Here is a 288,358-nt window from a genome sequence, read left to right as displayed (position 1 = left end):
AAAAAGTATTTCAAGTTGAAACAGATGCTAGTGGAGTTGCAATTGGAGCAGTTTTGAGTTAGGAACAGAGACCAATAGCATACTTCAGTGAGAAATTAAATGAAGCTAAGAAGAAGTAGTCTTCTTATGATAAATTTTTTTATGCTATTGTACAAGCCTTAAGAAAATGGAGACATTATTTGCTACCAAAGGAGTTTATATTGTATTATGACAATCATGCATTACAGTTCATAAACAACCAACCAAAATTGAACCAGAAACATGCCAAGTGAGTAGAGTTTTTGGAGAGCTTTACTTTTGTGATAAAACACTTAAGTGGTAAGTTGAACAAAGTTGCTAATGCTTTAAACAGGGTAAATTTTATTGTGCAAGAATTAAAAGTTGGTGTTGTAGGATTTGAAGAAATGGTTGAAATGTATAAAGATGATGCAGATTTCAAAGATATTTATACATCAGCACAAAATCCAATAGTTCATAACAGAAGTCAGTGGTTATATTATCTTATCCGAGGAGGTTTATTGTTTAAAGGCAACAAGTTATGCATTCCCAAATGTTCTATGAGGGAAAACATAATAAAGGAGAAACATAGTGGAGGATTATCTAGTCACTTTGGACAAGACAAAACCTTTGCTCAGGTAAATAGTTTTTACTATTGGCCAAAGATGCAGACTGATGTTAAGATATTTGTTGAGAAGTGCAGGATATGTCAGCATGCTAAAGGGAGAAGCCAAAATACAAGATTGTACTAGCCATTTCCAATACCAGACTGACCATGGGATGCAATTAGCATGGATTTTGTTTTGGGGTTACCTAAAACTCAAAGGGGGAATGATTCCATTTATGTTGTGGTAGATAGATTTTCCAAAATGGCACATTTCATTGCATGTAAGAAGACTAGTGATGCAACACATATTACTAATCTATTTTTTTTCAGAAATTGTAAGATTACATGGATTTCCTGTAAGTATTGTGTCTGATAGAGATACAAAGTTTGTAGGACATTTCTGGAGAACTCTTTGGAAGAAACTAGGTGCTAACCTCAGTTTCAGTTCAACATACCATCCTCAAACAGATGGACAGACTGAAGTGGTAAATAGAAGCTTGGGAAACATATTGAGAAGTTTAGTGTATCAAAATCCTAAGCAGTGGGATTTAGCACTAGCTCAGGCTAAGTTTGCTTATAATGACACTCCAAACCGAAGTATTGGAATGAGTCCATTTCAGATTGTTTTTGGGATGAATCCAAGAGGTGTGTATGAGCTCAGAAATTTGGGTAAACAAGAGATAAGAAGTGCAAAATCTGAAGAGTTTGTAGAGCAGATGCAGAGACTACAAGAAGATGTCAAAGGTAGATTGCAGGAAAGCAGTGGCAAATACAAATAGAGAGTAGATATGAAAAGAAGAGAGAAATAATTCCAAGTGGGAGATTTAGTGATGGTGTATTTGAGAAAAGAAAGATTTCCTGCTAAGACTCACAATAAACTAAAAGTGAAAAAGATAGGACAATGTAGAATTATAAGAAAGTTTTCAACTAATGCTTATGAAATTGAACTGCCAGAAGGGATTGGAATATCACATATCTTCAATGTTGCTGATTTGTATCCATACAAAGAGACAGAGACGGAGCTACAAGAGGAAACTGCAGAAGATGAAGTTCAAACTTTGAATTGGGAAGAACAAATGCCAAAGACAGTTAAGAAAGAGGTGGAAGTTGTTTTGGAGAAAAGAGTATCCAAAAGAACCAGAGGACAAGTTTATTTCAATATCTAGTCAAATGGAAAGGACAAAGATGCTAGTTGGTTGACAACAACAGAGTTGCAGAAGTATGGAGCAAAACCTGAAAGTCTGAGGGATGATTCTTTTCTTCCCCGGGAGTTTGATGCAGGAGCATTTGGACTTAGCTAGCAATGTGATGGTTTGTTCACATGTTGTGGCTAAATGAGTTGAATTTCACTGACATGAGTGGTCAAAAGTCAGTTTTGGTAGAGAGGGTTGGATCTCTCGAAAATGATCTGTACTTCATTATTGTAATAGTTAGGAAATTGTCTTATTTTAGACTAAGGGATAAGTTGTTAGAATAGGTGTGTAATAGAGCTTAAAAACAGAGATTTGATTGTTAGATTGATTAAAATAGAGATCGAGTTGTTAGTGTAGTTAGAATAGGATTTGACTCATAAAAGAGAAAAAAATGTAATGGAAAGGGATTAGCTGAGATGATTGAGATTTGAGTGAGAGGCGAGAGTTGAGTGATAGATAGGGTTTTGAGATTGAAATAGAGGTCTGATAAATTGCTGTAATTGAGCCGAGAGGGACAAGACTCTGTAACTACTATTATATTGAAGAAATTGGTTCAATGTGCAACTGTGTGTTAATTCTGGTAAGAATCTCATTTACCTCTGTGTATCTACGTTCTGAAACTTAACCGGGTATTTTCTCTGTTTCACACTTTAAATTGTAAATCTCAGTGTTTATGTGTTAAACACGGCCATTTAGTATTAATGGCAGGGGTAGGAGAGTATGAAATTTCTTGATCATGGTTGGAGACCCACACTCACTCCTAGCCGTCGATCTCAATTTCAAACTTTTAGGTCACAGTCAACGGCGGGGGTTAGGCTTGTTTTTAACCCGTGTGCTAGTTGAAGAACCACAAGCTGTAGGATTTGATGGCCTCTGTTATCCAATGGATATCGGGTCATCAAGTGCTCAGACTTTAATTCCAAAAACGAACCCGAACTTTTATAGATCAAGGATTTATAATCCTTATTGGCTCCATAAGGGCGGTTAAGCGTCGCGCAAGTTCCCTGACCGATATCGTTGTGAACCATTAGATCCAGCGCGCTTTGATCAACGGTGGAGGATCAATGTATTGTTTTGTTGATCGGGGTGAGTGATGACTATTAGATCTGGAGAGAGGAGATCAACGACGTAGAGTGAAGCACCTGTTTACAAAGGGAAAGTCAACATGGGACCCTTAGTGTAAAGTAAGCACATACAGAATCTGCTATAATGCATCTGATTGGTTATAAAGTAACCAATAGTCTATTTTTAAGACTACCAGCTTGATTTCATCAGCCTCCTTTATCACAATGTCGATGGACCAATTTACTTTGCAGATAAATAAAAACTCAATCCATCATGGCTTCGCACCATTAGGCTCAAACTGCCTGGTCTTCCAGACTTTCTTCTGCATCATGTTCTCCACCTCCTAGAGTTAAGGAGAAACTTCCTGTCCTTAGTCCACATCCACTGGAAAGGACACTCCATTCACATATTTGATGACAATGTTGAGGTCTGAAAAGCATCAAACCACTCACTTGTCATGACTGGGATAGAAGAAGAAAGACTTCTGAAGCTACAAGGAACATCTTCTCATGCCCATAACTTTTCATACAGTTCTCACTATGATAAAGGTACACTTCCATCAAGTTTTTTATGGAATTCTATATTTGGCTATTTGAACTATGACAACCTCCTTTTGTTGAAGAAAAATGGTGTTACTGGTTTGCCTACAATTCCTAGGAAACTTAAGCAATGTGATGTTTGTATCTTAGGAAAGCACAACAAACAATCTTTTCATGATTCTTATTCCAGAGCACATAGAAAGCTTGAACTAATTCATTTTGATTTGTGTGGCCTTATGCATGTTCCTTCTATAAATGGTAATAAATACACGATGACATTTATTGATGACTACACTAGAATGTGTTGGGTTTATTTATTGAAGAACAAATTAGAAGCTTTTGAAACATTCAAGAACTTTCATGCATGGATTGAGAATGATACACAATCTCATACTGGATCCATTTGTACTAATAATGGAAAATAACATACTTCAAACAAATTTGAAAACTATTTTTGCCAGCATGGGATCAAACATCAAACAACCCTGCCTTATAATCCTCAAAAGGACGGTGTAGCCGAAAGAATAAATAGGACAATCTCAAATATGGTAAGTTCAATGATGTTTTTCAAGAATGTTAAGCTGATGTTTTGGGATAATGAAATTATATGTGTTGTGTATATAAAGAATAGGTGTCCATGTCGTGCTTTGAACAAAAAGACTCCCTATGAAATGTGGTATGGCCACATTCCTTTGGTGAGGCATCTTAGGGTTTTTGGTTCCACCTATTATGCCTTGATACCTAAGGAACAAAGAAACAAACTTGGTGCAAGGAGTCAAAAATGTATCTTCTTAGGGTACTCAAATACCTCCAAAGCATACCGTCTCTATTATGAAGTAAATAAGAAGTTTGTAATATCTAGAGTCGCGATCTTTCTTGAATCTTCTAACATTGACAATGTTGTTGAGCGACAACTTGATTGTTTGGACATATTCGAACATGGAAATTCTTTTCAAGGGTTTGATAATGATATTCCACATCTTGAAGGGGGGATCCATATACTGGATCAAAATGTGGAATCTCCTTTTGAAGCACTCTCTCTCCATCATGAAACTCCGACCATTGATTAAGAAGACACTTTGAGTGATGTGACTAAGAGAATTGGGAGACTAAATCTTGATTCAACCCCATATCAGTCAACTGAGTAGCTTGGGCCATCTTAGAAAGGTCCTCCAAAACGGATCAGAAAGACACTTGAAAGTGTTCATCCTGATGATGTTGGAAAGACAAGGACAAGAAGCTCTTCTAGACAGAATGGAGGCGATGTAGACGATTTTATATTCACACATTAATATGAATGTTTCTTATGATTGTGAACTAAAATTTTCTATAGATTTCAAACCAAATTCCTTCAAAGAATCCACTTCCCATGATGAATTTAAAGAAGCGATTCAGAAATAATATGATGCTTTGATAAATAATGGCACCTAGAAGCTGGTTGATCCTCCATTGGGAACTAAACCAATAGGTTGCAAGTGGCTCTTCAAGAACAAGTATAAAGTAGATGGCTCACTTGACAAGCATAAATCTAGGCTCGTGGGAAAAGGTTTTGCATAGAAGGAAGGGGTCGATTATGAGAATACTTTTGTCCCCAAAACAAAATGGGCTACCATCCAGACACTCTTTTGCCTTGGTAGCTCAAAATAGTTGGAAATTCCATCAAATGGATGTTAAAAATACTTTCTTGAATGGAGATATGAAAGAGAATGTTTTTATGTCCCAACCAGGGGGATTTGTGGTGAAGGGTTAGGAACACAAAGTATGTAAGCTTGTCAAATTCTTGTATGACCTCAAACAAGCACTATGATATTGATATGAGAAATTCACTGAGCATCTTTTAAAACTCAATTTTAAACACTATGATCTTGATGATGCAACTTTTTTTGAAGAAAGTTGGCAAAACAATTTTATACCTTGTGGTGTATCTAGATGATCTTTTGATGACAAGGAACAATGAGAATTACATTGCATCCATAAAGAAAGCACTGAGGAAAGGTTTTGAAATGACAGATTTGGGATATGTTCACTACTATCTTGGTATTGAAGTAAACCAACATTTGAAGTTTATATTCCTCCCTTGGAAGGAGTACATTGGATATGTGATGTACAAGTTTGGCATGTTTGAGTGCCATCCTTTGACTATTCCAATGGAACACAATTTAAAGCTCACTTTAACTCAAGGAAAATAATTTGAGGATGCAACAAAGTACAAACAACTCATAGGAAGTATCAACTACCTAACTACTACCAGACTGAGCATTTCATTTTATGTTGGAACCCTCTCCAGGTTTATGAAAAAGCCTTGTGAGGGTCATTGATATGCTGCAAAAAGAGTTCAAAGTACTTGAAGGGAACTCAAGAATTTGGACTCAAGTACACACAAGTGGATGACTTCAACTTGATTGGATAATCTTATTTAGATTTTGATGGAGATACAAAGACTAGAGTATCTACTTTAGGTTATGTTATGAGTCTTGGATTAGGATTTGTCTCCTAGAGGTCATATAAACAATCAGTTCCAACAGATTCCACAACTAAGACAAAAAATGTGGCAACAAGTGAAGCAACGAAGGAAATTGTGTGGCTCCGGAATATTCTGGATGATTTGCAGGAGAAACAAGTGCATTCAACTCCTCTTCTGATTGCCAACAATTCTGCAATAAATTTGGCCAGGAACCCAAAGTTCAATGATCAAACCAAGAACATCAATACAAGATATCATCTGATTCAACATCATGTTTAGACCAAGACTATCCATCTATGACATTTTTCCACAAATGAGTAGATTACAAACATCTTCACCAAAGTGCTTGGAAGAGAAAATTTTGAAAGATTCAGAATGATTCTTGGACTCACCAATGTCCCTTCATATTAAGGGGGGGAATGTTGACACCTAATCTTTGGGATTAATAAATTTATGAAAATATTGTAAATAGGAAAATAAGGAAGGCGAAGAGACACTGAAATTTGAATTCCAAGAGAAACACTAATTCAAGATAGGGAATGTACCACTCCATGACATCAGGTGAAGGAGTGCATGCCACAATGAAAACTATGTTTTTTTGTCAAGACCTCAACACATAGCAGAGAGTTAATGGAAGGTCCAATCTACCATCGTCGCTGGTTGGGACCTCAAATTCACAAATAAGAGCAATAAATAATTGAAGGATAAAAAACATTTTAATGATATCCCTCATGGATGAGGTTGATCAAATTCTAATTTCATGTTGGAATGTAGCAAGAGATTGGCATTTGAAGCTTTAGGAGAAATATTTGACATTTGGCCAAATATGATCCGTGATGTAGGGAGCTATGTCCACTTGTTTCCAAAGACTAGTTATTTGGTTTGACTTGAGGAAGGTGGGTGTTCTCCTATCTTTGTATACTGATTGGATGTACCAATTATTCATCTATTCTAAAGTGCAACTGGTAATTTGGTGGGCGATATATGAGTCAACGAGCACCACACCAAAAATTGAGACAAGATAACACTTTTCATAAAAAAATAACTTCAACAATATAAGTAATTCCCAGTACACATCTTCTCTTAAGTAGAATATAGAATGTTGACCTTCCTTTATACCACAAACTATGTGATGCACATTGAGTGAAAGTAAGACACAAGAAATACACGCATATTTCTCTCGCCCTTCATAATCTAAATTGGATCATCATACTATTTTCATCTATCTTGATACCTTTTAGGTGGAAAAAATTGGATGGATCAGCTTGCAAGGCCATTTTAACAACAAGTCCTAGTTTAAAAAATTAGATCTCATAAACTTCTGCCACTATTTCGAGGCATCAAATGATGTTTTTTGGGGTCAAAAGGCCCATAATTTATGAACATAACCTTAAGCTTGATATACGCATTCAGAGCTTTCCAAGGGTGCAAAAATCACCTCAATTAGAGCTCGCATGCAAAACTTATGCCTCCTAGAAGTTGACCTACCTTATTGACCACCATGGTAGTGGATGCCATGTCAATATTCATTACTCACACATGTGCAACTAGCCACAAGGAATTTCATGATAATTCTAGAAGATCCAAAACATTATCATATCGAGGGTCGAGGAAGTCAAAGCCATAATCTTAGATGGCTATTAGGATATGTTAAATACCGGGTCGCTAGGAAGAGTGGGGATTCCATTCTATACCATTATATTGTTCCATAGTTGAGTAGAGCAACTAGGGGTGGTAAGTTAGAGATTGAACATAGGGGGATAAGAATATGTAGCAACTTTACATGCCTTAATGTCTTAGGTAACTCCATAGAAAGTACATCTTTATTTGAATTTGCATATTTTCATATTAGAGAAAGAGAGTGGAGAAACCTCACATTCTAGTTGGGTATTATCTCATAATTGGTTTCCCAGGGTAATTTTTCAATTTAATTATGACAATGTGTGTTTTTTCTTTTATATTAGTATATTTTTGCATTTTGAGCTATTTCACACATTTAATAAAAAATCTAGCAATTAAATAATCTCAAATCTAAAGGAAGTTAACCTTGAAAGTGAATATTTCAATGTTTTATCATAACTACTAACGAACTATTCCAGTGGAGTATCCATGGTAGTTTATAGATCATATTGGTATCGAAGTAAGTTTATTTGGGCTATTTTTGGGAAGTTGTAGGGATATAAGAATTTGTATAAGAAGAAAGTCACAAAACCCTAGCTATGATCGATGAGTCTATTTAGAATAACCTTTAAGATATAACAAAAGAGAGATTTACGAGGTTGGAAACACAAATCATCAAAATCAATTGCAACATGAACCTCCTCATGGTGGTTCTAACTAGTAATATCATACCATTCAAAGAGGATGAAGGCTCTAATTTAAATATTATATCAGAGGGGAAATCATGAGATCATGAAAACCCATAAAAGAGACAAAAATATCTCGAGAAAGAGTAGCCTAGTTCAAGTTGTGTTAATCCTTCACAGTCCCTATTCAAGATGGAAGTGAAAGTGGACATAAAGACATACCAAGGTGATATAAATGAATTAAAAATAAATCATTGGTTGTAGCAACTAGAAGTTTATTTTATTGTTTACCATATAGATGAAGAACATAATATATCTTTTCTAGGTTGAAGTTAGAGGGTTGCACTTTAACCCGGTGGGAAATTGATATGGAAACACTTAGGCTAGAGGGTGATCCACTTGTATCTAGGTGGGAAAAAGACTTTACTAAGTCCAAATTATACCCTATTTGGTATGTAGAGGACCAATGGATCTAATGAAATACTTTAGGTAGAAGCAAGGGAAGAGTGTACATGAGTACACCACCAAGTTTAGAAAGAAGGGCATCATGTTGGATATCTCTCCCAAGAATCCAAATGTACTCATAAAGTATTTGGTGGGTCTACATAGTAATATAAAAAGCAAGTGATGCTTTTCAAGCCATGAAAAATGGATGAGGCATGTGTACATGCATAATATTTGGAAAACATAGGCCACAAGAAAGGGTATCCAAGCAATTCCAAACAACAAGATCATTAGGAAGATTCCAAGGAGGGAAATAAGAAGTGGAAATTGGGGGATGATAAGAAGATGAAAACCATTGTATATTAGTTCAAGGATTCAAACAATTATTATAAAAATCACAATATTGATGGTCACACTAAGGAAAAGTGTTGGAAACTACATCCATAGTTGAACTTGAAGAACTACAAGAAGGATTCCAAGAAGAAAAACCTTCTAGCCAAAGATTTAAGAAATCATGTAGAAAATATCTTATATGTGGATGAGAATATTGTCTACACCTATTTTGAAAAGGAGGTGAATCTAAGCAACCTTCATCATAAGGAAGAGAAGGAGATGACACAACTCTTCCATGTTAAGACCCAGGTCAAGAAGACCAAGGTAGAGACTTTATTTTATTTTAGTTCGTAGGCTAATATTATAGAAACTGACCTAGTAAAAAAGATTGGTTTAGAGGTTCATGATCATCCATGTTTATGGCCATTGGGTTGGTGAAAAAGGATGCATAAATCAAGGTCACAAAATAGTGTAAGATTAAATTCGCTATAAGTGTTGATTTTATTGATGAAGTGGAATTGGACATAATACCCCTTGATGTATGCTGAGCAGTGTTTGGAAGCTCGCATATGTGTATGAAGGATGCAATATTCATGTAGATATTCAACCATTATTTCCTAATAAAGTATAGGAGTCCTAGATCATCAACTTGCACAAAGGAAAGTCAAATATCTCGTTGTTAAATGCCAACCAAGCTAATAAGTTGATTAGTCCTAGTAACTAAAAATGTTTCACTTCTTTTTTAGTAGAACAATCAATTTGATAATAAAACAATAAGAGTAAAGTCACCCCTAGAGGGGTTTTCTAAAGAGTAAAAACATCATTTGGAAGATTTAATATAGGCATATAAAGAAGTATTTTTGGAGCATAAGTGGATACCATCTAAGAGGGAAGTGGAGCATGTAATACAATTATTGCTAGAATCCCCATTCTTGAATATTAGGCTATATAGATGGTCTATGTGGAAGCAAATAAAGTGAAGAAGCAATTGAAACAATTGTTGGAGTAGGGTGTAATTTGACCAAACATATCACCTGTGGGTCACGTATTATAGTTGTACCAAAGAAGGATGGGACTCGGTGAATGTGTATTGATTATAAAACATTAAATAAGATTATACTTAAGAATTGATACCCTTTACCCATGATCAATGATCTATTAGATCAATTGCAACACAAAAAATATTTCACCAAGTTGGATCCAAAATTGAGATACCACTATGTAAGTGACTGTAGTTCCGTGCTTTGGTTGACTGAATTTGATATTACCTTAATCTTGATATAGCCTTATGGCACATACATTATTCTTTGAGGACCTCAGATCAAATATATGACTATTTTTTTATTATTATTAGTGGATATGATGATAATTATGATATGCCAGTTTGATGTTATTTTTTTTGTGATTATGGTTGTGATGGACCTATTTAATGATTATGTGTAAGTATGATGATGAATTTATCTTATTTACATATTCTAAGGACTAGCTTCTTGCTTTCGGTTATCGATTATGCCAATGATTATGTTATAATCATAATTTAGCACACACTATTATATCGATGAATAACATTATGAACATACATTATTGAGTGTGGTAGGAGGCCACCCAGATGTTCATGCATGTAATGAGTCGATGACCTTTGGGTTGATTGATTACATACTATTGACGTTGGAATTTAAAATTTTAACTAATATTCTACTATGGTTACTAATGTCATGAGAGTGGTTGCAAACATAGGTCAGTTGCTTAGTCGAATGATCCACGTGGCTATAGGGAATCTCGTAAATCAAAGTGATCAAAATTTGATGGAAACATCTCCAATTTGTAGTTCTCATCATTATGATTCCAGTGGTTCAAACAGAACTCAAATTCTAGTCCGTATGACCAACTTATTGCAATTTGAAGTTGACATGACAAGCATGAAAGGAGGGCCTACAACATGCTAGGTGGGACCCATGGCTTATATGGAAACCAACTAGTGGCCTACCTATAAATGACACTTGTCACTGGATAATTTGTTCCTTGGACCCTAAAAAAACAAAAAAAAATATTAAACAAACCATTCTTAAAAAATATAAAATATGGTTATTAAATAAGCATATAAAACAAAAATGATATATATTAAAATGTGGTTATAGCAACAAAATTATATTATAAATTAAAACTAATGAATATGCAAAAATATTTGTTATATGGTTACAAATCATATATTTATATATGGTTGTTATATATATTAAAACCCAACCAAACCATTGTTTATTATCATCGGTCAAAAAACATATATATATATATATATATATATATATATATATATATATATATATCTGGTTGTAACCATATATATTAATATGGTTTAAATCAAAATGGTCGGTTTGTTACAAATAGAGGCCACGGGGTTTGACCCCAGGCCACCCGGTGACAACCAACAAAAAGCGCTGATGAGCCAGTTGGGTAGGACTTGGATAGTGCGCTTGACCCAAAATATTTAGACACAACTTATCTCATTTGACTAGGGGGATAGAGAGAGAGCGAGCCAAGGAGACGTGGAAACACGACAGTACAGAAACTTGCATGAAGGAAACAAGCATGGGCACATTTCTCAAGGCATATTCCAGGGAATATTCTGTAAGAATATTTTTGGAATATTCTTTTTTTGATGCAGTGAGGAATTTAAAAGATTTCCCTTAGGGGACAAAATTGATAGTGTTAGGATGGAGTAGAGTTCATACTCATTTTAACCAAAATTTCACAAGGATCATAATGGTACAATTTTTTTTTCATATGAGAAACAAATTTCAGGGGTCATGGCAGAAACCAACATTTTTCATTAATTTTTGGGCACAAAGTTTGAGACAAAAATGCATCTTTCAGAAGTGGGTCATGTTTACAGCCAAAAGTCCCAAGAGGATGAGACAAACCTGTTGGTGTTGTGATTGTTCTGATTTGAGCAGTGAATTTTCAAGTCACTCCCAATATTGGAGGTATAATTACGTATTTTTCCATGTACTTGCCTTTATTTTTTATGAGATGAATGAAGTGACCTCCCCACTATTGAAGTAAGGCTCGAAGATGTAGTCCACATTGGACGAACTCTGTTATCAAAATTTTGTGTGTATTATCTTTATGGTCTCCTTTATGTTGATTCTTCTTTAAGTGTTTTCACATATGGTTTTTACATGCTCTTTCATGCAATTTTTCTAACATCAACTGAAGAAAATATCTTGGATAATGCTGGTAAATCAAATATTTTGGATCAAGTTTGGTATCATATCACGGTATTATTGCTGATGTAAATTGCGAGTGTGAATGATAACCAAAAACAAACTCAAAATGGGTGAAAGTAAACTTAAGTCCTTTGATCTGGATATTGGACATACAACATGAAGTAGGAAAATGACAGATGATGATGTTCATACAAAAAATGAGAAATATTTCCAAAAAAATTTCTACACCATGGAAAATAAAGAGAAGAATAAAGAGAAAGTACAAGATGATGATTTAGTGAACCAGGGAAACGAAGGAGAAACTCTTGAACCTCCATCTCCATCTTCAAGTGAATATTCTTCTTCTTCATCCTCTTCTCGTCATTCAAATCATTATCACTAGAGCATTCAAGCAGAGAATGCTGAATTGAGGAGACGACTACAAGAGGCAGAAGAGGAGAAGCAAATATTGCAACTTCAATTACAAGCCGTATAATAGGCCTTGGAAAAGTTGAAGTGCAAAGAAGGCTTAGCGAAGCCATCATCACCCACTCCAGAATCAACAACTGAGGTAAACATTATAAGTGATTCTTTAGTTTTATGTTCTCATTATGATGATGATTTTGGTGCTTTTGAAAGGCACATTATAGCAATTAGTTCAAGATTAATAAAGAAGATGGGATATGAAGACAAGGGCCTAGGAGTTAATGGCAAAGGCATTGTGAATCCAATATAGGTGGTGGAACTACCTCGATATGTAGGATTGGGATATGTCTTAAAGGAAGTAGAAGAAAGACACTCCAAACCCATAAATATAGGAGAGTCTTCAAGTGACAAATATGAGTTATTGTAGGATGCTGAAAGCACATCATAAAATTCTAGTGATAGTGAACATTTCAAAGGAATATCTAAGGTGATCTCTCATCGTTAGACTTGCACCAAAGATAGTCATTTAAGAAAGGTTATGTCGCCCAGGAAGGAGACACAAAAGAATGTTAAGAAAGTCTAGAGGAATAAGAAACATTGCAACTATTGCAGTAGGGATGGACATAAGAGATCCATATGGTGAAAGTTCCATCCAGAGCTACGCCCAAAGAAGGACCATAAGCATGTGAAAAATATTGTGAAGGAACCAACCAATGAAGCAGTTCAATAAGGAATCCAACTACAATAGAAATCCCATTAGCTTGGTTAGGTAAGAGATGGGTAGCCTTTTTAAGTAGTTGAGAATGACCATCATTGTAAATCACGTGTTGTGAAAATGTTTGTCAAAGTGATGAGATGTATGACATTAGTTATGAATTTACCATCGTGATATTTTGGCCTTTAGTTGGATAGCATGGGGTATGGTTTATCTTGTAAAACTTGATGATGAGTGTGTTATAAACTCTTGGTAAGTATGGTCTTGCTTGGGATCTTGGAACTTGGACATGCATTGGTAGCTAAAAGTTTGCATATGGATACAAGTGTCAGTTTCATCACTTTTGGCTCCAAAGTACAAAGATGAAGGAGAAGAAAGTGTGGTATGTCAGAGACATTTGCAGATCATGATTGCAGTACTTGTTTATACTTTTTGAGGACTAAAAGTCCTTCAATGGGGAGGAATGATCCAGATGGATCCAAGAAACCTCAAAAACCAAAGTGCTCAAATTCAATGGAAACGTTTCTAAGTTGTAGTGCTCATCATTATGATTCCAATGGTGCAAACGACACTCAAATACGAGTTTGTATGACCAACTTATCGCAATTTGAAGTTGACAGGACAAGCATGAAAGGAGGACCTACAACATGCTTGGTGGGTGTTGGGTCCTTCATTTTGGAAAATGAGTCTTGCTAAGTTTTGATAGTTGACCACATTTTTACCAAAGTTGACCGGTGGGAAGTTGCGAAGAATGAAGTTGAGGAAGGAAATACTATGATGAAGTTTGGCAGTTGTAAGAGATCAACTAGGGAAATCAGGGCACATGCAATCACAACCAAGATGGAATGTTCGCTGGCAGCTGAGGAAGCAGACACAGCCGAGAAACAGAGGCAACCAAAAAGGAAAGGGCGGAGCATCCAAGGTAGAAGCAGTAGTCCAAGTGAGTGAAGTGTTTAAAAAGGATAAAGGAAAAGCCAGACATGAGAAGAAGGGAGAAATGTACATAAATGTTGTCGCGAAGCCTATTGAACCCGCACTATGCCACACTATCTTGGTCATGTAGTATCTTGAATTTATAGTCTCTATTCTGTTGATGGGGCTTTTGAGCTGAATGTATTGATGTAGTATTGCCGAAACTAATGAAAGAGGAAGTTGCAAGGATATATGAGAGTCTTCTTGTGTGACTTTATGTGCCCTTTTAAATTTTTTGTTATGAATGCATATGCATAGTAAATATTCCTTTTTGAATGATTAAGCTATTACGATTATATCTCTTATGTCTTGGTTCTAGGTTTAACGAGTATTACTAGTTCCATGTAATTTCTCCCAACACTTGGTTCCGGCCCCTTAACTAAGTAAGGTCTCGACGCGCCTCGGGTGAGATGCCTTATTCTTTCTGAGTAAGGTGAAAATGTCAGCATTACAATAGACTAAAATGGAGCCTTTATTGGTTCTTGTTCCTGAACCTAGGGTCTCAACCTATTCCTCATTTTTCCTCCAAAAAATGGTTCCATTGTCAGGACCTGAAAATTTCCAAAGGGATCTAGAATATGGTGTCGAGGATCTTTAAGAAGGATCTACAAGATTGGTGGAATGAACAAGTAGAGCGATTTGATTCTCAACAGGCTCAATGCCATCACTAAAGTGTGAAGAGGTTGAAGGAAGAGATTCTTTATGCGGAACTCGCAAATGATCAATATGAGATCTTATAGTGCAAGTTCCTAGAGGAGATCTACAATTGGTTGCAGAGGCTACAGATAAAAGAAAAGACCGCTAGCCAGAGCTGATATCCTCGTACCTAGACTCAAGCTAATCTTATTGAATTACATCGGCTCGACATAGATCTGACACGAGCTGTCAACTTTTGGGTGTAGTCCATTCTAGAGGGGTATATTATTGAGTTTATTGTGAAGGGTCATCAGTCCTTTTCTAAGGTTGAGGCTGTATTCAAGTCAGGGTTGTGAGGGAGACTGCTAAACGAAATCCTGTTGTGGGTTAAAGTTATAATGGTAAAAGAGAACTTGTTGGTGTTCCAGAAGCCACCTATGGTAGCTTAAAACCTTGGTACTGGGGGAAGGGCCTAAGGGGAGGAATGTTACCTAGCTGGGAGCTATGAAAATATTGGAGAAATGGATGAGGATGACTTCTGTAAGGCTAGAGATCTGAGAGCCCAAATGGGAGAGCAGATAACTAAAGAATGGCGGGAGAAGGCTTTGCAAGAGGCCTATAGATGACAAAGGGAGCTACACCAAGCAAGAGTAGTGTTGAGCAATCCAGAGGTACGAGAAAGAGAAGGAAGTCAGTTGAGGTCGTGAAACGATAGGGTTGATGATAGAGTGAAACCTGGTCTAATAGGAGAGGCCAAGATCGCCATAGTGACAAAGGTTCATAAAAGCAGTAGAGATTTCACCCCGCCAGTAGAGATGGGAATTCCAGATGGATCGGGCCCTACAGGCTCTAAGGTAAGCCCAAATGATGATATGCATTTTACTATGAGAATATTATTTTATGAGAATGATGTGTCTCCCACGAGTAGCGATTCATTTCCCAGTAGCTCAGATAGTACCTCCCCCAACCTTCCCCTGGTACTTTATAACAACCTTGGTCAATTTTTTTCTAAGCTAGTTAAAGTTATTAAGGTCAATATTGTGCACACTACCTACGAGGATCGTCCCTCTATTGGTAGAAATAGTAACTGAATTTTAGGTCCCCAAGGATCATCACAACCGGGTTGCCAAGGATTTATACTCGTCCCATCATTTCAATCATGTATGGTTGGTAACATGGTGGGATCCTTTACTAGATATCCTGAATTCTATGGGAAAGGGAATGAAGATGTTGAACAACATTGGCATCTGTGTGAGGCCATATGGAGAGCTTTCCAGACTCTAGATGCCATGAATCTTATTGAATTTCTAGACCACTCTTCAAGACAAAAATCCTGAGATGGTTCATCAAGTGGTCCGCACTACAGCAGAATCCGACGATAGATGAGGTCCAGCAGGAGTCTATCAAAGAGTTTAAACTTAGTAGGAATAACCAACAAGGGATATGAGAACTATGGGAAATTAAGCAGAGGAAAGGTGAAACTGCCTGGGAGATGATGCAAATATTTAAGGATGCCATTAACAAGCTAAGCTACCTTATTAACCCCAATCATCAACAAGATTGGTTTATCAAAGCATTATTGCCACTTACCCGCACACTGCTGACTCAACAGAAGATTGATACTTTGTAGGACACACTAGAATAGGTGACACGAATTGAGGACATGGTAGGATACCCACATGAACATCAAAGATGAATGGTCTCCCATGATCCTACTCTTATAGGATTGCAACATCAAATCACTGATCTAACAGAGAAGTTAGGGGACATGTAGCCAATGCGACCGTCGCAACCACACATATGGTGTACCAATTTCCATGTCAAGGGGCATCATGCCATGGAGTGCTCGTGATTAAGATGTCTGCACACTCCCTTTGTATCGACAGGGCCAAAGTTATGCAGGTTGGTACGCAAGGGTTATATGCAGGCCGAATGCAGTTCCATGCCTTTCCTAATCAGCAAGGTGCAACCCAAACTGAATATTGTGAAATTTACAAGACCTATGGCCATATCCCTCACCTTTGTCCACTTTTACAAAAGTATTAAAATGTATGAAACGATATTTTCTATGAGTTCTGTGGATCGTCGACTCACCACATTGATTAGTGTAGGGAATTTGATGCCTTAGTTGATCGGATGGACCGATATGCTTACAAGATCAATGAAGCTCCTTGAGGACAAGGAGGTGGAGGGACAAGGGGGGGAAGGGTAGGAGGCAGAGGTCTGATCCAATGTTACAATTGTGATCAAGAAGGGCAAGTTACAAGAGATTGCCTGCTACCCAGAAGGCCCTGGTGCTCCCAATGGAGGGTCAACACACACGCTACCAAATATTGTCTAGAGCTGATTACCAGATGGGAATAATGCAATCCCTAAAGGGGAGAAAATATAATTAATTCTGAACCAAGGGAACCAAAGACAACTGACTTGGGAGTCGTGGAACAACCAAGAATTATAAAGCTAACCCCACCAAAGTACTTATATGATTCCATCCTGATCCAAATCGGATCCATAAATGACTGTCATAAAACCATGAATATATCGGGACGAAACAAATCCTTGAAGAATCCAAAACAGCAATCGAAAACACCTTGAACCAGTGGCCATGGCAGCCGGCGTGGAACAATGAGGACCTCGGTCAAAATGCGTTGACCGAGGCCCATGGAGACTGCACAGGAGGTCGATGTAGCCCCTGGGAGCCGTGGAATGGGAAAATGAGCTGATTTTCGATGCGCGATTAGTGCCTAGCGCTAATCGCACATCGCTGGGCAAACAGGGCCGAAATGGAGGGGCCTTAAGCCCTTGGTCACGTTGGGAGCCAGAGGACCGTGGGCGGAGAAACGAAAAGTGCCAACGTATGAAGGTGGGACCCACGACCTGGAAACCGGTGGTATTGATCGGGGCACCCTTGAACGGTAAGAGGTTTTGGAGGAGAGCGGAGCGATCCCACTCAGGGATCGATGCATGGCAGCAGAGGTGAGAGAAAAACCCCCGTGATAGCGCATTATTGGTCGAGCAAGTCAACCGCGCTCGACGTGCGTATGATGTTGGATTTGGAGGAGCCTAGATCAGACGGCTGAGATTGTGCCCGATAGACAGAAGCGGAATTGACAGGGAATTAAGCCGCGATTTAAGGGGATTTGGAATCCGTTGACTGCCACGGTGGAGAAAGAACGTACCCACGACATAACCGAAGAAACGAATAAACAAACAGGCTGGCGTTGTTCTGATGGAGACACGTGGCTACTTCCCGAGCGTTCATGCTGACGTCGAATAGGGAACTCCCAGCACATAGGCGGAAGGCGGATTGACGCAGGCGGGAGAGGAATCGAACAGGCATGGAAATCAAATGGCTAAAGCCATGAACAAAGACAGTTGAATGGAAGATTCATATAGAGAAGAGTCCAAGCGACCAAGAGAGACAGTGAATAGTGAACCCTGAGAGGAGGACTGAGCACAGAGAGCAGTAAAGCCAAGTAGAGGAGACAGAGGACCGAGCTGACCACAAGCAGCATTGGGCACCAGAGAGATTGAAGAATCAAGCCTTCCCATAGAGGAATCTGTCTGGATTGAGCATCATAGTTGGCTCTTTCCACTGTAGACCAAGGGTCACAGAGCTGGTAGGAAGAACAAGAGTGTGTGTACTCCGAGTGGCTTAGGGAATCCAAGAACCACCCTGCCAAGCAAAATATGCTTCAGGAGAACTCATATTGAGTCCCTGCATTGTAATCTCTGTGCTGAAAGACACAATAAAACAAGGCCACCACTGAAGCTGGACCGGAGACGTAGCCCTGGAGAATAGGGTGAACTCCTTATTAAAAACTGCTTGTGTCTTTGTGTTGCTTACTATATTTCTCTGGTGTCTTTACCTTTATTTTCTGTGTATTGGCAATCTGATCAATCCATTGTTTCAATAACACAGAACACACACACCAGCACATGGGTATGTAATACCTTTTTGTTTAATAAATCTTCAACTGAGGTCACTCATAGGGTGATTATCAGATCAAGTGGTATCAGAGCTCTAGGCTGTAAGGTTAGACAAGCTTGTGTAGGTTTAGCTGTGAATGCTCACTAGATCAAAGTTCAAATTAGGAGAAGGAGAGCTAGTGGAAACTAATCCTGAAATTGGGAGAGTCTATTCTCGGAAGACCATGTCAGAAGAAGGTTCTATAGGGCCAGACCCTCAATTCATAGAAAGTTTCCTAGCTATAAAGTCTATGGTAGAAGAAATGTATAGGGACTTTAGAAAGCATAAGGGCGAAGATTCATCAGGCTCTAAGTAAGATAAAGAAGAAGATGAATCTCATTCCCATGACCTCCAAAGGAAAGGGAAAAGAAGAAAGCTTCCCTACACCTCCTAGTAGCCCTGTGCATAATAAGAAGGCATCTTTGATTAAGTTAGATGTTAAATTTGATTTGCCTATATATGATGGAGAGCTAAATGCTGAAAAGTTGGACAATTGGATTAGACAAATTGATGTGTATTGTAGAGTACAAAATATAGACTCAGAGAAGAGCAAGATTCAGCTAGCAAGCCTTCGCCTAGGGGGCACTGCCTTGGTTTGGTGGGAAGGCAGAACCCAAGCGGATATGAGGAAGCATGGTAAGACCATCTCTGTCTGGAGTGAATTTGTTACTGCAATAAAAAAGTAGTTCTATCCATTGGCCTACATGCAACAAGCCATGATGAGTTGGCAAACTCTTCGGCAGTTGAAAGGGAAAAGTGTACAAGGGTATACTCAAGAGTTCTGAAAGAGAGCATTGATGTTGGGTATTTCATTAGACTCACCAGAAACTCTTTTGAAGTACATTGGTGGTCTACACAGCTACATGAGGCATACCATCCTCATGTTTAATCCCACTAGTATAGATGAGGTATCTGTACAAGCTACTCATCTAGAAGCTAGAGGAAAGAATGGAAATCCAGAAGTTGGGGGACCATCCCAACCCACTGTAAGCAAGAGTAAGGAGAAAAGAAAGCAGAAGTGGAAAGCAAGGAAGGTTAACACTGCACAGAAAGGAAAAGCTTCATGTACTCATTGTAAAAAGGAGGGGCATGATGATGAGCACTGTTGGATTCTGCATCCAGAGCTGAGACCTAAGAAGTCCGAGGGCAAGAAGAAGAAGACTGCTGCAGCTATTCAGAAAGATTTGGGGTCAGACTTGGGAGATGAAACAATCATTGCAGCCACAGGTATAAAAGGTAAGAATTCTGAAGCATCTACTAGTAATTCTGCTCAATCTGTTATTGATGAAGAACATGAGAGAAAAATACATGAGCTTTTCCATATTCGAGTTGTTTCCAAAAATCAAAAGATTGATACTTTGTTTGATAGTGGCTCACAAGTAAATCTGATTTCTGAAGCAATTGTAAAGAAATTGGGATTAGCAACTACACCTCATAAGAAGCCATACCCATTAGGATGGTTGAATGATAAAGCACAACTACAAGTGACTAGACAGTGCAAACTCAAGTTTTCTTTTGGGTCAACATTTGTAGATGAGGTTGAGTTAGATGTAATTCCTTTGGATATATGTGGAATTGTTTTAGGAAGTCCTTACTTGTATGATAGAAAGGCTATTTTCTATAGAGCCGAGAACAAGTATCTACTTGTTAAAGATGGAATCAAATACTTTGTAAGAGCTCATAAGCTCAAGAATAATTATACTCTCATAAACTCAGGATAGATGAAAAGAATGATAAATTCATGCAAACAGTTCTTACTAATGGTTGTAAAGGAAAATAAAACTGATAAAACCAATGTATTTGAGGGCTGTAATTCTGATCAGCAAGCTGATATCGAAAAGATTGTTTCAGAGTATGATGTCTTGTTTCAAGAACCTCAAGGTCTGCCACCCAAAAAGGGAATAGTACATGATATTATTTTGCAGCAAGATGTTTCTTTGCCTAACACTGGGATGTATAGGTTATCTGCTTTAGAGAATGCTGAAATCAAGAAGCAGGTGCAGGAGTTGCTCGAGAAAGGGTTCATAAGGCCTAGCACATCACCATGTGGGTCACCACTCGTTTTGGTGAGAAAGAAAGATGGCTCGTGGAGAATGTGCATTGATTATCGAGCACTGAATAAGAACATTCAAAAATCGTTATCCCCTTCCTCGCATAGATGATCTTTTAGATCAACTGAAGGAAGCTGTTTATTTCACCAAGCTGGATTTTCACAGTGGATACCATCAGGTCAGAGTTGCAGAGCAAGATGCATGGAAGATTGCTTTCAAAACAAAGCAGGGATTGTATGAATGGCTGGTTATGCCTTTTGGCTTGACCAATGCCCTTGCTAGTTTCATGAGATTAATGAATGATGTACTCAGACCTTTTCTTGACGATTTTGTTATTGTATATTTGGATGACATTCTGATTTTTAGTAAAACGTGGGAAGAACATTTAAAGCATGTTAAGAAGACATTAGATGTTTTGAAAAGAGAAAAACTTTATGTTAAACTCTCCAAATGTGAATTTGGCAAAACCTCTCTAAATTATTTGGGTCATATAGTAGGGGGAGGTGAATTGAAAATAGATCCCTCTAAATTGGCAGCCATTGTAAACTGGCCTAAACCCAAGTCTGCTACAGAAGTGAGAAGCTTCTTAGGAGTAGCACATTATTGGAGGAAGTTCATTTCAAAATTTTCCTCAATTGCAGCTCCCTTACATGCTTTGATAGGATTGAACAAGGTGTTTCAGTGGGGAGGCAAACAGTAGAAAGCCTTCAACACCTTGAAAGGAAAAATTAGTACAACACCTGTACTAGCACTGCCAGATCTACAAAGACCATTTGAGATCCAAACTGATGCCAGTGACTATGCCATGGGAGCAGTGTTGACACAGCATGGTAAACCCATATGTTATCATTCTAAGACTTTTAATCCTGCAGTAGTTAACTATCCTACCTATGATAAGGAATTGTATGCATTAGTTCAGAGTGTGAAAAAGTGGATACATTACTTAATGGGTAAAGAAACAATTATACATACTGATCATCAACCACTTCAATACTACACTCCCAAACTAAGTTGCAACAATCAAGACATTATAGATGGATGGGTTTTCTACAAGAGTTTCATTTAGTCATCAGATATAAAAAGGGCATACACAACAAGGTTGCAGACATGTTATCTAGACCCATTATAAATGCATCTACCATACTTAAGCATAATTCTGTGCTGCATGAAAGCTACATAGAACAGTATGCTCAGGATATGGACTTTAAAGATGTATATGCAACTTTGAGTCAAGGCAAAAGAGTAGAAGAATTGGACTATCATGTGAAGGACTGACTCTTATATCATTGTGGGAAACTTTGCATTCCACAAACTGAGAGAGCAAAGATAATTAGGGAAGCACACACTTCTCTGATATCAGGTCACTTTGGGGTAAGTAAAACAGTTGCATAGCTGCAAAGGTTCTGCTATTGGCCGAGAATGAGTGAGACAGTTTCTAGATATGTAAAGGGGTGTGTTATGTGTACTAAAAGCAAGCCCAACAACAGAAAACTAGGCTTGTACACTCCATTGCCAGTTCCTTCTCACCCTTGGGAAAACATTTCCATGGATTTTGTTGGAGGACTGCCTAAATCTAGGAAAGGTCATGATTATCTATATGTTGTTGTGGATAGGTTTAGCAAAATGTGTATTTTTATACCTTGTAGTAAACAGATTACAGCTGAACAAACTACAAAATTATTCTTTGAACATGTATGGGTTCATTTTGGATTACCTACTTCTATTATATCTGATCGAGACACCCGATTTGTGGGGAAGTTTTGGTCCAGTATGTGGGAACTAATGGACACCAAATTAAAGAAAATCACAACTTTTCATCCACAAACAGATGGCCAAACAGAAGTAGTTAATAGGACAATGATCTAGTTACTGAGAGGATATTGCAGCAAACACCCTAAGCTTTGGGATGAACACTCGTGTTATGTGCAACATGCCTACAATAGAGCCAAACACTCTTCTACCCAGAGATATCCTTTCGAGACCTGTTTTGGCTTCATACCAAGGTCTCCCTTAGAATTTGTCTTTGGTAAAGATACCATGGTTGATAGACACAATGATGTGGACAGAGCAACTAGGTTCATTGAACAGATCCAGGAGATCCACCAGGCAGTACAGGAACAACTGGAAAAGAGCCAAGCCAAGTACAAGGCTAGGCATGATAAGCATCGGATGGAGCATAGTTTTCAAGCTGGAGACCAAGTCTGGCTGTATATCAACAAGGACAGGATGCAAGGTGAAGGTAAGAAGCTAAAACCTATCAGGTATGGACCCTTCAGGATACTTGAGAATATTGGTGAAAATGCTTTGCGCCATGATCTGCCAGCTTACATGCACATCTACTTAGTCGTGAACGCAGATTGCTTGAGGTTGTTTGAACCTTCAATGATTGAGGACCCTGAAGAGCAGCGTCAATTACCTTTTGTTGATGACCTGCTACCTGAATATCTAAATGAGTTGCAGGAAGATACAGTGCTGGACAGGAAGGTAAGGATGACGCACGTGGACAGGTGGAATACCTCAGGATTGGGCTTAAAGGTTCGAAGCCGAGCAGTGCGAAGTGGATTGTGATTGGACAAGTGAGACAACAGTTTCCTCACTTAGTCGATGCTTGAAGAAAACTAAATTTTGGTGGTCCAAAAGCTTTTTAGTAGGGAGGCTATGATCCAAATCGGATCCATAAACGACTGTCATAAAACCATGACTATATCGGGACGAAACAAATCCTTGAAGAATCCAAAACAGTAATCGAAAACACCCTGAACCAGTGGCCATGGCAGCCGATGCGAAATGACGAGGACCTCCGTCAAAGCGCGCTGACTGAGGCCCATGGAGACTACGCAGGAGGTCGATGTAGCCCCTGGGAGCCTCGGAATGGGAAAAGGAGCTGATTTTCGATGAGCGATTAGCGCTAATCGCGCATCACTGGGCAAACAAGGCCGAAATGGAGGGGCCTTAAGCCCTTGGTCATGTTGGGAGCCAGAGGACCATGGGCGGAGGAATGAAAATCTCCAACATACGAAGGTGGGACCCACGACCTAGAAACTGGCGGTATTGATCGGGGCGCCCTTGAACGGTAAGAGGTTTTGGAGGAGAGCGGAGCGATCCCACTCAGCGATCGACGCGTGGCAGCGAAGGTGAGAGAAAAACCACCGTGATCGCGCGTTATTGGTCGAGCAAGTCAATCGTGCTTGACGTGCGTATGACGTTGGATTTGGAGGATCCTAGATCGGACGGCTAAGATTGCGCCCGATAGACAAAAGCGGAATCAACAGGGAATTAAGCCGCGATTTAAGGGGATTTGGAATCCGTTGATCGCCACGATGGAGAAAGAACATACCCACAACATAACCGAAGAAACGAATCGACAAACAGGCTGGCGCTGTTCTGATGGAGACACATGGCTACTTCCCGAGCGTTCATGTTGACGCCGAACAGGGAACTCCCAGCACACAGGTGGAAGGCGAATCGACACAGGTGGGAGAGGAACTGAACAGGCATGGAAATCGAATGGCTAAAGCCATGAACAGAGACAGTTGAATGGGAGATTCAGATAGAGAAGAGTCCAAGCGACCAAGAGAGACAGTGAATAGTGAATCCTAAGAGGAGGACTAAGCACAGAGAGCAGTAAAGCTAAGCAGAGGAGATAGAGGACCGAGCTGACCACAGGAAACATCGGGCACCAGAGAGCTTGAAGAATCAAGCCTTCCCATTTCACCTGCTCCATGGGCAAAGTGCATTTCATTCCACCTGAATACACACAGTAGGTGCGATGCATGTCAAAAAACCCTTCTATGGGGTGCGATGGGCGAGAAGGGACAAACGGGATAGTCAATTCGTAAGGTGGAGGAGCATGGAATCTTCCAGAAACCTCTCCTGTGACACTTGCCTCTCTGAAATCGACCAGGGATGAGTAAGAGATCATCAATCTCCAAGTGGAACCAAGAACTATCAGAGAGAGGACACTAATCAAATCTCAAAAGCTGACTCACCTCCCTTGCAAACATCTATATATGGGTCCCTCATCCCAGAGATCCAGAGGCTGGAATCTTGTATCTTGTAAGGAAGTGCTGTTGGTTTCTTGGTGTAATATCATAGTGTTGGGTGATCTAAGCTTTTCATGAGGTGAAGAAGGGCTTTCTTGCTGAGAGGATGATGCTGGGTCAGAACAATTGGTTGTAATCCTCTTTGCTCTTTCTTGATTATCAATAAAGCTATTCAAGTTTTCCTCCACATTCTTGTATGATTGATGATTTATGCATTTGTGTGGTCAATGTACATCTGATCCTATATTGTTTATGATAGTAGATCTATGTTCTTGGATAGTGTTATGCTGCTTTGATTCTAAAGGTACTCTTTGAAGCTGGGTAGACAAGGAAGCAAGTGGCAAAGACCTACCAGAAGAGAGAGGAATCGAGCAAGGAACCAAGCGCAAGACAGAGGTTGGTCTCCTTATTCTTCTCTTATCTATTTCTCATAAAGGAAAACAAAAGTAGTTTTTAGTGTGTTTGTTTCTAAGGTAGCTACCAGCCTTAGCGAGACTAGCAGCTCTATATAGACACTAGTTTTCCCGATAACAGCTGGGTCAGAACAATTGGTTGTAATCCTCTTTGCTATTCTTGATTATTAGTAAAGCTATTCAAGTTTTCCTCCACATTCTTGTATGATTGATGATATATGCATTTGTGTGGTCAATATATATCTGGTCCTATATTGTTTATGATAATAGATCTATGTTCTTGGATAGTGTTATGCTGCTTTGATTCTACAAGTGCTCTTTGAAGCTGGGTAGACGAGGAAGCGAGTGGCAAAGATCTATCAGAAGGGAGAGGAATCAAGCAAGGAGCCAAGCGCAAGACAGAGGTTGGTCTCCTTTATTCCCCTCTTATCTACTTCTCATAAAGGAAAACGAAAGTGGTTTTAGTTTGTTTGTTTCTAAGGTAGCTACCAGCCTTAGTGGGACTAGCAGCTCTGCCTAGACACTAGATTTCCCGATAAAAAAATGGCGACTCCGCTGGGGATCGAATAGATTGTTTATCTATATTTGTTTACTTTATAAACTTACAGACGGAGCCTAAAGTCAAGCCAGCTAGCCTTCGAACTGCATTTGCTATGTAAGTGCAAAGTAGATCAATGTTGCTCCAGTCTATCTCCGAGTTTTGTTTATGAACTGAACAATCGATTTACAAACTCTCTAATTGCCCTTGTGGTGGCTCTAGTAACCTCCTTAGATCTACCCCTGTGATTTAATTACTGATTACCACTTGCTCGGCCTAAATCCTTGAACTGAGCTGCAAACTGTGACCTGGAACCCAGTTGAAGTCTCGTCCCTGGACCATTGCACTGCCTCTTCTTTGGAATCTCGATGCATCACACTTCCTGAGTGTAGTAGGTGCGCTGCATCTCACTTTCCCTGTGTTACAGGTGCGCTGATCAGACAAGGCCTCTTCTGCTCTTAGATTTTGGTTTCTGTGTTCACTCTTTTCAGCTCTATTCAGGAGTTTTGCTGTCTGTAATCAGTATACCTTTGTTGAAACCCCCTTCCTTGCCATTGATCCGCCTCCATTGTGCAATGAACTGTGAATGTTTTTATGTATTGTGATCCATTTTCAGTTCTCTTTACAAAGAAGGAGCGTAATTGAACTATCGTTTCTTAATTTGAAAGTGTTGCAAGTGTCGTTTTCAGTCATAGAAGAGAACCCGATTGTTCTTGATAGTCCACTGTTACTCTTGTATTTGATTTGAATTAGTGGTTTTTCAAGACTTTTCGAAAGCAAGTGTTCAATTCCAAATTGCAAAGTGTCGTCATTGTCTTCATTTTGTCTTGAAAAAAAACTTGTTAGTAATGTCGCTTTGAAAAATAATTCAGATTTGCGCTTAGCTTTCTTTTTATCATTCACACATTAAGAAGGCTGAAAACAAATACATGCATGTGCATTTGCATTTAGACTGTTTGTTGGTTTGATTTAGGACAATGCATATAGTGTGTGCTCTTTGCTCTATGTTGAAAGAATATCATCTCTCTTTCCTTAGTAGCTAGGATTTTCATTGCAAAAAGAAGATTAAACGATTTTTTATCATCTTAGATTGCATTTTAGGAATTGTACATCTACATCACGCGGTGAACATGAAAGGAAAATTTCTTAAGCAAGATAAACTGTAAAATAAATTTAATTAATCTAAAAACGCTTTGGAACCTAACACACAACATTTAGAAGTCTAGGCTAGAGATGTATTCCGGCATCGTAAAGCCTGGTAACTGTTGTTTTCATTGATGGTTGGGTGATTCCTCCACTTTGAGACGATAAGTGCCAGTACGGACTTGTGCTCCCACGTACTGTCGAGTATATATTGGGAGACCACAATAGGCTTTATCCTTTATCCATAGGAAGCCGTGTCTGCCGCCCTATCGATCGCAATGCACTGAACACAACATTCGGGAAGATTGATTGCCGTATCGTAAAAACTATTCTGCAGTTTTGTGATTGGTTTGGTAATCCCTTTGTCTAGATTTCCAGAGTAGTCTCTTTCATTCCTTTTCAGACTCCTTAAATGAAAAGGTCCATTTGAGCACTTGTCACTTCAAGCTCATTAAAAATCGAAGGCGACTAGAGTCATCTTTTGTTTTTTCTCGACTCTTAAAAATTGAAAAAACAAGTTGTGTCAAAGCGTCTAAAATTTATTTTAATCGGAATAAATATCACCTTTCCTACGTTGGTCTTAGGTTGAGAAAAATGGAGTCCACCAACCAAGGAGTTCCCCTTGGGGGAAATCCTAGTCCTTTCTCCTCTTGGAGAGATGTTGGTGCGCCCCATATGGCCACATTGTCGCTTCCAGGATTGACAATCGGCTTGCCCATATGGCTTTTCTCAACCTCTATCGTTCAGAACACCGTGATTCCTGAACAATCAAGTTAGCAACTAAACGATACCAGAGTTACCCCCCAACTTTCTACTTCGTCCAATTCTTCCTCTCCTCCTTCCTCTTCACTTGATGAAGTTGGTAAAGCCAAAAATCAAGTAACCGAGAAGAAGAAGGAGAAGAAGAAGAAAGAGAAGAAGAAGAAGGAGCCAAAGGCGAAAAGGGGCAACCAAGCATCGTCTAGCAAAAATCCACACACTGCACCGACTAGGCCTAAATCGCCATGTGTCATTTGCAAAGGAGACCACTATCATCGAGATTGTCCTTGCATCCCTCGGATCTTAAGGGACTGGTCTCCTCATTTGCACAATCCGGTGTCATCAACCTCTGATGATCATGTTGAAAATACACCGTCGACTAGTGAAAGTGAAGCTCCTGGACAAAAAGGAAAATGTAAATTTCCTTGTAAACTGTGTGAAGGCGATCATGCCATCCACCGTTGTCCCTTCTTAGACAAGGCTAAAAGAGTTTTGGATGACTGTCCAGTTTCACCGTTACAACTTCCTCCTGGATATAAGAAACTCTTGCCGAGTCCGTCACTAGTTGAAAATCCGGCTGACACACCATTATGGTCGGCCGAAGCGTCTATCATTGAAGATAAACCATCTGAATCCACACCAGACGAAAGTCAAAAGGTCAAGGCGGCAGTTGACTTGGTCTTGCCTTCAGAGGATCCATCTTTAGATGATACAGTCACCGGGAGAACAAGAACGACACCGTCCAAATTCTCTTCGTAAGCACAGACTCCGATGAACATGGGGGCAGTCTACCCGTTCCTTTACTGCAGGAAGGAAGTTCGTCAGAGTCATATCCGGCCATCTATTCGGTCCCACCTCCAAGCAACCTAGTTGTTTCCTTCGATTGGAATCTACTAGGCAGACCCTGCTTACCGGCTAGTGTACCATTTCGAATCATTGCTCAAATATACAGAATGGTCATGGCCGGTACCATCATAGATGAAGGGGCTTCTGTGAGTATCCTTTCCTCAACTGCTTGGAAAGTGCTTGGTTTGCCACCGCTTTTGCCTGAAATGAGAAATCTAACAGGCTTTGACAAAGGAACCAGTGGACCGTTAGGGATCCTTCCCAATGTGCCGATAACATTGAGAAGGAAAACCATTCACATGAATGTAATGGTAGTCCAAGGACCCCTGGATTATAATCTACTCCTTGGACGTGACTATATTTATTACATGGGAGCCATTGTCTCCTCACACTTTAGAGTAATGTATTTTCCGCATGAAGGAAGAGTGGTCAAGCTCGTAGACCAGCTTTCATTCCCCAGTTCACACATAGCAAATAGTCATATACCATCCCTGAATGGTCTTTTCATGCAAGGAATGTCTCATCAATCCCTAGTCCGTCCTCTTGATGAGCGCGAGTGATTCGAAGGATATGACTGAAACCCAGGGGGCATGCACCCTGGCTTGTTTTGACAGGAAAAACTTGGGTATAGCGTAGGTTTCCGTGAAGGATATATGACTGGTTGACACACCCGTCCATTTAGGAAAATGGGGTTAGACCGGAATAAGATACCTTTGTTAAGGTAGGCCTTTCCCGATAAAACAAATGTTTTGTCTGCAAATTGAGAGGTAACCTGGAAACTCTACTTCACTATACCTGGGGGCATGCAAGCGAAGAGCGACCATTTATTTTTTTAAAATTGTAGGTCCTCTAACCCTTTAAACTTGTAGGATTGGTCGTTTCCTAACTTGCATAAAGAAAGGATGCGGGGCAAAGCTTTGAAAAAATGCCATTTTTAAATGAGACATCCTTATTATACGACTGGATCGAGCAGTTTTAACGCGGAATTCAAGCTCGTTAAAAAATAAACGTAAGCAATGAGCAAATGTTCCCCCAGAGTTTAAGCTCATTAAAAAAATGAATCATTTTCCGGTAAATAACCTTCATGAATGTATTATCATCAGCCTTTGAAGCCTTGGTCGTGTTCTCATCATCACCTCCACTCGGTATTGGCCGATCATTCACCTCCATTTGATTGTTTACCCTTTTTGAGGAACAGCTGCGAAGAGTGATCCTGTTAGCCATCCTTGCGACACTGCGGTGATTGGAAAATTCCAAACCTTACCTGGAATCAGCTGCTACCGGAATTTATCACTCGTTCCTCAAAAAACGAGTCTCCTTTATGCTCTTTTCAACTGACTCGTAAAATATGAAAAGATTTCCGAGTAATTGGCCTCTCCAGCTTGTTAAAGGGACCGGAAGTGCTATCCCTCCTTTAGATTTTAATCTTTTTGGACTTGAGGGATCATTACACAAAAAGATCGAGCGCTTGTTTTGTTCGGCTTGTTAAAAGTACCGAAAATTCATCCCTTTTGTATTGTTTTATACATTTTCGGACTCAAGGGATTATATGACGAAAAAGGATTATTGGAGTTTTCATTACGTCCCTTTTTCAGACTCTCTAAAATTGAAAAGGACCGAGTTATCCTTGTCGTTAAACTTGTTAAAATCGAATAGCGACAAACTTGTCCATACAGACAAGAATGAGTTTCACTATCGCTAGGCTTGTTAAAACATAGCAATGGGTTTGCCCGAAGGGAAAATTATAGAACAAGCATATGTTATCCTCCTCAAGCTTGACAAAAATAAAGAGGTACTGGTCAACAATGACTGGGGAAAAATTGGGAAGAAAACTTGAAGAAACTTTATTGGTAGCAAGTCGCTCTTGAACATGACACTTTCACTCCGCATCTGAGTCGGGTTGGGTTGTTCCGTTCACTGGTCATATCACCATGGGTCCATCACACCATCCATATTTGGGGTTAACGCTACCAATCCATCATGTCAGTGTCACCGATATGTTCAAGAGAAGTCGCTCAGAGAATTCACCTGTGTCTCATCCACTGCAATACATTTACGCTCCATTCCTTCATGACTGCCACCCTGAACCTTATATCACCAGATCATTTTCACCTCCATTAAAATCATTTTCTCCATTCCGTGTCATTGATGTGGGATTCACTAAGGCCCTCCTATGACGGATCGCTTCTTGTCGACATCAGCTCATTATCCAAGAAGTCGATCTAGGAACAACCCTTTCAGTACTTTGAAACTTGCATGCCTCAATGGCAAGTTTCTCACTTCCGACGACATGTTTACATCAATGGCCTTCGACCGAAAGACTTTGCGTGGTGTTCGACACCAAGTCCCTTATTCACACCACGTGAATTTTACTGTAGTACCTTGAGGGTCATCATCATTATCGGTGATTCCTCTCGCACATGTTAACAACTTACATCATTGGCTGGTAATCAGGCGATGTCTTTCCATGTTCGACTCCAGAACATCTCTCACATGGATCGACTTGTACTTTGAGTGAAGATCGAATGAGATTGAAGACCCCAGATCTAGTTTCATCCATTTGGGCTGCGATATATATTCAAGAAAATAAAGACATCAAATGTACATCATTACTGCACAGATAATCATCCAATCCAAGGGATGATGGCTCTACCAGGATCATCAGTCTACACTCAGACGATTGTCTGTCTTATGTACATGAAAATGAATTTATAAAGCTGAGCATGGGAATGGCCGCCTCAGCTAGATCATGAAAATATTATGAAGATAATGTATTGTATTGTATCTTATTACAGGTCACTTCCAGCTTGAAAAAACTTCAGATCCTCATGATAAAGCATTTCACCCGACATCAATAGATTAACGACCTCATGCTTTAGGGGGCAACTGTTATAGACATTTTTGGGCACTGCAACCCCAATCATAAATGTCCATAAACCAAGGGCTCTTAAGTCCCTAAAAGTGTTGTTCCAACCTCTAAAAGAACAAGGTCAACTGATTACATCTTCTCCCAGAAGTTCTCCATGAAAAACTACTCAGCACTGGTCAAAACTGGACCATCTCACCTGCTCCATGGTCAAAGTGCGTTGCATCCCATCTAAATACACATGGGAGGTGCGATGCATATTGAAAATCCCTTCTATGGGGTGCGATGGGCGAGAGTGGACAAATGGCAGGGTCAATCTACAAGGTGGAGGATCATGGAATCTTCCAGAAACTTCTCCTGTGACACTTGCCTCTCTGCATTCGCCCAGGGATGAGTAAGAGATCATCAATCTCCAAGTGGAATCAAGAACTATCAGAGAGAGGACACTAATCAAATCTCAAAAGCTGACTTACCCCCCTTGCAAACATCTATATATGGATCCCTCATCCCAGAGATCCAGGGGGCTGGAATTTTGTATCTTGTAAGGAAGTGCTGCTGGTTTCTTGGTGCAACATCATAGTATTGGGTGATCTAAGCTTTTCATGAGGTGAAGAAGGGCTTTCTTGCTGAGAGGATGATGCTGGGTCAGAACAATTGGTTGTAATCCTCTTTGCTATTCTTGATTATTAATAAAGCTATTCAAGTTTTCCTCCACATTCTTGTATGATTGATGATATATGAATTTGTGTGGTCAATATATATCTGGTCCTATATTTTTTATGATAATAGATCTATGTTCTTGGATAGTGTTATGCTGCTTTGATTCTACAGGTGCTCTTTGAAGCTGGGTAGACGAGGAAGCGAGTGGCAAAGATCTATCAGAAGGGAGAGGAATCAAGCAAGGAACCAAGCGCAAGACAGAGGTTGGTCTCCTTTATTCCCCTATTATCTACTTCTCATAAAGGAAAACGAAATTGGTTTTAGTTTGTTTGTTTCTAAGGTAGCTACCAACCTTAGTGGGACTAGCAGCTCTGCATAGGCACTAGATTTCCTGATAACAACTCATAGGGTGATTATCAGATCACATCTAGTAGAAGCAATATTACAAGGAGACCAAAAGATCTTTGACAAATTGACTCCAACCATTGAGCTCCAAGGAGAATGACCAAAATATTCAAAATCAAAGAGTCTGAACCTTCTACAACATAATTCTCAACCCATAGTTGAATGGTTCAGGCTATTTCTATCGATTGTGAATGACAAGCAAATGCTTGGATAATTGCGGGAAAATCTTAAAGCAACTGTCCAAGAGGTCGCAACCATAGAAGGGCTCATTTCCATCAATCTACTCGAAATACACTCTAGAAAAGTGCGCATGAACAAGAAGAGAATAGGGAGGGAGTTTTGGATCGATGCACAGATTGCAGGCTTCCATATTAAAGATACAATGCTAGACTTGGGCTTAGATGTGAATATCCTGCTAAGGAAAACTTGGGAAGCCTTAGGAAGGCCTAAGCTGGTGTTCTCTCCAATCCAATTACGCATGGCGAACCACTATTGTATCCTCCCTATGGGACATCTAGAGTATGTAGAGGTTAACATAACAGGGGTAAAAAATTACACTGAATTTGAAGTAATAGATATTATGGGATACAAAGACCCCGGTCCAACATTGCTAGGAATAAACTGGGCCTTTGAAAATTATGTAATAATTGATTTGAAGAAGGAGACGATGACCTTTGAGGTGGAGGGAGTTAGGGTGATCCAACCCCTGGATCCATATCAAGGGCCGAGGTTCACAGAGCTAGCAGAAGATAGGGAAGAACCTGAGTTGCTAGACCAATTATACATGTTGATGGCGGGAAGAAGGGAAAAATATATTAACTCCCCAACAAGAGGATTGATTAGCTGGAGAGGTGTTCAAATATATGAAGATGGATATAAGGGTGCTTGGGATGACTGGAAACATAGCAGACATGAGATCAACACCAGGAACTACGCCACGATCCACTGTATCAACTGGGTTAGTACTAAGGTACTTTTATTAATGAAGTGGATACAACCATCCCCGAAGTACACAAAGTACCTTTACTAGACTTCACCTTACAAGAAATGCTAGCAAGGTGGCGGGGCTCTCACCCTAACCATATCAGAGAGCGGCAGGAGGTTAAGATAACATTGGTTGCAAGATTCGGGTATTCAGAGGATTACCCGCCTAAATTTGTTAAGTATCGGGGAAGCACCGACCCTCAACAACATCTACAGGACTATAAGGCTAGATGGATCATAGAAGGAATTCTGAAAAAATTATGGGTGCATAACTTTGTCCATACTCTAGGAATATTTCCGCAATCATGGTACGTGAATGAAGAAATAAGAAGACAAACCAGTGAATGGGACCGTATGGAAGGTCAGTTTATCAATGATTTTCCTTCATCTATGATCTGAACTTATGCAGGAACAAAAAAGTATAGATATAAACATAAACAGAAAGATGCAGCAGGAATAAAACTTCATTTCATTAATATCAAAGAACTAAAATATGCTTACATACATAATGGAAATAAACTATCTCGGGTGATGGTAACTTATCTCTGAGAAGAGATGTGGCAACTACATGCCTCTGAATTGTGTTACAATGAGGCTCAAAGGCCTATTTATTATTGAGAAATAATGGAAAACCCTAAACATCAAAAAACATAACCCTAGGAGATGAAGCACCAAAACTACGAGCCTCGTTTGGGTAAATTGGTACATCAACCTCCCGGGGTCGTAACTTTGGCATATGATCTCCATTTGATGCGCACAATACCTTGTTAGAAATATCTATCACAAGACTACAATTTTTTAATACAAAAATTTTCCTTGTTTTTCCCAAAAAATGGCTTTGGAAGTTCAGGACCCGAAAAATTGCCAAAAATAGTAAACTGTGCTACAATTAAGGAAACTAAAAAATTGAAAGAAACAATCGTGGGGGTCCAAGTGGAATAGGTGGGTGGCCACCAATATCCACCTACATCAATCAACGATGATGAAAATATAGCAACTACTTTTCAAGCTGTCAAAATGTGGTCAATTGTCAAAACTTAGCAAGACTCAGTTTCCAAAATGAAGCACCCAACAATGGGACCCACGACTTAAAAGGAAACCAACTAGTGGCCTACCATTGAATGAAACTTGTCATTGGCTCATTGATTCCTTAGACCTACAAGAAAGACAAAAATAATAATATTAAAACAAACCATTCTTAAAAAATATAAAACATGGGTATTAAATAACCATATAAAACAAAAATTATATATATTAAAATGTGATTATAAACAAAATACCATAATATAAATTACAACCAACAAATATTTAAAAGGGTTTGTTATATGGTTACAAAACATATATTTATATATGGTTGTTATATATATTAAAACCCAACTGAACCATTGTTTATTATTGTTAATTTTGGCAGCTAAGGGACAAATTCCCTCCTTTGGACAATCTTCCTCATCAAGGAAGACCCCTATTATCCCTTGTGTTAGCTACCTATATCAATAGGTTTCATATTTCATGATTGGCAAAGAAAGTTCCAAATATGCTCTGCTTTGGTCATGCAAAGATCCCATATTTCCAAGAGAAGACGATGTGTGTATATAGCTTGAAGTTGACTCAATTTTGATGGATGGTCCAACAGCCTAATATGGATCAGGCCATGTTTCAATTTTCTGTTGTAGAATAGAGAAAGAAGTCTGTCCAAACTGTTTAATCTTGGCAGACCAGTAGCTAGCTAGAGAAAGTAAGGTTTCCAACTGCTTAATCTGGGACCTTGGAAGCAATAAGGGTAGCCTTAGATAGAAAATCAAAAGAAAAAGCCAAAAGAAAAGAAAAGGCACATAAGGGTCTGCAAGTCTAAGTGCACCCTCCATGAAGAAACAAAAAATGCTAGGCAAGTAGATGGGTAAGTAGATGGGGTTGCAGAAATATCAATCATTTCAAATGAATTTGCTGATCTAGCATAAAGAAACATCAGTGGATAGAGAAGCTCCTCTTCTCCATCATGTTGCAGCAAAACAAAGGAGCATGACTAACTCCCTTTTCCCCTTTTCACATTCATTACTAACATCCCTTCATCAGTTGTGTTCATGAAAGAATTTAAGGTTTTATGTTGGTTCTTATTCCTTTAAAAGCCACATTTCTTGTCTAAAATTCTTTTTATTTTGATCTACTCCCTAAGCTAAGTTGTTTTCACATAAACTTAGTGACATCACTCCTCATTCACCTCTTCCATTCATATTAACCACTAACTTCTTATTATATAAATCCCCTATGTTACCCTTTACCTATTATTATAAACACTATGGTGTATAAACCCCAAGCATTCTATAAATATCCCTTCCCCCTGGCATTATAGCCATATGTTCACAATCAGGGACTAAATTGACATCTGGTCAGTTTAAGAACCCAAACCCTAACCCATTTTCACCCCTAACCCGCTCATTTGCAAAAATACATGAAAACCCACTTTTTCCCTTTATCCTAAGTTTTGGGCGCTATGCACGTTTCTACAAAATACATTGAAAAAACATGCAAATCCGCCAAAGTTCTAAGGTCCCCGCCGGGCGCATTTACCGAAGAAAATATTATTTTATTCCCCGCCAATATTCGTATCGACCTGGCAGCTTAATGATCCGTCGACCGTCGGATCGGGCCCTTTTCATCCGACGGCCCACATGCATATCGGAGCGGCCCCGACGTCCGTAAGATAGCTTCCGATATTTGTCAGAGGGTGACGTCAGGCCTCTGCCACGCGTCACCCCCACATCGTATCGGAGCCCCCTCTGACAATTCAGCTTCCGTATAGAGGGCGGTGCGATATCAAACCGCTTACCGCTTCCGGTTTCCGTTAACCCGCTATGCCAGCGTCACTGCTACGTCATCGCCGCGTCAGCACCCCCGTCCGCCATTGCTGCGACCTGTCCGCCACCTCACCATCCCCGTGGACTACTCTTAAGCCGCCATGTCCCCTGATGACGTCATGCTGACGTCATCCGACCTTGACCCCACCTGATGACGTCATGCTGACGTCATCCAAAAAAAGCGCCAATGTTCCAAAAAATCCATATTTTGGCCAAAAAACCGTGTTTTTTGCACTTTTTGCAAAAATGACTGTTGTTTCTTCTGCATGCATTTTACGTCCAAGCTCTCATCAACTTGCTGAATTCGACCTGGAGACCATTGGCGCGCCAAACCCACCTACATTTGTCACCATTGCCGCAGTGTACCAGGTATTTATCCGAATTATCCTCCCTGTGCCTAAGTTTGTCCATAATTCTCCAAGGATAACGTAAAACACTGAAAAAACACATAATTTACGGCAAATCCTCTGTGCCTAGTCTCCATTTGCAACTGTAAGGTCGAAATTCACCTGCTAAGCCTTGTTTACCCGAGTTTTCACAAACCTGCATTCTGTTCGCGCAATCGTGAACGGGGAACCCAAACTGCACCAATTTGCTGTGAAAAACAGTTTTTTAAGGCCAAGCATTTGCCCTATCAGTGCTTGTGCAGTATTTCAATTACTGCCATCACCATTTTATCCTCTGTTCCTCAGTAAATCACCTCTCTTTTCAAGAATAACTCTTTTGTGTTGCTCTGCACAGTAACACCAGTTTACATACAAACAGAGTTTTAAAGTAACCATGGATGCACCAGTAGCTCCTGTATCCTTGAACATTGCTCCTTTAAATGCTCCTCAGAGAGAATTGGAATGGCAACCATTAGCAGACCTGGACTATCAAATATCAGAAGAAATGCTAATGCACAGCAAGTACCACATCCACTTGTTAAACGAATTAAAGATTAAACATGAGGCTGGAACCCTCTCTTCAAGCTCCCTCAGGTCAACCAGTTTCCTGACCTAATTCACCTATGTGCTGAATGCTACGACACCACTCAGAGGGCTGTGATTGACCCTTCAGGCTCAGTTGTTTTCTATGTCACCCCTGAAGCCATCAGAGAGATGCTGCACTTCAAAACTGAGAAGAAATTAGTCCCTTTATCACTCGCTGATCTGATAAGGCAAGGAGCCAAATTGACAGATGCTCAGGTCACCAAACTAAATCAATTATACATTGTCTCTGACACTGTGAAGTACCCTCCCATTTCTCATGTTTACCTTAACCAATTGGGCAGGGACCTGGTAGACATGATCAGTCCCATTCTGGGCTATAATTCAATTGAATTTGTTGATGAAACTGTGCTGGTGATGATGCTCATGTTTTCCCCTGGCAAGTCTCCAATCTGCTATGACTATGCCACCTACATATCTGACAAAATACATGAGCAATTGATGAACTTGTCAAGAGAAAGGGTGTTCAGATACACCTCTTACATCTACCACTTAATTCTGTATTATCAACATGAGAAGTTTCACTTTGCTATGAAGAGAGTGGATGCACAAGGCAATCCAAGGTCAGTGGTTTATTGGTCCTCGGCCTTCCACTGCAGATCTTGTTCTCCATATACTTATTGTGAGTTCATAGACCTTTTCATCCACCCAGCCATGTCTCTGCTTATGAGCTCACCTCCTCCAAGGTTAACTGATGAGATGCAGAGGATTCTTCAGCTGTCCAAGGTATACAACATTGGGGATTGGTACTATTACCAACACCACACAGTCATCAGAATATATGGGTGTGAGTTGCCCCCATACAGATTGCCCAGATATGTGCCCATGAGATTATTTGCCCTTGAATATTTCAGGCAGTTTGGGAATGCTGATGTGCTACATTTTTCAGGCAAAGGCAAGAAGGCACAACTCAAAGTAAGAAACCAATTAGGCCACTTCATCTACAACAAAAGGGAGGAAGGTTGGCAAGAAGCAGACAGAATGCTAGAATCCCTTGGCCTACAGACCAGTTTCCTTTGGAAACCTTATGACCCCAATCACTTCATAACTTTAAGAAGGGTCAAATATAGGCTGTCCGGTTATGACCATGTAAGGTTGCCTCACATAGAAAAGTATGCAAATAAAATTAAGTGGAGGAGAGGAACCTTAGAGGAGGCTGCCACACAAGAAGATTTAAATCAAAGAGCAGTTAAAAATATCCAAAAGATGGCTGACTTAGAGCTTTGTGCATAGGTATTTGCTCTTTCAGGCACTCAAGTGGGAGCAGCTGCCTCATCTTCCACAACACAGCAGCAAACAGCCAAAGCTACTGATCAAACCTCTAGCAAAGGCAAAGAGAAAGAGATGGAGCCAGAACAACCACTTCATGAAGAAATGCAGCATGAAGAGGTACAGCAGCAACAAGAGGGGCAGCAAGAAAAGAACAGCCAGCGCAGCAAGGGAAAACATCACAGGCCCCAGAATCCACCGGGAAACAAGCTCAGGACACCCTGCCTCCTAGGCAGGAGACAACAGTGGAGGCCTCAGTCCTCCAAACCCCACAAAAAGAAGATATAAGAAGAAAGAGGGACAGAGAGACTCCCCTCACAACATCAACAACTCATGGGGAGAAAAGACATAGAATGAATCCCTTCTCAGAGGAAGAAATGCCTATAGGGCAATCTTTGGGCATGGGCCCACCTAGTATGGAGGCATCTACAAGTTCCTTTCAGCAGGAACAAGAGAGGACAGTGGGAGGAGAAGTTAGCTCCTCAAGCCAGCAAAGGGGAGCTGAGGTGGGCATCAAGCAACAGTTCATTGACATAAAGAAGAGGAATGAGCCCATAAGAGTATAGCAATATAATCATTTGTTGAAAATGGCTCCCACTAACCAGCAAAGACTAATGTCTGCATTTGATGTCCAGGAGGGCAAGATGATCATGAGCCACTTTATGCCAGCCGTGTTGCAGCCGCAGATTACATAAGGACCAACCTTGAGGTCCTTGCCAAGGACATCCACCCAATGGATAAAATCGAATTACACAAGCAAACGGGTGAGATGGTGTATGCCTCCTTGGCAGATAAGACCTTAGAGAACTACAGGCTAGAAAATAGCCTAAATAATACAGCTGCCCAACTGGAGTTGGAGAGAGCATCCTCTCAAGCGAAGGACAACAGAATCAAAGCCTTGGAGGAGATAATCATAGAACTTGGGCATGATCCCAAGGACATCAAGGTTGTGCAGGCATTGCTGAAATTGAGAGATGCAGATATGGCGGCATTAAGAAAAATGGTGAAAGTCCCAGCAACTATTCACCCACAAACTGGAGAAGTTACCCAGCTGAGACATGACCAAGATGCATCAGCTATGCTGGTGTCCCTATACAAACAGCTGATCCAAACAAAAGAAAAATTGGGAGAATCAGAGGCTGCACAGGCTGCACTGCAGGCAACATTACAACAAAAAGAAGGAGGACAAACATCTCAGCCTCCTCCAGAAATAATTAACCTGGAGGAACCTCCTCAGACTACAGCTCCTCCTACTGAACAGACAGCACCATCTACATCAGCAACTGCACCAACAACAGAGCAGGCTCCAAGCCTGGATATGCAGAAGCTCAAGAATGAAATCCAAGCCCTAGAAGCCCAAATGGCAGAGCTAAACGAGGCCAGGGAGAGTCTAGCCAAGCTCAATGAAAAATATGATAAATCCAAGCAGACTGTAGCAGAAAAGGGCAGGGAAATAAAGGCCCTTAAGGATAAGATAAAGGAGCTGGAGAAGGAGCTCACACTTGACAAAGTGACAGCTGAGCTTAAGACAGTTTTATGGGCCAACATTGGCCAATCAATCACTGATCAATGGCAATACATTGAAACCATTCATGAGCAGATAGAGCTCATAGGGAAAGCACAGAGGGAAATCCAGAGAGCAAGGGCATCTCTAGGCAATATGCCTGAGGTTGCCAACAGAATGATCAATGTGCTTAATAACAGAACAAGTGCTCAGCTGGCGACAATGGGAATCACAAGCAGAACTGAGACCATCCAGCTGATAAAGAGGGTCCTTACACTGAGAAGCCTGGTACAAACGCTGGAAAGAAGAAGCCAGGACATGCAGATGGAGGTAAATAAGTTCATGGACAAGTTCACAGCACTACAGGGCAAAGGTCTTCCTAGCTTACTGAACAGCACAGGGAGACTACTTTTACATGAGCATTATGCCAAGAGGGTCAATACATTCGCTACTAATCAGATCACTGAAAGGCCCAGTACCTCAGAAGAAGCAGGACCAGCAACAGGACAAAGTCTCTACAACAGGGTAGAGAACTTATTCTTTATAATGAATGAAATTAAACATCTGTTTGAAGTGCCTCCAAACTTCTACAAATACACAGAGGCAAATGAGACTTTAGAGGCAATTCTGAGACATCAATTGCCCACACAGGAATGGTGGACTAAGGCGATACAGATGATATTATAGACAAGAAGCCATTCATTAAGTTTTTCATCAAAAAATATAAGTTATCATGCACAGGAAAATTTTGATAAAATTAGCATGCATGGAGAAGAATGGGCTGAGCCAACTCAGCAAAACTATTCAGCCACCGAGGCAGCAGTGACAGTCACAGGTGACAGGGCCGAAAAGCTACAGGAGGACAGAGCTACAAAGACACGTCATTCATCATTTATAACAGAGCGTTCAACCGACTCAATGGCCTCCAAAGGTCAAAAAGTCTTCTGACAGAATTGAAGAGCATTTATGTTGTATTCAAAGTTGTAATAACTTCTTATCTGTTGTTCTGTACAAGTTGGTGAACACATTTATTTCTCAGATGACTCAACGCCTCAGATATTTTGTATGACCGCTTGTATATATTCCCCCCTCGCATAAGTTTGCAGGGGTTGTTGTTGATTTCTTTTCTAGAGTTCTTATGCTGTAAATTTTCAGAGAATTAATACAAAGCTGATGGAATTTCCAAAGCTCTGCGTTACCTGAGGCATTGTGGTGTTTTTGCTGAATGTTACAGGATTCCTGCGTATTTCATGGTTCAATAAGTTTTCTTAAAACTCTTTGTTATGTGTTTTTGTCATCTTTTCATAGCTCATTCATGTTCTGTGTTTCACAGTTAATGGCAAGGAAAAAGAATAGTTCTAGGATTTAATCACAGATTACCCTGAACTCAATCTATGCTATTACAAATGTTTTTCTTCAGTTATAGTCATAAGGTGTAATTCTTAAATGCTGCACCTCCAAACTATATCTTTCACAGTGATTGTTGTTTCAGGAATTCAAGTATGCTCCTGTGCAATATATCTCATTCTTACACCCCAGCTTAGTGGAGAATTCTTAATTGCTTTTCACTGGTTGATCACAGCTCATAATCACACTTTAAATTTTGTTTCATGAAGTATTTAAAAGGCCCTGTAGTTTCAGCAACTCAACTCAATATTTCAAACAACCTGTAGCCACAGACTCCATAGCCCAATGGATTAGAAAAAACTGAATATTTCCACCTTAGGTACAGAAAGATATCCCTCAACCAAAACATAAACCAAACCCTGAACTCATAACTAGCCTAAAATCTTCACAAAACAGAGACAAACCTTAAAGAGAGAGCCCTCTCTGATTACAGTTTGGCTAGAAGCTGTAATCCAAAGATTGGTTAGTGGTTACCCCGGCCGTATTCCCTTGGGAGTCAAAGGGAACAACCTGGGTGTTAACACCTTGGAAGAAATTAATTTCATTAAGGAAAAATATAATTTAATATGGAAATCCCCACGTGCACAAAAAGGACAGGTCGACCCAAAAGGAAAATTTTCACCCTTGGATGGATATAAATACAAGTCAAGTGACCCTCATTTGGGCATCATCAATCATTCTTCTTTCTTTGTTTTGGCTCACACAAGTTTGAGGTTGGTTCGTGGAAGTTGGTTCGCACTGACCTAAAATTGCTGGGTTCAAATCTTCCACGTTTCGTTAGGGTTTTTGATTCTCAGCCATAGGGTTTCTACAAGATATTTTTGTTGCAACCACAGGCACACAATCCTGCAAGTGTAGTTGAAGCGTTTCAGCTACACACACATCTCTCTCTCTGTGCAGTTGGAACATAGGGTTTGATTTTGAAAGTTGACCACAATTGTCTCAGACTCTGACATTTAACCACATGCTGGGAAAAGTTATCTTTGATTAGTATTATTGTTGGGTTCATCTTTGGGATATTCTTTGGTTGATTTTACCAAATGGTATTGTGGATAAAGAATTGGATTATTGTACTCTCTCTTTGCTAAAACATTTAATGACAATCTAATAAGAATAATAATTTGAAAGAATTTCCCCCATTTTGGGGTTTTTCCCTGGTCTCTGACCAATCTTGGTGTCTCTATGTGTGAATAATTTTCTTCTATTATTTCTTTCTATTCCAATGCATTGATGATGATATTGTTATTTCTATATAATTTCATATGTTGTTGAATAATGTTATGATGTTATGGGGTGAATTCAATGTGTAAATAATGAATTGCGATTATCTAAAGAAAAGAACAATATATCCCTAAGAAAAAATAACATGGTATCAGAGCTGGGCTGAAGAAAAGTCATCATAGATCACCCCTATTAAGTCACCATTGATGAGAGAAAGAGAAGATGGAGGAGATCTAAGAGAATACTAGGGTTTGAAGGAAACCCTAGGAAATTTGGTTATTAGGGTTTGATGGATATCATGAGGTTTGGGTTTGGAAGAAACCTTGGGATAAGATAAAGGTTTGAGTTTTGCAGTTTTGAAACCCTAGCATGATCAATGAGAAGTTGTTCTAGAACTTGTGACATATTTAAGCATAACCCTAGATGGGATAGCCTCAATTAGGCCTGGTCGTTGATGAGGTCAATGAAATCATTTAAGGCAACATTGTTACATGGATAATGGACCTTACTAACTCTTGAAGGTTGGTTCAAGTGGGATATGATCATTTCTTGTTAAAGATAAGTACCTTTTAGATTTATGTTACTTCTTTGGGATTCTACTCTTGTTTAGATTTATTGTGTTGATTATTGCTTATAATTAATGCATGAATATTTGAGCATATAATAACCTCTAGATGGAATGTGATAATCAAATCCTTTTGAGGATCATCTAAGGTGTAGGAAAATAAATCTAGTGCAGGTATAAAAGAGGCAGTGGTACCCGATGAAAAGGTTTCAATGTAGCATCCATAAATTGCGATATGCAAGTAAGAGCTACAAGTTGCACATGTATCTGAATACTTCGATGTACGTATAGTGTACTGTTTCGGTGTTGTGATTAAGTTGCTATGTTGGATGGCTATTTAAGTCCTAAGGTATGACAAGAAAATCACATTCATAAATGACTCATGCATACATATGAAAGTAAGCTTGATTTCTGACACGTGATGTATTGGTGCATTCTAGACATTATGAATTTCCTAGATGCATTGATTTTGATATATTGTGATTTGATTCTATTGTTAATGTATGTGATAAGCATGGGAACCTTGATTATGAAAGTATAACAATAAGATGGATACTCAGGTTCTTCTTTTTGACCTTGTTTTATTTATTATAAGATTAGAAAATATGAATGGATTCCCTGATGTGATAAAGGATGGTTATAAACCTTGAAGTATGATGATACACTTGTCAGCGTCCCTAATTATATCACACTAACCCTTTGATGAAATTTTGATGCCATTTTCATGTGTGATGAAGAAGTAGTTGATGCTACTATGTAATGACTATGATGCATATATGTTTTAGAACTTGATATAGTTTGACTCTATGATCTGACAGTGTTGTTGATGCATGACAATATTATGATAGACATGTTGATGTCTTGAATGATGATGACTGAAGTGGCTTCCCCTTAAAAGGGAGAAACTCTCCATAAGATCCCAACACCTATTATTATTTGCAAAAAATGAATAGAAGACACTTGACTATTGAAGGAAGGATTATGGACATGAATAACCATATGATGTTGTTAAAGAAGTTTTGGCAAGTTATGATTTGAACAAAAAAGGTTTCTCCTAGTCCAAGCCTCAATTGTTGGGAGAAAGGCTTAATGGTGAGGTTATAAGCCTCCCAACAACATAGAAGAAGACATATGGGTTTGGTTGAGCCTATATGATACAAAAATTAAAACCTTATGCACAAAAACTAGGAGCACACCAGGAGTATGACAAACCTACAAACATGGAGCAAATGAATTCTATGTTCAAGGAAGTTTTTGAGATCTACATAATGTTTGACTTATTAAAGAGAATGTGAATGTATTGGATATTCTTGTGTTTATAGGGGACTAAAATATGCATATCATTATGTTGTTTTCCTTAACTTGATCACTTGATCTAGTATATGAAAGTATTCGGTAACAGTTGCAAGGGTTGACAAGATTTGGCTTATTGACTTGACTTAGTATAGATGAGAAATATTGGCTTGGATAATTAATGATGTCTTATAATTTCGACATGATGCTTGATAGTTCATAGATATGTTTTGGCTTATGGATTGATTAAATTCACAGTGATAAAAAGTTATTGTTTTGATTTGGTACTTAATAATGGTGATTTTCCTTGATGTGAAATGACAATACTATGTGGGCATAGTAATTTTCAGTGACTAATATTGGTATTCAATACTGATTATGTATTGGCATTGTTACCCACCATCCGTGGGTGATATCCATAGGAGACAATTTTTCTCCTAGATGGTTCTCAGCCGGTAGCCAATAGACCCTTATAGCCACCATATAGCTTAATGTGCCACTATCTCCACCACTTGAGATAACCATGTGGTCCCTCACCCATCTGTTATGGTTGTATGTTTGAAGGTGGGCCTACCAACCCCAAAGGTATGGATTTTCGTTGGTATAGTTGAGTAATTTTGTTTACTTATTATGGAAATTTTTGGGCATGAATAAGTGGGGGGATTCAATGGAAAGAGGGGGCTAGGTATGTATTCTTTTCTCCTCTGCCTGATGTGGTGGTTAGCCTTGTATCCTAGTCCCGTGGGATCTCCTTTACCATATATTAGCTTTAGGGTTGACATAACATGAAAAACCCAATTTTGGTTGCAAGGTCCCGCTTACCAACACCATATACATCACTCCCCTCTGATCATTTTAACCCCATTTATCACTTTTCCCATTTGAGTCCACATTTTTCCACTGGGTACACATAGGGTTAGCCTTCCCATCCCCTCACCCACACCTTGGGTTGTGCCTGAAACGATGCCTCGAAGGTTGATTCAGCTAAAAAGAAAATAAAAATCATATTTTGGCCACTTACAATAGGAAATATACCACAAAATTCAAAAGATGGTCGTGACCTACAAATTTAGCATGTGGGAAAATTCTGAACATGAGCTCTACCCCTTATTTGTGGCCATCACCTTGGTTCTTATGGGCCCTAGATGAACCCCCTCCACATTAAAGAAACCATGATTTTACCAACCCTTGGTGGGCAATGAACTGCCCCACCTTAAAGGGGGTATCTACTGTTGTATCCTACACATCATGCTCTTATCCCCTGGAGCCTCGAGCAGTTATGAAGAAAAATAAATAAAAGGAAAAAGGCATATGAAGAAGGGTGGAAAAAAAAGGGCCTAGGGTCACATATGTACCATGATTTCTCCCTCCTACACCCATATAACCAAGTGTGCGATTCTCCTTTTATAGATACCTTTGTACCATGGCATGTGGCTTGGAGCCTTCCGCTAATCCCAACTCAATTCCATCATTATATCACACGCCACCTGCCACTTGATGGATGTACCAAGGACATGTCACCCCCTTTAAAGGATGAAACCACCTAATAGGGTCCTTGGTTAGCCCACTTATTGAGCTTGGAGACAGCTGTACATGTTAAATCCCACTATGGAAGGGCATGCCACCATGAAGTGACCACTTGATTCCGTTATTTGTAAACTATTTTACTTGATTATTTTAGTGATTTATTGTACTGGAGGGAAAGGAGACGCATTGGATCTTATGCAAGATTGTAGGTGGGTCTCCATTTGGGTTGGTCTCCCTATACGAGGTCTAAGCCCCCCAAAGGGTCACATTGGCACTTGTAGGGTGAGTGTAAAGATCCATGGGAATCCACCATAACAGAGAGCACTTCATGGATCCCCAATACCATTTAGTGATTGCTCGTGTTCTACCTTTTTGGAAGAGGATGATGCACTTGTATCGCCATGCCTGACTGGCTTCACATTTTTACCACACACTTGGCATAGGTTCCATGGTCTAGATGAGGATGTGTCTCACTACAGGAGATAAAGGGAGGGCTTATGTTATCATCCTAGCCATTGCAGATGGTTTATAAGCATCATCGATCCAGTTGGAGACCCATGAGGATGTCATTGTGACCCCACACCCACTTGGGAATACCACATGTGACATGCTTGAATACCAAGGGTCCAACCCCTTTTTCACCATGTTTGGAGCATATTCCCACACATTATAAAACTTTGGACTCAATTAGGCCTTGTCAATGGCCCAACGACTCATCATGTTTACTATTTTTCCCTCTTGAGAGGCTTATTTTTCTATTTTGAGCTATCTTGGTGGGCTTGTCACAAAGGAATGTTATTATTGCACATTATTTTATTATTTGGGGCTAAATTAGGCTATTCAAACTCCCTTATGGATTGTATAAATTGATGAGAAGCTCATTCATTCCTCTCATCATCACTTGGATTGGATTAGTATCTCTTGAGATTTTCACACTTTTTGCTAGGGTGAACGTTTTGGAGTTTCTTGATGCACTATGCTATTTGGATTTTTTCTATTTTCTTTGGAGCTTCTTTCTAATGCAAAGTTGATGAATGGATATAATCTCTCTGTCATGTAAGTGAACCTTTAACACTATTCTTCTTATATTACTTGTAAAATTCATGTTATTGTTATCACTATTTTTGTATGGGTGAATGTAATGAGAAATTCTTCTGGGACCTTGAATAAGTGATTTAATGCATGTGTTGCTTATTGAGGGATTGAATGAATGTTCCTAGAGGCACCTCTTAGGTTGAAATACCTCAAAAATTCATCTCTTTGGAAAATTTAAAGTATAAATCTCAAATTATCTACTTGTTTCCCTTGAATAGGCTATCAAAGGTTAATTAGGGCTCCTTAGCTCACGAAATTCCTCTATCTAGGTGTATCTTGTCTCCATTAAGCCCCCTAAGAAAGGCACTGATCCTCACATCCTCTTGGTTTCAAATTTATCTTTATTTCTTCACTCTTCCAAATTCTAAGCCTAACCCTAGAGGGTCACCTAGGGAATCAATCAAATTCCTTTGTAGCCATCCAAACACCTCGATTTTTGGTCCACTACTGCGCTGGGGTTTTCTCTAGAGGTCCTCCAAGTTTGAGGCAAATCCGATGGTGAAATCCCGAAATATAGAAAGCCCTAGTCATAAGGCCAATTCTTGCCATAGGTTTATTTGGGTTAGTGTCCTCACTTGGATCATTGCATTCAAATCTCAAAGGAAAACTTGTCCTTTGATCCTATTCTCTCCCCTAATTATGTCAAGCCCATCCTTGGTTGATCAACTCCATACCCTTGACCTAGTTTGGGTCCACATGAGTTATTTGTGGTCCCACAACTCTACAAGTCAAATTCCACAAGGATTACATATAATCAATTTCTTCACAAGGATCCTTAAGCATAGGAAGTCCCTCATTAAGGCATATCCTCCAACCCTAGATCTAGGTATCTTCATAACCCTTCTTAGAGATCCAATCACCTTGATTTCAAAGCAAGCAAGCCAATTACTTGAGACTATCTTGTGAATAGGATTTAGGAATAACTCCTCATCCCATCATTGACTTATTCATCCTAGTGATTCCTCTCATATCGGGACTCCTCCCATTGATTAAAGTCCATAAAGAGAAGGGAGCCTTCACTGAGGTGACAATGGGTTATCACTCCATTGTTTCCCCTTGACCTAGTATTTTATCTATAGGATCCCCTCCTAGGACCCCTTCTAGTTTGAGCGGTAACATACATCATAAGAATTTGGCACATTGATTGAAGTGTAAACAGTTGTGATTTAATAAGCAGTGATCTCACAATGAATGGATGCAATTTATATGACTTATCATTGATGTATGCATTTTCATCTAGGGACAAAAATGATTCATATTATGATCATGTGGATGACTTGATGAAGTTTGGCTTGATATTTCTTGGTAAATAACAAGTTGTTGACATGACAATTGATAAGGTTGTAACATGGTATTTGGGTGTGAGCTCTACTTGGGACTTGGATCAAAGAATTTGTGATATTGGTAGAAAATTTTATGGCTTTGATATAGTTTTGGTTTAGCATTTAAGGATTGATAAACATACTTAATTGAAAAATATTAATTTGTTTAAGTCTAAGCATATTGTTTTGGTCACATATTATGTTTGCAGAAAACATTTTATGGTTTGAAGCAAACTCTGAGCTCCGTATGTCCACATTGATAGTTACTTAGTAAATCCTGGAAGAATCAATATGTGGCAATTCAAACCTCTACAACAAAAGTAGTCCAAGGTATGTCGTTGATTTTGGTTTTATATTTTGACGATCTATTCTTGACAGATAATGAGCCTCTAATGATCAAAGTAAGAGGGAGTTGGCCTCTGAAGTTCAAGATGAAGAATCTTGGCATGATGAATTATTTTCTAGGATTAGAAGTTTAAAAAAGGAAAATATATTATGAAGCTATTGGAGCTATTTTGGAAAGTGAAATACAAATTCTTGGACACCCCAATGGAATTGAATTTCAAGAAGTTATGCAGAGATATTGTTGAACCTGACTTGGAAACCTACAATTGATTGAAGAATTTATGTTTCATGTGAACACCCATATATACATATATATATGTTTTGCAGAGAACAACTTGAGTCAATTCATGGTTGAGTCACTTCATACACATTGGGTTTCCGACAAGCACATTTTGAGATATTCGCATGAGATGATCAATCTTGGTCTGATATATACTTCCAGAGATGTACGACTGCATAGATACACTAATGTTGAATGGGATGGAAAGCATTATTGATAGAAAGAGCACATCTGGGTGATGCTTTAGCTTGGGATTTTCCATGAGATTTTGATAAGTAGGAAATATAAGTAGTATCTTTAAGCATGACCAAGGTTGAGTACATTATTGCCAGCATGGCTAGCTATGGGGTAGTTTGGTTAAGGAAACTCTTTGGAGAGCTGTTTGAGTAGGATCTTGATGCAACAATGATATATTGTGACAATAAAGAGTGGGATCTGATTGGATAATAATCCCGTAAATTGTCGGGACTAAGATATCTCATTGTGTTGAGACAATGTTGTTGTATGATACATTCCTAGGCTTGTGGTTGCTGCCTCCATGAGAGGAAGGATGAATAATGTATCCCTTTGTGACATGTATTTATTCTAACATAATATTTGACGTTATGTATTGCATGAATAGGAAACCAGAGGAATATTTCTCTTAGTATCATAAATGAGCACGTTGATATGTTTCTGATGTGCATAGAGTAGGATTTATCGAGGACATTGAGCCAACTCTCTCCCTCGTCTGAGCTCCCAGGGTGAGGAATTGAGATGTAGAGATCTTGGGGTTGAGGGATCTATAAACAATATGGTATCACCCCTATCTATCACCCATAGGGTGGAATATGTTTCTCCTCTATCTTGTTCTAGTAGAGTATACATCAGTTGGCATCATACCAACAAGGAAGGCTTGCTGGTATTTTTTCTCCCTGTCTAGCCAACGAGTTGAGAAAGCTTGGGGGTGTGTGATCCTTACCTTTGGTAAGTCGGGTATCTCACCCAAGTTAGGTTATGATGTGAGTCTTCTACCACATGACTCTTGAGGGTCATTGTTGGGAAGATCAATAAGCAATAGGATGTATGAGATATTGTATCTCACCTATTGATTGACATAGGGTGGAAGTTGTATGCTCCTCTATGAGATGACTTGGGGTGAGAGTGTCCCATAGGACCTTCCTCATTGTCATTGGATTTTGGGTTGAGATGTGCTCCCTAATGTGGTTCTAGGTTGAGTAGGGCTCCCTGATGATAATCTCTTTGATGTTTCCCAGGTAGTAGCATTGGGATCCCCGTTCGCAGTGATTCTGGGTGGTAGCAGTGGCTCCCTGATGAATAGAGGGTGGTAGATTGGCCTCCCCTTCAATGTCAAATTCTTCTTCTTTTCGATTAGAGAGTGTTCAACATATGAGCAAAGATACATATACAAGAAAAGAAATAAGGGATGAGCAGATATGAGCAGAGATGAGCAAAGATACATATACAAGAAAAGAAATAAGGGATGAGCAGATATGAGCAGAGATGAGCAAAGACAACATTTGATGATGATGAGATACTTGTGATGAGACATATGTTGTAGTCGGTAATTTCTCCCTAGCTAGGAGGGAGTGTTAATTTTGGAAGCTCAAGGAAAAATTCCCTCCTTTGGACAATATTCCTCATGAAGGAAGACCCATACTAGCCATTGGAAGAAATCAATTTGGTTAAGGAAAAATATATTTTAATATGGAAACCCCCATGTGAACAAAAAGGACAAGTCGGCCCAAAAGGAAATTGGACACCCTTGGATGGATATAAATATAAGTCAAGTGACCTCATTTGGACATCATCAATCATTCTTCTTTCTTTGTTTTGGCTTACACATATCTGTGGTTGGTTCGTGGAAGTTAGTTCAAATAGGTCCGAAATTGCAGAGCTTGAAACACGCATGTGTGATTAGGTTTTTTGGTTCTCAGTCGCAGGGTTTCCATAGGAGATTTTCAGTTGCAATTGCAGGGATGCAGGCCAGTGAGTGTGGTTGGATCGTCTCAGCCACACACACATCTCTCTCTCCATGCGGTTGGAACCTAGGGTTTGATTTTGATAGTTGACCACTATTGTTTGTAAACTCTGACAATTAATGATAGTTGACCACATGCTGGGAAAAGTTATGTTTGATTAGTATTATTGTTGGGTTCGTCTTTGGGATATTGTTTCGTTAATTTTGTTGGATGGTCTTATGGATACAAAATTGGATTGTTATACTCTCTCTTTTTCAAAACATTTAATGAAAATATAATAAGAAGAATAATTTGAAAGAGTTTTCCCCCTTGTGGGGTTTTTCCCTGATCTCTGACCAATCCTGGTGTCTCTATGTGTGAATGATTTTCTTCTATTATTCCTTTATGTTCTACTACATTGATGATGATATTTTTCTTTCTATATAATTTCATATGTTGTTGAATAATGTTATGATGCTATGGGGTGAATTTAATGTGTAAATAATGAATTATAATTATCTAAAGCAAAGAGAAATATAGCCCTGAGAAAAATTAGCAATTATTAGAAATCAAAAAGAAAAAAAAAATATAGTTTAATATATGGTTGTAACCATATATATTAATATGGTTTAAATCAAATGATTAGGTCATTAAAAATAGAGGCCACGAGGTTTGACCCTGGGCTACCTGGTGACAACCAACACAAAGCACCGATGAGCCGACTAGGTGGGAATTGGAAAGCCCGCCAAGCCTAGATTATTTAGACTCAACTTATCTCATTCGACTAGGGGTGATAGAGAGTGAGTGAGCCAAGGATCCAAAAAACCTAGAGCGGTGGAATTATGATAGTGTAGAACCCTGCACGAAGGAGCCATGAGCAGATGTTTTTCTTAAAGCATATTTTAGGGAATATTCTTGAAATATTCTTTTTTGATGCTATGAGGAACCTAAAAGATTATTTGAAGGGCCAAAATTGAGTGTCAAAATGGGGTCGAGTTTAGACTCATTTAACCATAATTTCATAAAGATCGCAATGACAGAGTCATATTTTGCATCTGAGTAGTGAGTTTCAGGGGTAATGGTAGAAACCCACATTTTCATTAATTGTTGGGCATGAAGTTCGAGATAGAAATAAATCTTTCAGAAGTGGGTAATTTTTATAGTCAAAAGTCTGAGGAGCATGAGATATATCTGCTAGCGTTGTGCTTGTTGTGATTTAAGCAATCGAATTTCAAGTCCCTCCTAGGATTGGAGGTATGATGATGTATTTTTCCATTTACTTTCCTTTTGTTTTTACGAGATGAATGAAGAGGCCTCCCAACTATTGAAATAGGGCCCGAAGACATAATCCAAATTGGACAAGATCCATTATCAAACTTTTGTGTGCATTGTCTTTATGGTATCCTTTATGTTGCTTCTTCTTTAAGTGTTTTCACATATGATTTTTACATGTTCTCTCATGCCATTATGCTAATTTCAACCGAAGAAAATATCTTGGATAATGTCGGTAAATACGAGATTTTGGATCGCCAAATAACTCACACATGGGTGACGAGGCTATACAAGATAGATGGAACTTCATGGGTGGGGTTGGACATCGTCCTTGATTCCACTCGCCAGCACTTCCATGGCGACTTGGGTTGGAAGGTGTTTAGAGTCTTCTCCTTGAAGCTTATAATTCCATGATGGCAGACCCTTGATTTTGGTCGCTCATGAGGATTTACTAGCAAGCGCGCATTAAGGCAAATTCCTTGATCCCCAACACCATTAGTCTCACCATAGAGTGTACCACATGAGATGACAATGGTCTTTGTCATCATGCCTAGTTTCCCCTCTTAGCCATGGATGCCTGAAGGAAAAACGACATGGCACCCTTGGAACTTCCAAATGAATTTCTTGAAGGGCAAGATTGACTTGGCACCCTTTGGAATTAGGAAAAATGGAAGGGATGATGGTTCATGCTCATGAAATGACAAACACTAGGACACATAATGTAAGCATAATGATTTTGGGAAAATTAAATTAGAAGCAAACTTTGGCTAAAGGGAGAATATGTATAATTGTAAAAATTGAGCCAAATAAGTAACCCTAACATCCTCACTCGTGGAAAAACTTAAATATATAATGTATATTGAAGTAACTCCTAAATATTTGAACTATTACAATAAAAAATGGAAAGGGGACATGGAATTAAAATAAAAACATTAATCCAATGACAATTTACTCTCGTTAAGAAAAGAGGGTAGTGCATGATAATAAATAATAATAATTTAATATTTGAGAAATTGAAGTTCATAAGAGAACCTCCATGTGACAAGAGTATAACACAAGATTTTCCAACTAAGATTTTAACTTGAGAAAAATTAGGAAGTAGTTGGGGATCAAAATTTGAGATCTACCTGTTGAATTAAGTTAATAAACACAAATTAGGGAGTATAAATTGAGATTAAGAGACAACTAGGAGAAAAAATATGGAAGCATGTGTGGGTGAGGGAAATCAAGTTTTTAATAAGAAATTAAGAAAATAATTTTAGGAGAGATTTAGTGAGAGGCTGACACATGGGTATATGAATAATCAAAATATTAGATTAATGAAAACAAGTAGTTTTGAATGAAGTGACAAGTGTCATCACTGAAACCTTCTATAAAAGGAGAAAGTTTTGAGAAATGAAATCTTTATTTTTCCATACTATTATATGACTATCCTAATGTTATTTTGTACTTAGAGCGACTATTGAGATCTATGGTGATTTTGGTGGAAGTAAAGGATTTGTGAATGGGAAACTCATGAGTTAGAGTGCTCTCCTCCATTTTCTAGTGTTTTTTCCTTCTTTTGTACAACCTCATTACAACTCGGTGGTCCATAGGGAAGAAGAGTACCAAGGAAATACTGGGAGGTCTATTCATGAGTTGAAAACGTTTGATCGAGATGTAGAATTTCCACACGTGTATGAGGATTACATAAAGGGAGCACAAGGAATTGGTGGATTCTAGTTTAGGGTTCCATCCCCCTGATGCATGGTATCAATGGTATTTTTTATTTTTATTTTATATATGTATTATTATTAGTTGCAATAATTATTAGATTGTAGAGATTAAAGGAAAGTTTCATAGTTGAAAAATCCTTGGTTAATGGTATGTGTACATTGAAATATTTATATATGTATAATCCTTTATGTTTGTTGTCATCATCGATGAAAGAATTAAATTAAAAAGAGAATCTACTACTGCTTACGATTTTTATAACTCTGTGACCTTGGGATGTATACCTTTTTTTTCGATGAGGGAAAATTAGGGAAGATCAACTTGAAGGGATCACATCTTGCCATCCAAACTAGTAAGGCCTAACTCCAAGGGCGTTGAGGAGAGTTGACCCTGTGACCTATGAATTGTCGAGGTACTTAGCAAGGAGAACTCGAATAATTGAGCTAACCCTCGGGGTTAGCTTGGGATGCATAACTTATTTGTTGATAATATTTTTTTTGTATGGCACCATGAGCAATTGAATAATCTATTTTTTTTTTAGTACTTAGGAGGGTCTCTACACTTGGTATTAGAGATTTTGTTTAAATTCTAGGACTTATGGGCCCTTTGAAGTTTAATTTCCATGAGAAACATGATAAGCTCACAATTATACTATTGTGAGTTGAATTCCTATTGGAAATTTAGGTACATAATATGAAGTTGCTAGTGTAAACCATGACAAATCCTAAATAGAGAGACAACATTTATGCCATAGTAAAACAAAAAAAAAAATTGATCAATTTATATGCACATTTTAAATTTAGCATCAGAACTTCATAGATTCGATGCTGAAAAATTTATGAATAGAACTTGCCATAGTGTAGATTGAAAATACTTCATCACTACGAAGGCAAATATTCTTGTTGGAATCACGATTTCCTTTACTCAAAACCTACAGGTGTTAGTAAACGAACACATTGCCAAAGTGAACGGATCCATGAGAGGTGGATAAACACATGTCGCTAAATGCAAGGGGAGCGCTAGTTTATCCAATGTCCAACAATCTCCCCCTAGCCCAAGGCGAGTGTGATTCGAACTCAAGAGCTTTGGCTATGATACCACTTGTTGGAATCATGATTGTTGTTACACCAAAACCCACCGGAGTTAGTAAATGGACGCATTGCCAAAGTTAACAGATCCATGAGAATCGGTTAAGAACATGTCATGAAACACACGGGGAGCATTGGTTTATCCAATGTCCAACACTGCTAGTTATCCACGACATTTGATTTGCAATTAGCCAATGTGATATATTTTTTGTGAATTATCCTTTTCAGGTATGTGAATTAGCAAAGTGACATTGGCTCTTGCCTTTTTATCATTTCCCTTGGATATCCTTTCTCTCATAGTACCACCAAGTAAGCTTCAACCTTCTCAAGGCACCACACACATAGCCATTACCAAAAGAAGAGACTAGCTCTTATTCATTCCAGTCGCAAGGCACAAAAAACATGAATATAGGAACACTTAAGTGGGGCCACTCTAATGTTAGGTTTAAAATACATTATACCCTATGCTAAACATGACTTAGGCAAAAACAAACTTCCCACTATAAATTATCATCTATGATTCATATTATTGTTAGAATTGAATGTTAATATCCAGGTAAGGAGAAAGTATTTTGTTTCAATATATTATGATATCTAAAACAAACCGTTGTAAAAGTGCCCACATGTTGTGTTATTATCTAGTGTGACCATATAATTTTCTTTACAAAATAATTCGTAGTGAAGAATGGCAACTATATTATAATAAAAAGTTACTAATTGTAATCTCTTCAGGATATTGAATCTCAAATCCCTTGGATTCTTTGTTATTAAATTTCAATATCTTAAATAACTTCATAATAAATATCATTAGAGGGGTAAATTCAAGCTCGGAGATTCATGTCTACTATCTCATATAACTCTTGTTCCTAAATCAAAATTTTCTTTGTTGTCATTGCTGATAGGAATTTATATTCATAATTAGGATTATTATTATTTGATTGGTCCAAAGTATAGACATGATGAGCCATAATGGATTATTAAAATTATTAACATTAATGGTGTACTCATAGAAGAAACTAACTATCATAATAAAAGAAATTGATGGATTCTTTTCCCAATCCATATTTTGACCCTTATATTAGATCTGCCATTATAGGCATGATTAAATTGTACAACTACTTAACTCTTCTTACTGAAATATTTATGGCAAAATTATATCATCAAAATTGATGAGTGACATGCCGTACGTAAATGATTATGGAGGATTATATGTGTCACCTCAATCATAGTTATGTAATTATAGAAATTCACTGGTTGATTTAATTCCTAGTTGTTGTGAGTTGGATTTGATTGTAAATTTTTACAATGGTAGTAAAATATGCCCTTGGTCTCACCTAACTAATATTTTATTCTTCCCAAAAAATATTAGCTCAAATATCTTAAAGGCCAATTGGCAGATACCCCAACACGTCTCAAAGGCCAATAGGCTGATGGCCCGGCACAGCCCGAAGGCTGATAGTATGATGACCCTGGCGTAGCAAAGGGCCATTAGGTTGGTAACAACCCACAACCCAAAGGTCGGTTGTCCAACAAACTAACTTTTGTTGCCAAAGAGAGTTGCACATCACTGTTTGTTTACAATTTCTTATTGAAAGACATAGAACCTCAATTTATTAACCCATAGATATGAAATCAGATAGATGTCACTTGACAACAAATATCGAAACCCATTAAAATGTTATTAGACATCAACAACTATGGGAGAGATGTCTAATGCTGTGTAGGGACCAGTAATTGATATAGTACTGGTCCCACAAAACCACCAGAAATTGAGACTTTTGCAACCAATATTTAAACAAAGATAAATAACATTAAGTATAAATAAGTATTAATTTATGTCCAAAATTTCCCAAAACATTGATTGGGCCCACAAATATCCATAAATAATATCTTAATACTTAAGAGTGCAAACCATATTGACCCAACTAGAAAACAGCTAAATCCATAAATGCTTCCAAAATGGTCTATTCCGGAAGTACAAAGTAGCAGTCACTTCAACCCCCACTCATCAGAACTGAAGCTTTGTATCCCAAATAAATATCCATACCTGCACATAATAAAAGTGAGTGTATGTCAACCATAACTGCTGTGTTTTTCAACAACTAAACCCCCTATGTTCAATAAATGACACCCAACCCAATAACATTTAAACCCACTTTGTTCAATAAATGACACCCAACTCATTCTATTTCTCATTAAAGCAAATCAAAGCACATGGATCAACAAATAAAAAATTCCCAACCATTAGATCACAACAAATTAAATCCAGACCAGACATTCAAAATGAAGCCATTGCAATCCATGTCCATCCTTACCACCAATTAAATTCAAGTGCCAAAAACTATAAAAGAAGTTCAACCACTGTTGAAGTTGCATGTTATGCTTTCAAACTATTCAGCAACCTTGAAGACAAAACATCACAGAATAGTTGCCAGTATATCCAGGTTAGTTATATCAATTACAACACATTTTTCTTATAGTTCTGTTTTCATTTATCACAGTTCTTACAGATTCAGTTTCACTTACAGTTTCAGTTTCATGAAAATCAACACACAACCTACAGTTCTATTTCACAATTCACCTATTTCTATGTTCAGACTTATAGACGTAATTTAATTTCAATTTAGTGTAAGGAAAGTATTAATTTTATTTTCTTGGTGTGCCCGGCAAGAAAATTTGTTGTTTTAAAATTATTTCTACAAATCTTATACCACTTTATTTCTGAAGCGGTAAACTATCATCTTATACCATTTTATACGAGGACATATAGGATGAAGATAAATGTTTTCTATAGGTTCAATTTACCCATTCATATATTGAGAAAAACAACAATACTTCAACCAATAGAGTGCAACAATTACACCTTGAAAATAAATGCAGAATGAAATTTTAAATACTAGAACGTGGAAATTACAGTGAGATATACATATTTGATGGGTTTTTAGAAAACTTGCATTTAACAGAGAATGAATACATCAATGAAATTAGTAATTTAAATCAATTTACACTTTTACAAGAGAGAAGGCCAATATACGTGGTCTAATAGTTTTTATTGTCATATGCTAATAATTTGGAATGCAAATCCAAATTCTCAATTCATGCTTGATTCATATGCATCAGTGACATATTGTATCTCTTACATGATGAAACTCAATAAAATAATGACAAATACATTTAAGAATGTATGAGAAGAGCAACAAAACAAATTCCAATTTTGTGCAAACCACAGGTAGTCTTGGAAAATCCTTCCAATACTTGTAGAAAATGTCTACACAAATATAGACATCATGCAAAAATATGTAGGAACATGATGATCAACTCAATTGAAATTTGTTTAACCATAATTTCACAAGGCAATTTCTTTCTGAGAATCATTTTTAACAAAAGCTTAATGAAATTTTATAATAAGAAACAAAAACTATGGCCCAATTGGAAGATAAGCATAGATTTATTGTCCTTGTGTTGGCTGTAATATAGATCAGAAGCTTCAGATGAGTTGCTTAATTAGTGGTCAACTATTGCAATACAACTTTCGGTGTTGGAACCGAAAACCTTGTATGAGGCCAGCAATAAACATCATCAAGACTAATGGTAGCATAAACAAGACCTGCAAAATAAAGTGAAGAAAAAGTTGAAAGGAGAAAAGGAAAAGGGGGTTTAGATCATTCTTGAAATATGATCAGAAAGTAAACAAAACAATGTAAAAGGAAGAAAATAACATAAACAAATGAACAAGAAGCAGTGGAAGGACCCTATTGGAAGGTTGCTGTACAAAAGGGGAAGCCTATCAGAATGAAGGACCACAAAGAAGGCACAACCAGCCTCAAACTATTGCAAATATGGCAAACTGCACCCTCATTACTCCTATTCACTTTATCTAATTTGATATATGAGGTCAATAATTACTCAAAACTTTACAAATTGATAATATGATTTCCTGATTTAAGAAAAAGGCATGGCCTCTCTTATATTTGTAGACAAGATGCAAATAACAGTTGTAGTTGAAATGAATGTTTACATGACTAGAAACTTCAACTATAAGTGACATGAGGAAAAAATTTGTTATGGTGGCAAAGTTGTGATCAAGAGTGCTTCAGGGGGTCTCAAGTTGGAGCCTTGGTCAAATTAAATACCATGCTTGGTTTGGCCAATGATAAATCCTTGATAGCCAGATATCCATTTCTGGAGAAGTGCATCCTTACAGAAAACAACAAAACAAAAAAACAATATTTTAAGTAGTCAAACAGAACAAGAGCTCTATTTGGAAATGAATAACAAAACCAATCAATACAGTCATGGTATTTAAAGTGTAAAGACAAGTTATCAAAACAAAAATCACTGATAATTTTGAAGACATACAACAAAATGATTCTGTATATTTGATTTTTCAAGGATACTAACATACACGTTGATAATTTCTTGTAATAAAGCAAAAGTATTTTTGCCTTGTATGAAAGCATAATTTACAAATATTCTTATCTAAATGCATGCAATAATTTTACAGGTTGTTGCATCTATGGCAAAAGGTAGTTATGTTGCTTGTACAAGGAGAAGTGGCAGGAGAGTGACAAGGGGTGCGCAACTGCGATGCACATCGTCTGATGAGCACAGGACAAGTGATGTCAGTGTCAACAATGCCCCAAGGAACATTGTTGAGGATGACCATGCAACTGAAGTTGATGTTAACACACCATCAACCATAGAACCACCGTCAACAACAGTCCAAGGGGCAAGTTCAATTAAAAAGATCAGTGCTTTAAGAGGATGGACAAAAGAAGAAATGTTAGTTGCAATTGATGACATAAAGTTTAATGGATACTTAGTTCGGGCATATGCAAAAGAACATGGTATTCCTCCCTCATTAATACATTATTGGATAAATGGACTGACTCATACAAAACGTAGAGGGCCTCTTACAGTTATGACTGAGGAGGAGGAGGCCGAGGTGGTTGAGTGGTGTAAAGAGATGGCCCAATTGGGACATGGGCTAGAGTTGATACAACTCAAATCCACAGTTGCTCAAATCTATCAAGGGAGGCCAAACCCATTCAAAGATGGGTTTCCTGGTAAATCATGGTGGTTTGGGTTTAAAAAAAGGCATCCAGAACTTGTATTGCGTACTATTGAGGGCCTTGACAAAGATAGAGCATTAAATTTGCACCCTGTAGTTGTGCAAAAGTTCTATGACACACTTTCTAGTGCTTACGATAAACATTCTTATGGAGTAGACCATATATGGAACTGTGATGAAACAGGTTTACAGGCAGGGAGGAATTGTGGCATGCGGGTAATTGCCAAGAGAGGGAGCCGAAATGTGCCAAATATTTTGCTTAAGAGTAGGGAGTGGATAACTATTTTATGTTGTGTCAATGCAATTGGTACTTCAATCCCAGTATTTTATCTATTCAAAGGTAAAAATCAACTGAAAAACTGTACACAGAACTGTGAACTAGGTGCATGCACGGCTGCACATCCCCATGCATGGATGACTAAAGAACTGCTTTTAAGTTGGCTTTTTCACTTTGCTACATCAGTACCAGGTGGCGTCTCGCCTAATAACAGACACCTATTGATATTAGATGGCCATGGGAGCCACATGGTTGTACAAACAATTGAGGAAGCAAACAATTTAGGCATCGACCTGTTGACATTGCCTACTCATACCACTCACAGACTACAACCCCTTGATGTTAGTGTGTTTGGCCCTTTCAAGAACTATTTCAGGTTGGAGCGCGCGGCATGGATGGTAAAGAATCCAGGGGTTGAGGTGAAAAGGTTCGAGCTAGCAGAGCTTGCAAGTAAAGCTTTTAAAAGGGCTTTGACACCATCAAATATCAAGGCTGGCTTTAGGAGTACAGGAATCTGGCCACTGAACTATGATGCCCTTATGCATGACACTGGTTGTAGCCAAGTGTTTCATGTGGATGGTTAGGAAGAAGGGAATGCCCAAATAGGTGTTGAAGTGCAAGAAGCAGATGAGTCACCAAGATGATGTTGTTGCAGCTGGTAATATGATTTCCCTCTCTCAAGGACACTTATATGATGAAGATGATGAAACTGTATGTGAAACATAGTATAACCATGAACAAATTCGCAGTAACATGGAGATCATTCCACCAACTCAAGAACATGAAACTCCTGTTGCTGATATTGTTAATGACATTGTTGAACATGCAGTTGACAATGACCAATTGACATTTCCAAGCCAAGTAACCCCACCTTCATGGCTAGCAAAAGAAATGATTAATATGAATGCACATAGTGTCTCAACAACCAATGAACAAAGCATGAACATGCCCTCACAATCAGTGGAATTGAACAGTGAAATTGTTCATTTTTTTGTGGACAATAGATCAATGGAAGAAGATGAAGCACATAATGAGGCATCAAATGAAAATAATGATATAGTTCAACCAGTTCCATCAGATACTGAAAGAGAAACACCAAGGAATGACATGTAGGTGGGAGGGGTGGAGAAGATACTTGGCCGGTTCCTAAAGCTACCAGTAGAGAGAGTATCAATGAAAAAAAAGCAAGGTGTATCAGGTAGTCTTCGTTTGGGCTGAAGCTCATAGTTACTCACCTCAGAGGACTATATAAACCTGTTAGTTGAGTCTGAAAAAAAGAAATTTGAAATGCAAGAATTAAAATAGAAAAAGAAGGATCTAGTCAAGGAGAAGAAGGCAGCAAGGATTGTCGTAGCACAACATCAAGAAGATGAAAGGATTGAAAGAGATAAAGCAAGGCGAGTTAAGGACCAACAAAAACAAATGGCAAGACAGGAAAAGAAATCAAGAAAGGCACAACAAATGCTTGAAAATGAACAAGGGATGATCAATATGGTTGACAATGATACAAGAATAGCTGATGAAACCAGGATTATTTCAAACTCATTGGACTCCATTGCAGATAATACACCATTATTCCAAGATCTCATAAACATTCAAGTGCCTCACTATCAAATTGAGGGTTTACCCACTTTCCTTATTCCTACCAGAGTTGGTGTCAATTCTATGTATGCTCATTACACACCTCCACTTAATGCAGGGGTCAATAGTGCAAATGTGAGGTATGGGTACTCAATACCTCCATGGTTGGAAACTGCAAATTGGACTCAATCATATGGTAGCAATCAACCATTTCCTAATCAACCCTTTTTAGGTAGGCCAACCTACTTGGCTCAAGAAGGTAACTCAGGTAGTTTTGGCACTCAAGATTCTCAGGGCCATAAAGAATAGGGGTGTCACATATGTTTTTTGTTGTAACCACATTATGATGTGGATTTTGGATGGATTGTATCTTTTTCTTATCATAGAAACATTTTGGCTTACAACCTAGGTTGTTTTATTTCATAATGTGTGTGACATTGTAGCCAAAATCCATTTTAGAAGGAACATCTATAGTCTATTATAATGTAGAAATCTTACAAGATTCTCAGGGCCATAAAGAATAGGGGTGTCATATGTTTTTGGTTGTAACCACATTATGATGTGGATTTTGGATGGATTGTATCTTTTTCTTATCACAGAAACATTTTGGCTTACAACCTAGGTTGTTTTATTGCTTTGAAACGCTAACAACATTATGGTTCTATGCATTCACTACATTGAAAAGCCAACAATAGCTTGGTTGGTTGTAAAGCAGTTTTGTTTGCAAGCTAAGCACAAATGTATAAATAATTGATTATAACATTGAAAGACCATTTATTGCAGTGGAAGAAATATAGCTTGTCCTGGTTAAAAATCTAAACAAGGATCAAGTCTTGTCCTGCCTATCTATTGCAATGGAAGAAATATAATTTGGGCTGGTTAAAAAACCAAACAAGGATCAAGTCCTAACTTGCCTTTTGTTATTGGACTGCTCTCCTATTGAGATACATGGCTCCTTGATCAGGCCTGTGCCATGTTCAGATGTGGATTGGTAGTCAAACACCTCCCCTCACTCACTATTCATAATTAAGATTTAGCTATAAGAAACTCATAGCATGTAACCATGGTTTCCATAACATGAATAAATGTAAAATTCCAAGATCAAGCAAGTAATATTCATCTAGTGATGTGCAATAGTACCTGATCGCAAATGTTTATAAATAAATGATTAATAACACTAAAATACTATTTATTACAGTGGAAGAAATATAGTTTGTCTTGGTTAAAAATCTAAACAAGGATCAAGTCCTGATCTGCCTATCTATTGCAGTGGAAGAAATATAATTTGGGCTAGTAAAAAAACCAAACAAGGATCAAGTCCTAACCTACCTTTCATTATTGGACTGCTCTCCTATTGAGATACATGGCTTCTTGATCAGGCCTATGCCATGTTCAGGTGTGGATTGACAGTCAAACACCTCCCCTCACTCAATATTCATAGTTAAGATTTAGCTATAAGAAACTCATAGCATGCAACCATGGTTTCCATAACATGATGAAATTTAAAATTCCAAGATCAAGTAAGTAATATTCATCTAGTGATGTGCAATAGTACCTAATCGCAAATGTTTATAAAAAAATTGATTAACAACACTGAAAAACTATTTATTACAGTGGAACAAATATAGTTTATTTTGGTTAAAAATCTAAACAAGGATAAAGTCCTGACCTGCCTATCTATTGCAGTGGAAGAAATATAATTTGTGCTATTTAAAAAAACCAAACAAGGATCAAGTCCTAACCTGCCTTTTGTTATTGGACTGCTCTCCTATTGAGATACATGGCTTCTTGATCAAGCTTGTGCCATGTTCAGGTGTGGATTGACAGTCAAACACCTCCCTCACTCAATATTCATAGTTAATATTTAGCTATAAGAAACTCATAGCATGCAACCATGGTTTCCATAACATGAATAAATTTAAAATTCCAAGATCAAGCAAGTAATATTCATCTAGTGATGTGTAATAGTACCTAATCACAAATGTTTATAAAAAATTGATTAATAACATTGAAAAACTATTTATTACAGTGGAAGAAATATAGTTTGTCGTGGTTAAAAATCTAAACAAGGATCAAGTCCTGACCTGCCTATCTATTGCAGTGGAAGAAATATAATTTGGGCTGGTTAAAAAACATCTCAGATGCAATTAAGTGATCCTACAATTTCCAACATCTTAGATGCAACAACTGAGTGATCCTATAATTTCCAAAATTATGTCCAGGCATGAAGTTTGTCTCTGTATTTTCCATTGTATAATCTTGGAGCTTGCGATGTATAGAAAGGGATTTTATAGTTCCCAAAATAATTCCAAGATGACCATTTATTTCGCATATCCAACCTTCTTAATAGATTGAACTTTTTTCATTTTTGCCCAAGCAAAGGAGGAGAATGCATGTTCATGCATACATTTCATGCATCACTTCGTTGTTTTCTTCCAACTACTATATAATGTATCTATGTTCCTCTAATCTAATACCTACTCCAAACATAACCAACAGTTGTTTCTCCCATTGCTGGAAACAACCCTTGTAAAAGTTTTCAGTGTATAGCAACAAAACGTTATGATTGATGAATTGCAGAGACCTTAAGAGTATGTGGAAGGGAATGTAGAAGATAATAATACATTAGTCCTGGTCACCTACAATGAAAAAAATACTAATATTTTCAAGCTCAAGCAATAGAATGCAAAAATGGGCAGCCTTGCAAGATAATGAGCCAAACAGTTTCTTAAATGGTTCTATCATGAGCCAAACAACATAAAAATCATAGTGTCAATGAAGCTAGGATAGATGACATAATGCTGACAAGACACATTCCAAGTTCAAATTTCACCCACATTGCTCCTATCAATAATAGATGTACTTAGACAAGCTACTAGTAAATTAGCAATTACCAGTTGATACAGATTTGAAAACGAAAGAGGAAATTCCTGAAATAAATTGACAGAACGAAAGTCAGAGAGCACAAAGTTCATACTTTCATTGATTTCTAGGATGCAGATGGTAAACGAATGCTTCAAAACCCTAAACCCTCAAAACCCCTAACCTACAACGAAAAAAAAATACTAATATTTTCAAGCTCAATCAACAGAATGCAAAAATGGGCAGCCTTGCAAGATAATGAGTCAAATAGTTTCTTAAATGGTTCTATCATGAGCTAAACAACACAAAAATCATAGTGTCAATGAAGCTAGGATAGATGAAATAATGCTGACAAGACACATTCCAAGTTCAAATTTCACACGCGTTGCTTTTATCAATAACAGATGTACTCAGACAAGCTACTAGTAAATTAGCAATTACTAGTTGATACAGATCTGAAAATGAAATTCCTGAAATAAATTGACAGAACGAAAGTCAGAGAGCACAAAGTTCATAATTTCATTGATTTCTAAGATGCAGATGGAAAACAAATGCTTCAAAACCCTAAACCCTCAAAACCCCTAACCTGCAAAACCCTAAACCCTCAAAACCCCTAACCTACTGTTATCACTTAAGAATTCTAATGCCCAAATTTCTCATGTTAGTTTGATGGTAAAGGTCGATGCTAGTCGAAGTTTGATTTTTGTTTGCCTTAGAGTCTGAGTCTTAGGAGTCTTGATGGTATACTTAAATAAAGGTCAACTATGCATTCTCATTCATCACCGGTCTCATAACCATGTGTCAGCTTTGTTCAAAGGTTACTATGTGCCACAAAGCTCTTTAGGTGATTTCGTAGCGCATAAATCATTTTGAAGTGTTTTCGCAGTGCATAAATTATTTTGAAGTGTTTTCGCAGCGCATAAATCCTTTTTAGCAGTTTCGCAGCGCAACATGTTTTAGGTGATTTCGTAGTGCATAATTCAGATTTTACACTGGCTGCGCTACGAAATCGGAGATTCGTGCAATCCGTAGCAAATATTTCCTAACTGTCAAATCTGTCAAGTTCAGTTATGGTTGCATCATTCACTGTCAGCTTATACACTCCACATATCATGTCCAACCACTTATCTCCATCATTACAGCCGCTAGGTACCTTGGTACGCTCGGATTGCAAGTTCCAAGAAAAGCCAGGTATTCACAGTCTTAATTATGATTGTATTCGTTGCATGAGGAACAAGTCTGCAAGTTTTCAATTTGAATGCATTGTTATCAAGCGAGGCAGTTATCAAGCGAGGCAGCCATTCAAGCGAGGCAGAGATTGAAGATTGAGCAGCGCTAGTATTTCAAACCTTCATTACGCTGAAGTCTCATGGAGGGATCTGCAGAAAGAAAAGACCACAGATCAGGCAGATGTTTGAGAAACAAACTTGAAGGTGTAGACATTATCTTGAAAAACAAAGAAGTTGAGCATGCATTCAAGCAGGTTGGATGTTGGAATTTTTGTGAGAAACTCCAGGGAGGTCATGCACAAATCACCAAGGAATTTGCTTTGAATTTCACAGGGCTGAATTCAAAGGTTGGGATGCTCGAATTGCAAGTCTCACCAGAGGTAATATCCACAGTTACTGAGATTCCAAGGGGACAAGAAAATTGGTTTAAGAATTTCAAATTTGATATGACCCCCTGCAAAGAATTTCTGAAACCGGAGTACATTGACTCAGGTTTAAACAATTATGTGCCTAGAAATTATGTCAAGGACTCATATGCCAATCTACTTACCTATATACAGAGTTACCTTACCTATGAAGGGAGATATAATAAGGTGTATTCATATCATTTCAAGCTTCTGCTACATTTTACAGGAAATATATCCCTTGATTTACCTTTTTACTTATTTCGTAGCTTAAGCAAAATGTGTGATAAGGTGCAGCTAAGGAAAGAAGCCTGTGAGACCTCATTGTTTCACCACGGTTTAATTAAGTTGATCATTCTGCATGAACTCCAAAGAGTAGGTAGGGACTGGCCCACATTCATATTCATGTCTGGTTTCAAGAACGAGACCGGTCTCAGTCCTCAAGCTGCAAAAGATCTTCCAACAACAACTGGTCATCAGGCAGAAACAAGATCCAGGAGGTTTGCAAAGTTGAAGGCTAGGAAACAAGTAAGGGAATCCACCAAGCCACTGACTATCCAAGATACACCCCAGCAGTCCCTTAAAGAGAAAACTTAGGTCAAAGAAGGTGCACATGAATCAAACATAGGTGAAGGAGTCCAAAGAAGAAGGACTAGGAACCAGGTAGCTAAAGAAAAAGGCAAGTCAGTGATTATTGAGGAAAGCCCTGTTTCAAAGGGAGACTTGAATGACTTACTACAAGCCATTGATATTGAAGAATCTCCCCTGGTTCAAGCAGATTTGGTAGAGTTAGGAAAAGACAAGGCTAAGAGAGTCAAAGCCTCGAAAAAACTCAAGTTTGATGATCAGGTTGATCAATTTGTCTTTAAGCCAAGAAGACCCATAATGAGGAATTTTAAACACATACAAGAGGTACTGCCAAGAGCAGATGAAACAGGGGAGGTAACACAGCCTCATGAAGGAAAAGATAAAGGAAAAGCAGTTACCCTTCAAGAAGAAGATAGTGTGGAAGAGTTGAAAAGGAGGTTGGAATTGGCAAACTTTGAAATTGCTAGACTGAAGAAAGCCTCCAGGAAACTTGCAATCAAGGAGGCTTATTTTAACCAAATGCAAGCTCAGTGGGAGGACAAAACATTTCAAATACCCGAGGTGGTTGATTGTAATGTTCAATTCCGTAGCTGGACTGTCCCTGCAATAAAGGAAGCACAATTCATTAGAAAGGTCAATACAAACCTGAGAGCTGGGATCAGAGTCATGAAGAAACAAATTGAGGACTTAAAGATACAGTTAAGCCAGCAGAAAGAATCTCCTTAAGGAAGTCACACATCAAGTAAGGTTATGTTTCAAATTTTGATGGTTTTCCTTGTTATAATCTTTCTTGAAGAATCATACATTTCCACTTAGTTTTGAAAAGCTTTGGAGCAATTGAAAAGGATGTTTAAATATAAAGAAGCTCAAGATAGCAGATTTTTGGTATTAGGCTGTGTTTTGGTGATTACACAGCAGTTTCGTAGCGCGCTACGAAACTGCTGAAAATGATGCCTAACACACAACAGTTTCGTAATGCGCTACGAAACTGTTGTAGCTACATAATTAAAACCCAGTCAACCAATTTTGAGGGATCGAGGGGAAATTTTTGAAAAAAGGAATCTTTTCAAAGGATCATGTAACAGGTGTCAACATTCAACAAAGGAAGAAACAGGTGGAAGAGACCTATATTCGAACTCTAAACTTTTTGTTATAAAGTGATCAGAGTTACTATAGTTCATGATATATCAGACAGCTTGGAGGAGGTCTTGTCTTCACACATGGAAAAGGTTGACAACACATCAAGGACGTGGCATCCTAATATATTTTTGTATAATCAAAGAAGAAGGGCATGGTTCATTGGTTTCGAGTATCTTTGAGGAAAACCAAAAGCAGGTAAACAGGGGCAGTTTCCTACTTTTCAGGAGCAATGGAGAAGATGTGACATTAAGGGCCAGCAGGCAGCTACAAACACCTACCACAACCAAACTAAAAAAGACCACTTGTCAAAGAACGAGAATTGATTGTAATTAAGGCTATTATTAGCATGATATGGAGTTAGACTCCTATTTGACTTAGATCTCTAAAAAGTCTAGTTAGCAGTTTGTTACATTTAATAGGTAGTTAAAATTTGAATAGGTGTCATAAGAAGTAGAATTCGAGTTCCCCTCATGTTGGAGGAGGAATCTCAGCCTTGTAAAAGAATTCTATATATAGGAGAAAGAGCAATGTACCAAGGGTTGGAAATTTATGGAAAAAAGCTCTGATATTTGGCTTATGTAAAGACTCTGTTTTTTGGTAATACAGTACTGGCTTATGCTTCTCAAGAATCATAAAGAGTTCAATGTAATGAATTTATTTTGTTGTCTTTTCATGTTATCTACAGTGTTATGAATATGTGATTACTTAGAAATCATTAACAGTGCTCTAATTTCCTTCATATACTCGTAAACTGCCTTCTATATGTTTGGTGTGTTGAAATTTGAATGCCTTGACTTCTATGCAAAGCCAACCCTACTGGTAATACTAAATCATATATGACTCCATAAGCCCAATGGATACTTGTTAGTTGTGTTTCCACCATTTTCATTTTTTATTTGTTTCACAAGAGTTAGCCATCTTGATCATAATCAAAAACCTTTAATCCTTTGAGAGAGCCCTCTCAGGTTGGGGAGGCTAAACCTCAGCCTAAAGTAGGTTTGAAACAGTTACTTGAAGTCTTCCTGGTTTGCAACCTTCCAGGGCTTGATTTTGAGATAACACCTTGAAAACCCTAAACCTACAAAACCCTTTGAAATCCTGAAACTCCAAGAGAAAAAATAACAAAAATTCCAATAGGAAGGTGAGGTGTTGAAAAACACAGAAGGTGAGGTGTTGAAAAACACAGTGGCAATGGTTGGTAGGATTTTTCCTACCGGATAGACGTAGAAGCCATGTCCAAGTGTCTTCCATGTCTAGAGCTTGCCAGACCTTCTCCAAAGCTCGCCAGACCTGCAACAAGTTGGAAATTAGCCAATGCAAAAACCAAAAAACCAAAAAAACCAAACAAAAACCAAAAAAACCTGAAATTACCTGTAAATTTACCTTCGACCTCGAACTGGCTGAAATTGGTAGTGGCTCCTCCCCAAACAACAGGTCGCATGAATGAAACAACCACCAAGGAAACCCTAAACCTTCAGCAGTCCAAAATGAACAACAATTGCAGGCGAAATGAACAAGAACAATAGAAACCCTGTTTCGTTAATGGATGCGTGCAAGCAAACAATGGCGGACAACAACTCAACAATGGCGGACGAGGCGCACAGGTAATGGAGCCGTCCCATGCCATCGTCAGTGGAGGGCTTCGCCCAAACACCGGACCCGAACAGAAAAACAGGGAGCAGAGCACACATCATGGCAAACAGGCGGAAACAACCAGGCGAAAGGTCGAAAAACGGGTTTTGAAGGGCTGACACCCACCACAACACGTGGCAGTCCATGTCGGGCAGGTGTCGTACATGCGCATGTGCCATCCACGTGGGTGTAGGTGAGGTGGAGGGGAGGGCGCACAGGTAATGGCGTCCCTCCCCTAATGGAGACTTGTATCACATTTATGCTATATACAAATGAAATCCTGATGTGTTAGTAGGTGAAAATATTAATGGATGAATCACTATCTTTTTTAACCAACAAAACATCCATAAAGGTTAGAAAGGAATTTCACCATTAGAAATATTTACTACTTGACTTAAATCTTGCAATTTATCATTGTGTTATTCTGATATTGAGCTCAAATAAACTCGTTATTGTCATGCACACTATACACTTTCAACAAATATTACAATATCTGGTTATATTTGACTATTAGGAATGACAATATTATTCATATGTCCAATTCAACTAATCATCCACAGAGAATAAATATTAGTTATTCAAAAACCTAGAATTCAGTTAGACACATACACGATAGAGGATATTCATACAATTTGTATTCACACACAAACTTTACGTATCTGGTTTGATTTACAGTAATTGGCCCATTCCTTCACTCTCTTGGACCTCTCTCAGGTCCTTTTGTTTCTCTCATACCTCTCGCTCTGTTTCTCTCTACCTAAACATGATTGATTTTGTAGAGAGATTCTAAGAGCGTGATTACTTAAAATATAAAATACAGTAACATAAAATTTGGGCTAGGATGATAATTTCATATGTCATATGGATGGGTCAGGTTTAATATCTTATACTTATAGAAAATTTCTCTAGCATTGATAAGTTTGATAGAACAATTGTAACCAAATTACAATCCCTTGACTTAGACAATAATAAATTATTTAACATAAATTTTGGATTATATGTATAAACAATTTATCTTAGATAGCTATCATGGTTTAGGGTGTTACACCTGGGTAGGTATATACGTAGGTACTATTATACATTGTGCAAGTGGTGTTATAGTTTGGCCTCTCATAATAAAAAAATTATAGTTATATAAAAGTAAATTATACAACTAATTTTCGAGATCTTTCCTTGTAATAAGGGTGCTTCATGAGGTTATCAACCTTGGAACCATTGTCACCTTTCACAATGATGTTTACTACTCTAGTTGGACTAATGTAAATTGGTGATTGTTGGAACATGTATCATAGATAGAAGAGGTGTAGGGAGGAGTAGGGATACAAGAGGGCATACCCTAGTGCCATTGCAATAGCTAATTCCTGTCACCCCACCCAATGAGGGGGAGAAAACTATGGAACAAGAACATATACCTGCCAAAGAGGTTTTGAACTTAACGAAATCATTTTGACATATGTCAAAGGAAATAACAACTCGTTTGGAATGGGAACAGGGAGGATCTACTATGAAAATTGAAGGGCCCCAAAATCCTGCAAGAAATGATGTGAACTGGGATTTAGAAAAGGTAAAGTTTCTAGAATTTTGGGGGTCCAAAAATGGAAAAAATGCATAGGCATGGCTAGAAAACATAGCCATGTGCTTCTCGTTTAGGGACTACAACTCAAATCTGAAGGCCAAGATGGGTGTATTCAAGTTATAAGGAAGTGCATTGCTTTGGTGGAAAACATTATTACCTCAGTTTGGGATGGATATATTAGAGGTAACTTGGGAGTTAATTGAAGAAAAGTTTAAAGAACACTACCTATCAAAGGAGTTCATCGAAATAAAATTGAATGAATTCAATTCGCTAAAGTAGGATAGTCAATCAATGCCTAAGTATGAGGCTCGTTTCATGGAAATACTTTGATATGCCCCTCATTAAAACATAATTAAGCTCAGAGTAAAAAAATTCATGTATGGATTAAATTTTAACATCTGGGAAAAGGTTAGAATATTGATGCCTCATACCTTGCATGAGGAAGTTCAGTGGGCCATCATCGCTAAGGAAGAGGTCTTGAACAGTGGACAGATTAGGTCATAAAAAATCGTAGGGTCAATAGCGTCCAATGGAAACAATATGGATTGTAGGATTTTTTTAGAGGGGACCAGTGCACAATCATCAAACCGATCAGTAGGAAATCGAAGGACACCATATTGGTATCCATATCAACAACCGTACATTGCATCTCAATAGACATGATATACTAATATCTAGACACGTCAACCATCACAATACCATCCTACATAGCAACATCATTATGCACCACCAAAACATCTAGAACAACGTTTCAACTCTTATCAGCAGAGTTTGAGACCAACTCCTAGTTCAACTGGTAGTACGATCCAAGCTCTTAAGAGTGGGTGTTGGATTTTTGAAGGTCCACACTTCAAGAAGAATTGCATTGAAAAAATAGGTAATTCCAACACAGTTTACATACAAGCGACAATGGGGGATCTGGGGAAGGCTCATCACATCCATGTGGCAGTAAACAATCGCCAAGCTAAACATTAGTCCATTGTGCTTGAGACGACAAGTAATATTGATGGTATGATTTTTGTTATTTTGATAGATCCATGAGCTACTAAGTCTTCTATTTCTCTAAATGCATTTTCAAAAATTAAACATGAGGCAACTACACAACATGATTTTAGGCATGTAGAGATGGTGTGTAAGATGAAAAGGAGTGTAGGTAAGTTGGTACGGGATTGTGAAATGGACTTAGGAGTATGTATGAAAAAGGTATCCTTGTATTCTACAAGCCTAGGATCCTATGATGAAATCATAATAATGGATTAGTTGGAACAACATGCAACAATCCTAGACTGCAATGATAAGATACTATGTTTCATAAAGGATTGTTATAGCATCTTTTGCCACTTTCTTTTGCTAGATGCTCATGGTTGGTGCGAGAAGATCTCTTTTTCCTTGCAAACCTATTTTTATCTCAAAAATAAATTTTCAAAAACTATACGTGATTCCATCCATTATAGAAATGCATCTGTACACAGTTCTTCTAAAAGATTCTTGCGTACAACTTTTTAAAATTGAAAAAATATATAATTAAGCTATTTTTAGGCGGGTTTACCAGTTAGACCGAAAACCCACCTACAAGATCTCGTGGCCTAGTCAACTTAAATGGTTTTTGTTGGTATAAATACACCCTATGGATTGACCTAAAATACATCCTAATGCTGGGAATCCTTATTCTCCTAGACTTTCCCCATATGAGGTCTACATTATCCTATGTTCTCTACACTCCCCTGTCTCGATGAAACCCTAGTTTCCTTGTATAGATGTTGAACCCCTTTATCTCACATATCAATGCTACTGTTGGAGAGGAGGTTCTTGTTGGCTCGAGTAGGAGGGATCCAGAGGAAGGTCCATCAATGGAAACAATTTGGATCCGGTTGATCTTAAATACCTCTTATTTATGCCATTTCAATAAAAAGAGTCATATTACATTCCAATCTGCATTGTCTATTTCTTATGGTTATGTCTGTATAATTTATATTTTTATGGATGATTTGATAATATGCATAAATTCTTTGGATGTTGTGATCTGCATTTGGTTTCTTGTTCATCTTGCAAGTCTGCAACTTCAGGAGAAGAAGGTAGGGTTTGGAACCCATGGGAACATGATCAAACGTAGGACCTACAGGTATGCACTCTAAACCTAACTTGTAAATTCAATTTGTATGCATGGTTTCTTGAGTATGTTTGTTAAATTTTGTGTTTTGCTCTGTTGGGGTTGTCAATGCTAGCCTTAGGGAATTTTCTTGCAAATAAAATTAGCGACCATACTGGGGGGAATGCTTCTAAGTGTTTTCCTTAAGGGATTTATAGCTTGATCTGGGTCTTGAGTAGTGTCCTGTCAATTTTTTTATTCTCTTGGTATCTAATTAGACCAGATATTTCAACTAGACATGCGTGATCCGGGCTTGCTTTTTATTTTTCCTTAGTTTTCTCTTTATACACATATTTTTAGCAATAGGTGCATATACATGCATGTTGTTTGAAGACATCTCGCATAACCACAGGTTTTTTCTAAGGGTCACATATGTACATAGACATTCGTCTAGACAACCATATATATTTCTAAACATGGAATTTTTTTCACTTACTGAGAGCCCAAGTGGGTTCTATTGTTTTTCTTCTAGTCTCTAGTGCCCGTTTAAGGCTGAAAATCTTCAATTTGAGGTTTGCTGCTGTTATTCTTCAGTGTTGATATTACTTTTACATCAACATAGGGTTTATTGGTTTCCAAGAGATTTGGGTGTTAAGTTGGGTTCTTAGTCTATCCAAGGTTTTGGGCCATTTTAGGTCTCTAAGGAAATCTTTGTTTCAGTCTTTGCGATTGAATTATATCCCTTCTCTTTTATTTTGCTTCTTGTTTATCTAAAGGTTGATTTGTACATTTATCTATCTCATTGGTTCAAATAACTTGAGTTATTTCTGTTTGAGATTTTGGAACATCATTTCTATGAATTTATTGAACATCATTCCTTTGAAACTCTTGAACCTTTGAGATCTGAAGTCTTTTAATGTCATCCTTTCTGCTTTTGTGAAAGTCTTGAATTTCCTTTCATTGAAGTTCTTGGTTTTTGTTGGCTTAAGGAGGCTTTGAATTTCCTTTGTTGACATTTTTAGATTTCCTTTTGTTTTGAAGTCCTTATTTTCTTTTTTGTTTAAAGTTTTGGATTTTTATCTTTTAAAAAGAAAAAGAAAATGCTTATATTTTTCCTTTTCATCTTGTTCTTTCTCATTGCATTCACTGGATGGTTTGAACAAGAGTCTTTGGTGTTTTCAACTTTGGTACATTATTGGTCTGTTGATGCATTCTTATTTCTTTAAAGGTTTCTAATTTTCATGAGTGCGTTTTGGCACTTGTTTGCTTGTCATTTTTCACTGATTGTTGTCTTTGCTATTGATTGCCTTAAGGATTATACTTTAGCATCTTGCATTACATACTAGTTTGCATTAAGGTTTCATTATATCAAGTACTGAGTGTTTTGTGGACTTTGAATGTGTGAGTTCTTGCTTTTAAAAGGGAAAGGAAAAGTTTTTATTTATTATATTCTCGTAGAACCTTTGTAGAAGTCACCTCTTCATCAAAGAAAGATAGTTGCACTGCATGTAGCTAAGTTTTCTTATTTTACTTCTTTTCATCAGAACACATCAATTGCATTTCCATTTCCTATGACCTAATCAATAGAAAATAAGATTAACACATAAGATAAAATTAACTAGGCCTTTTTATTTTGTCATAGAACATCAACTAGTATAAGGCATATTTATGGCCTTGGAATAGGTGTGTGGAGAGTAAATTATCCATGGCCACTCAAATAAAGTATAAAAGTTAAATAAAAAGTGGAAATATAATGGTGTATAAGTTGTCAGGGAAGCTCCTATCACATAGGAGTTAATAACTATACCCTCTTTCCTACTGGTTAGAGCACATGCCATGACTGTCCCCCTCAAATTTTCATTACGAACTAGTTATCCTAGTTTCCTATCCTGGGTACTGCCTAGATGACTACTAGGGGGGCTACCCTTGGTAACTGAAACAAACATTGTATCACTATCATAATACTTTTAGAGGGTGCCCCATGAAGCGAGGGTACTTTTATCGACAAAGGATATTGTCATTGGGTTAACATAACTATTTCTGTTACATTCATTAATAGGACATGGACCCTCATCATCCCAAGCTTACCTTTGAAAGGCCCTTTATCCACTTTCTTGAATTTTGGTGTCCAGTCCTAATTACCCTGAGAGAAAATACCTTAAGGTTGTTTACTTGTTTGTATCTTTAGGAATTTTGTAGTGAGTGATTTGTGCTCCTATCCCACCTTAGGATATTTGGTCATTTATATCTTTTTATTCGTAAAAGGCGGCTAATCTACACAGTCATAAATCTAGGAGGCTTCACGAGCTTTCACCTATGAGTGTAGAGCCTCCACCTCAGAGGCATAGGCAGGATTCTACTAGTTCTTTTGAACCAATTCAATCTAACACAATAGAGACAAATCCTCTCCCATGGGGATCTTCTCCGGAGGAAGAGCTCGAAGCGCAGGGTTTCCTTCATGATTTGGAAGGAAGTGTTCTCTTCCTGCTAGGGTAATTTTTCAATCTAGTTCTTTGGAAGAGCAAGTTGTAGTGGAATATATCTCAAAATCTTCTAGCTCAGATTTAAATCCTCTTCTAGGAAATGTTCCTTACATTATATCTTACGTGGGTACCTCAGCTGAGAGCATCACTCTGAACTCTCTTTCTTTTGATATGACCAATGTTAGTAGCACTAGTACGACTGCTGTTATTGATGGTGTACATGTGCCTTCTTCTATAGTTGGTGGATGAACATTTTCCTTCTCTACTATGTCTACTTCAACACCTAACACAGTAGCTACTGGCTCTAGCTCTGCTCCTGGCTTGAGTGGGGGAACCCAACCTTTTGCTCTTATCACTAGTGCTTTTTCATTTTGGATGTAGTTAGTTGGGATTTCATCAATCCCAACTTATTTTTCATATGTTGTTCCTTCTACTATGCCTTCTATGGAAGGTGGTTCAGTCCCCTTATAGGGATTCACTTTTGGATGTGGGTATGTTCCTCCTTCTAGCCCCTCCTTGGGAGGTACATCTATTCCATATCCTATTTTCTCTCAATTTGCTAATCCTTTTCAAGGACAACGAGGTCAAGGTATGGTATATCCATCTATGAGTGGGTCAGCATTAGGTTTCCCTTATCAAGTGTTTGGTCAGCAAGGGAGTCTTCCCTTCCCTACTTGTAGTATGTTGACGAGTTCTTTTTCTTTTTCTAATGCTTGGAACACTTATCAAGGGGTTTCTCCTTCATAATGTATCGACAAGTGGAAATGCCTCTTCAAATCACAAATCCACCATGAGTGGAGGATATCCTCCATATATTTTCGTAAAACAAGGGGTTTATTATAATCTGAGAGTTTCAGCAAGTTATCTCTGGAAACTTGGTACCAATTAAAATCCAATGTATTATTTTCTGAACTATGGTCCTTACAGAAGTTTTTATTCTGGGGTGTGGAATGCCATAGATTATCTGCACTTACCATTTCTAACAACTCTTAATTTTCTATGTTTTTCAAAGTTAACTAATGACTCAGTTCAATATGATCTGATTTGGTCTCCAGTCCCTGCTAAAATTCCCTTAAACATTCATAAGTTTGAAGGAAAGTTGGGTGAGTATCCCATATATCATATAACCATGTTTCACCTATGGTGTTCATCATACTCTTTGATTGATGATTCGATTAGGTTTAGGATTTTTTCATTGCACCCTGATTGAGAATGTTGTGAAGTGGTATATTGAACTAAAAGGGGGATCATTCTCAAAGTTTAATGATTTGGCCATAATATTTCTTAACCACTTTCTATTACCTATTCGATACAACGTCGAGACTAAACTCTTGGCCAATTTTAAATAGGATAAGGGTACTCACATATTTTACCACATCTAAGAATGTCGAAGAAGACAGAGAACAGTCAAAGTAGAAATACCTGATAAATGTTTTCTTGAGTGGCTTTTGAAGTCACTACAACCACCCATCTCAAAATATGTGTCACCTTTTGGAGTGTTCATAAAATACTAAGCTATATTTAGGGTCCATTAATTGGATCTCATTTATTCTCAGTTTAGTGTCCTTTATGATTTTTTATTTTTTATTTTTATTGATTGATTTATTTATTTTTATTTTTTTCTGATGCATCGATACCTCAAACAAAATCGACCACACCGAAAATGGGGCCCCATGCTGATGGGATAGTAGGATAGCTCAATTTGAGTGCAATTAGTTTGTTAGTGAACCAATTGTAGAGGATGACTTTGTAATCTACTTTTTTCGAGCAAGGTATGCTGTCTATCTCTCCTTCACAATATGTTGCAGTTAATGTAGTCCAATCTTTGAATCCCAATGGAAACCAAAAATATGGAGGGAAGAAGAAAGGATGTGGTAATAAGAAGAACAAGAAAGATAAGGAGAGTGTTACTAAACCTAGTGATAATATTGATGAAGGTAAGAAGGGCCAGGAGAAGAAAGTGAAAATATTTTGCAAGTTATGTAAAGGGGATCATCTTACTCACCTTTTCCTAAAAATTCAATATGCACAATTCTTTTTAGCACAATAGGGTCCTTCGAGTTCTTAGGTAGTTCTTAACAACCCTTTCCCTCAAGGGAAACAAATTCTTTTTGAACAACTTGACGTTTAATACAAATGCCAGGGATGCTCAGAACTATTCCATGGTGGAAGATTTAGCTTAGAATCCCTATGCTATGTTAGAATTAGAAGTTCTCCAATCGTGCCTAACACAAAGGTGTGTGTTACTCACAAAAATTGGAGCAGTTGAACCTAAGAGCTCTCAGGTCATTATTTTTAATACTAAGTGTGTCAAGCCAAGACTTCCTCATCATGTTGCTTTCAAAATTAAAGTTGTATGCCAAAAGAAGACTATTTTTCAAACTGTTGTCGATGAGGGAGCTTCCACTTATCTCATGTCAATAGCATGTTGGAAATATATAAGGTCTCCAAAGTTGACTTCATTTGATAGTAATTCACATAGGCTGCATGGGATTGTGCCTACCTTCCTGATTGGAGTCGGGGAAAATTTTTTCAATGTGTGTAACAACCCCTAGTTAAAAGTTCATGTAATAAAGTTAATAAAGGAAAAATAAGACCAAGGGCATGGGACATGTATTCCAAGCTGAATGTTGGGCAAAACATCCTAGTGGGTGTCACTTTCAGTTTATTATGGCTAAGGAAAATGGTAAAGGCAAAGAGGCATTAATTGGAACTTATTTATGAAATAAAGGGAAACATGAGAAAAGGGAGATAAAAGGTCACAAGTTTGCATGAGAAGAAAATTGAAGGGAAAATAGAGGAAATTGAAGAAAATAGAGGTCTCAATGATAAAAAGGATTTTGAGGATCAATTCACACCTTTTTGTCAGTTCAGTTTTGGATCTCTTTGTATTCTCTCATCCTATTACACACTTCGAGAATTCTTGGAGCACTCTAGCATTGGGAAAATCAAGCAAAGGAAGGAAAAGGAAGGACAAGGGAAGCAAAGGACAAGCAAGGAAGGTTGGATAAAAAAGCTTCAACAAGAATACTTGCAGGTAACAGGTTGCATGTGTGATTTCCTAACTGGTATGTGAATGCACGGTACATGAATTTTTGTATTTGGTTTTCTTGTTGACATTGGCATGGGTTTTGATGGGTGTAAAAGTGGTTTTAGCCTTGCCTTTCCATTTCTAGATAGCCATGGTGTGACATGATTCTTTGTTTGGTTGAGCATTGGATTGCCGGAAGGTTTTGGAACCAGGTGAGGTGGTCTCAAGAAAATTCCCAAGGGTTTGGGGTGGAGGTGGTTTAGTCTACGGGAAGCCCAAAATAGGTGGGTGGAGATAGGAAAATTCCTCAAGGTAATGGTGAAGAAATTTTGAAGCATCCAAGATCTTTTTGGGCTTAGTGATCTCTTAACTGGTTTTGGCGGGATTGCGGTAGCCTGAGGGTGGAGGTGGTTTAACCTCTGGGAAGCCCTGGTCGTTTATATCTTGGTTTGCTTATGTGATCTCTTGATTGGTTTTGGCGAGAATGCGGGAGCATGAGGGTGGAGGTGGTTTAATCTCCAGGAAGCGCTAGTTGTTTTTGTCTTGAGTTCCCACATTCATGCTTGGAATATGGCATGTGGATGATTGGATGAAAGAAAGATTTGGTTAAGCGCAATCTATGGTTAGGTGGTATGTGGAATTCCTTGACTTGGTTTGATTTTGCATCAATTAATAAGAGCTAATTTTCCTTCTATTTTCTATGAGAATTTGTAGATGTTATTATGGTGATTTGATGGTTGTTATGTCGTGGTCAGTAATCTAGTTATGTGCCAGTTATAAGCATGAAATTGTAATGTACTCTAACTATGTCTTGTTTAATATTTGATAAGTATGTGATGGTTAATGAATGCATGAGCTAATAAGTAGTATTGAAGCTATTATGAGAGGGAATTATACTTTTTTATGATTCTCATATAAGTTTCAAATTCCTATGTTCAAATATGCATTCATAACCTGTAGATTACATGTTCATCATATGTTTGAGGAAATAATTGTCATGGTTAGGCCTGGTTAGGTCAAGTATTTGATTACTTTTTTTATGATTGACATTGTCTGCAAGTCTTTTATCATTTTGGAAAGTTTTGGGAAATTCTGGGTAGTGGTCTGGAGGTTGGCCTAGAATTGTGGCTCAGATCTCGGGATTGTAGGCATTGAAATGAGTAGTTTGGGTCACAACTGCACTCATGCATGCTTGTGCATGTAGTTGGAAGGTCAAAATCACACTTTGTTGGCTTAAGGGGCTTGGACCCAAGTTCAAAGTGTACTGCGCACCAAAAAAACCATCAACCACTGGCTGTTTTGGCAACGACCTGCAAGCAGATCATAGTCTCACCCAAAGCGGTTATGGGAGGTTGTAGAACAAGGTTTCTGCAGCGAGAGGGATATGCGCGTTGTGGTACCTATGTGTTTACTTATGTCTTAGACCTATCTACAACTCCACATGCATAAATAACTTCGCGCTGATGATTTACTTCACAGATTTGCACTTATCGCATAAACATATCAGAAAATAGTATAACATGTATTCTTTCTCATAATTTAGTAAAAGACATGCATAACAATATGTATAAACATAGATAATAAACACAGATACATAAACTTTTTCTGAAACTTCTTCTTCTTTTATTAAGATAGATCTTCAATACATACAACTTATTCAACCTATGCACCCAGCTGCAGGTGGTCTACGCACTCAGTTGCAAACTCTTAAATGCCTCCACACACTCAACTACGGAGCCTTCCCCTAAAGCCCAAAATACAGATTAATGACAGAAGATATCAATGATTCATCTATGACTTTTTCTACTATTTTACTATCCTCAATGAAGTATTGCATCTCCTTATATAGATTTCATTACTACAAGACCATGGTCCACATATCATGGATCCAAAAAAACAATGAACTAACACCCAATACCCATTACAAAATGAGGGGCTTTGACCTACCCCAAAGCCCCTAAACGTCACGTGGTAAATATAACTTCATGGAATTCGCGCGCTTCTCTCCTCAAAATGCGGATTCTTTGACCAAAACTGGACCAAGTTGGGCTACGCCCAACAAGTCCCCAACACTCACATGTGACTCGTCCTGAGTCACTTAGCTACGATGCCCTTGATCTTCGTTGTAATACCATTGTAGACCATATTGTACTCCTAGACTATTTTTGCTACTTGTTTCTCCTCTTGGCACACCTCCTCCAGCAATGCCTCTGTAGTTGGACCAACAATCTTCTGCAATATTTCTTTCTCCCTTTTCTTTAACTGCTTGAGCCTTCCATCCACTTCCTATGAAATTTGGAGGGACTCATCCTGCCATGGCTGAGTCCTCGCTTGGAAGATCTTCTCCTTCCTCCGAAGATCTTCTATCTGTTTCTGGAGGTTCTTTACTTCAATAATACTAGAAAGCCTCTATGAGACTGGTAGGGTCTTCGCAGTTGCTAGGATATTTTCCTGCTTCTTTTGCTTCACCTGTATCTCCTCCTCAATCTTTTGAATGTTTGGATCCTCCTTCAGTAAGGTCTAAATTTTCATAGTGTCATCTAGTAATTTTCTACAATGCACCACTATGTTGGAGATGCCTTTTAAAGCTGATTTTAAGTCCTTCTCCCTCTTCTCCCGTGCTTCTGGTGGTGTGGCTCACTACAGCCTTATTTGCAGCTCTAAAATTTGCACTTCATAGTCAAATTTCATCTTCGTGATCGTATTCTTTGATTCTTTTATTGCGAGGGTGAGCTTCACAACCTTCTTTGCTGGTGGCTCCTCTTCACAGACCTTTACGTCTGGAACTGTGCTACAAGTGTCTGCAATGTATTTTTTTAATTGCTGTTGTTTCTACCATACCTCATCTCTTTTCTTAGCCAACTTCTCTAACTCCTTTTTCAACGAAGCTTTCTCCTTTTCCACCTGATTGGTCCATAGAGAAGTTCGATGTTCCCGCTCTAGTAACTCAGTTGTTATACTCTGGTGGAATTCATGCAGTACCTGAATCGGCAGCGCGGAAATGTTCATGTTGACGCTACTCCAAGATTTAGCTCGTTCCCTGTCCTCTAGTGCTTCGAACTGTAGTGCTCCAGCTGGCACCCTCAAAATCCTAACGCCGAATGTTGTCTCTATTCATCACTCTGCATGTAGTGGTTGAATTGTATGCTTTGGTTGTCTCGCTGTCTGTGGTAGTGCCTTCAACTCTGCAATGCCATGCTGAACCATGGCTAATATCGTTTTATAACGATCATCAATTCTGTCCCAAGTTTCTGTTGTTACCTCCTGGACCTTTTCCCCGATCTCGTCAATGTCCCCATCAATGAGGACAAGTGGTATAACACCCCTAGATTTGTCCACCTTCTGCTTTTTCCTCATGCCCGACGTGGTTTTTGTAGGTACCCTCTTTTTAATGATGAATGGTGACTCCTCTGATACTCCTTCATCGTTGAGGGGTTCCTGAGTACCATGTTCATGTTCTAGCTCTGTCTCTTTTGTGCCTTGTTCTTTTTATGTATCCTTTCCTCTCGGACTCACATAGTGTAGAGTACCCTTCTCTGTTCCAACATCTTTGCTGGGTGGAGTCATCCACTCTGCTGACCAATGATGTACTATTGTGAGTAAGTCATCCTCGGTCGCTAAATATAGAAATGGGTGCCATGTCCTTGTCGATTCCTTCCTTGCCTTTACATAGACTCGATGGAAGTCTTCCTTAAAGTCTGCGATGTTGTAGTATTGTCTGCATAAACTTGGTGACAACCTTGGGTGCTGATTCACCACCATGTGTAAATCCATCGATAATATTACGAATAAAATCCTATTTTTCATCGCATGCGACAATTCCTTAGTATACCAAACGGAGGCATACTTCGTTGCTTCACAAAAATCTGGTTCAATAGGAGGAAACTGCGAGTCCTTTGGCTCCTTCCATGTAATTAGCACGATGATGATGATTAACCACGCATAATGAAATGTCTTCCCTTCCTCCCGCGCCTCCTTGTAGTATTCCAAAAGCTCCTTACACAAATAGGTGGCCCAATTACATTGGACCTCAGCGTTGCACTACACAGCCAAAGAAACCACAGTTGCGGACACCTCATTTTCTCTGCACTTCTGCATGATCTTCCCTGCTAAGATGTGCAAACCCTTAGTCGGTGATAGAGCTGATACAGTATCCACACAATTTCTTGACAATTTTGAACTTATGCTTCATCATATGTGCCATTGCCTTGTCTTGATTCTTGCCCACAAACTCTTTTGTGGGGACTTTCCCTTGGTGAGGTAGTCTTGTAATTCTTCTGATCAACATTTTGTCGATCGGGATCCTCGTCCCCAGCCAGAGGCATCCATCATGTACTAATGCGGGAATTTTTCACACATAGGTTGTATTAGATGTGATTCTACTGAAGTGTGACACAAGTAGCATATTTAATAGGCTTGCTCTCTGCAATCCTGTAGCCCACCGGTGCGACTCTAACCTTGTAAATCCAGTTTCTAGGTAATATACTTGCTACAAGTATCTGCTCAGCTCAAACTGTGGGTATTTTCTTTGATCATTGAAATCCCAATCCTCCATATTCAGTTGTGGTATCTTCCCCAACACTTCGCTGTCAAACGACACTTCCTCCAGCAACAATGGAGCAAACGTGACAAACTTCATATCTTTTGGACACTTGACTGGCTTGGCGCTCGGTTTCCTTGGTGGAATGTAAGGTGGGAGCACAAAGGGAATTTCTATGCCCTCTGTTTCCATTTGATGCACCCTGACCTCTTCCTCACTGTCATGAATCTCCCGTGATTCCTTCTGATGGATTCATTTCTTTCCCTTTTGTGTAGGTTTATTCCCCTTGTCATCCTTGTTCTTTGTTCACACTTCCTTCAGTGTCTAATTCCTTGGAGATATCCTCAGTTCTATCCCAGAGGCCTTATCTGGCCTATTTTCTTGTTTCTTTTGTGGCTGTGCTTTTGTGGGTACCTTCTTTCGCGACGACCTCACACGCCATGGGGACATGGGTACATTCGTTGTTGCGGTTTGACCACCCTGGGCCTCCAAGACTCCTGGTATCCCTTTCTTTGTAAATTCTATAGCAAGTTCTTTAAAACTTCTCCCAGACATACAATATCTTACTTCTCTCACACTTGGTTGCAAGTTCTCAAATTGAATTCTCCAAACAACAAAGTGTGTGGTGCGGGATATGGTTTTTATAACGAATTTGAATTTCCAGCCCCATTTAATGCAGGTATGGTGCTATATTTGGCCACATATGCTTCATAAATGTGTTTCTCCTGCGCCCTTTAACGACAACTTCCTTTTAACAGTATATTTTTCCTTCCAACAGTCATATTTTCGACCAACTTCGATGAACCTTCCATTGTGGCACAATCATCCTTTCTTCATTGCAATTCCTTCAGACTTCATCATACTCATGAGTATTGCGCAGTAATCTTTATTCGATGAAGTCCCTTTCTGCAAAGTAGTTTATAGTCCCATGCCCACTTTCAACTGCAAGTGGCACTAAGACTTTCTTCCCTTCGTTTTTCAGTGCGAATTTCTAGGGACAAAATCATCCTTGTATACTTTCAATCTGCTACCATTCACTCATCCTAGAATCAGCTGACCATTTAACTTTGGAAGATGAATTGCACCACCATCATAGATTTCCTTGATGATATATGGTCCTAACCAATGTGTTTTAAATTTTTTGGGAACTTTGCAAATTTGTTGTCATATAATAGTACAAGTTCTCCTTCCCAGCATGTCTTCTTATTGATGTGCCTATCATGCAAGGCTTTCTCCCTTGCTTTCTGCACTTGTTAATGGAACCCTACTATGAACTCGTCTTCTTCTAGAACTAGTAACTACGCCACCGTTTCCTTCATAATGTCAGGGTCTTCCATATCTATGAACACTGCAATCCTCAAACTTGGCACAATGTACTCCATAGGCATAATTGCCTCTTGTCCATATACCAACCTAAAAGGTGTCTGCCCTGTCAATTTCTTGCATGTTGTCTTGTATGCCCACAACACTGCTAGAATCCTTAGATCCCAGTCATCTCTATTCACATTGCATACCTTGGTCAATGCATTCTCCAGAATCTTATTGAAAGCTTCCACTATTCCATTTGCCTGAGGATGATAAGGAGTGATCTTCTGATGGTAAACTTGAAATTCCTCAGTTAATGATTCAATGGTCTTATTCAAGAAGTGTGTCCCTTGGTCCCTTGGGCAGCTAAATCTAGACAGTATATATTCAAAGATAAATTTCGCAGTAGTTTCTGCACTGCAATCCTTCACTAGCTTGTCCTTCAACCCATCTTGTCAAATAATTAGTTGTAGTGATTATATACCTCACACCAGTCCTTTTCCCTAGTGGATTCACTGGTCCAACAAAGTCAATAACCCATTTGTAAAAAGCCTGCAAAGTTATCTATGGTATTAGTGGCATCTTGGCATCTCATCTCTCCTAGTTTGCTTCCTTATTCTTTGACATACATCGCATGATTGGCAACATTCTTTTTCATCCTTATGTATTATGGGCCACCATAACCCAACTCTCAAGATTTTCTGCACGGTGGCATTTCCTACATAGTGTCCACCTATGACTCCTCCATGATATTCCATCAGAATACTCTTGTCTTTCGTATTCAGGGACGTATATGTGTAGTATTTCATCTGACCCCATTTTGTACAAGTGTCCAACAATCAATGAGAAATCAGCTGCTCTAACTACCAACTCCTTCTTTTTCTTCATAGTGTACTCCACGGGTGCCATTCCTATAGCCATAAACTAAATAATATCCATGAAGTGATCATCTGCGACTCTCCTTGCGAATAACTGTGCATCATGTAGGTTATCTTCAATACTTGTGGTTTCTTCTCCTGTCTCTATAATTTATAGATGACCAGGCCTAGAATTCAATATTCCTGAATTCACTACAACCTCGAAGTCATACTCCTTGAATAATAACAACAATCAACATATTTTTCCTCCTAAAACAGGCTTATTCACCAAATATTTCAACGCGGAGTGATCGGTGAACATTTTGAAATGCGCTCCCAACAAATAGTGCATGAACTTTTGTAATGCATATACCATAGCTAACCCCTCTCTTTCTGTTGTGCTATAGTTCTTCTCTACCTTGGACAATTTTCTACTTGCAAATGCTATGGGGTGATCAATTTCTCCTGCTCCTGGCTGTGCTAGTACTATACCCAACACTATGCAAGATGCATCAACATGCACATGAAACTCCTTATTCCAATATGGGAAAACCAAAATAGGCGTAGTCACCATCTTCTCTTTTAGTACATCCAAATATTTTTTGGCACTCTTCGCTCCACTGAAAAGTCACATCTTTCTTCAACAATTTCTCCATCGACGCAGTTATCTATGCATACCCCTTTATAAACTTTCTATAATAGCCAGTGTGTCCTAGTGTTGTGCACAATTGTATTACTATTTTCGGTGTTGGCAAGTTCACAATAAATGTGATCTTCATAGGATCCACCATTAATCCCTATTTACAAACTACATGTCCCAACAATATACCAAATGGTTCACAAAATATACACTTTTTCAAGTTCAATGATATCTGGTATTTTCTACATGTATCTAGCATCAACCTCAAGCTTACCACATGCTTCTTCAACATCCCAAAGATTGTCCAATCATCGAAGTAAACTTCCAAAAATTTGTGTATATATTCTTTGAAGGCTGCAACTACAACTCTGGAAAAGATGGAAGGAGCATTCTCCAAACCAAAATTCATCACTGTGTACTGGTAAGAGCCCCATTCTATAGCAAAGTTTGTCTTATGTCTATCCTTTGGCACAATTCTAATCTCATGGTACCTCTAAAATCCATATATGAAAGAATATACCTCCTATCCTCCTACATTGTCCAATAATTCATATATAAATGGTGTAGGGAAGGGATCATGCAGACATGCATCATTCAATTTTCTCAAGTCCACACAAATTCTAATTTCCCCTTTTGCCTTATTTTCCTGAACCACCATGGGACTTACCCATTTAGACTCTTCGACAGGTTCGATGATCCCAGTTGTTATCATCTTATCTAATTCTTCCTTCATGTTTTCCTTATATTTTGGATTCAACCTATAAGGTCTCTGCTTGATAGGCTTCACGTAGGGTTTCAAAGGAATATTCATAACTCCCAAGTCTCCTACTATGCCCTTCATATCTGAGAACTTAGTGGGAAACAACTCCTGGTACTCATGCAAAAGATCTGTTATCTTGCTGACTATGTCTTCATCCCAGTAATCTCCTATTGTTGCAAACTTTGACTCATCCTCTCATCGTATATTCACCCTATTCAACTTGGCTTCATTATATCAGGCGTATCTATTTTTGGTCCATTCACTTCGTGAGTTTGGAAATTGACCGCAGACAGTGATAGTTGATTGCAGGCTTTTGAATCAGGGTTTTTGGTTATTAGCATTGTTGGGTTCATCTCATGGATGTTGTTTAGTTGATTTTGCTGGATAGAATTATGGTTGAATATATGGATCATTGTACTTGTTGTCGCCTACTGCACCTTGTTCAAAGTTTTCCAAATGATGTCAAAAGAGTACAAAAGGGTAAAAAAGAGAACACATATTAGAGGATGAAAGTCTGAAGAGAAGGCCATAAGCCAAAAATCCTAAGTTTCAAAGCCAAGGAGGAAGTCAAGTTTTGCAGAGGACTGTTGAAGTTCAGGAGTCGATCATATTAGAACCTGATATCAAAAGGACGGGAAAAGAAACATATCAGAGAAAGAAGGCATATCAGAGGGAATTTCCTCAGAGGGTTGAAAACCTCGTAACTTTAATTTAAATCCTTTTCCAAAAGTTTCGATGAAGAGGAGATTCGAAATTAGGTTGGGCCTTGGTCACAAGGACTTCACAAGACAAAGTGCGCAGGGCTAAGGGCTGAGCATGGAGAGCTTAGAGCCATCGGAGGCGGAGAATATCATAACTTCCATGTAAATCCAAAATTGAAAAGTTTTGATGTGAAGGGCTGATATAGGCTATCTCTTGGTCACAAGTGTTTCAAAGGACCAAGAGGCGCGAAATATGACAAGGACCTCAGAGCAGATGCCATCAGAAATTCATCATTTCGTAACCCCTTAACTAATACAACTTCTAGAAAATGATAATTTCTTTGAGGAAAGAGAAATGCAAAGGAAACCTTCAAAAATCCAAAGACCCCTTGGACCTTTCTGTTTCCTCCGAAGAAGGCACGTGGCAGCTGGTGATTGATCCCGATGAGCTCACAGGGCAGATTATGTCACCATGACATGGAGGGAAAAGGACACGAGGTAGGAATTTTTGGCACTCTGAGGGGCCTAAAGGAAAAAATATGGGTGACATGTGTCATGACTCATGAAGTGCCATGTGGAGGTGATAATGTCAGCAAGAGGTCACTTCGGAGGTATGCATTTCGAAGGATGGTGGTCATCGTAACTTTGTTTTATTTCCTCTTTGAAACTCTTCCGATGGAGGGAGCTCTAAAATATGGTGGCAGTTGGTCGCAGAGTCTTCAAGGGACTAAGGGCAAAGGGATGGGGGTTTAGTATCAAGATTTTTGAGCCCATCGAAAGTGGGAGTCATCGTAACTCCAAATTAAATCCAAATTTGAAATTTTTTGATAGAAGGGGCTCTGAAATCTACTAGCATTTGGTCATGAGTATCCAAAGGGACCAAGGGCGTAGGGCTGGTTGGAGCGCCTAAGTTCTAAGAAGATATTTCAAACGATGGTGGAATCAAAGCTTTTTAAGATACCTTTTCGAAAATTTTATGATGAAGAGGGGTTTCAATGTATGATGGCGCTTGGTCACAAGAGACCCAGTTGAACCAGAGGCTTGGACCAAGGCCAAGCACCCAAGTGTTATAAATCATTTCCAAGAATTAGAAGAGGCCATCAGAACTTTATTTGGAAGAACCTCTAATGGAAGAGTCTCTGAAGTATGTGGTGGTTGGTCACGAGAGATCCACAAAACCCACAACTGAAGTAATATTTAGAACTTGAGTGTTATGGGCCCCATCGAAAGCGATAGTTATAGCAACTCTTGGTAAATTCTTATTTGAAAAATTTTTGATGGTGAAGGAGGCTTTGATGTGTGTCCGCACTTGGTTGTGATAATTCAAAAGGACCATGGGAAAATAATGAACTATAAAGGGAGATAAGACTTGATAGGATCCCAAAGGCTTTACCACCCAAGCACCAAGATTTCGGTCACCGCCCCTGATCCCATGAAGGAAAAATATAAAGGGGCTAAACAAAAGGAGCTCCCAAACATCACCAATTTACGATTTCAGAAGGCTTTTTCAAATGAAGTTACAATGGAGAAAAGATCTGATATAACAACCCCTCAGTACTATGCCTTTGGTCATAGATCCGGGTCTTATGGGATACACTTTTCAAGGAGCAATGGAAAAGGAACTCGGTGGCATCAAAACCTTATGATTTCATAAGGTTATTTCAAATGATGTTATGAGGAGAGTAGGCTTTGATATTTCATCTCCTCTGCCTTAGGCCTACGGTCATAGGAAGTGGTTTTATGATGTATTAGAAATGAGGAGCTAAGTGTAGAAGGGCCAAGGACATCAGAACTATATTTTTGTAATGTCTTTAAAAAAAATTTCCAATGGGTTGCAGCTCCGAAGTGGCACTATGGTGATTTTATAAGGAATATTAGGCTCTGATAGTGTATCACAAAAGTGATAAAGAATGGATGAGTTGGAAACTATGATTACAGAGCACCACTAAGGCCACCACCAGTGATCGTTTCCAGGTCCAGAAAGTGGGAAGTCAAGTGGTTGAGGGGAAAGCGAGAGGCATACTGGTTATGTAACTGAAGAGGAAAGTTGTGGCAGAGATGTGGCCCAATCAGAGGCAATCACAAGAATGGCATGGAGATATTTTGATTGGCCATCATTAGTTTTTTTTCATTTCTATTATTTTGTAATTTTTGTATTTTAAAGAAAGGAATCAAATCCGTTGTAATGATTTGGGTTGCAGAACCTTTGCATGCCAAGACAGCTAGTCGATCAGACAGCTAGAGTATGGATAAGATATTTTTGTAACTATCTTTCAAGTTTACCCTCTTCTTATAAAAAGGGGGAAGAAACACTTTAGAAAGGTTCCCAATTTCTGAATTCAAGGGCCTGAATTATGTTTTGCAAGTTCTAAGTTCTGTTTACAGAGAAAGTGGTCCCACTTTTGGTTCAATTTTCTTATTCACAAGGTACCCAGGCTTATACAATTATTAAATGTGATGGACTGGTGATTTGGAATCCATCTTCAAATATTAATGAAGTTTTTTTGTTGATTCCAATCGGAGCGATGTGCAGTATGTTTTCCCTTTGTATATCATTTCGTGTATGTCTTTCCTCCTCTAAAATTGTGTAATGAAGCTACTGGTTTCACTCTCATGTATGTACTGTTTTCACTCTCATTTATGGATGTATATATGTTTCTAAGTAGTGAATAGTACCTGTGCAAATGAAATATTTACTTGTGTTATTTGATAGCCTACAGTACCTGTGTAAATGACAGATTTACTTGTGTTATTTGATAGCCTGCAGTACCTGTGTGAGCACATATTTACTTATGCTAATTGGTGACAAATGTGTCCATGAGGTATAGAGCTTGAGACCTTAATTTGCGCTCCATTTTTTCTGCTTTTTCACCTCCTCACTCTTCCATACTTCTACTGGAACTTGTTGCCTAGGATTTTGTGTTTTATCCAACCCTCTACATTGAATTATTTCCTTCCTTTCTCTCCTATTGTTCATTTATACTACAACAACAATATTAAGCTGCATATTACTGTGTGTCGGCCACCAGAATCAAGGAATTCCTCTTTGAGATAAGCCATATCTACCCATGTGTATTTAGATCTGGGTGTTTTCTCAAATATACCTTGTTGAAGGGATATTGAACCGATATTTTAATTATCTTATTTCAATTTATGTGACATATGGAGTGCAACAGAAATCCCTTAGATAATCTTCAAAAGCACTCCTCTTGGATGCCCTAGGCATTGACCCTTTCCTTCAACCCAGGGGTTGTCTCTAGGAGGCTTCTACATCTTCTGAAGCAATTTTGTGACAGGAGATAGAAAAATCTACAACATCTTCTGGAACCATTGCCGGGGAACGAATCAGAGTACTTTCCCTGGGTTCGACAATTTTTACATTCTCTCTGTCGGGTGAGATAGGGAAGTGTGGGTTGAAGATCTCTCGCCCTGATGAATCCAGTGTATGAATCTTATTTTAAACATCCTCAACAACATCTTCTAGCGCCATTTCTGGGGAAAAAATCATAATACTTTTCCCTGGGTTCAACAATTTTTACATTCCCTCTGTCGGGTGATCAAGGGAAGTGTGGGTTGAAGATCTCTCACCTTGGCAACTCCAGTGTCTGAATATTATTTTAAACACCCTGGCGACTCAACTGTCTATATCTTTATTTGGTCATTCTAGATTTAAAGGGGCCTCATATTCGCTCTGATGCAAAAAAACTAAAATTATCCCCTACATTTGACCTTGAGATCACTCACCTAAAGGGGTTTTCAAAATGGCCCTTCCTTCATTCTTGGCCAACAAATTTTCCCCACTGGATTTTTCTTCTATTGTTGGTTATCCCCATCATGTTCCTCCATATCACGAATGGTCCACCTATTTTCCTAGATTCAGTGGAAGCACAGATAGAAGCTCGAACCAACACCTCAAGGATTTTCATGAATGCATGGAACAATAGGGTATTGTTCTTGAAGATGTGAAAATGAAAATTTCATGTATTCATTAGATGAAGATGCTAGAGTTTGGTATGGAACAATACCTCATGGCATCATATCTTCCTTAAAGAGCTTTCATATAGAATTTAATCATTTCTGCAAAAGATTATATCCACCAGGTGGTCTGTTTGAAGATTGTTGTGAACATTTTAACGTTGAAAATATTTTTGAGATTAATGATGTTGCTGAAGATATGTATGGGGCTCAACTCCAAGAAAAAATATACTTGCATCAAGAAGAACTACCTAGTAATCAAGAAAGGGAAGAAGGAGACATTATCAAGCTGCAAACAAACCCTCAGAGATCTTATTCTGTTGAATTTGATGATTCTCCTTCTTATTATTAGTATGAATCCGATGGGGAATTGAGAAATACAGAACCAAAATAGTCACATTCATGGGAAGCTACACAAAAAGAAGAGGCACACCATGAGGTTAATGAAGAGGCTCCAGTTTATGATTTACAACCTCTTATTTTGAGCATATATCGGCAGTTGCCAATCAGTTTTACTGGCCCATGTTTTTACCTATCTCTGTTTTTGAAGTTCAAGAAGCTAGTAATAAAGTTGATGAAGATTCTCTGATTTATGATTCATATGATTCACAGGAGGATGAGATTTTTGCATATATTCAAAGAGATTTACTTACTAGCAGGTGGGGAGAAGAATAACAGCAACAAATTTTTCAAGAAGAGCCCAAAGTTGAAGAACCAAGCAGTCTTTGTGGTTGCCTTTTGCAGAATGATTCATTCTTAGAAATCGTTCAAGAAATAGAGGTGGCTATAAATTTCTCTCATCAGTTCTATGATCCAGTGGTTGAATATATGGAACATTTCTTTGGTCAGTAGCATATCTCAATTATGGGGTATGTATTAAATGCTTCACCTCAAGATTTCAAATGGTTCATGCCTATTTTAATTGCTAACTTTCAACAGAACAATGGGATAAGGTCTAATACTCAGATATTGGGTTGGTATCATCGGAAGGTTGACCTCACTTGGGTAAATTGATCCTTGTGCATAAGTAGGAGTTGTACATAAATAGTATCACTACGTGAGTGTTTAATTTCCAGTTTTAAGAATTTGTAGTTCTATATTTCAAGTATTATGAAGGGAGGACTCCCTGCAAATAAAGTTTCAGGGAGATTTTCTGGATTTGCAGGTTCAATATATTTTTGACTCTGTGCTTACTGGTGAAAGCTACTAGACTACAAGTTCTAAGCACCTTGCCAACAAGGCATTGTCCCCACTTGGAGCCAATGTTGTCACCTACTGCACCTTGTTCAAATTTTGCCAAATGATGTCAAAAGAATACAAAAGGGTAAAAAAGAGAACAAATCTTAGGGGTCAAAAGTCCAAAGAGGAGGCCACAAGCAAAAAATCCTAAGTTTCAAAGCCAAGGAGGACACCTAGTTTTACAGAGGAGTGTCAAAGTTCCAGAGTCAATCATATCATAACCTGATATTAGAAGGACAAGAAGAGAAACATATTAGAGCATGAAGGTATATCAGAGGGAAGTTATTCAGAGGGTTGAAAACCTCGTAACTTCAATTTAAATCCTTTTCCAAAATTTTCAATGAAGAGAAGCTTTGAAATTAGGCTGGCCCTTGGTCATAAGGACTTTACAATACCAATCATGCAAGAATAGGAGTCGAGCATGGAGATCTTAGTGCCATCGGAGACAGATAATATCGTAACTACCATGTAAATCCAAATTGAAAAGTTCTGATGTGAAGGGGCTTACGATATAGGCCAACTCTTGGTCACAAGTGTTTCAAAGGACCAAGGGGCGTAGAACAGGACAAGGACCTCAGAGTAGATGCCATCGGAACTTCGACATTTCGTAACCCCTTAAATAATGAAATTTCTGGAAAGCATCGATTTCTGTGAGGAAAGAAAAATGCAAAGGAAACCTTCAAAAATTTAAAGACCCCATTGACCTTTCCCTTTCCTTTGATGAAGGCACGTGGCAACTGGTGATTGATCCCGATGAGCTCACATGGCATATTACATCAGCATGATGTGGTGGGCAAGGGCATGTGGTAGTAAGTTTTGGCACTTTGAGGGGCGTAAATGGAAAAGTATGGGTGACACGTGTCACCACTCAGGAAGCTCCACGTGGAGTTGATGACGTAGCATGAGGTCACTTCAGAGGTTTGTATTTCGGAGGATGGTGGCCATCATAAATTTGTTTTATTTCCTCTTTGAAAATATTTCGATGTAAGGAGCTCTGAAATCCAATGGCACTTGGTTGTAGAGTCTTCAAGGGACCAAGGGCAAAGGGCTGGGGGCTGAGTATTAAGAGTTTTGAGCCCATCGGAAGTGGGAGTCATCATAAATCCAAAGTAATTCCAAATTTGAAAACTTTCGATGGAAGGGGCTCTGAAATCTACCAACACCTGGTCATGAGTATCCAAAGGGACCAAGGGTGTAGGGTGTTGGGTTGTGTTAGAGGGGGGGCTAAGCCCCCCCTTTTTTGCACCGATGTGCAGCAGGGGGTAGTTAGCCCCCCTCTATGGAGTCTGGGGCAGCACCCCGAGGAATTTTTTTTTTTGGACCCATGGTTTTGTCCATGGTTTTGTGCATGGTTTTCGCAAATGGTTTTGGGCACGATGGTTTTCAGTCCATGGTATTGGATGCTTCGGCATGTATATATATGTATTGTAACATTGAAAGGAACATAATGAAAAATCAATCTGGTAGTCCCGATTTTGGGATCTAGGGGAAAATCTCTATGTATATTTGTTTTATGTGTGATGCTCTCACTATTGTTTAGTTTCTATTTTTAGAATTCGTATGCATTTAATTTCTGTACGGGGTTAAAACCTACACAGGGCTGGATGGAGCGTCTAAGCGCTAAGATGAGATTTCAGAGGATGGTGGCATCAGAAATTTTTAAAATATATTTTCAAAAATATTATAGGAAAGAGGGGCTTCGATGTATGATGGTGCTTGGTCAAGAGAGACCCAGTAGAACGAGAGGCTCGGACCAAGGCCAAGCACCCAAGTGTTATAAAGCATTTCAGAGAAGAGGTCATTGGAAATTTATTTGGAAGAACCTTCGATGGAAGCAGATCTAAAGTATGTGGCGGTCAGTCACGAGAGATCCACAGAACACACAGTTGAAGGAAGATTTAGCACCTGAGTGTTTGGGCCCCATTGGAAGTGACAATTATTGTAACTCATGGTAAATTCTTATTTGAAAAGGTTCTGATGGTGAAGGGAGCTTCGATATGTGTTCTCACTTGGTCGCAAACATTCAAAAGGACCATGGGAAAAGCATGAAATATAAAGGGAGACAAGCCTCGACAAGAGCCTAAAGGCTTTAACACCCAAGCACCAAGCTTTTGGTCACCGCCCTTGGTCACATGAAGGAAAAATATAAAGGGGCTAAAGAAAAGGATATGTGAGGCATCACAACTTTACGATTTCAGAAGGATTTTTCAAATGATGTTACGATGAAGAAAAGATTTGATATAACAACCCCTTAGCACTAAGCCTTTGATTATAGTGCTTGGTCTTATGGGATACACTTTTCAAAGAGAAATGGAAAATGAGCTTGGTGGCATCAGAACCTTATGATTTCGGAAGGTTATTTCAAATGATGTTACGAGGAGAGGAGGCTCCTATATTTTAGCTCCTATGCCTTAAACCTTCGGTCACAGAAAGTGGTTCTATGGTGTATATGAAATGAGGAAATAAGCGTAGAAGGGCCAAGGACATCAGAACTCTGTGTTTTCATAATGTATTTAAAAATAAAGTTTTGATGAGCTTCAGCTCTGAAGTGACACTATGGTGATGTTAAGAGGCATATTGGGCTCTGATAATGTAACGCAGAAGTGATAAAGAATGGATGAGTCGACAACTGTGATTACAGAGTAACAATAAGGTCACCACCAGTGATCGTTTCTAGCTCCATAAAGTGGGAAGTCAAGCAATTAAGGGGAAATCCACAAGCATACCGGCTAGGTAACTGAAGAGGAAAGTTGTGGCAGAGACATGGCCCGATTAGAGGCAATCACAACAATTGCATGGAGATATTTTGCTGTGCCATCATTCAGATTTTTCCATTTCTTCTATTTTGTATTTTTTTTGTATTTTAAATAAAGGAATCGAATCCATTGTAATGATTTGGGTTGCAAAACCGTTGCACGCTGAGACAGCTAGTCGATCAGTCAACTGGAGCATGGCTAAGATATTTTTGTAACTATCTTTCAAGCTTACCATCTTCTTTTAAGAAGCGGGAAGAAACACTTTAGAAAGGTTCCCAATTTCTGTATTCAAAGGCTCAAATTCTGTTTTGCAAGTTCTGAGTTCTGTTTACAGAGAAAGCGGTTCCACTTTTGGTTCAATTTTATTGTTCATGAGGTACTCAGGCTTGTACAATTATTAAATGTGATGTATTGGTGATATGGGATCCATCTTCAAATATTAATGAAGTTGTTTTGTTGATTCCAATAAGAGCAATGTGCAATATGTTTTCCCTTTGTATATCATTTCCTGTATTTCTTTCCTCCTCTAAAATTGTGTAATGAAGTTGTTGGTTTCAGTCTTATTTATGGATGTATATACGTTGCTAAGTAGTGAATATTACTTGTGCAAACTTCATATTTACTTGTGTTATTTGATAGCCTACAGTACCTATGTAAATGACATATTTACTTGTGTTATTTGATAGCGTGAAGTACCTGTGTGAGCACATATTTACTTATGCTAATTGGTGATATATGTGTCCATGAGGCATAGAGCTTGAGACATTAATTTGCGCTCCATTTTTTCTGCATTTTCACCTCCTCACTATTCCATACTTCTTCTCGAACGTGTTGCTTAAGATTCTATGTTTTATCCAGCCCTCTGCATGGAATTATTTCCTTCCTTTCTCTCGCCTTGTTCATTTATACTACAACAACAAGATTAAGTTGCATATTGCTATGTGTCAGCCACCAGAATCAAGGCATTCCTCTTTGAGATAATCCATATCTACCCATGTGTATTTAGATATGTGTGTTTTCTCGAATATACCTTGGTGAAGGGCTATTGAACCAATCTCTGAATTATCTTATTTCAATTTATGTGACATATGGAGTGTAGTAGAAAGCCCTTAGATAATATTTAAAAGCACTCCTCTTAGATGCCCTAGGCACTGACCCTTTCCTTCAACCCGAGGGTTGTCTCTAGGAGGCTTCTACATCTTCTGAAGAAATTTTGTGACAGGAGATAGAAAAAGCTACAACAATACTCTCTTTTGCTGAATCATTCAATGATAATCTAATAAGAAGAAGAATTTGAAAAGGTTTTCCCCATAGTGGGTTTTTCCTTGTTCTCTGACCAGTCCTGATGTCTCTATGGGTGAATGATTTTATTTGATTGTTCCTTTATGTTCTGATGCATTGATTATTATGTTGTTCTTTCTATATAATTGCATATGTTGCCGAATAATGTTGTAAAACTGAATAATGATATGTTGTGGGGTCAATTTAATATGAAAATGAAGAAATTTAATTATCTAAAGTAAATAACAATATAGTTCTAAGAAAATTTAACATGGTCTTAGATTTGGCCTGAAGAGAAGTCATTGAATATCACCCCTATGAAGACACCTTTGTTGGGAGAAAGAGAAGACAAAGGAGACCTAAAAGAATAGTAGTGTTTGAGGGAAACCCTAGGCAATTTTGTTATTAGGGTTTGATGGATATTATGAGGTTAGGGTTTGGAATAAATCCTAGATTACAACAAAGATTTGAGATATGCAATCTAGAAACCCTAGCATGATCAACATGCAGATGCTCAAGGACTTGTCACAGGTTTGATATAACACTAGATATGATAGTCTCAATTAGGCCTGGTTGCTGATGAAGTTGGTTGAAATATAATGAAGGTGACAATGATATATGGAAAATGGACAGTAATGAATCTTGAAGGCTGGTTCAAAAGGGATATGATCACCTCTAATTGAAGATAAGTACTTTTTCAATTTATGTTACTCTATGCCTTTACTCTCTTTTAGATATATTGATCTGATCATTGATTATACGTCCTGCATGTAAATTTAAGTATTTGGTTACTTCTAACCTCTTGATTAGATGTGACAAGTGGATCCTTCTTGAGGATCATTTGATGTGCAAGGAAAGATAGCTAGTCTAGGAAGAGAAGAGCTACAGTTGCCCATGATAAGTAAGTGATACAAAGTGCAAAGGTATTTGAATGTTATAAGGTATGTATAGTATATTATTTTAGGTGCAATATTGGATGGAAAGGTAAGCCCTAAGATATCATGATAATATCACATTCAAAAATGGCTCATGCATTCATATGAAAGTAAGTTTGATTTATGGTACATGTGATATATTGGTGCACTTAATATTTGGAAAGTATATTACATTTTAGACATGATGTATTTCCTGATTTTATCAAGTAGGCTAAATACATTTATTTTTGATATATGGTGACTTGATACTATTTTTAATGCTTGTGATAAGCATGATGATAGAAGTGTAACAATAATATTGATATTCAGGATCTTCTTGCTGACCTTGTTTAGGTTTTGATAAGCTTATTAAATTGACAAATGAATGCCTTGACTTGATGATTGAGTAATATGATAAATAAGTGACATTGTGATTATAATATTTGAAGTATGATGATACACATGTCAGCTGACCTAATCATATGAATCTAACCCTTGATGAAAATTTGATGTCATATTCATATGTGATGATGAAGTAGTTGATGCTAAGATGTTATGACCATGATGAATATATGTTTTAGAACCTGATATAGTTTGATTTTATGATATAATAGTTATGTTGATGCATGACAATACTATGATATACAGTTTGATGTTTTGAATGATGATGATTAAAGTGGCTTCCAATTCAGAGGGAGAAACTCTCCAAAATATCTCTAAACCTATTATCAATTGCATTAAATGTATAGAATATTTTTTATTGTTGAAGTAAGATTTTTGGACATGAATAGTCAAATATATGATGTTGTTAGACTACAATAAGTTCTGAGAATAGAAGAGAATGTTTCTCCTAGTCTAAGTCCCAACCGATGGGAGAAAGGTTTAAGAGTGCAGTTATAATACTACAACTGCACGGAAGAAGGGCCTATGGGTGTGGTTGTGCTTGTAGGACACAAAAAATAAATCCCTATGCATAAAACTAGGAGCACACTAGGAGTATGACAATCCTACAAATATAGAGAAGACAATAGAAAGTTCTATGAGCATGGAAGTTTGAATGTTTGACTTACTATAGAAAATGTAATTGTGTTGAATAAACTTGTGTTTGCAGGGGACCGAAATATGCATATCATTATGTTATTTTGATTTCATCGTTGATTTGATAACAATTGCAAGGGTTTGACAAGGTCTATCTTATTGGTTTAATATGGATGAGCTGTATTGGAGTCTTGACATGATGCTTGATAGTTCATAGATATGTTTTGGCTTATGGATTGATTGAATTCATAATGATAACAAATTAGGGTTTTGATTTGATAACTAATGATTTTCCTTGATGACGATGTTATGTGGGCATAATGAATTTCAGTTACTAATGTTCGTATTCAATAGTGATTATATATTGGCATCATTGGACTCGGAGAATTGGTTGAAGTATAAACAATTGCGATTCAATATGAAATAATCTCACAATGATAGGGTGAAACTTATATGAATTATCCTTGATGTATAATAACAAAAATAATTCATATTATGATTATGAGGATGGCCTAATGGAGTTTGATATTTCTTAATAACAATTTGTTGACATGACAATAGATGAATTCATAACTTGGTATTTGGATGTGAGCTCTTCCTGACACCTAGTCCGAAGAGTTTGTCACAGTGATATTGCCAGACACTTTTATGATTTTGATATTAGCTTTTGTTTGACATCTAAGGCTTTATAAGATGACTTATTTGATTTGATTACATAGTATTGATTTGTGTAAGGTTGAGCATATTGGTTTGGTCAAGTGTTATGTTTATAGAAATCATTGTATGAAGCAAGCTCCCTGAGTTTGGTATATCTGCATTGGCAATTACCTAATGAAGCTAGGAAGATGTCTCACTCCAAATGATCCAAAATTATGTGGGAATGAAATAGAATACAAACATAAACATAAAAATAGAGATGCAGCAAAAATAAATCTTCATTTCATTAATATGAAAGAACTGAAAGATGCTTACATACAAAATGGAAATAAACTAGCTCAGGCAATGGTAGCTTATCTTTGAGAAGAGATGTCGTGGATACATTCCTATGAAATGTGTTACAATGAGGCTCAAGGGATTTTTTATTATTGGACAAAAAAATGAAATTCTAAACAACCAAAATTGTAACCCTAGGTGATGGAACACCAAGAGTTTGTGGGACCCATTGGGGTTAGTTGGGCAACCAACTTCCTAGGGCCGTAACTTGGTCATATGATATTTGTTTGGCACATACAACACCTCATTAGAAAGGTATCGTTGAGTAATACAAGATTTCTGGAAGGCCCATAGCCATATCCTATTGCGAACCTAAGAAAAAACTTCATTTAGGGTGTTACAACAACACAAGAAGTTTAGGACCTGAAAAAACTGCTAAAAATAGTAAATGTTGTTATAATCAAGGAAACTGATGAAATCAACTAGAGGTATATGTTGAATATGTAAGTGGCCAAAAGTATACACCAATATCCACCTAGATCAATCCTCCCCCCTTAGGAAGAAATGGTCCCCATTGCGTGCAGAGCCTTCATGAGGTGAGGAAATTTCTGTTGAACCAGGTCCCTGGTGAAGGAGTTGGCCTACTTTGACAACTTGATATAGTTGGATCCTCTGCTAGCGAGTGTTATTGATATGTTTTTCCATAATCCTATTAGTTTTGGCCTGTTCGATACAACTTGGGTTGAGCTCTGTTGTTGTAAGTTGCTCAACAACGTTGGATGTGCCCAACAAAGGGGGAAAGTATGGCCACAACCAGTCCACATTGAATACTGGGTGTAGGCCAAGGAATGGTGGAATCTTAAGCTCAAAACAATTTTCCCCTACAACCTTAGTGATGGTGTAAGGCTCATATTAGAGTGGACGAACTTTTGGTGGGCCCCAATGAGGCGCTCCTTCTGCAAATGTAACCAAACTTTTTCGCCCACCTGGAACTTCTGTGGTACAAGATGCAGATCATGACATTGTTTGTACTTAGAACTTTATCGTCCAATATGTCATGGACTTGATGGCAGATGTGATGGATGTGCTCAATGAAGTTGTTAGCCTTGTCAAATTCAGATTAGACATGAGTCGAATCTACCTTAGTAGCTTGCAAATGGTATGGAAACATCATTAGGACATAGTGGCTAGAATCCCAATCCCACTCGAAAGGGGTTGTGGCCAGTTGAGCTATGGAGAGCCATGTTGTAGCTGTGTTGGGTATAGGGGAGGATCTCATCCCATGTGTGTGAGTACTTCGAGTTGTACATGCACAAGATGTGCACTATCATCCTGTTGATGATCTCTGTTTGGCCATCAGTTTGGGGGTGGAGGGTCATGGACTTAGTGAGCTCGGTATCCAACAACGACCAGAGGCTTAACCATAACGAACTTAGGAACCAGCTATCCCAATCTAAGATAATGGACTGTGGGATCCCAAAGTGTACCCATACTTATTCAAAGAAGAGTTTGGAAGTGGCTTCTATTGTGATACTCTTCTTATAGGATGCCAAAATGGCCGTCTTAGAGAATCTATCAATGACCACGAAAACACATCGTTGCCATTTCGTAGAAGGGAGGCCTGACATGTAATCCATGGAGATGGATTCCTTGGGTCGAATAGGAGTCGGAATAGGAGTATATATGCCTTTCTTCTTGATTGTAGGTTTAGCAATGGTGTAGACAGTGGAGGATCTGATGTGCCCTTTCTGCAACAACTCCTAAATCTGCCTCTTGATATCATCATTCTCCATAACAAAGCATTGATAGATTGGTCCATTGGGTAGTGGCGTGCTCAGGGTTAGATCGATGGAATTCTTGACTTAACAGTGTAGGCATACCCCTGTGGGTGAGGTGAAGATGTCCTTGTACTCCTCCATGACTTTGTCCATCTGTTGTTGCTGTGTGGAGAAGTCCTATCTGGAGGTTGTGGATTTGGCCACAATCTTCTTCTTATTCTTAGGGAAAATCATAAGGAATATGAATTTCCTAGTCTGGGAAATGACCTTACTACATTGTTTAGTAGAGATCAAAGAAAGGGCAGCAGGCAACACTACCTCTGGTATTGATCCGAATCGGATCCATAAATGACTGTCATAGAACCATGACTAAAACAAATCCTTGAAGAATCCAAAACAAAAATTGAAAACACCCTGAACCAGTGGCCATGGCAGCTGGCGTGGAACGACGAGGACCTCGGTCAAAGTGCGCTGACCGAGGCCCATGGAGACTGCGCAGGAGGTCAAAATAGCCCCTGGGAGCCCCGGAATGGGAAAAGGAGCTGGTTTTCGATGCGCATTGCTGGGAAAACAGGGCCAAAATGGTAGGGCTTAAGCACTCGGTCACATCGGGGAGCCAGAGGACCGTGGGCGGAAAACAGAAAAGGCGCCAATGTACGATGGTGGGACCCATGGCCTAGAAACCGGCGGTTTGATCGGGACGCCCTTGAACGGTAAGAGGTTTTGGAGAAAGTGGAGCGATCACAATCAACGATCGACGCGTGGCAGCGGAGGAGAGAGAAAAACCACCGCGATCGCGCATTATCGGTCGAGCAAGTCAACCATGCTCGACGTGCAAATGACGTTGGATTTGGCGGAGCCCAGATCGGATGGCTGAGATTGCGCCTGATAGACAGAGCGGAATCGACAGGGGATAAAGCCGCGATTTAAGAGGATTTGGAATCCGTTGACCGCCACGGTGGAGAAAGCAATGAATCGGCAAGCGGGCTGGCGCAGTTCCGATGGAGACATGTGGCTACTTCTTGAGTGTTATGCTGACGCCGAACAGGGAATTCCAAGCACACAGGCGATAGGCGAATCGACGCAGGAAGAAGAGGAAACGAACAAGCCGAGAATCAAATGACTAAAGCCATGAATGGAGGCAGTCGAAAGGGAGACTAGAGGATTAGAAGGGAGATTCAGATCAAAGATTCCAAGTGACCAAGAGATACAGTGAACAGTGAACCCTAAGAGGAGGACTGAGCACAGAGAGTAATAAAGCCAAGCAGAGGAGACAGAGGGCCGATCTGACCACAGGCAACATCAAGCACCAGGGAGCTTGAAGAATCAAGCCTTCCCATAGAGGAATCTGTCCAGATTGAGCATCACAGTTGGCTCTTTCCACTATAGACCGAGGGTCACAGAGCGGGTAGGAAGAACAAGAGTCTGTGTACCCTAAGTGGCTTGGGGAATCCAAGAACCACCCTGCCAAGCAAACTCTGCTTCAAGAGAACTCATATTGAGTCACTGTATTGTAATTTCTCTACTCAAAGACATAATAAGACAAGGCCACCACTGAAGCTGGACTGGAGACGTAGCCCTGGAGAAGAGGGTGAACTCCTTATTAAAAATTGCTTGTGTATTTGTGTCTGCTTACTGCATTTCTCTGCTGTCTTTCCATTCAAAATGTTTGTGTATTGGCAATTTGATCGATTCGTTGTTTCAATCAAACATAACACACACACCAGCACATGAGTCTGTAATACCTTCTATTAAATAAATCTTTACTGAGGTCACTCATAGGGTGATTATCAGATCAAGTGGTATTAGAGCTCTAGGTTGTAAGGTTAGACAAGCTTGTGTTGGTTTAGTTGTGAATGATCACTAGATCAAAGCTCAAATTAGGAGAAGGAGAATTGGTGGAAACTAATCCTAAAATTGGGAGAGTCTATTCTCGAAAGACAATGTCAGAAGAAGGTTCTGTAGGGCCAGACCCTCAATTCCTAGAAAGTTTCCTAGCTATAAAGTCCATGGTGGAAGAAATGTATAGAGACTTTAGAAAGCATAAGGGTGAGGATTCGTCAGGCTCTAAGCAAGATAAAGAAGAAGATGAACCTCATTCCCATGACCACTCCAAAGGGAAGAAAAAATAAGAAAGCTTCCCTACACCTCCTAGTAGCCTTGTGCATAATAAGAAAGCATCTTTGATTAAGTTAGATGTCAAATTTGATTTGCCTATATATGATGGAGAGTTGAATGCTGAAAAGTTGGACAATTGGATAGGACAAATTGATGTGTATTGCAGGGTGCAGAACATAGACTCAGACAAGAGTAAGATTCAACTGGCAAGCCTATGCCTAGGAGGCACTGCCTTGGTTTGGTGAGAAGGTAGAACCCAAGCTGATGTGAAGAAGCATGGTAAGACCATCTCTGTCTGGAGTGACTTTGTTTCTGCCATCAGAAAGCATTTCTATCCATTGGCCTACATGCAACAGGCCATGATGAGTTGGAAAACTCTTCGGCAGTTGAAAGGGCAAAGTGTACAAGGGTATACTCAAGAGTTCCGAAAGAGAGCATTGATGTTAGGTATTTCATTAGACTCAACAGAAACTCTTTTGAAGTACATTGGGGGTCTACACAGCTACATGAGGCACACTATCCTCATGTTTAATCCCACTAGTATAGATGAGGTATCTGTACAAGCTACTCATCTCGAAGCAAGAGAAAAGAATGGAAATCCAGAAGTTGGGGGACCATCCCAACCCACTGTAAGCAAAAGCAAGGAGAAAAGAAAAGCAGAAATGGAAAACAAGGAAGGCAAACACTGCACAAAAAGGCAAAGCTTCATGCACTCACTATAAAAAGGAGGGGCATGATGATGAGCAATGTTGGATTCTGCATCCAGAGCTGAGACCTAAGAAGTCCGAGGGAAAGAAGAAGACGACTGCTGTAGTTATTCAGAAAGATTTGGGGTCAGACTCAGGAGATGAAACAATTATAGCAGCCATAGGTATAAAAGGTTATCTTCTTTAGAGAATGTTGAGATCAAGAACCAGGTGCAGGAGTTGCTTGAGAAAGGGTTCATCAGGCCTAGCACATCACCATGTGGGTCACCAATCGTTTTGGTGAGAAAGAAAGATGACTCGTGGAGAATGTGCATTGATTACCGAGCATTGAATAAAATAACGATAAAAAATCGTTATCCCCTTCCTTGCAAAGATGATCTTTTAGATCAATTGAAGGAAGCTGTTTATTTCACCAAGATGGATTTGCATAGTGGATACCATCAGGTCAGAGTTGCAGAGCAAGATGCATGGAAGACTACTTTCAAAACAAAGCAGGGATTGTATGAATGACTGGTTATGCCTTTTGGCTTGACCAATGCCCCTGCTACTTTCATGAGATTAATGAATGATGTACTCAGACCTTTTCTTGATGATTTTGTTATGATGTATCTGGATGACATTCTGATTTTCAGTAAAACGTGGGAAGAACATTTAAAGCATGTTAAGCGGACATTAGATGTTTTGAAAAGAGAAAAACTTTATGTTTAATTCTCAAAATGTGAATTTGGCAAAACCTCTCTAAATTATTTGGGTCATATAGTAGGCGGAGGTGAATTGAAAATAGATCCCTCTAAAGTGGCAGTCATTGTAAACTGGCCTAAACCCAAGTCTGCTACAGAAGTGAGAAGCTTCTTAGGAGCAGCACAGTATTGGAGGAAGTTCATTTCAAACTTTTCCTCAATTGCAGCTCCCTTACATGCTTTGACAGGATTGAACAAGGTGTTTCAGTGGGGAGGCAAACAACAGAAAGCCTTCGACACCTTGAAAGACAAAATTAGTACAACACCTGTACTAGCACTGCCAGATCTACAGAGACCATTTGAGATACAAACTGATGCCAGTGACTATGCCATGGGAGCAGTGTTGACACAACACGGTAAACCCATATGTTATCATTCTGAGACTTTTAATCCTGCAGTAGTTAACTATCCTACATATGATAAAGAATTATATGCATTAGTTCAGAGTGTGAAAAAGTGGAAACATTATTTAATGGGCAAAGAAACAGTAATACATATTGATCATCGGCCACTTCAATATCTACACTCCCAAACTAAGTTGCAACAATCAAGACATTATAGATGGATGGGTTTCCTACAATAGTTTCATTTAGTCATCAGATATCAAAAGGGAATACGTAACAAGGTTGCAGACATGTTATCTAGACCCATTATAAATGCATCTACCATCCTTAAGCATAATTCTGTACTATATGAAAGCTACATAGAACAATATGCTCAGGACGTGGACTTTAAAGATGTATATGCAACTTTGAGTCAAGGCAAGAGAGTAGAAGAATTGGACTATCATGTGAAGGACCGACTCTTATATGATTTTGGGAAACTCTGCATTCCACAAACTGAGAGAGCAAGATAATTAGGGAAGCACACACTTCTCTGATATCAGGTCACTTTGGTGTAAGTAAAACAGTCGCACAACTGCAAAGGTTCTGCTATTGGCCAAGAATGAGTGAGACAGTTTCTAGATATGTAAAGGGGTGTGCCATGTGTGCTAAAAGCAAGCCCAGTAACAGAAAACTAGGCCTGTACACTCCATTGCCAGTTCCTTCTCACCCTTGGGAGAGCATTTCCATGGATTTTGTTGGAGGACTGCCTAAGTCTAGGAAAGGTCATGATTATCTATACGTTATTGTGGATAGGTTCAACAAAATGTGTATTTTGATACCCTGTAGCAAACAGATTACAGCTGAACAAACTGTAAAATTATTTTTTGAACATGTATGGGTTCATTTTGGATTACCCACTTCTATTATATCTGATCGAGACACTCGATTTGTGGGCAAGTTTTGGTCCAGTCAGTGGGAACTAATGGACACCAAATTAAATAAAAGCACAACTTTTCATCCACAAATAGATGGCCAGATAGAAGTAGCAAATAGGACAGTGATCCAGTTACTGAGAGGATATTGCAGCAAACATCCTAAGCTTTTGGATGAGCACTTATGCTATGTGCAACATTCTTACAATAGAGCCAAACACTCTTCTACACAGAGATCTCCTTTTGAGACCTGCTTTGGTTTCATACCAAGGTCTCCCTTGGATTTTGTCTTTGTTAAAGATACCATGGTTGATGGACACAGTGATGTGGACAAAGCAACTAGGTTCATTGAACAGATCCAGGAGATCCACCAGGCAGTACATGAACAACAGGAAAGGAGCCAGGCCAAGTACAAGGCTAGGCATGATAAGCATCAGGTGGAGCATAGTTTTCAAGTTGGAGACCAAGTTTAGCTGTATATCAGAAAGGACAGGATGCAAGGTGAAGGTAAGAAGCTAAAACCTATCAGGTATGGACCCTTCAGGATACTTGAGAAGATTGGTGAAAATGCTTTTTGCCTTGATCTGCCAGTGCACATCTACTCAGTCGTGAATGCAGATTGCTTGAGATTGTTTGAACCTTAAATGATTGAGGACCCTGAAGAGCAGAGTCAATTTCCTTCTATTGATGATCTACTACCGGAATATCTTAATGAGCTGCAGGAAGATATAGTGCTGGTCAAAAAGGTAAGGACGATGCGTAGTGGACAGGTGGAATACCTCAGAATTTGGCTTAAAGGTTCGAAGCCGAGCAATGCGAAGTGGATTGAGATTGGACAAGTGAGATAGCGATTTCATCACTTAGTCGATGCTTAAAAGAAAACCAACTTTTGGTGGTCCAAAAGCTTTTCAGTTGGGAAGCCGTGATCCGAATCGGATCCATAAACGACTGTCATAGAACTGTGACTAAAACAGGTCAAACAAATCCTTGAAGAATCGAAAATAGCAATTGAAAACACCCTGAACCAGTGGCCATGGCAGCCGACATGGAATGACGAGGATCTCAGTCAAAGCGCGCTGACCGAGGCCCATGAAGACTGCACAGGAGGTCAAAATAGCCCCTGGGAGCCCCGGAGTGGGAAAAGGAGCTGGTTTTCGATGTGCATTAAACGCGCATCACTGGGCAAACAGGGCCGAAATGGTAGGGCTTAAGCACTCGGTCACATTGGGGAGCCAGAGGACCGTGGGTGAAAAACAGAAAAGGCACCAATGTACGATGGTGGGACCCATGGCCTAGAAACCAACAGTTTGATCGGGATGCCCTTGAACGGTAAGAGGTTTTGGAGAAAGCGAAGCAATCACAATCAACGATCGACGCGTGGCAATGGAGGAGAGAGAAAAACCGTTGCGATCGCACGTTATCAGTTGAGCAAGTCAACCGTGCTTGATGTGCGAATGACGTTGGATTTGGCAGAGCCCAGATCGGACGACTAAGATTGCGTCCGATAGACAGAGCGGAATTGACAGGGGATAAAGCCACGATTTAAGTGGATTTGGAATCCATTGACCACCACAGTGGAGAAAGCAACGAATCGACAAGCGGGCTGGCGCAGTTCTGATGGAGACACATGGCTACTTCCTGAGCATTATGCTGACGCCGAATAGGGAATTCCAAGCACACAGGCGACAGGTGAATCGACGCAGGAAGAAGAGGAAACAAACAGGCTGAGGATCGAATGACTAAAGCCATGAATGGAGGCAGTCGAAAGGGATACTAGAGGATCAGAAGGGAGATTCAGATCGAAGAGTCCAAGTGACCAAGAGAGACAGTGAACAGTGAACCCTGAGAGGAGGACTGAGCACAGAGAGCAGTAAAGCCAAGCAGAGGAGACAGAGGGCCGAGCTGACCACAGGCAGCATCGAGCACCAGAGAGCTTGAAGAATCAAGCCTTCCCATAGAGGAATCTGTCTGGATTGAGCATCACATTTGGCTCTTTCCACTGTAGACCGAGGGTCACAGAGCAGGTAGGAAGAACAAGAGTCTGTGTACTCTAAGTGGCTTGGGGAATCCAAGAACCACCCTGCCAAGAAAACTCTGCTTCAGGAGAACTCATATTGAGTCCCTGTATTGTAATTTCTCTACTCAAAGACATAATAAAACAAGGCCACCACTGAAGCTGGACCGGAGACGTAGCCCTGGAGAATAGGGTGAACTCCTTATTAAAAATTGCTTGTGTCTTTGTGTCTGCTTACTGCATTTCTCTGCTATCTTTCCATTCAAAATGTCTGTGTATTGGCAATCTGATCGATTCGTTGTTTCAATAACACAGAACACACACACCAGCACATGAGTCTGTAATACCTTTTGTTAAATAAATCTTTACTGAGGTCACTCATAGGGTGATTATCAGATCAGGTATGCTATACAATTTCTGACCCAATGTAATAATAACAAAACAAGGTCTAGATTCATATACAGCATGACGCTTCCATAGGTATGGATGACCTAATAAAACATCACAGACTTCTAGAGGGGAAAAATCACACAGTACCTCATCAAAAAAGGGCTTGATGATGTAAGGCAAGTGACACTATTGGCTGACACAAAGATCTCGCCCTTGGTGGAGCCACCTGATGCTATATGATTGTGGGTGCGACGTTGTTGGCAACTTCAATCTCTTAATGAACTCAGCTAAGATCAGGTTCTTTTGGATCCCACTATCAATGATGAACTACATCACGAACCTTTTACCTACATCTGTGAGTGGAAGATTCACTACCCTTCCTCTGGATCCTTAGATTCCACCTTTTGTAGCTTGGTGGTGGCTACCGTCACAGTGGATTCAACATCAATGATCTGCTTTTCCTTGTCGGTTTCCTTGTCGGGTTCCATCTCAGAGTCAGAGCATGCATTTGTCTTTGAGTCTTTTAGCTCAACTGCCAATTCCTGCTTCGCGCGACACTCATTCGTTTTGTGAGTGGGAGTTTTGTGGAACTCACACCACTTGTCGATGTCTTTCTTCACCTTCCCATTATTCTTGGCTTGCAACATCGAGGAGTTTTCTTGGGGCTCACGTCCTAACTCTGCCATTTTATCTATGGTTTGGGAGCATCTTTGCTCTGCTTTGGGTTAGCAAATCCAAAGTATCACTTCTTCTGCTTGAATTTTTGCTCAATCATAACAGCATATGGGTATGCTACATCAAGTGAGGAGATGTCCAGGAACCCCATTTCCTCCTTAATGTATTTGTCCAAACAACTGCGGTACTTGAGAAATAGATGTTTCTCAAAATCTTTGATACCAAAATGTTTTCACAGGGTATGGAAAATATTCGTCAGCTCATGCACATCTTGATCCCTTTTCTGCTACAGCGTAGTCCATTTTATCTACTTGTCCTCATAGCTCCCCACGGGGTAATATTGTTCCTTTGTGGCATCTCAAAAATAATTTCAAGTGGGTGCAATAAAAAATAGTGAGGGTTCTCTCTTGTCCATCTGTTCACAGTAGGTTTCCCACCAGCCCTTGACATGGGGGGAGGCTTTGAGGAGTGCAAAAGTAATATTTTCCCTATTGGAAAAATCATGAACAAAAAAATATCCTTCCAACAGATTGAACCATCTATCTACAAAGTCTACAACTATCTGGCCCTCAAATATGGGGATGTCAAAGTTGAATTGTACGTTGAAGGGAGTGGTGCCTCTAGAGTGGCAACCAGATGAAGATTCATAGCTTGTGGGCATCCGCAGAAGTATTTGGGAAAAGTTATCCATCATCGTGTTCCTTTGTCACTCGAGGGCTTCTTCGAGCAATATTTTGAAGGGATATCCTACTCCCTCATCTTTCTTTTCTTCCACTATGGGAGGTCGTTCGGGTTTACGAAGATGCTCTTGCAAAGGTTCAACCAATTTGAGCCCTAACTCCTTATACCCTGACCTTGTTAGGGACATGCAAATAAAAACAGAAAAGTAGAAGACCACTCTGATACCACTGATTTAGAATTATTCAAGAATGCAATAGAATACATATATAAACATGAACATAGAGATGCAACATAAATAAATATTGATTTCATTAATATCAAAGAACTGAAATATGCTTACATACAAAATGGAAATAAACTAGCTTGGGAGATGGTAGCTTATCTCTAAGAAGAGATGTGGTAGCTACATGCCTTTGAACCATGTTACAATGACGCTCAAGGGCCTTTTTATTATTGAAAAATAAAGGGAAACCCTAAACAACCAAAACCCTAACCCTAGGAGATGGAAAACCAAGAGTTTGTAGGCCCCATTGGGGTTAGTTGGGCAGCCAACTTCCCTGAGTCGTAACTTGGTCATATGATCTCTGTTTGGCATGTACGATACCTCATTAAAAAATCTCTCTGAGTACTACAGGATTTTCAACGGACCCTTGCCTATGGCTATAGGCCTATTGCAGACCTAAAAAACACACCGTTTAGGGGGTCAAAATAGCTCAGGAAGTTCAGGGCCTGAAAAGCTACTAAAAATAGTAAATGCTGCTGTAGTCAAGGAAACTGATGAAACCAACTAGAGATCTAGGTGGAATAAGCTGGTGGTCACCAATATCCACCTAGATCACCAAACCTCTACTTCAAAAGCGATCCAAGATATGACTTTGATTTTGGATTTATATGTTAATGGCCTATTCTTGAAAGGTAATGCGCCTCTAATGATCAAAGTAAGAGGGAGTTGGCCTCTGAAGTTTGAAATGAAGAATCATGGCATGATGAATTACTTTTTTAAGTTTGGAAAAGAAAATCTATATTGTGAAGCTATTGAATAGTTTTTGGAAAGTGGAAATGCAAATCCTTGGACACTCTGATTGAATTTCAAGAAGTTATGAAGATATGTTATTGAACCTGACATGGCAACTGATAGTTTGTTGAAACATTGATGTTTCGTGTTGAGTCAATTCATGATTGAGCCACTTCATACACATTGGATTTCTGCCAAGCACACTTCGAGATATTTGCATGGGATGATCAATTTTTGGTCTGAGATATTCTTCCTATGATATGTGACTGCATGTATGTACTGATGTTGTTTGGGATCACTATTGATGAGATGAGCACATATGGGTATTGCTTTAGTATGATATTTGTCATGATATTTTGGATGAAAAGTATGTAGCATTAAGAATGACCGAGGTTGAGTACGATGTTGCTAGCATGGCTAGCTGTAAGGTAGGTTGAAGAAACTATTTGGAAAGATATTTTGAATAGGTTCTATATGTGATAGTGATATATTACAATAATAATGAGTGGGATCCAATTGGTAGAGAATCTCTTATATAGATGGGGCTAAGATATCTACATATATTGAGACAATGTTGTTGTATGAAACAAGCTTAGGTTTGTGGTTTCTGCCTCCGTGAGAGGGTGGGTGAGTAAGGTATCCTTTTTGTGATATATATTTGTTCTAAATATAATGTTTGATTTGATGTCTTGCATGAACAAGAGACTGCTGCTATTAATACAATATGATTGAACTCTTCATTGAGTTATTTAAGTTGGTACTAGATATGAGCACGATGATATGTTTATGATCTACATAGAGAAGGATTGATTAAGGACATTAAGTTATCTCTTCCCCCTTGTCTGAGCTCCCAGGGTGAGGAATTGATATGGAGGGATCCTAGGGTTGAAGAATATTTGGAAAATAGGCTATCTCCCCTATCTATTACCCATAGGGTCGGAGATGTTGCTCCCCTATCTTGGTTTATACATAGTATACCCTAGTTGGCATCATACCCACAAGTTGGGTTTGTTGGGATAATTGCTCCTTATCTAGCCAACAGGTTGACAAAGAGCTTGGGGGCGTGTGATCCTTACCTTTGGTAAGTCGGGTATTTCACCCAAGCTAATTATGATGTAGGTATTCTACCACATGACTCTTGAGGTTCATTACTAGGAATATTAACATGAAATAGGATGGTTGTGATCCTTACCTTGTATAGCAAGTAGTATCGCACCCATTGGTTGCGCAATAGGATTGTTTTGATCCTTGCTTGGTAAGTTGTATCTCTCTAATTTCTCAATGAGATGACTTGGGTTGAGAGTGTCCCATACGACCTTCCCCATTGTCATATACATGAGGTGAGAGAGACCAATAGGACCTTCCTCATTGTCATTGGATTTCAGGTTGAGATGTGCTCCCCAATGTGGTTCCAAGTTGAGCTAGGCTCCTTGATGATAAGCTCTCTAATGTTTCCTGAGTTGTAGCATTGGGATACCCACTGGCAGTGCTTCTAGGTGGTAGCAGTGGCTCCTCGATGGATAGAGGGTGGTCTCTTGAGCTCCCCTTTGATTTCAAATTCCTCTTCTTTTAGATTTGAGAATGTTTAGAATATGAGCAGAGACAGTCAAGAGATGAGCAAGGATAAGCAGAGATGAGGAGAGATGGGTAGTGACATCATTTGATACTTTATATAGGATATGATTTGATAATAGGATACTTGCAATGATTACATGATGCGGTTAGGATTTCTCCCTAGCTGAGAGGGAGTGTCAATTTTGCATTTCTTTGACAAATTCCAATCATGAGACTAGATTCCTCTTTTCGAGAGGACCAATTTTGACTATTAAAGTGCTCAATTTGGACAAGGGAAAGTGTATTTTTGAATTAAATCCCACATGTGCACAAAAGGATAGGCCAAAACAAAAGAGAAATTGGACACCCATGGATGGCTATAAATACAAGTCAAGTGACCCTCATTTGGACATCATCATGATCATTCTTCTTTCTTTGGGTTTGGCTTGCACAGGTCTAAGGTTGGGTTATGGAGATTGGTTTGTACAGGTCTGAGATCATAAGGTTTGAAGCTTACATGTGTGTTTAGGGTTTGGTTTCTAGTCGCAGGAATGCTTTGGGCAAATTCTAATTGCAATCGCAGGCACACAGGCTCATGTGTGTGGTTGGAGGGTTTCAGTCGCACGCACATCACTCTCTACATGTGGTTGGAAGCTAGAATTTGAGTTTTACAATCGACCATAAATTTTGTCAATCAACCACAGAGTTCAGCAGTTGACTGCAGACAGTGATAGTTGATCGCAGGCTTCTGAACCAGGGTTTTTTATTATTAGCATTTTTGGGTTCATCTCATGGATGGCGTTTATTTGATTTTGTTGGATAGGATTATGGTTTAATATATGGGTCATTGTACTCTATTTTGATGAATCATTCAATGGAAATCTAATAGGAACAAGAATTTGAAAGGGTTTTCCCCATAGAGGGTTTTGCCCTAGTCTCCAATCAATCCTCTTGTCTCTATCTATGAATGCTTTCTTCTATTGTTCTTTTATGTTTCGCTGCATTAATGATGATGTTTTGTTTCTATACAATTGCATATGTTGTTGAATAATGTTGTAAAATTGAATAATGATATGATGTTGTGGGGTGAATTTAATATGCAAATGAAGAAATGCAATTATTTAGAGAAAAGAACAATATAGCCCTAAGAACATTTAACATGTTGTTCCTCGAGTGCCTCCATTGCCCTGTTGCTATCGAATGGAATTATGAGATGCAAACCCATTACCTCTTTTCATCTTCGCTTCACCTCCTCCTCGCCCCTAAAACCTTGACAATATCTCACTCCCTCGATGTTAATCTAATAATGTAATTGCAATAAAAATATGCAAACATATTAAGTGGACCGACTAATAACACAATTTTTTTTCGTATTGTTTAATAAAAAATACAAATATTTTAATTTTATAAAGACGTTAAATTGATTTTTAAAATTTCAAGGATTGATTAATGTAATTAGTTGAATAGCGATTTGAGCATGGTTGATGATTTATATAATTTGTTTTTATTTTTTTAATTTAAATTAAAAATGATTGACATTACTTGATAAATAATTTAATTATATTATTATAAATTAAAAATAAAAATAATTAATTTTAAAATCATAATAGATAATTTTAATTATCTATTGTTTTATTTGTTATTAATATTGTTTTTAACTAAAAGAATGATAATTGAATTGGACTCATATTCCCAAGGAGCATAATTGATTTATTAATTATTATTAAAAAAGAAAATTATTTTTCTTTTAGGAAAACTGATTTGAAGGCCATAACCATTTACAAAATTTTCTTTCTAAGATATACATTTAAAAATGACGAACATGTCTAAAATTAAAAAAAAAAAAATATCTATCTATCCAACTTTCAGTTATGCAACATACTTTATTAAACTGGGCAGTCCCATAAATTCGCCAGAAGATCCCTCCAAAAACTTGAAAACGACAAAACATTGTAAAACAAACAATAAATTACATAATCCCCAACACCTGGGTCCCTTGCATTTATTCATCAACTCCTCTAGACTCAGATTGATGGGCCTCATTTCGTCCTTCTATAACAATCCCTTGGACTGCTTCTCTGCACCAAGATCCATCGCCTTTTGCACATTGTCCAAACGAAACTCCACCATATCCAAAGCCAATTAGCTTAAGTAAAATCAAATCCAACCACTTAACCAATACATTAATTGGGATCCTTGCTCCAACTGTAATAATTTCTGCATCTTGAGAGATCAGAGAAATAATGAATTCAAGAATTTCTTCCATGTTTGGAAAACCAAGGCCATAAACCTCCTCTTATCTGTCAAAAAATTCTGCATTGAATAGAGTGAAGTTTTGAACCAAGTGTGACCCTGAGGAGAGGAGAGATGAATGTTGTTAACAATGAAAAGGAAGTCACCCAAACTTTCATTAAATACCTTCATTTTTCCCTTCTAATTCTCAATCTCGCTCGTTCCCGCATTAACTGGATTGAACCTTTCCTTCAAGCTTCGATGAATAATGATAATGAGAATAGAAAGGGACCTCCAAATATTCATGAGGATGGATTCCTTGTGTGGTTAATAATATGCCTGATTAGAAATTCACACAAGTTTCCAATACTCTCTTCCATCTTTGTGATGCTCCATTTTTCCTTTTGTCTACTTAATGAGGCCTTGTGCTTCCAACTGTCTATAGTGACGTAAGTCTCAATTTTTTTCCAAATCGAATTCTACATATATTTTTGTTTGCTAGCCTGCGCCTTCCTTTGCACATTTATTATCAGGATCTGCCTCCAAATCCTTGATTTTTCTTGTCCAAAAGAATTAAATTGAATGGTGTTGTTTGTCATTGTCAAGGAATATATTTATAAATATTGATCCCGTTATCAAATTTGAGCATTCATTGTGCTAGTTGCGCTCCTTGGTTGGCCAGGGAGTCAACAACTTCATTAAGATTTCTTCTGATATGATGAAAATAAATATAATCAAATGATTCGACTAGAATATTAATTCTATGAAGGACGGGGATATGAAATTTATCTTCATTCTCTTTTGATTTTGAAACTTGATGAATAACAATTCTTGAATCTCCAAAAATAGATAAGCAACTGATTCCTTTGGATAAAGAAAGAACCAAGCCTTGCCATAAGGCCATTGAGTGTTTTTTGCAATACCTAGTCCCCACGCAAATTGAAACTCAGTTTTTTCTTCAAGGTAATAGAGGACCCCTCCCTCTCCAGCCTCCCTAGGGTTTCCCTTCAAAGCTTTGTCAAAGAACAAACTGTGCTCTCTTAAACTACATTTCCATTATTGATAATCCTCCACTTCATTTCCATTATTAAAAATCCTCAAATTCCATCCATATAGAATGAAAGTCAAAATGTGCATGTTTTCTTCTGAAGCTACCATCATATTAATAATAGGATTATTTTTTAACCAATCTCTTTCATTGGATGAAATATCTTCCAATTTTTTTGGATCAACACCTTGCATTGTTATCTTTTCAAACAACATAGCGGATGCCTTTGCAGCCGAGGAAGTTGCACTGGGTTTTTCCTCCTGAAAAATAGCACTTTTGAGCGATTCAAATAGCCCAACATATATATTTAGGTAATGATTTCCAACAACAGACTACAACTGAGTCAATACGCCTTTTCCAGGGCATTTTCTTAATCCAATTGATAAACATATCTTCCCAAGAAGATGGGATGGTGTTTAATTCAATGGTTAAAAAAAAAACCAAGTTTCCATACTTCAAGGGAAAAGGGGCACTGATGAAATAAATGTGGCATTTTTTCCTCCTCTTGACATAACACACAACTGGAGGGACCATAGATGTTTTGTTTCTTCAAATTCTTGGCTGTTAGAACTTTTCCATGCACCAATTCCCAGTAAAAGAGGTTTATTTTAGGGATACCATCAACATTCCAAATGGCTCTCCATATTTTCCTCCGATTTCCATTATTTTGTTCTTTTCCTAACACATTATACCCTCCCTTCACTATATAATTTACACCTTTACTAGAGAGCCAAATTATTCAGTCTAATCTGGTAGCAACAATTGCGGTAAAACCTTTGAGAGCTTTAAGAAGCTAATCCCATATTTGTTGAAAGTTGGGAGGAATGTTTTCTTTATACCATCTAATCCATCGCCCTTGACTATCCCAATTTGAGACCATAAAGCACAAGACCATAAACACTAATTATGGGGATGCACTCAAATGTTTTCTTTTTAAGATCAATGTGACCCAATATTGAGATTTATTGTTGTCAATCAAATGAAAATATTGATATGACCAATACATTTCAATACCTCCACAATCTCCCCTCACTCCTTGAGCTAAGCCTACACTGCCCGCCCAAAATGCTCTTGTTTCTTGGTTCACTTTGCTTTTTTCCATTTCAGTTGGAGAGGTTTTGGCCCTGGATGATCGCCTATATCTTGTGTCCTCTTGTCTTATTTTTCTTTATGTTTGGTAGATGTTTGATGATAATAACACAATAATAATCGAGTTCAATAATAATTTAAATAAGTCAAGTAAAAATATATCACAAGCAGTTATCAAAGTAAGAGAAATCACCTACGCTTGCTACCCCTAGATTTCTCAACATGGTATTAAAGCTAAGGTGACTACCTCAAGGAAAGGAAAATCAAGGAAGGATACTCAAGGGCCAAAGCACTAGAATATCATCTAGGAAACATCAAGAGAATAAATCATTAAGAAGGACTAGCCCTCTCATCATCTTGAAGAAAGTAATTAAGGGCATCAAAGAAGACCTCAAAACCCTAGATCATTCAACTAAGGGTTACTCAATTGAAGCATTCTTAGAATTTTTACAATCTTCATCCCAAAGGAAAGAATACCTCAAGGACCTGACATCTAAAGAAATACCCTACATTTGAAGTACCTTCGGAAGGACACTACATTCTACACTATAATCTGACAAAGCAAGATCAAGCATTGTTGTCATCATCAAGGAATCAAGGTGATCTCCGTCTCTTTGAACCAAGGATCACTTTTGAAGGAAGATATATTCATCAAGAAGACATATTATATTATCAACATCATCATCAAAATCAAGAAGGCATCAAGTTGAAGATATTTTCATCAATAAGTATCTTTACAGGTAAGTATCTTTATATATATGTCAAAGTATGTTAAAATGACTTCATTTTGCAATGAGAGCAACAAATTGGTTGGGTCATAAAACATTAAGATTATCTATTCAAAAAGATAAATCATTCAAATAAGGGTTATTCAATTGAAGCATTCTTAGAAATTTTACAATCTTCATCCCAAAGGAAAGAATACCTCAAGGACCTGACATCTAAAGAAATACCCTACATTTGAAGTACCTTGGGAAGGACACTACATTCTACACTATAATCCGACGAAGCAAGAACAAGCATTGTTGTCATCATCAACGAATCAAGGTGATCTCCGTCTCTTTGAACCATTAATCACTCGAGGGCTGAAGCACTAGAAGATCATCTAGGAAACATCAAGAGAATAAATCATTAAGATGATCTATTCAAAACCCTAGATCATTCAAATAAGGGTTATTCAATTGAAGCATTCTTAGAAATTTTACAATCTTCATCCCAAAGGAAAGAATACCTCAAGGACCTGACATCTAACGAAATACCCTACATTTGAAGTACCTTGGGAAGGACACTACATTCTACACTATAATCCGACGAAGCAAGAGCAATCATTGTTGTCATCATCAAGGAATCAAGGTGATATCCATCTCTTTGAACCAAGGATCACTTTTGAAGGAAGACATATTCATCAAGAAGACATATTCTATTATCAACATCATCATCAAAATCAAGAAGGCATCAAGTTGAAGATATTTTCATCAATAAGTATCTTCACAAGTAAGTATCTTTATATCTATGTCAAAGTATGTTAAAATGACTTCATTTTGCAATGAGAGCAACAAATTGGTTGGGTCATAAAACTTCCTTATATGGAAGAAGAGGAGAAATTTGATCCTCATAGAAAATTAATTCTTTAGACAGGTTGAGGATTTAATAACTAAACCTCCAAAGAAAGAAGGAATAGCCTCATACTTTATGAGGGTGTCAGAAATATGAGACCAACTACAAGAGTTAGGGGAAATAATGTTCGATAAAGAGATCACCATAGTTATTCTCAATGCACTACCTACTGAATGGGGCAACTTCGTATCAAGCATCTACAGAAAGAAGGAAGCAACCCCATTCAATGAACTCTGGTCATTATGTAATATTGAATAAACTAGGTTAAAAGAAAAGAGCGATGTGGGACTAGGTGAACAAGTTCAAGAATTTTCTGCCATGGCTAAGAGAAAAGGAAAGTTTGGAAAGTTTGTGTCAGACCAGGAGGTAACTCCTCAAAATGTAATTGTATTATTCATTTAGGTTGTTCATTATTATATACAAGAGGGAGTGACTATTCAGTTCATCTCCCGATGACTCTCCATTTTCTCTATTATTTATTTACACTAATTACCTTTGTTCACCCAATCCCTATGATTAGGTGTCAACATTCCCCCCCTTAATCTGAAGGGATGTTGGTGAGTCCAAGCATAGTTCTGAATCTTTCAAGCTTTTCTCTTCCAAGCACTTTGGTGAAGCTATATGCAATCTGCTCATTAGTGGAACAATGGCAAAGATGGATTGTTTTGGCCTCAACATGATGTTGAATGAGATGATATTTTGTACTGATGTGCTTCGTTCGATCATGGAACTTTGGGTTCTTGGCCAAATTTATTGCCGAGGTATTGTCAATCATGAGTGGAGTCGATTGTACTTGTTTTACCTACAAATCTTCCATAATTTTCCTGAGCCACACAATTTCTTTTGTTGCCTCAGCTGCTGCCACATATTTTGCCTCTGTTGTGGAATCTACTGGAACTGATTGTTTGCGTGATCTCTAGGAGGCAGCTCTTGATCCAAGACTCATAGCATAATCCGAAGTAGATACCCTAGTTTCTTTGTCTCCATCGAAGTCTGAATCAAAGTATCCAATCAAGCTGAAGTCGCCCACCTGTGTATACTTGATTCCAAAGTCTTGAGTTTCGTTCAAGTACTTTAGAACTCTTTTTGCAGCAGACCAATGTCCCTCACAAGGCTTTTGCATAAACTTGGAGAGGATTCCAACAACAAACGAAATGTCTGGTCTGGTAGTAGTTAGGTAGTTGAGACTTCCTACAAGCTGTCTATACTTTGTTGCATCCTCAAATTCTTTTCCTTCAATGGATGTGAGCTTTAAGTTTTGTTCCATTGGAGTAGTCAGAGGATTGCATTCAGTCATGCCAAACCTATTCAACGGATCTCCATTGTACTTCTTTTGAGAAAGGAATATGGACTTCGGATGTTGAGTTACTTCAATACCAAGATAGTAATGAACATAGCCCAAATCAGTCATTTCAAAACCTTTCCTCAATTCCTTCTTTATGGATGCAATGTAGCTCTCATTGTTCCTTGTCATCAAAAGATCATCTACATATACCACAAGATATACAATTGTTTTGCCAACCTTCTTGACAAACAAAGTTGCATCATCAAGATCATAATGTTTGAAATTGAGTTTCAGAAGATGCTCAGTTAGCTTTTCATACCAGGCTTACGGTGCTTGTTTGAGGCCATACAAGGATTTCACAAGTTTGCATACTTTATGTTCATGTCCTTTTACAACAAATCCTTCAGGCTGGGACATAAAAACATTCTCTTTTAGATCTCCATTCAAGAAAGCAGTTTTTACATCCATTTGATAGACTTTCCAACCGTTCTGAGCTGCTCGGGCAAAGAGTGTCTGGATGGTAGCCCATTTTGTTGTGGGGGAAAAATTCTCCTCATAATCGACCCCTTCCTTCTGTGCAAAACCTTTTTCCACAAGCCTGGATTTTTGCTTGTCAAGTGAGCCATCAGCTTTATACTTGTTCTTGTAGACCCACTTGCATCCAATTATTTTGGTTCCCAATGGAGGATCAACCAACTTCCAAGTGTCATTCTTTATCAAGTTATCGTACTCCTTTTGCATTGCTTCTTTCCATTCATCATGAGAAGCAGCTTCTTTGAAGGAAGTTGGTTCAAAATCTGTAAACAAATTCAATTCACAATCATAAGAAACATCCATATCAACAGGTGAATCAGAGTCATCTACATCACCTTCATTTTGTCGGGTTGAATTTCTAGTTCATGTCTTTCCAACCTCATCAGGATGAACACTTTCAAGTGTCTTTGTCAACCACTTTGGGGGAACTTTCTGAGATGGTCCAGGCTGCTCCGTTAATTGAGTTGGGACTGAATCAAGATTGAATCTCCCAATTCTGTCAATCACATCACTCAAAGTATCATCCGTTGTTGGAGTTTCATGTGGGGGAGAGAGTGCTTCAGGAGAAGATTCCATAGGTTGATCTAGTATAGGAATCCCCCCTTCAATATGTGGAATCTGATTATCAAATTCTTGAAATGATTTTTCATTTGCGAATCTATCCAAGCGATCAAGTTGCCGCTCAACAACATTGTCAGTTTTGGATGATTCAAGAAAGATTACATCTCTAGGTACAACAGACTTTTTGTTGACTTCATCATAGAGATGGTATGCTTTGGAGGTGTTTGAATACCCTAGGGAGATACACTTACAACTTCTTGCACCAATTTTGTTTCTATGTACCTTTGGTATCAAGGCATAACATGTGGAACCAAAGACCCGAAGATGCTTTACCGAAGGAATGTGCACATACCACATTTCATAAGGAGTCTTGTTTCTAATAGCATTAGATGGACATCTATTCTTTACATATACAGTACATAGAACTACATCAGCCCAAAACATCATTTTTAGATTTTTGAAAAACATCATGGAGCGCACCATATTTAAGATTGTCCTATTCATTATTTCAGCTACTCCGTTCTCTTGGGGATTATAAGGCATAGTTGTTTGATGTTTGATCCCATGTTAGCGAAGATAGTTTTCAAATTCATTTGAAGTGTATTCTTTTCCATTATCAATGTGAATAGAGCCAATATGAGATTGTGCATCATTTTTAATCCATGTATGAAAGTTCTTGAATGTTTGAAAAGCATCAGATTTGTTCTTCAATAAATAAACCCAACACGTTCTGGTGTAGTCATCAATAAATGTCATCATATATTTATTTCCATTTGCAGAAGGAACAAGCATTGGACCACATAAATATGAATGAATGAGTTCAAGTTTTCTATGTACTCTGGAATGTGAATCATGAAAAGACTGTTTGCTATGCTTTCCTAGAATGTAAGCATCACATTGCTTAAGTTTCCTAGGAATTGTAGGCAAACCAGTAACACCATTTTTATTCAACAAGTGGAGGTTGTCATAGTTCAAGTGTCCAAATCTAGCATGCCATAATAAACTTGATGGAAATGTACCTTATTCATAATGAGAATTGTATGAGAAATGTTGTGCACGAGCAAAGGTACCCTGTAGCTTGAGAAGCCTTTCTTCTTCTATCCCCATCATGACAAGTGAGTGGTCTAATGCTTTTCTCACCTCAAGCTTTCCATCAAACATATGAATGGAGTGTCCTTGTTGTTGGATGTGGACCAAGGGCAACAAGTTTCCCCTTAGTTGTGGGAGATATAAAACATGATGCAGAAGAAAGTCTGGAAGACCAGGCAATTCAAGCCTGATTGTACCAAGCCCTGATGGATTGAGTTTTGATTTGTCTGCAAAGTATGTTGCTCCATCAACATTGTCAGTAAATTCTTCAAAAAAATCTCTTCTAAAAGTCATATGGCAAGTTGCTCTTGAATCAAGAAACCAACCATTTTTCCAAGAAGCAAGTGAAGCATTAAATAAGTCTTCATTTACTCCAATATTACAGAGTGTCACAACATAGTGAGCGGATTCAGGTGCTATACCTTTCTCTTTGTCATTAGTTTTACCTTTGGGTTGGTTTCTTTCATGCTCAATTATGTCCCAAGGCAACTTGCATGTGGATGCATCATGTGATCCATCTCTTTTGCAGCGTATGCAATGAAAATCTGACTTTTCTCCTTGAGAGTGTCTTCCTCCCCTGCCTTTGAAATTTCTTCCTCTTCCTCTTCGACCACCTCTTCCTCTCAAAGAATTTTGAGCAAGATTCTTCTCTCTATGTGCAAGGCACACAACCTCTTCAGAAGACTGAGGAGCTGTCTTCTTCCCAAAATCTTTCTCTCTTTCAGCAAATTTTTTCACAAGGGAGTCAAAGGTAATATCTTTGAGGTTTCCATTTGCTTGCAATGACTCAAGATAATTTGAGTAAGTGGGATAAAGTGCCTTGAGAAAAGCTATCAGAGGAATGTCCAGTTCAACATTAATGACTTTTATATCATGCATAATAGATTTTAATTCTGATGCAAGAGCAAGAGGGTCATTATTTTGTAATTCAAGGGTGAACAATTTAATCATGAGTTGAACAATTTCAAGTGCAGAGTGTGAGTCATATAGTTCCTTCAATTTTTGTAAGGCTTTAAAAGCATTTGAAAATGGTGAAGTATGGCAACTCACTCTTCATTTACTGATGCTGCAATCAATGCATAAGCCTTGTTGTTCTTATTTTCCCAAATGGTGAATTCCTTGTCTGAGGTAGGTTGTTCTGGCTCTTTGTCTCCATTTCCAACACACACTCCTTTCCACAACTCATTAAAAATGAGAGTGTGTTGGATTTTCTGAGACCACTCAGGATAGTTCTCCTTCCCATTGAGAACCACTCCCACAAAAGATATCAATGACTACATTTTAAAATTATGTACTGTGTAAAAAAAAATCACTCTTCTGCTGTCTACGAAAATGAGGTGGTAGTCTGTAATTAGACTACTAGTTAACTTTGTAACCTCATCAGCAAAGCTACATCTTTACACAATTCGTGGACCTATGGGTTATGGGCCCTCAACTTTTTATTACATTATTTATCACATCCAGAATGAACACGATTTTTCTAACTTTTATGACCGGAACCCAAATAAATTTAATCTCCTTTATGATCATTTCGCATCCGCCAGAAACGTTAACCTATACGCATGTTTTGATGCGATTATCGTCCGATCAATAAACCAACAAACGGTCTTGATGGCCAGAACTCAACGAGCTTTTAGTCTCGTTGTATAAAACCTTATCGCGTCCAAAATTTAAATTAACTCACATGCATCTTCTGAATCGATATGCATTCGATTACCCATTACATGGACGATCCAATCACTCTGAACCTTAAAATATTTTTAATGATTTTATCAGGTCCGCTAGCCAAGGTAACTTGCTTGCAAGTTCCTGTGCGATCACTGTGGATCTTCTTAAATCCGGTTCTGTACGTGGATTTTCCCCCTGAGGGTCCCGCTTATCTGACCAATCACTGTCTGTCCCTCGTTGACTTCTCCTTTTATCAAGCGCTTCAATCCGCACCGTTCATCTCACTTCTCCAGATCCAACGGATATAGCATTGTCTGCTCACCAACTAACCCATACGATCTCCACCGTCGATGTGACCCATCCAATCGAATGGTTGTCACGCAATCTCGCATGAAATCTTGTACAACTGATATCAGGTCGAGAGCATGCGAGAAAAGTGGTTTTCCCGTGCTACGTGACACCTGCTAAGGTTAATCGCGTGAATTTTAGGAATACCATTTACAGCATTTAGGGCGCGCGAGATACCGCTTCCCACTTATCAATGCCACGCACGTGCTTAATTCATACGTTTAATAAAGGCGCTTAAGGAAAGGTCTAGCACTAAAACTCAGTATTAACACTCAACACTAATTGACTGTGATCTATAAATAAAATGTATGAACAGAGAAAAATACCTCGCATAACCAGCCAGACATCTGCAGCAGTTGCTAGAGAGGGGCGGCAGTTGCGAGAGAGGGGAAAACCTGCAGAACGGTTATCAATTCTTGAGAGAGGTACACCTGTGGAGTGGTTGCAAGAGGCTAGTTTTGAAAAATAGGTAGAACATAGGCAGAAGGGAGTTATAGAGCAGAGAGGGAAGCCAAAAATGGTGCTGGCTCTGATACCATGTTAGACCAAGAGGTAACTCCTCAAAATGTAATTGTATTATTCATTCAGGTTGTTCATTATTATATACAAGAGGGAGTGACTGTTTAGTTCATCTCCCAATGACTCTCCATTTTCTCTATTATTTATTTACACTAATTACAGTTGTTCACCCAATCCCTATGATTAGGTGTCAACAGTTTGATCCTCAGAAGAAGAAGAAGAAGAATATGGCAAAGTTCCAATGCTATGGTTGTTAGGAATATTGGCATTACAAAATAGATTGTCTGAAATTCAAGAAAGTCAATAAGAGGAAAGAAATAAATGAAGTTCATATCACCTAAGAAGTGGAAGAACCTGATTAGAAGAAATCCAAATGGATATATCTTCACTATTAGAGTTTCTCCAATGCATAGCAAGTGAAAATACCTCCACCATGGCAGTTAAGATGAGAAGCATTATGACAATATGCATCTTAGTAGAATATGGAAACATATTAGAATCATACCATTGAAGCAAGAGCTCATGACATCATTAGACAATCTTGAAAGAATATCTGAAGTAGAAGTCTACATTGATGTAGTAGTCATCATATAAAGGAAGCAGATCTTGGTAATCTTATTGAAAGCATATACCATACATATTGTTGAAAGAAAGTCATCTAGCATGATATAAGGAATTCATCATACATCATCATCATGAGAAAGGAGCATTTCCTGGATGAGGATAATATATATCCTTTGTTTGAATATTCATTAGAAAGTCCACTTGGAAGAAGCAAGTGTCTCGTTGATCATTCCACCCTGTGTGGGATACATTGTTTAGAAGGATGATGGTATGGGGAAAAAGGAGTGCAAAAAGTCAAGATGATTGAAGTACTCTCAATTAAGGAAAGGAAGTTGTCGAAGGAATTCTAGAAGGAGAAAAGAGGTATGTATATATTTGATAGATTAAGTCATGTCATCATATAGTTGCAAATAACATGGGTAAATAATCTACCTCATGAGTATGGTCAAAGAAAATGGATCTCTTCCTTTAGAAAGATGCATGAAGGCATGGTTCACATATTGACAAGATGAAATCAACATAATATGTCCTAATATGGAATATGAGGTATTTTATAAGTATGAAGGAACTATGGATGAAAGTTCCTGGGAAGCAATATGTGGAGAAAATAAAGAAGAGATCATGAAATATACAACTATAGTCACGTAAGAAAAAGGAAGTCAACATCCTATAACTAGAAGAATTGATCATGACATCTCCATAGAGAAGAATACCATGATAAGGTATGTAAAGAAATGGGACCCTTGAAATTATATGAAATCTTGGAGATGTGTATATGAATGTGCAAGATGTTTATGTTGCAAGCAAGCATATGTCATGATGAAAGTCCATCACAAAAGGTAACTTTGATTTGGTGTTCATTTTTTATTTCTGAACAACATCTGGATGGGTTGATATAGGGCTATCATAAATTTGTATATGTCACCTACAACTTGCATTCATGTGGTTGGATGAAAGATCTTAAAGGAAACATGAATTGAAAGAGGTAGTTGTATGAAGAAAAGCTAGATGTGGACTATAAGATCACATTTCAATGAAGAAAAGGATGACATGACTGACATGGTTTGTGAAGTAAAGTGATGGATGGTCAATTCCCTATAAAGAAAATATGAAGTCTCCATAATGATGAAGAAAACGAAATTCATTGCATCGAGATAAGGAGCCCCCAAGAAGATGATAGTCTCATGATCTCCACCAAATAGAAGAAAGATTCTGGAAGCAAGTCCCTAAATTAAGAGGAGCTTGGGAACATTCCTTTTATAGGAATGGGTATATATTCCCTGCTTGAGAGGGAGAGATAGACACATCATTCTTGTCTTCATATTGTGTAGAAAGAATTGAGGATTTGATAAGCATCTGGCATTTGATACTCTTTGAGGATGTGGTAGGGCATCCAAGATGAGAGTAGTCAAAGAGGGCCAATATTATTTGAGGACTGGGAATCCAAGATAAGAATAGTCCTGGAAAGACATACCCTATGAAAACCTGAGTGGGGTATGTTCCTTGATAAACAATGATGATGGTGTTTGTTAGTCATTGGTCTCATCAACATTGTGCTCTTATATTGTGGAGAGATAGAGCTATTAGTTAAGTCCTTGCTATGTGACAATGCTAGTTGGTATGATGCTAAACAAATGGCTTACCAATCTAACTCTTTTATGAGAATTTTTTAGATTGAGAATGTCCAAGTTCCTGGTATGGATTATGAATACCTCCCTAGTTAAGAGGGAGTGTTGAAATATGTAACTAGGTTTGGTCTTAATAATGACATATGTATTCATTATTTTATGTATTTGTTATAATGAGAAAAAATAAATTTATTATTGTTATTTTTGAGGCATGGGTTTCATGCTCATGGGAAATTTATTTTCAGGCCAAGCACCCATTGAGTTCTTCTAGGGCTTGTCATTGAGTCTACAAGTCGAATGAGACATTTTCATGTATGAAAGACCCTTTTGGGCATGTTACATATTGAAAAGAAAAAAAAAATTGAGTGAAAAGACCCTCCAATACCTTGTCATCAAGTTGGCCTACACAAGTGGGCAAATCAACCTAAAGGAAGCAATTCATACCCACCAAAATCCTATAAATAAGAAGTGTTGAAATGTGGCAACAAGAATATTCCAATTTAATTTGTCCTTGAATTAAAATCGAATTTAGTCTTAACAGCTACTTGAAAATAGTTAATTAAGTTATTTTCACTTAATTAGTTAGAGAAATTCAAGTTAGAAGTCTTTCTGAAGACATGCAAGAGTTATTATATAAATTAAGGAGATAAAAGGAGATAGGATTGAGTTATATTTGAGTTTTAATTAGTTAGCTCAGTTTACTGAGTTAAGTCTAGTTAAATTAGTTCCAAACTGTTTGAGGAACTAATGGTGAGTTAACAGTCAGTTGATGCATGCATGCACTCAACTAGTGTACTCCAGTTAACTGAAGATTCTCTCATTAGAAACTCATGCATGTCTATTCTGAGAAAGACCCAGTTAAAATTAAAGTCAAGGATAGTGTACTATCAGTTGCATGTGTTTTCTTATAAAGAAAACTCATGCATGTAGTAAGTAATCATTCCTTGAGGATTCCGTAGTTCTGATAGTGTGTGAGAGCAATATTCCACTTGGTTGAAGGTGAATCATCCCAGAGGAACAACACAAGGAAATAGGATCTTGGAGGGCAGAGAGGAAGGCTTGTAAGAAGCCAAGATTGCCTATGAGCATCTGTGAGGATTGTACTGAGAGCTGGCTAGCTGTGAGAGCTAAGGCTTTGTATAATTCCTATGTATTTCCACCTTGTATGATAATACAAATAATGGGGTTTTTAGCTGAGGCTTTCCCCAAAGTATTTTCATGTGTATTGTGTGATTGATTCTTCTTCTTCTGGTTATATTGTTCAGCTCGATCTTTAAGCTTCTGCAAATTGATAGTAGAAGTAGGTTATAGTATTCTTCTTTGATTTATATTGCATTATTGGGTTAACCTACACAACAGATTTTCTACATGGTATCAAAGGTGGATTTGTAGAAATTTTCTACATAGTAACAGAGCTGTGAACAATATACTAAGAAGAGAATTCGAAGTTTGAAGTTTGGGGTTGCAGGTGCAAATCAAATTCATATCATACTTCAAGGTTGGCCAATGGCGTTCTATGGCTTGAGACTCGAGTATGCCTTGGAAGGTAGCTCAAATTACATAGCATGGAAAGATATAATGGAGGTTGTATTAGAAGACAATGGCTTGAAGGAATTCATTGATAAAGAAAACCAAAAGCCAGCTTCAACTAATGCACAAGAGTTGGTTGAGTGGAAGAAGTGTGTGGCGAAGGCGAGATGGACCATCCTTGAGGGAGTTCGAGACCATATTGTCTCGAGTCTCCATGGGAAGGATACTCCATTTTCAATGTGGAAGACATTGAAGGACCTCTACCAGAATAGTTGCGACCAGAGGAAATTGGTGCTCAAGGATAAGCTTCGAAGTATCAATATGGTGAAGGGTGATACTATTTCCACATAGCTGAACAAGCTCACCACCCTCAAAGATGAGCTTAGCAGTGTGGGAATAACTACTACCGATGATGATATGGTGAGCCTTGCTCTCCTTGGCCTTCCAAAGAGTTGGAATAGCTACCAGGACTCTGTGAATGGAAGGGAGAAACTGCCAGATTGGGAACGACTGTGGTCGAATCTTATGTAGGAGAAGATCAGGAGGAGCACAAAAGATGGTTCTTCATCCAAGGATGATGATGAATAAAATTTGGACTTACCAAGTAAGGCAAGGAAAAGGAAGGGGAAGGCTTCCCATTCCAAATCGAATTCTTCCAATGGAGGGAAGAAAGTTGACAAGTCTAAAGTGAGATGCTTTAATTGTCATGAGATGGAACATTATGCGACTAATTGCCCATCGAAGAAGTCCAAGAAGGGATCCTCGGTAGGATCGGAAGGTGAGGCATTAGCCTCTTAGCTCGAAATGGACTTTACCCTCATCGCATGCATGGTGTCATCGATGATGGGTTGTGTTTGGTATCTTGACAGTGGAGCCTCATTCCACATGACCGGTGATAAAAGTTTATTCAGTGCCTTGGAGGAGAAAGACCTCAAGATGCACATAGAGATGGGTGACGACAGAAGGTATAGTTTTTCAGGAGTGGGCACGGTTGCTTTTCAGAGGGAGCATGGAGCTCCTATTAACTTGACAGATGTGATGTATGTGTTTGGACTGAAGAAGAACTTGGTATTAGTCACGATGTTGGAGGACAAAGGCTATGACATTGTCTTCAGTAAAGGAAAGGTGTTCCTAAGACACATAGCCACGGGTCAGACCAAGAGGATAGGGATTCAGGTGAAGAATCTCTATAAACTAGAGGTAGATGATTGTGCAGCATTGAGTACGAAAGTAGAATTGGTGCAAAGCCAAGACATTGGCGAGTTGTGGCACAGGTGGTTGGGCCATTTGCATCATGGGGCTTTGAAGATAATGCAACAAATATCTATAGGACTTCCCAAAGGTAAACTTGAGCAAGTTGACACATGCAAAGGTTGTACCTTGGGAAAGTACACCAAGTCTTCCTTTCATGATCGAGAAATTCGAGCAAAGGCTATCTTAGAGCGATTTCATACTGATGTGTGTGGACTATTCTCGACGGAATCCACAATGAAGCAAAGGTATTATGTGATTTTCATTGATGATTTTTCTCGTAAATGCTATATTTATTTCATGCAGAAGAAGGACCAAACCTTCACAAAGTTTTGTGAGTTCAAAGCTTTGGTCGAGAAAGAGTCAAGGAAGAATATCAAGGACTTGAGAAGTGAAAATGGTGGAGAATATGTCTCTCAACAGTTTAATGACTTCTGTGTAGCGGAATGAATTAAACAAGAGTTGACGACACCTATTTACTCGAATGGATTGCCTCTTGGACTAGAATGATATTATCCAAGATTTGGCATTGTTGCATAAATCTGCCTCAATTTTTTGAAATAAAATTTGGAAGCCATTTCTTCAATCGATTGGATAGAATCTTGGTTAGGATCTTATACACCGAATTGCAAAGAGAGATTGGATGAAATCTTGAAAATTTTGTTGGATTTGATTCCTTGGGAATAAAAGCCAAGAAGCAGGAATTCATGTCCCCTACTAATTTTTATTTAAATCATGTGCTATTTAACATTCTAAGTAGATAGATCCTTTTTTATTAATAACCAAAATTATTTGAAAAGGCATATAGGGAAACCATTAGGATCGGGGGCTTTTTTAGGATTCAATCCCCAAATAAAATCCATCACTTCATCTTCTGAATTTTCACTCACCAAATAATTGCTAATAGATTCAGATATTACTGTAGGCATGCCTTGTAGAAAAGAGCATGCCAAATCATGATCCAAAATTTGGTTCTCCTGATAGAGGGAACTAAAATGCCTATAGGCTTTGAGATTGATTTCATCAAAAGAAAAAGAAATCTCTCCACCCTCTAGAACGATTTCCGTCTCTCTATTTCTTACTTCTCTTGCCTTGGCCTGCTTATGGAAAAAAGAAGTATTTTTGTCTCCATCTTTTAACCATATACTTCATGATTTTAACCTCCATTGCTCTTCTTCTTGATGACTGATCGTAGAAAATTTGCTCCGTTAGCTCTTTTTCTTGATCCAGGTAACACGACTCAATAACCAAACCTTCCATCATATCTTCATGCTATGCTAACTTTTGAATGAACTCTTTATGGTTTTTCCCTAGAGGGATGTATTCATTTTTTAGCCAATGTCTAAGAGCTTTCTTGACTGCCTTCAGCCTGGATTACTATACAAAGGAAGGAGAACCAGAAATCGAAGATAGCCAAGCCATGTGAATAATAGACGAGAATGTTTCCTCCAAGGGCCACCCTAGATTGGAACTGAACAATAAGGGGCCATAATTATCTGAGGGTGTTAATGAGAGAGAGATCGACCTATAATTTTATTCACCTTGAGCAAGGATAGCCAAGGAACAATCCAATCCTTTAAGGAACTAACCACTGTGAATAAGAAATCAATCTAGCTGAGCTCCAATAAAATTGTTCTTGGATCTTTAGTTTTTCTAGGTGTACTTTCCAATTATCGACCGGATATCCACTAAATCCCATTCACTGATTAAATCTTCCATACATTCTCGAAAAATATCTCTCACATTTGAGCCTCCTCTTTTTTCTCTAGCCCTCAAAATAGTGTTGAAATCACCGCTGAGTATACAATCAGATAAATTCCCTTTATTTTTTAGAGAGGAAAAGGAATCCCAAAATTCATATTTCTCTCCATAAAGCACAGGACCATAAACACTAATTATGGGGATGCACTCACTAGAATGTTTTCTTTTTAGGATTACTATGACCCAATATTGAGATTTATTGTTGTAAATCAAATGAAAATATTGATATGACCAATACATATCAATACCTCCAGAATCTCCCCTCGCTCCTTGAGCTAAGCCTACACTGCCCACACAAAATGCTCTTATTGCCTGGTTCACTTCGCTTTCTTCCATCTCAGTTGGAGAGGTTTTGGCCCTGGTTGATCGCCTATATCTTGTGTCCTCTTGCCTTATTGTTCTTTATGTTTGGTAGAGGTTTGATGATAAGAAAACAATAATATTCGAGTTGAATAAGAATCTAATTAAGTTAAGTAAAAATATATCACAATAAATTATCAAAGTAAGATAAATCATCTACATTTTCTATCCCTAGATTTCTCAACATGGTATCAAAGCTAAGGTGAATATCTCAAGGAAAGGCAAATCAAGGAAGGATACTTGAGGGTCGAAGCACTAGAAGATCATGTGGGAAACATCAAGAGAATAAATCATTAAGAAGGACTAGCCCTCTCACCATCTTGAAGAAGTAATTAAGGGCATCAAAGAAGATCTCAAAACCCTAGGTCATTCAAATAAGGGTTATTCAATTGAAGCATTCTTAGAAATTTTACGATCTTCATCTCAAAGGAAATAATACCTCAAGGACTTGACGTCTAAAGAAATACCCTACATTTGAAGTACCTTGGGAAGGACACCACATTCTATACTATCATCTGAAGAAGAAAGAACAGGGGTTGTCATCATCATTAAGGAATCAAGGTGATATCCCTCTCTTCGAACCAAGGGTCACTTTTGAAGGAAGACATATTCATCAATAAGACATATTATATTATCAACATCATCATCAAAATCAAGAATGCATCAAGTTGAAGATATTTTCATTAATAAGTATCTTCACAAGTAAGTATCTTTATATATATGTCATAATATGTTAAAATGACTTCATTTTGTAGTGAGAGCAACAAATTGGTTGGGTCATAAAACTTCCTTACATGGAAGAAGAGGAGAAATTTGATCCTCATATAAAATGAATTCGTTAGATATGTTAAGGACTTAATCACTAAACCTCCAAAGGAAGAAGGAATATCCTCATACTTTATGAGGGTGTCAGAAATATGAGACCAACTACAAGAGTTAGGGGAAATAATGTCTGATAAAGAGATGATTGCAATTGTGCTCAATGGACTACCTAATGAATGGGGCAACTTCATATCAAGCATCTATGGAAAGAAGGAAGCAACCCCATTTAGTGAACTCTGGTCATTATGTAATATTGAAGAAACCAGGTTAAAAGAAAAGAGTGATGTGGGACTAGGTGAACAAGTTCAATAATTTTCTTCCATGGCTAAGAGAAAAAGAAAGTTTGGGAAGTTTGATCCTCAGAAGAAGAAGAAGAATATGTCAAAGTTCCAATGCTATGGTTGTTAGGAATATGGGCATTACAAAAGAGATTGTTTGAAATTCAAGAAAGACAACAAGAGGAAAGAAATAAATGAAGCTCATATCACCTAAGAAGTGGAAGAACCTGATGAGAAGAAATCCAAAGGGATGTATCTTCACTATTAAAGTTTCTCCAATGCATAGCAACGAGAGGTAGGAGGTGAAAGTACCTCCACCATGGAATTTAATATGAAAAGCATTATGACGAGATGCATCTTAGTAGAATATGGCATCATATTAGAAGCATATCGTTGAAGCAAGAGCTCATGACATCATTATATAAGCTTGAAAGAATAGCTGAAGTAGAAGTCTACATTGATGTAGAAGCCATCATATAAAGGAAGTAGCACTTGGTAATCTCATTGAAAGCATATATCATACATAGTGTTGAAATAAAGTCATCTAGCATGATATAAGGAATTCATCATACATGATCATCATGAGAAAGGAGCATTTCCTGGATGAGGATAATCTAGATCCTTTGTTTGAATATTCATTAGAATGTCCACCTCTACTTGGAAGAAGCAAGTGTCTCACTGATCATTCCACCCTTTGTAGGATACATTGTTTAGAAGGAGGATGGTATGGTGAAAAAGGAGTGCAACAAGTCAAGATGATTGAATTACTCTCAATCAAGGCAAGGAAGTTGCCGAAGGAATTCTATATGACCAAAAGGATAAAAGAGGTATGTATATATTTGATAGATTAAGTCATGTCATCATATAGTTGCAAATAACATGGGCAAATACTCTACCTCATGAGTATGGTCAAATAAAATGGATCTCTTCCTTTAGAAATATGCACGAAGGCATGGTTCACATATTGACAAGATGAAATCAACATAATATGTCCTAATATGGAATATTAGATATTTTATAAGTATGAAGGAACTGTGGATGAAAGTTCATGGGAAGCAATATGTGAAAAAAATAAAGAAGAAATCGTGAAATATACAACTATAGTCACGTAAGAAAAAGGAAGTCAACATCCTATAACTAGAATAATTGATCATGACATCTCCATATATAAGAATACCATGATAAGGTATGTAAAGAAAGGAGACCGTTGACATATGAAATCTTGGAGATGTGTATATGAATTTGCAAGATGTCGATGTTGCAAGCAAGTAGATGTCATGATGAAAGTCCATCACAAAAGGTAACTTTGATTTGGTGTTCATTTTTTATTTCTGAACAACATCTATATGGGTTGATATAGGGCTATCATAAAGTTGTAGATGTCACCTAAAACTTGCATTGATGTGTTTGGATGAAATATCCTAAAGGAAACATGAATTGAAAGAGGTATTTGTATGAAGAAAAGCCAAATGTGGACTAGAAGATCACTTTCCGACGAAGAAAAGGATGACATGACTAACATGGTTCATGAAGTAAAGTGATGGATGGTAGATTCCCTATAAAGAAAACATGAAGGCTCCATAATGATGAAGAAAATGAAATTCATGGCATTGAGAGAAGGATCCCCCAAGAGGATGATAGTCTCATGATATCCACCAAATAGAAGAAAGCTTATGGAAGCAAGTCCCTAAATTAAGAGGAGCTTGGGAACATTCCTTTTATAGGAATGGTTATATATTCCCTACTTGAGAGGGAGAGACAGACACATCATTCTTGTATTTATATTGTGTAGAAATTATCGAGGATTGGATAAGCATCTTGCATCTGATACTCTTTGAGGATGTGGTAGGGCATCCAAGATGAGAGTAGTTGAAGAGGGCCAATATTATTTGAGGATTGGGAATCCAAGATAAGAATAGTCCTGGAAGGACATACCCTGTGAACACCTGAGTGGGGTATGTTCCTTGAGAGATGATGATGATGGTGTCTGACAATCAATGGTCTCGTCAACATTGTGCTCTTATATTGTGGAGAGATATAGTTGTTAGTTAATTCCTTGCTATGTGACAATGCTAGTTGGTATGATGCTAAACAAATGGCTTACCAATCCGACTCTTCTTATGATAATTTTTTAGATTGAGAATGTCCAAGTTCCTGGTATGGATTATGAATACCTCCCTAGTTAAGAGGGAGTGTTGAAATATGTAAATAGGTTTGGTCTTAATAATGACATATGTAATCATGATTTTATGTATTTTTTATAATGAGAAAAAATAAATTTATTATTGTTATTCTTGAGGCATGTGTTTCATGCTCATGGGAAATTTATTTTTAGTTCAAGCACCCATTGAGTGCTTCTGGGGCTTGTCATTGAGTCTACAAGTCAAATGAGACATTTTCATGTATGAAAGACCCTTTTGGGCATGTTTCATATTGAAAAGAAAACATTATTTGAGTCAAAAAACACTACAAGACCTTGTCATCAAGTCAGCCTACACAAGTGGACAAATCAACCTAAAGGAAGCAATTCATACCCATCAAAAGCCTATAAATAAGAAGGAAATCGAACTAATTAGCACACTCACTCAAGCAAGTTTGATCTCCTTAAGATAGAAGTTGGAAAAAAAATGAAAAAGGAGAAGAAGATAAATATCAAAGTTTTGGGCCTCTCTCTCTCTCTCTCTCTCTCTCTTGTGTTAGGGTTTCTACAGTTGTTGGGCAAGTTGAAGTGCTATTGGACAAGTCAAAGTGTTGATGGACAAGTAAAAGTGTTGTTGGACAAGTAAAAGTGTTGTTGGGCAAGACAAATTACAAAGAAGAAAATGTTGGGTCAAAGTTACAAATGAAACTGCTAGGTCAAAATTCCAAAAGACATTGTTGAGTCGAAGTTCCAAAAGAAATGGTTGGGTCAAAGTTCCAGAAGAAGTTTTTGGGGATCGAGACTGCAGAATTTGTTGAGGTCAAATTTGCTGGAACGAACTCTCATCAAAGAGGAAAGATTTGACTTGGTCTTGGAGGGGTCCTGGTCAAGGTTCATAGGTCTTGGAATTCGTCAATTGAAGTTCTATAAGAAGAGAAGAATTCTTGTGGGTTTTCCTCTCAGTTGGAGAGGTTTTAGCCTTGGCTAATCGCTTCCATATTATGTCCTCTTATCTTATTGTTCTTTATGTTTAGTAGTCCTTTGATGATAATAACACAATAATAATCGAGTTGAATAAGAATCTAATTTATTCAAGTAAAAATATATCACAAGTAGTTATCAAAGTAAGAGAAATCACCTACACTCGCTGCCCCTAGATTTCTCAACACTAATATCCTAGGTTTTGATGGGGAGACCCATTCCCTCTATATTCCATGAAATAATGACCATCGAGAAAGAGTATTTTGGGATGGACCTCTTACTTTATCTGGAATTTTTGAACCTTTAGAGTTCTTATGCTTGAGAATCTTTGGGAGAAGTTGTTGGTTTCCCAATTTTTTGTTCCTCTCTACTTCTGTTTTGTGAGTAACCTTCTACAACGGGCCCCCCTTGTTTCGTTTTGGAATTATCAATTTCTTAACTACTTCATTCTTCTGCCCAAACTAAGGTTTGAGACATGTTTCTTGTTACCATTTCATTCGGATTGGAACTTATCCCTTTGAGAGGAGGGCTAGGAGGACGATGCACTATTATGATAGGAGACAAGGGAAGACCTTGTGAAACAGTTTTCAATTGTGGAGGAATGTTGTAATATGATGAAAGCACCTCCTCCTCAATATATTATCCTTCTTCGTGCTCTTCCAAATTTTATTCTAGGGGAGAATCCTTCGAATCTTTATCAGAATGGCCCTGATAGGAAGATTACAAATTTGGAAGGGAAATGAATAGATTTGTTGAGGTTGAAGCACCATTTTTATTTTGCACTGTTTGTTGCTTGTTAACATTAGATTTTCCCTTACTCTTTCCATGTTTTTTAGTTTGTCAGACTTCCCCTTAATCTACCGGAGGATCTGGCCTTTTTTCGGTTAGGGATTTTTTGCAATCTCGCGCAAAATGGCCATATTCATGGCAGTAGCGACACTTGAAATGGATTTTCTCATAATCAAGGGTTTGAAAGTGGGTCCAACCCCAGGGTTAAGTTGATTTCAGAAGGAAACCCTTTTTCTAGATTTACTTCCACATAAATTCTAGCACATGAAAACTAAGATCCCTTCAACTTGACTCGATCCAAATATTTTCCAACTCCATTTTTTATTATGCTCAGAAAATCATCGCTTAATAGAGACAAAGGGAGTCAGAGAAGCTTCACCCAGATGGGAATAAAAGAAGGGATATCTTCATCAGGGTTAAAATCTGGGTACCATTGATTCAAATACATCCTCCTAGATAATTAAAAAAAATAAGGCGTGTTTCTGCATATTACATCTCGATCTTCCTTAAACTCAAAGAGAAAAGAGAAAAAATCATTCCCATGGGCATAGAATTGAATCCCACCTATCATTTTTGGCTTCCAAGTTTTTTCAAGCCAAGATTCCATAGATTTGGGCAAAGGCCACATCCCAATAAATTTTTCAACTAAAGCACGGTAAGAAAAAACAAGAGTGGTTCTAATTGCTTTATTGGGAAGAGCCATAGAAGGGATTTCCTCCACTCATTTCACGAATTTAGACTGAGTCTCCTTAGGCTGAGGATGATTTGCAATTGTTATGATCACATATTAAAACGTCGCATGTTCATCTACAGCTGAAGGGGGTAGAGAAGGAGGAGGAGGGGGGAGTGATCCCCTACGAAAAAGTCATTGCGGAAGGAAACAACACCTAGGGTTTTAGAGGAAGGAGTGTTTCTAGCACATTGAGATTTTTAACACGGGTAAAGCAATTAATAAAGAGATTGCATTTTAGAAAAAAGGAAAATATAGTTTTTTTAAAAAGGAAAATATGATTTTATAAAATGCATTCGGTCTGATCGACACACTAGACTTTTGAAGAGATAATTGACCTCTCAACCCATTTGACCAACTGACCTCCAAGGATATACCCAACTTCTAAGCCCATTCAACCAGCCGAACTCCGAGCATGTTCGACCAGGCGATCCTCGACATTCAACAAGACATTAAAAATTTCTATTTTAAATGTTATTATATATATGTTTGAACGGTAAAAAAACCCAAAACACTTTCGGTGTGCCCTTTGCACCTCTGGGTGGAAAATGATAATAATACATATAACAGGGCTCGTGGGTCCATTTTCTTTAATGAAGACTATGTGGTAGATGCTTGATACAATGGAATACCTTTTGGACGATGCTTTCATGTTTCTGACATCTTCATGGCGGGTTTTCAGAAATAACATGTTGTTGTTTCAAATTTCATGGGACTTCCTAGAAAATGAGGAAGAATTCAAAATGAGATTTGAAATGTAAGGACTTTTGTGTGATGATGTGAAGGTATCTAAGGAGGATAGTGTTCGGGTGATTAAAGGAGGTCAGAAGAAAGAAGAGAAGAAAACGATTCATGGGTTGCATAAGTTTATAAAAACTACAATACGTGACCGATGTTGCTTGAAAATTGTGAGATAAACAAAATAAAGGAAAAATTGGAAAATGGTGTGCTAAATATTACCATGCCAAATGCATTAAATTACGACCTATGTTGTTCAGGTTTGGGTGATAAATATAACTATTTGGTTCATTTCTTCACGCTGTATTTGGTTGAATTCACTTTCAAAATAAAGTTATTGTGTTGGAAGTTGACAAGATTACTACCATGGTCTAGATGTCGTTGAAACCTTTAGAAGGTCTTGGCAACCCACCTGAGATTGTTTCATTGTTGGAGCATTTTCCCTATCTCCACTCGGAATAGATGATTTCCAGTAGAAGTTACACTTATTTTATGAATAGAGATATTAGAATGTTTGAAATATGACTAAATTTCTGTTTAAATTGAGATGATTTTATGTAATTGCAAGAAACCATGTATCTTTAAAGTTGTCATAGAGCACTCCTAATTGTATCAAATCTATCATAATGTCTTAATCAAAGAGAAAATCATATGAAAACCTACCCATCACTTTTATTAATAAGATCATACCAAACCCTACCCATCAGTGATATTAAAAAGGTTTAGTAATATGGTTTATTAGGGTTTAATAATAACCCTTTATAAATAAAATTTAAGGTTCGGTAACTAAAGTTAATAGGATCAATATTAATAACATTAATGTTAGAATTTAATAATTATTAATGTTAAAATCTAATAATTATTTATTAATAAACCTTAAAGTTTATAAATAAAAAATAAAAAATTAATTGTTAAGAAACAATAAAGTTTATTAATATAATTCAAATGATAATATTTATTAATAACAAAATTTAATAAAATTATTATTAATATTTATAAATTCATAATAATATTTAATTTTTAATTATGTATATATATAAACCAGAATGAGTAGTGTTTATATATATATATATATATATATATATATATATATATATATATCGTGCTCGTTTGCGTGCAAAATCAGGATTTTACATCATATTTTCGAGCCTGCTAGGGCATATGAGACTTCAATTGTTCCCCATCCCTTCCCTGAGAGCTTTCCCATGATTCATACAAAAATTTCTCATTTCTGGTAGCCTATGGCTATACATTCGACAAAACTGAAATAGTAAATATATACATTTATAGTTTTCCATACAAAAACATTTTTCAAAAACTGAGTGAGAGAACAGTTTACTCCTCCATCGGTGCTGGAATTTTAAGGTCTAATCCATTGGATTCTTCTTCATTCCTCTGGCTTTTCTCCTCCACCTTGAGCTTCCAATGATTAATTTGCTAATGTAATGCATCCACCTCACCCTCTAGCTATCAAATTTGTTCCCTCTTTTCGAGTTGCAGCTCTTGCATGGCCAGAGCCTCCTTTTACTGATGATGGATACATCGATGTAGAATGGCCAGACCTTATCGAATTTCCAAATGTTCTTACACACAGTCCTTAGAGGAATTCTTGTTGCTTCCACCTTCCCGAGCTTTTCCCTCCCTTGACCCCTCTGTCATAAGCCTGCGACGGCCCCAGGAAGAGGACAAAGAGCTTTCCTTTGCTAAATTGTTGTTCATGTTCATGATCTTTCCCAATATGCCATAGACCCCCAACTCCAGAATGATTCTTACACTTAACGTAGAGTCCACAATGTTTTGCTTCGGCTCCCTTGCCTGACTCTGCTTTTCCACACAATTCTTGACCCCACTCAGACAACCAACACTCGTTAGATCAACACATTGGTTCCCCTTATGGTTGTAAACTCCTCTAGAGACCCCCTTGAAGTTTAGTGCTTTGACCCAAAGCTTGCAGCAGATGCTCAGTGACCCCAGCTTCAGTCATCGAGCCTTCATAGAGACCACCTAAGTAAAGATTAACCATAATTCATAACAGCATATCAAACCATTACTCCTTAAATAGAAGGTGTAGGTTTGGATTTTGGTGTAGTACTCGATATTGGTACTCATGAAGCTGAGATCCTTATGCTCCACCTTAATTTCCCATCTCTTCTCCTCGTCCTTCATCCTAACCCACACCATCCTCCCATGCACAGCCTAAGAAATTCAAAGTAGAGGGATTAAATGTCTCATTCTCTCCCATTAACTTACCATCTCCTTTGCTGGATCGTCAGCCTTTGCAATAGATTCTATGTCGTGGGGGTTGGGTTCTCATGCTGTGAGATCTCCCTACCCCAAGTGTAGTACCATCATGAAGGATGCAGACACGTTGCTGCAATGCGCTGAGGCAACCAATGCCACGAGGCGCGGGGAAAAGCAGGTCCGAGTAAAGGTCGATGTGTCAGGGATTGAGGAGCAAGAGGTGGAATGAAATGGAGAAGGGGGTCATAACGAAATGGAGAGGAGAAGGAACGAAAAGGATGGGAGGCATAATGGGAAGAGAGGGAGAAGGGTGATAGAGGATAGGGAGAAGAGGAGAAAAAGGATATTGGGGGGGGGGGGGGGGGGGGGGGGTTATATAGGGAGGAAATGGAGATAAGGGGGGGTAAGGAGGGGTAATGTGCTACTAACCTTGAAATTTCCAAAAAAAAATCCTTTCTAACCTCTTGGAAGAGCCAAGAATGCCATCCTCAGACCAAAAATTGGATCCCATGACTAAGATTAAGGAATGCATGTCGTTTCCTCTACCTCATTCACTATACTTCTTTTTGCATTCAACTAGAAAGCCAAATTTTCTTGCTTATATGCTTCCTGGTTATTCCCTCTTAGGATGTGAAAGAACGACACCAAATCAAATAAGGGAATCATCCCTTGGGATCTCTTAATAATTTGATTTAGGTTCATGTTTTTTGCTGATGAATTGTAATTCATATGCTTTATGATCAACATTGAGTCTCCTAAGACATGGATCTTTCTGATGCCCTTTTTTTGAGCTAGGGCTAGTCGTGGGATAGTCTGAGAAACAAACCATAAGCTTCAGCTTAATTGATGGTCTTCCTACCCAAGTCCCAAGCATATCAGTCTTCGATGTTTCCTTCGGGATTAATGAGAACCCCTCCCCTCTTGCCACCTCAAAATTTTAATAATATATTAATAAATATGCATTCTTATATTAATTTATACATTAACACATTAATAATATTTTATCCACATGCTAACTGTTACTATTGGTGACTAAGCACATTAGTAAGCTTATTCTTTAAACAAATGTGAGGACAAACTCTTAATTTGGAATAAACTATCAGGAAAACAAGACTTTCAAATTTAATATGAACAATATATTTCTTAACGGGACTGGAAATTAATGATTTCATCCTAATTCAAACGTGCAATAGATGCTATATTCTCTTCCCCATCATCAGGGTCAGATACTTTAAAGAAATAAAGCTCAATAAGCTTTGATTAAGTTCTATCAATTAAGTATTATGAAAAATATCAAGTACTATCAATTAATAAGATAAGAAAGGTGGAAAAAGACATCACACTATAAAACTACTTTGTGCCCACAAATTACGCTAAAGTTTATTGTTGCATGATTCATCTACTTGGTTAGCTGCCTTTCGAACTAGCTATGGATATTGATCTCAAACTAGCATTAGCAGTGGATGTGCAATTCAATCTGCTCGAACTGCATGAGGGTATCAATCTCAATCAACTGGAACTTGATCAGTTGTTGGGGTAATAGCTGCACAAGCAACCCTTTTGGTGCATTTTAGTCACCAATTTCAGAGATTCGAGGTGTAGTTCGAGTGGATCCAGTTGGCTCAGTCCTCGATCAAAAGCTACCAATTTAAGTTCCACCAAAAACAATGGCATTCATGTTAATGTTAATTTTAATAAGGTTAATAGTAATTTTAATATTAATAAGGATAATAAGGTGGATTTGAATATGAATATGAATATTAAATATTAATATTATTAATAATAAGGTTAATATTAAAGTTTGATAATTTGACTAATAATATTAATAACTTTATAATATTATTTAAATCTTAATAAATTTGTAATTATTTATTAATAACTATATATTAATATATTAATTTATAAATTAACACATTAATAATATATTAATCTAAATATTAACATATCATAATCATGATTGATTTGGTCAAACATAGTTAACATGAACATCATGTTCAACCATGATTAATGATAGACATCATGTTTAACATACCTATAATTAACCATAGACACATATCCAAAGTCAACATGTTGACACAATCAAATATAGTTACACATGGTAAACCTTTGGAATCAACCTTTGCAGTCAATGTTTAAATAGTCAACCATGGTCAACCTTAATTAACCATATGTTTACCATAGTCAATGATAGTCAACCTTGTTCACTCATAGTCATCCTTAGTCAACTTTGGTCAACCATATTCAACTATGGTCAACCATAGTCAATTGTGATCAATCATGGTCAACCTTACTCAATCATAGTCAAGGCTTAAAAATGTTTAATAATATTAATATGGTTTAGAACACATTTACTAATATTAATAAAGTTCAATAAGCTTTTATTTATAAGGTTTTATTAAAAATGTTTTATATATTAATCTAAACATTAACATCATGTTCAACCATGATTAATGATAGGCATTATGTTCAACATGCCTATAGATAACCATAGACATCATGCTTGACATAGCTAGAGTTAACATGATGACATAGTCAGACCATGGTCACCCATAGTTAATGTTTAAAGATGTCTAATAATATTAATATTAATAAAACACATTGGTTTACTAATGTGGTTGACTATGTTCAACTATGTTTAACTATGTTTGAAAATCAACACTCTTCAACTTCGGTCAAACATAATCACTTGTTATTATTATTATTGATTAATATTAATAGTCAAACATAGTTAACCACATTAGTCAACATAGTCAAACAAAGTCAACCTTATATTCATTGTTTAAATAGTTGACCATGATCAAACTTGGTTAACCCTATGTTTACCATATTTAACAATAGTCAACCTTGTTCACTCATAGTCATCCTTAGTCTAACTCAACCATATTCAATTATAGTCAACAATGGTTGATCAAAGTCAAACATTGTCAACCTTAGTTAACTAAGGTCATCCTTGGTTGGTCACAATCAAGATTTAAAAATGTTTAATAATAACAATATTAATATTAATAAAGTTGACTAATAATAATAATATTAATATTGTGACGTTGGAATAGTACATAAATTTATCCAATGTCGTAAATAGTGTTGCAATGTTACATTACATTGCAATTTATCCACTGTCACAATATGACATTAAAAAATTAGCCAAACACATTTACTAATGTGGTTGACTATGTTCGACTATATTTGACTATGCTTGACAGTCGACACTCTTCAACTTCGGTCAAACATAAATACCTATTAATATTATTGATTAATATTAATAATCAAACATGTTGTGATGTCAAAATGGTACAAAAATATATCCAACTCTACATTGTGAAAAACATTATCACAATGTGACAATCATTGTCGCAATGTTACATTACATTATAATTTATTCGTCGCACTGTGACATTACAAAATAAGTCAACAAAATTTACTAATGTGGTTGACTATGTTCGACTATATTTGAAAGTTAACACTCTTCAACTTCGGTAAAACATAAAAGCTTATTATTATTTTTTATTAATATTAATAGTCAAACATAGTCAACCACATTAGTCAAAATAGTCAAAAGTCAACCTTTATAGTTATTATTTAAATAGTTAATCATTATCAAACTTGGTCAACCCTATGTTTACCATATTTAACAATAGTCAACCTTGTTCACTCATAGTCGTCCTCAATCAACATAACTCAACCATATTCAATTATAGTCAACCATGGTTGATTAAAGTCAAACATTGTCAACCTTAGTCAACTAAGGTCATCCTTGGTCGGTCACAATCAAGATTAAAAAATGTTTAATAAAAATAATATTAATGTTAATAAATTTGAGTAGTGGTAGTAGTAGTAGTAGTCATAATAATAATAATAATAATAGTGTGATGTTGGAATAGTACAAAAATCTATCTAATGTCACAATGTGACAAACATTGTTGCTATGTTACATTACTTTGCAATTTATCCAGCGTCACAATGCAATATTATAAAATTAGTCAACAACGTTTACTAATGTATTTGACTATGTTCAATTATGTTTTCCTATGTTGGATGGTCAACACTTTTCAGCTTCGATCAAACATAATTGTGCATTAATATTATTGATTAATATTAGTAATCAAACATAGTCAACCATATTAGTCAAACATAGTTAAACAAAGTCACCCTTTATAGTCAATGCTTAAATAGTTGACCTAGTTCAAACTTGGTCAACCCTATGTTTACCATAATTAACAATAGTCAACCTTATTCACTCATAGTTGTCCACAGTCAACATACTTGACCATACTCAATTATAGTCAACCGTGGTTGACCAAATTCAAACATTGTCAACCTTAGTCAACTAAGGCCATCATTGGTCAGTCACAATCAAGATTTAAACATGTTTAATAATATTAATATTAATAAAATTGACTAATAATAACAATAAGGTTGACTCTATTAACCATATTTAATTATAGTCAACCATGGTATCTATAGTCAAACATTGACAACCTTAATCAACCAAGGTCAAACATTGATTGAATATATTATTAATAGTTGGCATGATCAAACTTGGTCAACACTATAATAATAATATTATAGGGTTGATAATATTAGGGTTTGTGATTAAGATTTAATATTTAATAATAATATTAAGGTTTGTCAATAAGCTTCAATATTTAATAATGTTTAATAATAATAAATTTGAGGACTAATAATAATAATATTAATATTAAGGTTTACCATATTATAATTTTGGTATGTAGATTTTTACAGATAAAATGATAAAAAATTCTAGAAAATTGAGGGTTCTCATTGAGATGTCTGATGCTTCGGGTGAACACTTCACCTATCTTCGGGGACAAATAGCTTAATTTGATGATGTAAAATGTGCCATACCATGAATAAAAAGGAGATAGAGATAGAATAGACTTTTAAAGACGGTAAAAAAAAATGTAAATGTTGATGATCTAATATTAATTAATATATTTTATTATTAAAAAGGATTCATTATTAAATATCATGGAGGATAGAATAGAATAAATAAACTTTATTAAAATCTAAAAATGAAACCAAATATAAATAATAAATTTGTTTTAAATTGGTCACATTATCAATGTTAAACTGAAATCAAATAGAAATAATAAATTTATTTTAAATAGGGCAAGTTGATATTAATGTTATAGAGAATATGGTAAATATTTATAGTAAATTAGTATTAAACAACTAATTCTATTTAGAATCGGAAAATAAAATTTAAATTTAGTATAAAATAATATTGAAGTAGAATAAATTATAATATTGGATTAGAATAGAATAATATTTAATTAGTATAAAATTAAAATAGAATACAAGGAAGAAGTAAAATATTAGATTAAATTAGTATAAAATAATAATAAATTAGAATTATTTTAAATTTCAAATTGAAACAAATCCTAGAAACTAGGGTTAAATATTTATATTAAAATAGAATTAGACCATTAATTAGTGATTAGAATAAGAATATTAAATTATAATGAATTTAAATTTAAATATTAGATTAAAGTAGTATTAATTTAGAATAGAAAATAATATTAAATTAGAATTAGTTTGAATTTAAAGAATAATAATTAAAATGGGATTAAAATAAGATCATAGGAATAAAGGATACAATTAGAGGAAGAATTTAAAAAGGTATAATAATAATAATGAAAAGAGGTAGGTTGGGGGCGGAGGAAGAGAGGGAGGGTGAGGTTACAATTAATGTAGAGATAGGAAGAAGGCTTGGGGTGAGGAAAGATTAAAAAAAGAAAATGAAGCTCAGGAGAATGCTGAAAAGAAAAGGAGAAAGAGGATTTAAGAAGGGTTAGGATTAACACTATATTATTATTATTATTAAATATGTTATTATACATTTTATGAAAAGTGTATATTATACTTGCTGCAAACAGTGTATAACGCATCAGATTTTACATTGACCTAGTATTAATTTATGTTTGACCCAAATTTTTAGAAACTATAATATAGTTTAACTTTATAAATTAAATTGTATTATTATTTAATAATATTTAAATTTATTTTTCTCTCATCTAATTGGTTCATTTTGTTTACCTCTTGTTTTCTCATGATAACTTTTGTTGTGATGGTACTGTTGCCATGGTACCACTGATGTGATAATCATACGATGGATTATTTATATTATGTGGTTTTATGGACTTTGTACTTAGTCCATAGATCATGATCTCGATCTTTATGGAATAGTTGAAGATCACGATCTGTTAATTTTTTTTATGTGGTTTTATGGACCTTGTACTTAATCCATTGAGATGTGTGTAAATGCACAGGTGATACATCCTTGCAGAGCACCCAGAGACGCATGATTGACAATGATCAAAACATTTATGTGTGAGACCTTATTCGAAATTAGTTAATAACATTAAGAGATTTAAACACCAATTTCCATTCCTATTAATCCACTCGCAATAACCTCATGAGGGCATACATATATTCTACTAGTGATAAAATGTATGTTAAATATAACCCATGGTATCATAATATTCATATTCTATAATTATATGAAGAGCTCTATAAGAACGTGATTCATAAAAATTTAAGAATGTGATTATATATATATATAAAATAAAAATATTTATTTAAAATAGATATTGAAATAATTTTTTAGGTATTTAAAAATTTACAATATCATATGCATTCAAGAAATTATATATCTAATCATTAGTATATAGCGTATTTAACATAGGCAATACAAAAACTCGTAATTTGAGAAACAAACCAAGTTCACAATGCAATTATATCCAAAATTATTACGACTACATTCAATGGTAGCATGAACAAAGATAATAAATAATAAATGCATCAAAGGCTATTACATTTTCTTGCCTAAATGCAGTTGTTCTCTTATCGCAAGATGGGATATATGTAATTTTAATTCTTCATTGTTTTTTATTTCATTTTAACTACATTTAAACTAAGCGACAGGTACTAGCTACTATGTAGCGTTTGTTAATAATTTACCATGATCTAACTTGGTCAACCATATGTTTACCAAAGTAAAAAATAGTCAACCTTGTTCGTTCATCGTCATCCTTAGTCAACATAACTTGACCATATTCAATTAGAATCAACCTGCATGGTTGGCTAAGATCAACCTTAGTCAACCACAGTCAACCTTGGTTGGTCATAGTCAAGATTTAAAAATGTTTAGTAATAATAATATTAATATTAATAAAGTTGACTATTAATATTAACAATAATAATATTAATATTAAGGTTGACTAATAATATTAATATTGATATTACGATTTAATATATTATCAATAATATTAACAATAATATTATTATTATTACTATTAATATTAACACGTAGTTTGACTAATAAACAAAATGGTCTTTTCCACACATTTTTTCTAGTTAGTTTAAACTAAAATCCGGTAGAGATTTTTAAAAGTTTGAGTTTAAGTTGTTTAATAAAATTTGAGTGTTCCAAGAGTTTTTAAGGGTGCTGAATTCATTTGGGCATTCAAAAATTTATTTCAAATAACAAAAAATAATGATATTGCTTGAAATTGTATCATTGGATTCCTGTGAAAAATACTATTTTGTCTATAAGTTAGATTGCACTTTAATCTTAATAACACACACACACACACACACACACACACACACACATATTTTAAAGGAAACGACTGGTATTTGTATTTATAAAAGAAAAGCAAAAAAAGTACATTTTCAAGGTGAAGATAATCTTGGAAACTTTGAAGATTCAGGTTAGAACACGCACAAACAACACAAAATATTAAATTTCTATCAATTTATACTTGATGGATAAAGCTATTCCATTTGTAACTTTTCTCGAAAACTCCTACTATCCATATGAATTTACAATGCACTCCTATTTGTGATTTTGTTTTTTTTTTTTTACTGTATTTTCACCTTTCCAAGATAAGTTTTAGTCTTTCTTATAACCTGATTCCACAACTTGTTTTTGGTTGTTCTTGTAGTGCCACCCATGCTTAATGGATCCCAACTCTTATTATCCATCATGCATTCCCAACTCTTATTATCCACCTTGTGAACTGGAGAAGGAAGAGTTGTCTCCATCCGATCTTCTCACGTTATCAGTTTCCTATTGTTGTTTGGTGAATAAACAATCCCTGTTGTAACAACTTCCCTTTTACCTTTGTCTAGTAAATTAGAATTTCATGTTGTAGCTGCAAATTTTTAAGGCTCCAAAGAAAAGAAGGGAGCCACTGCAATCTTCATGACATCCAAGTTTACTTCAGGAATTACTACCTTAATCAAAGATTCGGTAGAGAAAAAGGTTGCTTGGTATGAGGCTCCCAAAGGTTTAGAAATTTCCAGATCCAACTGAGCACCGCTCTCTTTGCAAGAAGAAGATAATGGAGCCTCATAGGATATTGAGTAATGGTCAAAGGTGGCACTCGCCCACCACTTTGGTTTGTGGTGTTATCACATGCAAGATTTCTTTGAAACAAACTCTCCTAAGTTTGACATTTAATTCTGAGGTCCTAAATTCTAAATTCTATTAAGTTTTAATTTGCGCTGCCTTTTAATTGGCAGTGCTCATTATAATGATATAAGTAAAGGGTGTGAAACAATTAATGGGAAGGAGGCGCTCTGCATTCTGATCTAGGGTTTGAGTTAGGGTTTGGCGTTGGTGACCATGGCAGGTCGTGGAAGAGGGAGTTCTGCTCCCTCCTACAATCAAATAGCCGCGAACAGAAACAAGGAAACTGATCTGCATCGCTTCAAGAAACCAACAGAGGGGATAACTGAGGACACTAACACAGGAAATATCAAACCTCATGAACAAAGAGAAAATCACGAGGAAGATAGCAGGGAGAAGAGGAAAGAGGGCAGCAGTCAAAAAGCTACACCTATGAGGGCGATAGGGGGCTGCAAACCCAAGTCGACCATCACTCCTCGGGTCGTTTTAAGTGATCCAGTGCTACAGGTGCATAGATATCACATGGTGGAACATGCGATCATATGCAAATTTATGGGGACTTGGCCAACGGAGAAGGCCTTACATGCATGGATAAGGAACCACTGGAAACCGAAAGGGGAAATAAACCTTCACCTTGGATCCAAGGGTTTCTTTATGGTGGTGTTCACGAGCTTAGAAGATAAAGATAGAGTGTTTGAGGGAGGACCCTATTTTTACGCTGCTGTAGGCCTGTACATGCGACCATGGGTGATGAACTTTGTCCCAGAACGAGAAACGTTCACTTCAGTACTGGTATGGATAAGACTATACTCCCTTCCTTTAGATTATTGCTGTTGGAGTCTCTAAAGGCTATTGGCAATAAACTAGGGCATTTTATAAAGACATCAGATGTGACATTAAGAGGCAAATACACTTCCTTCGCCCAGATCTGTGTGGAAATGGACCTATTTGGGGCACTCCCAGACGAGATCATTTTAGAATTTTATGATGAAGAATGGGTGCAGGCAGTGGACTATGAGCATGTCCCATTTAGGTGTCATAAGTGCCATGAACATGGGCACCTATACAGAGACTGCCCATTAAACAAACTAGAAAGCAACAAAAAAACCACCACAAGAAAAGATCCCGAGGGTTTCACTAAGGTGGGGGGTAAGGGGAAAGGAGGAAAGCGGCACCAAAATAAAATCAATGAGGATGGACAACTGAGCCATAATAGTTTCAAAATCTTAGAAGAAGAAATTGGAAACAACGGGGAAAACCAGAAATCGGAGACTAAAACCAATGAGAAGGATAGGGATACTAGCATGGAGGACATACCAGAGAACAACTAGCAACAGGATGATCTACCAAGCATTATGGAGCTCAGCAGGGACCATGAGATGACCCCAAGTGAGGCAGGAATGGAGGATCATGAACTACAGGAGATTCTTGAGAAGGAAAACTTGGATCTAGAAAATTTTCTGGAGCAGGGTATTACCAAAGGAGTTGACTCCCTGCCAAAAGAGGAGTTTGACAAGGTTCAACAACTCTTCCTATGGAGATCCCAATCGAAGAGTTCTAGAGTCAAAAGAAACCATGACAGCCAGGAAAATAGAGGGATGAAGACAATGGAGGAAACACCGGGGCACTCTTCCAAGAACCCGGGTAGGAAAAGAGGAAGGAAAAGATAGAATGAGTTGTTGACAGAATGTGGAAAACTCATGATCAACTCAGGTAAGATGAAAGATCTCACTAGTTACTCTTTTACAAACCTTTCTTAATGAAGTTTACAACCTGGAATATTAGGGGCCTAGGAAGTAAAAGGAAACAAAGAAATCTCAACAATAGAATAAAAGAAGAAAAACCAGACATGGTTTTCATTCAGGAAACAAAGTTCTCGATGGATAAAATCAGATAAATACATAGAAAATGGTTAAGTAGGTATGAGTATCTAGAGGTTAAGGCAAACAACTCAACGGGAGGGATTCTTACGCTCTGGGATCCCCAAAAACTCAGAATCCTGGACGCGGAAGCGTCCAGGTACTATCTTTTGTTGGTAATACAACCTATGGTTAATAAGGAGATTTACATGATTACAAATGTCTATGGTCCTCAAAAACTAGAAGGCAAACTCAAGCTTCTCACTTCCCTTGAGGAGCTAAGTGTTATGCTCTTAACTTGCAAAATGATACCGAAATACAGAATATGCGAAGAAAAGATACCCAGAACACATAATAGCAATGATTTTATTATTTAGAGAGTAATGTTCACTTGCCTCTTCGAGGGGGCAACCTCCAATAGAGCAGAGCTCGATTACAAAATAATACACGATGCTCCTCGCAGGGAGTCTCTATCCTTTATATATGACCCATACATGCAATACCACGGATCAATACTGTGGGTTTTATTAATACCATCTATCTAATACTACGGCCCATTTGCAACTAACTGTGGTTCCGTCATTAATTGCGGATTAACCACTTACAATTATTAATATGGGCTTTATTGACTCTTGACTATGACGTGATCCCATTACATAAATAAGGGGGTTAGGGTGGGACCCTAACATGCCCTCCCCCTTAAGACTAGCCTTGTCCTCAAGGCTGAAGATGCGGAAACTGTTGAAGAATAGTAGCTGGTTCCCAAGTTGCATCTTCCGGAGAGGTGTCTTTCCATTTGACGAGGACTTCCTTAATCATGCGCCCGCGCAGTTGCTTGTCTCGTGTGTCTAGGACCTGTTCAGGTTGAAGCCAGATGGACCCTTCTTCGTCCAATTCAGGTAGACTGGTCTGAATTCTGCAATTGTTCCCAATCACTTTCTTGAGGCATGAGACATGGAAAACTGGATGTATTTTTGCAGTGGGTGGCAAGGCCAACTTGTAAGCCACTTCTCCAATGCGTTGAATTAGTTGATATGGTCCGTAGAATTTGGGAGATAGTTTCTAACACCCCTTGTCTTTGAGTGATGTTTGCTTATATGGTTGTAGTCGTAAAAAGACCTGATCCCCTTCTTGAAATTGGCGCTCGGAGTGATGCTAGTCTACTTGTTGCTTCATGCGGTTCTAAGCTTAATGAAGATTCTCTCGAAGGTGGGCGAGCATGGTTGCACGGTGTTGTAGGAGTTGATCCACTTCTTGTACTTTTGAGCACCCCTTGAGATACGAAGTAGGTGAAGGCGAGAGTTGACCATATACTGCTTCATAGGGAGTCATTTTGGTGGTGGCATGAAAGTTGGTGTTATACCACCATTCAGCCAGAGGTAACCACTGTACCCAAAGGTGTTGCTTTTCTGAAGTGAAACACCTAAGGTAGGTTTCTAGACATTTGTTGACGACTTCAGTTTGACCATCTGTTTGCGGATGATAGGAGGTACTAAGTTTTAGTTGAGTGCCTTGTATCCTGAAGAGTTCCTGCCAAAAATTACTGGTGAAGATCGGGTCGTGGTCGAACACAATAGAAGTGGGCATGCCATGCAATTTGAAGATCTGATCCATGAAAGATTGAGCGACCAAAGTTGGTGTAAACGGGTGGGGTAGGGTGCAGAAATGAGCATACTTCGACAGTCGGTCCACAACCACCATGATGACTGACTTGTTGCGTGACTTTTGAAGACCTGTAATGAAATCCATAGAAACCTCTGTCCAAATTGATGTCGGAATGGGCAATGGTTGTAATGTGCCTGGTGTGTTGACGGTTTCCCCTTTGTGGCGTTGACAGACATTGCATTCTGCTACGAAAGTAAGGATGTCCTTTTTTAGGCCTGTCCAAAAAAATTATCTTCTGGTGCGAGCATACGTCTTCTGAAAGCTCGAATGTCCTGCAATGGGAGATGAGTGCAATTCTACCAAAATGTGACTTTTGAGGGTGGAAGTTGGTGATATTACGACTCGGTTTTTGTAGCGAAGAATATCATCCTGCCACTAGTAGCCCTTGGTGGAATTTGGATCTACCTGCAATTGAGAAATGAGTTGGGAGAGCCCGGGGTGTGAAAACCATTCCCTGCGAGCCTCTTCAATCCATTCTGGAATGGGGAGGGAAATTGCTAGCAGAGTACTTTCCTCCTCAAATTGGCGAGATAATGCATCGGCTACACTATTGTCTTTCCCTTTCTTGTAAATGATCTCATAATCATATCCCAGCATTTTGGCGAGCCATTTATTTTGTTGTGGGGAGGATAGGCGTTGCTCCAAAAAATATTTAAGACTGTGATGATCTGTGCGGATTTGGAAACGTCGCCCCAATAAGTAAGGTCGCCAGGTCTCGACTGCATGTAAGATGGCCATCATTTCCTTCTCGTAGGTAGATTGGCCCAGATTCCTCCCACTTAGTTGTTGGCTTGTGAAGGCCAACGGTCACCCTTCCTGCATTAAGACCGCCCCAATACCTGTACCCGAAGCATCACATTCAATGACAAAAGATTTGGTGAAGTCAGGTAGTGCTAAGACTGGAGTGGAACACATGGCATTTTTTAGAGCTGTAAAGGCCTGTTGTGCTTCCTCATTCCAGAAGAATGAATTTTTCTTTAGGAGTTGGGTGAGGGGCTTCGCTATGCGACCATAGTTGCAGACAAATTTACGATAATAGCCTGTGAGACCCAAAAATCCTCTCAAGCTCTTCAAGGTCTTAGGTTGAGGCCATTCTTGCATTGCCTGGATCTTTTTGGGGTCCACCTTGACACCATCACGCCCCACAATGTGGCCCAAATACTCTACTTCTGCCATGCCAAATGAACACTTGGACATCTTGACAAATAATTTATGCTTGCGGAGCAGTTGCAAGAGTAGATCTGCATGCTAAAGATGTGTGGCCCAAGTGCAACTATAGATGAGGATGTCATCGAAGAAGACAAGGACAAATTTCCTGAGATATGGTTTGAGAATGTGGTTCATAAGGCTCTGAAAAGTAGAGGGGGCATTACAAAGACCAAATGGCATGACCAGGAATTCATAATGGCCTTCACGAGTTCTGAAAGCAGTCTTGGGAATGTCGACTTCCTTCATGCGAATTTGGTGGTAGCCTGAGCGAAGATCCAGCTTAGTGAAGAATTGAGCCCCATTGAGTTCATCCAGCAAATCATCAACCACCGGGATGGGAAATTTATCTTTGACTGTCAACTTATTTAGGGCCCTGAAGTCGGGACACATCCACCACTCCCCATCTTTCTTGAGCACCATGACCACTGGGGATGAATAAGGACTAATGCTGGGACGAATGACACCTGCTTCCAAAAGTTCCTTGATGATTTTTTCTATTCCATTCTTTTGGGTGAACGGATATCTCTATGGGCACACATTTGGGGGTTGGGCCTCTGGAACCAAGGTGATGCTATGATCATGTTCCCCTCGTGAGGGTGGACGCTCATGAGGCTTGTCAAAGACCGGCAGATGGTTATTTAAAATCTGTTGCATCTCAGGATGAATTGGCAGAGGCTTGGTTTCGACTGCCTGGATGGCATTAGATTGAGCTACAACTCCATGATTGCCCTTTTTTAACAATTTTTCCATCCTATGCGAGCTGATGATAGAGGGGGCTCCCGCCTGGAGTCCATGGAGGGTATGTGTGTAGTTATCCTGCTTAAAACTCATATATAACTCCTGGAAATCCATTGTGATTGGCCCAAGAGTGCGGAGCCATTCAGCGCCGAGGACAATGTCGCAACCCCCCATGTGTATGGCAAACATGTGGGTTTTCAACTGATAATCCCCCATTTGAAGTTTGACATTTTCACAGCGACCTTCACATTTCATTGTGCCTCCATCCGCAATTTGAACTTGGAAGTTAGAAACTGCTCGTACAAAACAATGCACTGCTTCTGTGACTTTTTGATGGATGAAATTATGTGTACTTCCACTATCAATCAAGACTACTACTGGGCGATGTTTAATAAAACCTCTCATTTTGAGAGTTTGAGGGGAAGAAATCCCTGCCAAAGCATGCAACAAAATAACTGGTTCGTCAGAGACATTGTCCTTTTGGTTGTCTTCTTCTAGCGGCTCATGTTCCTCAAGTGGTGGATCTTCCTCTGTTGAGCTGTAGTCAGTGGCATCAATTTGAAAAAATTTGGGCTCCTTGCATTTATGACCTAGGGAGTATTTTTCATCATAGTAGTAACATAGTCCTTGCTTTCTTCTGTCCGCCATTTCCGCAGGGGACAACTTTTGGACCTTAAGTGTTTGAGTCGTGTTGTGAGCCTGTGGGGGGTGACCTTTAGCGGAGAAATTTGGGCGACTGTATTGGGATGCTAATGCATGTTCCACGTTACGAGCTACCTTGCAAGCCTTTGTCCATGTGGGAGGGTGGTGCAGTAGGACTTGAGCTTTGATGGCTTCTTTAAGACCGCTGATAAAACATTCCGTGTAGAACACATCTGAGAGACCCCAAGTGCGGAAGGCTAAGGCTTCAAAAGCTGTAATATATTCATCCATTGTACCAGTCTGTTGGAGCTTAGTAAGACGACCCAAAAAAGATGATTCCTGGTCAAAGCGGTCTTGAAGAGCTTTGGTGAATTTGGTCCAAGTCCTAAAAGGACCAGTGCAACGTTGATGCCATTCCCACCATTGCCACCTTTCATTGTCCAAGTACATGCTCCCCAACATAAGCTGAGTCTCATCATCTAAGATGTGATTCAGTTTGAAATACTGCTCCATTTGTGCTATCCATGCCGACGGGTGAGAACCGTCAAATTTATGCATATCCAACTTGGGAGGTCGCTGACTGGGTTGTTGTTGGGTGTGCCAGACGTGAGGAGAGTGGCTAGACTCACCCTCATTGTGCCCATTGCCATTATACTCCTCCTCGTGGGCTTGCTCCTTGCCCTTCGAGATTATTTTCTCGACCATGCTACATAGTCCGCTAAGCTGAATGTGGAGGGTTTGCACTGATTCTTCAAGTTTGTCCATCCTTTCATTGGCCATCGCTTGAGATCTAGTTTCTACCATACACCAACCTGATTTTTTTAAAATTGGGACCGCCTAAAAAAAAAAATTCCACTAAGAAGTGAATGGTACCACCGTGCTCAGCTCGTCGTCCTGATTCTGATGGGCTAGTTTTACTCCTTCCTTATCAATACTGCAGTCGCCAAATCCTCAAAATGTCAATGCGGCCAAAAGTCCTGCGAAAATTATACCCCGGTATAGGAACCCTTCACAACGACTCCGATCTGGTGGATCTGAGAGATTTGAATGGCGGATCTGATAGCTCTAGGCAGCGGAACAGACTGCTTCTGTGGATCTGATGGATCTAATAGATCGGAATGGCTGATCTGCGAACTTGAGACTGCGGGACTGATGTCTGTTGCTGCTGCACCCCTTTGCACAAGCGGATCTGGAAGAGATGATGTGTGATCCCCCGATAGAAAAGGGAACTATGGTCTTGAGGAGTGTCAGGTGCTACAGATCGCAATATACATAAGGGTTTGGCAGTAGTACTCGGCCCAATGTTTCAGGGCTCTAACTAAGGAGGATCGACCGTACCCTTAGCTGTACAACCCGACTACCCTATCGTACGAGCGAGTAATCTCTCCGAGTGTTGTTCTCGATGTACTGTAGCCGCAAGATGGCCGACGGTTTATCTATGGTGAGGTTTTAATGGAGCCTAGGGGGCTTCCGATATACCCAGAGGGTACGTGGAAGACAGTCTGTGCGCGGTTCTGTCTAATGCGCTCCTACTCGAAGGGGTACCCACAGGGGTTACAAGGGAGTCCAACAGACGTGACCACCTCTTGTATTTCCTGCGTGCATGCCTCCCCAAATTCGCAGGTTTATGCGCTCAACAAAGATATCGTGGTTTAAAGACGCCGGAACACGTCTCTAGCCAAAAAAAAAATTTGCTAAGAAATGGAGATCCCACCAGCCCTGGAAAGTGCTCTGATACCACTTGTTATGCTCTTAACCTGCAAAATGATACCCAAATACAGAATATGCGAAGAAAAGATACCCAGAACACAGAATAGCAATGATTTTATTATTCAGAGAGTAATGTTCACTTGCCTCTTCGAGGGGGCAACCTCCAATAAAGCAGAGCTCGATTACAAAATAAGACACGATGCTCCTCGCAGGGAGTCTCTATCCTTTATATATGACTCATACATGCAATACCACGGACCAATACCGTGGGTTTTATTAATACCATCTATCTAATACTACGGCCCATTTGCAACTAACTGTGGTTCCGTCATTAATTGCGGATTAACCACTTACAATTATTAATATGGGCTTTATTGACTCTTGACTATGACGTGATCCCATTACATAAATAAGGGGGTTAGGGTGGGACCCTAACACTAAGAGAGAGATATCTTGATATACCCTGGATTCTGGCAGGGGATTTCAATATGATCAAATCTCTTACAGAGAAAAAAGGTGGCACCAGAACACTAGGCAAAGACTCCATTGCCTTCCAAAACTTCATAAATAACATGAGATTAGTGGATGCTAAAACAATAAATGGCACTTTCACCTAGAACAACAAGAGAGGAGGGGCTTCTCAAGTTGCCTCTAAACTAGACAGATTCATGATCTCATAGGACCTATTTCTCATAGGCCCTAACATGTCAGCTTTAATCCTTCCTTTTGGAGGCTCAGACCACTGGCCTATCTAGCTTGAAGCCACTTTTATGGGTACACCGAGGAACAAACCTTTCAGGTTTGAAAATGTCTGGCTCTCTCACCCTAACTTCACCAGCAATATTGATAAATGGTGGATGGAAGAGTTTCCCTTTCAAGGCACTAAAATGTACATGCTACAACAAAGACTTAAACACATCAAAGTCAGACTCAAAGATTGGAACAAAAAACAGTTTGGTAACATTTTCAAAGCCAAAAAAGAAGTTGAACAGAAACTTCAGGGGATTAATCAGCTCATGATCACAGATGGCTTTAACGAGGAAAGGAAAACTCAAGTTGATGCTCTTCAAAAGGAATGGGATGACAGGTGCAGGAAAGAGGAAATTTTTTGGAGACAGAAATCGAGATTATAGTGGATTAGAGAAGGGGAAAGAAACACAAAGGTTTTTCACAAGTCAATTTTGCGTCACAGGTCACATAATAGAATTTTAAAACTCAAATATTCTCAAGGGAAAGAGCTCATCACCCACAAAGAAATGGAATATGTCCTAGTACAACACTTCCTTAGCATTGCAAAGGAGCCTCTCTTAGACAGGTCACAGTTCATTAACAAATTCACAAGGTACATTCCCAAGCTTGTCACAAGGGAAGACAATCATAATCTCAATAGGCCAGTATTTGAAGATGAGGTCAGTGAAGTTATCAACAAGATGCAAAATGGGAAAGCTCCTGGCCCGGATGGTTTCAATGTGGAATTTTTCAAAGCATGCTAGAAAACAGTCAAACAAGACATCCTTGAGGTGGTGGAAGACTCAAGAAGATCTAGATCGGTCTTGAAGGCTCTCAATGCCTCTTTCATAGCTTTGATTCCAAAGCAGGAAAAATCCATCACACCGGACAAATTCAAACCCATAGCTTTATGTAATGTGGTGTACAAAATTATTTCCAAAGTGATCGCTAACAGACTCAAGCCCCTTCTTCCAGCTCTTATCTCAAAGGAGAAAACTGGTTATGTGGAAGGGAGATAGATTCTCAACAATATCATACAAGCTCATGAGATGGTACACTCTCTGAAGAGCAACAAGCAAGCTGGTATGATCATACAGCTTGACCTAGCAAAAGCTTATGACAAGCTAAGTTGGTCTTACATCAGGGCAGTGTTGAAAGCTTATGGTTTTGACCACAATTGGATCAGATGGGTTATGGCCCTTGCATCCATGGCCAGTTTTTCAATCCTGCTTAATGGCTCACCCTCAAGAACCTTCATGCCTTCTAGGGGACTAAGACAAGGAGATCCACTCTCCCCCTTCCTCTTTGTGCTCATGATGGAAGGGTTAGGCAGAGCGATAAAAATGGCAAGTGCTGAGGGAAGAATCCAGGGTTTGAAACTCACCACAGATGGAGCAGCCTCAACTCACCAACAATTTGTGGATGACACTATGTTGCAGGGCATTCCCACGGTCAAGGAAGCCAAAGATTTTAAACAAATCTTGAATGACTTTGCTATGGCTGCTGCTACAGAGTAAGCCTTGAAAAATAAAAATTTTTCTTTTTTAACTCTAACATTGCTATTCAGAGAAATCTTACCAGAATTCTAGGGTTCCAAAGGGATCAGTTACCCTCTAAGTACCTTGGAATGCCCCTTACAAACAAACCTCTAAGCAGGGGAGTGTGGGAGCCGGTCATTAACAAACTTCAGGATAAGGTCAGGAAATGGACATGTAGATCTTTAAATTTAGCAGGGTGCCTTGTGCTCACAAAAGCTATCCTGCAGGCCATACCCATTTTCATGATGTCAGCTCTTCCTATTCCTAAAGGAGTTTTACAACAGATCAGGAACATTCAAAGAGATTTTCTTTGGGGCAAAGGGGAAGAGAAAAAGAAATGGGCTTTGGTAGCTTGGGATAAGCTATGCAAACCTAAGGCCCATGGAGGTTTGGGGCTTCATGACCCCAAAACCCTCAGTAGAGTTTCAGGTGCAAAGATTTGGTGGAGGTGGCTCAAGGAATCGGCAACCCCATGGGCCAAGCTTTGGAAACATAAATATGCAAAAAATTGGTAGGAGAGGGATCATATTCGAATGTCTGGGCTTATCAAGGGCTCCCACATTTGGAATCTTGCTTGGGAAAATAGAGGCATTGTCCAGCAGCACAGCTTCTGGGAGATCTGAGATGGGAACCTGGCAAGATTCTGGGAGGACAACTGGCAGCAAGAACCAAACCTGTTTAGGGAAGAACTAACCGATCTCAAGAATGACACTGACAACAAAGGTTTATGCATGGTAAGTGACTTCTGGGAGCAGGTAAGGAACAATGGCAAATGGAGAATATGGAAGGATCTAGGCTACAGGGAAGAGAGCCCTTTGAAAGCTCAGGAAAACTCTCTTGCTATGGACTTGGAACAAAGGAAGATTTTGGTTTCATCCTCATCTGACCAACTAAGATGGGGAAGAAACACAGAAGGTAACTTTAACCTCAAAGAAGCCAAACAAATAGCCCTAGGGTTCGATTATCAAAACCTTGATAAGGCATGGAAGAACCTTTGGCAGCACCCACATTGGATGAAAATAAAGTTGTTCATGTGGTTAGTTCAACAAAAGAAAATTCTAACTTGGGAAAATCTTCTGAAGAAAGGTTTTGTTGGCCCATCCAAATGTTATCTGTGTGGTACACAAGAGGAGACGATGGAACACTTACTCAACCTTTTCCCCTTCACCTCAACCTTGTGGGATTGGGTGGCCTCAGTCTTCAGGCAAACTGACAGGGATGGCCTTAGTATTACCAACACTTTGAGGAATTGGAGAAGGAACTTCTCAGGCAATGAGATCATCAACAACGCTTGGACTCTGGTTCCAGGCTTCTTAATCTGGGATGTTTGGAAAGAATGCAATGGCAGGATTTTCAAGAGAAAAACGGGCTCAACCTAGAACACTATTGCACAGATTTTAAGGCAGCTCAAAGATACTATCGGTGCCATGTTAGGGAGACCTCCTGAGAACCCGACTCTGCCCCAGGACACTCATATACTATTGTAGTTGGGTCTCCATTTGCTAGTTCCCCAAAGCATACACAAGGATGTGAGTCGGATAAACGTTGGTAAAGGCTTTTGCCAACCTCCTCCTCATGGTTTCTTGAAAATTAACATAGACGAAGCCTCTAAAGGTAACCCAGGGATGGCTGGTTTTGGTAGGGTCATCAGAGATGAGTAGGGGTGCATAAAGGACATCTTTCATAGTCATCTGGGAACTTCCACAAATAACATGGTGGAGCTCATGGCCTTAGAGTAGTGCCTAGAAATACTAATTGAGTCAAATTCTCATAATGCCATCATTGAAGCAGACTCAGAATTGGTTATTAATGCAGCCAAGAAGATCTGTAATGGAAAAACACCTAGAAAAGTATCAAAACATTGGCGACTTTTGCAGGTCTTTTAGCACATTCATTCCCACCTACAAACCCTAAGAACGGCCAGCTTTGTTCATGTGCGAAGAAAAGCCAATATGCTAGCTGATCGTCTGGCGAATGAAGGAGTGTTTTGCAAAGAAAGTTACAACAGGTATGCATGGGACTCGACACCCTTGGGGAAATTGCATGAGGATTGTCAAAGATAGGTGGACAAAGACATGGAAAACTTCCAAACTATTAGGACTGAACAAGAAGGAAGACTAGTGGAAGCAGGAGAAAGCGGAAGTGTAAGTCATTTTTAACCATTGATTTCCAAAAAAAAAGGAAAAAAGGGAGAAGATAAATGCTTAAAACAGAGCTTTCCACAGGGGAGAGGCACTTGGTAAACAACAGGCCTCTTAGTAGGTCGTCGGCCACGGATCTTGACAGCCTTTGTAATCGAATGGCCATCGGGTGGAAAAGCAATCGAAGGTTAACCACCAAAGCGGACCCGATGTTCTTTAGTTTAGCAGTTTATAATCCTCATCGGGTCCGAAAAGGAAATTAAAGACCGTGCAGGTTTCCATTCCAATATCTCGGAGGACCGTCAGATCAACCGTCGGGTTCTAAAAGTAATCGGAGCTTAAGTTTCAAAACGGACCCGAACATTTATAAACCAATGGCTCACAATCATTATCGGGTCCGTGAACCGGGTAAAAGGGGCGCATGTTGCCGAGATGATAGTGTTTGTGATCGTCAGATCTCATGAGATCTTAGATGGTTTCGGGTTTATTGCGAGTTATGTAGTTGGTTACCCTTCATAGGGTTAACCCTTGTTGGTCCTTACATTGTAAATCCATGTAACATATGTAATCTTTCTTGCGGTTAATAGAAGGCTCCACTCTTATTTGACCAAAAAAAAAAGATATAAGTAAAGGGTGTTGCTAAATCAAAAGGCAATGAATGATGCCTTTGATATAAAAAAATGTGTTTCCATTTCAAAATACAACATATCATTTCAAAAAGGGGCGCTGCCAAATTAATGGACTACCTGTTAAAATGATTTTGACCGGTCAGTTAGTATGCTAGAAAGGATCAACAATGATAAATGCATGAGGTATACAATGTAGAAAAGATAAGATTACAGATGTCTAAGTCATCCAAACACCTTTTTCCTTCATGGTTCTTGCTCTCAACAGGTTTGAATAGAAGTCGAGATGGCTCATTTAGAAATAAAGTGTGTGGAGTCTTAGAAGGTCATCAATTTCCATCATTGAATCCATTGAGTGTTGATAAGAGTAATGAGTGAAAATGGAAAATTCATGGCTTTATAGTGCACACCCAAGTGCACATTCATGCCAAAATCTACAAGCACCCATCACTATTGATGATATTGAACAAAGACTTCCTGTAGGGATTTGAGAGTGCCAACCAAGTGCACCCACCCAAGCATACCAGTTGTGTTGAAAATAGGACTAGGTATCTAAAGGAGGACACCCAAACAAAATTTCAAATCAAAACTAAGTGGCAACATTTAAATAATATGTTTTAACAACATCCTATTTTGGCAACACACTACCCAAAAAATTTGGCGGTGCTACATGTACTTTTTTCTTGAAGCAATTTCTCCTACAGTTAGGTTGTTTTGTTGAGATAAGATTGGATAAGTTAAAAATCAAAGCAAAATTATCCATTTTGTTAGGAAAATAAATCAAAGCATATCAGGTTGACTCAATTTACCTTTTTTTGGGTTAAAAATAGGGGATTGTTCCATATTTTGTTTTAGAATATTAGCTCCACATATCAAATAGGCAATTTAACAAATCACTCATGTGGAAATTAAATTAGGGAGATAGTTATAAATGAATCATCAATTAGGAAGTGAATCATCAATTATTGAGTAAAAATGGTAGGAGGTCAACCAAATGGATCATTCTGAATCTAAAGGGATTTGATTCCAACTCCAACAAGTTGAGACATCTAACAATGATTTATGGATTTATTTTATTTTTAGTATGAAGATAGGATTTGAATTCCAGATGTTAGAGATAACTTTAATTGTAATTTCCTATATATTTGATGTTTTGTAAGAGTTGAGGGTTTAGATCATAGGAAATTCCTTGGAGTTCTATGTATCATACTTTGACTAATATTAATAAAGTTGTTCAAGACATGAGTATTGAGTTTTGTCATATCAAAGATTCATGTGATATGTTTTCCTAGTCTGTATTTGTTACATGTGAATATGTTCCTTTGAAGAAATTTGTTTGATGTTTATCTTCAATATTTGAGTAAGACTAAATGAATTAGAATTTATCTTTGATGTTATTTTTCACATTATTCAAATACTTGTCACCTTTCTATCTAAAATAAGTGTATAATTCATCGTTTTCTAAATGCTCTACCCTGGTGGTTTCTCTGCTCTTATCAACCTGTACCTTTTCATGCCCTATGTGTCTAAGGAAAGTATATATGTCTTTCCTATGAGATTTTCTCACTCACTTAAGTAGTTTCTTGTCAGTTTGTATTAACTCTTAGCTTGTTTGACTCCATGCCCAATGGACTTACCTCTCTGCCATACCACAATCTTAAAAAAAACCATTACTTACACAAGATCTAACCATTGTATTCATTAAGAACCAATTGTTGTAGTGACATTAAGTGACCGAGTTCAAGAGAGAGCTCTCTCTAGGTTGGAAGGGATAGCTTCCAATATGAAAGGTTGGTTTCAGGTTACCTCAAGATTTTCCTTTTAATAGCAAGGTAAAACTATGAGATAACATGTAGGAAGAAAATTTTAGCTTTTATTTCCTTGAATTGGGGTAGGTCTTGGGGGAATGAACTATCTTGTAGCAGGAATTGCAACGAAAGGAGATATTTTTGTAGTCCAAGGGTTGGACCCAGGAAAATTTAGGGCCAGTGAGCTTAATTTCAGCATGAAAGCCTTTGTTGAAGTCCATATCCACAAATATGTAGGCATACGTGGGTTTTATATGAAGACTGGTGTCTTCACTATGATAATGAAATCTTCCTAAGGTGTTACCAATTGAAGTTAAGGTAGCAAGGTTCCACAAATGCAAAGGGAGATTAGGAAGCCTTACCCATACTGGATAAATTGAGATTGGATCTTAAAGAAGATCGAAAGAAGGGAACCAAGGCTGCAAAGAAAGTCCAAAGTAGCCCCAAAACCAAGGACCAACATCAAGAATCCACTCTCGATCACTATCCTTATTGAAAACAATTATGAAGAGGCCCTTATGAAGAGGATCAATTTTGAGTTCTATAGAAATGATAGGTTTCCAATGCTTATTAATCCAAGAATGGAGATAAAATAACTTTTTCCAAAGTCTAATCAAGTTGCATATTAACCCCACTTCATAAAAAAACTCGGCTTCACTGAGAGCATCTTCACACACAGGAACTTCAACCATTAGAGCCTCACTAATGGGTGTTATACGACATTTACAATTACTGACAAAATTATCTCCCCTAGGTCAGTGGATAACCTAGAACAATAGAGACACAATGAACACAATGCTTTTCCTTAAAGTAAATAGATGACGAAGTGAGGCCTACCTGAAATCCTTCACACACTTCACTCCTTCTTTAGCTTGGAAGATCCAATTACAGCTCCGAATGCCAAAATTAGAACTTGCACAGTCAGATAACACAAGCCAAGAAACAAAGAGATCTATGCAGTATCATTTAAGTACTTTATTCAATAGATCAAAATGGTATTGAAATATAAGAAATAAAAACATCACATATAGGAAAACAATGAATTCTTTGCATTAATATAAATGGAATGAGATTACAACCATAAGTAGTAGATGATCTTGTAGAAGAGCTCCTCCAAGTTGTACAATATACACCTCTAATCACCCTAAATGCATGAAATGATGACCACTCACTAAACAACATAAGGGCATAATCACTCTCCAAATCCAACCCCCAACCACATATAAGGCTACGAATATATAGAGAAGTAGGGTAAGTGGGATCTCTTATACAATTACCAATCTAGGGTTTGAGATCCACCTTTGATTGAGGGAATGGATCAAAGGATAAGTGGTGAAAACTCCAAAGTAGGGAAGGATAGGATCTGAATGTTTTATCTAAGGTAAGTAGTTGAAACAACTTTTGAAAACTCCTAGAAGGGGAAGCTTCCATAATCCCAATCATTCTCTTGGATTTCTAGAACCAACATAGGTGCAAAGGGGAGCAACCTGCTGGTGACCAACGTATGCCACAGTGGAGCAACCTGTAGGTAATCGGTCCCTAGTAGGCATACAAGGAGATTTGGTCCTAAAACTGGCTCAGATGATGTAGTTTAGGGCTGAAATTATGGGGGATGAAGGGAACATGCTTAGGGATTTGTGAAAGATGGTGACAAGGGGGAATATGATGTTGATTGATTCGATTAGGAGGCTCATTGATCAAATGTGAAAAAATGGCCTATAACAGAATGCCCCCTAAAGTGAAAGGTCAGAGATGATGGCTGATGACTAAAGTGATTTACCTTGTGATAATTTGGGATCAACCAAAACTGACGAGCTCCATTTGTTACAATACATTTACAACATGAAATCTTTGTTTGTTGAGGGATGCATACCCATACTCAAATCATAAGCTAACATAACATGTACAATGATCAAAAGACACATCCACAGATGCAACTGGTGGACCCATGACTGGATGACTGTCTATATGATCACGGTCATCATACATTGTGATCTTTATATAACTCCTAATCGTAGCCTGGATGGATGAAACTATATTTGGGGTCTTCTATCTCATTCACACGACCAAAAATGTACAAGTCTAACCATGTGAATCAATGAGTTGGAGTTGAACATGGTAGACACCATCTGACTACCGGTCGATGATGTAAGTCATTAACATACACGACAGAAACCATTGATGATGTTAAAGGCTCTCAAGGTACTATCATACAATATGTACAATCTGTATGGTGTGAAACACCACATAGAATCTTTTGGTCGAAGGCCATTGATGTAAACATGTTACTGAGAGCGAGGAAACTTGTCCTTAATGTATGCAAGCACCAAGGTACCAAAGGTGTGTTTCTAAGTAAACTTCTTGGATGATGTGTTGATGTCGATAGGAAGCAACCCGTCACAAGAGGGCCTTGATGTATCCCCCATCAACGACACGAAACAGGTATCATGATTGAGACAGAATGACCAAAATGATGTTGACGTGGAATTGGATCAGGAAGGTAGACATGAAATGAAGGCTTGAGAGTAGTGTAACATAGATCAACTGAATGATTCTCTTGAACACACCGGCAACACTGAATGGAGTTGGTAGCATTGACCCAAAACTGAAATGGAGGATCTAAAAATGGTATGATAACCAAAAGACAATCAGATTCCCAAACCCAAAAATCATGGAGATGAAGTGGAAGAGTGTTGTCTTCAAGAGTGAATCATTGCTATTAGAAAAATGGAATCCCTTGTTTTCCCAATTTCCCGAACCATACTAGTTAGTACCTCTTTATTTTTTAACAATCTTGAGGAGGATAACATATAATTGATCTGTAAGTTCATCCTTTGGATGAATCCCTCCGAGTATATATAATGAACCCTGGGAAGGAGTGGTTTTTCCCTGTCATGATCGACGAGTCCATTGTTGTTTGATGTTTTTACGAGTCCAGTGAAGGTAAAATTCAACATCTTTTTCATGTTTAGAGAGTTTGAAAAAGAGGCGAAAAAGAAAACTCTAGATGTCCCTTTTCGTAGGTAGTCCCTTAGGTCCAAAAAGGTAGAAAAAATACCCAAGAGAATGTCTTAGCCATGTTCGACTAAGGTATTCCTTTTTTGTAATTAGTCTATCTTAGTTCGGAAAAAGGTTAAACATATATTGAGTAGACGTATTTTCATTTACTTTTACGAGTTCGAAAAGACAAGTGCTCGACAGCCTTTTCATATTTGGGGAGTCTAAAAAGAGATAAAAGAGGACTCCATGGGGGATTCCTTTTTCATAGGTTTATAAAGCCCGAAAAAGAGATAAAAGTATACTCTTCGGTCAAAGTAACCTATTCAAAACATAATAAAAATCCTGCTAACAGTTGTCGACCTACTCAAAACGCCACAAGAAGGATTAAACATACACGTTTCATAGTAAAAATAAAGCATATCTAGGTCAAAATACTAAAAATGAATAAATAACGAGAGAATGACCATAAATATTCCAAATGACTTTTCATTTTCACTATTTCACATTTTACCTTCAACAATGAGTATTTGGAGCCCTTTTACCCTTGATCTTTTGCAACTGATTGCGGCCAATCCAGGGAACCATTTCAAGTGTCGTCGCTTCTAGGTAGGAACTAAAACCTTTCTCTATCTTTCCACAGTTAATTTTTGTGTTTTCATGCAAATTTTTCAAGGTTTTGAGGCCCCTAGGGTTCATAAAAAATTCCCTGGGACCAACGCACCCCCCATGTCGAAAATGGCATTGTGCCTAGGAATATAGACACTACAGACAAAGATGCAATGCTCTGGTAAGCATTGTTAGGGTGCATTGGGCACATTTCTTCAAGTTTCCTTTCAGTTTTGCCTCAAATTTTGTCATATTTTTTGCACGCGAAAGAGCCTAATGGATTCCTTGTCGATGTTTCAGGTACCCATTAGCACAAAATGGCATTCATTTGGAGAGAAAGAAAACATGAGGAATAATATTTGAATGTGGCAAATGACCTTGCTACCATCTAGACGCTCAAAAATTGTGGGCTATTAAAATTATTCTCACTTCCTAGTATGAGGCAACAGATAGATTTGTTTAAGTACGTTGTCCGTTCATGGGATATTCAGGCACAAGCGTTCAAGTGTGGGGAAAATATACTCGAGATACAGGTAGAGTATATTAACTTTCTGACAAGTTTGTCAAAGAGAGGTGTCCCCATCTCTCTTCTAGAAAGGGGTGGTGAGACAGTGAAAGACTATATCGCTACCTATTGTAGACCTCAATCCCTTCCTACTAGAGATGGAAAGATCGGCATAAAGGATGTGACCCAATTACCTTTGGGAATGATCTTGTTTATTATTGCAAGATTGGGAAGCATCTCAACACTACATGTAGCAAGTATATCATACATGCAGTATGGGATAGAGTGTCTAGAGCTAACAGTATTCAACTGAAGTGAGGGTATCTTGGTCAATTTGAAGGTACAACTTACTAAAGAAATGGAGGGGAACTTGAATAACTTCGGCTATGGCGTGATCTTAGTCTCTTTTGCTCTAGAGTAGGTACCATTGCTACAGCCTCAACAGATTGTACTCAAGACCATTGATTTGAGGAGCCCACAGATGAGGAGGTGGATAAAACATAAGAGTCTACATGCAGGTCCATCAACGATTAGCTTTTCACCAACCTTCTTTGGATGTTTGCACAAATAGTTCATCATTATTGATGATTATCCTTATGCAAGAATGGATTTTTGTAATGATACTGAGCTCGAGTTGCTTGAGGGTGAGAAATGGGATGCTTCAGGTAAGATACTTCGACCATTAATTTTTTGAAAGTCTTACAAAAAAAAAATTGTGTTTTTTGATGTTCTTGAGACTAAACTAGTTGATGTTTTCATGTAGATATCGGGCCTGTTCGACTAGTAGGTGTTACATATCTCCATCGCATAGAGAGACAGCCACAGGAGGAGGCAGTGGAACTAATACAGGTCACTGCAATAGGACGAGATGCACTACGGGATCTTGAGGTAGCTAAGATCTTATCATAGGTGGAGGGCCACATGGAGGGACTGACACACGGGATTAATGAGACCATGGTCAATCAACTTCCATTGCATCTTCAGCAACACACTATCAGAGTGCCTAGACATATTGGTCAATTAAGTCGTGCAATGTCGTTTTATCATGAGGACCACTGATTTGTCTACTTAGATGTTCTACATGTAGATTTTGTATGAGCGATGTAGCCATATGTGTCTTGGGGGCATACATTTTGTAAAACCAAACTTTATATATATATATATATATATATATAGATATAGATATTAAGTTCACATCACATCATATTGATACCATATTTACAAACTTTAATCAGAGGCATTGATCGACCTTAGAAAAGTCTCAGACTCAATACTTCCTAAGAGTCTCACCACTTTAGGTTCACATATGCATCAAAGTGCACATGCACAGGCTTGTCGAACAAGACCTAAGACAGAATGACACAAAACTTGTACGAAGAGAAGGCTCCAAAACTCCGACTCGAATGCCTAAATGGTGATACATTTTCTTCATTTATAGGATTTCAAGAGAACATCCAGTCTCTTCTCGAAATATGACCTGTCTACATAAAGTGTACAAACTATAGATCTCAAATCTAAACTTTTCCATAGATTCTTTGAAATGTGGGTCAAGTCCCACCAAAAGTCGAAGAAGTGCTCTGAGTTTCACATATTCGTTTGGAAAATTAACCTAAGATTTTTTACTTTGGAAGACAGACCCCTCCACATAGTCATTTAAATTGTCCTAAAAAATATCTTCTAAGAATTACACAGTGGAGATTTTATCAGAATCCCACGATACTGGTCACACTCACTATCAGGTGATTAGAAATGAAATACAACCCACCGTTCTTCCTTACAAAGATTCTGTCAATCGCTTGGATATTCATAATTATCACTGTCACTTGAGTAATATAGATGTTGCGGGCTAGGTGACAAATGAGATTTTGCATGAGGTGGCATGATATTATAGCACAGAAAGAAAGGAGATCCATACATACTAGGTACCCTATCATCTATAGGATTACAAATCAATCCAAAGAACTGATATATTTCCTTGTAGACGAGTTTCTCTGGTGGCTGAGTAGTATGTAATTTAAGTGTGTTGAACAAATGCTCTATCTGGAAGAAAAACCATGCCTCAAACTATGTTTTTGTTCTGATATCTTCTCGAAGATAATCAATAAATTCATGTCTTCTGATGGTCCAGAATATTCCTTCTCTTGGGCACCAGTCATGTAGCAATATTTTGAACTAGGGCGACCAATGATTATAGGGGTTGCACATAGAACTACATTCAAACATCAACCAAACTCTCTTGGCATATTTGGTGTACAACAAGATATTATAATAGTCTGCATAGCTCAACCATGGCTCATACAGAAAAATATATCTTTTTCTTGCAAAAGGTGCAAATCTAATGGCCCCTTGAAACATTATGGGCTACTCTATGAAATACATAATATTACTTACATTACTATGGCTACTATTAACCCATTTTTCAAGGATGTATTCATATGCAGGACTCTCCTTGACCCTATCTATGAGACATTGAAAACAAAATGACATATGACAGTATTTACATACTAGAACCCATTGAAAACCCTTTGGATAATGGGGAGGTGTTCATGAAGTTGAATTTGATGAACAATTGAACATCTTGATTTCTTTTGTAGCTGCTTCTCTTGTAAGAAAATCTGCTAGACAATTATCTTTGCCCTTTTCTTACTCAATCTCCAAATCGAATCCGTCCAACCACAAGCTCCATCTTAGTACCCTATTATTTCCTTGTTCTAAAAATCTTTTGTTTCTAAGCATCCCAACCATATGTTTGAGGTCTGTTCTTACAATGAATCTTACTAGCTTCAGGAACAACCTGAATCTCTTGATTCCATTTTTTACAGCAAGGATTTCTTTATGAGAAGATGGATACCTAATTTTAGTGTCATTAAAACATCCTAATGCATATGAGCAAACTTCTTCCCTTTTTTCATGCTTTTGCATCAAAACTCCCGCCCATACTTCATTGGATGCATCTGTTTCTAAAATATAGGGCAATTCATGTCTTGGAAGAACCAGACTTGGCAGATTTTGTAATTTTTGTTTAATAATTTGAACTGAAATCATCATAGATGGAATCCATTTTGTTCCTATGAGCCTCTTTTGTAGGATCTTGACATCTTTGGCTTGATTTTCATAAAACTGCCTAATGTAATTGAGGCTTCCCAAGAACCTTTGCAATTTCTTGCGATCATAAATGGAATCTAGAAATTATGTTAAAGCTTTCAACACATGTTCTTGTAATTCAACTTTGCCTTGGTATAGGATTAGTCCTAGATATTCAATTCTAGTTTTTGCAAACTCAAGCTTAGGTTTGCTGAGGACTAACCCATGCTTAAAAATCCACATTCAGAGGTGCTCTGATTAAAATTTATAAATCCATGATTTACAGACTTTAATCAGAGACGATGATCGACCTTAGAAAAGTACTTAATACTTCCTAAGAGTCCTGCCACTTTAGGTTCACATATGCATCAAAGTGCACATGTGCAGGCTTGTCGAACTCGACCTAAGACAGAATGACATAGAGCTTGTAGAAAGAGAGAGATCCAACACTCTAACTCGAATGCCTAAATGGTGATACATTTTCTTTATTTATAGGATTTCAAGAGAGCATCCAGTCTCTTCTCGAAATCTGACCTGTCTACATAAAGTGTACAAACTATAGATCTCAAATATAAACTTTTCCGTAGATTCTCTGAAATGTGGGTCAAGTCCCACAAAAAGTCAGAGAAGTGCTCCAAGTTTCAGATATTTGTCCAGAAATTTAACCTAAGATTTTTTACTTTGGAGGATAGACCCCTCCACTTAGTCATTTAAATTGTCCTAAAAAATATCTTCTAATATTTACATAGTGGAGATTCTATCGAAATCCCACGATACTGGTAACACTCACTGTCAGGTGACTAGAAATGGAATACAACCCACCATGCTTCCTGACAAAGATTTTGTTAGTCACTTGGATATCCATAATTATCACTGTCACTTGAGTAATATAGATGTTGCGGGCTAGGTGACAAATGAGCTTCTGCATGAGGTGGTATGATATTATAGCACAGAAAGAAAGGAGATCCATACATACTAGGTACCCTCTCATCTATAGGATTACAAATCGATCCAAAGAACTGAGATATTTCCTTGTAGACAAGTTTCTCTGGTGGTTGAGTAGTATGTACTTTAAGTGTGTTGAACAAATGCTCTATCTGGAAGCAAAACCATGCCTCGGACTGTGTTGTTGTTCTGATATCTTCTCGAAGATAATCAATAAATTCATGTCTTCTAATGGTCTAGAATATTCCTTCTCTTGGGCACCAATCATGTAGCAGTATTTTGAACCAGGGCGACCAATGATTATAGGGGTTACACATAGAACTACATTTGAACATCAACCAAACTCTCTTGGCATATTTGGTGTACAACAAGATATTACAATAGTCTGCATAGCTCAACCATGGCTCATACAAACAAATATATCTTTGTCCTGCAAAAGGTGCAAATCTAATGGCCCCTTGAAACATTATGGGCGACTCTATAAAATACATAATATTACTTACATTACTATGGCTACTATTAACCCATTTTTCAAGGATGTATTCATATGCAGGACTCTCCTTGACCCTATCTATGAGACATTGAAAACAAAATGACATATGACAATATTTACATATTAGAACCCATTGAAAACCATTTGGAGCAAGGGGAGGTGTTGATGAAGTTGAAGCTGATGAACAAATAAACATATTGATTTCTTTCGGAGCTACTTCTCTTGTAAGAAAATCTGCTAAATAATTGTCTTTGCCCTTTTTATACTCAATCTCAAAATCGAATCTATCCAACTGTAAGCTCCATCTTAGTACCCTATTATTTCCTTGTTCTAATAATATTTTTTTTTCTAAGCATCCCAACCATATGTTTAAGTTTTGTTCTTATAATGAATCTTATTGGCTTTAGGAACAACCTAAATCTCTTAATTCCATTTTTTACGGCAAGGATTTCTTTATGAGAAGATGGATACCTGATTTTAGTGTCATTAAAACATCCTGATGCATATGAGCAAAGTTCTTCCCTTTTTTCATGGCTTTTCATCAAAACTCTCGCCCATACTTCATTGGATGCATCTGTTTGTAAAATATAGGAAAATTCATGTCTTGGAAGAACCAGACTTCGTAGATTTTTTACCTTTTGTTTAATAATTTGAGCTGCAATCGTCATAGATGGGGTCCATTCTATTCCTTTGAGCCTCTTGTGTAGGATCTTGACATATTTGGCTTAACTTTCATCAAACTGCCTAATGTAATTGAGGCTTCCCAAGAACCTCTGCAATTACCTGCGATCATAAATGGCATCAGGAAATTCTGTTAAAGCTTTCAACAAATCTTCTTGCAATTCAAATTTTCCTTGGAATAGGATTAATCCCAGATATTCAATTCTAGTTTTTGCAAACTCAAGCTTAGTCTTACTGAGGACCAACCCATGCTTAAAAATAAGCATTCAGAGGCGTGTCTGATTAATTTACAGACTTTAATCAGAGACGCTTATTGACATTGGAAAAGTCTTGGACTCAATACTTCCTAATAGTCCCAACACTTTAGGTTCACATATGCATCAAAGTGCACATGCGCAGGCTTGTCGAACTCGACCTAAGACATAATGACACAAAACTTGTAGAAAGAGAGAACTCCAAAACTTCGACTCGAATGCCTAAATGGCGATGTATTTTATTTATTTATAGGATTTAAAGAGAGCATCTAGTCTCTTCTTGAAATCTGACCTGTCTACATAAAGTATACAAACTATAGATCTGAAATCTAAACTTTTCCATAAATTCTTTGAAATGTGGGTCAAGTCCCACCAAAATTTGGAGAAGTGCTCCGAGTTTCAGATATTCGTCCAGAAATTTAACCTAAGATTTTTACTTTGGAGGACAGACCCCTCCACTTAGTCATTTAAACTGTCCTAAAAAATATCTTCTAAGATTTACACAATGGAGATTTTATCAGAATCCCACAATATCGGTCACACTCATTGTCAAGTGACTAGACATGAAATACAACCCACCATGCTTCCTTACAAAGATTTTGTCAGTCACTTGGATATCCATAATTATCACTCTCACTTAAGTAATATAGATGTTGCGGGCTAGGTGACAAATGAGCTTTTGCATGAGGTGGCATGATATTATAGCACAGAAAGAAAGGAGATCCATGCATACTAGGTACCCTCTCATCTATAGGATTACAAATCGATCCAAATAATTGAGATATTTCCTTGTAGACCGGTTTCTTTGGTGGCTGAGTAGTATGTACTTTAAGTGTGTTGAATATATTCTCTATTTGGAAGTAAAACCATGCCTCTGACTGTGTTGTTGTTCTAATATCTTCTCGAAGATAATCAATAAATTCATGTCTTCTAATGCATATGAGCAAAATTCTTCCCCTTTTTAATGCTTTTTCATCAAAACTCTCACCCATACTTCATTGGATGCATCTCTTTCTAAAATATAAGGCAATTCATGTCTTGGAAGAAGCAGAATTAGAAGATTTTGTACCTTTGGTTTAATAATTTGAACTGAAATCGTCATACATGGGGTCCATTCTATTCCTCTGAGCCTCTTCTGTAGGATCTTGACATATTTGGCTTGAGTTTCATAAAATTGCCTAATGTAATTGAGGCTTCCCTAGAACCTCTTCAATTACCTGCGATCATAAATGGCATCTGGAAATTCTGTTAAAGCTTTCAACACATGTTATTGCAATTCAACTTTGCCTTGGAATAGGATTAATCCTAGATATTCGATTCTAGTTTTTGCAAACTCAAGCTTAGGCTTGATGAGGGCCAACCCATGCTTAAAAATCCACATTCAGAGGAATGTCTGATTAAATTCTGTAAATCCATGATTTACAGACTTTAATCAGAGACGCTTATCGACCTTAGAAAAGTCTCGGACTCAATACTTCCTAAGAGTCCCGCCACTTTGGGTTCACATATGCATCAAAGTGCACATGCGCAGGGTTGTCAAACTCAACCTCAGATAGAATGACACAAAACTTGTAGAAAGAGAGAGCTCCAAAACTTCGACTCGAATGCCTAAATGGCGATACATTTTCTTTGTTTATAGGATTTCAAGAGAGCATCCAGTCTCTTCTTGAAATCTGACCTGTCTACATAAAGTGTACAAACTATAGATCTCAAATCTAAATTTTTTTGTAAATTCTCTAAAATGTGGGTCAAGTCCAACCAAAAGTTGGAGATGTGCTCCGAGTTTCAAATATTCATCCGGAAAGTTAACCTAAGATTTTTTTACTTTAGAGGACAGACCCCTCCACTTAATCATTTAACCTATGCTAAAAAATATCTTCTAAGATTTACACAGTGGAGATTTTATCGGAATCCCACGATACAGGTCACACTCTCTGTTAGGTGACTAGACATGAAATACAACCCACCATGCTTCCTTACAAAGATTTTGTTAGTCTCTTGGATATCCATAATTATCACTCTCACTTGAGTAATATAGATGTTGTGGGCTAGGTGACAAATGAGCTTTTGCATGAGGTAGCATGATATTATAGCATGGAAAGAAAGGAGATCCATACATACTAGCTACCCTCTCATCTATAGGATTACAAATAGATCCAAAGAACTGAGATATTTCCTTGTAGACGGGTTTCTCTGGTGGTTGAGTAGTATGTACTTTAAGTGTGTTGAACAAATTCTCTATCTGGAAGCAAAACCATGCCTCCAACTGTGTTGTTGTTCGAAGATAATCAATAAATTCATGTCTTCTAATGGTCCAGAATATTCCTTCTCTTGGGCACAATCATGTAGCATTATTTTGAACCAGGACGACCAACGATTATAGGGGTTGCACATAGAACTACATTTGAACATCAACCAAACTCTCTTGGCATATTTGGTGTACAACAAGATATTACAATAGTCTACATAGCTCAACCATGGCTCATACAGACAAATATATCTTTGTCCTACAAAAGGTGCAAATCTAACGGCCCCTTGAAACATTATGGGCGACTCTATAAAATACATAATATTACTTACATTACTATGGCTACTATTAACCCATTTTTCAAGGATGTATTCATATGCAGGACTCTCCTTAACCTATGAGACATTGAAAACAAAATGACATATGACAATATTTATATATTAGAACCCATTGAAAACCCTCTGGAGTAGGGGGAGGTGTTGATGAATTCGAAGCTGATGAACAACTGAACATCTTGATTTCTCTCAGGTTTCTTCTCTTGTAAGAAAATCTACTAAACAATTATATTTGCCCTTTCTATACTCAATCTCAAAATTGAATCCATCCAACCATAAGCTCCATCTGCGTACCCTATTATTTTTTTGTTCTAAAATATTTTGTTCCTAAGCATCCTAGCCATATGTTTGAGGTCTGTTCTTACAATGAATCTTACTGGCTTCAGGAACAACCTGAATCTCTTGATTCCATTTTTTACGGCAAGGATTTCTTTATGAGAAGATGGATACCTGAGTTCAGTGTCATTAAAACATCCTGATGCATATGAGAAAACTTCTTCCCTTTTTTCATGCTTTTGCATCAAAACTCCCACCCATACTTCATTGGATGCATCTGTTTCTAAAATATAGGGAAATTCATGTCTTGGAAGAACCAGACTTGGCAGATTTTGGACCTTTTGTTTAATAATTTGAACTACAATCATCATATATGGGGTCCATTCTATTCCTCTGAGCCTCTTCTGTAGGATCTTGATATCTTTGGCTTGATTTTCATAAAACTTGCTAATGCAGTTGAGGCTTCCCAAGAACCTCTGCGATTTCTTGCAATCACAAATGGCATATGGAAATTATGTTAAAGCTTTCAACACATGTTCTTTTAATTCAACTTTGCGTTGGAATATGATTAGTCCTAGATATTCAATTCTAGTTTTTGCAAACTCAAGCTTAGGCTTGCTAAGGACTAACCCATGCTTAAAAATCATGTGGTGAACTATCTCCAAGTGCTTTCTATGTTCTTTTAAATCAAAAGAACAGATTAATAAGTCATCAATATAAACAATAACAAATTTCAAGTCCCCAAAAATATCTTCCATTCTTTTCTGGAATTCAGAGGGTGAATTCTTCAATCCAAAGGGTATTACTCGCCATTGGAACTGCCCATGTGGTACCACAAAACCAGTCTTGTATCTATCATATGGTTTGATCCTTATTTGCTAAAATCCGCTCTTAAGGTCAAATTTGCTAAACACATTATCATCACTGATTTTATGAAATAATTCTTCTTTAGATGGCAGGGGATACCTGATAGGCAACAAAGCATCATTTAATTCTCTATAGTTAATCACCATCCGAGGTTTACCTCTCTTTTTCTCTGAATGCTTGTTGATATAGAATGTTGAGCAAGCCCAAGGGCTTTTGCTTGGTTCGATCAACTTTCTTTCTAATAGTTCAACAATCTCTTTTTTACAGAGTTTGACCTCTAGTGGGGACATTTGGTTTGCTAATGATTTCTGAGGTGTCCTAGAATAGTTTTCTTTGTAGGGAAGATCCACAAAGTATTTCTCTCTTTGCTAAAATGGATTGGGTGGATCTATTGTACATTTTGCTTCAATTTTATCTTTTATTTCTCTGAGGTATTCTAGCCCTTGGATCTCATCATTTCTGATTACTTTGTTGATATTTGCTCTCTTTACAAGAGAACATTTATCTATATCTGGGATAGGGTCTACAATTCTATTTACGTAGCTCGACTTGATCTAGATTTTTACAATTCTTCCATGGATGTTGAGGCAAATATGGCTTGCTTCTACAACAAGAGGAAGATGTCTCCTTAAAAAATCTTGTCCCAACAAAATATCACTACCTGTATCAAAATTGTACAAATTTACAGAAGTAGGAATTCCATTAAGAATAATCAGGAAATTAAGAGCCATAGCTCTTATAGTCATTAACGCCATATTTACAGCTTTGGACTACAAGTTTGTAGGTTGCCAATAATATTCAGGAATGGCACTATGTTTTGTACAGGAATTCATAGCTCCTGTGTCTAGTTGTGCATCCAGAGAATATTTTTTATAACCACTTACTTTGACATCTACTCTAATAACAATCCTATCTTCAAATCCCTTCATTTGGAGAATATATGTACCTGGTTTTGGCTGGTGGTCTTCTGGTATGCATTGTAATTATTGTTGTTCCCAATTATGATCTTCTTCTTCTTTGAGCATATCTTCAAATTCCTCTATCATCATTGAATCTTTCAGTTCTGCAAGTTGTTTCTATTTTTTGGTCAACTCTAATACTAGTTAGAATTTCTTTAACCAAACATATTTTTTCTTCAATGGTTGTTTCTAGATGCAATATTTCTCCTTGTAGTTTACCAACCTAGTCTAATTCTTCTTCTTCGTCTGAGAGATTCTCAATGATGGGAGTAGCTTTCTTAAACCCATAGGATTTCCTCTGATGATGAAAGCTTACTTCTTCTCTGCTTACGGTAGATCTACAGGGAAACTAATTCTTTGGTGGAATATTGGATAAGGGTGTGAAGGAAATTTATGCAGATGTGGTAGGTGTGTCACTTGGATAGTAGGCACCAAGATTCACCACACTTGGTTGCGTGATTTTGGAAAGTTGGTGCTGGAGGGTTGAGAGACGTTCTGTGAGTCGGTGTTAGATGGTGAAATCTCCTGGAGAAGAAATACGAGATTGTATATATGAAATTTCAAAGCAGAGGTCTGCGGGATTTTCTAAATGAAACATCTTGACATCGAAATGAAGTCAAGATCTGAGGTGGATTCAGAGAAAAATGAGTCTTCAAGATGTGGAGATGGAGGGTTGGACTCATCTGAATCTGTGACTGAAAAATATTCTTCATTTTGTGGGGGCTGATCTACTTGCTCCCATTTAGTCGGATCATAAATATTAGAAAAAATGTCAAACAATTTATTTTGGAAACGAGTTTTACCCTTCAAAGGACATTTGTTTGGATAGTGGCCTGGATTCTTGCAAATGAAACAAGTCCCTGATTATTCTCTTTGGGCACATTCTTTCCTTTTCTTGAAATATCCATTTCTCGGTCTCTGAAACCTTTGTCTTCTAGGTTAAAACCTTCTAGGTTGGCTTTTCCTCGTGCATTTTCGCCATTGGCAATCATTTCCACATTGTCCTTTGCTAGCGTTCTTCTTTTTTCTTTTGGAGCCAAAATGATAGGTTTCTGCATAGATATCAAAAACATTTGCATTGAAGCTGAGTCGTTTCTTCACTAATTTGGTTGTCTCCTTTTGGAGGCATTCTTTTTGTAGAGTAAATACAATTTGTTCATTGAGTCCTGCAAGAGAAAGATTTTCAATATCTATATTTTCAGCTTCAAATCTAGCCCTGACAAGGTTTGGGATCCTGCTAGGTATTGCAGACAAATATTTTCTCACATAAGTTGTATTTTGTGGGTCTCTTGCCTTATAAAGAAGATCCTACATTGTATGAACTTAGGAAGTTATTTTATATCCCAAATTCTTTGGCTCATGAACATATGCATAATGATGGCCATCGACCTTAATTTCTCCATAAAACTCATGGAGAACTACCATGACAAGTCCAACGGCTGGCTTATCACTATTCATAATATTGAGCTTGTCAGATTCATGCATTCTAGACCACCATAATTCTAAGTTATCTTGGAAACCCCAAATTATCCTTAAAGCTAATTCTAACCATGAGAATTTGTTTTTGTGAATGGACTTTTGAGTACTTTCCCATGCACTCCAAGTATGGATTGCCATGAGGATTTCATTTTTAGATTTGCAATTCAGATTTGTCATTGGAGCTTGATCTATGTTAGCTCGACTAAGAGTAGGGAACTCATCAATGTTTGAAGGATCATATGGAGTTTTTCCAGGAGAACCATACTTAGCATTACACCACTTTTCCCATGCAGATTCAAAAGGTTGGTTTGGTCTATCACTATCTGCACTTCTGGGTCTTTTACTGGATCCTTCTCCCTCTTCTTTTACCATTTTTATTTCTGATTTGTTCTGTGGTGGCATATCAAAGACTGGGATTTGTGATTGGACTAGAGCCAATTTTTCTCTAGCAAATGAAATAACATTTTCAAATTGAAAAATTCTAGGATTATGTATAGAGAATTGTTTGAGCAATAGTGGAGTATTTTTCTTTTCAGGGTTCTTTTCTTCTAGCTGGAATGTCTAGCTATAAACTTCTGTTGTAGTAAGTGCTTCTTCTAACTCGGGATTTTCTTTCTCCAGACTCAGCTTTAAATCTACTACTACTTCCATAATTTTCTCTAACTTCATATTTACATATTTTAACATATCAAAATGCTCAGAATCTTTTTGACTCAAATCATCTAAACTAGAATGGAGTCCTGACACATGGGACTGTACTTTCAACACTTCTTGTGATAGGTCATCTAAATTATGTGCTACACATGTTAGCTGATAATTTTTGTAGTTCTGAAGCCTTATAATCTCTTGGGGCTTCTCATCTATCACTTTCCTATAATGTAGGAAATCCACATCAGCTACAACATTCCCATCTTTGAATTTTTGTACAAAATTGCTAGGAGAAAGCCTCCTTTCTAGGAGTAGAAGCTTTTCTAAATCTTCCCCTACCTTTTCTCTAGGCAGTGTGTATCTCATGAACTTAATATCTCTTGGAGAGGAAATCTGTAAACATTCCTAACATTCTGTATGTTGGCCCAAATGTTCCTCTTTTAAGGTGGACTGAGGTCTGTGAAAGACTTGAATTTTTTTATCTGAACTTGGACTTCTAGAGGCAATACAAAATTTGCATTGAGAGGATGATTCATACTTGTGTTTTTCCATATGCCTACTGAGGTCTGAAGTATCATGGCTTCTGAGAGAGTGACTTCTAACATGGATTTTGGGTAATGTGGTTTCATTCCTTAGTCTAATGACTGGTCCTCTACTCAACTCAGAAATAGATAATCTTTTAGGTTCTAGAGTTGGAAAATACCTTTGAGACAATGGATGGTATTCTACAATCCACTCATCAGGGATTTTTAATTGAGAAAACCCTATTGTGATAGGAATTACATTACCAAGTCCTACCACCACTCCTTCTATTGTGGATCTCTAAGTAAGCTAAGGATTGAGTGTTGGTAGAGTTGTCGAGACAAATCGTAAACAAACAGTGGAATGTAACTGGGAAATATCAGACTGCTCAGTCATATTAAAGCCAAAAAATGGATGTAAGCTTGAAGTAGTTCATTAATATGGGGATCGGTTAACGAAACTTGGTATCGTGGGACGATGGATGACCAAACTAGACCATTGTGAAAAGGGGCCTCAAAACCACCTAGCAGGGCATCAGTAAATTGATTATGGCATGAATCAATCACACAAGCTAAGCAAGACACATTCAAACCAAGTCTAACAAGAGGGTTAATGTCAAATTATATTAGTCCAAGATGCACATACATATAACCTTGCTCTAGTCCCCATTGGAAATATTCTATTTTTATAAGAGGTATCTAATACATAGGCTAGGTAAGATTGATAGGAACATTTACAGAGGCATATCAAATGAGATTGGCTGCACGAAACTTAAACATTGGAAGGTCATAAATCTTATTAGGAGATATATGAGGAAGCTGCCAATTAGGAGTAGGGGTAAATTCCTGAATTACTACCCTGGTATCATACAAGGGCTCAAATTTGTTTAATATCCTTCCAATCCAACTAGTTTTCTTTGAATCTTTCATATCAACAGAGAAATAAAAACTACTTGAGGCCATTTCTTACTACAGTTCACTACTCAGTGTTGCGCAAGCAGGTAAGGAAAATAAATATGTGAATACTATGCACTTGAGGAATGGGACTCCCTTGGAATTGAAAAGCCTTCCTTTGGCTTCAATAAGAGGTGTTGATCTACCTTAGAAAATTCTCAGACTCAATACTTCCTAAGAGTCCCGCTACTTTAGGTTCACATATGCATCAAAGTGCACATGGTAGGCTTGTCGAACTTGACCTAAGACAGAATGACATAGAACTTGTAGAAAGAGAGAGCTCCAAAACTTTGACTTGAATGCCTAAATGGTGATATATTTTCTTTATTTATAGGATTTCAAGAGAGCATCCAGTCTCTTCTCGAAATCTCACTTATCTACATAAAGTGTACAAACTATAGATCTCAAATCTAAACTTTTTCATAGATTCTCTTAAATGTGGGTCAAGTCCCACCAAAAGTCTGAGAAGTGCTCCGATTTTTAGATATTCGTCCGGAAAGTTAACCTAAGATTTTTTTACGTTGCAGGACAGACCCCTCCACTTAGTCATTCAAATTGTCCTAAAAGATATCTTCTAAGATTTACACAGTGGAGATTTTATCAGAATCCCACGATACCAGTGACACTCACTATTAGGTGACTAGATATGAAATACAAACCACCATGCTTCCTTACAAATATTTTGTCAATCGCTTGGATATCCATAATTATCACTGTCACTTGAGTAATATAGATGTTGCAGGCTAGGTGAAAAATGAGCTTCTACATGAGGAGGCATGATATTATAGCATGGAAAGAAAGGAGATCCATACATACTAGGTACCCTATCATATATAGGATTACAAATCGATCCAAATAATTGAGATATTTCCTTGTAGACGGGTTTCTCTGGTGGCTAAGTAGTATGTACTTTAAGTGTGTTGAACAAATGCTCTATCTGGAAGAAAAATCATGCCTCAGACTATGTCGATGTTCTGATATCTTCTCGAAGATAATCAATAAATTCATGTCTTCTAATGGTCCAAAATATTCCTTCTCTTGGGCACCAGCCATGTAGCATTATTTTAAACCAAGGCGACTAGCGATTATAGGGGTTGGACATAGAACTACATTCAAACATCAACCAAACTCTCTTGAAATATTTGGTGTACAACAAGATATTACAATAGTCTGCATAGTTCAACCATGCCTCATACATACAAATATATCTTTGTCCTGCAAAGGTGCAAATCTAATGGCCCCTTGAAACATTATGGGCGACTCTATAAAATACATAATATTACTTACATTACTATGGCTACTATTAACCCATTTTTCAAGGATGTATTCATATGCAGGACTCTCGTTGACCCTATCTATGAGACATTGAAAAAAAAACAATATTTACATATTAGAACCCATTGAAAACCCTCTGGAGCAGGGGGAGGTGTTGATGAAGTTGAAGTTGATGAACAACTGAACATCTTGATTTCTTTCGGAGCTGCTTCTCTTGTAAGCAAATCTTCTAAACAATTATCTTTTCCCTTTTTATACTCAATCTCAAAGTCAAATCTGTCCAACCATAAGCTCCATCTTAGTACCCTATTATTTCCTTGTTCTAAAAATATTTTGTTTCTAAGCATCCCAACCATATGTTTGAGGTTTGTTCTTACAATGAATCTTAGTGGCTTCAGGAACAACCTGAATTTCTTGATTCCATATTTATGGCAAGTGTTTCTTTATGAGAAGATGGATACTTGAGTTCAATGTCATTAAAACATCGTGATTCATATGAGAAAACTTCTTCCCTTTTTTCATGCTTTTGCATCAAAACTCCTGCCCGCAGTTCATTGGATGCATTTGTTTCTAAAATATAGGGAAATTCATGTCTTGGAAGAACCAGACTTGGCAGATTTTGTACCTTTTGTTTAATAATTTGAACTTCAATCATCATAGATGGGGTCCATTCTATTCCTCTGAGCCTCTTCTGTAGGATCTTGACATCTTTGGCTTGATTTTCATAAAACTACCTAATGTAGTTGAGGCTTCCCAAGAACCTCTGCATTTGCTTACAATCATAAATGGAATCTAGAAATTATGTTAAAGCTTTCAACACATGTTCTTGTAATTCAACTTTGCCTTGGAATAGGATTAGTCCCAAATATTCAATTCTAGTTTCTACAAACTCAAGCTTAGGCTTGCTGAGGACTAGCCCATGCTTAAAAATCTTGTGGTGAACTATCTCTAGGTGCTTTCTATGTTCTTTTAAATCAAAAGAACATATTAATAAGTCATCAATATAAACAACAACAAATTTCAAGTTCCCAAAAATATCTTCCATTCTTTTATGAAATTCAGAGGGTTCATTCTTCAATCCAAAGGGCATTACTCGCCATTGGAATTGCTCGTGTGGTACCACAAAACCAGTATTGTATCTATTAGATGGTTTGATCCCTATCCGCCAAAATCTGCTCTTAAGGTCAAATTTGCTAAACACATTATTATAATTGATTTTATGACATAAAGCTTCTTTAGATGGCACAGGATCACTGATAGACAACAAAGCATTATTTATTTTTCCATAGTAAATCACCATCTAAGGTTTGCCTCTCTTTTGCTTTGAATGCTTATTGACATAGAATGTTGGGCACGCCTAAGGGCTTTTGCTTGGTTCGATCAACTTTCTTTCTAATAGTTCAACAATCTCCTTTTTACAAAGTTTGAGCTCTGGTGGGGACATTTGGTTTGCTGATGATTTCTAAGGTGTCCTAGAATATTTTTCTTTGTCGAGAAGATCCACAAAGTATTGCTCTCTTTGCCAAAATGGATTAGGTGGATCTATTGTACATTCTGCTTCAATTTTATCTTTTATTTTTATGAGGTTTTCTGGCCCTTGGATCTCATCATTTCTGATTACTTTATTGATATTTGCTAGCTTGTCAAGAGAACATTCAACTATATCTGGGATAGGGTCTACAATTCTATTTACATAGCTCGACTTGCTCTAGATTTTTACAGTTATTCCTTGGATGTTGAGGAAAATATGGCTTGCTTCTACAGCAAGACGAAGATGTCTCCTTACAAAATCCTGTCCCAACAAAATATCACTACCTGCATCAAAACTGTACAAATTTACAGATGTAGGAATTCCGTTAAGAATAATCGGGAAATCAGGAGCCGTAGTTCTCATAGTCATTAACGTCTTATTTACAACTCTGAACTACAAGTTTGTGGGTTGCCAATAATATTCAGGAATGGCACTATGTTTTGCACAGGAATTCATAGCTCTTGTGTCTATTTGTGCATCCAAAGAATATTGTTTATAACCACTTACTTTGACATCTACTCTAATAACAATCCTATCTTCAAATCCCTTCATCTAGAGAATAGATGTACCTAGTTCTGGCTAGTGGTCTTTTGGTATGCATTGTAATTCTTGTTGCTCCCAGTTATGATCTTCTTCTTCTTTGAGAATATCTTCAAATTCTTCTATCATCATTGAATATTTCAGTTCTGCAAGTTGTTTCTGTTTTTTGGCCAATTCCTTTTGGTCAACTCTCATACTAGTTAGAATTTCTTTAACCAAACCTCTTTTTTCTTCAATGGTGGTTTCTAGATGCAATATTTCTCCTTGCAGTTTACTAACCTGGTCTTATTCTTCTTCTTCGTTTGAGAGATTCTCAATGATGGGAGTAGCTTTCTTAAACCCATAGGATTTCCTCTGATGAAGAAAGCTTCTTCTCTGCTTACAGTAGATCTGTGGGGAAACTACTTCTTTGGTGGAATATTGGATGAGGGTGTAAAGGAAATTTGTGCATATGTGGTAGGTGTGTCACTTGAATAGTAGGCACCAAGATTCACCAAGCTTGGCTATGTTATTTTGGCAAGTTGGTGCTGGAGGGTTGAGAGACGTTCCGTGAGTCGGTGTCAGATGGCGAAATCTCCTAGTGTGAGAGAAGAAATATGAGATTTTATAGATGCAATTTCAAAGCAGAGGTCTGCAGAATTTTCTAAATAAAAAATCTTGCCATCAGAAATGATGTCAAAATCTGAGGTGGAGTCAGAAAAAAATGAGTCTTTAGGATGTGGAGTTGGAGGGTTGGATTCATCTGAATCTGTGACTGAAAAATATTCTTCATTTTGTGGGGGTTGATCTACTTGATCCCATTCAGTTGGATCATAAATATTATAAAAAATGTCAAACAATTTATTTTTGGAAACGAGTTTTACCCTTCAAAGGACATTTGTTTTCCTAGTGGCCTAGCTTCTTGCAAATGAAACAAGTTCCTTATTTTTCTCTTTGGGCACCTTCTTTCATTTTCTTGAAATATCCTTTTCTCGGTCTCTAAAACATTTTTCTTCTAGGGTAAAACCTTCTAGGCTGGCTTTTCCTCGTGCATTTTCAACATTGGAAATAACTTCCACATTGTTCTTTGTTAGTGTTCTTCTTTTTTCTTTTGCGGCCAAAATGATAGGTTTCTGCATAGATATCACAAACAATTGCATTGAAACCCAGTTGTTTCTTCACTAATTTGGTTGCCTTCTTTCAGAGGCATTCTTTATATAGAGTAAATACAATTTGTTCGTGGAGTCCTGCAAGAGAAAGATTTTCAATATCTATATTTTCAGCTTCAAATCTGGCCTTGATAGGGTCTGGGATCCTGTCAGGAATTGCAGACAAATATTTTCTCAAATAAGTTGTATTCTGTGGGTATCTTGCCTTATAAAGAAGATCCTGCATTGTACAGAAGAACTCAGGAAGTTATTTTATATCAAAAATTCTTTGGCTCATGAACATATCTGCATAATGATGGCCATCAACCTTAATTTCTCCATAAAACTCATGGAGAACTACCTTGACAAGTTCAGTGACTGGCTTATCACTATTCATAATATTGAGCTTGTCAAATTCATGCATTCTAGACCACCATAATTCTAAGTTACCTTGGAAACCCCAAGTTATCCTTAAAGCTAATTTTGACCATGAGACTTTATTTCTGTGAATGGACTTTTGAGTACTTGTCCATGCACTCCAAGTATGGATTGCCATGAGGATTTCATTTTTTGATTTTCAGTTCAGATTTGTCATTGGAACTTGATTTATGTTAGCTCGACTAAGAGTAGGGAACTCATCAGTGTTTGAAGGATCATATGGATTTTTTCCAGGAGAACCATACTTAGAATTACACCACTTTTCCCATGCAAATTCAAATGGTTGGTTTGGTCTGCACTTCTAGGTCTTTTACTGGATGCTTCTCCATCTTCTTTTACCATTTTTATTTATGATTTGTTTTGTGGTGGCATCTCAAAGACTAGGTTTTGTTATTGGACTAGAGAAAATTTTTCTCTAGCAAATGAAATAACATTTTCAAATTGAAAAATTTTGAGTTTATGTACATAGAATTGTTTGAGCAATAATGGAGTATTTTACTTTTCAGGGTTCTTTTCTTCTAGTTGGAATGTCTGACTATAAACTTCTGCTGCAGTAAGTGCTTCTTCTAACTGAGGATTTTCTTTCTCCAGACTTAGCTTTAAATATACTACTACTAATGTTCTCTAACTTCATATTTACATATTTTAACATATCAAAATTCTCAGAAGCTTTTTGACTCAAATCATCTAAACTAGAATGGAGTCCTGACACATGGGACTGTACTTTCAACACTTCTTGTGATAGGTCATCTAAATTATGTGCTACACATGTTAGATGATAATTGTTGTAGTTCTGAAGCCTTATAATCTCTTGGGGCTTCTCATCTATCACTTTCCTATAATGTAGGAAATCCACATCAGCTACAACATTCCCATCTTTGAATTTTTGTACAAAATTTCCAGGAGCAAGCCTCCTTTCTGGGAGTAGAAGCTTTTCTAAATCTTCCCCTGCCTTTTCTCTAGGTAGTGTGTATCTCATGAACTTAATATCTCTCGGAGAGGAAATCTGTAAACATTCCTAACATTTTATATGTTGGCCCAAATGTTCCTCTTTCAAGGTGGACTGAGGTCTGTGAAAGACTTGAAATTTTTTATCTGAACTTGGACTTCTAGAGGCAATATAGAATTTTCATTGAGAGGATGATTCATACTTATGTTTTTCCAAATGCCTATTGAGGTCTGAAGTATCATGGCTTCTGAGAGAGTGACTTCTAACAGGGCTTTTGGGTAATGTGGTTTCATTCCTTAGTCTAATGACTAGTCCTCTACTCAACTCAGAAATAGACAATCTTTTAGGTTCTGGAGTCGGAAAATACCTTTGAGACAATGGATGGTATTCTGCAGTCCACTCATCAGGGATTTTTAATTGAGAAAACCCTATTGTGATAGGAGTGACATTACCAGGTCCAACCACCACTCCTATTGTGGCTCTCTGAGTAAGCTGAGGATTGAGTGCTGGCAGAGTTTTCGAGACAAATTGTAAACAAACAGTGGAATGTAACTGGGCAATATTAGATTGCTCAGTCATATTAAAGCCATAAAAATGGATGTAAGCTTGAATTAGTTATCTGCCTTCAATATGATTTAGTGTGAATTGAAATTTATATACATTCATTGCAAATGTCTATCTAAAATCAAAATTAGCTCCGGAATCTACTAATGTGTTAATATTTCGTAAATGGACCAGCGTGCAAGATTTTTTGTGCGGTAGTGTAACCAGATAAATCTCTGCCACATGCCCCAGAATGGAATTCATTCAGGAATTTCTTGGCTTTCTCAAGAGTGAGGCACCTCCGTAAAATCCAATCAATACCACAAGGATAAAGGGTGTCATCAATAATTACATAATTTCAGGATTGGTACCGGATACGTTGTTGCTCGGAGCGAGAGGTATTAGGTCGAAAAGTATGTTTTTGGAGATAGATCATAATCTCCATACCATGGGTTAGATGACGAGATCAGAAACAAGGAATTATCAAGGATGGAATCTTCATATGTAGATTCAGCATCAAGGGAAGGGAGATTGCACATTAGCTCAGCAAAAACTAAGTATTTCTTCAACTTGGATTTGATGAATTCCAGGTTGAACTCTTAGAGCTTAACGATCCATTTGGAGTATTTTACCCCCAGCAATTGACATGAAAGTATGTATGTCATAGGTTTGTAATTTGAAAAAACCATAGTTTTCCAAAGCAAGATGTAATGGCAAAATATCTTGACGGCTTGAGTATACTGGATCTCGGTATCATTGAGGTTCCAGCTCAGATAATAAATGGGATGTTCAGTCCCCATTTCATCTTCTTGGACCAACACCCTAGCTATAGTAGAGATGGCGGCAATAAGATATAGGAAATAGTTGCGTTGATAGTTAAGGGGATATAAGAGAGATTCCCAAACTAGTGCATCTTTCAAGGAATCAAACGCTTTATGTGTAGCGTCATCCCAAAGGAATGGAATCCCTTTCTTCAGTAAGCAAGTAAATCCTTTGGTCAGTTCAGTGTAGTTAGGGGCGAATCTCCTCATCAAGTTAGATTTCCCTTGGAGTCCTTGTAACTAAATGAGGGAAGAAAACATAGGCAAGTCAACGTTTGCCTAGACTTTTAAAGGATCAATATGAATTCCTTGTTTTGAAACAAAAAACCAAGGAATTGACCAGAACTAACACATAACACACATTTGTGCTCGTTAATTCGAATGTTATAATTTTTACAACAGAGAAAATGGTCCGTAAATGCATGGGGTGATCATCCCGACGCTTGGAATGAGCAGGGAGATTGTCAAAATAAGGTTGCATGATGTGCTTGATGTCGTGGAAAGCGTAATTCATCGCACATTGAAATATGGCCCCTGCGTTCTTTAAACTGAAAGGGAGATTTCTATAAGAAAAAGTACCCTAGGGACAAATAAATGCAATTTTAGGTTGGTCCGCTGGGAGAATTTTCATTTGATTATAGCTCGAGAATCCATCCATGAATGAGTAAATCTTGCAGTCAACACAGTCATTAAAAATCTAGTCAATAAATGGGTCGGGTTGTTGTCTTTTGGACAAGCACAATTTACATCCCGATAATCGACACATACTCAGATCGTGCCCTGTTTCTTCATGACAAGGGCAACGTTCAATACCTAATCAGTTAAAGGAACAGGGTGTTGGCATTATGATTCTGGTTTGGCACTATGGTACAGGTGTTGTACTTGATGGCAACTCACTCAAGTGGTAGATCTCTGTTCAGAATCATAGAAAATGAGATACCCACAGGTGATCCTAAGAGAAGTTGTGGACCCGTAGGTACGCTGACCAAGAAGTGCGGACATATCCGCAGGTGCTCCGTTCAGAAGGTGCAGACCCCGGTTCACTCACTCCAATGCAGAGAAGCGCGCACACGTGGGGTTTCTTATGTTTGGCCCTTGGTATTTAGCCAGTCGATCATGATTCTATGGTTTTGGTCTGTGGTATAGGATCTAAAGTATTTAACCCCAGTTTGGATCTCTTGTATTGGTTTTCGATGGTTTTGTCCTATGGTGTGAATAAGGGCTTGCCTATAAAAAGGAAAGGAGATCACTTGGCTAGTCACTTGTGAAAATTTGAATATCTTAAGATCTGAAATTTTGGGTAATCAATTTAAAAAGCTAGATCTAAATCAAGGTGAAATCTGTAACGTGTAAGGCAGATCTGTTGATAGGGCGTGATCTCTTGGGTGCGTGATCAGATCGGTGGATTTGACAATCTATGGTACATTGGTGGACTGTTAAATTGGGTCTATTTGGAGGTCCGTAGGCGATCCACAGCTCAGGTGTGGAGGTACGCAGGAGAGAAGAAGGCACAGTGCGGAGGTACGCAACACATCAGAAGGCGCAGGTGCGGAGGTACACAATGCGACAGAAGGTTCAGTGCATGGGTACGCAGAGAAACAGAAGGATCAAGTGCGGAGGCGCGCTGTCGGGCAGACAGTGCAGGTGCGGATCTGAGAAGTGGCACACAGTTTCGCATAAGGGCTAAGTGCGGTGGTTTGCAGAGCACAAGACGGATCAGGTGCGGATCTGTGCAGTCAAGGCACAGAAGAACTGTGGATATCCGCAGGCTGCTATTGGTGAAGTTGCGGATCCCTTTTGAAATAATCATTGACTGTCTTTTATCTATTGTTGCGGAGTTCTGGGTTTAGATTTCTGGTGTTACTTTTCTGTTTACAGCATTCTGAGAAGTTGGGTGATTCATTGGTTGATTGTATAAGGAGATTGGGTGATTCACATGTACTTGATGATTATTTTATCTTCTTGGATCCAGTCTAAAAATTAATGAAACGTGGTCCTTAAAGAAGTAAAAGAGCTAAGGGGGTTGTAGCTCCCTTCCAGGAGAGATTGGAAAATGAGAGAGGGTTGTAGCTCTCTGCAGGTTGCAGCCTGCGTACTGGTAAAGGACTGCACCAGTACAAAATCATTGTAAAAGAAGTTTCTAATTGAAACAAGATAAAGACATATTGCAGCAGGTGGTTTTCACCCACATTGGGTTTCCACCTTATATCTGGTGTTCTTTGGTGTGATATCATAGACACAGGGTATGCTTTTCCATTAGCAACTCCTACAGATCCGGCTGAGAAGAATAAATATGAAACAAATGCAAAGACGGTCAATACTCTTCTAGGATGTCTATCTCAATTAGAATTCATGAAGGTTATGCAGTATAAATCCGCAAAAGAAATATGGGATAAGATTGTTCTGAGCTATGAAGGAGATGATCAGGTAAAACGAGAAAAACTTCAAACCCTCAAAATTCAGTATGAAAATCTCAGAATGTACAATGATGAAAGTGTGGCTAACTATTTTCTTTGTGTAGATGAGATTGTTAATTGTATGAAAAATTTGGGTGAAGAAATAAAAGAGGTTGTTGTGGTTGAAAAGGTTCTAAGATCTTTGTCCCCTAGGTTTGAATCTAAATTTTCTGCAATAGAAGAAAAAGAGAATCTACAAAACCTTAAAATGTCACAGCTGCACAGAATTCTAACTGCTTATGAAATGAGGAAAGGAGGTCCATCAGACAGGAGAGAAGCTGCCTTCAAGGCTTCAGGCAAAGGAGAGTACTATGAGTCAAGACACGTGTCAGAAGAAGAAGAAGAATCAAATTTTGTCAGAAATCTTCAACGGGGTACTGGAAGATTCAAAGGTAAGTTACCTTTCAAATGTTTTGCTTGTGGAAGAGTAGGTCACTATGCTGCCAAATGTCCTCATAAGGATAAGATTGACAAGGGGAAGGAACCTGTTAGATGGAACAAGAAACAGAATGCAAATAAGAAAAGCTATTACACTCATGAAGACAGTGATGGACTATCAAATAGTGATGAAGATGAACGAGGTAATAACTATAAACTTTTAATGGCTTTTGAAGATGATGATTACATGGATGATAGATGTGAATGGCTTTTATGAAGAGATTTCTAGACTCAAGACATGTTTAGAAGTGTTACACAAAAATATCGTCACCATGATTATTTGCAGTCAGTATGGGTCTATCATCACTTGTACTGTCCTCCTAAGCAAGTCTAGGACCTCAGCTCTTCAAATCAAGCTTTGGAAGTGGGAGAAAGACATTAAAATTCAATGTGACTCTGGTTCCGCACTTTCTCCCATGGTCACCTGCAGTCCCGCACCTTCTGTGTACAAAAGCTGCGTACCTACCTGCTTTGTTCCTAACGATGTAGGTGCGGACCCCTGTGAAAGTCAAAAGGCGCAATTTTTATCTTAAAAAACTCACTTTGGGTTAATTCTAGAGTTTTCTAGAAGGAATTTTGACGTGGATTGTTCGCTCTGAGGTGCTTCATGCATCCCAAAAGAGAAGGAGCTAATCCCTTGACTAAAGGAGCTATCCCTTTGAAGGAGGGCTTTATCCCTTTGAAGGAGGACCTAGTAACTTCCCTCCATTGCACTATAAATACAGGCATTGGGGTGAGGACTAGGGAGGTTTAAAGCTGAACATTTTGAGGGTAAATGCTGGTGAAATTGAGACTCTTTGGTTGAGCTTGAGAGGAGAGATCACATACCTCTTGGTTCCATTGGAGAGTGAGTGAAACTTGTCAAAGTAGAGGAGACATCTTGTTGGACCCTGGGAGGAGCTTGTACAATGTCAAGGCAAAGGTTGTAAGGTTCTTCTTCTTTTGAATTAATACAATCAAACTCATTTTTCTCAACAAGTATCTTATGTTATTTGTTTCATGGACTCCTTGACTTTCATGTTAAATATGTTTTATGCAATTGGTTTTTCAGGTGCTATTTAATGTGTTTGCAGATTCGTGAAAAGGAGCTCATTTGGATCAAAGGAGCGAGGGCATCCACAAGCTTGCGTTGGACCAAAGGTAGGCCCTAAAAACCCTTGTTTGCTATTGTTAATTGAAGCATATTTAGAGAAAGATAGTGTCTGGTTGGTCTGCTTGTCATTAGGTCTTCTTTAGATTCTAGGAAGGTCCATCTTGTCTGCAAGATCGACTCATTCTGTGCAACAAAATGGCAACTCCACTGGGGAAAGGGATGGAGGAAGGAAGACGAGGTTCTGTCAGTCTATTCCAATCAAAGGAAAAGACCTCAGTACTTGGAGGGGGTTCTGTAGAAACAGGTGAAATGCCCCCCGACGTAGAAGAATCTGATGTAACAAAAAGAACCATTAGTGAACCTTTAGGGATCCTTCCTAATTTTTCCATTACCTTGGAAGGTAAAACTGTCTGTATTGATCTTATGGTAGTTCGAGGTCCCTTGGATTTCAATTTACTCCTTGGGCGAGACTATGTTTATGCAATGAAAGCTATCGTATCGACACTCTTTCGCGTGATGTCTTTCCCTCACAATGGAAATATTGTGACTGTAGACCAGCTTTCGTTCCCTAGTCTTGTTTCAACTACCAATAATATGACACCCCTAAATGTTCCTGATTCTAAAGTGGTATCTACCCCGCCACGGGTTAATTATGTGGCAACTGGTCCCATGTTTTCAGTTACCGATGTAAGTGAGCCTCTCATTGTTTGCTCATCTTCCTTTGATTTAGATCCGGTAATTGACATGGAAAACTCTATGGGATTACTTGAACGCGATGTTCTTATCCCTTTTGAGTCCCTTGACATGTGTTCCTTCCAGAGAACTATTCTTCCTTCTGATGAAGACCTCTTGGAAGCCATGATCAAGGTGTGTCCATTGACATGTCTTTCTTCCAGTTGGAAGCCATGATCAATGAGCGCGAGGATAGTTTTTTCCTGTATCAACCTCGTTAAAAAATGAAACAGGCTGTCGCGAGGAAAGTTTTTTCTTGTATCAACCTCGTTAAAAAATGAAACAGGCTGCCATGAGGACAGTTCCTTTTACTGTGTCAACCTCGTTAAAAGAATGAATCAGTGAGTATGAGGATAATTCTTTTCTTGTGTCAACCTCATTAAAAAATGAAACAACCCCCTTTTCGAGTTGAGTCTTGAAAGTAAACCTTCATTCCATCCACCTGGTTGAATGCAATGAAGCTTGGGGGGCATGTACCTCACTTTGCATCATTATGCTGGGGGCATGCGAACTTCTGGAGCATAGTTCCTTGTCTTGTGTCAAGCTCGTTAAAAAATGAAACAAGGAGTCTGGAGCATAGTTCCTTGTCTTGTGTCAAGCTCGTTAAAAAATGAAACAAGGAGTCTTGAGCATAGTTCCTTGTCTTGTGTCAAGCTCTTTAAAAAATGAAACAAGGGTAGGTTATATGAGTAGATTGTAGAGAGTAGCCATGAGCATAGTTCCTTATCTTGTGTCAAGCTCGTTTAAAAAATGAAACAAAGGTTTTGAGGATAGTTCCTTTCCTGTGTCAACCTCACTAAAAAATGAAACAACTCCCACGAGTCTTTTCAAGATTTCGAAAGTAAAGCTTCATTTCATCCACTTGGTTGAATGCAATGAAGTTTGGGGGGCATGTACCTCGATTTGCGTCATTATGTTGGGGGCATGCGAACTTATAACAAGCATAGTTTTTCATTTCAAGCTTGCGTAAACATGAAACTGAATCTGAGCATAGTTCTTTTCTTGTGTCAAGCTCGTTAAAAAATGAAACAAATCCTCCTCTAATTGAGTCGAGAGTTTGACTAGATCTCATAAATGTTAAGTTGTATATTTAGGTTAGTTATTTCAGTGTTTTGCATAATTTTCTTACAGTTTTAGGTCGAGTCTTTCAAATGATCTCGTACATGAACCTTCATTCCATCCAGCTTGTACTTAGTTGAATGAAATGAAGCTGGGGGGCATGCGCTCTAGCAGTTACGCATAGGGGGCATGAAGCATAGTTTTTCTCTGTTTCAAGCTTTTGTAAAAATGAAACCTATCTCGAGTCAATTTCAGTTATTTTCAAGACTCGTTAAACTCATGAAAATCCTGAGATTATTTTGCTATCTTTCATTCTCGTAAAACAAATGAAAATGCCGAGTTCTTTCCGTCTTTTCCTACTCGTAAATTAAATTGAAAGTCGGCCATATGAGTACATTTTTATCATTTTTTCAAACTCATTAAAACTTACGAAAAAGTGAAAACCATGAGTACATTTTTATCATTTTTTCGAACTCGTTAAAACTTACGAAAAAGTGAAACCTTGGAGTTCTCTTTTAAGCCCTTTTCTGACTCCTGAAATATGAGAAGATTACCGAGCGTTTCTTTTACACTCGTTAAAACGGAATTAAAAGACAGTCCACTTACAGCTCTTTTCCGACCGTAAAAAAAAAAAAAAAAAAAAAAAAAAAAAACGATATTGGTTTCAAATTCGATATTGGTTATAAAACGACGTGTCGTTGATCGCTTTTTTACTTTTTCGGATCAGTGACACTAATAACGAAAAGTACTCCTTGGTCGTAAAAGATCAAGCGGTTCTCTCAAGTATTATTTTATACTTTTTTGGGCTTGGGAGACACAAATTTACGAAAAAGGTCAACCCTGGAGTCTTCTTAAGTTTTTCCAGACTCTCTAAAATTGAAAAACACCGGTTTTCTCCTATACTGGACTCGTTAAAATTTCACAGTAAAGGACCTGTTCAATTACAAACAGGAACGAACCACTCCTTCTTAGGGTTCGAATTTAAACTAAGTTGGACTCATCCGAAGGATGATCTTATAATCAAACAAATGTTATCCTCCTCAAGCTTGTCAAAAATAAAGAGGTACTTTCCAGAAATGGTGGGGGAAAAGAGAGGAAAATGAGTCTGTTTGTCTTACTTTGTAACCACTTTTGAACACGACACTTTTATTCACCTGGGTTGGGAAATCCTTTGCCTAATAGTTGATCAAACCACATTGAAAGTCTTCAGCCGGTTTCTGGGTATTAACTTTGGGTCAATTGTCACCAAGCCATCTGTTGTGTCGTTATGTGTTCAAGAGGTCACTGCCAATAAGCCATTCATCTGCAAAATATCTGTTATCCATCTTGACCATCCCTGAGTCAGTCCTTGCAACTAAATTTCTTCAACTTGATCTATGATTTCGTGTTGTGGGCTTGCCTACGACGGATCGCTTTCTATCGACATCAGCACATTATCTAGAAAGATGATCTAGGAATCATCAGTACCTTGAAATCTGCATGCCTCAATGGCAGGTTTCTCGCCTTTGAAGACAGTTTACATCATTGACTTTCGATCAAAGGATTCCGTGACATGTTCGACATCAACACATCTACTCACATCTCATGGATTGTACTGGGTACTTTGAGAGCCATTGACATCACTGGTGGTTTCTCTCATACTTGTTAACAGTTTACATCATTGACTGGTAATCAAGTGGTTTCTACCATGTTCGACATCAACACATTTATTCGCATGGATAGAATCGTACTATTTCGGGATATAGAAATGAAGACCCTGGATCTAGTTTCCACCATCCAGGCTGCGAGGAATTTTGTATTCATTATGTTGTGGACTATTCATAAATAGATGGCTGCGTCCATACTGTGTTCACACGAGTCTATACTTATGATGTTTTACAATATCATTCATGTATCAGACAGTAGATAGGTTTTCTAGTTAGTTATGATCTGAGTATGGGAATGCCTACCTTAGCGATGATATGATCTCATATATATATCTTGCATTGAATGTTTTTACAGGTTCCGACGGGCTCTCCACAATATAATCCTCGAAATGATAAAGTACTTCACTCTTCCTATATGATAAATGAAATCCTCATCTACTACAGACTTCGCACTTTAGGGGGCAATCTGTTACACAAAAATAGCGTCACCATGATTATTTGCAGTCAGTATGGGTCTATCGTCACTTGTACTGTCCTCCTAAGCAAGTCTAAGACCTCAGCTCTTCAAATCAAGCTTTGGAAGTGGGAGAAAGACATTAAAATTCAATGCAATTCTAGTTCCGCACTTTCTCCCATAGTCACCTGCAGTCCCGCACCTTCTGTGTACAAAAGCTGCGTACCTACCCGCTATGTTCCTAACGATGCAGGTGCGAACCCCTATGAAAGTCAAAAGGCGCAATTTTTATCTTAAAAAACTCACTTTGGGTTAATTCTAGAGTTTTCTAGAAGGAATTTTGACGTGGATTGTTCACTCTGAGGTGGTTCATGCATCCCAAAAGAGAAGGAGCTAATCCCTTGACTAAAGGAGCTATCCCTTTGAAGGAGGGTTTTATCCCTTTGAAGGAGGACCTAGTAACTTCCCTCCATTGCACTATAAATACAAGCATTGGGGTGAGGACTAGGGAGGTTAGAAGCTGAACATTTTGAGGGTAAATGCTGGTGAAATTGAGACTCTTTGGTTGAGCTTGAGAGGAGAGATCACATACCTCTTGGTTCCATTGGAGAGTGAGTGAAACTTGTCAAAGTAGAGGAGACATCTTGTTGGACCCTGGGAGGAGCTTGTACAACATCAAGGCAAAGGTTGTAAGGTTCTTCTTCTTTTGAATTAATACAATCAAACTCATTTTTCTCAACAAGTATCTTATGTTATTTGTTTCATGGACTCCTTGACTTTCATGTTAAATATGTTTTATGCAATTGGTTTTTCAGGTGCTATTTAATGTGTTTGCCTTGTTTGTGTTTGCAGATTCGCGAAAAGGAGCTCATTTGGATCAAAGGAGCGAGGGCATCCACAAGCTTGCGTTGGACCAAAGGTAGGCCCTAAAAACCCTTGTTTGCTATTGTTAATTGAAGCATATTTAGAGAAAAATAGTGTCTGGTTGGTCTGCTTGTCGTTAGGTCTTCTTTAGATTCTAGGAAGGTCCATCTTGTCCGCAAGATCGACTCATTCCGCGCGACAAGAAGAAAAGAATGTGATCATTGATACTATGCAATTTCAACTTGATGAAAAAGAAAAATTTCTTGAGAATTTAGAATGTGAAATTGTTGGACTTAGAAAAGAAATTGAGAAAACAAAGGCTCTTAATCTTAAAATTGTTAAAGGATCTGAAACTCTGGATAAGATTATCAATGTACAGCGTTCTCCACTAATCAAGACAGGTCTAGGGTATAATGGAGAAACATCTCAAGCATCCACCTCAAAGAGTAAAACAGGGACGAATTACATCAAGAATAAACAAAGACTACCAGGTAAATCAGGGGCAATCCACCTTAAGGATGAACAAAAGCTACAACCAGCCACAGGTAAAATCTTCTCAATTTGCCTCAAGAATGGATGACAATAGAAACTACAATCATTTGGCAGGTAGATTTGATAATCGCAGAAGTTTCTTCAATGGCCAATGTTTCTCTTGCCATAACTTTGGCCACAAAGCAGCTCAATGTGTTGCCTATAAAACAATCATGACTAGAGAAGCTCAAAAACAAAGAAATATGACTGGGATCACGAAAAGGACTTATAACAACTTTTTGGCCCTTGAAAATGAAATTGAATGTTCTATTTGTAATAACTTTGGTCATGAAGATTCTAAATGCAAAAGCAGGTTTTGGCAGACAAAGGAACAAGCCTCAAGTACCAGAACATGGAGAATAAAGGAACCACAACCAGAAAGATGTGGGATAGCTTTTTATGCAGAAGGACAGGAAAATAAATGGTACATTGATAGCAGATGTTCGAAGCATATGACAGTTGATAAAGAAAAACTTGAATCATATACTGCCTTAGAAAAGGGAATGAAAGTTTCTTTTGGAAATAATACCCCTGCAGCCATAAAAGGAAAAGGAACTGCTCAGTTGAAAGAAAATGTCAAAGTTGGAAATGTTTTGTATGTTGATGGCTTGAAGCATAATCTACTAAGTCTCAGACAGATGTGCGATCAAGGAACCGAGGTAATATTTCGATCAAATGGATGTAGTGTCCGTGATCTTGATACAGGAAAAACAATGATCAAAGGCAGAAGAACTCCAAATAATCTATACATATTTGAAGAAGGACAACAACAATGCTATTTGAGCAAGGATGATGAACACTGGTTATGGCACCGGAGGTTGGGGCATCTAAGCTTTTCACAAATAAGGAAAGCATGCAAATACCAGGTAGTTCGTGGTCTTCCAGATATCAAAATTCCATACAACACCATATGCAAATCATGTCAGTTTGGTAAGATAACCAGAACTAACTTCCCTGAGAAGGAAGGATCAGCCAACAGGCCTCTTGAACTAGTCCATACAGATGTATGTGGTCCATTTAGGACAAGGTCACCTCGAGGAGAAGAATACTTTATATTATTCATTGACGACTTCTCCAGGATGGTTTGGTTGGGACTTATGAAACACAAGGACGAAGCATTCGAAAAATTCAAATATTTCAAATCCTTGGCTGAAAACGAATCACATCACAAAATTAAGTGCCTCGGGTCTAACAAAGGTGGGGAGTTTACCTCAAATGAATTTTTCGATTTCTGTGAAGAACATGGAATAAGAAGGGAATTCTCTACAGCTAGGACTCCTCAGCAAAATGGAGTGGTGGAAAGGATGAACAGAACGGTTCAACAAATGGCTCGTGCTATGCTTGATGAGTCTGGAACTCCCACAACCTTCTGGGGTGAAGTTGCATTTGCTGCAGTTGTTATTCTCAACAAAACAAATGTCAGAGTGAACAGCACTCAAACTCCTCATGAGCTCTAGTATGGTGAGACTCCTTCAGTAAAGCATTTGAAAATTTTTGGGAGCAAATGCTATATTAAGAATAATGATGAACAACTTGGCAAACTTGAACCTAGAGTAGATGAAGGCATTCTCCTTGGTTATTCTCCCCACAGCAAAGCATATAAGTGTTACAATAAAAGACTTGGAAGAATTGTTGACAACATTGATGTGGTGGTTGATGAAAAAGGAAACATTCCTAGGCAAGTAAATTATGAAAATATCGAAGAGGATGAAGACTACCCTCCAAATCAGACTGAAGATGAAGAAGAACCTCAAGAGGCACCAGAGGAACAGACAAGGATAGAAGAGAAGACTCCATCCAGGTATGTTCAAAAGAATCATCGAGAATCTCAAATCTTGGGGCAAAAGGAGGCAGGCGTACAAACAAGAAGAACAATTGCAGAAGCTTCAAGCTATTTGGCATTACTCTCCTCCACTGAACCACAAAATGTAAGAGAGGCATGCAAAGATGAATGTTGGGTCAAGGCAATGGATGAAGAACTTGAGCAAATCGAAAAGAACAACACTTGGGAGTTGGTTCCTAGACCAAAAGATAAGAATGTCATAGGGACAAAATGGGTCTTCAAAAATAAGTTGAATGAAAATGGGGAAGTAATTAGAAACAAGGCTAGACTTGTTTGTAAAGGGTATGCTCAACAAGAAGGAATAGACTTTGAAGAAAATTTTGCTCCTGTTGCAAGGCTTGAGGCCATCCGAATGTTCCTTGCTCTCTCAAGCTTTCAGAAGTTCAAAGTATTTCAAATGGACGTGAAATCAGCCTTTCTGAATGGAGACTTAGAAGAAGAAGTGTACATTGAGCAACCAGATGGCTTCATCCTTGGGAATGATCCAAATCTTGTATGCAGACTGAAAAAGGCTCTCTATGGTCTTAAACAGGCTCCAAGGGCTTGGTACTACCGTTTGGACAAATATCTTCATCAACAAGGTTTTTCAAAAGGATCAGCGGATAGCAATCTTTATATAAAAATTGAAAATGACAAATTGCTAATACTTGTTGTGTATGTAGATGATATTATATTTGGCAGCAATGAAGAAGCTATGAGTCAAAGCTTTGCCTTGGTGATGCAGAAAGAATTCGAAATGTCTTTGCTTGGAGAACTAACATATTTTCTTGGTTTGCAAATCCAACAAAATGAAGACGGTATCCTTTTGTCTCAAACCAAGTATCTCAAGCAGATCTTGAAGAAATATGGCATGGAAGATGCAAAACCAGTATGTACCCCCATGGTTACAGGATGCAGCCTCAGTGCAAATGATGAAACAGCAGCAGTGCATCAGCCAACCTATAGATCTATGATTGGAAGTCTACTTTACTTGACAGGTACCCGACCAGACATTATGCATGCAGTGGGAATAGTTGGAAGATTTCAGGCAAACCCAAAGGAAACTCATCTTCAGGCAGTGAAGAGAATTTTCAAGTATCTTCAAGGAACTCAAAACTATGGCTTATGGTATCCTAGAGATACATATCTCACACTTCATGCTTACACAGATGCAGATTGGGCCGGAAGCATGGATGACAGGAAGAGCACAAGTGGTGGTGCATTCTTTATGGGTCCCAGATTAGTATCTTGGTTCAGCAAGAAACAGAGTTCGATTGCTTTATCTACAGCTGAAGCGGAATATGTGGCTACTGCATCTTGCTGCACTCAACTCCTTTGGATGATGCAGACCTTGCAGGATTTTCAAATCACTTGTACACCACCTATCTCTATCCTATGTGATAATACAAGTGCTATCAGCATTTCAAAGAACCCAGTCATGCATTCAAAGACCAAGCATATACCTATCAAATATCATTTTCTTCGGGAACAAGTGCTTGAACAAAAGGTCAAGTTGGAGTATGTTCCTTCTAAGGAACAAGTTGTTGATATACTCACCAAACCATTGCCTAGGGAGACCTTTGAATACCTCAGGCAAAAGCTGGGGGTAGTTGATGCATCATCTTGTTGTTGAATCTCATCTATTTCAGAGATTGTTGGTTGTACGTGAGTTTCATATGGGGTATATGCGTACATTTGCTGGTTTATGGATTGGTCAAAGATCAAATGGCACAGGTTCAGGGGGAGCATATATAATGCATTGTTGGCATTATGGTAGAAGATCTTGGAGAAGAATGTACAGAAGGAGAACATGGATGCTGATCTGAATATTGCTGCTAATATGTCTCTATCTCTTTCACAGTCATTTATGGTGTATGATGGATTATGGTTCTTCTTGAAGAAATTTTTATTTTGCAGATCTGGTCTATAGTGAGGGGGAGCTCATTCAGAAGTTTCAGTAGGAACTCAGGGGGAGTATGGACAGCAAAGGAAGAGAATATCTTGGTCCGCCCTTTGCCCTTGATGTCAAAGGGGGAGAATGACGTTGAGGATCTTGAGGTTGCCATCAAGTCCAAAGGGGGAGATTGTTGGCATTATGATTCTGGTTTGGCACTATGATACAGGTGTTGTACTTGATGGCAACTCACTCAAGTGGTAGATCTCTGTTCAGAATCATAGAAAATGAGATACCCGCAGGTGATCCTAAGAGAATTTGCATACCCGCAGGTATGTCGACCAAGAAGTGCGGACATATACGCAAGTGCTCCTTTCAGAAGGTGCAGACCCCAATTCACTCACTCCAATGCAGAGAAGCGTGCACACGTGGGGTTTCTTATGTTTAGCCCTTGGTATTTAGCCCGTCGATCATGATTCTATGGTTTTGGTCTGTGGTATAGGATCTAAAGTATTGAACCCCGGTTTGGATCTCTTGTATTGGTTTTTGATGGTTTTGTCCCATGGTGTGAATAAGGGCTTGCCTATAAAAAGGAAAGGAGAACACTTGGCTAGTCACTTGTGAAATTTTAAATATCTTAAGATCTGAAATTTTGGGTAATCAATTTAAAAAGCTAGATTTAAATCAAGGTGAAATATGTAACGTGTAAAGCAGATCTGTTAATAGGGCGTGATCTCTTGGGCGCATATCAGATCGGTGGATTTGACAATCTGTGGTACATTGGTGGACTGTTAATTTGGGTCTATTTGGAGGTCCGCGGGCGATCCACAGCTCAGGTGCGGAGGTACGCAGGAGAGAAGAAGGCACAGTGCGGAGGTACGCAGCGCATCAGAAGGCGCAGGTGCGGAGGTACGCAACGCGACAGAAGGTTCAGTGCATGGGTACGCAGAGAAACAGAAGGATCAGGTGCGGAGGCGTGCTGTCGGGCAGACAGTGCAGGTGCGGATCTGAGCAGTGGCACGCAGTTTCGCATAAGGGCTAAGTGCGGTGGTTCGCAGAGCACAAGACGGATCAGGTGCGGATCTGCGCAGTCAAGGCACAGAAGAACTGCGGATATCCACAGGCTGCTATTGGTGAAGTTGCGGATCCCTTTTGAAATAATCATTGACTGCCTTTTATCTATTGTTGCAGAGTTCTGGGTTTAGATTTCTGGTGTTACTTTTCTATTTACAGCATTCTGAGAAGTTGGGTGATTCATTGGTTAATTGTATAAGGAGATTGGGTGATTCACATGTACTTGATGATTATTTGATCTTCTTGGATCTAGTTTGAAAATTAATGAAACGTGGTATTTAAAGAAGTAAAAGAGCTAAGGGGGTTGTAGCTCCCTTCCAGGAAATACTGGAAAACGAGAGAGGGTTGTAGCTCTCTGCAGGTTGCAGCCTCCGTATTGGTAAAGGACTGCACCAGTACAAAATCATTGTAAAAGAAGTTTCTAATTGAAAGAAGATAGAGACATATTGCAACAGGTGATTTTCACCCACATTGGGTTTCCACCTTATATCTGGTGTTCTTTGGTGTGATTATCTATTTTTCTTGTTCTTGCTCATTATTATATGGTACTGACATACAAACTAATGATCAATATCTGAAGAATAAATTAATTGAAAAGAATTTGATAATACTGATTCACCCCCCCTCTCAGTATTATTTCCAACACAAGGTATATGAAACTAGCCCAAAGAATATTTTCGATTTCATCTTTTATCCTGATAGCCTTCTTGGGATGGACCAGATGGAGGCACTACTGGGCATGTTTGGCATCAGGATACGTCTTAATTTCATGTACATTTGCATCGATACCTGGCATTTCTTCATACATCCAGGCAAAGAGATCTCTAAAATCACGAAAAAGGGCTTGATAAATCTCAATTTCAGATGAAGTACAAGATGCTCCATGTTGGGTCTTGAAATTGTCATTCATTTCCATTACACTTTCACTATCATGTCCATTATATCACCTCCATTTCACTTTCATTTCACTACCATATCACTGCATTTATCTCACTTTCATCATTATTGGGTCACATTTATGTTTTTCCAAACTTTATTAATTCTTAGCATTTTTAAGTAAATTTGTGGTTAAAAATTAGGAAATAATGTGCATAATTATACCCAACAAGTGGGATGATATTGTTGACATGTGTAGGTTAAAAGGAAGCTTCTAGAAGACCTTTATGTGGCATCTTAAGGCCAAATTTGAATTTGAGTGGTGAAGATCATGGATCATGAGGATATGTGTCACATTTCCTATTTGTATTGAAACTCTAAGAAGACATGTGTCTTATCATTTCCTATTTTGATTATAACTCTAGAGGCATAGGGAGAGATTCATGGACTCTCATTAATGAGATGACTTCTCATCTTTTTGTATAAATAGGAGATCTCTCTCCTTTATTTGGAAGCTTTGTAAACTTTCTTAGCTCAACTTGTTGTACTTTGTAATTTTGAAGAATTTGAATAAAGCTTTGAGGTTCCCAACATGGAAGGAGATGTGAAGTAAGAAATGTCATAGAGCATATTAGAATGCAAGGTAGAGTAGATTTTATTTTGTAATTTTGTTTTGATTTCATTCAAGTATGTCATTTTATTTTTATGATTGTTTTCAAGTTAATAGTTCAGATTTTCCATTTATGCAAGTTTAATTCATGCAAGTGTGTTCAACCGATTGATTGTAGATTTATCTAACTGTGTAATCTATGCTTGACAAAATAGTCCAAGAAAGTAGTCCTCCTATTTTCCAATTGGTGCTTGGAGCATTAGAGCACACAGTAGATTTGATGTTAGTTTAATAACTCATGTTGTAAGTGAATATTTCTGAAAGCCCTTTCAGTTGATGGTTCATCTTAAAACTAAGTGGTGAAGTATTTCATTTATGAATGAGTCTTTCTCTGCATTTTTATGTTTACTTTTTCTTAGAATAATGAAGTATTGGATCCCTCCAAATGCTATCACAAGGAGGTAGTTCTCCCAAAATTGTATAGCAGAGTGATAAAACACTTCATTTAGTTGTTATCATTTTTTCTTTCATTTCATAGACATTTTGTCGGCTTAGATTAATCTAACTATTCAAAGTTTTGATTTGTTTTTATCTAATGTTCATTTCCTTTTCTCCCTTCTTTAGAAATTAGATTTTAACATTAAAAGTCATTAGATTTAGTTGTCCATTAACATTTAGAGATTTCATCTAGAAGCATAACTTTTCTCTCTTAGATTAATTTCCTTAACCATAAGAAACAAAACCCCCAAAAACAACATAAACTATAAAACAACGAAGTAAGAGAAAGGTTAACTAAGCACATATAGTGCACTACACTTCATCAGTTTATGATACCTGGATTGATAATTTATGTAGAGCAATTTAGGACACTAAATTGACTAGACATTTTGGCGCCGTTGCCGGGGAAGTGTAATTAGGAGACCTTATTTCTTACATCTAAAAAAAATTAATAATTTCTCGAGTATGCTCTCCTCCTGCACTTTGTGTGATCTAGAGGATCAAAAAAAGAATTTTTAAGTTAAAAAAAAAAAAATAAATAAATATTTTCATCATTTCATTTGATTCAATGAAAACTTTAATTCCAATGACTTGTTTTGTTTAATAAAATATATATGTATATTTTTAAATCTTTGAAAATATATATATAATTTTAATAACAAATCATTTAAAAAAAAATAAAAAAAAATTATTGTTTTGTTTAATGAAATATATATGTATATTTTTATTTTTTTTTTAAAGTATAACATATAATTTTATTAACAAATCAATTAAAAAAAAACCAACGAATAATACATAACCCATAAAGAGCCGAGAGAACGCAAATAAAACATAACCTACATAACCAACAAATAACATATAACCTATGTTTTAAAAAATGCACTGTATATGTGAAAAAACCAAGGGTTCAAATGTTAAACGACTAGGTCACAACGAGGAGATGAATGCAAATTTGTAGGTCCACGCTGACTCCATTGAGGGGGCCTCGGCATTTTTTTCAACCTGAAAATGAACTCGACGAGTTACGAGTTCAATGCAGTTATTGTTGCCACTCAGATTTCCGCCGCCTGCAAAAAAATAAAACCTGCAATGTAAACAATCTGAGCTGCGAGCTTCAACAAAATTATTAAATTGTTGTTTTAAATATCCAAGGTACAAATTTGGATTAAAAACAACCACCGCAGCAATTGTTTAGCAACCCGTTGGGTAGTGTATCATTAGACCATGTGCTTGCCAGATTCGCTCGTCATCACCATTGCCAGAAAATGCAAGTGTTCAGATCACCGAGAGCCTTACTTGTAGAGGCTATATCACCGAGAACACACCATTGGCTGGTTCATCTGTTGGTGCTATTGTCTGTGCTGTAATTGCATCTGGAGAAAATTCGAAATTGATTTTTTACAGAAGACTCATTTGCCAGAAAAATGTAGAACTAAAAAAATGTCAAATTTTAAACGCAAATTCCAGCCAAATAAAAATAAATTCAAAAAAAAAACATGGGTTTCTTCGTGAACGGGGTCAATTAGATAACCCAGAAACGGTTTGGAGAATTTCGCAACGGTTTGGGAGCATTTCCCGATTTGGAGCCCCATTTGGCGTGCTGCGTGAGGAAAAAACTACTTTTATTAAATGAACAGAGCACTGTTTGAACACGGCACGCTTGAGGAAGAAAAATTCGATTTGAAAACTAATCATGCTGTGGCATTCAATTCATATGGTACGATATTTTGTTAAATCTAAAAAGTCCAATTTGATTCAAACTGATTACACCACGCCTTCCATCTTCAATGCCAAACAATCTAATGATGCAATCTCCGTTTTTGACTCATGCTTAACCGGACTTCTCCCACACACCTATCAAATGCTTTTTCGTGCATACAAACACTCTGTTACCTTGTACACACAGTCACTCTATTTTTCGTATTCTTTATGTATAACAATCACTCGAGTTACCTTTTACCATGTTACATGTTTGAAGAACTGAAGAAAAGCGAGAAAATATCTATTTCATCTTCTCTGGGGAAAAGTTCTAGTGCTGATTCTGGTCAGGGTGGATTAAATTGGTTGACATTTGAGCTTTTATGGAGGGACTTCTTCAGATTCATTACCAAGAAATATGCTTCAGCTAATAAACAACAAGATGCTTCACCAGCCACAGCTTGTACAGGTGCTTTTGTTGTCCAGTAGAGTTTCGATGGCGTCGGAGTATTCTGATACTAAATGTTTGTTTCTTTCAAATGCAAGTTTCTACAGAATATGAAATTGTGCCAGCAATGTCATTGATCATAACTATGTATCTCATGTCAAAAACATATATCTATTTACATTTGTTGTGGCAGAGTATATTAGAATGAACGGATCAATAGGACAAACAATTAACGCAGTTAAATTCATTTATTAGATCTGTTCAACTCCTATAGTTTTTCATCCTAGTGGTATCAATAGCTTGATACTTCTACTATGTTATACTATGGAGAAGCATTTTGGATTCTTGAGGGCTCTTGATTGTATGCACTTTTAATGGTGTTATTATACTGGATTATGATTAAAAAAAATGAATCAATGAAATAAGTAGATTATTTGCTCACTTTTCTGGAAGGTATTGATTAATTTTGGACTGATGATGAAAAATGAATAGCTAACTTTCTGTTCAAGATTTTTAGCTACAGAAACTGTGCACTTTTTGCAACTAGAGAGCCATTCTGCAGCTAAACATCAATTCTGCAGCTGAAAAACCTCACTGCTCAAATTAGTCTAACTTTCTCATATGAAATTAGATTTCGATGATTCAAGTGTCATTGGAAATATATTTACGAGATCTACGCAATGAGAAATCCATCATTAGAGTTTGAAACAATCAAGAATGAATAAATTGCTCAAAATATATAACAATTAACTTGAGGCACTAATTCTGAAGTAGGTATAAATTCTTTTGGTTTTCCTTCGTGAACTTGTTTCATTAATACGAATTCTTAGTTTTGTGTGTAAACATCATAACTAGAGAGATTGATCACCTCTCCCTTTTGATAGTCTTACATTCCATTGCAGAAGAAGTATTAGTTTTTTTTGCAGGTTCCAGGAGGAAGGACAGATGACTACAAGTGAATAGTGTCTCTCTTAAAGCCCAATTTGTTTCATAAGAGGATAATCAGCAACAAAGAAGAAAACATCAATGCATGAGCACATGCTAATGCAAAATCAGATCCAAGCACTTGTAAAACTTTCAGATACTATTGTCTCCATTACATCCATACTTCATAATAAACCATTCACCTCATTTCCCTTCATATTTTCCATTTACATTCACATACACTTTCCATTACTTTTTGTCCACTCCTAACCCATAAATAAAAGCAAGAGGCTTAGTTATATGCTTATTGTCCACTACCATTATTACTTTCCATTGCCATCTTCCATTTTCATTTTCCCTTTCTTATCATTTTCATTTCGCAAGTAAACCTTGTTTCAATGCAAATTATTGAGTCCATAGTCCTTTGAGTCTAAATTCCTTGCAAAAACACCTTGAGGCTTGCATGCTTTAATGGCAATTCCTCATGCCAACGAACAATGGGAATACATTAATGTCCCTTGTTCATCAGATCTTCTAGGTGACTCGACATCAGCAAATTTATTTGTACCTAGCAAGATGTGTTTGGGCATCTTGACTCTCATTGTCATCAATGGTGAGAGCTCTCGTGTTGACTAGTGGCAGCCATTAATGGCCACTAAGTCAAAAATTTCTTGCTATGTTCGACGACAAAACATCTATTCACATAGTAGGAATTGTGCTAATGAGTTTTGAAGACATGAAGACTATTATTTTCATCATTTTGGAGTAGATTCAACGAGTTTTATTAGAAGCAATAAAAAGTCATCTTGACTCTTTTATCCATGACCCTTTTTGTCCAACCACTTGAAGAAGATTATGATAAGAATTTTGTAGCCACCACACATACAACTCATCCATTTCCAAAGGGTAAGTTAAGGTACGTCATTTTCTAACTTTTTACCATAGAATTCCATAAAAATCTAGAATGATAATTGTTGGAAAAACATTTCTCTTCCTCATTTCATAAAATTGCCAATACCATCAGTTGGGGGGAGGGAGAATACATTCATATTCATATCTTTCCATATTCATATCATATTCAGAAGCCCACATACTTCCAAAATATATTAACTATTACATTATTATTATGAGCATACAATGGCTTTTCAAAAATGCTTAAAGGATAATTGGATACAAACACAATCATGGTTGTCACACAAGAACCAACCATGATGCAATCCAATAAAGATATACTTTGCAACAATAATCAAATTATCATTATGCAAAGTTCAAAGATCAAAATTGAATGCAACAACAAAATATGGTTGTAACACAAGAACCAACCATGTTCCAATTCAAGTAAAACACTTTGCAGAAGTATAAAGTTATCAAATGATATTATGCAAAGTTAAGTCAAAGCTCAAGGATCAAAATAATTAATGTAATATATATTGCATGAGGACATGCAATAGCTTCAGTTTGGAGGTGTGTTGGGTCTTGAAATTGTCATTCATTTTCATTACACTTTCACTATCATGTCCATTATATCACCTCCATTTCACCTTCATTTCACTACCATATCACTACATTCATTTCACTTTCATCATTATTGGGTCACATTTATTTTTTTCCAAACTTTATTAATTCTTAGCATTTTTAAGTGAATTTGTGGTTAAAAATTAGAAAATAATGTGAATATGCTTATACCTAACAAGTGGAATTAGATTGTTGACATGTGTAGGTCAAAAGGAAGCTTCTAGAATACTTTTATGTGGCATCCTAAGGCCAAATTCGAATTTGAATGGAAAATATCATGGGATCATGAGGATATGTGTCACATTTCCTATTTGTATTGAAACTCTAAGAAGACGTGTCTTATCATTTCCTATTTTGATTATAGCTCTAGAGGTATAGGGAGAGATTCATAGACTCTCATTAATGAAATAACTTCTCATATTTTTGTATAAATAGGAGATCTCTCTCGTTTATTTGGAAGCTTTGTAAACTTTGTTAGTTCAACTTGTTGTACTTTGTAATTTTGAAGAATTTGAATAAAGCTTTGAGGTTCCCAACATGGAAGGAGATGTGAAGTAGGAAATGTCATGGAGCATATTAGAATGTAAGGTAGAGTAGATTTTATTTTGTAGTTTTGATTTGATTTCATTCAAGTATGTCATTTTATTTTTATGATTGTTTTCAAGTTAATAGTTTAGATTTTCCATTCATGCAAGTTTAATTCATGCAAGTGTGTTCAACCGGTTGATTGTAGATTTATCTAACTATGTAATATATGCTTGACAAAATAGTCCAAGAAAGTGGTCGTCCTATTTTCCAATTGGTGCTTGGAGCATTAGAGCACACAGTAGATTTGATGTTAGTTTAATAACTCATGTTGTAAGTGAATATTTCTAAAAACGCTTTTAGTTGATGCTTCATCTTAAAACTAAGTGGTGAAGTATTTCATTTATGAATGAGTCTTTCTCTGCATTTTTATGTTTACTTTTTCTTAGAATAATGAAGTATTGGATCCCTCCAGATGTTATCACAAGGAAGTAGTTCTCCCAAAATCATATAGCAGAGTGATAAAACACTTCATTTAGCTATTATCATTTTTTCTTTCATTTCATAGACATTTTGTCAGCTTAGATTAATCTAACTATTCAAAGTTTTGATTTTTTTCTTTTTTTATTTATTTATTTATTTTTTTTTATTTTTTTTTATCTAATGTTCCCTTTTCTCCCTTCTTTAGAAATTAGATTTTAACATTAAAAGTCATTATATTTAGTTGTCCATTAACATTTAGAGATTTCATCTAGAAACATAACTTTTCTCTCTTAAATTAATTTCCTTAACCATAAGAAACAAAACCCCCAAAAACAACATAAACTATAAAATAACGAAGTAAGAGAAAGGTTAACTAAGCACATACAGTGCACTACACTTCATCAGTTCATGATACCCGGATTGATAATTTATGTAGAGAAATTTAGGACACTAAATTGACTAGACACTCCGATGTATATATTTTCAACTATTCCTAGTTTAATCGAAATATTGAGAGGAATCATTTCTTCGATATTCGAAATGTTATTTTCAGATTTGATCTCATGAATGAAGATGGAATTCATAAAGGGTTTGACAAAATTAGTTGGGTACACACCACTGAGATTATCTTCAATGGTATCTAGGAAATAAGAATGATGATGATGTTAGTCCCATAGCGCATCGTCTGACATCATGATTTCAATGATGCTTTTTTCGGTAGAGAATATACATGAGAAAGGATCAGAGGGCGTGCCATAATCCAGTGATCGATCTACCCAATTGATTGAAGAAAAATTATGGGCCACACAATTGGAATAGATGGCTTCATAATCTTGTTGAGTAGGGCTAAGCAGAATTTGGTCATCAAAAATTTTGATGTCAGTTCCATCAGGTACAATCCATGGATCAGCTAGGATCATAAAGGATGATATCATACTGATATAGGAAATTAAAGGGGAGGAGCTAGGAAGGGGAGGAGGAGGGAGCGAAAAGGTTCCCATAAGATGATGAATCCTTCAATAATCCAACTCCAACATGCTGATAGGAATGTAGGGATTCCCCTACAAGAGGGACACTTCTAGTAACATTGGAATCAGAGGCGAAAAAGGTGAGTTGATCTATGGCTACGATCCCACCTTTATGAGGAAAGGTGATAATTCAAAAGTAATTCCAAATGATGATAGCCATAGCATAAACCCATGTATGTCCCAGTAGAATATTATAATCAAGTGGTCCATCAATAACTTCTACTTCAACAAAGACGACTTTGCTCCCTAGTTCCACTTGGAGGGAATTGAGAATCCCACAAGGTTTATATGTCCTTCCATCAAAGGATTTTAATGTGGTGGTTGAATGACTCAGTTGGGGTGAACCAATTTACTTCCAGGAATATAAATACATGTTGTAGGTCAAGGCTCCCTCCTCCACAATAAAACGATGAATGTTCTTACCATGAACAATGACCTGAATCATAAAATCTAACTGAGTTGGAAGTCGAGGGGTATAATTTTCATGAGAGAAAACCACTAGGTTGGAATCTGATGGATCCACACATCCGATAGTTAACAATTCTACCTTCTTTTGGGTGGGGTAGTTTTGCAACACCTCAAGAGTCGACATAGCTGATGGAGACTCAACCATGTCTTCAACTACATTGTAATTTTGAGTAGCTCTTGAACAAGGGCTGAAGCTTCAAACTTATGGATAACACCCTTTGGAGGCTTGATAGTAAATTCTATAGGAACCATAGGTGGAACAAGATCAGATGAAGGTGGTGCCGAATTGGCAGGTAGATAAGTGGCCTGACTGTTCAGTGGATTCACATCACCATAATTCTTATTCTGAGTGGCCACCAAGACATCGAATTTCAGCTTTGAGGAGGAAAGCATCAAAACCATGTTAAAGGAATAAGCATCCCGGGAAACCATATGAGTCTCTTGATTGGGAAATAGGTCGATCAGAACAGCAAGATAAGTTGATGATTTAAGAAACTAATTCACTTCAGTGTGGTGCAGACAATCACTAGTAAAGTGATCCTCGTTACAAATCAAGCATGGGTATCGAGGCTTTCGTTTCTCATCAAAAGATGAATTTGTTTGTTTATCCTGCAGTGAGGAATATTTTTTTTCTTACCTTTACCTTTCTTCTTGCTTCTTGGTTGTTGTTGACACTTTTTTATCAGATGAAACGACATTTATCTTAGAAGAAGAATCCACAAGAGGGTTGGATTGGGGGTTTTGTGCAGGAGCGGTAAGAGAAATACCAGATGGTTTACTCATCGACTACGAATTGGAAAAACCTATTATGCCATTAGCAACATGAGATTATTTACTAGGTGGAGGAGGAAAAATATTCAAAGGGCTCAGATTGTTTGATATCTTATCATAGAGTGTGCCTGATTGGGTATAAACCATATCTAAATATTCAGCATGAGCAATAAATTTCAATTTGGTCACGACTCCACCTTTGGCCACATATTCTATTATGGAAGCTAAAAGATATTTGACAAAACATTTTGCGAACCACTGATCGGGAACATAATTCTTGACCAACCAGTGACGACTCCTTCACTCATGAATGTGATCTGAAATGTGAGTAGAGTATGATTGTTTTACCTTAGTCAATAGTTTTGTTCCAGTTTTGTATCTGATGGGCAACTGGAAATGTGTGAGGAAGGTAATGGCTAAAGTGATGAAGTCGTGAAACGATGTTCTAGGTAACCCAATATGCCATTTAGTTGCGGTACCTATAATAATTCATTGGAAAAGATGACGTTGAATGGAATCATCATTAAGGGAGTTGGATGAACACCATATATGATACGTCATATCATGCATCAACGAGTCTTCTCGAGGATTCTCATTAAATTTTGGGATATCAGAAGCCAACTTAGTAGGAATAATCGGCCACCATGGCGAATGATTAATGGGGTCGTTAGTAAGCTGAGTTAAATCCGGTAATTCAAGAGTAGCCACAAAAGGAAATTGTTGATTAAAGTCTGGAGGCAGATGACCTGGATATGAAGGGATAGCCTAGGAAACAAGCACCTGCATTCCTGGGTAAGGAGGGTTTTGATCATAAGGAACCTAGTTACCATAATATGGAGGGTTCTGATAACCAACATACAAGTGATTTTGTTTCCCATCCTCGGGATGGCGATAAAGTTGTTGGAATGGTTGGGTTCAGATTTGTTGGCCTTGAAAAGGCACTTGATGTGATCCATATTGTTGCCCGATAGGGGTTTTCATTTCCCCTTGGAAGAGGTTCAACTGAGACTATGCCAAATTTTGAAGAATTTGACCTACCAAAACCTAAGGAGTACCTTGCACAAGCAATTGAGAAAGTGAGGGACCTTGTACAGGTTGACTAACCAAAATCTAGGGAGAACCAAACACCGTTGGAATAGGTTGTAAAGGTTGACTCACATGTATTTGAGCTTGTTGAGGTGTTGATGGATAGGTAGGAATTTGTGATGAATACGGTACAGTTTGAAGATTCAACAATTGATCCCAAAAAGAGCCAGGTTGGATGGGTAAAGTAGGTTGCTAAACATTGACAACCATTCTAGGATAAGGAGGACCATAACTAGGCGAGTTACCATATTGAGGTATATCAATGAAAGGTTTCCCCCCGCCATAGGAGGAGGGGATGATGGAGGCAACTGCGATCCAGATGGAGGGTACCCTACATACAGAGGGTTAGGTTGTTGAGGGTAGCTTTTCCCACTGACATAAGGGCCATCCTGCTTCTCTATTGTAGGTGTAGGTGGAGGAAGAGGAGAATATTGTGTGGCATTCATAAGAGAAGTACCAGAAATTATTCTCGAATTGGATGACATGGGAGAGTTTCAAGGACTGGAAGCCACACCAAAAAAGGTACCAAATAATGACTAATAGACAGGTGGAACGGATGGACCACCATACAAATGAGTTTTGGTGATGTCATGAACATAGATGAAGAAGTGACAGTTGATGTCTCAACCATAGTGGTGGACACGAGCTGAGAATTTGAATCAATTCCAGTCATGGTTAACAATCCTAATGAATATTGTCGCGAGAGATCCGCTAGTAGACCCAAAGAATCAGGTAAAGGAGATTGTTTCAGAGGTTGAAGAGACAAAAGAGGATTGGTTTGATAAAAATAAAGTCCTTCCCAATGAATAGGAGTAGAAGGATGAGGCTCTTCTTGAGGGATCTCTTCAATACCTATAAGTTCGTATGCTAGAGGTTAACTGTCCGACCCAAGATATATTGGTTTTGTCTGAGACAAAGGAAGAGAAGAGGAAGGTCCCAAAGAGTTAGGTAAATATGGTTGAGGTTCCTCAGGTTCAATAACATCAGGAAACAAAGTTTCTAACTCAGGGAGGTCAGATTCAAAGACCTCAAGTAACAAAGTTTCAAGGACTTCTGTTTCAATTGTGTCAGTGTCACCAACAGGAATAGATGTAATCTCAAGTTTGGAACTCAAAGGGACAGATGATTTTGGCTTATCAATATCGAGAGGAGGGCTAGAAGTAGTTCCTGATGTTCCCGATTCGGTAGTTTGTGTTTGCTTATGCTTTGACGATGGTTAGGAGTAGCCTCTGGAGGAAGAGGAGGCTTATTTTTCATTCTACGTGAACAATGGGGAGGGGGATTTTGTTCTTCCATGTTGGATAATAAATTTTATTAACACAAAAAGAAATAAATCAAAAAGAGGGTAATCTAGGCATAAAGGCTTACCAAGCAACCATCAACTGTAATATACACATTAGCAAACCAAGGACTTAATGTATGGAAACCAATCTCCCTAAATTTTGTGTTCATGTAGGTTTTAACCCCGTACAGAAATTACTTGCATACAAATTCTAAAACACAGAAAATGAACAATGCGAGAGCATAACACATAAAACACATATACACAAAGATTTTCCCCTGGATCCAAAAACTGGGACTACCAGCTTGATTTTTCGTTATGTTCCTTTCAATGTTATAATACATATTTATACATGCTGAAGCATCCAATACCATGGACCGAAAACCATCGCGTCCAAAACCATGGACTGAAAACCATCGTGTCCAAAACCATGTGTGAAAAACATGCACAAAACCATAGGTAGGTCCACCCAACCTAATATAGGGTCCAAAACCAAAATTTTTTGCGGTGCTGCCCCGGACCGCATAGAGTAGGGTTACCTGCACCCGTCAAACCCGTTGTGACTCCCCCTGCTACGCAATTGGCGCAATGAAGGGGGGGCTCCACCCCCCTTCTTGTTGGAATTATGATAAAGGTGTTGTCCTTGATGGCAACTCACTCAGATTAAAGAACATAGTATAGCAGGTTAACATCAATGAATTGCAGATCAGACTTCCCCCCTGCTATGCAATCGGCGCAATGAAGGGGGGGGGGGGCTCTGTCCCCCTTCTAACCCCTCGGTTTACTACGTGTACTAGTTTTGGAAAAAATATAACCAACCCAACATTCTCCCACTTATTGTTTTCTTTCCACAAGGGGCTACAAGATAGCTTAGCCATTTATCCAGCCCTGCAACGCCCATTGTTTCTCTACACCAAGAGAACTTCTCAGAGCTCACAGATTTTTCAATGCATCTACAGTATTCTTCAAAGTGTCCACCTTTACCAGCAATACCTTTTTGTCTTCTATCATATCCCTCACAAAGTGATACTGAACATCAACGTGCTTTGTCTTTGAATGATATGCACGGTTCTTTGCTAAGAAAATTGTAGTCTGGTTGTCACAATCAATCCTTATAGCTCCCTGTACTAACCCCATACTTGAACACAATCTCTACAACCAAACTACTTCCTTGCTTGCATGACTGGCTACCATGTATTCTGCCTCTGTAGTTGATAGTGCCACTATAGATTGTTTCTTACTCATCCAACTGACTGCACCTACAAATAGGTTAAACACATACCCACTTGTAGATCTTCTCTGATCCAGATCTCCAGCCCACTCTACATCAACAAAGCCACGAATATCCAACACTTTATCCAATCCTGGTCTTCCTTGGTAGCACAAACCATAATCACTAGTGCCACACAAATACCTGAAAACCCGCTTCACTGTCCAATGCTCCTTTCCTGGTTTTGACATAAACCTGCTCAATACTCCCACTGCATGTGAAATTTATGGTCTAGTACATACCATCGCATACATTAGGCTACTGACTGCACTTGCATATGGAACACGGGACATGTCCTCTTCCTCTTCTTGTGTCTTGGGACACTGTTCAGCAGATAACTTTACTCCTACAAGAATAGGAACCTTCACTGGTTTACTATCCTGCATATTAAACCTCTGCAATATTGTCTTGACATACTTCCTCTGGTTTAACCAGAGCTTCCTCTTTGTCTGATCTCTTTTAATTTCCATGCCCAAAATATCGTTTGCAGCACCAAGATCTTTCATGTAGAATTTAGAGGACAAATGGGTCTTCAAATCCTAGATAATTTCTTCGTCATTTCCAACCAGCAACATATCATCCACATACAAGGCTAGATAAATAACACGGTCACCAATTAATTTAAAATACACACAGTGATCTACTTTGCTCTGGTGAAGCCAAGTCCCCGTATAAATGTATCAAATTTCTGATACCACATCCTTGGTGACTGTTTTAAGCCATACAAAGACTTCTTTAACTTGCATACCAGTTCTTTCTTACCATTCATCACAAAGCCTTCAGGTTGCTTCATGTAGATCTCCTCTTCCATATCCCTGTGAAGAAATGTTGTCTTCAAATCCATCTGTTCTACCTCAAAATCAAAAGCAGTAGCAACAGATAAAAGTAATCTAATAGAAGTTACCTTGGCAACAGGAGAAAAATATCACCAAAATCAATTCCCGGCACCTAGGAATAACCTTTTGCTACCAACCGAGTTTTTATTTCTCCACCTTTCCTTTTGCATTTGTCTTCTTACACAGTCACCAATTAATTTAAAATACACACAGTGATCTACTTTGCTCTGGTGAAGCCAAGTCCCCGTATAAATGTATCAAATTTCTGATACCACATCCTTGGTGACTGTTTTAAGCCATACAAAGACTTCTTTAACTTGCATACCAGTTCTTTCTTACCATTCATCGCAAAGCCTTCAGGTTGCTTCATGTAGATATCCTCTTCCATATCCCTGTGAAGAAATGTTGTCTTCAAATCCATTTGTTCTACCTCAAAATAAAAAGTAGTAGCAACAGATAAAAGTAATCTAATAGAAGTTACCTTGGCAATAGGAGAAAAAATATCACCAAAATCAATTCCTGACACCTAGGAATAACCTTTTGCTACCAACCGAGCTTTGTATTTCTCCACCTTTCCTTCTGCATTTGTCTTCTTCTTGAACACCCATCTGTTTCCAATGGGTTTCCTTCCAGCCGGCAACTCCACCAGATCCCAAGCCTCATTTTTGTGCAAAGATGCCATTTCATCAACCATGGCCTCTTTCCAGAGTTTTCCATCCTCTGAATTTACTGCTTCCTTCACAGTTCTAGGATCATCATCAGTAAAAGATAAAGCACAAATTGAACAGAAAGTAGATGGACTATACCTTTTTGGCTGCCTTCTTTCTCGAACTGATCTTCTTACACTCGGATTTTGTTGCTCTTCATCTTCTGATTCCTCCTCTGCTGTAGAGTTTGATTCTTCCACCTTTAGCTCCAACTCTATCTTCTCAAGTTCCTTTGGTTGGAATTCATGTTTAATAACATATTTCACCTCTTTGAACACCACATCTCGGTTGTACACAACCTTCCTTATTACTGGGTTCCAAACTTTATAACCCTTTAAACCATCCGTATACCCAATAAACATAGACTTTTCAGATTTACTATCCAACTTGGTTCGTTTCTCCTTTGGAACATGTACATATGCATCACATCCAAATACCCTTAGATGTGAAAAAGAGAGTTTCTTACTAGTCCATACCTCTTGTGGAGTCTTATCCTCCAACGCTGATGAAGGTCATTTGTTGACCAGGTAACATGTTGTCTCTACCACCTCTGCACAAAATTCTTGTCCTAACCCGGCACCACTAAGCATGCTTCTTTCCCTTTCCATCGTCTTGTTCATTCTTTCTACAACTCCATTTTGTTGAGGTGTACATGGAGTAGTCTTCTGTCGTGCTATACCACACTTCTTACAGAATTCTTCAAATTCCTTACTGCAAAACTATCCACCGTTATCTGTCCTCAACACCTTTATCTTCTTATCTGTCTGGTTTTCCACCAGAGCCTTAAATTCTTTAAACCTATCTAAGACTTCAGGTTTCTTCTTAAGGAAATATATCCATGTATTCCTTGAGAAGTCATCTATAAATGATATATAGTACACAGACTTACCTAGTGATGGAACCTTCACAGGTCCAAACACATCACTGTGCACAAGCTCTAATATATGTTTCGCCCTCTTACCATCAGAGGGGAAACTCACCCAATTCTGCTTCCCATATACACAATTTTCACAGAAATAAAAATCGAGAGAGCTATTACTCATACCTTCTACCATACCTTTAGCATGAAGTATTCTAAGGCCCTTATCTCCAATTTGTCCAAGCCTTTGATGCCACAACATGGTCTTCTCTCCAGAGACCACTAGATTTTCTGCTCCACTTTCAGGAACCACAGAACTATTGCACCCATCAACAATAGTGCTACCTTGCAGCTTGTACAGAGTTCCAATTCGAACTCCATGCATCAATACCAGTGCCCCCCGAACCATCTTGTGGGTATCCTTCTTGTACACTGTTTTTACACCTGCATCATCCAGCTTGCTTACAGAAACCAGATTTTTGGCTAATGCAGGAATATGCAGAACACCCAGAAGTGTTCTAACCCTTCCACCTCACAACTTTAACTTTACTTTTCCATGACCAACGATTCTAGCCTTCTTGTCATCCTCCAAGAAGACATCACCACCATCATATTTCTCATGCTCGAAAAACCACTCTCTATGGGGAGTGAAGTGAAGGGATGCACTTGAGTCAATCAACCATGCTTCATGATCTACATGTGTACTTGAAGAAGCCATGTACACATCCCCACCTTCATCTGAGGTGGTTTTCACCTCTGCATAAGGAGCATCATCAGATCCCTTTCCTTTATCAGGAGCTTTAGATTTACAGTCCCTTTTGTAGTGCCCTTCCTTTTCGAATTTCCAGCACACCACCTTTACAGGTTTTCCTAGAGATTTAGATCTCCCACTCGATGACTTATTTTTGTCTCTGTTTTGAGACCGTCCTCGTACAGACAAGGCATCACCATTCTAACTCTCCATATTTTTTTGTCTCATCTCCTCCGTCAGCAAGGATGAGACTATTTCATCAAACTGCAAGGCAGTTGTATTGCTACCTATTGCAATAACCAGACTATCCCACAAATCTGGTAGAGAACACAACAAACTGATGCACTTATCTTCATCTAAAATTTTGATATCAACAGATAATAACTGAATTACCATAGTATTAAATGTCTTCAGATGCTCTATCACAGAGTCTCCATCTTTCATCCTCAGGTTATACAACTTTTTCCGCAGGAACAGTTTATTCACCAGAGACTTAGATTAGTACAAAGTCCCTAACTTGTCCCACAAAACCCTTGTCGTAGCTTCCCCTAATACATTCAGCAATACTAATTCTAAGACACATAATCGTATTGTGCTCTTTGCCTTCCGATCCAACTTCTTCGATTCTTTATTGGACACTCCCGTTGGTTTAGTACCCGGATCTACTGCGATCCATTGATCTTTATCCACCAAAAAATCCTCCATCTTGAGTTTCCACAACTCAAAACTCTGACCATTAAATTTCTCGATCTCTATCTTTCCACTGCTCACCATCTTCTTTCACCACCAGAATCGATCCCACAGATCTCCCACTGAACACGGTCTACCATAGGCTCAAGCGAAGCCCCTTAGCAACAAAGGCATCCCCTTGAAGCCAAAACAGCTATGATACCAAATGTAGGTTTTAACCCCATACAGAAATTACTTTCATACGAATTCTAAAACACAAAAAATAAACAATGCGAGTGCATAACACATAAAACACATATACACAAAGATTTTCCCCTGGCTCCAAAAACTGGGACTACCAGCTTTATTTTTCATTATGTTCCTTTCAATGTTACAATACATATTTATACATGCTGAAGCATCCAATACAATGGATCGAAAACCATCATGTCCAAAACCATGGACCAAAAACCATCGCGTCCAAAACCATGTGCGAAAATCATGCACAAAACCATAGGTAGGTCCACCCAGCCTAACATAGGGTCTAGAAAACAAATTTTTCCCGGGCGCTGCCCTGGACCCCATAGAGGGGGGTTACTTGCACCCCTCAAACCCCCTATGACTCCCCCCCTATGCAATCAGTGCAACTAAGGGGGGGGCTCCGCCCCCCTTCTAACCCCTCGGTTAACTACATGGGCTAGTCGTGGAAAGAATATAACACAACCCAACAGTTTGGTGTATCACGGTATACAAGGTGGCAGACTCGGTTACCTATGGATGGATAACGACCTGTTGGGGAGTCCCAAAATATACGCAATGGTACGTGTGAGTGAAGTTTGTAGTAGTTCTGTCTAATGTGTAATTGTTCAATGAGAGCATTCCCATATACTTTACGTGCATGGAGTGCCACCAATATACCTGAAGGTACATGGAGTACGATATTATACACTCACATATGTGGAACAAGATTTCACCCCCGGGATGCAACACTAGCAAACAATGACAACTCCTACATTTAACGACATCGGAAAACATCTCTAACCTAGACCTCTAAATGTTTGCGTTAATGTTACAAATGCTCCTAAGGTTGATTCAATCAATTTTATTGTTTATATTTGATTATGTTTCAGTTTTAGGGCTCACCACGAATGTCACATGAATATCCTAAAATGAAAATTTAGCATGAGAAAATATAAATATTTTCTCTTTCAATGAAAATCTAGCTAAGGAAGGGAAGGAACAATCCAGATGCAACACATAATATGCAGCAACACAAGATTCACAATGCAATTTCCCTTTCAATGCAATTGTTCCTATGCTAGTGCAAATACAAAACCCTAAATGCATATGAATTTTTTTTCTTTTCACCACACTTAATTTTCGAAATGAAGAAAAATAAGATGCAAATGCTCAATTACTGATTCAATTGCACTTTCCAAAATGAGGACTAGGACAACAATTCATCTAAGCAATCAACAATCAAACAAAATCAATTTGCAAGCGACCAAATGATAAGAATAAAGAAAAACCAAAACCAATTCTTACCAAAGGCAAACAACACAAATTCAAACCAAATGGAGGCTTTAGAGAGACCACAAGGCACTCAAGACTCAGGGAAGTTTAGCTGGAAGTAGGCTGACCAAAGAGAGGCTCAAGAACCAAGGAAAAATTTATGCAAAAATAGGGGCCAACACTGGGTAGAAGAGGCAATAGTGTGTTGCAACGTAGGTACAGATTGGGCCTAGGTGAGGTGCAACAATCTGTTAAAGGCACAGCGGGTGCGTTGGGCCTAGGAAATAGGATTCCAGCACAAAAATTGCAAAAAAGGCTCAATTAAATCACTTCCTAGGTCTGTTCTTGGTTGGGTGGTACAACAAATGTTTGTTAAGGAGGTAATAAATTGTAATGGACAAGGAAACCACTGAGGGAATACTATGATCCCCAATATGGTCATTAATTTGTTATAAGGGATTTACAATTTCGGACAAAAGTATCTCCCCTAGGTCGATGACTAACTTATAACAACAGAGAGACAATGAACACAATGATTTTCCTTAAAGTAAATAGATGATGGAGTGAGACCTACTTAGAATCCTTCACAAACTTCGCTCCTTCTTTAGGTTGGAAGCTCCAATTCCAGCTTTGAATGCCAAAATTAGAACCTACAAAGTCGGATAACACAAGCCAAGAAACTACAAGATCTATGCAGTATCATATAAGTACTTTATTAAATACATCAACATGGTATTGAAATATATGAAATAACAACATCGCATATAGGAAAACAATGAATTCTTTGCATTAATATAAATGGAAGGAAATTACAACCATAAGTAGTAGTTTATATTGTAGAAGAGCTCCTCCAAGTTATTGACTTGTCCTTTCCTTGTCACAATATGCACCTCCAATCACCCTAAATACATGAGATGATGAGCACTCACTACAACAACATAAGGGCATAATCACTCTCCAAAATCAAACCCCCAACCACATAGAAGGTTTGGAATATATAGAGAAGTAGGGTAAGTTGGGATTTCTTATCCAATTAACAATTTAGGGTTTGAGATCCACTGTTGATGGTGTGATAAGATCAAAGGATAAGTGGTGAAAAATCCAAAGTAGGGAAGGACAGGATCTGAATTTTTTATCCAAGGTAAGTAATTGAAACAACTTCTCAAAACTCCTAGAAGGGTAAGCTTCTAAAATCCCAATCATTCTCCTGGATTTCTAGAACCACCGTAGGTGCAAAGGGGAACGACTTGTTTGTGACCAACACAATCCACAAGGGAGGGAGAACCGATTGCTTAAAAAGGAGTGCAATCGAGACCAAGGATTGAGATTCAAATGCTGAAGGCGGTAGGATAACTAAGCAACATGGTGATTTTTCCCCATTTTTAAATGTGAACCATCTGAGTGCTAAAGAGGAAGAAATCAACACTAGAATTTGAAATCCATAATCACTACCAGACATGAGAGGAAGGAGGGAAGGGCCGACTAGGGCCAAACACTAGTCATTGCCTCGCAGGAGATCTGTAACTTCATCATGTCTTTTAATATTAGTAGTATTAATATTAATAAGATTTATTAATAATATAAATATCAGGGTTTGTGAATAAGGTTTAATATTTATAACAATATTAGGGTATGTGAATAAGGTTTTATAAAGTTGACTAATAACAACAACCCCAATGATAATAATATTAAGGTTTACTATGTAATGAAACTCAAAGAAAACCCTAATTTTTTTTACTGACTAAATTACAGTACTGAAGTAGTAATCTGCATGATTATGACTTAATACTATGATAAAGGCCTGATCATTGACCAAATTTACCTTTGTAATGCTTAGACACAAGTTGATTTTTAAGTTTTAACACAATATTTTCTCACCTTATAACACATACATTTTAAGTTTCTCTTAACCTATCGCAAGACATTTTTCATTCTATGGTTTGGGTTGGTGACATATTAAAATACATTTGTTTTCAAGTTCACTATGGGGCCTTTTAACCACCATATCCTTCAACTTAACTATAGTTTTATACATATATAGTTAGGCTTATATTTTCTTTATGCTCCTTATAGAACTTACACTTAGTCTACCCTTTAAAGAATTTACACAAGGTTTGATCTAAGATTTATTTTGTAAAAAGAATGATATGGAAAAGCACCATGGGGTTTTTCCCCTCCAATTTATTTTTATGTTATAATCAATGTGTATAGAATTTGATTGATGTGCTCTATGGTTTAATTATTCACATATTATATGTTTTTGTGTGATCCATGGTTTAACACTAAGTATGAAGGTTATTTTATTCCCCACACAAAATGGTGTACGAATATAATATTGACTTTTCTAGGGAGCACAAACAGGAAAAACAATTTTCCTTAATATGTAACTACTTTCATTGATTAGTTAGCATTAAAATATTTAATATCATTAAGCAATTACACAAAAGAAAATTTTCAACTATTAAACATGAAAGAGAAGTAAAGATAACCATGAGACAATAAGACAAGAGACATATAAAATTTAGGCCTGATGATCAAGAGCTCAAAATTTTCTAAAACATAAATGTGTTAGAATCATGATAAGCTTAGCTTCAGATCGAAGAGCTCTTCATTCTAAATCCAATGGTGTGAACGTCACTCAAATCCGAGCTTGTATGAATAAGTTAGAGCAAGTCAAAGTTCAGGGTTGACTAGATGACATGGCAAAGGTCCCAGCGAATCAGGAGGTGCCAAGTGGCAGGTTGCCATTGGACCCTACAAATCGCATATCAGAGGTGGAAAAGTACTAAAGAATCAGCCCCCGGTGCATAGAAAGTTGTGATGTGATGCAATCGCAATTGCATATCGCATAATGATTAGAATCGGTCCCCAGCGAAGCCCGGTTGCAATGTGATTTATCGCATATCGCAATTGCAGAAAATGATTGTGATTTGTGATATGGTTTCGGCAATGATTGCCGATAGTGAAATGTGATGAGTTCCGATTGTGATAAGTCCCAAGAGAAACATGTTTTTAGAGTTGTAATTTATAACTTGTTGGGTCCGCTAGATTAGTGATTTTAGTTTCTGAAGGAGTGTTGACGTCCGTCTCTCCGCCGATAGTCGTTTGTGATTGCAATATCCAATAGGGCTGTAGAACCATAGCCTTAACCGTTGGACCACCACTCCACATGTGACCACTCGACCCTTAACTGCGAGATAGGCGGGAATGATGGCGGAACCGCTGATTTCGGTGGAACTTCCAGTTTTAACTGCGGATATTGAATTTAACTGGCAGTAAGCTAGATTTGGAGGAGAAAATTGTGGAGAGACTGGCAGAAGTCATAACTAAGGCAATTTTCGACCAAATGAGTTGCAAAAAGAGGCTAGATTTCCATTTTTGGGCATTCTGAACTCATTGGAATAGGTTTTAGGAGCAAAGGAGCACTTCTGGATAAGATTTTTGCAAAGTGAAGCCTATGGGTGCTCTGGTCAACTAGAGTGTTGATTCAGTTTATGGAGGAGTATGAAGGTGGAGATGACCTTGTAGGGGTCTTCCAGCCTCCATGTGCTTTCTACAGCAGCCATTACAACAGTGCTTTAACTTTATTTCTTCTTTTCTCTATATGTGTATGGAGAAAGAGAATTGTTTAGGTACTTCAAGTGGATTGTAGTATTGTTTATGTTCTTGGAAGTTGGAGTATGGGGTCTTCATGTAAGATGCATGTGTTTGCTAAATATTTACATGCTTAATGGTAAGTTAACATTGGTATGGAGTGATAACTTTTGTAGGAAGTTGTTTTATTGAAGGAGAAACTAGTCATTCCATTTCAGCAGCTTATGTACTCTTATTTTCTTGATATTGAGCATAATAAGAAGGGGTCATTCCTTTAAAGCTGATCCAAGGAGATTTAGCATAGGAGGGGTGAACTCCTTTATCAATGGTTGGTGTATTACTATTTGATGCATGCTTCCATTCAGTGTTTTGGTTTCATGTTTTAAGTTTTCTTCATGAAACTAACTTAAGTAAAAACACATAAAATTCATGCTTTTACTTGCTATTTTAGAGTCAAGCCTCAAGCACATTTTTATATTATGATGAGGGGAATTAGCACAACATTAATAATCTGTCGCTATTCAGATCAAGTTGGTATCAGAGCTATAGTTAGCTTTGTGAAAGGAGGAATTGATTGTTGTTTGCAAGTGAATGTGTTTTGGATCTCATTGAGGAGAAGGTTTTGGAAAGGAGAGGAATATTGTTACAATCTCTACTACCAATTTCTACCTCAAATTGTAGTAGAATCTTCAAGAAAAGCACGTCCCAAGGAGGAGAGCCTGCAAGATTGTTAGAGGATGTGAAGGCTTTTAGAAAAGCTTTCTTAGACATGGTAGAAATGGTGAAAGTCATCTATGAAGAGAGGAATACCAAATTGCAAGGTGAAAGCTCTAGACCTCCAAGAGTAGAATGTTCTCCAAGGGAAGAAGGTAACAAGAATGGTGATAAACCACAATCTTCTCCACAATCTTCATGTTTTTCTACAACTATTATGCAAGTCCCTCTGAGAAGGTAGATGGTAAAGTTTGTACCTTTTGTCCACATGATGTGAAATATGAGGTTCTATCAGCACCCAAATCCGAGGAGCTGCAAGAAGAGAGTCAAAGAGTCCAAGAGGACACATCTCGAATCAAAAGGGGAATCAAAAACATCTTCATGTGTCAATTGAAAGATGAAGCAAATGGTATTAATTTACATGCTTCTTCCTTATGTGAAATTATTTATGTAAATTCATCTGCAGCCATTGAAAAACACAGTAAAGGCATTGCATCCAAGCTCTTGACCAAGATGGGTTACAAGGGAGGAGGCCTTGGCATAAACTAGCAAGGCATTAAAAATCCAATTGCGTCCAAGGAGAGGCATAAATACGAAGGCTTAGGATATGTTGCAAAATAATAGTGGTCTTATAACGATATTTCATGGATATCGTGTTACTTTTTCCATAAGAAAGGACACGAGGAGGCAAGATGTTGGGAGTTGCATCCAGAAATGGTTCTCACTTGGTTCCTCAAGCATAAGGAGGATTTACAGTGCATAACACCTCCAAAGAGAAATGTAAAATCTAAAGAAGAAGGAAAGATGAGTTCTTCTTGCCACGTAAGCTCCTCACGCAGGCAACGTAAGCCAAAGGATAAAAAACAGAGGTATAACCATTATGTTAATTCGAATGTTGTTCATCATGGAAAACAACATGTAGATTTGAATAACATGTTGAGGAAAATGTTTCCAGGCACCTTTTTCCTTTCATCTAACCATTGTGTAGATAAGTGCGATAAAATGAAAGCAATCATCAAGAAGATGTTTATGTCTATTGGAATTGAGGCCGAAAGGAGAAAATCTCATCTAAGGATAAAGGGAAGTGAGCCAAGAGGAGCTCAAAAGAACTTTTGCACTCACTACAATATCAGTGGGAATTGGGTCAAGAAGTGTTGGAAATTGTTTCCACAACTTCATCTTCGTAAGGGAAAGAAAATCACGCAAGCACCAGGAGAGGAAGAGACAAAAGAAAAAGTGGCGCAAGATGCGACCATCCCTGAAGCAACTTCAAAAGAAGAGAAAGTTCAAATAGAGGGTTTATTTACCTGGTTGGGTAAGAAATGGGCAGTCTATTTGTCCAACTGAAGTTTGTAAAAAAAACTTTGCACTAGTTGTATATCCCCATGGTTGGGTAATTTGTAAAAGTGATGCTCATAAATAAATCACTTATATGCAACAATGTTTTCTTTAAGCAATTACAATGCTAGTTTGGCTTGTTGATAATCAATTTGAATGGAAAATTTGGGAGTCAAGTTTATTTCATTTTGTAAAAAAAAATGCATTTTAAAACTGTTGTATGAGTAGTTGCAACACATTTAGTATGTTCCAAATGTGTGTAGCACTCAAGTTATACAAGTATTAACTATGTGAAGCTTGTTTGGGCTCATTTGGCAAAGTATTTTAGGATCTTATCCTTGATTAGGATTTTGTAGATAAGCAATTCCAAGGTGCTCATCTTCTTGGAATTCTTATTGGGAAGGATGTTGTTGTGGATGGCCATAGTGACATGGACAGGTGTTGGTTCATCGTGTTGTATCTATGAGATGATAATGGTCAGCTATCATGCCATAGCATCTAAGATAATTGTTTTGGGGGTTTTCTTTTAATTTGGAGGACCAATGTATGAAACAGAGGTAACACTGTAATGCCTAACCTTGTGAATAATATTAATATTAAAGTAGAGGGCTGCTATAAAATTTCACACAGTGATATAGCTTGTATGGTGGTGAGCAAAAACAGAGAAATAATATGATTATCACAGTTTTCAAATTGAAAATTAAATAATCATAAGTATGAAAACCTTTAAACTATGTTCAGAAGGTTTAAGAGAATATGCTTAAGCTTACAAAAGATGTTGATGATTTATTGATTCAGAGGGAATTAATTAAACAAACAATCCATTAATTCATTCTCTTTATAGATTATCACTTCAGAAGCTTATAGGAATAGATTGAAACCAAATTATTCCTACCTAGTTATCTCTGTAAGACATAAGAATATGAAGAAAAACATAATGAGTAATACTGGAAAAACTTACAGGAAACACAAACTATGTAAAACAGAATTCATAATCCTTTTCTTTGTATTAATGATCTAGAAAAGTCAAGTACATCAAATGTTTAGAAATCCTTCTTCAAGGGTGCAACCCTTAATAACTCATGAAGAGAGTTATTTATACAACAGTAGAACTAAGAAAATATCCTAAATTGTTTTTACAAAAATAGATTATTATAAAATAAAAATAATGACTTCTAGTTGATCTAGCACTACTTTGATGCTGCACTATTGGTGACTATCGTTGAAAAAATTGAAAATTGTTGAAGCTCACTGACTGTTCCTCCAAAAGATGAATGTTCGTCGATTACCTTCTAATAAAGTAAATCTGTCAATTCTTCTTAGCATTTCTTATCTGGGATAAAAATCTTGGTTACCCTCCTGTAAATTTCATCCATCTCTGTATATTTAGTAAAAGTAGGTTTTACTACAAATATGTGTCTAATTTCATGCAAGATGAAGAAAGTATCCCTGAGTGTGTTTTCTATAAGTGCTGGTGTTGTTTGAAACTGGAGTTGCATGGGTTCCCATCTTTGTCAGCTTCTTAACATAATCCTCAATTGGCATCAATTTGTCATTAATGACCAGCATAGAAGGTAAACCCTTGCTAGTCAAGGGTTCTATCCTGCTGAAAAGCTTTTGAACTATGATATTGACATTGCTGTACTTTTCCTGTAGTTGTACGGTGAGATTTTTCTTGGTGATTATCTTCTTTACCTCCAATATAGTGGCAGTTTTGTCATTTATTCCTAATTCCTCAAGCTCATAGCCATCTTTGGAATTTAGAAATTTGATTATATTAGAGGCAATCTCTGGCATATCCTCCAGCTCTTTGGTTATAGTTTCCACTACTTCCTAGGCTTTTTCTAAGAGATTATTAAACACTATCTTGATGTAGGGCCATATATCTTTGATTGATTATATTATTTATTCCCACAGAATTTCATTTGCTAAACCCAATTTGTTTCCTATGAAGTACTCTTTGAGTTCTCTCTGTAATAATTCTTCTTGACCTTTGACTCTGTTCAATTCAACTGCATGTGAACTGTCTGCTATTGACTTCATAAGCTGTAACTCCCTGAGTTCATCCTCTAGTTTCTTAATTTCTCCTGTCTGGATAGACAGGTTCTGAACAACTTTAGCAAGTTGTTGAGCTCCTTCTATTGTACCTTTAGTTGATTTTGTGGCTAAAGTAGAAGCCCTTGTGATAGGAATTGCTGCAAGAGGGATTATATCCATTGAAGTTTGAGTCTTCCTTACAGCGTCCTCTTTCTCCTAGACTAATTTCTCCATATGCTCCTTCATTTGTTTAATATGCAGATTCTTCTCCATGATGAGCTTCATCATATCAGATTTTTGAGTTTCTGTCTCTTCGATTTCTTTGGCCATTGGGTCCTTAGAGGTTGGCAATTTCAGTTGTTTCTTTAATGCTGCAACTTCAATATTATTTTTCTTAATGAGCTCTTCTGCAACATTTATGTTTGAATAATTATATCCCATCTTTAGCACTAGATTTTCCAAGGATTGAATCTTGGTATCCTTTGCTAATGAGGAGACCTTCTCCAACTTTAGCTGTGACTGAGTGTTGCCCAAGGTAACCTACATTTTTGACAAACTCATAGCAGTGTTCGTCAGGGTGGAAGCAATCATCTGCCCAGTTTTCTTTTGCATCTCAATTTCGTCAATTGGATGCATATCCTTCACATTGAACTCAAAAGAATTGTGTTTTTGATATTGAGCAGCAATCCTAGGTTGAGGAACTTGGGCTTTCAAGAAAGACATCTTCATCTTTCCCTTCTCAGAATCGAAGACTGAAAGAAGCCTGGATTGAGAGTTGGAAGAATGCTTCCAGAACTGGGTGTAGGTGTTCAATTTTAATTCTTCATTCTTCCTTTTGATCTCACTGAAGACATGAAAAATGTCTTCCTCCTTATCCTTTGGAATGCCTCCACTAGTTTGAACTATCTGCTATTCATGAGAAGTAGTGGAATGAGTTGGGGATTGTGTAGATTGTCCACCAAACTATGTGTAGAGCTGAGTCTCTCCCAGTCCATCAAATGATGTCTTGTGAGGTTCATTTGTGGCACCAACAATCACAGGGATCCCAGGTCTCTTTTTCTTGTGAACAATAATAAAGCCCTGGCTTGTTGCTTCACTTGCAGGTGAATATTGTTCTTCCCTCCCTCTCTTCGCTGTCTTTTCTTGTGCAAGTGGATTTTGCACATTCGATGTAGAAACTGACTGCTCCTCAGCCTCTTGGAGAGTGTTCTCTGTCCATTCCAACTAGTTTTTATATTGTTCTATCTCAAGCCTAGCTGTGTGATGATATGGTGTAAATTTATTCTCCACCCTGAGTTTGGAAATGACTCCCAATGGCTCATATGACCAAGAGAAACTGAGATCAAACTTAATCTCCTTTAGTAATTTGTCTGCTTCCTTCCCTGTCACCCTGGTATTACAAATGAATGGACCAACTTGGGCTTTCAGCTTGAATTGTGACTTCTTCTTGGCAGCCACGAAGTGTACTTCATCTGCATTTAACATATGCCTTGAGTATTCCAATGCAAAGATTCTAACAGGGAGGTACTTGGGCAGTTTGTAGGGTGGAAGCTCACAACCATAGACCCTGATCTTTGTGTAGTTTTGGTAACAACACCAATCCCCTATTGTAGCTTGATCATAAACTATAATTCTTTAACAATCTCCTCACTGATCCTTGGTACTAGAGTGCTACTCATAAGACTGATAGCTGGATGAATAAACAATTCTATGAACTTCTTATATGTGAACTCTTCTTTCTCCTTCATCCCCATTGAAGTCTAGAATATCAATGATTGTTGATTTCCTTCCTCATCTAGATTCTATAAAAAAAATGGGAATTTGTCTCTCTAAAAATATATAAAAAGGTAAACAAGTATTGAAGCATACTTGAATACTTCCTCAGTATTAAACTTGAAAAATTGTTCATGTATGGCTTCAGCTATGAAATGACTTAAATCATAAATAATAGTGGGCTTGGAATCAATAGAAAACATGGATAAGAAACCAAGGATGGCTTCATTGACAAATTGATAAGAGTTACAACCAAGCAAATAGGACAAGATAGTGGTAATCTGCTTGGTTCTATCAGGAAACATGGATGAATCATGAGGGTTTCTTTTTGGCAAAGGACTATCAATTGCTAGAAACAGTTCCAGGGTCTGGGATATTTTGGTAAAGTCTAGTTTTTGATAAGCTTCTATCTGGTCTTCATGGGAAAAATGATGGGTTGGTGTAGTGGTAGGGGCCTGTAGCATTTTTTCAATGGAACCAGAATTAATGGGACAGAGGATTTCTCCTTTGGGTGAGATAATTGCTCTCTGGCTGGGATCATAGGACTCATGGAATTTTCTTACAAATTCTGGTGCTCTATGTATTTGTGGGAAAATGTAATGTGGTAATTGAGATTTCCCAGAGCCCTATTTCATCTGTCTGGTCAATTAGCTGATCTTCCATCCAACAATAGATTTCAAATAAATCGAATTGAGAAAAGTCTCAATGATTTTACAATCTTTGTCGACTAATGGGGTATGATGGAAGTTGACCTATGGTTGAATTAAAGGGTTTGGGACTTCTACAATTTATTTTCCCTTGGGAGGCATTTTTTTCAAACAAGATTACAAACTGTAAATGACGGAAATTGGTTTGAAAGAGAGTGATTACTGTAAACGTATAACTAATAGAGGTAAGTGGACTTGGATGTCAGATTTGTGAACAAGATGAATGATTTCTTTAATGTTGGACAATGGTTGAGTTGTTGAGTGGGAAAGCTTCAAAGATTAATCTGATTGCAGAAATCCACTGTGTAACCATTCTCATGAATAATACAGTGTTTATAAATGACAAGATTACAGCGGGAGTGGTACTGAACGTTTGAATTTACATTAATTATCCAACGGATTAATTAACGGATGTTTGAGTCATAAATTCGCAGGAGTGGAAATGAATGGGAAACGGATAGGTGGTAGTTGATTGGAAGGCAGAGGTGAGATGGAGTGTGACATGGATCGTGACTTGGAGCGGCGGTAAACGACTATTTTCTATACCGTGTTCGGGGGTAAAGTGAGGCGATAAGTAGTTTCAGTATTTTAAGTCCCGAAACACTAAAAAGTGGATAAGGCTGTTTAAGTGGGAAGCATAGAAAACTCCCTATTTCAGACCCCCCCCCTACCAATAAAGTTCGGATGGTGAATGAGGGCTAAAAAGGGCCGTGGGCCATCAAATGATGGAAGGGTGTGCGAGATGAGAGGTAAGGTGGTGGGTGTTTAAAACATGAGTGGAAATGGTGGTGGGGTCACGATTTCAAAGGCGGAGGTGACAGTTGTGTTGAAAATAATACTCAGAGAGGGGGGTGAATCAATATTATCTAATTTTCAATTTATACAAATATTTGCAGATATGACTAATAAAACTTGCATATACCTCCCAGACTTATAAATTAATTTATTCTTCAGATGTTGATCATTAATCTGAGTGTTAGAACCATATAACAGTAAGCAGGAACAGAAAAGTAGAGCAGGTAGTCACACAAGGAACACAAGATATAAGGTGGAAACCCAATGTGGGTGAAAACCACTTGCTGCAATATGTCTCTATCTTCTTTCAATTAGAAACTTCCTTTTACAATGATTCTGTACTGGTGCAGTCTTATACCAATACGCAGGCTTCAACCTGCAGAAGGCTACAACTTTCTCTCGTTCTCCAGACTCTTTTGGAAGGGAGCTACAACCCCCTTAGCTTTTGTACTAACTGAGGTACTAGTACATAGGTGCTGACCTACAGAAGGCTTCAACCTTCTCTTTTCTTCCAGGGACCACGTTTCATAAATTTTCAGACTGGATCCATGAATATCAATCAAACATCAAATAGATCTGCAATCAACCAACTTCCTTGTACAAATACTGAATCAATAACTTCTCATAACACAGTACCAGTAACCAGACACTAATTTAGAACCCTGAACCCTGCAGTAATAGACAAAAGCAGCTAAAACATATTTCAAGAAAAGTCTGCAACTTCATCAATAGAAACCAACTTACGTACGCAGTATTCACTTCCTTAACCTGCGGGGATCCGCGCCTCCACTGTGTCGAGCCTGCGGGTATCTGCGCCTGCACTGTGTCAAACCCGCATATATCCATGCATGCGCTGTGTCGAGCCTGCGGCTATCCGCGCCTGTGCTATGCCAAAACTGCGTATATCCGCGCCTGCGTTGTGTCGAGCCTGCGGGTATCCGCACCTGCGCTGTGTCAAACCTACGGATATAGATAATTTATCAAACTTTAGTTATACCCCAGATTATTAGATTTACAGATCTGATCATGCGCCAAAGAGATCTCGACCCATCAGTAGATCTGTCTTCTAATGCTCAGGTTTCTCCTTGATTCAGGTCCAGTTATAACTCCCCAACCGATCACCAGTATTTCAGATCTTGCTCTTCTCAAGATATTCAACACATCAGTCACCTCAAGCCAAATGATCTCCTTTCCTTTTCATAGTCTAGGCCTTACTCAAACCATGGTCCAAAACCATAGAGATCCAATACTAGGGACCCAAAACTTGGGTTCAATACTTTACATGCAAAAACCACGGACCAAAACCATAGGTTCAAAAATGTCGGACTAAATACCATGGACCAACCATAAGATTTCCCATGTGCGCGCTTTTCTCTGCGTGAAAGTGCGTGTACTTTACGTCCGCACTTTTGTTCGAAGCACCTACGTATATGTCTGCACCTTTTGGTCGGCGCACCTGCGTATGTCCGCGGCTTTGTAAATGGGAACCTGCGGGTATCTCAGTTTCTACTACTTTGAGAGCCTGAACTTGTGATCTGCTATTTGAGTGAGTTTCCATCAAGGACAACACTTATGTCATTGAGCCAAACCTGTGCCAAACCTGTGTCATAATGCCAACAATCTCCCCCTTTGGACTTGATGGAAACCCAAAGTCACTCAAAGTCTTTCCTCCCCCTTTGACATCAAGGGAAAAGGGTTATGCTCCCCCTGAGTACATGCTGAAATCTCTGCTCTACTATGCTGTCCAAGCTCCCCCGGACATATAGGCAAGATTTGCAAGAAGATGTTCTACAAAAGAAAACTGACTTTATACATCATAACTGACAATCCTATCACCAAAGACTCATACATACGACTCCCAACCAAGAGGGGATACATGATATAATATGCACATTACATTATCCATCCCAGGCATAGTGGGGCAACCAAGATAGGCCGTTACATGACCTTGACAAAAAGAAATATAGAGACAAAATATCAGCAACATTTGTCAATCATAGATCAGTATCCATGTTCTCCTTCTGCACTTGCTCCTCCTGACATCAAAACAACTGAAGAATTGAACCAAGATCTTCTATGATAATGCCAACAATGCATTATTAGAGAGATCCATATTGGACTCTTCTCATCCTTGCTTTTCTTCAAGTCAACTGTACCCACATAAACCAACGTATGTACACGTATATCCCATATGAAACTTGTGTACAACCAACAATCTCTGAACCAGACAAGATTCAACAACAAGATGATGCATCAACTACCTCCAGCTTTTGTCTGAGTTATTCAAAGGTCTCCCTGGGCAGTGGTTTGGTGAGAATATCAGCAACTTGTTCCTTAGAGGGAACATACTCCAATTTGACCTTTTTTTCAAGCACTTGTTCTCAGAGAAAATGATACTTGATCGGTATGTGCTTAGTCTTTGAATGCATGACAGGATTCTTTGAAATACTGATTGCACTTGTATTATCACAGAAAATGGAGATAGGTGGAGTACAAGTGATTTGAAGATCTTGCAATGTTTGCATCATCCAAAGGAGTTGTGTGCAGCAAGATGCAGTAGCTACATATTCTGCTTCAGCTGTAGATAATGCAATAGAGCTTTGTTTCTTGCTGAACCAAGATACTAATCTAGGACCCATGAAGAATGCACCACCACTAGTGTTTTTCCTGTCATCCATGCTTCCTGCCCAATCCACATCAGTGTATGCATGAAGTGTGAGATCTGTACCTCTAGGATACCATAATCCATAGTTTTGAGTTCCTTGAAGATACTTGAAAATTCTCTTAACTGCCTAAAGATGAGTTTCCTTTGGATTTTCCTGAAACCTTCCAACTATTCCCACTGCATGCATAATGTTTGGTCGGGTACCTGTTAGATAGAGCAGACTACCAATCATGGATCTATAGGTTGGTTGATGTACAGCTGCCGATTCATCATTTACGCTGAGGCTGCATCCTGTCACCATAGGGGTACATACTGGTTTCAAATCCTCCATCCCATATTTCTTCAAGATTTGCTTGAGATATTTGGTTTGTGATAGAAAAACGTCGTCTTTGTTTTGTTGGACTTGTAAACCAAGAAAATATGTCACCTCACCAAGCATGGACATTTCAAATTTTTTCTGCATTACCAAGGAAAATTTTTGACTCATGTCTTCTTCATTGCTACCAAATATGATATCATCAACATACACAACAAGTATCAACAACTTATCATTGTCAATTTTTATATACAGATTGCAATCAGTTGATCCTTTTATAAAACCTTGTTGATGGAGGTACTTATCCAACCGATAATACCACGCCCTTGGAGCCTGTTTAAGGCCATAGAGAGCCTTTTTGAGTCTGCATACAAGTTTTGGATCATTTCCAAGAATAAAACCATCTGGTTGTTCAATATATACTTCTTCATTTAAGTCTCCATTCAGAAAGGCAAATTTTACGTCCATCTGAAATACTTTGAACTTCTAAAAGCTAGAGAGAGCAAGGAACATTCTTATAGCCTCAAGTCTAGCAACTGCAGCAAAATTTTCTTCAAAGTCTATGCCTTCTTGTTGCGCATATCCTTTACAAACAAGTCTTGCCTTGTTTCTAACCACATCCCCATTTTCATTCAGATTATTTTTGAAAATCCATTTTGTCCCTATGACATTCTTATCTTTTGGTCTAGGAACCAACTCCCAAGTGTTATTCTTTTCAATCTGCTCGAGCTCTTACTCCATGGCCTTGACCCAGCATTCATCTTTGCAAGCCTCTCTTACATTCTGTTGTTCAGTGGAGGAGAGCAATGCTAGATAGCTTGAAGCTTCTGAAATGGTTCTTCTTGTTTGTACACCTGCCTCTTTCTGCCCCAAAATTTGAGATTTTGGATGATTCTTATGAACGTATATGGATGGAGTCTTTTCTTCTATCCTTATCTGTTCCTCTGGTGCCTCATGGGTTTCTTCTTCATCATGAATTTGATTTTATGTTGACAGATAGTCTTCGCCATCTTTGAAATCTTCAGATTTTACTTGCCTAGGAGTGTTTCCTTCTTCATCAACCACTACCTTTTATTGTAACATTTGTAAGCTTTGCTGTGGGGAGAGTAGCCAAGTAAAATGCCTTCATCTGCTCTAGGTTCAAACTTGCCAAGATTTTCATCAGTCCTTTTAATGTAGCATTTGATTCCAAAAATTTTGAATTATTTTACTATGGGAGTCTTACCGTACCAAAGTTCATGAGGAGTCTAAGTGTTGTTTACCCGAACGTTTGTCTTGTTGAGAATAGTAACAGCGGCAAATGCGGCTTCACCCCAGAAGGTTGCAGGAGTTCCAGACTCATCAAGCATAGCATGAGCCATTTGTTGAACTGTTCTGTTCATCCTTTCCACAACTCCATTTTGCTGAGGAGTCCTTGCAGCAGAAAATTCCCTTCTTATTCCATGTTCTTCACAAAAATCGAAAAATTCATCTGAGGAAAATATCCCTCCTCGATCAAATCTGAGGCATTTGATTCTGCGATCTGATTCGTTTTCAACCAAGGCTTTGAATGACTTGAACTTTTCAAAAGCTTCATCTTTATACTTCATGAGTCCTATCCAACACATCCTTGAAAAGTTGTCAATGAACAATATGAAATACTCTTCTCCTCGAGGTGACCTCTTCCTAGTTGGACCACATATATCGGTGTGGACAAGTTCAAGTGGCCTACTAGCTGATCCTTCCTTCTCAGGGAAATTAGTTCTGGTTTGCTTACCAAATTGACATGATTTGCATATTGTATTGTCTGGAATTCTGATGTCAGGAAGATCACGAACTGCTTGATATTTGCATGCTTTCCTTATCTGAGAGAAGCTAAGATGCCCCAGTCTTCTGTGCCATAGCCAGTGTTCATCATTCTTGCTTAAATAGCATTGTTGTTGTTCTCCCTTGAGTACGTATAAGTTATTTGGAGTTCTTATGCCTCTGATCACTGTCTTTCCTGTATCAAGCTCACGAACAATACATCCATTTGATCGAAATATTACCTCAGTTCCTTGATCACACATCTGACTGACACTCAATAGATTATGCTTTAAGCCATCAACATACATAACATTTCCAGCCTTGACCTTTTCTTTCAAATGAACAGAGCCTTTACCTTTTATGAATGCAGGGGTGTCATTTCCAAATGAGACCTTCTTTTCCTTTTCTAAGGCACTATATGACTGAAGTTTTTCTTTATTACCTGTCATATGTTTCGAGCATCCACTGTCGATGTACCATTGATTTTCCTGTCCTTCCGCATATAAGGCTATCCCACATCTTTCTGGTTGCGTTTATTTCTTTTTCCATGTTTTGGAACTCAATGAAGCTTGCTCCTTCTGAGTTGTTTTCCGAAACCTACTTCTGCATTTAGAATCTTCATGACCGAAGTTGTTACAGCTAGAACATTCTATTTCATTTTCAAGAGCTGAGAAGTTATTGTAGGTTCTTTTCATGATTTCTGTCATACTCCTTTGTTTTTTAGCTTCCCTAGTCATGATGGTCTTGTAGGCAACACATTGAGCAACTTTATGACCAAAGTTATGACAAGAGAAACATTGGCCATTGAAGAAATTCCTGCGATTATCAAATCTACCAACCATATGATTGTAGTTTCCATCCATTCTTGAGCCAAATTGAGAATGATTTACCTGTGGTTGGTTGAGGCTTCTGTTCATCCTTGACATACATTGCCCCCGATTTACTTGATAATCTTTGATCATTCTTGAAACAAATTGTCCCTGATTTACCTGGTGATCTGCATTATGCTTTTGCTGTCGATTGTCAACTTGTTCACTTCTCCTTTCTGCATCAAGATAACTTCTGGAGGTGGATGGCGTTTGCGCTTGCTTCTGAGCTTGAGATGCTTCTTCGGAATATCCGATACCAGTCTTGATTAGAGGAGAACGTTGCACTTTGATAATCTCATCTAGAGTTTCAAATCCTTTAGCAAATCTGAGATTAAGGGCTTTTATTTTCTCAATTTCTTTTCTGAGTCCCACAATTTCACATTCTAACTCTTCATTGTGTTTATCCTTTTCAGCAAGTTGGAATGTTAGAGTATTTATAATCATATTCTTTTCCTCTAAACATACTTTAAGTTTAGAAATTTCTTCATAAAGACCTTCATTTATAGCATCCAAGAAATCATCATCTTCAAAATCCATCAAAAGTCTATCATCATTACCTTGTTCATCTTCATCGCTATTTAACAATCCATCACTATCTTCATGCATGTAATAGCTCTTCTTATTCTGTTTTCTGTTCCATCTAACCGATTCCTTACCTTTGTCTAGTTTATCTTTATGAGGACATTTTGCAGCATAATGACCAACTCTTCCACAAGCAAAGCATTTGAAAGGCAACTTACCTCTGAATCTTCCTGTTCCCCATTGAAGGTTCTTGACAAAATTTGATTCTTCCTCTTCTTCTGACATATGTCCTGACTCGTAGTAATCTCCTTTTCCTAAAGCCTTGAAAGCAGCTTCTTTCCTGTCTAATGGTCCTCCTTTTCTCATTTCGTAAGCAGTTAGAATTCCGTGCAGCTGTGACATGGTAAGGCTCTGTAGATTCTGCTTTTCTTTTATGGCAGAAACTTTTGAATCAAACTTAGGAGACAAAGATCTTAGAACCTTTTCAACCAAAACAACTTCTTTTATTTCTTCACCCAGTTTTTCATACAATTTACGATCTCATCTATACGTAGGAAATAGCTAGCCACACCTTCATCATTATGCATTCTGAGACTTTCATATTGAATTCTAAGAGTCTATAATTTTGCTTGTTTTACCTGTTCATCTCCTTCATAGCTCAGAACAATCTTGTCCCATATTTCTTTTGCGCTTTTGAGCTGCATAACCTTGACGAATTCTGATTGAGATAGACTTCCTAATAGAGTATTGACAGCTTTTGCATTTGTTTCATACTGCTTCTTACCAGCTGCATCTGTAGGAGTTGCTGATGGAAATGTGTATCCTGTTTCCACAATATCCCAAACTTCTGTACCAAGAGATTGAAGATAGGTAGTGATTCTTACCTTCCAATAGACGAAGTTGCTCCCATCAAAAATTGGTGGCCTGATAGATGCTTCCTTTTCGTAGTTGCTCATGATGATAGATCTTCCTTCAAGCGATCAAGCTTTTCCTGAAGGACCTACTCTGATACCAATTGTTGAAAATAATACTGAGAGGGGGGGGGGGTGAATCAGTATTATCTAATTTTCAGTTTTTACAAAGATTTGTAGATCTAATTAATGAAACTTGCGTATACCTCCCAGACTTATAAATTAATTTATTTTTCAGATGTTGATCATTAATCTGAGTGTCAGAACCATATAACAGTAAGCAGGAACAGAAAAGTAGAGCAGACAGTCACACAAGGAACACAAGATATAAGGTGGAAACCCAATGTGGGTGAAAACCACCTGCTGCAATATGTCTCTATCTTCTTTCAATTAGAAACTTCCTTTTACAATGATTCTGTACTGGTGCAGTCTTATACCAGTACGCACGCTTCAACCTGCAGAAGGCTACAACCTTCTCTCATTCTCCAGACTCTTTTGGAAGGGAGCTACGACCCCCTTAGCTTTTGTACAGGCTGAGGTACTAGTACGTAGTTGCTGACCTAGAGAAGGCTTCAACCTTCTCTTTTCTTCCAGGGACCACGTTTCATTAATTTTCAAACTGGATCCATGAATATCAATCAAACATCAAATAGATCTGCAATCAACCAACTTCAATGTACAAATACTGAATCAATAACTTCTCAGAACACAGTACCAGTAACCAGACACCAATTTAGAACCCTGAACCCTGCAGTAATAGACAAAAGCAGCTAAAACATATTTCAAGAAAAGTCTGCAACTTCACCAATAGAAACCTGCGTGCGTACGCAGTATTCACTTCCTTAACTTGCGGGGATCCGCACCTCTGCTGTGTCGAGCCTGCGGGTATCCGCGCCTGCGCTGTGTCAAACCCGCATATATTCGCGCCTGTGATGTGTCGAGCCTGCGGGTATCCGCGCCTACGCTATGCCAAAACTGCGTATATCCCCGCCTGCGTTGTGTCGAACCTGTGGGTATCCGCGCCTGCGCTGTGTCAAACCTGTGGGTATAGATAATTTATCAGACTTCATTCATACCCCAGATTATCAGATTTACAGATCTGATCACGCGCCAAAGAGATCTCGACCCATAAGTAGATCCGTCTTCTAATGCTCAGGTTTCTCCTTGATTCAGGTCCAGCTATAACTCCCCAACCGATCACCAGTATTTCAGATCTTTCTCTTCTCAAGATATTCAACACATTAGTCACCTCAAGCCAAATGATCTCCTTTCCTTTTTATAGTCTAGGCCTTACTCAAACCATGGTCCAAAACCATAGAGATCCAATACTAGGGACCCAAAACTTGGGTTCAATACTTTACATGCAAAAACCACGGACCAAAACCATAGGTTCAAAAATGTCAGACTAAATACCATGGACCAACCATAAGATTTCCCATGTGCGCGCTTTTCTCTGCATGAAAGTGCGTGTACTTTACGTCCGCACTTTTTGTTCGGAGCACCTGCGTATATGTCCGCACCTTTTGGTCAGCGCACCTGCGTATGTCCGCGGCTTTGTGAACGGGAACCTACGGGTATCTCAGTTTCTACTACTTTGAGAGCCTGAACTTGTGATCTGCTATTTGAGTGAGTTGCCATCAAGGACAACACTTATCTCATCGAGCCAAACCTGTGCCAAACCTGTGTCATAATGCCAACAAGCTGTGGATCTCGGTAATTAAATGGATGGATGACAATATTTATGGAATCACATTGGCTTATAAAACTTTTGGTTATTTAAAACCCATCATCAAATGAATGTTTTTCCAATGTTACAACTTAGGAATTAATCACTCGATATTTCAAGTTGATTTCACATGTCTACCTACCCTTTTTACTCCTAACATTTTCACTTATTTTTCAGAGTGCATTTAAGCTAGCAACCCAATATTTCTTTTCATGAATAATCTACCTCTATACCTTATTCTCTCCATTGGCTCAGATTAAACTGTTGAGCCAATTTTATTTTCTACCTATGACAATCAATTTAAAACAAATCCAATTATGATTAAATTGTATAATTGGATTAAATAAACTAGTGTGGCATCTAAACAAACTGCACACAACTATTATTTTCAAAAGTGAATTAGAGTAAAAGTAGTGGCATTTAGATTTGCAACACTTTCAGAGTTTATTGCTTTTTTATTTTCTCTCTAACCTAACATTTTATTTTTGCCTTCATTTTTTAGGGCATCTATTCTAACATTTTCTTTGATATGGACATATTTATCAAAATATTTCCTAACATTTTTATTTAGTATTCTTTTTGTCCATATCCTAGCTTAACATTTTTTTGAAAAATATTTTCATTTTTTGGACTAATTTATTTTAACTTACCAAAACCAAAAAATGCTACAACACATCGCTTATGGCTTCGCAGAACAAAGGTGAAGGAGAAAGAAGGATCACATGTAGGACACTTGTGGTGTAGACAAAGTATAGAGTAGTTGCATATTATTTAAACTTTTGGAGACCAAAATTTTTTCAGTGGGGAAGAGTGATTAGGAGCTCAAAATTTGTCAAAAAATCAAAGTGTCAGAATCTTGATAAGCTTAGCTTCAGATCAAATAGCTCATCATTCTGAATCTAACGGTGTGAACGAAACTCAAATCTGAGCTTTTATGCAAAATTTAGAGCAAGTCAAAGTTCAGGGTTGACTAGATGACATGGCAAAGGTCCAAGCAAATCAGGAGGTGCCAAGTGGCAGGTTGCCATTGGCCCCCGCAAATCACATATCAGAGGTGGAAAAGTACTGAATAATCGGCCCCTGGCACAGAGCAGGTTGTGATGCGATGTGATCACAATCACATATCGCATAATGATTAGAATCAGCCCCTGATGAAGCCTGGTTGCGATGCGATTTATCGCATATTGCAATCGCAGAAAATGATTGTGATTTGCGATATGGTTCCAACAGTGATCGCCGATAGCGAAATGCAATGAGTTCTGATTACAATAAGTCCCAAATGCAATATGTTTTCAGAGTTGTGATTTATAACTCATCGGGTCTGCTAGATCGGCGATCGCAGTTTCTGAAGGAGTGTTGACGTTCGTCTCTTCGCCGATAGTCGATTGCGATTGTGATATCCGATAGGGCTGCAGAACCGTAGCCTTAACCATCAGACCACCACTCCACATGTGACCACTTGGCCCTTAACCGTGAGATAGGTGGGAATGATGGAGGAACCGCTGATTTCGGTAGAACTGCCAGTTTTAACTGCAGATATTGAATTTAACTGGCAGTAAGCCAGATTTGGAGGAGAAAATTGTGGAGAGATTGGCAAAAGTCATAACTTGGGGAATTTTCGACCAAATGAGCTGCAAAAAGAGGCTAGATTTCCATTTTTGGGCATTTTGAACTCATTGGAATAGGTTTCAGGAGCAAAGGAGCACTTCTAGATAGGAGTTTTGCAAAGCGAATCCTACGGGTGGTCTGGTTAACTAGACTGTTGATTTAGTTTATGGAGGAGTATGAAGGTGGAGATGATCTTGCAGGGGTCTTCCAGCCTCCATATGCTTTCTATAGCAGACATTACAATAGTGTTGTAGCTTCATTTATTCTTTGCTCTATATGCGTATGGAGTAAGAGTGTTGTTTAAGTACTTCAAGTGGATTGTAGTACTGTTTATGTTCTTGGAAGTTGGAGTATGGGGTCTTGGTGTAAGATCCTTGTTTTTGCTGAAGATTTACGTGTTTAACTGTAGATTAACATGTGTATGGAGTGAGAAATTTTGTAGGAAGTTGTTTCTTTTAAGGAGAAACTATTCATTCCATTTCAGCAGCATATGTACTCTTCTTTTCTTGATATTGAGCATAATGAGAAGGGGTCATGCCTTTAGAGCTAATCCAAGGAGATGTAGCCCAAGAGAGGTGAACTCCTTTATCAATGGTTGTTGTATTACTGTTTGATGCATGCTTCCATTCAATGTTTTGGTTTCATGTTTTAAGCTTTCTTCATGAAATTAACTATAGTAAAAACACATAAAATTCATGCTTTTACTTGCTATTTTGGAGTCAAACCTCAAGCACATTTTTATGTTCTGATGAGGGGAATTAGCATAGCATTACTAATCTATCCCAATTTAGATCAAGTTGGTGTCAAAGCTATAGTTTTCTTTATGCAAGAAAGAATTGACTATTGTTTGCAAGTGAATGTGTTTTGAAGCTCATTAACGAGAAGGTTTTGGAAAGGATAGCAAGATTGTTACAAGTTCTAGCTCAAATTGTAGTAGGAGCTTCAAGCAAAGCATGTCCCAAGGAGGAGAGCCTGCAAGAATGTCAGAGGATGTGAAGGCTTTTAGAAAGGATTTCTTAGACATGGCATAAATGGTGCAAGTCCTCTATGAAGAGAGGAATACCAAATTGCAAGGTGAATTCTCTATACCTCCAAGAGGAGAATGTTCTCCAAGGGAAGAAGGTAACAAGAATGGTGATAAACCACCATCTTCTCCACAATCTTCATGTTTTTCTACAACTATTATGCAAGATTCTAGTGTAGAAAGTCCCTTCGAGAAGGTAGATGGTAATGTTTGTACCTTTTGTCCACGTGATGTGGAAGATGAGGTTCTATCAACACCCAAATCTGAGGAGCTGAAAGAAAAGAGTTGAAGAGTCCAAGAGGACACATCTCGAATCAAAAGGGAAATCGAAAACATCTTCATGTGTCAATCGAAAGATGAAGAAAATGGTAAGAATTTACATGCTTCTTCCTTATGTGAAAGTATTGACGTAAATTCATTTGTAGCCTTTGAAAAGCACAGTAACAGCATTGAATCCAAGCTCTTGACCAAGATGGGTTACAAGGGAGAAGGCCTTGGCATAAAACAGCAAGGCATTAAAAATCCAATTGCGTTCAAGGAGAGGCCTAAATATGAAGGCTTAGGCTATGTTGCAAAAGAAGAGTGGTCTTCTAGAGACAGTTCATGGATATTGTGTTCCTTTTGCCGTAAGAAAGGACACAAGGAGGCAAGATGTTGGGAGTTGCATCCAGAAATGGTTCTCGCTTGGTTCCTCAAGCATAAGAAGGACTTATAGTGAAAATGTCTCTAAAGAGAGATGTAAAATATGAAGAAGAAGGGAAGCAGAGTTCTTCTTGCCATGCAAGTTCCTCATGCAAGCAGTGTAAGCCAAAGGACAACAAACAGAGGTATAACCATTCTGTTAATTTGAATGTTGTTTGTGATGGAAACCAACGTGCAGATTTGAATAACATGTTGAGGAAAATTTTTCCATGCACCTTTTTCCTTTTATCTAACCATTATGTATATAATTGTGATAAAAGGAAAGAAATCATCTGGAAGATGTTCATGTCTACTGGAATTGAGACCAAAAGGAGAAAATCTCATCCAAGGATTAAGGAAAGTGAGCCAAGAGGAGCTCAAAAGAACTTCTGTACTCATTGCAATATTAATGGGCATTGGGTCAAGAAGTGTTGGAAATTGTTTCCACAACTTCATCCTCGTAAGGGAAAGCAAATCATGCAAGTACCAGAAGAGGAAGCGACACAAGAAAAAGTGGCGCAAGATGCGACAATACCTGAAGCAGCTTAAGAAGAAGAGAAAGTTCAAATAGAGGATTCATTTACCTAGTTGGGTAAGAAATGGGTGGACTATTTGTCTAACTAAAGTTTATAAATTTATGTTTTGCACTATTTGCATATCCCCATAGTTGGATTATTTGTAAAAGTGATGTTCATAAATAAATAACTTATATGAAACAGTTTTTTCTTTAAGCAATTACAATGCTAGTTTGGCTTGTTGATAGTCAATTTGAATGGAAAATTTGGGAGTCAAATTTATTCCATTTTGTAAAAACAAAAAAAGGCATTATAAACCATTGTATGAGTAGTTGCAACACATTTAGTATGTTCCAAATGTGTGTAGCACTCAAGCTAGACAAGTATTCACTATGTGAAGCATGTTTGGGTTCATTTGGAAAAGTATTTTAGGATCTTATCCTTGATAAGGATTTTGCAGATAAGAAATTCCAAGGTGCTCATATTCTTGTAATTATTCTTGGCAAGGTTGTTGTTATGGATGGCCATAGTGACATGGATAGGTGTCGGTTCATCGCTTATGGCTTCGAAGAAAAAGGTGATGGAGAAGGAAGGATGACTTGTAGGACACTTTCGATGCAGGCTAAGTACAAAGCAGTTGCAGATTATTTACTCTTTTGGAGACCACAAGTTTTTCAATGGGGAAGAGTGATCAGGAGGAGCTCAAAATTTGCCAAAAAATAAAAGTGTTAAAATCCTGATAAGCTTAGCTTCAGATCAAAGAGCTCATCATTCTGAATCCAATAGTGCAAACGACACTCAAATCCAAGCTCGTATCAAGTTGTTAGAGCAAGTCAAAGTTCAAGGTTGACTGGATGACATGGCAAAGGTCCCAACGAATCAGGAGGCGCCAAGTGGCAGGTTGTCATTGGCCCCTACAAGTTGCATATCAGAGGTGGAAAAGTACAGAAGAATCAACCCCTGACACAGAGAAGGTTGTGATGTGATGCGATCACAATCACATATCGCATAATCATTAGAATCGGCCCTCGACAAAGCCCATTTGAGATGTGATTTATTGCATATCGTAATCGCAAAAAATGATTGCAATTTGCGATATGGTTCCAGCAACGATCGTCGATAGTGAAATGCGATGAGTTATGATTGCGATAAGTCTAGGATGTGATATGTTTTCAAAGTTGTAATTTATAACTCGTTGGGTCTGTTAGATTGGTGATCGCAGTTTTGGAAGGAGTGTCAAGATCCGTCTCTCTGCTGATAGCCGATTGCAATTGTGATATCTGACAAGGCTGCGAAACCGTAGCCTTAACCATCGGACCACCACTCCACATGTGACCACTTGGCCCTTAACCATGAGATAGGTGGGAATGATGGTAGAACCGCTGATTTCGAAGGAACTACCAGTTTTAACTGCAAATATTGAATTTAACTGGTAGTAAGCCAGATTTGGAGGAGAAAATTTTAGAGAGACTGGCAGAAGTCATAAATAAGGAAATTTTTCGACCAAATGAGTTGCAAAAAGAAGCTAGATTGCCATTTTTGGGCATTCTAAACTCATTGGAACAGGTTTCAGGAGCAAAGGAACACTTCCAGATAGGCTTTTTGTAAAGTGAAGCCTATGGGTGCTCTGGCCAACCAAAGTGTTGATTCAGTTTATGGAGGAGTATGAAGGTGGAGATGACCTTGCAGGGGTCTTCCAGCCTCCATGTGCTTTCTGTAGCAGCCATTACAATAGTGTTGTAGCTTTATTTATTCTTTGCTCTATATGTGTATGGAGAAAGAGAATTGTTTAAGTACTTCAAGTGGATTGTAGTATTGTTTATGTTCTTGGAAGTTGGAGTATGGGGTCTTGGTGTAAGATGCTTGTGTTTGCTAAAGATTTACATGTTTAACTGTAGGTTAACATGTGTATGGAGTGAGAAATTTTGTAGGAAGTTGTTTCTTTGAAGGAGAAACTAGCCATTCCATTTCAGCAGCTTATGTACTCTTCTTTTCTTGATATTGAGCATAATGAGAAGGGGTCATGCCTTTAGAGTTGATCCAAGGAGATGTAGCCCAGGAGGGGTGAACTCCTTTATCAATGGATGGTGTATAACTGTTCGATGCATGCTTCCATTCAATGTTTTGGTTTCATGTTTTAAGTTTTCTTCCTGAAACTAACTTAAGTAAAAACACATAAAATTCATATTTTTACTTGCTATTTTGGAGTCAAACCTCAAGCACATTTTTATATTCTGATGAGGGGAATTAGCACAACATTACTAATCTATCCCAATTTAGATCACCTGAGGCTAGGGGAAAACCCACAAGAGGAATACCTAAAAAATATCTTTCTTTATGAAATAGAGAGAGAGAGTTATAGATTCATCAATACATCAAAAGCAATAACTTTAAGATAATAACCATACCAAAAACCAAGATCATGATCAAGTTCCATGACAAAAACAAAGCTCCTGAAATTTTGGCCCATCTTGCAATTTTGCTAGATTAAAGATGCATAAGACAAATTCATTGTGTCCAAATGAGGAGAAAATGTCTCTTATTTATATACTTGAAGAGGTGGTCAAATGGGTGCTTCTTGGGGGCCCATCCAACCTAAAATAACATGAAGTTGAATTCAAAATATTTTGGAGGCTAATTATAATTTCAAATTTTCAAATTCTTTACATGATGAAAATACTAACCATGGCTACTATATTTCCAACACTCCCTTTTAGATAGAGAGGTACTTTTCATTCTCTCTCTCAAGGTCAATCTTCCCGACCAATCATAGGTCTCACAACCCATAGCCTAAGGAAGAGATCACAAGTACAAATATCTACCTCCGCCAGGATCAATCTCCTCAACCAATCATATGTCTCACAACCCACAACCTAAGGGAGAGATCACCAGTCGCATCATAAGGAAAGATACATAGCATCCAACTCATCTCAATGCATCTCCTCAAACACAAGGTATCATAATGCACAACGTAATGGAGGAATTGTCAAGTCAATGCATCTCATGAACCACAAGGTCTCACAACACATAGCCTACAAGAGGAATCATCAATGCATTTTCTATACCACAAGATCTCACAACCCACAACCTACAGGAGGAATCATCATATCAATGCATCTCTTAGACCACAAGGTCTCATAGCACACAGCCTATGGGAGGAATCAAAACTCAAAGCATCTCCCAGACCACAAGGTCTCACAACACACAGTCAACAAGAGTGACAATCTTCCTTACCAATCCATTGGTCTCATAGCCACAACATAAGGAAGATTTAGGATGTTATTTAATCAATGTTCCCTCTTAAAGGGATTCTCAACTATTCCAGTTTCTTCATATAAAAATTAGCAACCATCTCAAAAACAAAAATCTAGCCATGATGGATCTCAATACTTTATCAAACATTTCAAAAAACAACAACATTCAATTGTTCATTCAACTTCATCCAGGGATTCTCACAAAATAAATCATCAACAATAATGGTCGAATGTAGTAGACACCAAGTGGCTCCGTACTAAAGCAAATATCAAAAACCTACTATCCAACATAGGGTCAAATAAATCATCCACCAACTTCATAAACCAACTACTTTCAACAAGACCATCCATGTTATTTAGTCCAGATAGAGTCAATTCCATGCATTAGGTGGTTTAATGAGTCAATTTGAGGAATTCTTCGAATCAACAACAAAGTCTTACAACTTCTTCAAATTTATCATCAAGCAAGTGTCCATGGATTCACAATCCATCGTTGCACTACATCAATTTGTATTTTTCATAGTTCTTCAATCAAATCCATCTTACACTTAGACGAAGAGGACTTCAATCCTTGTCATATCATTAATATATAGTATAAAAATCACAGGTTCAACTTCATCATATTAGATCAACAACATTCTTTAAAAATTCTAGCCATATTCATATTAGAGGTCACATAGATAAGAAGTGTTCTTCAATTAGGTTAATCTTGTTTGCTCCCTCTCATCCAATCACAAGTCTTTTTGGCATATTGTTCTTCCATCCATTTCCAATGATTGCCACACCTTGGCAGTTTTCATTATGTCCTTGTAATCCTCTTTAGGAGGTTATGGAAGAATATATACATCCAAGCAAGATAAACAAAGATAAGAGACTCATAACGTAACAACAATAGAAATAATTAGGAAAGTACTTATCTCCTGAGAATGTGACAACTCCCTCTTGATCTTAGTCTTCTTCCATCGACCCTGCACAACAACCTTATCATCAAGATGTCAAAATTTCTAGGAGATATGGTTTCTTCTTCTTTTAAGTAGAAGCAATCAATTTATAAACCTGAGCCTTTCTTAATCCTTTTTAACTTGATAGGGTTTCAATCTATTTAGCTAGGGTTTTGACTCCAAACCCTAATAATTCTTCAAATTTAGACCCTGACATTCACTAACATTCTACATTCTTTTAAATTTCATCATCATCAACAATCTTAGGGCTTTACATACCCTAGGGTTCTCTTCTTTTTCAAACCCTTACTAGGGTTTTTCTAAATCAAAGTGTTTGGTCAAGCATTTAGACTTTCAAACCCTAGAATTTTTAGACTTATCAAATTTCAATTTCTCAACAATAAAATGATTAAACTTTAGAAGAAGAGCTTCAACCTCTTACATGACTCATCGTTTTTTGCATTTAATTCAAAGCTTGCAACTTGCCAATTATCAAAACTCTATATTTTCTCCTTAAATCAGATCAAGCTTTGAACTTTCAATTTGGATCATTGATCCAATAATAGACAAGCCAACGCAAATAATCTTGAATTTCTATTATAAATAGGGTATATGATTCTTTTAGGTAGACATCAAAACAACTGATTCAAATTATGAGGTTAGATTAAGAATATGAGGTATCAGTCCTTTTCTTTAAATTTATCTAGAGCATTGATCACATTGTATAGGCATAGATATAAATCCTCCACAATCTAGAGCCATGAAGATTTGACTTGGACTACAAGTTACTTCAGCCACCATTATTTAGTTTGCATGCCAAGAGTTTAGGTGCCATAATAAAAATTTGACTCTTCTTCAATTCCACAGGAACTTAGCATATTATTTACATCAGACTTTATCAATATTATCAAAGACTCCTTATTAGCATTTATTTTGAGGAGATTTCATAAGGCTAGATCGTAGGTCCTTCTTCACAAGAACATGGATAAAATTCAAATCATCATTCATAAAGAAAAAATCATAACTGATGCCATAGGACCTTCAAATCATTGAATTACAAGGCTAATTCCAGACCATAGAGATAACTTTGTTCACCTCTTGACCTTGTGTTAGAATTATTTGACCTTCTTAAATACCTCCACAGAGTTTCGGATCACAGAGGATGATCCAAACTTCATATTGTTCTCAGAATTTCATACTTTAATATAGAGAGCTTGAGTTATAGAAAGAGGGAGCACCTGGATGCTTTAGAGAGTTCATACTTATGATCAATTTCATAGCTTTATATTGTTGTTGCGATAATGACCCTCCAAAAAATTTTCCTAACTCAATTTTAGAGCCTACGTGAACTGTCGTTCCAAGATATTTAGTGCTTTCACATTATTTGATTTTCTATTATTATGTTTTCTCTAAGTGTCGTATCCTCATAATTCAATGCTCTCTAAGTGTTGTCACCTTACCTTTAGAAGCGCTTGTGTTATATTTTCCAAAAATAGGTGAAGTCACAACTTTTATTTACTTAGTAACTAGCCTTATTTTCCACACACACACACACATAAAACAAACAAAAGCAAATAAAATCACTTTTAAAGAAAAAGTGCACTTCAAGACGATGAAGAGTTGCTCTCTTGTTCAACCCACTCCTTTGGTTTGAGCAACTACACCCTCCTTGGAGTGAACTCCTTCATGTTTAGCCAGTATGCCCTCACTTGAGTGCACTCCTTTGACACAAAGACTTGTGCCCTTTCAAAACTCATGTATTTCCTTTGTTGTTGCATGTGGGCGCACTCCTAGAAAATAGGAGCCCACTTCACTTCGCTTAACTAACTCATTCACTCATCGATAAGTGGTGAGCATGCATGAAATGGATTTGCATGTAATATATTTATAATAATCTTGATTAATCATTATTTCTCATAATCATTCTCATATGGGTTGGGTGCACATCTTTGGATCAAGGAGCTCTTTGTCGATCTTCATTCCAAGTAAGTTTTGCATGTCGATTCTATTGATTTCCTTTGATGTTTTTGCAATTGATCTTGCTTTCCTTGTTGTAAATTCACTTATTTTTAGTTTATTTACTTGTGTTTCAGTTCATTCTCACTTCTACAAGTGTCAAATTGTTGTCGCAAGTTGTGATTCTTCACATTCCTCAACTCCTCATATTCTAGTCATGATTGTGACAAAATCTATAAAAACTTGTAGATATTTCCTCTTAGCATTTCTATCATTATATCTTGTTGATGGAATTTTCCTTGAGCCATTCCAAGCAAGGGCACACTTTTGGAAGCAAAGACTTGGCTATCTCAGAAAATTGTGCCTAGAAAGACAAGTTTTCCTCAAGAACACACTCCTTCGGCACGAAGAGTTGCACCCTCTTTGAGTGCATGAGCGCACCCTAAACACATGAGTGTTTTACCCTTCGTCTCTTCAGCATGTGCACTTTCACCCTCCTTGTCCTCTTGTTACATATAAATTTGGGCACATCACTCCCATCATTCAGATCAGTACTTTTAGGGCTCATCAAACCCTAATTTAGTTGCTACATGCCCTCGACAAGTCAACACTTTGAATGCCTCCTTCACTGAGATTTTCTTAGCCTGAAGCCCTTTAGAAATGCCTCCTTGAGGGACCAGCGTAGCCTTGGTCAGGGGTAAGTGCACTTCAGTGCAAGTAGGCCCATGTCAGGGTTCTTTCCAAAGCACTTAGACCCACTTTGACCTGCGTTGGGCGAGATTGAGCGAAATCATCATAGGTTTCTAGTAATATTCTTATCTTCTGGAGCCATCTAGAAGATTACCACACTTATCATCTCTTGTGAGCTTGAAATTGGATAGGGAATGAGTTAAGTAACCTGCTATCCTCTCATCTCTTCCTCCATGGAAACTAACTCTAAGTTTGGAAGGCCATTCAATACCCTCATTTATGACCAAACCACCATCATTTTCCTATAAATTGAGCATTCATCTAAGTGACGAGGGGCTGGACTTTGAGAATTTTTAAGGAGATAATGTTGGTGTGAGGTTTGAGATTGTAAGCAAGTATTGTTATGATGCCGAAGTGTTGTGCTTTTGATGTGATGTTGGTTGGAACCCAAGCTGGAAGAGTGACAATGGATTGGACTTCATGGTTGTAATTCTTCCTTCAACTTAATAAAGTTGTTTAGACCTTTTCCCATATTCTTACCTTTATGTATGATGATTATATGTGTAAATTCTTTCGATTCCATTTGCTTATAGTAGAAAGATCTCTTGCTTTGATTGGTTTTTGTCCTCTGTTTATGATTGCAGGTACTTGTCGAGCGGATTAAGTTCGAGAAGGAGCAACGAGAGCCAAACAAAGGAGACAAAGGGAAAGCGAAAGATAACAAGTAGTTCCCTTGTCTTATTTATCTTCTATAGAAAAATGTTAAGTGCTTTAAATCTATTGTTCTAGTTGTAGCTACCCACTTAGGGAAATTGCGTTTATCAGTAGATGCAAAATTCCACATAACAAATTGTCGACTCCACTGGGGAAAAATCATTGTTCCGGGTAGTTTAGTACACCCTAGTAGACTTTACTTGCTTCCATTAATCTTGTTTCAGCCTTTTAGAAGTGTTTTTTGGTAAAAATTGTGTTTGGAGGCCCCTAGGATGGCCTCTCTGGCGCCAACGCAGGTCTGGTCAAGAGATAGATCACTGCAGAGCACCCCTAGCTTGAGGACAGTGCTATGAAGTGCACTGTATGCCATTCAAGGTTGCGTTGATCCTCCTTAGGTAAAAATTCACTCCTTTGACTTGATTTTTCCTAAATTTCCTTCTGTTTCTGCTTGCTGAAAGATCAATGATGCTTGTCTCTCTGAAATCAATTTGTGTTTCCTTTGTTAGCCCTACTTTGGCCTTGATTGTTTAGTGTTTCTTAAATGATTTCTTTATCACTATCAATTCATTGTCAAAGTTAGTTTATAGGCGATTAATCTTTGTTAAAAAGAAAGCGTCGTAAAATTCTTCATTTCTTTCAGAAAGGAACTCGTGTAAAGTCTTCATTTCTTGCAAAAAATATTAATTGATTGTATGTGCATTAGTTTCCTTTTTTTCATCTCAACATTAAGGGAATTGAAAAGAAAAACTTGCATTTTTCATATTGTAGTTTGTGCATGCTTGTAGGAATAGCTAGGGAAATTGCATTAGGTGTGCTCTTTGCTCTTTGTCAAAGATCTGATTGCTCTATCCCTTACTAGCTACGGTTTTCATTGTTAATTGAATGAAAGAATGTTTATCATATTAGTTTCATTCTAGGAATTGCAAGCATACATCACATGGTGAACCTTGAAAGGCAAATTCTTAATAAGATCAACTTGAAAGTTATCTCTATTAACCTAATGGAGCATTGTAACATAACATTTAGAGGTTCTAGGATAGGGACGTGTTCTGGCGTCGTAAAACATAGCAGCTATCGCTAACTTGTCTACGATACATTCTGAGTGTGATACCTCATTCCATGTACATGAGTATATCATAGTTAGTCCACATACCTTCGGGTATATAGGGTGGTGTTACAGCATGTAAAGTATAAAGGAATGCTCTCACTGTGTGGTTTCGCATTATAAAGCGCTAACACAGATTGGGCCTCCATGTACTTTTGGGTATATATGGGAGGATTATATTAGGTTGCTATCCATCCTTAGGTAACTGATTCGACCACCTTGTACACTGTGATACACTGAACACAACATTCGGGGGAGATTGCCTGCCCATACTTCTCGGTTCGCCGAGAGGTATTCTGCAGTTCACAATTGTTTGGTAATATTTTTGCCTAGATTATCCCTCTTTTGTTTTGTTATGTTATTTTGATTAAAATAAAATTAATTGACCATGGCTAACATCCTCCATGTCACTCCTTAGTTGATCTTAGGTTGAGACATATGGCAACAACTCCGGAGACCACCGATCAAGGAATTCCTTTCGATGGGAATCCTAGTCCTTTTCCTCCTTTCAGAAATATTGGTGCTTCTTATATGGCTACATTATCCCTTCTGAGATTTACCATTCGCTTGCTAGTTTGGTTGTTTTCAACCTCCTTGGTTCAAAATGTTGTGATTTCTCCGCAATCAAGTACTCCTCCAACTGGACAAAATCAACCTCCAGTTGATCCCAAAGTTGACCCTTTACCTTCTTCATCTATTGTTTCTTCCTACCCTTCTTCCTCTTTGCCTGGTGAAAGTATTGGTACTAGTAACCAGGTGGCTAAGAAAAAGAAGAAAGGGAAGAAGAAGAAGAAGAAGCAAAATCAGCAGGGGTGCAACCAAGCAACCATGGCTTTGAATGGAACTTCTGATGAGAAACCATCCGATAAGCCTCACAAAGTTTGATATCCTTGCAAAATTTGTACGGGATACCATCTTCTTCGAAATTGTCCTGATATTCCTCAGATCTTAGAAGAATGGTCTTCTCATTCACATCGTCCTGTGTCATCAACTTCTGGAGATCATGTTGGTGACACACCATCAACTAGTGGTAGTAAATTTCATGGAAAGAAGGGTAAAGTTAAGTTTCCCTATAGGTTATGTGAAGGGAATCACCCCATTCACCTTTGTCCCTATCTGGATGAAGCCAAAAAAGTGTTGGATAACCATCCTGCTTCTCTGCAGTGACTTCCATCTGGTTATAGGAGACTCTCCCTTAATCCTTCACTAGTTGATAAAGTGACTGACCCAAATCAACCGTCGGTCAAACCCACTCTCTCTGAATGTGAATCCCATGAGTCTATACCTGACCAATCATAGGTCGAGGAAACAGTTGACCCGATTTCACCTTTAGTTAATCGTACCTTTCTCGAAGAGAGTGAATATGATACCACTCAGGTTCTTTTCGTTTCTTTAGATTCCAATGAGCTTGGGGGCAATCCTCTTGTTCCATCAAGACAGGAGTAAAATACTTCGCTCTCATAACTCAAGGGGTTAATTCTCTTGTTTTTACGGTACCCCCTCCAAGTAGTCTGGTCACTTCCTTTGATTGGAATCAACTAGCAAGATGTCGTCTTCCTTCTAATGTGCCTTTCCAGATCATAGTACAGGTTTTTAATATGATTGTACCTAGCACTATTATAGATGAAGGTGCATTTATGAGTACCCTTTCCTCCCCTGCTTGGTAAGTGCTCGGTTCACCGCCACTTGTGCCTATTACCTAGAATCTGTTGGCTTTTAACAGAGGAACCAATCAACCATTAGGGATCCTTCCTCAGTTGCCTATTACTTTGGAAGGAAAACTTGTTTATCTCAATGTGATGGTAGTCCTAGGCCCTTTAGATTACAATGTAATTCTTGGGCGCAACTATGTTTATGACATGGGAGCTATTGTTTCAACACTCTTTCAAGTGATGTGTTCCCGCATGAAGGCAGAATTGTCACCGTTGACCAACATTCATTTCCCGGTCCAAATATGGCTTCTAGTCAACCATCTTCCCTAAATGGTCATTTTATCCCAATGGTATCTTCCCTGCCACGGGTTAATTATGTGGCAACCCGTTCCATGCCTACATCAACTGATGATCAATTCCGTGATGTTGTGCAGTATGTACTAGGGGCATTGGAACCAGATCTCTCTAATGTTCTCCCATCTAATGAGAACCTCTTGGAAGTCATGACCTCTTATGGGTCGTGATCAGGAATGTGAGGATAGTTCTTGATCTTGTGTCAACCTCATTAAAAAATGAAACAAAGGGTATGAGCATAGTTCCTTTTCTTGTGTCAAGCTCGTTAAAAAATGAAACAAGTAATATGCGGATAGTTCGTTTACTGTGTCAGCCTCATTAAAAAATGAAACAGGTCCCAGAGCATAGTTCCTTGTCTTGTGTCAAGCTTGTTAAAAAATGAAACAAGGAATCAAAGCATAGTTCCTTGTCTTGTGTCAAGCTTGTTAAAAAATGAAACAAGGAATATGAGCAGAGTTCCTTATCTTGTGTCAAGCTCATTAAAAAATGAAACAAGGTCCCCTGGAGCAAAGTTCCAATTCGAGTCTTTAATTAGATCTCGTAAAATCCCAGTCAATTCTTTCACTTGATCTCGTAAATGAACCTTCATTCCATCCACCTCATAGCCGCGAGTAGTCTACTTAGGTGAATGCAATGAAGCTTGGGGGGCATGTGTTACAGGGAAAAGTGTCTATTAGAACTGCTCTATCCCACTAAGGTGTGACAATTGCCTCAGAAACAAACAGAGAAAAACTACTTTTGTTTTTCCTTTATGAATTATAGATAGAGAGGAACAGAAAGACCAACCTCTGTCTTGCGCTAATCCTTCGATTCGATAACTCTTTTTTTTTATAGTCCTCAGCTACCTGCTCCCTTGCACACCCAGCTTCACAAAGTACCTGTAAGATCACAGAAGCATAGCATTATACAAAGACATGGATCTATAATCATAAACAATCTAGGATCAGATGTAAATTGACCATACAAATGTAACAAGCATCAATGACACAAAAGCATGGAGGAAAACTCAAATAGATTTTATTGATAAACAAGAAAAGATCGAGGAGGAGTTACAACCAGTTGTTCCGACCCAGCATCAACCTCCCAGCAAAGAAGCCCCTCTTCACCTCAAACAAAGCTTAGATCACCCAACACTCTGATGTTTGTCTCTAGAAACCAACATCAATTCCTTACAATATGAAAAATTCCAGCCTCTAGATCTCTGGGATGAGGGATCCATATATAGATATCTGTAAGGGGGATGAGTCAGCTTGTGATCTGATTAGTGTCTTCTCTCTGATAGTTCTTGCTTCCACTTGGAGACTGAGGGCCTCTTACTCATTCTTGGTCGAATTCAGTGAGGCAAGTGTCACAGGAGAAGATTCTAGAAGCTTCCATTGCCTCTCCACCTCGCGGAATGACACTTCCATTTGTCATTTCTCGCCCATCGCACCCTACAGAAGGGAATTTTGAATGCAACGCACCCTCACAGTGTATTTAGGTGAGATGCAACGCACTTAGCCAGTGGAGCAGCTGCAATGATCCTGTTTTGACCAATTCTGAGTAGTTTCTCATGGAGAACTTCTGGGAGAAGCTGTAATCTGTTGACCTTGTTACTTTAGGGGTTAGAACAACACTTTTAGGGACTTAGGAGCCCTTGGTTTATGGACATTTCATGCTTGGGGTTGTAGGGCACAAAAATGTCTATAACAGTTGCCCCCTAAAGTATGAGGCCGTTAACCTTTTGGTGTCGGGTGAAATGCTTTATTATGAGGATCCGAAGTTCTTTCAATGCTGGGAGGAGACCTGTAATAAGATACAATACAATACATTATGTTCATATTATTTTCATTATCTAGCTGAGGCAGGCATTCCCATGCTCAACTTTATAAATTCATTTTCATGTACATAGGATAGACAATCGTCTGAGTGTAGACTGATGATTCTGATAGAGCCATCATCCTTTTGAGTGGATGATTATCTTTGTAGCAATGATGTACATTTAATGTCTTTATTTCCCTGAATATATATCGCAGCCCGGATGGATGAAACTAGATCCGGGGTCTTCAATCTCGTCTGATCTTCACTCGAAGTACAAGTCAATCCATGTGAGAAATGTTCTGAAGTCAAACATGGAAAGGCATCGCTTGATTACCAGTCAATGATGTAAACTGTTAACAAGCGCGAGAGGAATCACCGATAATGATAATGACCCTCAAGGTACTGCAGTACAATTCACGTGGTGTGAATAAAGGACTTGGCGTCGAACACCACGCAAAATCTTTCGGTCGAAGGCCATTGATGTAAACCTATCGCCGGAAGTGAGAAACTTGCCATTGAGGCATGCAAGCTTCAAAGTACTGAATGGGGTGTTCCTAGATCAACTTCTTGGATAATGAGCTGATGTCGACAAGAAGTGATCCGTCACAGGAGGGCCTTAATGAATCCCACATCAATGACACGGAACGGAGCAAATGATTTTAATGGAGGTGAAAACGATCTGGTGATATAAGGTTCAGGGTGGCAGTCATGAAAGAATGGAGTATAATGTATGGTAGTGGGTGAGACACAGGTGAATTCTCTGAATGACTTCTCTTGAACATATCGACGACACTGATGTGATGGATCGGTAGCATTAACCCCAAATGTGGATGGTATGGCATGACTATGGTGATGTGACCGGTGAATGAAACAACCCAACCCGACTGGGACACGGAGTGGAAGTGTCATGTTCAAGAGCGACTTGCTACCTGTTAGCGCTTGAAATTTCACCTAGGCTGAGATAGACAAATCTCAAGGCTACATCAAACCATTACACCTCGTAGCTAGCCCTACGAGGAAGGAGAAGGCTCTCTCCGGTCAGACTCAAGGTATTTTCTCAATGGGGTGAGCTGACCAATTAGGATCAAAAATATTAGGCTAGTAAACTGATGAGGAGGGTTGATTTAAAGTTTTTGGGGTTTTTGGTGGCAATTGGAGGGAGTGCAATTCAGGGTGTGGGGATTGAGCTCAGTTTTTGCAGGTGGGTCTTTGGGGCAAGGTAGGAGTTTGTGCTGATGCCTTTAGCTGAGATGGATGATCCAGGAAGAAAGAGAGGGAGCTAAAGAGGGCAAACAATGACTTTGAATCCTCTTTAGACAGTGGAAAACATAAATATTAAACAAAATTGAAAGCTGAGCATGGCATGCATGAATTCAAACTTTATCACTTCTTTTGTTTAATTAGCAGCAATAGAATAAGAGATGGAACACATAAACACACTTACAATGACAAGTAGGAAACACACCATCAACACAATAATCCACAAGAATCCACAATGATGTCTGCAAAACCCTGGCCTTCCTTTTCCTCAAATTGCATAGATACAAGTGAAATATACAATAGAGCTTCTCCCTCAAGAGTCCAACCATGAAAATGAGTAAGAGAAGGCATAATATAGATCATCTAACTCCTTTCCCCCACCTCTAGGGGTCGAGCTCAGCTTCCTAGGAGCAGTTTGAACTAATTCTAAACTAAGCACTAGATAATAGGCAGTCAAAACAACTTGCCTCTAAAACTTAGGTAACCCATCCATGCATTTAATATTCACTATTTACATCAAGGAAACTTCTAGAAGGGTTAAAGGAGAGTAAATGCATCCATGTGCCATGAAAATTACACCAAAGTTTCTTATTTACATGCCCAAAAGTCATCCAAGAGTAAAAACAGTGTTTTGCTGGCCGAAATGGTCCAATCTGGCAATTTTCCCTGAGTGGTCGCGCCCCTGATCCTGAGTGGTCGCGCCCCTTTGCAGCTCTGTTTGAAGGCCTTCCTGGTGTCCAGATCAGGTGCAAGATAGCTCGTTGGAAAGGTCTGGGAGTATACTTTCCAACCCAAGTAGAATTTTTGAATTTGGAGTTGATTTGGCCCCTCAAAAATCATTTCTCCCAAGGCAGCTTTCTGCAACTCAAAAAAGGGGCAGAAAGTCAAAATTTGCATGTATTTTGAGCTTTTGGAGGCCCAAATCTCCATAAAATTTGAAACCCATCCATATCCAAGTGTATTTTGTCATGAAAAATCCAAATATGTAGAGTTTTCCTCAATCTGAGCTGTCCCCATGAGTGGTCGCGCGGGGGGTGAGACCACTCAAATGACCAAAACCTGTAAAATGCTAAAAAATGCCAAAAATGCCTCAAAATCCTCAAAATTTCTTGTGTTTGCTGCTGGGAGGATACTAATGAGTATCATGGTGAGTGAGTGATGCCTCAGCCAAGATACGGAGTGGGTTGGCCTTCTTCTTCCTCGAAAGAGCCTCGTTCAACCGTCGTTGAAGGATCTTCATCCTTGCTTTGCAAACATGCATTCTTGCCCAATAATGATCCTTCATGTGTCTGAGCAACCTTTTGTCTCGGTTGGCTTTCTCCAATAGCTGCTGCAAGTGTACATTTGAACTGATGAACCTTGATTCCCGGTCCCTAGGCCACAAGTCACCCGGCCTCCTACGGTTCAAGTCTCGGTTGCTACGAATTCTCCATAGTTCATCCAACTATTTTTCCTCTTCTAGTTGCTTGTTGCACTGCTCCAAGTAATTTATTGTCCACTTGGCCATATCAAGCTTCTCCTGCAGCAAGCGGTTTTCCGCCTCTCTCTGTCGGATGATCTCGTGCAAATCTGATGTAGGGGAGCGAGCATTAAGATCAATGATGTCAACCGGCATGTCATGGCTCTCTCCTCCTCTGTCACGGGCTGTTTGCCCTCTCGTATCGCTGATGAAGAATGCGAGGCCCCTTCCACCTGATGTGGAGATAACACTCGCTGACCTGTAGCTGATGATGATGGCGAGACCCCTTCCACCTGTTGTGGAGAAAGTACTCGCCGAGCTGCTGCAAACAAGGCCCTCGGGCCTTTCTGATAAGTGAGGCGAGGTGAGGAAGCCATGTGTCTCGGAACAGTGATCTCAGGCTAATGTGAAGGACCTCCCTCCTCAAAAATGACCTCTGGCTGTGGCTCGGGCTGTGGCTCTGGCTGTGGCTCTGTGAAGAAATCCCGAGAAATGAAGTCTACCCATGCAATGCCCTACTGAGTCAACTGATGGGCAACAATAAGCTGGATAAGACCGTGATGGCACAAACTCCGATACTGCTGAGCTAGATACCGCCTCTGGAACATTGACACCATCCTCTGAATATCATGGAAAAAGAAAACCGGGATGTTCATCATCCTCACCCGGGTGAAGTGCATCAACAAGCGAATGTGATAAGAGAAGACCCAAGAAAATCTCCCCTCGCATGTGAAGTAGTGAATGATAAGCCGAATAATAGAAGCATACTCCGCTCGGAGGAACCTGAAAGGAAAGATCCCCGATAAATGACTCATGAATGCTGGCCTGACATATGGCTCAAAATAAACATAATCCAGCATTTTGCGCTTGGGCCACACCTCACCCACATTTGGTATCCCGGTAGCCTCTGAAATCACCTCTGGAGATAGTACAAAATTCACCCCTGCAAGAGTGACCTGCCCATCATGAAGGTGCAAAACAAATAATCGGGCCAACTCCCTGTGGTGCTGAATCTGGGCCAGCCTCTCACAAAACTCAAGACATGACATGTACCGGAAAAAAGTCACTGCCAAAGGGCAAGCCTGTAACTCTGCTAGAGAAGTGGGCTCTTCTCTCTTATGATGACCACCTTTGCCACCCTTCCGAGGCCTCTGTACCTCAGACTCCGAAGAAGAAGACCGGTCATCACCTTGCTCATTAGTTTCAGTGGTTGACATGATGTTATTGAGCAAGGTGGAGAAAAAGAACACAACTGATTGCTGCCCTGCCTGCAAAATGCTGAGAAGTATGCTGTTTTCAAGGGGAAAAAATCATGAAGGAAATGTTAGGGGGGGGACTTTTAATAAGGAAAGGGAAATATATAAAAACAGGGAATTTAAAGGACTGATTCACAAAATATCAAACATGTTCCTCATCTCTTATCATTTGGAAATCATTTGCAAATAAATACTTTATTAGGGAAAATATGTGTAATGATCACCAAGGGAAAGGACAATATATATTTTTTTTAACATGGGGTAAAGGACAACATGATCATAGGGGTATGGGGTAGCATCAATCATTAGCATCAACAGGCTGCTCCTTTAATTTGTCTTTGACTGTACTTTATAAGCATACTCTGTTTTTTCAAGTTTATGTGCTTTTGATGTTAAGGGGAAACAAAGCATTAGTTTGCATTTGTCATGAGGGAAAAAGGGGCTTTAGTTACATGTTGACAAAAGGGAAGAGGGATTTCAATTGCACTGGGATTTTTAGGGAAGGAATAGAGCAATTGAACTGGGATTTTAATGAAGGGAAAAGTAGGGAAAACAGAGTTTAAAATTGGGGAGATGCAACAATTGTTCCTGTGCAAACCCTATCACAACAAATTGTCCATTTTGAGCATCATGTACAGCTGTAGATTGTTGATTTTGGCATGAATGTTTACACAGCATCCTTGCCTCTGATTTTTACACAACAATATGTCTTTTTGCTCTTGTAGTGGCTAGGCTATGGCATGGTAATACTTGACTCTGTTTTTGTGGTGAACATGCACATGCATTTGCCATATATATATACTCTTTTCTTTTTCATAACATTTCTTTTTATCTTTGCTGTGTTTTTATATATCTTTTGTTTTATTAACTGCTGTGTGATAATGCTTTAGGGTTTGAGTAGGGTATATAGGCATTAGGGTTTGGGAAGGATAGATAGGCATTAGGGTTTTGAGGAGGGGTTAGGGTTTTAGGAACTTTGGGATGGGATTTTTAGTATAGTTTGCAAATGAGATAAAAGAGAGAGACACACTGACATTTGTGAACCAAAATGGGAAACCAAGGAGGGAAAAAAGGAATTATAAACCTTGAAAAACAAACATAACCCTAGCATAATGCCTACAACACAAACAATCATTCCTATCCTTTCTCCATGCATTTTTTCTGTGATAACATACATATCAAGCCCATGAATTCATATCTCTAGCTTTCAAATGTATAAAGAGACCCTACCTCGACCGATTGAGTGAATGAGAGAGAGTTTGGGTCGATTTTGGAGGTTCCTGGGCAAATCGACATGAGTGGTTGTGCCCCCGTGCTGAGTGGTCGCGCCCCTGCTGAGTGGTCGCGCCCTTGTAAATTTACACAGCAAAAATTGCGCTGAGTGGTCGCGCCCCACCCAAGTGGTCGCGCACCCTGCCTGAGTGGTCGCGCACCAGGCAAATACCCAATTTTGCTGCAAATCGCCTTCTTCGGCCTCTCAAGTGTGTTTGCTTGCTCTCAAATGCATAATGAGGCTCCTTAGAGGGAAATTTGGCCTTTATATGCCCAAATTTGAAAAAATTAACTTACCAAACCCACTTTGTAATGTTTTTGCTTTGGCATTCATTTTAACACTGTTTTTGAGTTCATTTTGTCCTGATTTTGGCCTTTTGAATGTTTTAACTCCGTTCTTTTTGCAGGTTAGCCATCTGAGGGATGCTAGTGAGGAGACCAGGGTTATTGCCGGCATTTTGGAGAATTTTGAAAATTTTCTTTATTTTTGCAAATTTCACATGACCTTGGGTTTAAAAACAGAGTTTTTAAAACCAAGGTATAAATGAGTTGCAACTGATGAAAAATATTAATGAAACATATGTACATGCTTCCTTCTGGTTTGCTGGGCACATGAACCTTTGACTCATGACTTTGCAGTGATTTTTGACTTAAAACCCTAGACCTAAGACTTGGGATCTCAAGACCAAAATAAACAAGTATAACACAAGCTCATTAAATGACATGACCTACTCCAGCAAAACCAAGAAGGGAACAAAAGACCAGCTCCTCCATCAGTGTTATGGCATGCCTAATGGGATGCAAGACTGACACTGATGAGACACCTACTTATGCAAAATGCAAAGAGCTTTTGATCACCGATGGAGGGCTCAAGACCGACACTAACACTACCAACAAAGTTTCTTTGAGTTTTCTTCCCAATTTTCCCCAGTCATTGCTGACCAGTACCTCTTTATTTTTGTCAAGCTTGAGGAGGATAACATATGCGTGTACTATAATTTTCCCTTCGGGCAAACCCATCGCTATGTTTTAACGAGCCTAGCGATAGTGAAACTCATTCTCGTCTATGGACAAGTTTGTCGCTATTAATCTTTTTAACGAGTTTAATGACAAAGATAACCCGGTCCTTTTCAATTTTAGAGAGTCTGAAAAGGAACGTAAAGGTAACTCCAAAATTCCTTTTTCGTCATATAATCCCTTAAGCCTGAAAAAGTATAAAACAATACAGAAGGGATGAATTTTCGATACTTTTAACGAGCCGAACAAAAAAAGCACTCGATCTTTTTGTGTAATAATCCCTCAAGTCCAAAAAGATTAAAATCTAGAGGAGGGATAGCACTTCCTGTCCCTTTAACGAGCTGGAGAGGCCAATGGCTCGACAATCTTTTCATATTTTACGAGTCAGTTGAAAAGAGCTTAAAGGAGACTCGTCTTTTGAGGAATGAGTGATAAAACAGGTAGCAGTTGATTCCAGGTAAGGTTTGGAATTTTCCAATCACGGCAGTGTCACAAGGATGGCTAGTGAAATCATTCTTCGCAGCTGTTCCTCAAAATGGGTAAACAATCAAATGGAGGTGAGTGATCGGCCAATGAAAAAGTGGAGGTGATGGTGCAAACACGACCAAGGCTTTAACGGCTGAAGTACTACATTCATGATGGTTATTTACCAGGGAATAGTTCATTTTTTAACAAGCTTAAACGCGGGGGGAAACATTTGCTCATGTCTTATGTTTATTTTTTAATGAGCTTGAACTATGTGCTAAAACTGCTCGATTAAATGGTCCCATTTTGATTTTACCATAAATAGCTTTGTTCTTTCAAAGATTGTACTGTATTTTAAACTGCTTCATCAAACTAGTCAGAAATGAACAATATATGTTTGAAAATGAGTTAGAACACCAATATTTTACTTTGAACTACGTAAAAAGTAATGAAAAAGTGTTTTTACCTCTCATTTTACCATTTCATTTGAACTTTTGTTTGTTGGAGCCCTGAAGGTGCTTTCCCCCCTTGATTTTCATCAGCTGATTTTGGGAGATTCTGTGGACGATTCTCGGCGCCGTCTAGACTAGGTAGGAGCTAAACCTGAGCTCTTTCATTTTATGGTTTCCATTTTGCATTTTGAGCTTGATTCCTAGTTTTTCTGAGCCCCTGGGGTTTGAAAAACTCGTTCTGCCTTCAGCGCACCCTCTGTGTATCGAAAGGTGCGTTGAATGTTGGCCAGTCTGAAGGGCATTTGACATGCAACACACCCAGAGCACTGTTGTAGGTGTGATGGGCGCAGAGAAGGAATTCTGTGCACAATTTTTGATGGAAATTTTGCCTGTTTCTTACCAAAATCAAGATCTAACTCTTCTCTTGTTTGTTTTTCAGAGATCTTTGGAGTAAGATGACTATTATATGGTGAGAACGTGAGCATGAAGAAGAGGACATGCTTGCCCTACATGATCCAGTTATAGTAAACGCACTGCGGAACTGTGGCTTGCTGAAGTTTTTCCACATTTCCAGCATGAGACAACAGATCAACTTACTGCAGTATTTGCTCAATGCTTGGGATCCTACCAACCAGGTTTTCCAGATCAGGGGAAAATCTATCCCCTTGACCGTAGTAGACATCTATTTCTTGACTGGCTTGTCGAGGCGGGGTGCCCCCATCTCTTTATCAGGTTCGGCCCGGGGAGGCGACTCTGTGAGAGATTATGTTCGCCGGTACTGCAGAGAAGGATCTCAGCCGAGTAAAGATGGCAAGATCATCATCTGTGATGTCACTGACAGGTCCCTTAGGACCATTCTGTTTACTTTTGGTAGGATGGCTGGTGGTGCGGCTCTTCATGTAGCCAACCGATCTTATATGCAGTATACCTTGGAATGTCTCCAACCGAAGGTGTTCAACTAGTGCGACGCAGTACTTCTTGTGATGAAAGAACAGTTGACCAAGATAAAGAGCGGGAGGTTAAAGAACTTTGGGTATGGTTCTATTTTGACCGCCTTTGCCTTGGAGAAGATACCACTAATGCAGCCGCAGTATATTGCACTCGATTTACCTTCTCCTACTGAACCACGTATGCAGAGATGGGTTGACCATATGTCTAGGCATGTTGGTCAGTCTCAGATTTCATTTTCTGATACCTTCTTCAGGTGGTTTGATCGTCAGGAGATGGTTTACTCTGAGTATCCATATGCTGGCATGGACTTCCAGGGTGATCCAGATCTAGTACTGCCAGATGGCGAACAGTGGGGCGCCATTGGTAAAATCTTTGACCATATTTCTTTTTATCGTTTTTTCATTTATAATGTCCTTGTGATTTATTCTATCAGGACTTTAATCAAACTCATGTGTACATGCAGATGTTGGTCCTGTCCATCCAGCAATTGGCCTGAGAGCACCAGCTGCTGCCCCAGCAGGAGAGGCCGTCGGAAGGACTATCCTTCGTGACCTCGACGTGGCCGAGACTCTCACAGCATTACAGGAGCAGGTTGAGGGCCTCACTCTTGGTATTCCAGATGTGAGGACTGACGAGCTACCTTTGAGGCTACAGTGGCATACTACTGGTGTGCCAAGACGGTGGACTCATCTCTTATGCATGATCGCACAGGCTGTGACTTGCTATCACGAGCATCATTAGACTAGGGTGCCCCCTAGCATTTTGAGTTTTTGGGTCACTTGACCGATTTTGTCTTGGTTACAGAACATTATGTGTAAACCATAAACAGTTATATATATGTTTTTGATTTTCGGAGTTTTATTTTGGTTAAGTTACATGATTCAAATGCAAACATTGATGATATGTTTCTTTTTATAAATGTTGCAAATGTCTATCTAACACATAATTTGCTAATGAGTCAGTTAATGTGTTTAAGTTTCTGGAAATATGTTGATATTGAATAAAATCAAATTATCTTTCCAAAATTTTAACCCTTAGGAACATGCGATAAATAGCTCGGTTTCAGACGGAATATATACCATTGAGTTGTAGTATTACGAGTTGTGAGTCTAGCCTGACAATTAGTCGGCGTATACCATGTGTGATGGCATTAGAGAGAAGTTCTATCAACGTGCTATATTCAGCGATGTTATTTGTTGATCGACCAATACATACCCCTCTGAAACTTACTAACTCGCCGCTTGGATCAAAAATAGCCAGGCTGCGGAAGACCGAAGATAGGTTCCGCGAACTACGACTCGCTCCGTCAGCATATCCAACACATGACTCCAATAAGTTTGACATCTGCAACAAATGTAAAAAGTGGATTACTTGACCAAAATAAACATTTTAGCGAAAACAAAAACATAACAAAAGCATACGGGTTACCATTACACATAGTAACGCTTGAGGTACAACCCATTACGAGGTTGTGCCAGCGGAATTCCGTCATAATCCATTAACTCGTAGGCTCCTTTTGCTAACACTCGTTTAACAATATAGGGGCCCATCCATAAAGACTTAAATTTACCTGCCCCCAATTTATCGGATTCTTGGTCGTAAAGCAAGACCAAGTCACCTTCTGAGAAGACACGGGGTTTGACATTTTTGTCGAACTGCACCTTGACTCGTTTCTTATGAGTTTCGTTAGCCAAAGCAGCATCACGACGGGTTTCATCCAGTTGGATTAATTCCAAGAAACGAGCTTCTTCTTCTGAAGTCTCGGGGAGGAGATCAATTGCGAGTTTGAGAGACGAGATTTCGCACTGGATTGGTAAGACTACTTCCAGGCCATATACCAGTTGGAAAGGTGTAAAACCGGTTGCATTCCTTACCGATGTTCGGTAAGCCCACAAAGCTGAGTACAGGATTAGGTGCCATCTTCTTTTGTGAACTCCAATCATCCTTTGCAGCATGCGCTTTAGGACCTTGTTGATTGCTTCAACTTGTCCGTTGGCTTGCAGATAATATGGAGTAGAGCTGTCGTGAGACAACCCTAGTTTGGCAGCTAATTCGACCATCATGTGATTGCGAAAATGCGATCCATGATCTGTGACTATAGCCTGTGGTACGCCGAATCTGGCGACTACATGATTGAAAAAGAAGAGGGCAGTTGTTTCACTAGTATTATCTAATGTAGGCATCACCTCGGCCCATTTGGTAAAATAGTCAACTGCGACTATGATATACCCATGCCCCCCGGTCAAGGTGGGGTTACATGTCATGAAATCGATGCCCCATTTGGCGAATGGCCCAACAGCCACTATTGGCTGTAGAGGTGCGAGCGGTCTTCTGGTTTTGCTATCGAAAATTTGACAAGCATGGCAACTTCTAACTGCGGTTATGCAATCTTTGAACATTGTTGGCCAGAAGTATCCTGCTCGTAAGGTTTTCTGCGATGTAGCATATCCAGATTGATGCCCCCCACACGCGCCTAAATGACAATCATTCAGAACTTTTTCGGCCTCCTGATGGGTGAGGCACCTTCTCAGAACTGTATTGATACCACGGCGGTAAAGTGTATCACCGACGATCATGTAGTATTTTGCTTGGTATCGAATACGTTTTTGTTCGGAGTGGGAGGTGTTTGGCCTGTATTTTTGGGTTTGGAGATAAATGATTATATCCCCATACCACTCATTGCTTGCAGATAACAGAAACCGATTTTCGTCCATGATTGTTTCTTCGGATGTGTCATCGTTGGACGACGATGGGAGATCGCACAATAATACTGAGAAAACTAGAGCTTTCTTTGACTTGGATTTTACAAATTCCAGATCGAACTCTTGTAGGATTGCTATCCATTTTGAATATTTTCCCCCCAACAACTGTCGTGACAATATATAAGTCATGCGGTTGCAATCTGACAGAATGGTAGTTTTCCAAACAAGGACGTAGTGTCGAAATCTATGTATTGCTTGAACCGCTGCAAGTGCTAGCTTTTCAATGTAAGAATATTTGCTTTCTGTATCATTTAAGTTTTTACTTAAATAATATATAGGATGTTCAATTCCATCGACTTCTTGAACTAAAACCATTGTGATGGTCGTATCCGCTGCAGCCAGATATAGGTTAAAATATTTTTGATAATCAGGAGCGTACATTAATGATGATTTCATTAGTGATTCTTTTAAAGCATCAAAGGAAGCTTGCGCAACCTGATCCCAGACAAAGGGCACTTCCTTCTTCAAAAGACGTGTATAACCTTTAGCGAGTTCGGCGTAATTTGGAATGAACCTCCTCAGAAAGTTTGCTTTCCCTTGGAGTTTCTGAATTTGAAGCAAATTCGAAGGTGGAGGCAAATTTATGATTGCCTGGACCTTACATGGGTCGAGACGAATCCCGTCCTTCGAGACTACAAAGCCAAGTAACCGACCAGAACTGACGCAAAATACACATTTGTGTGGATTGAGTCGTATCTTGTAGTGTCAGCATCGTAGAAATATCGCTCTTAAATGCTGCGAATGATCAGTCCGCTTTTGCGAATGAGCTGGAAGGTCGTCGAGGTATGGTTGAACGATGTTTTTGATGTCATGGAAGGCATAATTCATTGCCCTCTGAAACATTGCCCCTGCGTTCTTTAAACCAAAGGGTAATTTTCGATATGCGAATGTGCCCCACGGACAAATAAATGCAGTCTTTGACTGGTCCTATGGGCGGATATTTATTTGATTATACCCGGAGAATCCATCCATGAATGAAAAGATTTCGCATCCGGCGCATTCATCAATTATCTGGTCAATGAAGGGTGTAGGGTAGTTGTCTTTTGGACAAGCTTGATTTACATCCCTATAATCGACGCACACTCTAATTGTTCCTTGTTTTTTCATAACAGGGACAATATTCGATACCCAATCGGTTAGAGGAACGGGGTAGATGAAACTAGCATGGAGAAGTTTTTCAACTTATGCCTTAATGGCAGCGGCTTTCTTGGGGTGCACCTGTCGTAGCCGTTGTCGTACTGGTTTGACATCTGGATACATCTTAATTTCGTGTTCAATGATACTCGAGTCAATGCCTGGCATTTCACTATATGACCAAGCAAAGACATCTCTGAATTCGCGAAAAAGAGCGTTATATATTTCCAGCTCTGAAGGAGAACAACATTTGCCAACATAAATATTCTCTACAACATCTGTTTTGGTCAAGATATTTATGGCGATAGTCTCTTCAATGTTGGACAAGTTTCGCTCGGAATCCACCGTGTTTACAGTATTTGATAGGAAATCAAAGACTGAAGGATGATAAGGGTCATCTTGAGTTTCTTCTCCACAATCCGGAAGAAGGGAACGATGGTGGGAATCATTCCATGGTGCCCCTTCAATTACCATTGATTGGACAATCCCTTCGTCGATGACATGCACTCGCGACCAAGGATCTGAAGGGGTACCATATTCTTTAGACCTATCTATCCAAACGCTTGATGAGCGTTGATTTGGGTTTGCTTCCCATGCTAGGAACATTGATTGCTACAATATTTCCGTTGGGCTTGGGGGCAAAACCATTGCATGATCCATGTCGATATCGTTTTCTGAGATCTTTTTAGAAGATATCATGTTGCAGGTTCCTATCGACGCTACTTCCGCCAGGTTGATTGGAGGTGGAAGGGTGAAAGTTCCCATTAGTATAGGATCTTTTAATAGGCCTACTCCGATATTTTGAAGCGAATGGGGGCTTCCATGGATCATGGGAATGCTTCCTGTAACTTGAGAACCATTGGGGAGGAAGTTTTGTTGATCGACGATTGTAATCCCTCCTTGAAAGGGAAATGCAATCTTCCTAAAATAGGTCGACACAACAGCCGCCATAGCATATATCCATGGCCTTCCTAGTAGGATGTTGTAATCAAGATTTCCATCGATTACTTCAACATCTATTTCTACCATTTTCCCTCCTAGTTCAACTTTCAAGTTACTTAGAATACCATATGGGGTATATGTCCTTCCGTCGAATGCTTTTAATGTCGTCGAAGATCGCAACAAGGTTGGAGATCCTAAAGTCTTCCAGCAACTCATCGACATAATGCATGTAGATGCCCCCTCATCAATAATTGTTCGATGAACAGTTTTGTTGAGGGCTTTCACTTGAACAAGGAAAGCTAGTTGAGCTGGTAATTGAGGATCGTATCCTTTATGATCGAAGGATACAAGATTAGAATCCTTTGGGTCTATCCCACCAATGGCTGATAATAAAGCCTGTCTTTGGGATGGGCAATTCTGTAGTACTTCAAGAGTCGACATAGTGGATGGCGATTGGACCAAATCTTCCACTATATTATAATGTTGTGTCGCTCTAGCGCGGGGATTAAATGTCGACTTGTGTACTACTCCCTTTGGCGGTTTTATCGTCAATTCAGGAATGGTAGGCGGCGCAACTTCTGTCGAAGTCGTTGTCGAACTACTAGGTTGATCTTTATCCTTGTTGTTCGACAGTTGTGGATTCCCATAATCTTTGTTCCTTGTCGATATCAAAGCATCATTTTGTTGTTTTGAAACCGATAACATTAGCACTTGAGACGGGGAAGCATTTCCACTTTCAACCAGATTTTTTCCTGGATTGTGAAATGGATCAGTTAACACTGCGGAGGTTTTTGAATTCTTTAAGAATTTCTTAAGCTCAGCTCTGTGTGGACAATTTGCGGTCCAATGATCCTCATCGCATATGAAGCATGGATTTTTTGGTTTCCTATCTCCAGGAGGGTTTGAAGAAGATTTTTCAGGTGATGATTCCTCCTGTTTCTTCTTCTTCCCTTTGCCTTTCTTCTTGCTTCCTGGTTGTTTGGTTTCTTTGCCTTTATCTGTCGATACGGCATTTACTTCTGAAGCAAGAAGTTCATCTTTTGCATTTTGACTTGAAATATTACGAACCTTTTTGGATGTAGCCTTTGTCGATTTCGTGTCTGTTGTGCCAATCACGCCATCGCCGGCATGAGAGTCATTGTTCGATTTAGGAGGGGGAGGAATTGAGAATTCCGGTCTAGGGGCGTCAGGTATTTTATCGTAGAGCGTGTCGGACTGAGTGTAAATCAAGTCTAGATATTGCGCACGAGCGATAACTTGCTCTTCTGTTACGACTCCCCCCTTTGCCACATCTTCTGTGATGGAAGGCAGTAATGACTTGATAAACTATTCAGCTAAGCGCTGATCGCGGACATACGTTTTTACCATTCTACGACGACGTCGCCACTCATGTATATGATCAGATATGTGAGTGGCCGTTGTCTATTTGAAGTTGGTAAGAAGTTCTGTTCCCATTTCGTACCTTATTGGTAACTGAAAATGGGTTAAAAAGGTTGTGGCTAAGGTATTGAAGTTGTCGAACGAAGCTCTAGGCAATTCGATGTACCATTTTGCCACCGAACCCGTTAACGTCCTCTGAAAGAGGCAAAGTATTATCGAATCATCATTTAGGGTGTTTGACGAACACCATAGATGAAAGGTCATCACGTGATTCAATGGATCTTCACCCGGATTTCCATTAAATTTAGGAATATCTGATGGAAGTTTATGCGGAATCGCCGACCACCAAGGGGCGTAAGCGATTGGATCGTTTGTTAACCGATTTAAATCAGGTAACTCCAAAGTTGCCACAAAGGGTAACTGTTGATTCAGGTTAGGTGAAGCATACCCAGGATAAGATGGGATTTCCTGAGCAGTTGGTCTTTGCATACCGGCATAATGCATTTGATGCTGGTATATTTGGTAAGGTTGGTGGGCATGACCATTGTAAAATGGTTGATTTTGACCGTTTTGAATGTACGACTGTCCACTATTAGCAAAGATTTGTTGCTCGGAACCTTGGTATACTTGTTGTAATTGCGGTTGCTGGTATTGTACTAGCCATGGTTGTGAAGCCATGTGCTGTTGACCGATACTAACAGTTTGACCAAGATGAGGGGTAATTGTACCCGTCTGAACCTGTGTCATTCCACTAGTCGACGATTGTGGTTGAGTCGCAGGGTCAAGGGGTTGTTGCATTACAACCTGAGAAACCTGAGGTTGGCATACAACAGGCAGCACTTGAACTTGTGACACCGTCACAATAGCTGGCGTAGTTGGGATATTTGACATCGGTAAGCATTGTTGCATCGAGTATACAACTCTTGGTTGTTGAGGTAGTATAGGTACCCAACCGCTTGAGGTAATTCCAGTATAACCTGAATGTGGTTGTGAACTCCCGTATGGATATCCTCCCGGAGGGGATAATGAAAGGGTATACTGCCCCCCATACGGTGGTAATCCAGAACTCAAGGGAATTGTTTGCCCTTGGGGGCCGGACTGCCCAAATTGACCCCAAATGGATCAACTTGTTGAGACTCAACATAAGAGTTTCCAGATATTATTCCAGATGAACAAACAGGAACGGACCATACTGCCGAAATAGCCCCTGAGTGGGCTCCTTCTAGCGATTGAGAGCTAGTTGGGACAGATGGTATACCGGCGAACATTGTCGGAGTGATAGCAGGGAGTTCTACCGTCGTTGTGTCAGACGACACAGTCCTAGATGTTGACGGTTGTTCAGACATTTGTAGTCTATCCAAAAGATTACCTAGCGATTCTACAGGAGCTTCTGCTCGTGGTAGACTAACTTCTGATGAAGAAGGATATAGAGTAACCCCGACTCCAATTTGCGTTGGAGTATTTGTTTGAGGATCTTCTACAATTTCTTCTATGGCAATCAGACCAGGTGGAAGGGGAAGACCGTCAGGTCCGTAGAATATTTCTGGTGCCGAAGAAGGTGTGAAATCGGCAGCGACAGATGTTTGAAGAGCAAGACTCTCCGAACCGGTTGTGGATGGAACTGGTTCGGTAACACAAGTGTTTACTCTCAGACTAGGATCAGTATCACTGTCCTTCTGTGGTTGCTGAACTTCTTGTGTAGAGGCAGGGATTCCAGAAATGTTTGGAGTAACCGGAGTCTCTGATGTCGTTGGAACAGTTGTTCTAACTTTAATAGGAGATTTGCAACCGGTTAAACGAGTTCGCGTTGTCCGTACTGGCTTCGATTCCGGAGACAAAGACGGTTGACTCGTAAGCCTCCGCGAACGACTGGGTTTCAATTGACTTTCTTCCACGATTGCGGATTACTCGATCAACTAAAATAAAGGGGAAGTATGTTTCCAAATTAAATGAATTTTAGACGCTTTGACACAACTTGTTTTTTCAGTTTTTAAGAGTCGAGAAAAAACAAAAGATGACTCTAGTCTCCTTCGATTTTTAATGAGCCTGAAGTGACAAGTGCTCAGATGGACCTTTTCTGTTAAGGAGTCTGAAAAGGAACGAAAGGGACTGCTCTGGAAATCTAGGTAGAAGGAGTACCAAACCAATCGCAAAACTGTAGAATACTTTTTACGGTACGGCAATCAATCTTCCCGAATGTTGTGTTCAGTGCATTGCGATCGATAGGGCAGCAGACATGGCTTCCTATGGATAAAGTATTAAGCCTATTGGGGTCTCCCAAAATATACTCGACGGTACGTGGGAGCACAAGTCCGTACTAGAACTTATCGTCTCAAAGTGGAGGAATCACCCAACCATCAGTGAGAACAACAGTTACCAGGCTTTACGACGCTGGAATACGTCTCTAGCCTAGACTTCTAAATGTTGTGCGTTAAGTTCCAAAGCGTTGTTAGATTCATTGAATTTATTTTAAGTTGATCTTGTTTATGAAGTTTGCCTTTCGGGTTCACCACGAGATGTAGATGTAATTCCTAAAATGCAATCTAAGATGATAAACACACTTTTTATCTCTTTTATGCAATGAAAATCCTAGCTACTAGGGAAAAGAAAGACAGAATCTTTTCACAAAGAGCAAAGAGCACACTCTAAATGCACTTTCCTAAATCAAGCCAATCAAACTGTCTATATGCAAATGCACATGCATGTATTTGTTTTCGACTTTCTTAGTATATGGATGCTAGAAAGAAAGTTGATGCACAAATGTGAATATCTTTTCAAGCGACAAATATCAACAAGCTTCTTTTCGAAATCAAAAAATGGAGACGATTACAACACCTTACGATTTTGAAATGAATACTTGTTCTTGGCACTAGAACATTACAAATTCAGACCAAAATCAATAGTAACAGGATAATCAACCATCAACAGCAATCAAACTTTTTCCTACGACCGAAATCGACACTTGCGACAGATTCAAATCAAAGGACGATAGTACGACTATGCTACTTTTGCAAAGGAGAACTGTAAATGACTCAACAAACACACAAAAACATCTACAGTTATTTTGTACAAAGGAGGTGGAATAACAACAAGGAAAAGGGGTTTCAAACAGACATATACTGATCACAGGCAGCAAGATTCAAGAATAGAACTGGAAAGAATGAATCACAGAAGCCACAGCTACACAGAGCTAGTCTAATCAACGCACCTGTAACACAGAGAATCTGAAATGCAGCGCAGGTTGTCCACTCGGGAAGTGTGCTGAAATTCAGAATCTCTGAACATTACCTGCGCTGGGCCAGAAACGAGACTCTGTTCGGGTTCCGGGTCACAGTTTGCAGTTCAGTTCTTGGGTTTTGGCCGAGTAAAAAAAGCAATCAGTAATGCAACAATCAGGGGTAGATCTAAGGAGGATCTAAGAGCTATCATAGGGGCAATCAAATAGTTTGTGAATCAGTTGTTTAAATCATAAACAGATCCAGTGGATGGACTGAAGTAGCAGTTATCTACTTTGCATTTGTTATTGCAAATGCAGTTCGAATGCTACTTGTAAGTTTATGAAACAAACAACAAAGAATGATAAACAAACAAACTAATTAGATCCCCAGCGGAGTCGCCATTTTGTTATAGGGAAAGGTGTCTATTTAGAACTGCTCTATCCCACTAAGATGTGACAGCTGCCTTAGAAACAAACAGAGAAAAACTACTTTTGTTTTTCCTTTATGAATTATAGATAGAGAGGAACAGAAAGACCAACCTCTGTCTTGCGCTAATCCTTCGATTCGATCCCTCTCTTCTTTGATAGTCCTCAGCTACCTGGTCCCTTGCACGCCCAGCTTCACAAAGTACCTGTAAGATCACAGAAGCATAGCACTATACAAAGACATGGATCTATAATCATAAACAATCTAGGATCAGATGTAAATTTACCATACAAATGTAACAAGCATCAATGACACAAAAGCATGGAGGAAAACTCAAATAGCTTTTATTGATAAACAAGAAAAGATCCAGGAGGAGTTACAACCAGTTGTTCCGACCCAGCATCAACCTCCCAGCAAAGAATCCCCTCTTCACCTCAAACAAAGCTTAGATCACCCAACACTCTGATGTTTGTCTCTAGAAACCAACAGCAATTCCTTACAATATGCAAAATTCCAGCCTCTGGATCTCTGGGATGAGGGATCCATATATAGATATCTATAAGGGGGATGAGTCAGCTTGTGATCTGATTAGTGTCTTCTCTCTGATAGTTCTTGCTTCCACTTGGAGACTGAGGGCCTCTTACTCATCCTTGGTCGAATTCAGTGAGGCAAATGTCACAGGAGAAGATTCTGGAAGCTTCCATTGCCTCTCCACCTCGCGGAATGACACTGCCATTTGTCATTTCTCGTCCATCGCACCCCACAGAAGGGACTTTTGAAATGCAACGCACCCTCACAGTGTATTTAGGTGAGATGCAACGCACTTAGCCAGTGGAGCAGCTGCAATGATCCTGTTTTGACCAATTCTGAGTAGTTTCTCATGGAGAACTTTTGGGAGAACCTGTAATCTGTTGACCTTGTTCCTTTAGGGGTTAGAACAACATTTTTAGGGACTTAGGAGCCCTTGGTTTATGGACATTTCATGCTTGGGGTTGTAGGGCACAAAAATGTCTATAACAGCATGCACCTAGAATCGAGTCATCATGTTGGGGGCATGTAAACCAATCTCAAGCATAGTTTTTCGTTTCAAGCTTGTGTAAACATGAAACTGAATCCAATCATAGTTCCCTATGGTTCAAGCTTGTGTAAAAATGAACCCATCTCCATTTTAACCCTCGTGATAGCCATTATATCAACCTTTTCCATTAGATGAGCCTTGGTTTTTTCTTCTTCCATCGTCACTATCTGCTTGGTCGATCATACACTTTCACTTGGTTTTTTTACCCGTTTTGAGGAACAGTTGCAATGACTGGTCTTATTAGCCAACCTCTTCACATAAATCAACATGTTTTGATAAGTTCCATCATCACTGGAACCAGTTGCTATCCTATACACCACTTGTTCCTCTAAGTGGAGTCCTCTTTAAGCTCTTTTTAGACTCTCAAAATATGAAAAGATTGCCGAGTGCTTGTCCTTTTCAGCTCATTAACGGATTGGAAACGACATCTACTCAGTATAAGTTTAACCCTTTTCCATACTGAGATAGATTATTTACGAAAAAGCAATATGTTGATCGAACATGATCAAGGTTCTCTCATGTATCGTTTTACGTTTTTTTGGACTTGAGAGACAAATATACGAAAAAGAACTTGTGGAGTTTTCTTTTTGTCCCTTTTCAAACTCTCTAAACATGAAAAGGACCAAGTTATCATTGTCGTTAGACTCGTTAAAACATCAAATAGCGACAAACTTGTCCATCATGACAAGACCGAGTTTCACCTTCGCTAGACTCGTTAAAACATCACATAGCGATGGATTCACCTGAAGGGTGGAATTATACAACAAGCATATGTTATCCTCCTCAAGCTTGATAAAAAAAAAAGGTATTGGTCAACAATGACTGGGGAAAAGGGGTAAACCACTTTATGGCAGTAGGTTGCTCTTGAACATGACACTTTCACTTCATCACTGTGACTATTTGGGTTGGGTAATCTGCTTGATGGTCATCATACCTTGGTCTATCATACCATCCATTACTTTGGTTTTGGGTCAATGCTGCCAATCCATTCAGTGTCACCGACATGTTCAAGAGAAGTCACTCAGTTTAACATTCATCATTTGCAATACTCGTAAACCTTCATTTTCATGACCGCCATTCCTGAACCTTGTGTCATCAGTCACATTCTGCCTCCAAGAATCATTACTCTCAGGGAAGGAGGCATTCAAAGTGTTGACTTATCTAGGGCATGTAGCAACTGAATTAGGGTTTTATGAGCCCTAAAAGTACTGATCTGAATGATGGGAGTGATGTGCCCAAATGGATCTGTAATAGTTGCCCCCTAAAGCATGAAGTCGAAAATGTTAATGTTGAGTGATATGCTTTACGATGTGATGAGGAGGTTCCGAAGTGGATGGTGACCTACATCAATTACAATACATAATATCATGATATTTTGATTTTTCTCATGAATTGCTGAGGGAAGGCATACCCATGCTCAGCATATAAACTTTCATTACAAGTATGTAGATAGTCATCTACAAATATAGACCCATGATATGATGACCATCAATGTAAAGCCATTGTACGGATGATTTGGTACATTTCCTGAAATCGTAGCCCGAATAGATGAAACTAGATTCGGGGTATTCTATCTTGTTCAATCGTTGGCTCAAGTATGAGTCTAACCCTGTGAATATGTGATCTGAAGTCGAACATGGGAAGACATCATCTAATTACCAGCCAATGATGTAAGTCGTTAACAAACACGAGAGAAATCACCGATAACGATAATGATCCTCAAGGTACTGCAGTACATTCTGAATGGTGTGAATGGATGTTTTGATGTCGAACACCATACAAATTTTTTCAGTCGAAGGCCAGTGATGTCAACCTATCGCCAGAAGCGAGAAACCTGCCATTGATGTATGCAAGACTCAAGGTACTGGAAGGGTGTTTCTAAGTCAAATTCTTGGATAATGTGCTGATGTCCACAAGAAGTGACTCATCACAGGAGGGCCTTGATGTATCCCACATCAATGACACGAAACGAGTGTAATGATTCTTAGAGATAGAATGTGACTGATGACACAAGGTTCAGGAATGGCGGTCATGAAAATGAAGGTTTACGAGTATTGAAAAGGATGAATCTTAAACTGAGTGACTTCTCTTGAACATTTCGGCGACACTGAATGGATTGGCAACATTGACCCAAAACTAAAGTAATGGACGGTATGATAGACCAAGGTATGATGACCATCAAGCAGATTACCCAACCTAAATAGTCACAGTGATGAAGTGAAAGTGTCACGTTCAAGAGCGACCTGTTGCCATAAAGTGGTTTACCACTTTTCCCCTTTTCCCCTGTCATTGCTGACCAGTACCTCTTTATTTTTATCAAGCTTGAGGAGGATAACATATTCTTGTTGTATAATTCCACTCTTCGGGTGAATCCATCGCTATGTGATGTTTTAACGGGTCTAGCGAAGGTGAAATTCGGTCTTTTCATGATGGACAAGTTTGTCGCTATTTGATGTTTTAATGAGTCTAACGAAAATGATAACTCAGTCCTTTTCATGTTTAGAGAGTTTGAAAAGGGACAAAAAGAAAACTCCACAAGTTCCTTTTCGTATATTTGTCTCTCAAGTCTGAAAAAGTGTAAAACAATATAAGAGAGAACCTATTGATCATGTTCGATCAACGTATTCCTTTTTCGTAAATAATCTATTACTTTTTTGACTTAGAAACACCCTTCCAGTACCTTGAGGCTTGCATACATCAATGGTAGGTTTCTCGCTTCCGGTGATAGGTTGACATCACTGGCCTTCAACTGAAAGACTTTATATGGTGTTCGACATCAAAACATCTATTCACACCATGCAGAATGTACTGCAGTACCTTGAGGATCATTATCATTATCGGTGATTTCTCTCGCGTCTGTTAACGACTTACATCATTGGTTGGTAATCAGACAGTGTCTTCCCATGTTCAACTTTAGATCACATATTCACATGGTTAGACTCGTACTTGAGCGAACGATTGAATGAGATAGAAGACCCCGGATCTAGTTTCATCCATCTAGGCTGCGATTTCAAGAAATGTACCAAATCATCCGTACAATGGCTTTACATTGATGGTCATCCTATCATGGGTCTATATCTGTAGATGACTATCTATGTACTTGTAATGAAAGTTTATATGTTGAGCATGGGTATGCCTTCCCTCAACAATTCATGAGAAAAATCAAAATATCATGATATTATGTATTGTAATCGATGCAGGTCACCATCCACTTCGGAACCTCCTCATCACATCGTAAAGCATATCACTCGACATTAACATTTTCGACTTCATGCTTTAGGGGGTAGCTATTACAGATCCATTTGGGCACATCACTCCCATCATTCAGATTAGTACTTTTAGGGCTCATCAAACCCTAATTCAGTTGCTACATGCCCTAGACAAGTCAACACTTTGAATGCCTCCTTCCCTAAGAGTTTCTTAGCCTGAAGCCCTCCAGAAATGCCTCCTTGAGGGACCAACGTAGCCTTGGTTAGGGGTAAGTGCACTTCAGTGCAGGTAGGCCCATGTCAGGGTGCTTTCCAAAGCACTTAGGCCCACTTTGACCTGCACTGGGCGAGATTGAGCGAAATCATCATAGGGTTCTGGGAATATTCTTATCTTCTGGAGCCATCTAGAAGATTCCCACACTTATCATCTCTTATGAGCTCAAAATTGGATAGGGAATGAGTTAATTAACCTCCTATCCTCTCATCCCTTCCTCCATGGAAACTAACTCTAAGTTTGGAAGGCCATTCAATACCCTCATTTATGACCAAACCACCATCATTTTCCTATAAATTGAGCACTCATCTAAGTGATCAGGGGCTGGACTTTGAGAATTTGTAAGGAGGTGTGAGGTTTGAGATTGTAAGCAAGTATTGTTATGCTACCGAAGTGTTGTGCTTTTGATGTGATGTTGGTTGGAACCCAAGCTGGAAGAGTGACAATGGATCGGACTTCATGGTTGTAATTCTTCCTTCTACTTAATAAAGTTGTTTACACCTTTTCCCATATTCTTGTCTTTATGTATGATGATTATATGTGTAAATGCTTTCGATTCCATTTTCTTATAGTAGATAGATCTCTTTCTTTGATTGGTTTTTGTCCTCTGTTTATGATTGCAGGTACTTATCGAGTGGATTAAGTTCAAGAAGGAGCGACAGGAGCCAAACAAAGGAGACAAAGGGAAAGTGAAAGATAACAAGTAGGTCCCTTTCCTTGTTTATCTTCTATAGAAAAAGGTTAAGCATTTTAAATCTATTGTTCTAGGTGTAGCTACCCACCTAGGGAAATTGCGTTTATCCGTAGATGAAAAATTCCACATAACAGCTCTTGGGTACACCTTGAAGGTCTGAAGTCTGACCCTTTTGTCCCTTTGGAGTGCACCCTTGCACCCTCTTAACCTCTTTGAGCGCATGAGCACACCTTGAAGGCTCAAATGGTTTTCCTTCGTGCTTCTTCAGTGCACCTATGCCTTTGATGATCTCTCTTTCTCTATTGCTTGAGTGCATGAGCACACCTCAAAGCGTCAAATGACCCTTGAATTCCTCTTCATGCTTTGATAATGTGCCCTCCTTGTTTTTATTCAGATTTCTTGCCTATACAAGTAGTTATGTCCCATTGTTTATAGGATTATCATATTAGCTACATTTGATGGCTTTTTTAATATGATCTGATGAGTTATTCCTTGTAATAGATAGAATATTTTGTAAAGCTAATCTTTGTTGCCATGAGTGTGCTTCCACATACATGTGTTCAAGCTGCTAGTCTCATTACTCTTTCGTCATATGTTGGAATGATGCCTCCCGCTACACGTCAAGTGGCCTCCAAAGAAGCCTCAAAAGCAAGCATTGAAGAAGTAGTAGAAGTGACAAAGCCTACCATACCCATATTTGCAAATACGTAGTGCTTCATAGACAAGTCCATTGAGGTCATGTGGAAAAACATTAAAGATACATTCATGCAGAAACAATTCTTTGAAAACTTGGAGGATTTGGAAGTATACATTGACATCAAGCAGACTAGAATACACAAGATTGCATGCAGGTTCCTAGCCATTCCCTTTGTAGAAGTGATTTAATGGATTCTTACGCACATGGATGATTTAAATATGGTGCTTTGTAGCGAAAGCGGTGGTTAGATCACCACCTATTATGGAGAAGACATGCATACATCGTATAAGATGAAAAAGCCATAGAGTATGCTAATAAAAATGTTTACACTAGATGGGTTGATCTCGACACAAGTGACATTATCAAATCTTGGTTTTGAGATCTTGCTGAGTTCCAACATCGCCTATATGTAGTTTACCCGACCAATATTCTCAGGGATTTGTATAAGTATCTCATTGCTATGTGTTGTAAGCTGCATGGGTGAAATAACGTTGAAGTATTTGAAGAGAAATTGATATATATGCTCAACATGGTGGTCACCCGTGGAAAAGTCTTTAATTGGGCAAATATAGTTTCTTTTGAGTTGCAACGTCATGTTGGGTAGGCTAAATCATCTCTAAGGTAAAACCAAGCACCAAAGTTCTACATGTATGCATTTCTATTGGATGGGATATGTGCATGGTATGCATTCCCAAGAATGTAATGTAATTGGACCCGACAGGATAATTTTCTAGTCTACTTCCATTGCATCTTGTTGTCAGATTTGAGTTTCAGGGGGGCATATGACAAATTGGAAGAGAATTTCTTTACATTCATATTCCATATGATATATGAGATCGATCATCCTTTCATGACCGACCAAGTAAAGAGGTCATTACAAGAAATCATGGATTGGTTTGTTGCACTTGAAGCTACATACATTTGATGATTTGGATGTCATATTTATCCTCATACTAGGCCGTGATATGTAACTAATAAGGTGTTCTTACAAGAAGTGGCTTATTAGTTGAATAAAGGGCTATTAGGAGCCCTTCAAAGAAGGAAGAAAGCCTCATGTCCCACTTTCCCTTTGAGGATTGGATTGTATGAGTTGAAGAACCATAAGGTGATGGAGGTCAAACTATAGGTGTTGGACTACCTGCATTTTGCAGTCAAGGACTTTCACAAATATGAACCCAAAAGAGTGTGCATGCAACATTGTGAAAGGATTGGTTTCTCTTGGGGATATTCATCAATGTCTACAACAAAATATGAGAAGGTGAAGAATGGGTACAATTGACTTAGGAAGACACATACATGAATTGAAGTCGGTTTCCCCCAAGCTTCACCAGGTCAAACTGTGCAAATACATGAGGCACCACAAACAAATCCTCAAGCAAAAAATGTAGATGTTAGGAAAAGGATCAAGCATGATTAAACAGGAGAAGGTAGCAAGAAATGGAAAGCTAATCCTTTGAAAAAAGGATATATTCAATCTAAACAGGAAAGGAGAGAATTAGAGGCAAAGATACAACAAGAAGAAGAGGAGAAGAGGAAGCAACAAGAGTTTCTCATAAAGCAATAAGAAGAAGAAGAGGAAAGAAGGGGATAAAAGAAGATCGGAAAAACTAGTCACAAGAGGAGGAAGCAATACAGAGGCCGGAGCAATAACAAATGAGTTAGGATATAGAGGAAGAGTTGGAGGAAGATGATACCATCCAACCCATAGATGATGAACCAAGTTCTCTGGTAGAACCTCCTCTTATGGGTGGTCATCTCCCATTTGATGAAATAGGAATCACACCTCCACCTAAAGACAGAGTCATGGATGTGTGTAATGTCACATTTGATTAGGTCAAGAAAAGGATCATGCAAAAGAGGTAAAGATACTTCCCAAATGATCCTCAAAATCTAGTCTTTGTATCCACAAAAAAGGTGATAACTTATAATACTAGGAGGAATCCCCAGGAAATCATGGTAGCTAATGTTGATTTTGCTACAACAACACAGGATAACTCAGAGTATCTGTTGAATGAGAATGTACGATTAAGGAAAGAGTTAGCTGAAGTAAAGAAACAAGCAAAATATCTCACTGCAGAAAATCAACGACTATCCTCCCGCAACTTCAACACAATGAAATGACAGTCAACCATACATGAGAAATTGGGTCCATTGGAGGATACCATGGCACAATTGTTTGATGGAATGATACTTCTATAGGAAGCGGTTGCACTCCTTGTTTGCATTCAAAATAACACACAAGAAGTCTTAAAGCTCCTCAAAGTGGCAAACTGAGTTGTTGATCAACATCGGGGATGGGTTGCCAAATATTCAAATGTTCTGCAACATTTGGTTAGAAAAGACATGATTTCTACTGAGATAGACTGAGTACAACTGAGACTCCATCATAACAACTACATCCATCTTGGAGAACAATCGACCAAGACTATTGTCGCTTATAGTCGATTGCACAACGGTTTTGAGACTTTAGCACATAAACATGGGATGCCTTCAGTAGGATCACTTGAAGAAATAAGAGGCAGGTAAATAATATTTCAATAAATAAGTTAGTAAATAGAACAAATCAAGCAAACATCAAAGCAAGAAGGCTTGGAGATCACTAAATACATTATTCTACAATCTGCCGTCACATCAACTAAGGCCCACATGAAATTGTCATGGCTATGCAATATTGTACAATCAAGCTCAAGACCACATTGACATAAGTACTGGAGGTGAAGTTGTGGTTTGTAGTGGACTTGAAAGTTCAGATCAAAGTCATCACTATGGATTTCAGAGCATGGCACACATACATTACCAATGAGATCCATGAGGAAGCAAATGACTTATCAATTTGATAACATTTTGTCCTAATAGTAGTTTTGTCTCATATAGCCACCGTCTTATATGTATTTTATCTTTTGTAATAATTTGTGTGTAGTGAAGTCCAAGAGACACATGTGGAATGTGAAAAATCATATGTGGGATGTAAAAGATCATGTATAGAATATGAAAGTTTATATGGAAACCCATAGGTCATAGAAGTTGAAGAGTCATGAGGAAACTCTAAATTCTTCGTCATTTTTTATAAATAGTTCTTCATGACTCAAGCAAAGGGCTTGGATTCTTAGAGTCTTACCTTAGATTTTCTCTTAGTGCATAGGAGATTAATCATTCTTTGGAGAAGCAAGTTGTGGTTTCAGGTTCCACTATTCCATCTAGTGTTTCACCTATGTAACAATGTACTTGGAATCTTTCAATTATAATAAGAAGCTATATGAGCCAACACTTGTTTATGCATTTATTGTGGATGTAGTAAGACTATTCTTGTTATGTTTGTGGTATATGTTGGCTTAATTACATACTAAGACTAATGAACTATTTCGTTGCTTAGATATGGATCTTATTGAATGAGCGTTGTTATGTTTTCATGATTGTTGTTTATCTTGTGAACTAATTTGCAGGTAATCAACAAGCCTTTCTCTTCACTCCTGGGTCTCCCTTAGGATAGTACTATAACTTCCCTAATCATAGGCTTGTTTTCCTTTACTAGCCATGATAGTTCCATGTGCATATTACATTCGGTGTCACACAAAGCTTACATACTTGCTTCCCCAAAAAGGTGTTTGTGATATCTTGTATATGTGTTGTAACCAAAGCATGCCTCTAAAACCTTTGCAGTGGTGGTCAGACCATACAGCGAGATGGGACTCCTACACCAAACCGTGTGAGGTCTAATTGGGACCTCAAATTTCAGAGATACCTTGCATGTTGGCGGTATTCAACATTATCAATACTTTATAACCTTTTCAAGGTTCCAAAAATATATAGCCACATATTTGCAAATTTACACAAAGAATGTCAACAAATTTCACAAATATATAGTCTTAGATGTGCATACACATAGATTATTCAGATAATCATTATGAATCAGGATGAAATTTAGGTGCTTCTTCAATTTAAATCATGAATTACAAAGGCTTACAAATTTTCATGACAACTTTGGTCTTCGTATTGGATCACAAAGGATAGATATGAAAATGTCCATAGAGAAGATAAGGCTTGGACTTCTTACGATGATTGCAAATTACATGAATCTTGAATCAACTTGTATTTCAATCATATATCAAAGTAATGTTCTTCATATAATTCACATGGACTCATAGATAAATGGTCTCATATTTTTGTTCCATTCCAAAGAGTCTCATGAGTTTGCATGAACCATTACAAGATTCATCCTAGGAAGACTCAGAATCAACATAGAATTGGATAGGATTTCGATCTCCTTTTAGCTTACACATATGTATAGGAAAAAGAAAACCATATGGACAAATTTCACAGAGACAATCATATGAATCAATTATTTTTGGGATCGTTAGTGATATCACAAAGATAATCATCGTGCCTCAACTAGGTCCGCAAAATTTTATAGGTGCAAGATGAACATGGCCACAAAGAAAATAGGTTTCTCACATACAATAGAGAGTAATATGCCACAAGATAGCATAAGAAATTCCATAGATTATGTCATAGTGCTCGTATTTCTAAAGATAATCAATACAATACACAGAGAGGTTCACAATAATATAAAATGGTGTTACATACCTCAAATGATATTTGGCCTTATATCACAATTATTGTTATAGGTTTGTACCTTTTCTTTTCCATAGTAGATTCGGCCTTCTTTACTTGATTCCTATGCTCAGAACCCGCCATAACCTCAACTAAACTTTTATCAATTCATCATTTTCTTCAACCCAACTCTAATACCATGTTGAATTTTCTAGGGCACATAAACTAGAAAAAAAAATTATTAATATCATTAAGCAGTTAAATGAAAGAAAAAAATTCAACTATTAAACATGAAAGAGCAATAAAGATAACCATGTGGCAATAAGATAGGACACATAGAAAATTTATGCTTGAGGCTAGGGAAAAACCCAAAAAAATTATTTCCTTATGAGAGAGAGAGTTCCAGATTCATCAACACATCAAAAGCAATAACTTTCAAGATACTAACCAAACCATATACCAAGATCATCATCAAGTGCCATGACATAAACCAAGCTCTTGAAATTTTGGCCCTTCTTGAAATTTCGGCCTCCTCCTGAAATTTCGGTCCTCCCTGCAATTTAGCTATACCAGAGATGCAGAAGACGAATTTGAAGTTTCCAAATGAGGAGAAAATTTCTCTTATTTATAGACTTGATGAGGGGATTGAATGGGTGCCTCTTGGGGGCCCAACTGACCTAAAAGAATATGAAGTCAACCTCAAAATGTTTTGGAGGCAAATTAAAAATTAAAAATTTCAAATTCTTCACATGATGAAAATACCAACCATGGCTACTATATTTCCAAAATATATCACGTGGACCATTATTGATTATGTGGATCATTTCCATTGGTCCACGAAGGGGTTCCCCACCTGGCCTCACATGGCTCCACATGGTAAGGTGTGGACTATGGAATCAACGGAGAAGATTGATTTTTGTCAGATCAACAATGTCTAATGATAAGGTTTCACTTTGGCCATAATGAAATTCTCTCCACCGATTCGCTTGGTCATTTCCATTGGTTTACAAATAGAGCGTTGTTATGCTCTGTGATCAGGTTTTGATCTACCATTCACTGCTAAACTTCAAACAACTGTAACCTCGTCCTCTTTCCAGGCTTCATCCATTAATTTTATGTGGAAGTACATTGCGGTTCAATATGGCCAAGCTGATATGTAACAAAGTATAAGATTAATTTTGTGAGATATTTACTTTTCCTTCTATCAATTGCTTGTATTGTTAATTTGACTAGTTGTTTTCTTCTTGGAGTTGCAGGTTTCGTAGAGAGTATTTCCCTAATGATGCTTAGACTCTCAGTGTCTATCGTTGGAAAGAAATTTCCTTAGTTGGCTCATGGTTTTTTTAATCTTGTTGCAAATGTGTTTTTCTTTGTTCCCTTTTTTTTCTTCAAGTAAACACTTGTTTTTGTTTGCTTTTATACATCATATTTTTGGTCTGTTAAATAGATAAGGGTTTTGTACTAATCCGCTTTATTTTGTATATAGGTTCATTATGGAGATATAGGGTTACTTCCGACCTACTCTTGGTAGAAGTTTACTCTTGGTAAGAGTTCGATCTCAGCAAAGGTTCACTATTGACACGCAAAATTATATTCTCTTTTATTTTTAAGGGAAGAACCCTTAGTGTATTTCTCACACTCCTTGCTTATTTCCTAGTCAATTATAGATTAGGGTTTAAGTGTTGAGAGCCTAGATAACATGCTCTGGTTTTGTATGGCCTTGGTTCAATCTTGGCTTAATTACTTAGCTGACCACTTATGTACAAGCCATACCATGGTAGAACTTTCTTATATAGAATTTTGTTAAACGTACAAGGTTTTAACCCTACCAGAATATAT

Source organism: Pinus tabuliformis, chromosome 5_1 (assembly GCF_031772625.1).
Source record: "Pinus tabuliformis cultivar Carrire ecotype Pingquan chromosome 5_1, CPIR1, whole genome shotgun sequence".
NCBI lineage: Eukaryota > Viridiplantae > Streptophyta > Pinopsida > Pinales > Pinaceae > Pinus > Pinus tabuliformis.
The sequence above is the reverse complement of the archived record's forward strand: the minus strand, read 5'-3'. Positions refer to the sequence as shown.